A 288,358-nucleotide genomic window follows, 5' to 3' on the forward strand; every position below is an offset into this window, starting at 1 on the left:
GGGGGCTTGACGGTCGCCAGCCTCAGCGACTCTGCGGCGCCCGGGGCAGGTGTCCGCGCAGCGCCCGCAGCCGCCTGTGTCTTGTCGCCGGACATTCGATACTTGGCGGCGCGGGGTCCCGAGCTCCAGGAGGGCGCGATTCTCCTAACTCCAGGGAGTGGAGGCCGGGCAGGGTCGCGACTGCGCAGCGGGAGGCTGGGAGCCAGCTTCGGGCTTCACTTACCCCGGACCGCGGGGCGAGCAAACCCGGAGGAGGACGACGGCGGCTTTCCCTCGGGGCGGGTCCAGGTAGGCTGCATCCGCCTCGAGGCCGCAGCTCCCTCCCCAGGAAGGAGCCCGAGCCCCTCCGGGACGCGCCGCTCCCGCGCGCCGGGGCCTGGGAACTGCGCACTGGCTGCTCACAGAGCCCGCGGGCCCGCGGGACGGACGGCGCCCTAGTCCAATCGCGGGGCGGGGCCGAGGGGGCCTGCAGGCAGCGACCAATGGGAGGCCGCGGCGCGGGTGGGGGGCGGTGCCTCGGGGCGGGCGGGCGGCGGCGTCGGGAGCCGGCGCTGCAGACCCAGCGCCCGGGAGGAGCCGGTGGAGCCCGAGGAGGACGGCGGCGGCGGCGGTGGCGGAGGAGGAGGAGGAGCAGCGCCGCGCGCCCGCCTCGGCCGCCTGCCTGCCCGAGCGCGGGCCGACAGCTCCCGCTCCGCCGGCGGGTCCGGCCGCCTCCCGCCGGAGCCGGGGCAGGCAGAGCCCGGGCGGATGGGCAGAGCGGGGCGGCTGGCGTCCAGGCGGCGGCCCCGGTCCGCTCCGCGCGCGCGGGCTGTAGCTGGTCCCGGAGGTCCGCGTCTCTGAGGTGCGTGTCGGGGCGAGCGGACGGAAGCCTGCTGGCGGTGTCTGGGGGCTGCCCCGCGGGGAAGGGCTGCCCCCGGGGGGCTGGCGGCGGAGCTCCGGGCGCGGGGAGCCGGGCGCGGGGTCCTGCTCGCAGACGCGCCCGCGCTCCCGAGCCCGGGGGACGCCGCGCCGCGCCGCTCGTTCCCAAAGTTCTCGATCGCCTGGAAGGTTGTTTCCGTCTTGGTGACACGCTCGCCAATGAGGACCTCCTCCGGGCGCCGGCGACTCCTCCGTGACTGACCCGGGAGAAAGGATAAACGGCGCGCGGGGCGAGGTTCCTGCCCAACTTGCTGCGGGGCATTCCCGGGGACTCGGGGCCCCGAGCGCCCGCCGCGCCCGGTCCACTTTTGTGGGACCGCGGGCGGCCGGCGACCCCCTCGCCGGAGTCCGACGCCCGCGCGCCGCCCGGGCGCCCAGGCTGCCGAGTCCTCCGCTCCGGTCCCGTGCGGGTCCCACGTTATTAAAGCTAGTGTGACCGTGTCCTTGGAGTATCCCCACGAGCACCGCCGGTGAATGTCCGACCGTGCCGCAAACCCGAAGAATCAATTTCGGTTCATCATCTAGGAGCGCGAGGAGGCTCCTCGGGAAGGGAGAACAAGTTGGCATTGCCCCTCGGGGAGGTATTTGTCATCATTAACCTGCTTCACTTAAATTAATTCAGCCCGAGATGACTCCGGCGCGAGTGCTGGCAACATCAAGTGCACCGGTCACGGAATTGTGGCCGCCAAACAGGATTTTGGTTAAAATAAAATAGTAGAGATTTGGGATTTTGCTGAGATTTGGACTTGGTTTTGGTAAGGATGGCCTTTTTTTTTTTTTTTTTTTTGCTAAACAAAGAACCTTGGTGATTCTCATAGGTTTGCTCAGTAAGTTCAAAATAGTCACTTAGATTTCTCTTTTCTTTGCCTCTTTTGTCTGCAGTTTTCATTTCTAAATGTTAACACTAGATGGCTTTCTTATGACAGGCATTTAGTGAACTGCGCTTTTAGTGCAATCAGGTTTTAATTTTTACAGTTTTACAATTAGTAATGGGGGGGGGAATACTGTTATTGCTTTCTTTGAAAATGTGTTACCTCCCTATAAAACCAGTATTTATGCAGATTATCAAAAGGTGGTCTATTATTTCTGCATTCTTAAAGATGAATTTCAAGAGACAAGTTGGTGACTGTTTGTAGTCACAAATTTGAGGGTATCTGTTTCATGTGTTGCCTTCGTATTTGAAGAATTCAAAGTTCTACGGTAAGATCTGTAATCCTGTTTAGACAACATTTCCACTTACGATGTTTACCACTTGACTTCGTAGTTCGCTGCTTGATTTGGAGAGATATAAAAGAATATTATTCATGGGAAAGTACAATCTTTCTTGAGTTTGGGATGCAGATAGTATTGATTCCGGCTAACGTTTTCATTCATGCATTTGAAGAGGTGTAGTTGAAGTGTGTATGCATGATTCCTACCAAGGATTACGTTGGGGACAACTTTCTTTCTCCCCAGCTGATAGTTGATATTTGTCCATTTTTAAGCACAACCCCTTTTATGAGAAGTACAGTAGCCTCTGGTTGGCCTTTTCAGCAACAGCACGTTCTCAGTTATGTGTTTTAAGTGCTTTCCTCAAAAGTAAGACCACACAGCAGCCTGTCTAAATCTTGCCTAAGTGGCAAACATATTTATAAGCTGGAGAAATATCTTGAAATTACCTTTATAGCTGTCATTTATTGTGTGTCTTGCCCAGCTTAAAATGTAGCATGTTGAATTTGTTCTAAATCAGAGTGCATGCATAAATAACTGAAGGGGGGAAAAAAGCTAGCAAACATCTGGGAAGTAGGAAATGAAATGAAATCAGAAACAGCTTTTATCAATACCCACATGCTACCTATAGATGGGGCGAAGTGAATTTGGATAAGAAGCAGTGTAACATTTGGTCCGGAAAATAGAGCGGGAGATAAATTATAGGTATGGAGGTGGAGCCTCTGGCTTTGGAGAGTGGGCTGCAGATTTTCTCCAGCTGTTTTAAGTGTATATTTTTCATCAAATGTTTTTTATGTTTTCAAATTTTTCCTTTCTCACAGAGCTTCGCTTTTATGGAACGTAATAGGGGAATTATGAGAGCATGATGACTTGGCATTTACGGTGCTTATTGTAGTTAAGGCTGTGTAATACGGGTTTGTAAATTTTTTTCACCCCGGTTCCTGACAGGAATGGTATTTTGAAGAGTTTTTGATAGTTGAGCTTAGTAAACTCCTGTCTACGTTAGGGGATCTTTTTACTTGAGGCAAAAGGGGTAGTAGTGAGTTACTCATTTTGAAAATCTATTCTTGAAAGTGAGGAAATACTAGTGAGCCACCCTGAAAGGGCAATTGTCTGGCAATTCATACCGGTTTAAAAGTGCTGTGTTTGGTTAACAAAACTAGTTTCAAAGGGGTTTCATGTTTATTGCATAGTTTGCAAAGAACTGTGTGTTTATGTGGACATAGCTCCCTAGACCCCAGCCATAATTGGTAAATGCAATTTTTTTTATAAGATTGGGGAAGGCATTGGATCTTTGAACTTATGTACTTATGGTGATGGTTTAGGATTACAAATCCTTTCAAAAACATGCTGAATTTGAAGAAAATTTGGCCCGTTATTGTTAACTGAAAAGCAAAACAAAGTTTTTTGTTTGTTTTTTCTTATGTGAACTTGAATGAAATGTGCAGTGCAGTCCTAAAGAATACACAAAGCCATGTTCTGGATTTTCCCCTTCTATAATGTACCTAATTCCTTTGCAGGATGATAGGATAGAAAGCTCTGGGCCGGAGGGACGGGAACCTCGTTTCCTGCCGCTACTGCCTGTCACAGATGAGTTTGGATCAAGTGTTTCCATGATCCCTTTCAGCACCAAAAGTTTAGGTTTCCATAACGTTTAAAATAAACATATCAGAGTAATGAAAATCACTGATTGAGATAGTGTACATTTTTGCATGATTATGTCTTTTCTTTCTTTGGCTTATTGTAAGTTTGTATGTGAACATTCATGAGAGTTACAGCTTACTTGGTTTACCTTGAAATCAATGATTCAGAAATTGACTTTCTATTCTAATCACATTTAGCTGTGAATCCTTTTAAAGCAGGGCTAAGAGTGTGATAGGAATGTAAATGCCTCAAACTTAAGAGATAAATTATTTTGATCCTTTCTGAACTTGTTTCATAAACTTTGGTTCCAAAGAGTGGTCAAAGGGAGCCAGATCTGATCCGTAGTAGAGGTTCTGTCTCTTGGGAGATTTCATATTCAGTGTAACCCGATTCCTTGATACCTTTTTGTTTTTTCTTTTTGTACAACACTGTAGAGCCAAGTTCCATGATAGGAAAGAAAAAAGATGCAGTAAGTTGAGTTTAGTTGTACTAGAAAGGGCCTTATAGCTATCCTTTCATGTTGTCCCTATACTTTTTTTCATCCACCTGTAAAATGAAAAAGCAAAAAACAAAACCAAATTTTAATAATTGTCAGATTTGTCAGTATTTGATGTTGCTGCATTGAAAATGTGCACCAGCAATTATTATCTATTGTCAGTGCATCTGTCATCAAGATATATTGATTTCCCTTTCCTCCTGCCCTACCCCCCACCCCAAAAGGAGGAATATACATACTGTCTGACAAACTAAAGTTTTTCTCATCCAGAGAGGACATTTGTTAAAATTACCCAATACATGCATATGTACCCACCCGTACATGTATACATGTGTACACACATGCACCCATCCATACGGACGTGCATATGTCCCCACCCACACACGTGCATGTATACCCACCCTTACACAGACACTTTTTACCTTTGCACGGGTCAGTGAAAACTTCACTAAGGACCAGGGTTTGGAAATCACTGACCAGTTCAAATAACCCTTCTTTGGTGACTGAGTCCCTTACATGCTCTGCTGGTAGTCTCCCAGCAGTACCTGCATGTCTCCAGGAAGGGGTGGAGTGCTCCATCTTTCTGATGCTTTCGACTACTAGAAGGTGTTTTTCACCTGTAGGATTGAAATCTAATTCTACCTGCTTATTTGAATTCTGCTCCCTTGGTGGTCTGCCAAACAGATCCTTGGATAGACGTGCTTCAGTTACTCACTGAGCAATTCCTGTCAGAGCTGGGCCAGGCTCTTCCGTCAGCTCCTGCAACTTGACCTGTGTGGAGTCGGAGGCCCTCCCTCCGCCTTGCGCGCCATGCTTGCACCGATACAGGCCAAGTTTGCATTCGTTTTCTGGTGGCCGTGCTACTCAGACTCAGTGAGATTCCTCTGCAGTAAAACCCGAGTCCAATCGCCTGCTGCCACTAAGCCACGTCTTCCTTTCCTGTGCTAATGTCATTGCAGGACCTAACATTTTATTATGCTTCGCTTTACTTTATTTAGCTGGTTCTTCCCATGATGCTTTCTAGAGTTTATTCTATTATTTTACACCTTTGCCTGCCCTTCCAAAGATCAGATTGTTTTTTATATTTTTACCCAAGTCGCTGGTGGATTGTTAAACTGGCTGAACTGTGAATTGTGTCCCTGAAAACTTCCTTCTAGGTTTACAAGGAGTCACATTCCTTTGCTTACAGTTAAGTACCAATGTGCTTAATTTCTTATAACTAGTCCACATGTCTGCCTCTAATACAGGGGTATCCCAAAAGAGCATGTCATTTCTTTCTATTCTAAGAAAAAAATGAGGTCAGATTTAGTGTGTCCCTTCTAACTAGAACCATCATCTGCACATGGTTGATTACGAAATATTTGTTCAATGACTGAAGGACCGAGAAACTGGGGCCACCCTGTGACCTTTGACCTCTGGAGAGGTCTTAGGCACTGAAAAGACTGTAAAACTATCAGAATGTTGGACTTGATTAAACTTATTTTGCAGTTTGGTATGGTTTTATTTTGAGTTGCTTGTAGACAGTGGGGAAGAGAACCATGATCTTTCCCTATTTTCCGGGTGGTTTAATTAGTTGATACTCTTTTCTTCCTGTTGCACAAATAAATTTTTAGCCATAGGGGCCTCTTGAGTGCTGCCATTAGTTTACTCCATATTTTTCACTTTTGCATGTTTGCTAAATCTGCTGGAGGAAGCTCCCAGTTAGTTGAGCTGTTCAAGAAATCAAAGTAGTCCAAAGTAGGCTATTTAATTGTGTGTGTTCAGTCACTCTGAAGTAAGACAATCTAGGTAACGAGCTAGTGTTAAAAACTATTACTGCAGAAAGTAAGAATTCGTGACTGAGTGAAAATTATATATGCTGAGGCAAACTGTTGTGTAGAATTAAGATTTCTGTCTGTAACGCTTAGGGCACAGTAGCCTGTGTCGTCAGTATGGGGGGGGGTGAGGGGAGAAACTTTCCTCCATCTAAAGTCTAATAGTTGAACCTACAGAAGACAGATTAACAAGAGAAGATAACTCAATTTAATTACATACGTAGGTGTGGGAACTCCGCATACGTTAGAGAATCAGAGACAGAAAGGGAAAATGGGGTCTATGTGACATCCTGTGCTAAGGATGGGGTAAGGCCCTTGGGGCTTTGGGGGAGGAAGGTCATTGCAGGACGATAAGAGCAGATGTCCAGTAACTAGTATTCCTGCCTATAGATAGGTCATAAAAAGGTATTTCTAGTGATAACTCTTATTATGGGAAAGACTCCTCCCCTCTTTAAGGGAGAGGTGAGAGTTTCTCGAGAGCCCGCAGGGTCTCGATTGCCTTCAGCTCAAAATAATCCACACGCCAAAGTGGCCCTGGGGAAGCCGGTCTGAGCCTCATCAGCATACTGGTCGCTTTCTCTGTCTTCTCGGGATGTTTTTATAGTGCATTTGGTCCTTGTTGTACAGTGCACGTGGCTCAGGAGCAGCTCTGAGACGTTTGTGGTATCGAGGCTTCTAATAAGGAACTTTAAGACTTACACTTTGGATTCTTCAAAGAGGACAAATGCTGTTGTTTCAAGTGTTTAATGCCTTAATCCGAAGAACAACCGTTTCTTTGTAGTAGGATCTCTAACCTTTTTCCAATGTGCATCCTACGTGTACAGAACCACCTTCTAAATGTCCATGTGTGTTTGCCTATGCATATATACATATGACTGTATATATACTTGTGCATTTGCACCTATATGTACATTGTATATATTATATATACAGTATATTGTATTATGTATGATATATACATATGTGTGTTAATTGTGTATGTGTGATATATGCAGTTACACAAATGTTATGTTATAGTATGTTTTGTTGTATGTATATAACTTTACCATGGTAAGATGTGGACATTATAAAACTTAAAAATGTAAATTTCAGGAAGGGTGATATTAAAAATAAATAGAAGTTGGGGTATTGTCTTTTGCCCCTGAAGAGCACTTTGTTCCCCTTTGAAAGGTGTGGCCCCAGCCTAGAGACAGCTGCTCTACCACCCTCTCTGATTAGAGAGTTTCCAGAGAACCTACCAGGGGCTCGTGAAGGAAGTGCAGGCAGGCTCTACCCTTCATGGGCCCGGTATCTACTCTACGTGTTCTTTTTCCTGTGTACCTTTTCTCTTTGGCTTGTTTTCTTCTAGGATTGGTTGTGGGTTGCTTACTCTGAGCTTTCATTTTGGGGGGAAATAACGTAGTGGCAGATACTGTTCTCCTTGGAAGCACCATGCTGTCACACCCAGCCAACACCACACCCAGGATCAGGATGGAAGGACATAACTAGTCCTTTGATCATCCAGAAACTTCTCAAGGGTAAGAACAAGTTCTTGGAAAGTGCAGATTCATAGTGTAGTTCTGCTTGTGAGCCCACAGCCTCCCCCACCTCAGGGGGAGGAGCATCCCAGCCCCTCTGGAGAGCTTGTGGGCTGGGAGGCATGGTGAGGGCACGCAAACCACAGCTTCTGTGCACGCAGCTACCAGCTAAACTAGCACGCCACCCCCCTCCCCCCTTTTGCACTCTCCCCTCCCTTATATTCTGCTCAATTTTAATCTGTAGCACTTATTGCCTGGTTTTATATCGTATGTTGATTTTGTATGTTTATCTTCTGTCTCACCTCAATAGAACTCAAGTGTCATGGGCAGGGATGTTTCTGTTTTACTGCTGTATTCTCTGCGCTTCTGTGGTTCTTGCCGCATTACAGGCTCGCAGCAAACTCATATTTGTTAAACGAATGATTGACAGCCATGGTTTGCACATGAAAGAACTGTGTACCTTGGCTTTTGTAGAACTAAGTAGTGTTGCCTTAAATTTCTATTTCTGTTGTAAATGATCTAACCAAATAACCTTTTATACCTCATTTTATATCTTTTCTGGGTTATTTGAAATGACCTGTGATTCAACTCTGATATTGAACTGGGCAAAATGGAGAAGTTGTTTCTGAAGACGATAACAGCAGAGTTCCATCTATTCCAATCTGCATAGCCCATCAGAGGGGGAGGTTCTGGGGAGTCCAGGCACCCTGGGCAGAAGCAGGTGTCCTTCCTTTCATGAGAGAGGTGGGACTAAAGGAGGTTTCAAAGTCGGGTCCCAACTGACGACTGAACAGCCCTGTTGGAATCACATGAGGCTGCAGTTTACTTAAATGCCCTGCTTTGGGCTCATTAATAAAGATAACTGAAAAGAAATGATTTCTGGATTGTGCAACATTACCTGTTGTCTTTTACCTCTCAGTCTACTAGCCATGATAAATTCTGTAGGAAATAATGATTTTTAAAACCCCTCATTAGTATATAGTACACCTTTGTTGGTTCAGTATTTTTAAGGATCGCAAAGGACATTAGTGTTGCTTATGCCTTAAATATAATAGTTGCTCGGTAACCAAAGTTTTAATTTTACATATAGAAGTCTTTTATCCTTACTGTCCTGACAGTACTAATTCCTAATACGTGAATTCAGGGGGATATCATTCTAACTCCTGTTTGTTTAAACTTGTGTGTTAAGGTACACTCTGATGAGAGCTGTGGCAAGGCTGAGAAGTTAGCCTAAATAATAGTAAAGTCACCTAATTTATCAACAGATCTTATTTGAGGGTCACTGTAAGTCATTGCATGGAATAATGGGTCAATTTTCCTATTTAAAAAGTTTTAAATGATGACGGGAGTGAGTGAGGAAGGCTAATGTTTTTGACTTAGGAACAGAATGAAGAACTGGGGGGAGATATCCCCAAAGGGAAACTTAGAGACAGTTATTGTGTTGAGCTTTCATTTATGTTTTCTCACATACTTACAAGAACATTATAAGGCTGATGGGATTATTCCTTTATTGATGCAAAAACTAAGGTCTAATGAGAGAACGGGGTTTTCTGAATTGTTGTTCTTAGAGTTTAACCCCCAGTTTCTTTGCTCCAACTAATAGGGCTTTTTCCCACAGCTGCCTTGTGAGTATGGTTGGTCTCAATAAATCATAAAAGGAATGAATGAAAGAAGAGAGAGAAGGGAGGGAGGAAAGAAGGTGCATGCATATGAGAATGGTGGAATTATCCAACTAAGTGCCCAGAGCTGGGCTAATGAGCTTATTGTTCTAGTGTAAAAAAATGTTCTGTCTATCATCAGTTGATCATCTGTTATTAGTTAGAAATTTTGTAATTTGCAGTGAGGTGGCCGATCTGCTGATGGAATCGGGTTATCTGTTCTTTGTTGGGAAGTGAGTGGGCTCTCCTGTGATCATGCCGAGAACATTCCTTTACCTCCTGACTCCCTGCCAAGATAAAAGAAGTACTATAAGAGGAAAACAAATTTTGTTTTGCATTTACACTTTGCTAGATGTGCATGATCTTTGTTTAAGCCAGTTGAATGTGAATCCTTAAATGTCAGACATTTAAGTATTGAAAAGGATTCCTCCACAATACTTTACTCACCCAAAGAAAAAGTGCTTACAACAAAGAAAATCACCGCCTTGCAGATGGAGCCCATACAGACTTTGTTCACCTTGTCATTGAATTATAAAACATTAACAGGGGAGCCAGAATAGGCACATTCATTGAAATGCTTGGCTGGCTGTGTTCCAGAATATTGTTCCCCTGGTGGAGGAAGCAGGATGAGTTGTGTAAAGCTGGCAGTTGGCCAGTCGGAAGAGCTCTGACGCAATCATTGCAGTAACTACTTTGCTCCGATTGCTAATTTTAGGGCAGTTAAATCTGGTGATGTCTGATGGCTGCTGTCGCCGTGTGTCTGGTTCTGGGGAGCTTTCTAAATCCGTCCTCTGAGCCTAGCACCATGATGCTCAGTGCTTCCCGAAGCGCGCTGTCTCTTAGAGGGGGTGCGGAGTTGGCAGTGGGGCTGGACAGAGCGATGGGCGCTGCCCAGGACGGTTCCAGGAGACACCGCCTTTAATCGTCTGATTTTCCTTGTCATTCCATCAACGCATACTGGTCCCGTGTGTCCTTCCCTCGCGGTAGCCCTTGGGAGGTGTGGAGGGGGGGATAGGGAGAAGTGTGACTGGAGGCCCCCACTTCTGTGCAGCAGCATGAGGACAGCCACTTGTTTTCCTGGCCATTTCTGCAAGCTTTTGCTGCTTTAAAACTGAACTTTGACCTTCTCCTTTTCTGGCAAATTACAACTACAGAGAAAGATGATAATTTTTTCAAAGCTCTTTGGAGCATTATATAGAAGAGCAAAGTAGGACCCCCTGCTATTGCAGAAGACGAAGGCGAGTTGAGGGGTGGTTTGGTGGCCGGATCTAACTTCCTTAGCTTCCAGGACAGGGAGTATAGTTTTAAAGCGAGGGTGTGGGGTCACATAATTTTGAGGCCTCGTTAAACGCTGGCATCCTAAGATGCCCAGGGAGCAGCAGACCCCCTGGGCTCTGAGACCGTGTCACTTCATCCCCATCCTCTGCTCCAGGTAAGTGTCTGGGACAGTCAGCAAATGAACCGATTCATACCCAGTATTTCAGGCCTCAAAGGGACCTTCCAGTTAAACTGGAATCAAACCTCCTCATGTTGCGGATTCAGAAATAAAAGAAAGTTTTAACGACTAGATCTATTGTAAGACGGAATGGGCTGCTTTATTAGGTGATAAACCATTTCTTGTGAGTTTTCTGGCCCCGCTGCTGAGCATGTGTCAGGTGGATTAGGAAGTGAGTCCTGTGTCAGTGAGACGCTAGGATGGGTGGGCACTGCTGCTTCAGATGGGAGACTGCAGGGCACTGAGAGGATGGGGTTTTCATAGTCAGGCGAACATTCCAGAAGGAAGGCCCAGAGTTCGGCTTTGCAGAACATTGAGGGTTGGCATTTTTGCTGAGCAGCTGTTATATGCAGGGACTTTAGGCTCTGTAGGGGGCCAGCAAATACAAATGAGATTCTCTTTCCATTAATGCCCATTTGGGCGTGGTTGGCATGTGCTGTCTCTGTGAACTCACTGCCTGCAGCCAAACTCCTCTCCTTGCCGTGATCACCATGGAGTTCCCCTCCGCTCCCAAAATGCGTTTCATTAACAAAAGAACATCAAGGAGACGTGATGAACAGTACTTTTGAAGTGATTAACTTGTCTATCATGTAAGATAATCTGATTCCCCCCTGTAATTTGCTAAAGGTCATAGAGTATGTCCAAAACCTAACGTAAAAAATATTCTGCACTCGTCAGATAGAAAGTAAATGATTTTTAAAAACTGAGACACAATTGACTTATGACACTGTATTAGTTTCAGGTGTATAGCATAATGAGTCAGTATTTGTATTTATTGTGAAATGATCATTACAGTAAGTCTGTTTAACATCTGTCACCACACAGAGTTACATATTTTTTAAATTGCAATGAGAACTTTTAAGATCTATCTGCAACTTCCAAGTGCACCCTACAGTATTATTAACCATGCTCTACATCACATCCCCGAAACTTCTTTATCTTGTAAGTGGAAGTTTGTACCTTCCGACCACAATGTTTCGGTCTGAAATCACTGATTCTGTGTTAGGGTTTTTTTGGTCCAGAGAATATGCATGCAGTATTATATGTACAATTCAAGGTCACATGTGTAAGACTGTGTATTTAGGAATTTGTAACTTTTGGTAATTGATTTACCAAAGTGATTTGTTTTCAGATTGTTCTGATTCATCAGGGTTTTAAGCCGAGGCAGCCTTGGGAAGCAGTGAGCTTACGTCGCCTGAGCACCTCGTCCACCCTGCGGGTCTCTGTGATGTGTACGTCACTGCTGTTCACTTGCACGTCCACGTCCCAGGAAGTAATAGTGAGTGCTAGGTTGCACTTGCTTCTCCTTTAGTCTCCAGAGCAGGAGATCTCACCATACTCACCACATAGTTTCCCTCAACTTCTTATCGTGCGAATTTTCAAACACAGAGAAATTGATAACTTACGGAGCGTAGTGGACACCCATATACCCACCACCTTGATTCCACCAAGTGTTAATACTTTACTGTGTTTGCTTTGTACATGTCTACCCATCTCTGTCCATCCTCCACCTTTGTTTTTTCCTGGATGTATTTCTAAGTCACACTCATCAGTATGCTTTACTGCTAAACACTTCAGCATACATGTCATAAATAAGCTCAAAACTTTTAAATTCTTTTTTGAGGTAAAATGTATAGAGCGAAATGCATACGTTTTAGGTGTCTCCTTCCGAGTTTCCAGAGCTGTGTCCACCCTGTAACCCAGACGTCTATTGGGATCTATCTCCGCAACCCCAGAAAGTTCTCTCGGGCCATTCCCAGGCAGCGTACTCCCCCGGCAACCACGTTCCCTTTTATCGCTTTTTTCCTTTTCCGTACAGAGTTTTGCCTGTTGTTGAACTTCATGTAAATGGAATCATGCAGTATGTACTCGTCTGTGTCAGGCTTCTTTCACTTCGCCTAATGTGTTTCTACTTTGCACATGCTCTTAACTATATTCCAACATCAGGCTCCCTGTACCTTCACCTGGGCCAGTGCCCTTTTCACAGAATCAAGTGCTTTAAGGAGCAATTGCTTGTAGGTATTTGTGTATTTTTCTGAAGCCTTGTTTGCCCTCTTCCCAGCAGGGCTGTGCTTTTTATATCTGATTTGGTCGTTTTCTGACTGGGTCTCCTCCTGTGTCCCACCCCGCCAGGTGCTGCTTTTGTTAATTCGCTAACACTGGCCTTGGTTCCAGCATGTTCTCCTGCTTCTGAGGAGATGGAGCCTGACACATTATCTGCTTATATTATTTGTGTGTCTACTTGGAAAACTTTAAGTCAACGAAAATAAATCTCTTTATTTTTGCAAAGCCTACTTTTAGCTTTGTGATTAACTTCTAAAAGAAGTTTGAAATGAAGTACTTTTATAAAGTATCTCTGAGAAATAATTTTTAGTTCATATGCAATAATTAGTGAAACTAAAATTTCCTGACTTCAATTTTATGGCACTGTATGGAGAACACTGGCCAACGAAACCTAAAAGATCAGGAGATTTTTAAGTCACCTGTGCTGAGGAGATATTGGTTAGCAAAGTAAAGTCCTGGTTGACTTAAAAATAAAATTCTGGACTTAACCGGCCCCATCGCTATACCCACTATCACTGAACGTCTGAGCTGCTAAAGCTCTCCAGCCAGGACTAAAACTAACAAAAAGTTGTCATCAGCAGTACTGGTTTAATGATTTTTGTTTGTTTGTTTGTTTGTTTGTTTGTTGTATTCCTTTCTGTAGAGCTGCATTGGTTAGGGTAGTTGTACCTGCCCTAAAAGAGACTCCAAAATGCAGCGTCGGACAAGAGAGAAGCTGAGAGAAGCTCTTGTGCCACCACCTGAGGTCTCCACAGGTGGCTCTGTCCCGCCTGACACTCAGGGACCCAGGCTCCTTCCCGCTAGTTTCTGCTCCCTGGGGCTTTGGCCTCACTGCCTGGGGGAAGCTCCCTGGGCCTGTTTGCATCCAGGCTGTTGAAGATGGAGGGAGCACCCAGCAGTGGTCACACCAAGACTCCAGGAGGGTCTTGCATCGCTGCTGGCATTCATTCCTCTGGGGAACTTGGCCACGCCCAGCTCCAGGGGTTGCCGGGGAGTGTCCTGTAGGGGCTGTCCTTTCAGGTCCACTCCGGTGCTGAGGACGTGGTGTGGCCTGGTTGGTAGTGGGTGCTCAGGGGTATGCAGCCTGCGGGTGCTGACTGAGCTGTCTGGTGCCAGGCGCTAGAAAGGGCTCCGGTTCCGGTGGTGAGTAGGCAGACGGCGGTTGCTCTTATGGCACTTTCATCCTGGAAATAGAGTGAATCTTCTACGGGTGTTCTCTCAGTAGATTTTCCTTTTTTAATTGGAGGTAGTGCTGTCTTTTCAAAGTGCAGCTTAGTTCTGGTTGGAGGAAGGGAGGGTAAAGCGTAATGATAGTGAGATTGTGGACAGATTCTGTAACTAAAAGAAGTTTCACCGGGGACGCGGATTAGGGGATGTAGTAAAGGCCCTGGCTGCCTGTTTAAAATCCATAGTCCTAGTCGAAGGCTGAGAGACGCTTGATGAATGGAGCAGGGCCCCAGCGCCTCTCAGGAGACCTTTCCGGTGACTGCAAGGCCCTCTGGATGCAAGCCATTCCGAGGGAAGCCCCGTGGGGGCCAGGGCCCTCGCCTGCTCTGACGGGAGCACGACGGTCTCACGGGGCAACTTGTGGGCAGCAGTTACGTATGCTGTGGTTTCCCCTCCTTGTGATGACGTAGCATCCTACCACCCTCCCCAGAAGAACTTGGAAAACACTGCCACCACCTAGAAAGACTCTTGACGCGACAGTGTGACCCACCAAAGTGGCCGTGTAGAGACCTTGTGGCGCAGGCTGTGTATCTGTCCCTGCTCTCGGGGACAGTGCACCGCAGGTCCGAGGGTGAGGCGGCAGGAGAGGGCGTCATGCCTGGGCTGGGCTTTGCATTCGGTGGTCACCTGTGGGTTTCCAGCGCTGTGCGGGACAATCCTGTGACAGCACCCGCGAATCTTCCTTCCAGAGGGTCCCCCTGACTTCTGTAATGTGCTGTGAACATGAGCCCGTAGCCCTGGAAATGATTGAGAGAAAAGACTTCTGCTCCTTTGCTCTGAGCTGTGGGGCCACATCGACCTTGGGGTTCAAGCCCCTTTTCCTGGAGGTTGGAGTGTTCCTGTTCTTGAAGATTGCAAGTGAATGAAACTTCCCGATAGGCTTGCAGTTGTCACTTTCCCTAACAAATTAAAAGCCAAGTAGGGACTTCTGATTGAAATAAGTGACATTTAAACATTTTTTTAAGGATGGAAAGGCTGACCGGTGATTATTTTACCAGGTACGTGGTGGCATTTGGACACTCTGGAAGTTGCATGCATTTCCTCTCAGTCCCTGTTACCTGCTCAGGAGATGTTACCGGGGTTAGGCTGATTTTGCTCAATTTTGCCAATAATTGAAGCCTGGGGGGATTCAGGGTACCTCCCTGGTGATAAGAGCACAGCTGCTGAGCGGAACTTTGAGAGAAGAGGAGCATTTCTTGAGCCTTCCGTTGATTCTGGGCAGGAGCTGGATCCGAGCAGCTGCAGATGGCTTGTTTTTAGCTCACACTGTGACAGTTTGGAAGTTTTTTACATCTTTTTGTTTGTAGAGAATGAAAGAGCAGTGTGGAGCTTAATCGGGCACATCAAGTGTACGTACATTCTGGGGACAGTGTCTCTATCTCAACTGAAGTATTAAACATACGTGAAGGGAGGAAAACTGGCCTGTGATTTATTGGAGTCTGATGCAGCACCACGTTAACTTGCCTCCATAGAACGTGTGTGCTTTGACTTTCCATTAAGGGGCAAACATTTACATTGACCTTTACCCTCTGACTCACTATTCCATCAACCAAACCCTTTATCTTTCTCTGCTTTCACTGTTACAGGAAGTATTCAGCAGCCCCTGCAGGGAGCAGGGGCCTGCATTTCCATGATATTAAATTGGGTTAATTTGTTGGTTGGGTAGTTTAGAGGAAGAAGGGAATGCTTCTAGAGGGGGCAAAGTTTCTCAGGGGTCACCGTCTTCAAGGGAAGAGGGAGAGGAGACACCAAAGAATTTGTGACTGTTCTAGTAATCCTCATAGAAGTGGTTTTCCCCAGCGGCCTCCCACTCAGTTTCTCTATTGTTGTTGGACTCAGAACAAAGACCTGCGACCTTGCTGCTAACCCGGGGCCATTCCTACAGTGTTGTGTTCAGACCCTGCGTGCGGGCTTCCTGTCGTTCAGACGCTGGGTATGGTCTGTGCATGAAAACAGCACATGGCACCTGAACGACCATATTCTGAGGTGAACCCAGTTGACCTACATCAAGAATTCCTTTGCCATTATATCGTTTTGGTTCTTGAATTATAACTTAATGAGAGGTTTCTAAAAACTTGATGCTTCTAATGTTGTCTTTGTAGTAGCACTTCTCTTTTGTTCAAAGTGTTTAGCTCTTGCTGAATTCTGAATATTTAGATTCCAAGTACAGTAGTATCTCGGTTTTTGAACGTTTCCGTTGACAAACATTTCAGTTTACGAACGCTGTAAATGTTATGGCTCTATGGTATCATTAGATAGTAAAATTCATGCTAAATTTACATTTTTAGGGGTTGATTTTAAAGGTCTGCAATGGGTTAATCCATTTTGCATTACTTTCTATGGGGAAACTGTGCCTCGGTTTTCGAATGTTTCTGAACTTGAACAGTCTTCTGGAACGGATTATGTTAGAAACCCAAGGTACCACTGTAATTTCCAGTATTATTGGAAGACAGTTCCATGTTTGACAGCTTCACAGAAAGTATAGAACATTGTTACCACCTGGAGGTAGTCCCCCTGACTCCCTAGGAAAGTGGGTGGCTGCTAGAGGCCACCTGTGACTCTGCTTGCTTCTTGTCTGGGACTTCTGCAGCCGTTACCTTCAGGATACCTTAAGTTACGGTGAAGGGGCTTGTAAAAATATTACTATTTTCAGTAATATCTCTTTTGGAGTAGAGACATTGGTAAGTCCATCCTCTCAGTAGAAAATTTTTTTATGTATTTCGTTTCCAAAACTACAGAAATAATCCAGGCCGTTTGCTTCCTGACACCTATAATCCCGACTTTACTCTCTTCTTGGCATGAGTGCTTTCAGTGCTAAAGATAACACAAAATAAAAATGTTCCACGTTTTATTACTAGATTTAACATATGAAATTACAACCCTGTGAATGTAATCACAATAAATATAAGAAAAGCATTTAAGAATCATGCAGTTTGTTCCTGGAAATTGTGCATATAATCGTGCAAATCACAATTATCGCACTATTTGTTGTTCTACATTGTCATCAAACAGAAGTTATGGTGGAGAGCAGTTCTCCATGTTAAATGCTAGCGCTGCATTTTGAACAAAAACCATGAGTGTCAGTATTTATAGATTTCAGTGTGATAAGTGATATTATTTTATCTAATCAGGGTCAGACTGATGCTGTTTGCGGGGCATGATAATATGTATCGAAATGGGGTCGGTGTTTTGTTTTAGTAACATCCTAGAGAGACCCTCTCAGGAAGCACTTTAGGGAGTTCAGTGTATTCATTTTAAATGTTTACCCCCAAAGTAAGCAGATTTATCTTTGATCGACTGTTGATGACCAGGCCCAACAGTTCATTCTGTAAAGTAGTAGTTCATTTGTCTTTTGATGAACAGAAGAGATTCTGGATCTTCTGTACTTCGTGTGACAGTTGACAACTAACCATGAAATGTCACCGCTGTGACACTGCCCTAAAGGGCATGATTAGTCTTGCGACTCATCATACCAGTTCAGCAACTTCCAAACTGGTCTCCAGTAGTTTGATGTGGGAGGTTATCCTGAATCCGCTTTCAGAGAAACGAGATTAAAATAGTGGAATACAACCATTAGAAAAAAAGTTATTTTTTTATTATCGTTTTTTAAGCAGCTGCCTCTTTAAAGTGGGAGGTGTGTATCGGCACTAGATAATGTTTGACTTCATCACTGGCCCAGAGTGAGGAAGGAGTTAGAAGACGGAGTTCTGGGAAGATTTATTTTTCTTCTGTGAATTGAAGTCCTTCTGACCAGGTGGCCTGCATCTTTTGCTTGGCAAGCTGGTCAGCCCCGACTGCACACAGCCCACCCGGAGCTGGTAGGATGTGCATGGACGTTTGCGTGTGCAGCATGAGGAAAACCTTTATTAAGTTGGGTCACTTCATAACTCCAAAATGGGAGAATAATTTTTATTTATTTATTTATTTTTTATGAGAGAGAGAGCATATAAATGGCTGAGACTGTAGTAACAGCGTAGAAGAAGAGATGACGTTGTAAACGGGGCACAAGCCTGCGATTCCAACCCATTTGTTTTCTGCTATTTCAGTCTTGCCTCCATATTGCAGGCGGTCTGTGCTCTGCAGCCCCCACCGGACATTTGTGCTCCTGTGAGGAGCTGTGCTTACAGATTCTCTGTTTCCCCCTCCAGAGGTGAAAGCTGGGCATGGGTGGGGGATGGGCACGTTACCAGGTAACCCTACACTGGTACCTGAAGGCTTCAACCAAAGCAGCTCTTCATGGCACTGGGTCAGATGCTAACAGATAGGAGAAAAGAAAGGGCAGTGCAGTTTGCTTACCTTTCTGTACTCAAGCACGCCAGGTCTTCCAGGTTAAGCTTTGTGAAAATTGTAGTAGAGTAGGTTAGTAATTGTGTGGCGATTTGGGGTGTGGAATTTACCCCAATGAAATAATCACCTTTGGTCCAAAAGATTTATGTGTGAGCATGCTCTATTAATTATAATGAGAGAAACTGGAAAAATATTGGCAGTAAGACATTAAATTATGATTCCCCATATGATCAAGTCATTTAAATCAATTAAATATCTTGTTTTATAAGACCATTTAGTGACATGGGAAAATGTTCACAGGATATTAAATGAAAAATATTCTTGCTAAGCAGTATATATAATGGATCGCAATTTCACAGGAATATTAAATATGCATATGCATTAACAGAACAAGGATACATTAAAAAATTTACAGTGGTTATTACTTGTGGTTGTTTTATGTGTGATTGTCATTTTCTCTTCTTTTTGCATTTGTTTTCCAGTTTTTCTAAAATGAGCATATTAATTTTGTGATGGAAAAACCATGGTATTAAAATACTCAAATTATTTGACTCAGTTATATGTATCCTTTAAAAACTGTTAGTCTGTTTCGGTATTGTTTCCTGGCGCAATGTAGTTTAGATTATTTTATTTTATTTTATTATGTAATCTTCCTTGATTTGTTCTTTTGATTCTATTTAACGGAAGTTTTCAAGGCACATAATGAACAAACATTTATTAGGTACCTGTCAGGTCTGATAAGCATGTTTTTGGTGCACGGTCTTTACATTGCCGCATTCCCCATTGTGGAGGTGGATCTGTGAAAATCACTTGCTTATCTTGTATGTGAGAGTCTAAACATGATGTTTTTCTACCCTTTGGCTACCATCTTTCATTTAATCTTGTTACATAGGAAAAATAGATACACTATGTGTATAATTCAATCTAATTTCAGGAAATGTTTTTTATTAGTATAATTTGTTGGTGAGGCACTTGAGTGGCTTGCTTTTATCTACATTATCTTATTTAATCCTCACAGCTACCAGTCCTTGACAACAGGGTATCTTTCTCAGTTGGTACTAAGAGTTAAATGATAGACTTTGGCATTTACTTAAAAAACACCATTAATGCGTTTTCTTCTCTTTGAGAGCAGAGATCCCTTGATTCAGATAACTTCCATGTCCTTTCAGCAGTAGAATTGCTAGTCCTTTGATACTATGCTTTTTGACATTTACATTAAAAATAAAAATTAGCTAATTTGTAAGTTATAAGGTCTCAAAAAGACAGTTCATTCTTCTCTCATACCTGTTAATGGTTCTATTAAAATTCTGCAATGGCTTATTAAATTATGTGTGATGTCAAAAGCTAATTGTCTCTCTGTGAGTTAGTCTACATGACTTATGAAAGCATAATTTAAGAATTATGTTTGAATAACGACTGAAGTCAGTTTTTAGTATCTATCAAATTGTAGTAACTGTAGATGAGAAGTATTAATAGGTTAGGAAATCCATGCCTGTGTGTTACAAAAGACGCCTCTGAAACAGATTCAGCGTCAGTGCCCTTGCAATTCCCTGGGCTTGTTTGTGTCATGTCTGAGGCCCAGACACGGGGGTCCGAGTTTGCTGTGTCCCCTGCACGCCGCCCGATGGGCCTGACACCAGGACCTGAACTTGATGAGGGCGGGCAAGGGGGAGCAGCCAGCGCATTTGTGATGCGGGTGAGAAGGGGGAGAGCATTGTTGGAGAATCAGAACCTGTTTTTCTTACTTTGAATTATAATTTTTAAAAATCATGTTTCACAAGTCAGTGTGATTTTTGTGGGATGAGTGTGAGGTTTGGAGTCACAGTCACACGGCCTGTCTGCCGAGCGAGCGCCTGCCGTGGTCCAGGTGACCCAGGCTCCGGGCCACCTCCAGCCTCTGCATGGGACATGAACCGGATGTGAAAGGAGGTGCCCACAAAGGTGCGCTGCCGGCGGTTGGCACAGGGCTGGTGCTCAGAGCCCCTGGCGACTCCTGCTCACGTGCCTGATTGAGCATCTAGTCAGTAGGTGCTGGAGAACTGTAGGCCCACTGAGCGCAGCCTGCGGCCTGTCAAAGCCCAGTGAGTTTTGAATGAATAAACCGTTTTTTAAAGTCAAAACAGTACGGAAATCCAGTTTTTAGTCCAGGAGTACTACTCCTCTCACTAGGGTTAATGAGAGTCTGTAGCAAGGCGGTCTTGGAGAGAGTTGGCTTGGACTCCAGCAGGGGAGGACCCCTCGTGCTGAGCTCCTGCTGGGCGCCTCTGAAGTCCCTGAGCCTGATCCAGGAGTCCCGGATGTTCTCTCCTTGTAACGAACCCCTGCGGTGGGGTCGGTGGGCTCCTTTGGAAGGTGCCGTTCAACAGGTGTTAAAGGAAATACATGGGTGACAGATGCAGGGTGACAGAAGGACTTCTTAAAGTGGGTGGTGGAGTGGATATATCATGTCCTTTCCTGTTAAATTTCCTGATCTTAATTTCTGGATGTCAAAAGGTATGGTTTTTGTGGATATCCTGTTACTTAGTCATCAAAAATAGGTAACTGTGACCTTTGTGATAGTTTCTATTAGGGCTTCTAGAAGAGATTAGCTTGGGAAGACGTGAGTGGGAGGTGGGGTTACAGCAGGGCCTGAGGGCCCCATGTGCGTCAGACAGCGGTGCGCCCTCCTCATGCGGCAGCAGATGAGAGGCCAGTGCCCAGGGCTTGGCTGTGGCCCCAGCACCCAGCACTCCTGCCCCTCACGCTGTGCCTCTGGGTCTTTCCAAACCCTGGCTTGCCCGTGGGCCTGCCCTTCATGACTTCAGCTCCTCTTCAGCCTGCTGAACACCCTGGTAGAACACCCTCATCTCTGTCCCCGTGGCTCCTGTTCTCTGACTACTTCTGGCCCTTGCTCCGCGGCCGCTGCTGGCCTCTTCTGCCCTGAATGCCTTGACCTGTTGCGGTTTCTTTGGGCTCTTCTCCCTGCGGGTGACCCTGCCTTCCTTAGTGGCTTTTCTCATTACCCCTGTGCCAGTGACCCCAATGCTTTGCCTGTCTGACCTTTCCCACCGCCCCTCCCCATCTTCCATGGATATTCTTAATACATTTCAAAGTAAATGACTTTCTTTTGGACCTGCTACCTTCCCCCACAGATGTTCACACCTCTCTGCTTCTGGGTACTGGACTGTCACCATCAACTGCATCTGCCAGATGCAGTGCAGCGGGTATTAACACAGGGCATCTGCCCAGTGGGTCACCAGCATCTGCCAGTTGAGCTTGAGAGATGCCTCTGGAATCTTCTCATCACTGCCTCCGCTTTACTTCTTTGAACTGTGGAAGAGCTCTCTGGCCCTTGTGTCTAATAAGGCAGCCGCTAGCCAGCTGCATGTGGCGATTTAAATGAATTAAAATGAAATAACAGTAAAATTCAGTGTAGCAGTCTCCCGTGCTGCACTTCCCATGCCGCGTGGCCGCGTGTGGCTGGTGGCGGCCGCACTGGGCAGCACAGATCGCCTCCCGGAGCTGCCCTCCTGCCACTCGCCTCTCTCTCCCTCGCCGCAGCTCGTCCTTCCTGTCAGCGCCACATGCTCCTCACAGAGGCGGTGATCCCGTTCCCGCAGCCCCACGTGGGGAGAGGGTGTTACCTGTGCCTCAGTGTTGACACGTGCCCCCCCAGCCCCGCTCCTCCACTCGGGCGGCCTGCCCTCCAAGCTCGGAGCCCCAGCCCCTCGCCCTGTCCTGTCGTCCTCGCGTGGCCCTGCTGCTTCTCTCCCTCTGCACAGCCCCTCTCTGATCAGAGTGCCCCCCTTCTCGTCTTTCACAGACCTACCCCTTCATCTTTTCTCTTTGCCTGTGACACGTGTTTACGGCGCTGGCCTCTCCACTGGAGGGGTTCTCTAGAGCATGGTCTGCAAGTGGGGTTGTCTTTGTACCCTCTAAATAATTTGTTAAAAACTATGCACTCCCTGCTGTGTTTTTACGGTGACATCCAATTTTTTTTAAATCAATTTCAAATTATTTATTTTTGTTAGTAGGAAGTGGAAATATTAAACATCTTACGAGATGAAAACAATAACAGGATTGAAACAGTTGGAATAAATCTTTGACAGTAAAATTTGACAGAATCGATTTTAACTACCTGGCTGAAAAATTTAAGAGAATCCATCATAACTCATATTTCCTCCTTTGTTTCTGAATCCAAATGGGCCAAGTTTCACCCCTAGCAGAAATGTGGTTAAGACACATGAAATCAGGAAGACTTATGAATTCAAGGGGTCCTGATTAATTATTAAGGAAGATTTCCCTGATAATCACCATTTTGAATTATTCCTCTGTCAGTGCCTCGGAGGTTTTTGATTTATTTAGAATAATATTTAAACTTTGGAACAATGTACCAAGGTAAGGGTTCAGTGAGAGAGAAGCTGTTGGGAAAGTGGGGGTGGGGTGCCTGTCCATTTTCAAGAAGAGTGCATGGGAAAGGTGAGGATCTAGAAATCGCTTCCTTAGACTCACCTTCACCTGTTGTCTGTCCCTGAAACCTCATGCGCGGACTCCAGGAGTGTCCGGGGGTGGGGTGTCCGGGGCCTCCGTGGGAGGATGACAGCTCTAGACAGGGCCGTCCTCACCCCTCAGTCCCCCCATGTGGCCCTCACCCCTCAGTCCCCATGTGTCCCTCACCCCTCTGTCCCGTGTGGCCCTCACCCCTCAGTCCCGTGTGGCCCTCACCCCTCAGTCCCCATGTGGCCCTCACCCCTCTGTCCCCGTGTGGCCCTCACCCCTCTGTCCCGTGTGGCCCTCACCCCTCAGTCCCCCCATGTGGCCCTCACCCCTCTGTACCGTGTGTCCCTCACCCCTCAGTCCCCCCATGTGGCCCTCACACCTCAGTCCCCGTGTGGCCCTCACCCCTCTGTCCCCGTGTGGCCCTCACCCCTCTGTCCCGTGTGGCCCTCACCCCTCAGTCCCCGTGTGGCCCTCACCACTCAGTCCCCGTGTGGCCCTCACCCCTCTGTCCCCGTGTGGCCCTCACCCCTCAGTCCCCCCATGTGGCCCTCACCCCTCTGTACCGTGTGTCCCTCACCCCTCAGTCCCCCCATGTGGCCCTCACCCCTCTGTCCCGTGTGGCCCTCACCACTCAGTCCCCGTGTGGCCCTCACCCCTCTGTCCCCGTGTGGCCCTCACCCCTCAGTCCCCCCATGTGGCCCTCACCCCTCTGTACCGTGTGTCCCTCACCCCTCAGTCCCCCCATGTGGCCCTCACCCCTCTGTCCCGTGTGGCCCTCACCACTCAGTCCCCGTGTGGCCCTCACCCCTCTGTCCCCGTGTGGCCCTCACCCCTCAGTCCCCCCATGTGGCCCTCACCCCTCAGTCCCCGTGTGGCCCTCACCCCTCTGTCCCCGTGTGGCCCTCACCCCTCTGTCCCCATGTGGCCCTCACCCCTCAGTCCCCCCATGTGGCCCTCACCCCTCTGTACCGTGTGTCCCTCACCCCTCAGTCCCTCCATGTGGCCCTTACCCTTCAGTCCCCGTGTGGCCCTCACCCCTCTGCCCAGGGCCTGGCCAGGGCCGGGCCGGGCAGGGCCTGGCTCTTAGCCAGTTGGAACTCCTCAGGCCTCCCCAGTGGGCGCCCTCCCTTCGAGGTGCAGTGAGGAGGATGCTGAAACCGCCTCCTCCCCTGTAGGTTTGCCCTGGGCATCGCTGGCCAAAGGAAGCAGGTTGTTTATGTTATGCCTTGGGGAGGAGTGGAAATATTTTTGTCCTGAGAAACAGTATCTGTTTAGAGAGAGAAGCCTGTATGATTTTATCGTGCGTTATGTAACCAGTTTTCTGGGACACGGATGATGGCCGCCTTCGCTCAGTGGCTGTGGCCCATGTGTCCTGAGGCTCCCCTTTTCCCCCGGGGTGACCGTGACCTCCTGCTCTGCTCTGGGATGTTGTGTATGTGGAACTGAACGTCAGCCTTCTGCTGACTTCACAGCTCGCTCCGAGATGGGCCGCGTTGTGTCACCCAGGAGGCGTGTCTCTAATTTAGGTTGTCATCTCTTTAGGAAATTATATAAACAGACACCTCAGGCCCAGCCTCAGAGCACAGGGCTGGCTCTCGGCCATCCTTGAGCCTGCTTCTCTCACCCCTGTGCACTCACAACTCCCAGTTCACAGAGAAGGTGTTTGCCCGGATGACGCAGCCTTGCCCGTGGGAGATTGGCTTACCCAAATAAGTTAGAAATTCCTGATTGGAAATAAACGGGACTGTTTATTTTGGCCCTAACTCATTAGGGAGGCGAACTGGGGGGAAAAAAAGCTGATTTAAGAACTTCTGTTTTCTGAATGTGCTTGCTAACCTGCTTAATACAGCACAGCACAGATACGCCAAGAAACGGGGTCTTTGTAACTCACCAGCTCTGCCCCTTCATTGGAAACCAAAGGAGGGTGTCGTGTGGATCGCTCCCTCCAGAGCCGAGCCCCACGTCCTTCAGCATCCCTGCAAGTGTCCGGCAGAGCCCAGGGTCTTACTCCAGGACCCGGGCAGGGCCAAGGGTGCCCCTGGGGAGGCAGTAAGCGTCGGCCTGGATTCTTGCCCCTGGTTCTGCCCAGAGCCCCGCGTCTGCACAGCGCACAGGTGTCTGCTGTCTCATCGTAGCACACGAGTTGCTAAAGTTTTCATCTGGTAAATCTGAGTCACGCACATTCTGGAAGGTGCTTCCTGCCTTGGACAGGAGAAGCCTAGGTCGATGTGAGATTAGCGAGTGCTTCGTCAAGTCCTTTTGAGAGGTGCCTTCTGCAGAGCCGCTCTGGTTGTGCTGTGGCTTCCTCCCGCTGCACCTGGCTGACGGAGTCACCTCGGCAGGAGGCCCAGGCCTTGCCCAAATCTGTGGTCTGTGCTCTGCTCAGAGCTGCAGCAGGGGCCCGGGAGGGAGGTGTCCCTCTCAGGGGAGGCAGCTCCGCTCCAGGGAGCAACACCCTTGCTGCGCTCCTAGAAGCCAACAGCTGCCTCTTGCTGGTAAGGCCCCCGGGGCGGGCCCAGGGGTGCACACCGTGGGTCGTGTGGTTCCCCGGGGTCTGTTACACTTTCTGGTCTGATGGTATGGAGAAGGTGATACAACTTCCTGTGACAGGGAAACTTGCCTTCGGCCAGAATTCGTACTGGCACAGCTTTGCTGTCAGCATCCTGCTGTCCTCGGTCCTTCTGCCAAGTGTGTGTCAGTGGGGGTGGCAGGGGCGCAAGGTGTCAGGAAGCAGCCACGGGGCGGCCCACTGTGCGCCTGCCTGAGCCACCCCCGGCCTTGGCAGGAGGGGCCGCGTGGCCGCAGCTGCTGTGTTCCCGGTGACCGCCCCCCGGTCTGTCGTTTATGGTAAAGAAAGTGTGCGACCCGAATGCATACCCCAGCCCCGTGCTGTTCAGTCCCAGGTTTTACCGCATGTGGCTAGGTGGCGTTTAGCCGGTGGCCACTCATTGCTGGCTGAGGGAAGTGGTGTTATTGGATCTAATAGATTTCATGTCAGCAGGGAAATTGCTCCATCAGCAGTTGTTGAAGAAGATTAAATGAACAGGTTAAAAATCCTTGGGTGTGGAAGTCTTTTACTAGGGGGCAGTGTCACGTCCTCAGGGCCGGCTTCTGGACAGAGAAGGGGGCATGGCGGACTGCCTTTGCCCCACGAGGCCAGGGAGCGTTCCGGGCCGAGCTGCATCTGAGAATGCTTGTCGTGGTCCAGCTCAGCCTGCTGGCCAGTCTGCTGTAGGTCTGCATGATGTTTCTAATGCCTTCTGGATGAACCAAAGGACAGCAGGTGTCTTTGAGTTGTGCACAAGCTGGGTTTTGAAGGAACAGTGGCCCAACAGAGCAGGTTTGTCCTTGAGAGTCAGGTGGTGAACGTGAGTGCTCCTGGCCAGGCTGAGGCTGAAGGTGCAGCTTCGGCAAGCTGTCAGTTTCGGGGCTGTCTGCGGCTCACGGGCAGGTGACTCTTCAAGAGACTGGCCACGGAAAGATCTTTATGCAGAGACCAGATGTGTAGTGAGGAGTTTATTTGTGAAAGTGCTCTATCAGATGCCTGCCCCAAAGGAACTCGCGTTTGGGGTTCTGATTGTCCCTCTGAGATTCCTGAAGTCCCCGCCGCTGTCGCTGCATGGCCAAGGGCCTGGACCACCACAGCAGTGGCCCGGATGACTCGTCCGACTGCCAGATCAAATCTTGTCACTTCTTTAGGTTGAAGTCCAGGCCTCTAAGCGCCACCATCAGGGCTGTTATCAGCTGGGCGCCCGCCACCCAGACCCGCCCTCCTGTGTCCCCTGGGGCAGCCCCAACCCATGCTCTCCTTCCCACGGTGTGCCTGCTTGGCCAACTCTGAGCCTTCAGTTCTCAGCTCAGTCACCAGGCTGAGAACACTTTCCTGCCCCCCCACCCCCCGCGTTCTGGCCTCAGCGCTGTGCTCCCCCAGCATCTGCACCTACACGAGGCAGGCATCCCAGCTCCCTCTGCCTGTCTGTGGAATCACCTCTCTGCCCTCCCAGGCCACGCGCTTTGGGGGGCAGAGACCAGGTGACTCTTACCATTGTAGCGCCCCCGTTTCTCGCACAGTTCCTAGACATAATAGGCAGTCAGCACATTCTTGTGGAATGAATGAGGGTATGAGTATCTCTTTTAAATTGCAAGCATTTCTAATATACTTTATTAGCCAACTTTCAGACAAGCCAACCGTGGTATAAATTCAGATGTTCTAATGGGGGAGGTAAGAGATGCCATATTTTAATTTTAGCTGCATTCACAAACCCAAGAATGTTAGGTTGCTGTGTCCTCTCGTGACGTGTAATCGACATTGCCTCCCATTCACGGATGTCAGGACTCCCGGATGCCAAAACCTGCTTTTCCTTCCCAAGCTTTGACAGAGTTGGAAACTATAAACGAAGTAAAAGTGGACACGAAAGTATTCCTTTATTATCGATGGAGGCTGAGTTGAAGGGCTCAGCTTGTGGAGAAAACCAAAGGTCCTCCTAACAGGGTCAGGGTCAGGGTGAGGGTGAGGGTGAGGGCCAGAGCCAGGGCCAGGCTGGAGGATGGTGGTCTCATCAGGTCAGTCCCTCCACCTCCTCAAGAGTGAAAGGATCCTGGAGTTAAGGAATGGAGCCCCTCCCAGAAGACAGGAAGCAGCACTTCTCAGGGGCAGCTGGCTTCTCAGGAACTCTGTTCCCTTTAATGATTGTGTTAACATCAAAACCCACAAGCTGTTGCCTCTCCAAATAGATACACCGTGTTTGAATTCCAGCAGCGAGGGCCCTACCCTTTCCCCTACGAACACTGATACTTCGGTATATACTGGTTGATCCAAACCAGATGAAATAAGAAATGTCTTCACTGTTTCTCCTTCTGGGACCAAGTCTACAGGTTTCATATTAGCATAAGCACATCATCCAGGGCCCAGAGGACGGTGGTAGGGTCCTGCCTTGCTTGGGCTTTGACTGAGCTCTCACTTGGGGTTCCTTTTAGCAAAATGTGAACCGATGGCGGTGTGAGCCCGGAGTTGGTTTCCCGTGTGGGAAGCATGGGGGCCAGATCCCTGGGCCCCGTGAGTGTTGGAAGCCCCCTTAGGGCAGTGCTTTTTGTTCTGTGCAGGGGCAGTGGGTGAGCCCGAGAGCATGAGCTGTGGGTGCACGCACGTGCCAGGGGTGCCTGAAGCGAGCGTTAGAGCCTCGGGCAGACCGGCCTGACGACGTGCTGGGACCCGGCTTGCTTTTGAGGAAGACCTTTCTTGTCTTTCTCCTGCCCTTCCTCTGTGTCCAGCCACCACCCGCACCCCGTGCAGCTGAAAACCTGCTCTGAACTGCTCGTTATGACGAAGCTCTCTGGTGGCAGCCTCAGTGAATGGAGCAGTTTTGAAAATGGCGAGGGAGGTCACTCACCTCTTTCCCATCCGTGGCACTTTCCAGGTAACTGCTCGCCGTCCTGGAAGACGGCTGATGTTTGTGCAGTTAACATTAGGTTTGCTGGTGTTTGTGGGCCCAATCGATCCTCTAAACTATTCCGTTTGTTCATAATGAATCCAGGACTTTTCCTTTGAAAATGTTAAAGGAATAAAGCTCAAATTTTACAAGTCTTTAAAAGTCAGGTTTTCCTTTTTTTTTTTTTTTTTCTTTTTGAGAGCATATTGATTGGAACAAAATGGCCTTTTGCTGCGCAGACTCTATTCTGTGGATACATATAAGTCTAAACAGAGTCCCTCCCCCACTGAAAAGTTAATTTCGACAGTTTATGTGGAAGTCAGGGCTCTGAAAACCGCTATTGTGCAGCGAACACAATAGATGACTTTGCAGCCCCTGCCCAGTCTGAGCGGGATGGGACGAGATTAGTGTGCGGGGAGAAAGTATCCAGACCCCGGCCTTCGGTCCTTTGTGAGGGAGGTGACAGCTGAAAAGAGGCAGGATCTCAGTGGCAGCAGTGACAGCTGAGCACAGAGCGGGCTGTGCTTCTGACCTTCGCCGTCCTTGGTCCTGGTTCCCTTCACTGCAGTGGAAGGAGGTTGTTGCAGGTTGAAACTTTGTGCTACATCTTCAGTTGTCATTAGGGACCCAGACCCTTTTGTCTTTCAGGGTTTAATTTTTTGAACCAGTTTATTAGAATAAGGTCTTTTTCATTGGCCCAGGGCTTTGTGCTCTTTGGGCTAGAAATTAAACAAGGTGGGGTGAATGTGCTTTGTCTGAATGGAAGGGAGGATGGCAGGAAGGCCGCTGAGACCCAGCTTGACCCTCACTGCCGACCACCAGCAGGATGGCTTTGTGCCGAGTGAAAGGGCAGCTGACAGGTTGGGAGTTCGCTGATGCATGGAGAGGGCAGGGAGTGCCCGGTGGGAACCCTCCCGCCGCTGCTGGCTGGCCTGTCCTTCACTGATGTTTCTTTTGTGTCTTCGCAAACTTGGTGGCCCTTTGGGGGGGCGGAGGACAGGGACATTTGGATAACCACAGATGCCGGGGCCGCACCCAGAGAGTCTGGTTTCATTGGAATGGATGCGGCCTGGGCTTCCCAGAGCTCCTCAGGTGATTCTGACGTGTAGTCTAGCCTGAGACCCACTGCCTGTTTCGGACGAGGGCCTCACCGCCTGCAGGACCCCCTGTGGGGGCCGCCTGCCCCTGTTCTCTGAGCATCTGGTTTATTGCCACTCTTCATGATTTTGACTTGAATTTTTTATAAAAAGCGAAATGGCATTAGAGAACTTCAGGGGAGATTCTGACTAGATCTAAGAAAGAGCCTTTTAGACTTAGGAGACTCAGCCATTTAGGGTCCTGGGATCTGGAGAAACTTTAGTGAGAACACTGGAGCCTGTTGATTTTCCTAAACCCTTAAAGAGCCAGTTAGAAGGAGCCTGGGAAGGAAGAATTGAACTTGGCTCCTTTTAGTGCTGGTCCCAGGTGTTTCTCCCAGGAAGAGCTTGAAGATGAACTTTCGGGAACAAAAGGTATATGGGCCTTGTCACTACAGACAGAGCTCGTGGACTGTGATGAGGAGCCGGGCATGAGGTGTGGGTGCAGACCCAGCCCTGTTCTCCAGGTGTGAGTCCCTCCCCTATGCCTTGGCTTCCACACCAGCACCCCCGCCCCCATCAGCTTCTCCCGTGTTTTGCTCTCAGCACCAGCAGCTCGTTTTTGCTCCCCCTCTCTCCGCACAGCCCCCTTCCCCACTTAGCCACTTTGCTACCCTACCCACACTTTCCTTTGGTTCCGCTCTTACGTTATCAGTGAATTGGAGTAGTAGGCGTCCTGTTCTGGAAGCTGCTCTTGTGGGTGGGGTGGGGTGAGGTCATTGACAGACCGGAGGGGAGGGGGCTTTGGATCACTACAGGGTCAGAGGTCTGACCCTCGGCCAGGAGGTCAGGGAAGCAGCTGAGCAGGGCTGTCGGGCCCGCGCTTAATGTTGGCCATCCAGACCCGCAGACGGGCCAGGCAGGTCCTGCCCGTGGTGTATCTATCGTCCACAGAGAATAAGCCCCTTCGGGGGGGGGGGGGCTCTCGCTCTGTGCTTGCCGAGAGGCAGTTTTTCTAAAGACCATCATTCCAGCTCCATGACTATTGCTTATTACATTTGAGGATTTGATTTTAATGGGACAACTTCATTTTATTCTCTGTGTTGCTGAGAATTTCAATCTTTTCATTTTATTTTGACAACTTGTTGGATTGTTGGAAAACTCTTGCTGCTCTGCTAACTTTCAAGATGCCTAGCAACGTTGTGCAGATAGTTTGTAACATTTCTCTAATCATTTTAGCAAAACTATAATCAGTCATTCTATGAATAGCGCCCTAGAGACAGTAAATGTTTTCTCAGTTATTTCAGAATTCCTTATTCTCCGGAGCTACATTTTTAATGTAATGTGGTCTCTAGGTCAGGCCTTGAAAGGAACTCCCCCAGCTGATGTTCAGGACTGTCTCCAAAGTGGGCTGGTGTTAGTCCACAGGCTGAAAGCGTGCAGCGGGGGCCTGAGGGGCCCCGTGGTCTGGCGGGGCTGGCCCCCTGCCTAGGCCCCTGTCCCCGGCCACAGCAAGGACTCAGGAAACATGGCCCATCATTAGGACGCCTATGGAGCAAAGCAACATGTCTTGACTGTAAGGTAGGAGTTTGACGAGATAAGTTAACATCTTAAAGGTTAGGGGGAGGAGTATTTCATTGAGACGATCAGAGAAAATATCTTGTTTTTCTTAAACGTGTTGTTTTTGTGTTTAAGTGTGCGCTACGCGATGTAATACTTTATGCAGCCCTGAAAAGATGTGTCTTCAGAGCCACTCTTCAGCCGGTGTCTGCGTTTCCTGGGTAATCTGGGTTCACCTGCGGATGTCCAGCCCCGCTGTTGGGCTGCTGTTAAAACTGAGAATCCCTTGAGGTTATGAGTTAAAGGACCTGATTTTCTTGCTTGCTTACAACTAATTTGTCCCCCTCTGCCATTTTTCTAGTTGTACAACAGAAAAGCATGAAATGTAGGATTTAAGGAGAGAAAGGTAGTTTCACTCTTTTTTTCATTTTCTGTGAACATATGGAAAAGTGCAAACCGAAGTTTGAAATATTAGTTCTCATTTCTATTTTATATGAAGAAATTAGTCTTGCTGCTAGTTTTCTGAGGTTCTTTAAGGAAAGGTTCTGGAAGAATTGCTTTGCTTTGCTTTTTTTTTTTTTTTTTTTAATTCCAGGAAACTTATCAGTTGACCAAGTGTTTGGTTAACAATGAACATTCTTTCTTTGATGACTCAGGTTTTTTTTTTAGTTTTCTAAAAAAAAAATGTTTTAGGGCCAGTGGCCTATAGACAGCATGATAAATTAACTTTTGTTTTATTTTCACATCTAAGCCAGAAGTACTGTGATTCATCAGTCTTCATTTATAATAGAATATGATTATTATTTTTTAGGTGTGAACACTTTAGGTGGCCACAATTTTATCCCAAAATGAAGAACCTTTAAAAACCAACTGGCAGGTGGCCCCATTCAACTCTAACAGTTGAGACGTGTTTACCTCCTGAGATGGAGTGAAGGCGACTGTATCTGGCAGCTAGAGTAAGATTGTCGTCACTGCCAATTATTCAGTGACTTCTATCTATGCAGCTTCCCGTTTTAATTCAGACAGTAAGTGTCTGCAAATGTCTGTGCTAAATATTGCTCTTGCTATCAGACTGTGTGTGTGTGTGTGTGTGTGTGTGTGTGGCTAAGAACTGATAATTCTACATTCCTTTTTTTTTTTTTTCCCCTCTTTCTCTGGTGGTTTATTTTCAGTAGTAAATTAGTGGAAATAGATGACCCAGTCTTCTTTCTTCCTGATTCTGGTAGCCCCTTTTGAGCACTGATTAGTGGGAAAGAAGAGACAGGGCCCAGGTCACTGAATCCAAAGGACAATCCCTAGGGAAACACCCTTGGGTGTGGCCCTTTGTGGCAGGTGGTGCTAGAGGCCCAGGCTGTTGCCATTTCAACTGTATGTTTATTTCTTAATATATCCAAGTAAATTAAAAATTAAAACTTGAGAAAGGACTTTGGCCCTCTCCAGGGAGGGTTAGTTGGATTTGCAGTTCCATCCTGTCAACTGTTTAAGTAGAAATAGCCTTTCTTCACTGGCCACTGGGTGGATAGGGTGTTGGCACCAGGGAACCAAAGCCTCCCCCCCTCATTTCCATAAGGGACCATCCCTGTTTGACTTTCTTAGACTCTGCCCTGTTGTGGTCTCAAAATTGTGGTCGCTGAGACTGTAAAGCTCAGAGAAAGCCATGTTGGGTAAACTGTTCCGGGAGCCAAAAGACAGACAACAGTGAGACAAGAGGCAGAGGTGCTAGACAGCCAAGCAGTTCCAGGTTAACGGTTAAGCCAGGCTCCTCCTGGAGACGCAGCTGCACCCAGCGCATCCCTGTGCCCTCATGGGGGCAGCTGGCCCCGGGGGGCCTTCTCGGCAGGGCTGGTGTTCCCTGCTGTCCTGTCTGTCCAGGTGGAGCCCTGAGCTCCAGCCCCCACCCAGCCCCCCGGTGGGCTGCTGCTCTGCACCCAGCGCCCAGCCCGCGAGGAGCTCGCAGCCAGGGAGGCCGAGTGGCCGGCAGCCCTGCGCCAGTTAGTCCACGCGGGACAGGACTCATTCCTGCCCCCGCTGAGCAGTGTGGCAAATTTTCGTACTCTTCTTTTTTAACCTCCCTCCCTGAAATATCAACAGATTCCAAACTGGAATTATTTTCCAGTTTGGTCAAGGAAGTAGAGAATCACATGTGAAATATTTTTGTACTAGGCAGAGTCACTCATTTTCGTGTCGCTAAGTCTTTCCATTCAAATACTCCTGACTGTTTTCCCCTGGTTCCCGTTTGGGCTGGTGCCATCACATGGCGCTGGGGGGTCGGTCAGGCAGGAGCCGGCTTCCCGAAAACACACCCACAGCCCTGCATGCACTTCTCACTTGTCCTCGGAGCATACCTTAGACTTGATGGAGTCTAAGGTCTTTCATACTTTCATACCCTTTGTTCTGAACTTCATGGAGGGAGCTTTACACAGCTTAGTCCTTCCTGTTTGTCTTGTCTGTTGCGAGTTGATGGATTTCAGTTCTCTCTTTAAAGGGTTCCTTCTCCACCCGGGTTCCTTTGCCCAGTGCCCGTTAATGATGTCGCTGTTTGATGTTGTGACTTTGGCCACTGTCGCTTGGAAGATCTCATCCTTTTGCACTGTGGGACCATCTTTTCTGTGTTTGTCTGCGCAGATACGGGAGGAAGGCAGGGGTGTGTGTGACGACTGCTGTGGGCTGGACCCAGCGCCCTGTGCTTCTGTGAGCCGCGTCTGCGTGCAGGAAGCAGGTAGGCCCTGGTTTGAGTGAGCTTATGGCAGCAAGTCCACTGGCTGGTTTCCTCTCATACTGCCCTCTTCCGGAAAACAATGTGTGTGAGCTCAAAATGTCTCTTTCTCCAGCGATCTTGTTCATGCTGATCCTTTCATTGAGTTCAATTTCTTTCTCCAGCTTTTAAACTTGGCTTAATTTGTTTACTTTCTCCAGACTGAAATTGTACACAAAAATAAGTTGAGCCTTATTGCTCAAATTGCTCCCATTGCTCAAATTGGTGACGTTTTAGAGAAATCAGGGAGAGTCATTGTGGGTATTCTATAGGTAGAGTCTTGCTTTGAGTAGCCGGCCTGGTAGAACCTCTTGATAGAGGTGGCAGAATACGGGGGTGGGGAGATGGAGCCAAGTGCCCTGCCCCACTGTCACCATATAGGTGTTTAAGGATTTCATGAGGAAGGGGCGGGAAGAAGTGCAATTCCAAGCCAGGGGTGGGGCCAGCATCCCTAATTGTGGGGACAGCCAGGTGGTCCGCAGAGGCCCTGTGCTGGAGCAGGGATGGGCTTCCTGTTGTGCTGTGGGGTCTTAATCCTGGAGTAGCTGGCTTGTGACCTGCTGTAGGAGCTCCCATAGAGCTGTGCAAGTGTTTCAGGAATTAGAAACTGTTTTTCCATCTCTTAGACTCATGCGCTTTCCTATTGATAATGAGATTTCTAAGATTGTTCCTGTACCTCAAGTATGTCACTTTATGCATGGGAGCACACCCATGCGTGTGATTACCAGTCTGCAACTGGGTTCAGTCCAACGGATTTATTCTAAGATTCACCTAGTAAAGTTGTGGTACTGACAGAGAATTAAAGGAAGATCTAAGTGGAAAGCAGCAGTGTCTGGAATCTAGTGGAAAATAGGTCTTTGCCCTTTGTAGTGTCTGACAACTGGGTTATTTGTAAGCTGGGCCAAGGAAATTTTTAGAATTCAGTATCTCAGCCTTAGGTTCCCAGTTATTTTGATTTCACAACAGACTCTAAAGGGTACAAAAAAGTGAGACTGGAAAAAAAATTCTGCAGAAATAAGCCCAACTGAATCTTACTATGGTAATGAATTGGCAAAAAAAATCAATAATTCAGTGAGAAGTCTGTCAGCCAGTGGTGGCAAAAGACTTCAGTGAATTTGGGAGAATATGCACATATCAGTGAGCTAATTGGGTAAATTTTCATACTGTGTTACTGTAGTGTCGCCCAAGACTAGTGCTTTGGGAAATTTATAGATTAATGGAGACCCAAGTGTTTAAATACTTCAGCTGTTTGTCCCTAAAGAGAAGCCACAATAAATGTGTATTTGGCTTTATGAATTAAAATGGGGCTTTTTTTTCGCATTGTCATTTGATGATTAAGAAATTTTAGCTCAGCTGCTGTCTTTCTCACATTTGATTTTTTGTGGGAGTTGCCATCTAACTGTTCCTTTAAGATTGTAATTCTCAAATGTTTGTCTAGGGACTTTTTTTACACTTTAAAAATTAGTGAGGACTCAAGAGCTTTTATTTATGTGGATTATAGCTGTGGATATTTACCATATCAGAAATAAAAACCAAGAGATTAAAAATATCATTCGTAACTTAAAAATAATAAACCTACTACATGTTAACATAAGTACCATTTCTATGAAAAGTGACCATTTTTCAAAGCAGAAGAAACCTTACTGACAGTGTGTTTTATAATTTTTGCAAACATCTGGTGTAATAGACAGTGGGGTCGTACGTAACCTTGGCGTCTGAAGTCCTTCCGACAGGAATGGAGTTGGAAGGGGGGGTAATTTCTTTGTAGATAATTGTGGATTTTCTTTGATTGTACACTAAACAAGTGGTGTTTTTTAAATTTCGGTTGAAACCATATCCCTGAACTTTTAAAACTCTGTTCCATGTATGATTTTGGATATCACGCATTGGTCATACGGAGGACCTCCGAAATGTTGATACATTTCATTTTGCAATATCAAAAAAAAATTGTATCACCAGTTATAGAAGTCTTTCAATATAAGGAAGTTGTTATCTCCACAGTGGATGTGGATATACGAGTTTTCAAAAAGTCTAATTTTTGCAAAACAGCTTGGCTCTTATTATTTGATCAGTTTTCCATGAAAACAGGCCCGTTTTGCCCATAACATGCCTACCAAATAGAGAGCCATGTCTGAATGACTGCAGTTTGCGTCCTGTGCTTTCCAGTCAAAGGTGGAGCTTCATGACGCAGTGGCTCTGCCACCTTCCAGTTGTGTCTCGGGCGCCTTTTCTGGCGACAGCATTGGCTTGAGCAGTAGGACTCCTCTGTGTGTTCCCCTTTCCTTCACCCAGAATGTTAAAACATGTGCACTCAAGGGTAGAGATGTGATAACATTCAGTGTTTCTACTTCTCAACAAGGACATTAAGTATCATCATCTTTTTAGACATTTGTTTATGTTTGTCGGCAGTCGTGCCACAGGTTACCAGTGCAGTTTGGTGCCACTGCCTTGCTTTGCGTTAAGGATACTTTTGCACAACGGATGCCGTAGAACAGGCAAACAATGCCATAGGATTTCTGTGAAAGTCATTGGCCTGAGGGACCCCACAGGTCTATGGTTCACATTTTTGAGAACCATTGGGAAAGGTGCTAAATGAAGCAGAAGCTATATTTGTGTGTTACAGAAATGGACCACAGACATTGCGCTGGGCTGGGGGGGCGGGGGGCAGGTAAGATGTGGAAGAGAGTGACCGGCGAGTGACACTTCCGCTGGGGATGTCACCTCATGCTCCCGAACATCTAAGTCTGTGCCTGGCACGTTACTCAGGAAATACAAGTCGTAGTTTGAAGAATTCGATTGAGAGTAATGGGCTTATATTATAAATTTAGTGGATTTTTAAAAATTGGATTTATCAAGGTACATTTTTGCCCTTGTGTTATAAAAGTACTGAAGCTGTGGCGTATAGTCACAGCCACTTGCATACCTTCTGTCCTGTGATTCCATAGTCTTCCTCAGTTACCCTGGCCCTGGGGTCTGTGTTCTGTCCCCTCAGGGTCCCCGTCACCAGGGCGCAGACCATTCCAGCAGCGATCACTGTACTCTTGACTGATTTTACTTAAAAAGCCGAGCAGTGCTTTCCCCGCTTGGGGACAGAACCCCGCACATAAAGGCGGCATCGAGTCGCTTAGGAAACGGACTCTTCTCCTCATGCACAGTGTCATTCACTCCCGTGTTCCTATGTTTGTGCGCGGTGACGAGGTGGTTGGTTAGCAGCTTGTTTCGTTCTCAATGTGTGAAGTGTCAAAAGTGTGTTCTCCTTGGGAGTTCCCAGAAGAAAAAGACTTTCGTGCTGAGAAGATCTTGTCATTTCTGTCACCGTGTTTCTTTGTTCTTTTTCAAATTTATCTTGGGGATAGTGAGGACTCATTTATACTTTTATGGGTTAGAACCGCTGCCTTTGTGTTTTTTGTTTTGTAGTTTGTTACCAGTTTCAGTTATTCAGGATAGCTGGGTACTCATGAGTCAATACCCTGCCGCATTTTCGTTTTCTCTTCAATTTCGGACTTTGCGAGATGACATGGGAGGCCCTGCTTGGGACTTTGGAATTCGCAGGTCGGAGGAGGTTTTCAGAGGCTCTGAGACGCGGCCAGGTGTCCTTCCGCTGCTCTTTCTGTTCCAACTCCCCAGTCGTGGGGGCATTGTGGAGTCGATGGACTTGTCTAGATAAAATGAAAATGTCTGGTAAAATATTAATAAACATATTATTGGACGTCTGCTCCTGAAGATGTGGACCTGACAACTTTCTTTTTCACTGACTTCACTGTGATAATGGGAAAGATCAAAGGACGGTGTGGTCAGGGCTGTAGTGAGCCCATGTCCCTGCCCTGTCACCGTGCGTGGCAGCAAACAGGCCCCGGGAGGACTGACCGGCTTTGCTTTCATGTGGGATTTTCCTGGATTAGCTGATGAGGCTGAGCTAAGTAAATATTATCTTCTCTTCTGTTGGCCTTTTGTTTTGAAATAGCATCCCAACCCCACTCCCTACAGAGTTTTCTTTTTATTACTGTTATTATTTTTATAGATTAGAGGTGCCACCTTTTCCAGCCTTGCTCATCACTTTTTTCTCACTTCAACCTGTGAAATGTTTCCTTCAGTTCAGCAAGAAGCATTTATGGAGCGTTCGCAAGTCAGTAGCTGTGTTATTACTAAACCTGCATTTTTGCTTCCCGCGGTTTGGAACACGATTTGCATGTTCCGTATCAGCTCTCTTAGCATGTCTTCCCTCTGCTTTTCCCCTCGTTGGGTCATTACAATTAAGGAGACCTTGTTGTGGAGAAGGCGTCTTCCAGACTCCAGGAGCCTTCCTGCAATCCTCAGGTCCTGACTTTCTTCCTCCTTTGCTCTCTCTTATTGTTTCATTGTCGTATTGCTTTATCTTTGATGGGTGCAAGAGCTTCAGGAGTCAGCGGCTGGCTCCTGTGGAGTGTGGAAAAGTTTGGAAGGTGAGAGAAACAGGAAGGAAGGGAGAAGATATTAGAGAAGAAGATTCTTCCTTGATCAGTTTTCGCTTATGCAAAATTCCTCACCTTTGGCCTTTCTCCTTCTTTCCCCCACTGACTTAGAAACTGTACCTCTTCTGTGTTTGTGTAATAAGACCCAGAGTGTTCTCGTCCACAGATGATGCTGTAAACCATCTTCTTTTACTGGAGGGATAAGAGGTCTCAGCTAGAAAATAAGCATTCGACTCTAGAAAAGTAGACTTTACTGACTACCTTTATAGAGCTGTCATCTAATGGCCTCATACGTGGGTACTGAGAAAACATAGAAGTTTTCTGGAATACAGCAGATAGCTGGGATGGAAGGTTAAAGGTTACTCTCTTTTATTACATTTGAAATGGTTTCATTGTATTTTCCCCCCAAATTGTATATTAGTTACAGAAGTTAGCTTTGCATTTTCTACTTTTATGTATATGAATTAAAGATCTACATCTCAGGTAAGCAGATACATACTTATATAAAATCGGAACAATGTGAAGTAACGGGGTTTAAATGAAATAGACCCGTACTACTTACTAAATATTTGATAGATGTCAGCTGGATGCTTTCCTCTTCCCCCAGATGTGACAGCGTACTGATTAGATGACTTTGCACTGTCTGATTTATTTCTTCTTCTAGTTGTGGTCAAGCCTGTAATAGAAAAATCTATACCAATTTATTTTCCCTTTCTCATTTTTCTCCTGCCTGGTTTGCCCAACTCATCATGGATTTTTCATCTTGTAGTTTGTGTAAGTGGTATTTAAGTATGATTCCAGAAACTCATCTCATAATGGGTTCTGTCCCTTTCTATGTCAGAAAACAGAGACATCGCTAATAGCGAAGTTATTAGCTGGGGCATTTTTACCTTTTACAGATACCTGTAGTCATTTGTCAGAATTTAGACTTTCTTAGTTTATTAGGATTGCTATTAGTACTTTCCCTTCAATTAGAGAATCCACGCAAATTTCACAAATGTGTCTTATTCTTTCCTTTCATCATAATTTAATAACTACTATTTTAGGCATATAATAGAGGATCCTCCAGTTTTAAATGGCACCATTGTAACACCATTCCCGCAGAACTTGGTTCAGCCTGTACGGAGAGCAGGAGTTCACTCGCAGCTCTCTGAGGGTGCCCCATTTGGTCCTGGGTGCTCCTACGGGTGGGTGGGTGTTTACCTCGTAAGCTAACAGACATAAATAACCACATGAAGGCACGCTACTTTCTTATTTGTCATGTTTTGCTGGGCTACATGCAGATGACACAGCTGCTGCTGATGGAAGAACAGGGACCAGCAGGCATTCGAAGTCCAAGGTCCTTTTCCTTCCTGGGTAGGGGTCTGTGGTGACATGTAGGACTCATCATGCACATCTTTCCGCGGGTACAAAGGTTCCTGGTTTCCGTATTCTGTCATTACTCGTCATGCTTTCCCCACTGCGTAGCGGACAGGCGTCTTCACCAAACAACATCATGGCTTCTTGCTGCTCCACCCTCTACCTGAGCAAGTCAGAAAAGCCTCTCGGGGGTGTGAGCAAGCCCGGCAGGGCAGGAGCTGAGGGACTGCTGGTGGCGTGGCTCTCTGGGCTGAAGTTCGGGCGTGGTGGCCACTGTGGAGGAGTTACAGCCTTTAGCTTTCATCTAGCAGGTGTGCTGGTTCCCGAGAATCTTCCTGATAGACCTTACTTGTGGGCAATACTGACAGGGCCCAGACATTTCCTAAAGCACATGAAGGCCACCCCAGTAGTCATGGTAATTTAGTTATTGACTCCTAAAAGGTTAATGTAGTAAATGTATGCAAAGGCATAAAGACTTTGAGTTAATTGTGACGTCATCGTCAGCCAATGTTTTTGAGTCCAGAGAGCTGGCCTGCGCCTGCTTATTCATTTCACCACCGATTTATTGGTTATCTGTCATTGCTGAGGCTTCTGCTCATGAGGAACTCACAAGTGATGGCAGCAGACTTCGCTAATAAATCACGTGTGAGACTGACTGAAAATGTTGGAGCCAAATATGCCAGCAGTGTTCTCTGGGAGCAGTACAGGGAAGTGACACTGTCACAGAAGGTTTTCTTTAAAACCTTTTCCCCTAGAAACGTCGGAGAAAGTTTTGCGTGGGTGGAAGCTTTTGTCTTAGGCTCTGAGGGACGGTGATATTTTGGGTGATCAGGCCATCCTGATACAAGGGACACAGGTGGAAGACTTTAGGGCATATTTATTGGGGGAAGGGCATTTATTGCAGACTGATTCAGGGAAAAGGTACTCAGGCCATTTTTCGGATTGATTTAAAGGCTAGAGATTGAAGTTGTGCAGGGTGCACTTTGGAATAGGTGTGTTCCTCTGGAATGTGGGTGATGAGTGACAGAACCCCAACTTAAACCACCTGCAGCAGAAGAGGAAAGGTCCTGCTCAAGTAAGCGGGGTGTCTGGGAGGAGCATGCTTTGCCCACGGCTGGGTCCCGGGCTCAGACGTCCTGGGGTCTCCTCTCTCGGACCTTCATGTCAGCCCTTCCCCCATGTTTGCAAGCCAGCAGCCAGCACCTCACATCCTCCCTGCTTCGCCCCCTCAGTGGAAACCGAACGTGTCTCCCAAGACCCCAGTAGCACCCCGAGAAGATGTAGGAGCTTTGTCACGGTTCTGTGCAGTCCTTGAATGAGTGGCCAGCATTGCACTGAGGGCGGGGACCAGAAGAAGGTGTGCTGGGCAAATCATCCCCCCCCCCACCCCGTGGCTGCCGGGGCTCGTGGCTGAAGCGGGGAGGCAGCTGTCAGCGCACATAGAAGGTGGTGAGGAGGCAGTTGTTTGGAAGAATGGGGAGTCTGTGTTCTGCACGTTGAGTTGAGGGCGCTGTGCGTCATTCACGTGTTCTTTGGCTATTTGGGGGAGGCTAGCAGGGGACCCACATATGTGGTCCATGTTAGAGACAGGCCTGAACAGGTGAGCTCACGGCGGAGGATGAGGTATTAGGTGGAATCATGGGAAATTCCTGTTTTTCACATAAACGGGCAGAATACTGGTGATTTCATACGGTTCAGCATGTTCTGTAGAAATGCCCGTTTGGAAATGACTGGTCTCGTGTGCTTCTCAGTGGCTTTTAAATCTCCATGGACCGGCGGTCTTTTTTTGTTCTTTGCCCCATGTCCCCCTTCCCTCTGTCCTTCCCTTTTTTTCTTTAAAGAAGACATCTATCGGGTGTTTTGTAAGTCAGAGCATAGTGCTTAGTGCTGGATATGTAGCCTTGAACCGGACGTGAAAGGCCCCTAGAGAATTTCCCACGAGCCCAGACTCTCGGGGTGACTGGCACTGATTCCATATTCCCCCCAACCCCATGTGTGTGCTGTACTTCCGGAGGGCCGAAGAGGGCCGGAGGGTTGGGGTTCCGGCTGGTCTGCAGACCTGCGGAAGGGGCCCAGAACCGATGGGGGCAACAGGCAGGAACCCCTGTGCACGCTGCCAGAGTTCACAGGTGCAAGGACAGAAACCAGCACTTACCACTCTGCCCCTCGCAGAGAGCTCAGTATTTTGAAAGGAATTTTCATTTTTTAAATCAAGAACAAAACAAAAATTAGCTTTACCCAGGTGCTGGCTTTCCCTGAATACAGTAGTACCTCGGTTTTCGAACGTAATCTGTTCCAGAAGACTGTTCGCCTTCTGAGACGTCCGAAAACCGAGGTACCACTGTACTAGCAAGCCCGTCCTAACAGTCGAGGGAGGAATAGTGATTTTGAGCTGGGTGGAATATTTTTATTCTTCTCAGTGGGAAGAAAATATTTGCCTTCTCTTTCTCAGAACCGCTTGCACTGGGAAAACAGCTGAGGGACCTGCTGGTAGGAACAAGGGCCAGAGCTCTGTCTCCTGCAAATCTGGGTTTCTGGCAGCTTCCTATTGGAGTGGGAGGCAGCCCCTCTCCTCAGGGCCCGGCAGGGTGCACCTTCCCCTCCCCCCCTTCCCTTCCCTCTGGCAGGAAGACCTCAGTCTGCCCCAAGCTCCCTCTGGCTTCTCTGCAGCCAGAACCAGGCAAAAGACAATGGCCAGTTCCTCATATAAACCACCTGCTTGGCAGGAAGTGAAGCAAACTCAAGTCCTCGATGCCACTTGGAGGATTTGTGGTTTCCTTTCCTGTCAGTAAACAAAGCAGGCGGTGCAAAGAGGGGGGCATTCATTGTTTACAGGATGTTTGCTGTGTCAGAGGAAGGAAAAGTGCCTGCTGCAGAGCCCGACTCATTGTGCGAGGGAATTACAGCGTCATGGGACGCGCCTGCTGGAGCCGAGAACCACTGGGGAATCCTCACGAAGCAGACAGCTCTCAGTAGGACTTTTAAAGGCGTCTCTTGTAAATCAAAGTTGAGGGTTTTATAATGTATGAAATCAAATATATGGCGATGGAAGGAGCACTGACTCTGGGTGGTGAACACACAATGGGATTTATAGATGATGTCATACAGAATTGTACACCTGAAATCTATGTAATTTCACTAACGATTGTCACCCCAATAAATTTAAAAAAAAACAGAAACCAGAAAGCCGCTGTAGAGAAAAAAATGGGTTTCTAAAACTTCGGAAAACATTGATACTTTAGAAAATTTGATTTTGTTTTAAGTTGTACAAGTTGTGCTTTGCTCGCCAGGAACATTGATCCCTTGTGGTGCGGCTGTGTGTCCTGCGCGGGCCAGCCCAGGCTGCTTTTCAGGGTCTCCAGTGCTGCGTCCAGGTCACTGGTGTCCCTGCCTCATGGCAGAGGCTGTCTGTCCCCCTGTTTCTATCAGCAGTTCCCAGCCCAGGAGCTGAGAACCCAGCTGGTGGTCAGTGAGCGTTTGCCGAGTGGCTGGACGTTTGCCGAGTGGATGGACGTTTGCCGTGTGGATGGACGTTTGCCGAGTGGATGGACGTTTGCCGAGTGGATGGACGTTGGCCGAGTGGATGGACGTTTGCCGATTGGCTGGGCGTTTGCCGAGTGGATGGACGTTTGCCGAGTGGATGGACGTTGGCCGAGTGGATGGACGTTGGCCGAGTGGATGGACGTTGGCCGAGTGGCTGGACGTTTGCCGAGTGGATGGACGTTTGCCGATTGGCTGGGCATTTGCCGAGTGGCTGGGCGTTTGCCGAGTGGATGGACGTTGGCCGAGTGGATGGACGTTGGCCGAGTGGATGGACGTTGGCCGAGTGGATGGACGTTGGCCGAGTGGATGGACGTTTGGCTGTACATAATAAGCTAATGAAGACTGAAACCATGGCATACGGTGTCCAATAATATATCCTTTTCTAATTACTTTATGTTGGGAAGTCTTTTTAATAAATACTTTTCTTTTTATTATGCTAAAGTATACATAACAAAATGTTACCGTTTCCCCATTTCTAAGTGAGCAGCTCAGTGGCGTTGAGCTCACGCCATCCTCCACTCGGAGCATTCTCATCTTCCCGAGCAGAAACTTCCTCCTCGTGAGACACTAACTCCCTGCTCCTCTCCCAGCCCCTGGTGCTTTCTGTCTGTAGGAATCTGACTACTCTAGGGACCTCATATAAGTGGGATGTGCATTATCTGTCATTTGTGTCTGGCTTATTTCACTCAGCATCACGTGGTAGCAGGTGTCAGAATGCTGTCCCTTTTTAAGGCTCAATGATATTCCATTATATGGATGGACCACAGTTGGCTTATTCATTCATCTGGTGATGGACACTTGGGTGGTTTCTGCCTTTTGGCTGTTGAGTATATGCTGCCTTGAACACGGGTGTCCAAGATATCTGTTCAAGCCCCTACTTTCAGTTCTTTGGGTTTGTACCAGAAGTGGAATTGCTGGGTCCGGTGGTAACGCTGTGTTTAATTTTTTGAGGAGCTTGCGGTACTATGCTGTAGATTTTTAAACTTAGAATCGGCCATCTGGGCTGCACAAGTTATGTCAATGAGAATTTCTTTCCCCTCCCTTACCCCTGCACATAATCTTAAATTCAGCTGCAATGGGGGGACTACTTACAGTAACTCTTCATCAGCTGTGTCAGTGCTTCCTAAAAGTTGAGAAAGATTGGAAAAGACGAGTTTCCAAAGCCGAGGCCAATGACAGCCTTCTTGGAGGGTGACCCTGTAACTGACTCTGTTCAGAGGGGAAAGGGCAGTGTTCATACGTGCAGGGACATCAGGTGTAACCGGGCCGTGTGGGGCCCCCCACTCGTTGGGGTCTGTGTGTTAGGGTCAGAGAAGCCGCGTGGATGGCACTGCATCCAGGCTGTGCACTGCTCACGGTGCTTGGCGTCTGTGTGATGTCAGGGAGCAGTGTGGGCCCCAGGGCACCTCACTCCTAATTAGTTTGCAGAAATTCTCATAATTACTGTTCTAGAAAATGAAATAGAAAGAGCCTGATCTTAGGAGCCGACTTGAGTTCACACCCTCCTTGGTGTGACTTGAGGATTCACTTTGGGCAAGTGACGTGTCCCTTAGAGTGCCAGTCTCCTCTTCCAGGGGGCAGAAAGGGACGATTTCTTAAGGTGCTTGTGAGTTTGGAAGTAACGTGTAAAGTTTAGTGGATGTCCTGGTGCATAGTCAGCTTTGCTCTCCTGACACTGACGCTGACATTGGCTGTTGTTGCTAAAAGCTGATGCACTTTCCCAGGGGTCAGTGCCAGAACAGACCCCGGAGCAGCAGGTCTCAGCAGTGGGCTTAGGTCCCTGGAAACTCCTCAAAACCATCAAAGGTCCCAAAGAGCTTTGGATTACGTGGCTTTTCTCTGCTGATATTTATGATATTAGAATTAAAACCGAGAAGTTTAAAACTATGAATTTAAAGTGGCAACAAGCCCTTTGCATTTTATTATAAATAACAAGTTTCATGAAAATCACTATTTTCCAAAACAAAAACTGAATGCACAGAAAGAATAGCATCCCTTTACATTTGTGCAGATCTCTTCACTCTTTGGCTTAAGAGAATTCAGCTAGATTCTTAGGTCTTTGGTGCTGTGACATGCTACTCACCCTCTGGAGAGAAGGAGAGTGAGACAGTGAATGGCTTGGTGTCCTTGTGAAATGGCTTTGACCTGAGGGGCCCCTGGAGGCGCTTGGAACCCGTCCCTCCCCTGGGGATCCTCAGACTACACTTTGAAAAGTGCTGACCACTCATCTTTCTGACTGGGTCCCTTTCTTGTCTTACAGCATCTTGTCCTGGCTGTGCGTGGAGCCTGCTTTCTCCCTGGAGGTAAGCTTCCTCACCCCAATCAGCCTCTTTGAGTTTTAAACAGGCTCATGTATCCCATTAATGGTTTCCTTCCTCCCTCCCTTTTTCTCTCCCTGCCTCTCTTCCTCCCTCACTCCATCCCTTCCTTCCTACATTGTTTCTGTTCCCCTTGACTTATGGATCGAATGTCTGATTTTTTCACTCCCCGCAGCAAGCCTGTGTGAGCATTTCACTGAGCTCTGGAATCGCCTAAATTTGGGAGCTTCAAAAGGAGTTACTAGCAAGCTCCTGTGAGCGTCCCATGATGTGTTTAAAAGGATGAGTTTTAAATTGGTTCGAACATGTCTACATGAGTGTCCCTTAGATTACACGGACAAAGTGGGAGTGTAGTGGTGGCTGAAGGGCTGCAGGAAGGCTGCCGTCCTATTGGAGGAGCGTGACGTGGGGGAAGGGGTGAGCATGCACTGGGAGGTCCCTGTCAGTGCAGGGGGGGGGTGGGGGGGAACCTTCCTCTGCCCTTCACAGGTATCCCAGCTGGTCTAATAATTCAATCTGCATGAGCCAATTAACAAGTGAAAGTAACAAATGTAACTACATATGTACGTATGGGAACCCCACATCCATGAGCCTTTCAGAGACAGAAAGGAAAAGCAGTGTATATAGGAGGTCTGACAGTTAAGTTTGCAAACTTGTTGCAGCAATGTTGCTAACCTTTTTTGGTATCAGAGGGATTATTCATTATGAATTTGTACCAACTGGACAGACAGTTAACCAAGTTTACTATTTGGAAGTGCTGGAAAGGCTGCGTGAAGAAGTTAGACGTCCTGAACTTTTCACCAACGATTCATGGCTCTTGCATCACGACAATGCACCAGCTCACACGGCACTGTCTGTGAGGGAGTTTTTAGCCAGTAAACAAATAACTGTGTTGGAACACCCTTCCTACTCACCTGATCTGGCCCCCAGTGACTTCTTTCTTTACCTAAAGATAAAGGAAATATTGAAAAGAAGACATTTTGATGACATTCAGGACATCAAGGGTAATACAACGACAGCTCTGATGGCCACTCCAGAAAGAGTTCCAACATTGCTTTGAAGGATGGACTAGGTGGTGGTGGTGGTGCATAGCTTCCCAAGGGGAAAGGTGACCACAGTGACATTCAACAATGAGGTGTGTAGCACTTGTTCTAGGATTGTTCATGAGCTTATTTGTCCTACCTCGTATGACATTCTGAGCTAAGGTTGAAGTCAAGCACCTGGGGCAGCAGAGGGTCATAACTGGACAATAAAAAGAGCAGATGGTCAGTAACTAGTAGTCTTCCCTGCCCTATAGATAGGGCATGTGTGCTGTTTCTGGTGATCACTCTTATTATGGACAATGCTCCTAATTTAAATTCTTCTAGGTAGTTAAGAGGAGGCAGAAGGTTTCCTCGAGTCTGCAGGGTCTCAGTTGCCTTTGGCTAATAATCCAAATGCCACAGTCACATCTTGGGGTGACTTGTTCTGAACCCCTACATGAGGAAGGCGGTGGACACAGCGGGGTTGAGGACTAGGGCCCACGCTTCCTGAGGAGGTTCAGCCGGCTCTGCCTGAGGCCCGGTGGTGTCACCTTAAATACCGTCTTTGGACATAGAAGAAGGGCAGAGTGAGCTGTCCCTGACTTGTGTGTGTTCACAGGTACTGCGTTTTCTGTCACAGCAGGGAATACGATGAGCTTGTGAAGAAGCTCCCGGACCTAACCGTCCCCTTCACATTTGGTTTCTGGCCTTGGATTATCCAAAGTGGATTAGCATCCTTCTCTCTGTCTGTACGCACGCACGCACGCACACGCGCACGCACGCACGCACACAGAGTTTCCTTCTGCACCGTGGAAGGATGAGTTACATATGTCATGGCCCTTTACCCTCCAAGTGCATTTCCTAAAAATAGAGATATGTACTTAGTTAGCAATAGTTCAGCAATCAACTTTGGATAACGTCATATTGGCTGATTACCTGTACCCAATCTGTTATTTGTATTCCAATATTATCATCTGACCCGAAAGTGTCCGTATAGTGTCCCATACAGGTTCCAGTCTGGGGTCAGGTCCTGCGTCCAGTTGTCTTCTCTCTTGATCATCTTTATTTCCACAGCGTTTGTCATTTCTGCATGTTGATGCATTTTGAAGTCTGTGGCCTGGGAGGCTGCATTTAAAATGTTTTTAAGTGACTAAGCACTTTAACAGTGGCCAAGTATCGTGGAGAGAGGGAGTACATCTCCATCACACGTTTTCTCGTTACACATTATAACCACATAAAGTACACATGTTTCTAGTGTCAGATTGTGAAACTCTTCCCAGGAGAGAGGGGAGGAATCAGGGAAACAAACAGTAAAGAGACTCAGCCTGAGAAGACTCTTCCCTCTTCTGTGTGACTCAGAAGACTTGGCCAATGTGCTAATGAAAGCATTGGAGCCTGGATAAATTCTGACGTGGAAATAACAATGGAGGGAGATAGTTTTCATTTCCGCTCAGGAAAGGAGAGCTATTCCCTAGGTCTGTTTTAAGGAAAGAGCCTGACTTCGTGAAGCTGGACTTGTCCCTCCTGCTTCCTTGGTCTGCACTGAAGCCAGCTGACAAGTTCATTCTGTTACCAGCCTCTGGCGAAACGAGGGGCCCCTCCTGCTGCCTGGCACAGCTCTGCTTGGTCTCTGTCCTTCCCTGCTCCTGAGGATGGTGGGGACACAGCTGCCGCCTGGGGGTGACACTTTCCAGGTTTTCTCCCGTCAGATGTGTGCAGCAGCAAACCTGGACACAGTGTTCCCAGATTAATCTCTTCATGGTTAATTTTGATGAGTGAAGTGATGGGGATATTATAGAATATGCAACTGTATAAACATTTATGCTGCCTGCTCATAACTGTAAGTCTAGTTCATTTTGTCAAAATGTATGTTCTTTAGTTTTTAAGTTTATAGGTGCATTCAGTTCAAACAACACAGAATATATAGAGCATAACCCCTGCTATAATCTCAGTCCCCAAAGGCAATCGCTGTTGAGAGACTTTCTTTTAAATCTACATGCATACTTTTTAAAAAAAACAAAATGAAAAATGTGATTATTCAGTACATACTATTTTGCCAGTTGGTTTTTTTCACTTACTAGTATATTTTGGAGATCTTTGCATTGTTAACATCTTAGCAGTTCCTACTTAATCTCTTCAATGACAAAATGGCTTTCATTGTGTGAATATACCATACTTTATGTAACTACGGAAGAACACTGAGGCACTTGTCAGTATTGGGCCCTTGTTAACAAATGTTCGTATACAGATTTAGACAACTGTCAGTTGAGCGCAAAGGAGTTGGGAGGTCATGGCTGGAAATAGTGACAAAGATTTATTTTATTCAAGGGTTTAGGATTTGCATATTGGAAACACAACTAGGCAATACCAAAGAAGAAGAAAGAAGAAAGAAAAGCTAGGTTCTTATAGTAAAGAGAACATTCTTGAGAAGAATCAGTCCTCTGGATTGATCCAAGATGGTTCATCTAGGTGACCGGTGGTCTGGATAACGGATGTCAGGTGGTCTGGATATGTGAACCTTCCATCCTACGTGCTTCAGACAGCTGTGCATAGGGTTTACAGACATCTCCAGGCATTGACACAGGACCCAAAGTTCAGAAGTGGAGTTCCCAGGCTAGTTAAGGGAAGAATGGAATCGTGTCCTCATGCCTCAGCCTACTTGATTTTAGAAACTTAGCAGCTTGACTGTTGTGACTCTATTTTATTTCTTCACTCTTTCCTCACAACTTTTTCTTTAGTATAAATTCCCAGGAATGGAATTCCTGTATGAAAAAGTACAACACACGTAGAATTTTGGTGGCTATTGCTAGACTGTCCGTCAAATAGGTTCTGTCCATTGTGATTCCATCAGTGACGTATGTGTGAGCCTCTAGCCTTCACCAACAGTGAGTAAGCTCGATATTTTATTTGTTTTTGATTTTAATTGTTTCATTGTTTTAATATTTATGTTCTTTTTAAAAAAAATAATAGTGAAGTTAGGTACTTTATTGGCCACTTGTCTTTCTTTTGCTGACTTATCTTTTGGATTATTGCATGTACAGATTTGTTTTTAAACTTCTTTATTCCGGATATGAGTTTTTTTGTCACATGATGCAAACAAGTATTTTTGCAAATTCTTAGTTATTGTCTTCTCTTCTTTTCACCACCGTTTGAGTTGTTAATGATGTGAATCCAGACGGATTCTTTAAGAGCATGTGCTGCTATAACAATTAGGCTGCTCTTTACCAGTGCTTTTCTGGGTGGAAAATCCATTTCCAATGTGATCTGAAGATGGGTTACAATCATACCCCAATTAAAGAGGACTTCACAAATCAGTACAATGTATTTGTTGTTAAAATGTATGAATGAAGTTCATTTGCTATGGTTCTTTTATTTTCTCTTTTGCAAGGACTTTTATTCTTCCATAAATGTTTACATAAAGAGTACATTGCTTGCAATCTATAAATTGTGTAATAGTATGAGAACTGAGGAGGCGACACACCGGGTTAGCGGCTGATCTGTTTCATAATCCTGTGTAAATGGTGTACCATTGTGGGTCCTCACTTCCCATTGATGGAATCAGGACTTATTTAACTAAGATCCTACAGGCTCAGAAGCTTGTTTATCAGAGGATTAGGGGGCTTGTTTTGTGGGAAAAATCAGTTATTATCATTGGGGATTTCTAGGAAAAGTGTGGGCTAAGCTCCAAATTCTTGTCCTTACAACGCTGCATAGAATTTTCAAGATAGCTGGGACCATCATGTATAGTGTGTGTATTTCAGCCTTTAGATTTCTGGTAAGAGTTTTTAACTCCTTGGGCATTTTCTTACCAGAAAGGTGTTGTCCTGCAGCCTGGAATGTCTTGTTTCTCCCACTCTGCTCTGAACTTTACCTTCAACCTTCTCTACCTTTTTTTGAATCAAAATAAGTATTGGTAGGGATGCTAGGCTTCCTTTCTATCCCGTCCTTTTTCCTTTTGCCTAATTTTGTAAGGCCCTTAGAATTTCACTCGGATGGACCTCTAGGGGTCCATTATTTATCCCCATTTACTTAAAACATTCTCAGACTAATACATTTCTCATTGTCCTGCCCAAAGTTTCTGAAGAAACATTGTGGTTACTAGATCTCTGCTGGCGGAACGATGTCATTTGCTTCAGTAGCGGTGAGCCGTCTGCTGCCAGGATCAGGACGTCAGGAATATGTCTTATTGCGACGGTACCTGATTCCTAACTCAGATGCCTGGACGTTGGGAAATGCACTAGCCTATGTATAAAATGCTTAGGTGAGCTCACATCTCTTCCTCATGTTCATTTTTGCTGCTTACCCTCCTGGAATTTAAAGGCCAGTTAACACAAACATCTTCCAGACATTCAGAAACATTTCATTTCATATCCTGCTATCAGCCAGATTTAGAAAGCTTGGCCACCTCAGGCAGATGATCTTAAAATCTGAAGACCTCAGGGGAGACAGACTGGGCCCTCCCGTCCCATACACCCTGGAGGGTGATTTAGTTCAGTAAATATCCATTGGGTAACTTCTGTAAGTGGCGTACTCTGGTGCCAAGGGAAATAAGATAATTAAAATGCGGCCCTTCCTTGTCACGAGTTAGTAATCTACTGGAGAAGAGAAAGTATATACAGCTAGTTCTAATCAAAGACGCGATTGCTGTAATCATCAAATACGGAGAATACTAGTGAGCCGAGATGGTGGTGGTCTCTACATCCAGCAGGATGCCCAGCATCCTCTGGGCACTTCATCACACACCTGCGTACATTTAGACACATGCCTTTTGGTGTACTCGTTACTGCAAAAACGATGTGTGGAAAGAGCTCATTTGGTGGATTTGCACATGGTCCCATAGGGTATGAGAATTTGGGGAGGTCTCCGAGGGTGCAGGGCAGGCTGGGCAAAGTGTCCTCTGTGTGTCCCCGTTGTCGTGCTCCGGGGCAGCCCTCGGTTCCCTCAGCTTCCTCTCAGCCCCAGAAAACCCTCCTCTTTCTGCAGCACCTGGCCCCAGTGAATCAGTAGGATTTGATCTTTAATTGTATGGGTCCACACTCTGCTTTCTTGTGGACTGATTCATGCTAATCAGACACAAAAAAAATCTGTTTTGCACTTGGAATTATCTTTCTTAATTGACAAGATACAATTTTCTTGATAACTGGGGATTTGTCCCTTTTCCTTTTTCCAATTTCTGTTCTTACCACTTAGTTCTATCTAGTTGAATAAATGACATGTGCTTTAGGTCTGTTACATGACAAGTAATTTTTTTCCCCAAATGTAAATCTGATCAACCTGATCACGTGACGGGACTTGATGATTCAGTGTGGCAGACACTTAGTCTCATTTGCAGTATTCCTGCAGGCCATTTTCTCTTCTGCCTAATGATTCTTATTGGACATTATGACACTATGATTTGCTTGCTGTTAACTGTATGGTACATAATATTTTAGTACTTTACCTGTCTGTTTAAGCAGTACCTAATCTCTGAAGTAGGTACTGTTAGCCACATTTTAAAATAAGGAAACTGAGGGCCAGGGAGGTTAGATGATTAGTTCTGGAGCCAGAAACTGACTGTGGCGGTGTCCCCAGGGCCAATGACAAAGGAGAAAGCTGAGTCATCCGTTATATCTTACGCAGATTTCAGGATTCGATCCTATAGGTGGACGTGAGAAGAACCAAAGAGAAGAGCTTGTTTAATTACATTGATAACGTCCATTTATTGTTTTATCAATCACTCATAAAGATAAATGTACTGATATTATGTGTAAGACCAGATAGAATCCTAACAAAACTTTTAGAATGTGGACAAGAAGAGTATGAAACAATTCTTGTGTGTTCTGATAGTCAAATGAGTGTTGAAGGAATGACCTACCCGTGGCCCGAAGACCCACTTGGTGTATGGAGCCCCTCACAATGTAGGAGGGTTCCCTGCGGTTGTGAATAGTGATCTCTTCCTGTTAGTTGAATCTTCACTTAAGCAGCTTCCTAGTTTAAGTGGTATGTCTGCAGCCCCTAGGAAATGTGAATGTGACTGATGTGAAGGTTGGAATATTATCATTACGAAATGTTTAAAATTTGCCAAATTTGTATGTCTTCTACAGTGCTATTCTTTGAAAAACATTTACAGTGCCATATGATAAAGATGTAGTTCTGTATATTCCCTTAGTGAAAGGCTGCTAACACCATTCTCAGCTCGTGAACCTGAAAGCCACAGGGCTTTTCACAAAGCACATTGTAATTTTGTAAGGTAAATCTCAGCATGGTTTGTTTTCTTTCCTGTATTTGCTTTTATTAAACATTTCTCTGGAGGAAATATCAGTGGAAGATTTCATAAAGGAAACATGCAGTAAGGAACAATGGATAGCGTGAAGATTTTGATTCTGAAGTAAAATAACTGCTTTTCCTCGATAAAAACACTTTCCTTGGTAATTAGCCATGTCTGATAGGAGCTGACATGGAACCATCCTTCTGAGGGGCACTCCACACTCACACAGCCCGTGGACGTCCCACTCCTGTGTCCAGGAGGCTGTAGGATCTTGGGTCATTGGGTCCTCTTCACACCAACAGAAGTGAAGGCACAGTGGCCATCCATTCCGTGAGCTGTTTATTTAGAGAGAAAGGAGTAGAGAGGCTACATATGCAGTGAGATGTGTTGTTTTTATATTTTATGACCTACTAATAATTGTGACAGGGACCTAGGATCAGCCCCTTGGATTCTGTCCCTACTCTGTGTCCTGATGATAATAGCTAGCGGTTGTGAGTGCTTTCTATCCTAAGCCCTTGGCAGGTACCCTCTCCTGTGACTGACTGTCTGACCTGCCCGGCAGACAGATGCAGGCTTTCCAAAGACAGAGATGCTCGAGAGGCTTGTCCGAGCTGCGCCATAAGTGCTGCCTGTGGAGTCCGTGGATGCTAGCACCCGATGTGCTGGGAGCCCCTGCTGGCCCCGATGTGCTTGCAGAACAACATCTGGCAAATGGGCTTGGTGAAAATAGTAGGATTTAGTGACTACGCGATAGAACCTTCATTTTAAATTGGATGGCAGCAGGTTGTCAGATTATTACTTAATGTAATGTAAAAGATTTACTTAATCTTTTATGTGCCACAGTTTTGATATTGGCAAAATGGAGATAACAATCTATTGAAAGATTTTTATCTGAATTCAATGAGGCAATGCTTGTTATAACTGATGTAGCTCTTTTATTTCCTTTTGATTCTATCTGAAAATGAACTAAAGTCAATTGGAAAGACACTGTTATTCTCCCATCTCAGCTTTGTCCTGACCCCACAGTAAAATTCCAAGGTAGAATCCTTCTTTTCATACATATATGGAGGAAAGGAAAAGCAAATGCTAAATAGAAATTGAGTATTGAGAAGGAATTTTACAACCCTGTTTCCCCGAAAATAAGACCTAGCCAGACAATCAGCTCTAATGCATCTTTTGGAGCAAAAATTACTGTAAGACCTGATATTATATTATGTTATGTTATGTTATGCTATGCTGTGTTATATCATATTGTATTATTTTGTAAAATAATTTTGTAAAATAAGACCAGGTCTTGTATTAATTTTTGCTCCAGAAGATGCATTAGAGCTGATTGTCCGGCTAGGTCTTATTTTTGGGGAAACACGAATTTAGGTTTTAATTTTTCATAACCTTGTGATCGTATCTGAGCATCTTGGTAGCTGCGTATTGTGAGATGTGTTTCCTTCTGCCCTGATCCAGGTGGGGAGACGAGGAGCACCCTTGGCCTCTGGCGGCCCATCCTCTGCAGGCTTAGTCCCTGGTATCCACCCTCCCTGCCCGTTTTTCTTGCCTACCTCTCAGCTGGGCCATGGACCTTACGTGGCCTAAAAGCCTTTGTTGTTTTAAGCATGGTTCTCAGCCCTGGCTGCCCATCTGAATCACCTGAGAAGCTTTTAAAAACACCAATACCTATTATGTAAAACTGATATTCAAAAACTGACTTTCTGAACCTATATTTTTAAACACTTTCCCCAGGTGATTCTGATCGGCAGTGAAGATGGGGAACTTGAGAGGCCCAGACTCAGTCAGTGTTATAATGTTCGTTCCAGGGAGGGCAGAAAGACCTCTTAAAAGTGGCGGTCCCACAGATGTGTTGCTCAGTTCCCTCCTGCCCCGCCCTGGGCTGTGGCAGGTCTGCTGTGGGCTGTAAGGTCTGCTGTGTTCAGACAAGGTGAGGGACCTGGACACCTCCAGGTGGGGAGGTGGCCACAGGGGCTTAGGCACAGCCTGCGAGGACCCCTGGAGTCCGCCACCCTTCTATCTGTTGCTTGGCAGGGTCCTATGTAGGAATTATTCCTCGGCGTGACCTGCCTTCCCAGCCGTACTATTTTTAGGCGCAAACCCACACAATAGGTTTATAAAAGGCTATTGAACCTTTTGAGGCTGCAGGATTTTGCCGACAAGGGCTGAGTTACAAGTAGGCTCTCCCGCCTCACAGTTCAGCCATGTAGGATTTTTTTGTTGTTTCTTCTTTAGAAAGTGGATGAATAGCTGAAAAATACAGTGGTTTGGCGTCTGATGGGCGATGGCAGATGTCTACGAGCCTCTACCCATGTCCTGGTTTCCAGACATGTCGCTTCGCAGGTGTTTGTTAGGTTGCTAATTTTTGTCTCTTCTTGTTTTCCTTTTAAAATGTGCTAAAATATGCGTAGTAGTGCTGGGGGAAGTGAACATGTGAAGTATCTTCTTTTTCTTACATCTCTGTGCTCTGTCGAAAAAGATGTTTTACTTCGCTGAGAGCATCTCCTTGTCCACTCAGCTTATTAGGTGAATTAAACAGATCAAGCCAGTACTAAATGTTATTGTAGTAGCCTGGCTGAGTTCTTACCCATTCTCAGAAATATGCATCAGCTCATTAGGGGGCAGAAACATGAGGTTCCTTGTAGTTGGACTGGAAGAACAGTCTGTCATTGTGAAATAGTGCGATGCCGTAATGTGTCCACAGAATAGATTAGATGTTATTTACGATTCTCTTCTTCCTTTTCTGTACCTCCCTCCATTCGAATGCTGTCATAGGCAGTGTATTAAAGTTACTGCTATGTAGCTTTGACTTTTTCAAGTACATATCTTCATAAAGATCATTCTCAAACTGATTTTCAGCCAGGCAGTTAGCCAAGTAAAGATTTTCTCCCACAGAGCTTAGTGAGAGGAGACTACGGGTTATCCCACCACTTCCATGGTGAATGCAGAGAGTATGGAACTCCTTCTTTCTGTTGTAGATTTATGCTTCTCCTTGGCTTTTGAAATGTGCCGTTGGGACCTGTGTCACCATAAGGCAGGCCTAACTTGTCGAGGGGAAGATGTTGGTTTTCCCAGCTCCGTTTGCACCGTGTCCCCCATTTCTCCTCCTTGGTCATTGTCTGGGTCCCTTGCCAGGGCCTGTCTCTCTGGGTCCCTTGCCAGGCCCTTGCCAGGGCCTCTCTGGGGGCCTGTCGCTGATGTAGCATCTCATCCTGGCTGATGGCACGGTTATTGTCCAGGGCCTCTCGGGAAGCCTGGGTCAGTGGGGACCCTCCAGGTGGCGGGCTCTCTGATCTCCCCTTCGCCGCCAGCCCTGAAAGGGCTTAGAATTTCCAAAGCTGCATAGCAAGAGTCACCCGAGGCCTTTGGAGATCTGTTCATTCGGGCCCACTCCACACGCTACGCTGTGGTCCCTTCACTCCTGCCCCTGGATTTTGATTCAGTTAAAGTAGGGCCGGTAAATGGAATTGTCACCAGGATCATTCTGATGCCACTGTCCTTGAGGACCGTGGACTGTCTGGGAAGCAGCTGTGCAGTTCAGAGCTTCCTTGGGTAGACGGGACAGTCAGAGCTTCACAATGACAAGTAACTTGCCCAGGGTCACACTTCAGCCCACCAGTGAGAGGTAAACGTCTGTGCCCTGCACTTGCGCTGTGTGCAGGAGGGACGACATCAGTTGTGCTGTGTATCCTGGACTCAGGCAACCTGCTGTTTTGCGCAGTCGGTTTCCTTCTTCTGTCAGTGGGACTCAGCGCTTGTCCCTGTGATGGGGAGGGACGTAGGATGAACACGTGACCTGTGTTCTTGCCCAGCGCAGGACCAAATGCAAAGGAAGTGCATATGCGATCCAGTGACTTGTGTATTGAAAGAACTGTTGTTGGACGTATTGTGTTTACCATTGTCTTGGTCTCTTGTCCATGTGGAGTGGGTGCTCTGGGCAGCTTTGCATGCTGGTGGGCTCCTTAGCAGGTTTCATTTAACAGAGCAGGTAGGGGATGGGCTGAGGCCAGCGAGTAAAGGCCTAAATATCCCTATCCTGGTCACACAGTGACTCTCTTTTACCCCAGTAGGTAATTACGTGGGGTGGGAAGAGAACATAGATGGACGGGTGGTCATTTCTGTCATTCATCAGGGAGTTCCAGGCTTTCATACTCTGACTTGATCATATTGATGTGGAGATGGCATCTCGGAGGGAACTGGCATGAGCAGGGAATGTCTGTAACCAGCTGGCCCTTTTTATACGTGAGAACAAATCTGTAAGAGTCACAGTATGTTTGGCACGCAGTGGGTACTTAATAAATATTTGATGAATGAGCACTTAATGCTTTAAAAAAGGCTCCTTTTTTATCTATTAAAACTCTAGCTCAGGATTCTAAATGTAGAATTCTAGCTGAAAAACACGCAGTGTTTTGTTTACTTTTTTCCTCCTCATAAATATCTCAGTTCTAAAACCCACAATTTTAGTGGGATGATTTACATTGCCTAATATCCCAATGTTCCATTTCGATATTTTTCCAGTCATGGCACCACTCAGGATTCTGTCCCTTTGAGAAATTACATCCACTTTGCTTACATTTCTGGCTGAATTTAGAACTTACCACCAGCTCAGCCCAGTACCAGGCAGGACCTGGTACTGCTGTGGGGGACCCCGTCGGCTGGTGGGGCCTGGCCCCTCTTCCCCTCACTGCTGCCCCCCCCCCGCCTACATCTGCCAGATGTGCAGGCTGTGGGAGCCCCAGGTTCTTCCTGCTGACTAGCTAGACCCATAGCAGCAACTTCCTTTCCATGGAAACCAGGCTGCATCGGACACCTCCCTGTATCTGAGGAGCTGTGCCCTTTGCGAGGGTCTGTGTGTGAGTACTCACTACCCTGACAGGCAGGTGGTTCAAAGAAGACCCTGAATTAAATGTGCTTTCCCAGGGGTTTTATGATAGACCAGTGGGAGACATGATCGACAGGAGCTAGGGCTTCTTTCAAGTGTTACTATTTGGTTAAATAAATCACTAATGAACAGATTGTAGATTTCCTATTAACTACTTGGTTTGGGATTTGGTTTGGGGGAGGAGGTGGTTATGGGGTTCTGTCCTTCTAGGCTGCTGGACAGGAACATGGCTGGCTGGCCACATTGCTCCCACCATCAGCACATCATAGGAAGAACTCTTTTTTTTCTTTTTTAACTCTAACTAAGGTTCTTTGCCCGTAATACAGGCAAAGTTCTAAGCTCATTCTTTTGTGGGTCCTGAAAGTCCAGCATTTCTGTGTGTCGTAGAGAGGACAGATTAGGCAGAGATAAAAGTCAAGGACGAATTGGGAAAACCATCAGGAAGGACATTTGTTTCCAGATTGATTTGCTGATGTGTAGGTACTACCCTCCCTGAATCACAGAGCTTTCATTTTCCTGAGGAGTAGATATCGTCCTCTTCTATCTGCGTTGACATCGCCTTTTGGAGGAACATTGGAGCTCATTCTAACAGTAGAGCATTTCCTGTTTTAGGGGACGGCGCACCTCGGAGACATGTAGGCTCTGCTCCAGGCTACTGCAGTAAAGCCAGTGCCACAATAAAAAACAAGTCAGGGCCTGTAAAAGTTATGTTTACACTACACAGTAGTCTATAAAGTGTGCGATAGCATTATGTCTAAGAAACAATGTACACACCTTCATTGCTCAAAAATGCTAATCGTCATCTGAGCCTTCAGTGCGTCGCCATTTCTTGCCAGGGGAGAGGGTCTCCCCTTCAGGCTGAGTGTGCCACAGGATGTGTGCCTGGTCATTGACAAGGACATGGGATCCCGCGAACCTGCGCGCCAGCTCTGCTTAGCCCCCCGCGCTCTGCCTGAAGGGGGGCAGAGGTCTACCGGGTGCGCGTGTGTTTTCGGTCGGAGCGGGGAGCCTGCAGAACTGAAGTCAGTCACTGGGTTCAGGTGAGGATGCGTCAGAGGAGAAGACTGCCAGTGGCTGAGGGTCCTTCTCCCCAAGCCAGTATTTGCTCCAGGATTCTCGTTCGTCCCTGTCCCCAGTCCCTGTCCCAAACTTTCTTTAATTATATTTACCATTAATTAGGATACAGCCGAATCTTACAGGACTCTGGGCTCTTTAAAGTTTACATCTTATTTCTAAGCTTTCTGGGGTAGACAATTAGGTGAAAGCCCAGGGCAGGTGGCCTCCCAGGTAGGGTTCTGCTGGAACAATGCTGCCGTGACTTGTCACCTTTTCCCTGAAGGCTGTTTCTTTGTTGTGGTTTACTGTCCATAGCAACTTACCTTGTTGATGTGGATATACTATTTTACTTAAAAATAATCCACCCAAATGTTTAAATATACGATTTGTCTACCGACTGGTCACGGAGCAGTCAGTGTCCCCTGGCACAGGGCGTTAGGTGCCCGTCAGCTTGGGGCTGGCTGGCAGAGGTATTGCCTTTACTGACAGTTGTGTACCTTCACTGTGCCCGGTACCTTGTTAGGCAGGGGGAGAGAATACAGACTTGGATAGATGTCTCTCCTTTCTAGATTCTCAGTCTAGTGGGAGAGACAAGCACGGAAGTACGTTGTAGTGATGTTGGCTGATGTCTGCTGGAACACAGCAGAGGACAGAGCCAGGGCTTCCCAGACACGGGAAGAGAGCATGGAAGACACAGGCGACGGAGGGCAAATGTTCCTGGGGATAATGGAGACTCGACAGTGCCTGGGCTTTGGGTTAACAGGGGCTCAGCGGTGGGAAGCGGAACGCGGGCTGAAGTCATGGCTGGTGGGCCCAGTGTGCTTCACAACTAGAGGGACACGTGGCGTGATAGGAGGAAGCACAAGGAGATTTGCAGACCCTGGACTACAATTAAACCCCTGCCCACACTCTTTGAGCCCCGATAATTATGTTATAGGGTGTCTTACGTAAAATGGAAGACTACACTGGAGCCCAGCCCATGGCAGGCGTTCACTGTCATACCCTCCCGGTCACCCTTTGTGCCTCCTGAGTCTGTGTGATAGAAATGACAGCAGTTCACCACATACCTTCCCCCTCACCTGCCAGGTACTGGGATTTGACAGGTGCTGGGCTGGCCTCTCACCTCCTTCTGTCCCATTATTTTATTGAGCTGCCTTCTGTAGTACTTTCATCTTCTTTCGCTGCTGGAGGACAGGTGGAAATTTACCTTTGTTGGGCGAAGGATCCTTTCTCCATTCTTTGTTTGTTTGTCTTTTGGGTTTTTTTTTGTTTTGGTGTCAGGAGTGGGATGCCTTTTCTGGGTCCCTGACTCTGTCCCAGAGCTGTCACAGTGCTGGCTGCTGGCTGACTTGGCCTCTGTCCTGTACTCGTTGTGATTTTAGTATCTCAGTGTGAAAAGATCGAGGGAAGTAACATGAACTTTTTAAAAAGCGTACTTTAATTTTTTGGAGGTAAATTGTCTTTATTTTTTTTGCAGACTTAAGTCTGACACTGAGGTTCATTAACTTGGAGACATTCAGCTTTGTTGTTTTTTTGGATTCCTCGTAGGAGACAGGAGCCTAGTTTTACAAAGCAAAGTTCAGAGACTCAAGTGAGATGGAAAACAGCTTCTGGTGATACCTCATTTCTTCTGACGTCATCTTGTTTCTGTCTGTTAGTTTTCCCGGACCACAGGCTTACTGGTCTGGTTCCCACATATCTGAATGAAGTGTAGGCAGCGTGAACAGCTGCCTCCTGAGTTGTGGGGAGTCCACCCACCTCAGTGTCAGCACATTTACAAAATGTAGAGCAATTTACAAAACTTATTTTCACCTGGTGTGCTGAACTGCACTGTGGCCCCACCTTGCCACGAAAGGGAGGGAAGAAAACCTTTGGAGTTCAGTCTTGCTTTTAAAAAAGTAAGTGAGATTAATTACATGATTTGGGTATCTTTGTTTAAGGAACAAGCGACAGCACCACTACCAGCAAAATCCTGGGGCTCTAACTGATGAAATGGATGCGGGGAACTTGGAGGGCCTGGGGGCAGGCAGCAAAACCCTTGCTGCTAGAAGCTCAGTTCAGTTCAGTTTATTCCCGCTGGTTTTTAGAGCAGGCAGAGGTATCAGCTGGAATAACAGTCTACACATTAAAAGTCTTTGAACAGCTCGGTGGATCCTGAATTCTTGAGGCAGATATTTCAGACTGAGCACTCATGCTATCTTTGGCCGGAATGTCACCGCTAAGGAATCCTGTGTTAGCTGTTCAGGGGCCATCCCCAAGTTTCGGTGATCCTTGAATGTTGACAGTCTTCTGGGCTAACTTGGGCTGTCTTCACTTCAAAATGCTATTCAAGGACATTGTCTCAGTATCCAGGTTGCTAGGGAAGAAACTTTTTCTGTCAGTACCCTTGTGAGTTAATACCCTGTGATGGATGGATCACCCCCGCCCCCGGTGACTTTCCTATAATGGAGAATTCACAGAATGATTTGTTCAAAATGCTTTTGGGGCTTTCTAGGACTGAGAATGTAGACTCCACTATCTCCTGCTGATATGTCCTTTTCATCCTTTCATTTGTTTGGAATTTCCAAAGACAGAGTGGGCTACTTGGTTGTTTGTTGAATCTGCGGATTTTCTGTGAAGCTGATGTCATGGTCCAGACCTTTACCCTTACATATGCTAATTATTAGATTACATTTAGCAGTTGGGGGCCTCGTGGGGGGGGTTGAAAAGGTGGATTGTACATCAGCTGTATATTAGGCCACTCTGGCCTAAATTATCATGCAGGTGAATTGTTGAATCTGAAACCTTTTCTGTCTACTTTTGAGTACAGGGTGGGAGGGGGTAACAAAACTGCAAGGTACATGTTTTGCTGGGTTTTTTAATTTGTCCCCTAGGTGCCCTTTGTTTTCTCAGGACTGCTGAGATTAGTGATGTGATTTCCAGCCCAGAAGCTTTTGAGATGTTTGTGTTGCATGTGACTTTAAAGGAAAAGCCTCTGCCATAGTTAACCAATTAATGTACATAATGTACATAAATTTATCAATTTCCGGTTAACTTACTTGCTTTTATTCCATAGGGAGTTCTGATAAGGAGGCAAGCCAAATAGTTAATAGGAAAAAGGGGACCTTTGATATCGCCAATTACAGACCATAGGTACGACGTGCAGACCCTCTTTCACTTAGACATTCATTGTTGGAAGTTATTTCCTTATTGTTATTTTAATAAAAATAACTGAATCTTTTTAGCCTGTTAGATAAAATTAAACTGACAAACTCCGTGGAATGCCTGGGTGTGCCATCCAGCTCACTAGTGACAGCTGCTCGGCCAGCGCGCACGCCAAACATGGCTGGATGCAGGTCACATTTCTAGAAAGAAAACACCCCCACGTGTGCCACAGGGTCAAGATACGTGTGCGTTACCTAAATAGCGCATGCTGGTTAAAATAAGGGAATGTTTCATTCTCCACTAGAACAGCAAACTGAAGGGAAATCTCACTGGTCTCCTGAGAAAGAATGAAAGAAACTATTTTTAGGGAAACAATGTGGAAAGTTTTCCTGCTGAAGGCTTTGGTGGAGAGCTTGGATTAAAGTCAATTTGTTAAAAATAGAACTTTAAATGTAAATATTATATTCCATAATCTGCGCTTTCAGAGCAGCCGTTTACCGGAACTTCCCCCTCTTGAACCCCTGTGCTTCATGGTCTGCGCTCCTGTCCCTGCTGAAGTCCCAGACCCTCTTGCCAGTGTTGTGCTGTGTCTTCTAGCGAACCCGCAGAGCGTCCCTCCTTTTTCCTTCTCTCCTGATTTCCACCCGTGACTGCATTTAAATGACTTTAGCGCTTGTTGGCATTTGTCTCTAAGTGGCACAGACAGGAGATCAGGATAGAAATTTAAAATTAGAATTCATCCATTTTGGTCCTTCATACTCATTGTGTGGGAAAAACGCATCTTTTCTTAGAGATGAGGTAGAACCCAATGTTGTGGGAAGATTTCTGTGTTAGTCCTGCGACCTTGGGTGGATGATAAGCCTCGTGCACTCAGGGCACGTGCGGCACGCGTCTTTCATCACGAACCACGGGGCTGCCAGTGAGTAAAGCGCGATGGAGACTTGAGTGAAAGAAACTCGGGCTACCAGAAGTTTGACTTCTGTTGATGCCTTATCTGTTCTTATTTAGAAAAATTTTACCAGTCACTCATTGATGGCTCCAGCTCCATAATGAATATAAATATGTATTTGTACTCTAGGAATTTACAGTCTCATAACTGAGACAGGAAGTACTCACAAAGTACAGAAAAGGTTCACTTTTGAAATGAGGGGGAAGAGTGGCTCTCCAGCAGGCTGTGGGACAACCCCTCTGTCTGAACCCTGGGCCGGCCCTCCCCCAGGGGCGCCTGGCCCATTCACCCCAGTAGGTAGTCCTGAGACAAGGGTTGGCACCACCGTGGGTCTGTGAGCGGTGCTGAGGACGGAGTCTCTGCCTCTACTGGTCCTGTCTCTTCCCTTCTCCGTTCTCCAGTTTTCTTCCCCTGCCTCGGCCATTGCGGTGATAACCGTCACATATGCATTTCTTTATTCAGCAAATACTGACAGATCTCAGAGTCTGTGTCAGATGCCAACTCCATGTGTCAGTGAGAGCCACGAATCTCGTCTCATGGTTTTGACTTTATACCTAAAAGAGTCAGGAAAAACATGCTGTTATGTAAGTGCATATGGAAGCATACTGTTGGTATTAATGCTGTTAATTCAAGCTCACCTTTAATCACGGCTTACACTTTTTCAGAAACGGCGCAAAACTCTTTATATAAATGAGTCCCCTCCCTGCCTTAAAAACATGCTGTTTTCAAGACAAAGTTAAAATGCCTTGGCCTGGCTTTTAACGCTCGACTCTTCAGCCTAAATTCCTAGTCTTTCCAGCTTCCGCTTCTCCTGTTCACTTACACGTGGGTCATTTGCTGCAGTCGCACCCATTTCCCTGCCCCTGTTCGTGCCTGGTATGCTGTGCCCTTCCCGGCTCTGCACACAGCGTGGCAGTGTCCTTTGGGGCTGCTCACATCTCAGCCTCCCAGCTGGGACCTGTCCTCCTTCAGCTCTTGCTGTGTGTGCTGCGTGGGACCAATTCCCGCACACGGCCTTTCCCTTGTGCTGACTTTTCAGATGCTGCCGTCTCACCCTGTTTGGTTGTTTCCCGCCCTGGGCAGCTTGGAGTGTCAGCGCTGTGTCCTCACCTTGCGCTCCTCCCAGTGCTTCCTGTGAAGCATGTGAGAAGCCTGAACTCAGGGAGTGTTTCTGATTGAAACTTCTCGTCTTCTGGATAGAGAAAGACTTGGTTCTGGGTCATCTCATTCATCTCCCTCTACGGATGAGGAAGCAGGCTCAGAGATGATGGCAGTTGGTCCAAGGCCACCCGGCTAATAGTGGAGGGAAGACGTTCTCGTTCAGGCCGTTGTTCTCCGAAACCCTCGCTCTTTGCTTCGTCTTCAGCTCTTTCCCAATCCCGTTTCTGTTGAGTTGTTCCTCAGCTACACTCTCTACGTCAGGCAGGTACCGGCAAGATGGATTCCATAATATCTCTTCCAATCTTGTCCTCTGTTTTTAACTTAAAATAGTCAAGAATATTCCTGACTGTTTTAAAGACTATTCTTGACTATTTGAAATACCATTTTGAAAAGTGTTTTTAGTGTCTGCCTGTTTTAACCCGTACGCCGCTCCGGCATCCTTGCTTACCCCCCCTGTGGAGAAGAGTTGCCCACCCAGGGTTCTGCTGTCTGCATGAGGAAGACAGGGGGTGTCAGACGCCTGGAAATGGGCCCGTAGCGGCTTTCACCATAGCAGCAGCAACAACGGCCACAGTTATTAGTGCTCGGAAAGGCAGAATCAGCTGTTTTTCCAAATGTTTTTTTGATGTGTGAAATAGTGTTTAACCGCCTCTCCGGTTGAAAATACTGCTGCCGTCAGCATGATTTCTTGTCTCAATGAAGGTGCCGCATGGACTCTTGTGAGTGGCGTTGCTGCCCGCTTAGGGTAAAGCTGCCCTGGTATTGTAATTTCTATACTGGCTTGAAAATGGAGAAGATAAAAATACCCCCCAACTGGCATAGTAATGAAGTCTGACTTGTGGATGGCTGGATAAGAACGTTCATATTTAAAACACTGAGCAGTGTAAATATTTGACTTGATATAATGTGACCATATATTCTTCACTAGCTCGTGGTTATTAAACCTTCTGTTGAGCTCTTAGACAGATGGTCTTCTGAGTAATGAACGCTCGCCTGAATACAGCAAGATGCCATTTGGTACACTGATAAGGTGGCGTTATTAATAAGTATGCCACAAAAAACATCCAGAGTGAGAGTGGGCGGCTGCAGATTAGAAACGTGCTAAGCTCCTCTGACGGATAGAGGAGAATGTCATGCCTTCCCAGGCTTCCTCAGCTGTTCTCCTTTCTGCACAGGAATGACAAAAGGGAATCAGTGCCACAGTGCACACCGTCATTGTTTGCTCAGTCTCTTCCCCAGGAATGTCTGGGCTCGCGGTCATCGACACTAGTTACCAGAATCTGTGCACCAGGGTGCCGTGAGCTAAGGGCATTGACAACAAAACGAAAATCATCAAGAAGAGACATAATAAGAACTTTTATTCTTGTATGTTTAACCTTGAAAGGTATGTTCGATGAGCAGATTTTAGTTAAAAAAATAAGGCTTAGTCATTCTCCCGTATGTGTGTCTCGAGCCCTTTGCCTTAAGCCCCCAGAATTTTCGGCAATAGCAGGACCTCACTGATGTGTAATCAGGAGGGAAGAAGTGTCTCACTGAAGTGAATTCCCCAGACAATGGACGCTCTCATCAAACACATGTCTGTCGTAATCATCAGTTATAGTTTAACTGTTTCTCAGATGTCTCATACCAACCCCGCTTCTTCAGTGGTTCTCAGTAACACCCTGCTGACTGCTTATATGCAGATGGGGTCAGATTTTAGCTGTATCTTTTCCAGAACCATGAGGATTTTGCTTCTAAATCTCTCCGTTTGGGAATAATTAGAAACAAACATTGGGAAGAATGAAACGTCATTTAAAGAGGACAGCTGTGTGAGAGCAGAAGTACTGCCGTGGACCCCCAGGAAAAAGGGGAGTCCTGGGTCAGCTGGAATGGGGGTGGGGGGCTGTGATGTGTGCGAGGCCGGCCGGAGATGGGAGGCACGGGCCTGGGGTTTTCCTGGCTGCTCTTGTCACCTCTGCTTGGGCGATTGGAGGTGTGGCGACAGCCTTGTCTGCGACAGGCACCTTGAGCTGTGTGGAGGGAAGGGTGTTGGATTGCAAGCTCAGTGACATCCAGGTCCTGTGTTTACATTTGGTATGTAAATCCTGGCCAGGGAGAGAAAACTTCTTGTTTCCCATACTCTTTCTCAAAGAACCCCCTTTGGTCGGGGTTCAAGCATCTTCAAATGCCATTACTTTTTGCTCTGGCCTAATGCTGGCCCCTTCGAATCTGCAGACGTTCCTGCTCCGTGATGTGGCACATGCGTCTGGCCACTCATCCACCTGCCTCATCTGCCCCGAGATTACTTCCCCAGCGCCAGCGTGGCCCAGGCTTCCTCTCCTGTCAGGCCTTTGCACAGGCTGCTGCTCCTGCCTATAGTCACTGCCCTTTCTTCTTTGCTGGCCTTGGGGACATCACCTCTCCGCCGGGACGTGGCTGGAACACCATCCCTTGTCACGTAAGTCCCCGCTGCTCCTGGGCAGGGAGCTGGGACCCTGGGGGATTGTGTGCACTCACGCTGTCACCACACTGGGAGGCTGATGTGTCTGTCTCCTAGGGCACAGCTGCACTGCTGAGCGTGTTCCCTGCCGTACAGGTGGTGCGTGGTAAATGTCTGTGGACATGATAAATGAATGAAGTAGACTCATTGAGCTGATCATTGTTTGGGGTTATGAAACAAATGTTTTGTCTTCTCTGAGCCTTAGCGTGGGAAGATAAATGTTCACAATACACATGCCCTGGGTTCCACACTCGTTATGACCGGAGGAAAGGGAATGCGAGGTGGGAGGCACACGCATGCGGGGAATGAGGTGGGTGTAGCCTCAGCGTCTTCCCTGGGCAGGGGGTGACTCTCCAGCTGTGTTTGCTTACCATACCTTCACCTGAACCTGCTCGTAGGGCAGCCGCAGCCGCAGCCGCAGCACGAAGCCCTCCAGCTCTCGAGTCTGCGGTGAGCAGAGTCCGTCAGAATCCTGTGACGTCAGCACGTGCGCGATCACTATAGTAACACTCACATTTCTGTTCCTTTGCTCGAGTGATCACTCGGGATCAGCTCGTCTGGAACAAGTGGTCATGTAATTACTTCTCTGGAAAATGGACTTTCTACTTTTAGGGTTAGTGTCTAAGAAGACGGGGCATCACATTTTGGGATGCCCGGGCACGTGCCAGGCCCGTCCCTAGTCTGGGCCATTCAGTCTGGCCTTTGCACACACAGGGCAAATGAGCCGCATGAGCAGAGTGGCCTGTGCCTTGGTCACAATTGGCCACCACTCCGCAGGTGAGGTTCTCTCCCAGAGCTTTAGTGTTTTGGAGAAAACTGCATGATATCGGAGGAATTTGGAAACGAGACATGTACCGGGTCAGCTTACCCACAGCAATTGCCTCACTAAATACTGTCAAGAGCCTCAGAGGAAGTCTCTGGGTGACATGGATTTGGATGAGGGTGACATTGGTTCTTCTTCCCACATGGCTCATGCTCCTGGGTTCTGTTTATCACTCCACTCTGCCCCTCCCCACCAAACTGGTCCTCAGAATGCATTTTGAAAACGATGGTTCTGGCAACACATGGGACTAGAATGAGACCTAGGATTTGTCCCTAGGGATTTCTTGATTGTCACTCAGCGACCGCCTTGCCTAGAAGGGGCTCTCATCTGGTTAGGGCTGTGTTTCCGTATCCCCTGGTAACCTCGCCAGTGACACTGCCCTCCTGTCTGGTATGTATTCCAGCTGTGTGTCCTGCATATAAAAGTCTGGTTCCTTTGGGGAGAGGGTTGGGGCACCAGTAGCTTTCATTTATTTATTTAAAGTTTTTTTCATTTAGAGAAGTGTATTCCCATGGTCCAAAAGCACAATCCGTGAAATGTTACCCGCGCACTCTCTGCCCTGCCGGGCACTCTCCCTTCCATCTTGTGCTGTCAGCTTGTCGCGCATCCTCCCAGAGACGCATTCAATGGATGGATGCTGGTAGCCTGTGTCCGGCCCTAGGATGGAAGCATATACGCAGCGCTTAGCAGTGCTCGGTGCATGCTTCTGAACGGCTTCAGCTTTGCATGAAAAGCAAGCTGGTTTGGAAAAGGGCATTTGTTGACCTTTCTAGTTAGAGGAGACCAGGTGGCTTCTGGCTGGCAGAATACCTGCAGTCTTCAGAAGGGTGGGGTAATCTTGGCACCTGATACCACAACAAAAAACTCTCACGCCCGCAAAACCTTTCTTGACTAACCCGAAATCTGAGTCTCCTTTTTCACGTTTCCTTAGAATTTGTGTGATTTTCTGATAGAAGATTCCAGACCGTTCTTTTCTCTTGCCCTGCTTCTCAGGGCGCTGGAGAGAGCCTCCCACCGCGTGTCCGTGTCTGACTGGCTGCTCACATCCTCTGAGGACGCCAGAGCTCAGCAGTCGTGGGCTGTAGCCACGACTGGTTCCTTTGTAACGTACGTCATTTCCTGTGTCTTTTATTGCTGTCTAACTCTTCACAACTGGACAGCAAGTTGAGGACAACTTAGGCTTTTGTACCCTCCACATTTTAAAGCAGGGTACTCTTAGGGTAAATAGCGGTTCAGCAGTGCATCTTTGTTGAGGGGTAGGTGTTTGAGTGCCGGTCCTCTCGCCACCTTCCTGGAGGTGACTCTTTCCTGGATGTCCCGTAACATGTACACCCCTAGACCCTGATTTGGGCCTCCTCCTGATGGTTACTGTCTCTGCTCTCTCCTGTCTCATCCTGCTTTTCACTCAGCCACACATTCACTCATCTATTCAATAAGTAGTGCAGACCCCGTGTGACACTTAGTTTTCTGTGTCAGCTTGGCGGCTCTAATACCCACTTACCACTCAAGCGCCCTGGTCTGAGCGCCGCTGAGTAGGAATTCTGTGGATGAGATTCACTCTACAATCCAGTGACTAAGCAAAGGGGGCGCTCTGGGTGGGCCTCACGCAGTCAATTGAAAGGCTTTAGGAGCAAAACAGGTTTCCCTGAGGAAGAAGAAATTCTGCCTGGATGGCAGCCTCAGCTCTTGTCTGAGAGTTTCTAGTTACGTGTGTAAACCAAGTCCTGCCCTCCCCCTTCTTCTATGCCTCGCCCTCGCTGGCCCACTCCCTACACACACACACTCACACGCTCACATGCACACCCACTCACACACACCCACTCACACACACACGCACGCACACACTCACACGCTCACATGCACACCCACTCACACTCTCACTCTCACACCCACTCACACACACGCTCACACGCACACCCACTCACACTCACACACTCTCACACCCACTCACACGCACACCCACTCACAGACACACTCACTCACATATACCCACTCACACACACCCACTCACACTCTCACACGCACACTCACACACACACACACACACAGAATACTGGTTCTGTTTCTGTGGCCCCTGGCAGTACCCTGACTGACACCTGCTGGAGACAGCATTTTAGGAAGCGTCCAATTTGGCTGTGTTGCTGATTGACAGTCTCCATTGCCTGCTAACGCACCCAGCACTAGCGTGAAATACAGAGTCTAAACCATCTGCTTTAAGTCCCTTCTCCAGCCTCATTCGCTTCTCTCGGAACCCTGGTCCTCTGTGCTGGCCATCCACGCCCCACCCCTTCCCTGTGCTCTCACCCCTCCACGCCCCGCCCCTTCCCTGTGCTCTCACCCCTCCACGCCCCTTCCCTTCCCTGTGCTCTCACCCCTCCACGCCCCGCCCCTTCCCTGTGCTCTCACCCCTCCACGCCCCTTCCCTTCCCTGTGCTCTCACCCCTCCACGCCCCGCCCCTTCCCTGTGCTCTCACCCCTCCACGCCCCGCCCCTTCCTTGTGCTCTCACCCCTCCACGCCCCGCCCCTTCCCCGTGCTCTCACCCCTCCACGCCCTGCCCCTTCCTTGTGCTCTCACCCCTCCACGCCCCGCCCCTTCCCTGTGCTCTCACCCCTCCACGCCCCGCCCCTTCCCTGTGCTCTCACCCCTCCACGCCCCTCCCCTTCCCTGTGCTCTCACCCCTCCACGCCCCTCCCCTCCCCTTCCCTGTGCTCTCACCCCTCCGTTTAGTCCCTCTCTCCCCTCCCCTCCCTGCATCCAGCCCCGCAAGCCTCCTGCTTGTCCTTGGGCCCCACTTAGGTTTCCCTCCTTGTGAGAACCTTCCTGACCAGCATACCTCTGACAGTTGGCCGTTTTCTTCTGGATGCTTTCATGAGCAGTGTGCACGTCTCTTTCATGATAGCTACACACAATTTTAACTGTTTGCACACCTCTTTGCTATAACACATACTGTTTCGGGAACCGAGTTTCTGTCTTTTACAATGCCCACTGCCTCACATAGTTCCAGAACTGAGTAAACATCAGTGAAGGAGTGGAACGGGCTGTTTCCCTGAGTGCACTGCTCTGTAATTCTGCGGGGCTGTGTCTGTTTTCCACGCAGAGTACGTTAGCAGGTCTTGCTCACACCTGCCACCTCCTCGCAGAGCCCAGGGCTGTCGCCTGGCTGGGGGTATTACTAGCTGCTGTCAGTGACTGCTGGCTGGGCACAGTCTTCTGTTCAGTCTTTTACTCTTACTAGGTGACGTGGGAGGTTTATACACTGTATTGACGTTACAAAGGAGAAGCGGGCCATGGAAACCCTTTCGTAAAGTAGATGGCAAACGGTAGTCAGAGGGCAGAAATCTCCAAATAACAGGGGCTTTTTAGAGTTCTCCTTCCCCTCTCTTCTCAGCGCAGTAGAAAGATCTTTCATCAAGAGCTGAGATATGTTTTTGAGGTGAAAGGGACTTCTTTACATGCAAAAGGAAGGTTGTGATCTGTGTTCAGCTGACTGCCAATATCCTGGGAAATGCAGAATGTGTTTTCCTAGTCTCCTAATCGGACACACTTTATGTAACTAAATCACTCTAGCTTCTGTTAGGCTCAAGATTTAAACAGGGCTCTGGGTCTACTGGAAGATAAAATGGCTCTTTTGTGTTTGCGATCTGAGTATCCAGATGGAGTTACAGTTTTCAGTGTAGTGGCAACAGGGTTGCTGACGATGCTTACAGCAATGACACCAGAAGGAAGCAAGAAGGAAACTCCTGCTCAGCCTGTGAATAATGTACATTCTAAAGTGTTGTCTAGTGTGTTTGCGTGATAACTAGCTCTTAAAGGAAGCCACAAGGACTTATTAGAAGGACTAATGTAGATCTTTATTTACTGACATGGAAAGAAGCCATTGATAAATTAATTTAAAGGTAGTATGGTATAATTACATTACTGTTGAATTGTAAACATTTAAATAATTACATGTGAATTAGAAAACTGGAAGGTGATATATATATATGTGTATATCACACACACACATACACATACACACGAGTATGACTCTTAATAGTTAAGAAAATTTCCCCTTTTTTTTGACAGCTCAAATATTTGTTTAATCAGTTCTTAAGCTTTATCAGAATAAAAGCCATTAATGATTTTTCAGTTTTTTGGTAGGGAGAACAGTCCAAGGACAAAAGTCCAGAACAAATAGACAAAAATCCCAGCATCTGTAAGGGTGGTACTATTATGTCTGGTTACTTATTTTCTTATTCCGCATATTTTTTTATAGATAAGGAGATTACTTTTATAATTAAAAACAAAGCCAACAATGGTTTTTTTCTGGCATTTGGCACCCACACAGAGCCTGTTACATATTTGAGTCAACTGCTTTAACTTAAAATTTTAAATCACATGCCAAAAATAAATAAGCAATGTGTGTAAGAAGTTAGAAACTGGATTCCCCTGTTTGGGGACCCAATTTAAGTCCACGTGGAAGACTTGGTTCCTCTTTTCAGTGACATGGCAGGGAGCTTTGTAACAGTTCGCGCTTCATGAATTGCTGAGTCGTCTGGTCAGAACCATCCAGCTTGAAAGTTGCCATCAGGCGTCTTGTACGTTTCACGCACTCTGGCAAATGGAAATACCCTGTTTTAATGTGTGGTTGGCTGCTTTGCTGCTTCTGTAACCATCTGCTTAACTTGGCTAATTTTTCTCAGGGAGAAAGATACGCAAAGGAGCACACAGCCTGTGGCTGGGCCTGTCCTGTATGAGGCCTGATAACCATTCCCTTTAAAGCCTCCATGGGCTCTGTCCAGAGGGTAGTGGCTTCACGCCCACAAACTGGGAGTTCTGCCTCAGAGAAGGGGGTCTGTTTTAGGAGCTTCGTTGATTGAGATCAGAGCATAATGAGAGTATTTGGGGCACCTTCTAGTGTTTATTTCTCGTTTCCTGTAAGAGGACTTGGTACCGTTACCCTGCATTAGGTAGGGGCCTTTTATTTGACAGTGAAATAGGTGACTGGGGTGGCCGAATTCTTTTTACTTGGTCTCTGGGGTCTTGGACACAGACATGAGGTGGACGAGGGCCAGGATGTGCGTTTTCTCCTGGGCAGAGGGGCAGGGCTCAGGGTTTGAAGGTTCTGAAGGTCGTTCTGGTTGTGCAGACGATGGCAGTTGGGTGCGCTGTACAACGGCATGACAAAAGAATCCCGTGCCATATGTAAGAAAGTGTCTGTAAAGGTGGACTTTGGGTGCAGTGAGTCAGTGTACGTTGCACCGGTGGACAGGAATAGTTCCTGACAACTGAAATGCCCCCCTTTTCAAGTATGGCCTGGCTGCAGCCCCGACTGCAGGCAGCAGATTAAGTCAGAGACTAACTGCAGTAGCTCTCTTTATGTTAGTATCTGTGAAATGGTTTTATTGCAGATGAAGTAACTACGAAGTGAAATGTGCCTGCCTCAGGCCGTCTGGAAATTTCTGGACAGCCCAGAGAGACTCCCCCCGGGTACACACATAGGTGGGAGCAGTGCAGTGCTGTGTATATATCATAACTTGAAATCGTTACAGCCTCAACTACAAATGCCAGGTAGTCCGAGGACATTTTTATATAGCAGATGTGGTGTGACAGAAATGAAAACATTCTGTGTCTTCTGCTATGAGTGTGGGATGGTATTTTTTAAATTATATACGTAGAAAGGGAGAGATTTCAGGCCCAGCTGAAGACCTACCCGTCTTTCCTGGCCCCATTTGCTTTCTGTTTATCTGTAGGCTCAGGGGTCCTGTGCATGCCCCCCCCTTTCACAGAGTGGTCATGGAGACAGCTTGTTGCGAGGGTCCTGGAAACGGGGCTTCTGACTTTGTTAATGTGATGTTCTTTCACAGTCTCTTTATTAAATTATCAATAAAAAAACATCGAACAAGCAGATAATGTTGATGGGGGACAAAGTTTACATTTAACTGAACACTTTTATTGTGTAAGAGTTATTGTGTTACTTATGATCTTAACTCAGAGATGCAGATATTGGCAAGAAAATAATGTAGGACTTGTTCAGTATCAATAAATCTGACGTTTTAGGAGGAAAAAAATCAATATTACATCTCATTTGTTAAAGAAAGCATTTTTGGTACTTGGACCTTAGAATGTGGGAAACCCTTAGAACTTATTGTTAAGGTTTTACATCTTCCTTATTTTCAAATGTATTTTTGGTAAGTCTGTCTAGTGCACTCTATACCTATTGTTGAAAACTATAAATTATTAGTAAGTAGCAAGCCCAGCGCTAAACTCTTAAGAAGTTGGTGTGATGTCCGACCCCAGTGGCTGCTCTTAGTGTTAACGCCAGGTGCCTGGTGAAAGCCACGACTGTTGCTGGAACATTTGGGTCAGATTTAAAATTTTATCGCTGTCTGACACCAAGAGAACCCCTGCCCTTCCTGCCCTTCCCTCTTTCCCCTGCCTCCCTCCCTCCTTTCCTCCCCCTCCTTTGCCCAAGTTCTTCCTTTGTGCTGTGCAGTTTCTCTGGCATTTCCCTGTTTTCCCCTCAGTTCCTTGTCCTGATCTTTCTGTCCTTTCTTCCTTTTCGCTCCCCTCCTCCAGCCCCCCACAACACTTCTGTAAGCTTCCAGAGACACCTGGCTGGCCTCGACCTCCTACTTCCTTTCCTAAGTCACAGCGTTTCTGTCCTGGTTGGGAGCACTGGCGCCTGGGGAGGCCGCACACGGCGTGGGCACAGGCCCCCCGGAATGCCCATCCCAGTTGGAAAGTGCCATTTCCTGGCCAGAACTTTCATAACCGGTGCTTTAGATTTGACCTTCTGACTTGGAGAGAAAAGAGCCCGGCGCATGGGACACAGCGCAGGCCTTGGCACTGGGCTGCAACTTCCTGGACGGGGGTGTGCGTCATGCCCGCTCACCTTCCACGTGACCTCCTCTTCAGTCTGCTCAGAGCAAGAATGTGATTAATTCTTAATCAGTTAATTCAGAAACCAGTAGCGTCAAGCTCCCAGCAACCAGAGTGGGTTGCCAGGTCCTGGGGGCCTTCTGATGCAGTGCTGTCCTCAGGCTCCTGGCTGACACGTGCTGGGCCCCTGGGGCAGGTGGGAGCCCCCCAGGCTCTGCTTCTAGAAGGCTGGGAGGGGCCACAGAGCGAGGGAAGGGCGCCCGCGCAGTCCTTTCAGCTGCACTCGTGCAGATGGAACCCGAGCCTCTGCATGCTGGCCAGTCAGCCGCTGTGCACTGGATTCTGAGGTTCTGCTGTCGGGCGGGACCGTGTGATCCTGGGATCTGCTCTGGGGACACAAAAGAGACAAACGCTTCTTCCTAAAAGGTGCCGAAAGGCAAGCCTCCTCCTAGCTCTTCACCCCTCGTCGTCGTTGTACAAGTGGCTTTCAAGGCTCCCTGTGACTCGGAGGAGCTCCCGTAATTTCTGTTGGCCTTTCACCCTGTACGGGAAGAGGAAGTTACACTCAGCGGCTTAGAATATTCTGGCCTGACCTTTGATTGGATCCTAAACCAGAGATTTCTCACACGTGGGGTCCTGGGAAAGACTCATTCCTTTGAGCCCCTGGGCCTTAAGGAGGAGTCAGCTGGTGGCCACGAGCCATAGATAAGACTCCCAGATGGGACCCTTGCCCAAGATCCCCATCTGTGCACTTAGCCTGAGGAACTCGGCCCTCACTTACAGGGGCATTCATACCGTAGCTCACCTGATGGAAGCTGGAGACGCCCCTGCATGGCCTCATGTTGGCCAATCACAGGAGACCTAAAAGAGCGGCTGTCTCATCCTGGGGTCCCTGTGGGAATTGTGGGACCACTACCTGCAGCAGGGCCGAACACAGCTTTAGGACACTGAAAACTACAGAAATTAAACTTGTATTCCAGACATATTAGTCAGCTGGTCTGAGTAGGTAACAAGAGTAGAAAAAACCCATGACATTCTAGACACCTGCAGAATTAGATGCCAAGGTCAGATTTTGGTTTTCTCACTACTGAGGAGTCAGCCTGTCCACTGTCACCTTCCCCGTGCACTAGTGTCCGTAAGTCAGGGGAGTCTGAGCTCCACGCGAAACGCAGGCAACGCTGTGTACCTTCTTACGGCCACAGAGGTGCCACAGAGGTCTAGTAGTCGTTTTTCAGAGCTTCCTGGGGGTGTGTGTGTACATATACGTTTTGGGGGTATGTGTAGTAACAAAACAACAAGCATAGATTTCAAGGTTATACAGGGTAGAAATGAAGAAAATAAAACTCTTAAAACTAACACCATTTACTGGAGTGCTTCTCTTTGTCTGAATAGCCTGAAACCAGGAAGGTTAGATACCCAACTTTAGGTTATGCTGTTTGAGTGCCAGTGGGGAGGAGGTTTTAGTGGAAAGCGGCCGTGGCTTTCTGGGGAGGGAGTCAGTGCCTCACGGAGCAGCGCCCTCATGTCGATGTTTAGAAAGAATCAGACACCAACGGGTCTTGTACTGAGAGTTGTGTCGAGGTGTGACCTGACAGGGTCAGTTACTGCGCTTCTGCCCTGTGGAGAAGGAGGGAGTGCTGGTGGGTTGGGACCTGCTCGACTGTCCCGGTGCCCTCCTCTGCCGCCGGGCACACCAGAAGACAGGTGTGCTGAGCCCGTGGCAGCAGAAGCCCCCGTCCCTGCCTGACCAGCGATGGGCCAATGCTCGATGGAGACCGAGGCGCCGTGTGCCGCTGCCCTTGAAATCGCTGAGACTTTCTGTTATTTATACTTAACGGACGTTAGTGAGGGTTTGAACCTCACGTTCTGTCCCGGGAAGCAGTATAGAAGTTCCCCGGAGATGGTCGCAGAGCACTTCAATGATGGCCATTACAGAAAAGGTTGCACCCAGAATATTTTTGTCATTTTAGGATGACTTCAGTGAATAAGTCACGGAGAAGCTTAACATACCTTCTGAGAGTTAGAAATGTTACGTGGTAGGCAGGTCACCCGGAAACAAGGGCTGTTGAGCTCATTGCACAGCGGAAGTGACGGTCTGTCACCGTCCCCACTTACAGACGGGGAAACTGAGACTCACAAAGCTCCGTCAGTGAATGGAGCTGTGACTCTACCGTCTGACTGACTCCACACTGTGCTTGTTAACCATCATGCCACCGAATCTCCTGTGAAACCAGGATGGTGGGCATCACATTAGAGTTTTAGGAACTTTTAAGTGAGGCAGAGTTTGAAGTATCACTGTTGCTTCCAGTTTGGGTCTGTGGGTTTGAGTGTATTCAGATGCTCCTTGGGAGCGTCTGTCTCAGTCATGCCATGTTCTGAGTACATCTGAGGCGCGCTGGGCTAAGCTGTGGTGTTTGGTAGGTTAGGTGTCATAAATGCATTTCAACTTAATGATATTTTCCTTACTGAGTAACTTACTGTAGATGGAAGAGCATCTGTAAAGAAAGATGAATCACTGCTTTTGTTTTTTTTAAGTCATTCCAGTGTTTTGATGTTTTATTGGTTTTATTGGTCTAATTATGGACTTGTGTATAAATGAATATTTCTTAATTCTATTGGTTAAAAATGGAATTTGTTCCAAGAAATGACATTTTATAATTACAAGTTGTTTGGTACCACCAAACTAATACATAATTAATTAAATTAAATTAAATCACATTCTTTGAAACATAGACGTCTTAAGCCATTCGACTTCCAATATATTTGGACATGTGAGAAGTTGGTTTTTAATTTTCAATCTATGTCACCTCAACTATTTCTCCTATCAGTTGCCTTAAGTTGTTTTAGGCAGAAGAGCTGTGTATTGATTTCTTTTAAAGTAAAATCATTCACAGGAATATTGAAGTTATGAGGGAAGAAGGCGCTCACAGACTTAGAACTTGGAGGTTTTATCTTTTAGTTATTTTTGATAATTCTTTTTCACCAATCTGCTTACAATTTTTTATTGGTATTATGGGCTATCTTTCAGTTCAGTTAAATGGCTTGTTTATCTTGTAACCTGATTCCTCTTAGTTTGACTTTTATTTTCAGTCCCTGAGTTGTCCGGACTAGCGTCACATACTGTTTGAAGCAGAGCGAGAGGAAACTGGCTTCTCCCACACAAGACAGAAGAGGCACGGCGGGTGTTTGTTCTGGTCCCTTAGAACTAGAACATGGCCTTGAGAATTGAATCCCCGTGTTACGCTGGCTCCCCATTTTCCTGCCTTGGGTACATGGAGACCATCCCCACACCTGAGGCACGGTGTGAGGCGTCTCTGGGGACACTGCGCTGCCTTCTGCCCTTCCAGCTCCCCCCTCAGTGCTCACGTCTGTGCTGGGCTGACAGCAGGCCCAGGTCTTCCCACCAGGACCCTCCCCAGGTCCGCAGCGGCTCTGCCCAGCAGTTTGCATGTGACCTTCGTCTTGGCTGCTGTCGGATGCTGGGGTATGAATGGCAGGGAATTCTCTCCTGCTTCAGCTACAGAACATGTCCCTAAGGAGAGAGTCCCTCGAGATTCCAACATTTATAACTGACTGAACATTAAATCTCTTTTATGTGGAGTACGCCTCACTTTTCTGTTGTGATATGTATAAAATCAGTAGCCCTGATAAAAATGACTAATACAGTTTTTATTATGGATGCTTTTCAACATTTACAATGCGCACATCACAAAGTAACTTGCTAAAAGAAATGTGATTACGTGATGCAGATCCATTACGACTGGGTGTGTGTTTAATGCAAATGTAATGATGGGCTTTCAACAGCATTTGGACAGTTCCGTGGTGCTTGTCCGCGTTGGAGAGGCAAAGTGAAATGTGATGTCTTCAGATAGGTAGTGATTAATATTAGTCATATACACTAATAATAGAAACCTAGTTGAAGTTTCTGGTTTTATTTTTAGGAACCTGGGAGAAAATTGGTAACTGAAGAATAGCCACAGAAGTTTGTTTTTCATTTTGCTCAGACTAACTTCTAGACATTTGGCTCACCGGAAACTGTGACTTGGGTTTTCTAGTAAAACTGTTTTGACAATGAGGAGCATTGAAATTCTGGCTTCTCCCTGTGTCATCTGTCAGACTAAAGATGCTTTACCGTCCAACCAGGAAAGTGGGAAAATAAAGACTTATGATGGAAATGTTGATTCAATTTGAGCTGAAGCCAAACATTTACTAGGGAAAATTAGATTAAACAGTAGGTGTTTAGAGAGACTTTAAATTATGACAGCTTTAAAATAACACATGTTGCAGCTGTTTCCCAGGCTTTGAGCGTCCTCTCTGTGGCAGACTTGGACCCTAGTGCCTTGGTGTTTCAGCCATTCATAAAACAACCTGTTGTCCTTCTTTGGACTAGTGGACCCGGAGTTTACCACTTAGAGTCTGGTGATTGTATCTTATACATGAAGACACATAAATGTATCTTATGTATTACTGTAGGATCAAAACCTGATGTTGCCAGTGGAAATAATTCTGTCCTGTCGTACTGTATTATAGTGATGAGTGTAAATTGCCGTTTTAGAGTGTGAGGATAAAGCTACCAGTTACAACTGATTTATTCCATTTGTCAAAGCCTAACAGATACTCTACACAACTAATTTATTTTCATATACTTTTCAAACAGAGCGGGGCAAGTGCTTGAGTTCTGAGAAACTGGAGTCTGTGGTGTTTGGGGAGTGTGGTAAAGGGAGAATTCGTTGCATAGTGTGGTAAAGGGAGAATTCGTTGCATGGCTGGCTTTAAACGCGAGCATGGCATCTTCTAAAAGGTCCTGCCCCACAGAACTGTCTGCAAGGTGAGCAGGACCTCCTGTTGAAGACCAAGCGTCACACCGGCCCCTGGGCTCCGTGGGAGTGCTGTCTGCTGCTGCCGGAGCTCCCTTCAGATAGATGGTTGTGCAAACACTCCCCCATCCCGTGGGTCGCCTTTCCACGTTACTCTGTTGATAGGGTCCTTTGATGCACAAAAGTTTTTGATTTTGATGAAGTCCAACCTACCTGTTTTTGCTTTTGTTGCTTGTGCTTTTGGTGTCACTGCCAAATCCAGTCTCAGGAAACTTTTGTCCAGTTTTTTCTATTAATTTTACAGTTCTTCCATTTAGATCCATTTGATCTGTTTTAAGTTAATTTTTAGATATGGTGTGAGGTGAGGCCTGACTTCATTCTTTTGCACGTGGATGCCCCTGGTGCTGCACCATCTGTTGAGAAGACCGTCCTTTCCCTCCTACACAGTCTCGGCAGCCTTGTTGAACGAAGATCATTTGACCACAGGCAGGAGGGTTTATTTCTGGGCTCTCTGTTCTCATCTCTTGGTCTGTTTGTCTGTCTTTAGCTCAGTATTACACTGTTTTGGTTACTGTAGCTCTGTAGTAGGTTTGGGAATCAACACATCTGGGAGACCTCCTGCTTTGTTCTTGTTTTTAAGATTGTTTTGGCTACTTGAGGTCCCTTGAGATTGCATATGAATTTTTGGATGGGTTTTTCTGTTTTTGCAAAGCTTGCCTTTGGAAGTTTGGTGGGGATTGCATTGTATCTGTATATCGCTGTGGGTAGAACTGACATGTTAACAATACCAAGTCTTCCAGTCCATGAACATGGGATGTCTTTTCATGTATTTTGAGTCTAATACCTGTTAATATTCGGGTGTAGCCAGGCAGACCTGCTGTTGGATTCTCGCTCTGCACTTAACACATTGTTGGACATGAGATGAGTCTCTCAGGTATCTCTGAGCTGCAGTTCCCTCTTCTTTAAATGGAAGTTGTGTGACTATTACATCTTGTGTATCAGGGTCTAGCAGAGTGTATGACATCTTTTTCTTCCCTTTGTGCTTACTCTGGATATCTGTATGTGCTTTGTCCTCTGATTTAACCAATACTTTGCCTGTTTTCTCTCATAGTTTTAGAATGGCCACTGACCCCAGGGCGCCTACTCTGACTTGAAACCTTGCCGCTGCTTTCTCATTCAGTTTTCCCATCTCAGGCTCTGATGCGTGCCTCAGGGCAGTGGTCAGTGCACTCCAGCTTTCTGTAGGGACTGTCGCCCCCCCCACACACACACACTCCCAGGTCTTCCGCCTGGATGCCTGGGCCCCTGGGAGCCAGCACTGGGAGAAGTGTGTACGTAGATGAATGTACTCACAGGACCATGGGGCCGGGGGTGTGTGGGTGGCTTTAAAGGGCAACCACTAGCACTGCTTTGAGATTAATGGTTTAATTGCAGCATATGCTTGTGTAATGTATATTTTCCAACGTACTTTCCTACCCCATGGATCTCAAAGATGAATCAACACCAGAAACACCTGAGGAACTTGTTAAAAACTGTCTGGGGGCCCCACGCCCCATCTCATGAGTCAGAATTCCTGGGAGAATAGCTAAGGAATTGGTGTTTTTAACAAACTCTCCTCAGCCAATTTTCCAGCAACTGACCTGGCATTGATCCACAGACAGGCGTCTGGGAGCCCCTGACCCATCCCCTCTGCCAGTTCCGGAATCTTGTATTCAGAATCCAACGTGCGATACCTGGACGTGGCTAATGACAGATGAGGGCATCGCACCCCAATAGGCAGGGCTGGTCTGGACACCAGTCTCATCTTGTTTTCCGTGCCAGGAGCCTGCCTTCCAAAGCTGCCTTCAGCATTTCTCCCACAGGGAAAACGGCAGCCCCATTGCCTTGCTGTACATCAGTTTTTAACACAGACATGAAGTCAGGGTTTGGTTTTGCTTTGTTTTTTCCTGTATGAGGCTGGATGTTTGTTCAGATTGGATCACAGAGCAGCCACGCCGCAGAATCTTTTTTTCCAAATATAAATTCTAGTTCCCCAGACGTTGCAGTTCATTTTAACGAGTATTAGGAGATGTGCTTCATTGCAGTCCAGATGCGTGTAAACAATTTTCAATGCTCAGTTTCCTTTTCCTCCCCCACCCTCATGAAAACTGCACAAAAATGCAGGGCAAGTCAGGGTTTATCGTGCGCCCAAAGGAACTGAACACGTCCCTGAGTTTAGAGTAAGGAGTGGTCAGTGTGAGCTGCAGGCTTCGAGGTTTGGCCTGGACTGATGACGAAAACCAAAAAAGGTCTCCGAGCGTTTCTCACGTCCAGCACGTTTCTGGCATTCTGCAGACGTGATCGTATTGGACCATAGCCCCTCCTCCACCTGCAGTCTTCCCCGTCTGAGTGAGGGTCACCTTCCCTTCCTGGTAATTAGGCCAGAGACCCTGGAGTCATGCTTTACCTTTCTGATTCTCTCATCTCATCCTGCTCAACCCATTTATTCATCAGCTGATCCTGCCAGTTCCACCTTTTTGTCCAGATCCAGGATATGTCCATTCTCACCACCTTAGCACCACCTGCCAGTTCAAACCCCGTCACCCCCTCTGGCCTGGAGTATTGCCATGGTCTTTCCACTGTTCCGCTTTCCACCAGGGCCTGTTCTTACTGATCTTACGGCAACAGGCAAGGTGGCTGCTAAACCCTGGGTCAGGTCTCCTCAGTCCTTTGCTCAGAACCTCCCGGAACAAAAGCTCTTCATGATCTGGCCCTGCTTTTTCCAACCTGTTTCTCAGTGTTCTCACTGTTCTTTGAATGTGCCGGGCCTGCTCCCCAATCCAGTTCTGCTGTCCCTGACGGGACCCCTTCTCCCTCCTGCCTACCTGTGTGGCTCAGGCCCTGCTCCTTCTCTGGAGGTCTCCTGGTAGCCCCGACCCCTGCTCACATCTGAATGTCCTGCCTCCTGTATCCTGTCCCTATAAGGCACTTGCCTGGACAGGTGATGTAATTATTTGTCCCTCTTCATTATGTGACTTCTTCCACCAGAATACACATTCTGTGAATGTGTATGACCTTTTCTCGTTTGCTCGCTGTGTGCCCTCAGTCCTAGAATAGTGCCTGGAAAGTAGTAGGTACTCAGTGGGTGTCTGCCTGCTGTGCACACACATGAAAACCTGTCTTACACATGCTGGCACTGAGATTCCAGGGGAAACACAGTGACTAAACGACTAAAGCAGGATTTGAACTTAGGTCTGATGTCAGTGTCTGTGCTTTTAACAGAGGCGTTGTAATTATGGCATGGAAAGGACATTTGGGGGGGGCAAAGGGGGCTGGGGGACTCCAGGAAGAAAGTCACAGAGGTGGGGATGGGTCTGGTGTATTTGGGAGTCAGCGAGCACGTTTTAAGGGAGGTCTTGGTAGAATGGAACTAAACAAGGGCCCTAAATGCCATATTGGGGGTTTGAGAAGTTTTACTTTAAATTGGGAATAACAGTAATTCCTACCACATACGATTATTGGAGTTAATAGTTGAAAGTACTTAGAAAGTGTCTGATACCTAGAAAAATGCGCATTAATTGTTCAATTTGCAGTATATTTTGACAGCACAGCAAATCCAGGCTACTGTTACCAGAATAGAAATTTCTAGTGTTTTGGACTCATGTAAATGGTTTCTAGAGCATTCCCAATTTCAGATTTCATTTATTTTCTTTAAAACTAAGTAAAAGACATTGTGAGTCAATAAATTGCCTGGCATCCAGATGTTTAATGTGAGTGGGAGGTATTTCAGTACCTGGGAAGGACAAATGGAGGATTTTAGAATCGTGCATTTACTTCACTTCAGTTTGCATTTTTAGTTGTGTTTAAGTAGCTTCAAATCGTAGTTGTGGAGGAGGGTCACCTTTTAAAGCTGTAGGTCCTGGGGCTCACTCCAGGCCCTCAGAACCAGAATCTCAGGGCTAAGCCCAAGAATCGAGGTATAAATATCTTTTAGGTAATTTTGAAAACTGGAGACCACTGGTCAAAACCTCCCCAGACTTATTTTTAGAGAGAAGGAGCGTTTGTCTCTTTGCTCAGAAGTAAGAGACCTTTCTAGTTGTGTTCCATCTTCATGGAGGGATTCAGGCCTGTACTGAAAGAGAGAATCTGGGGCCGAGATACGAAGGGAACTGTAAATGCAGATAGAACAAAGGGAAGGTTTCCCTCCCCAGGCCGCAGGAGAGTTGTGGTTCAACAGGAGAGGATACAGGAAAAGCAGGTTGGTCCACGTCATGACAGAGGGCCAGGAGTTATGCTTTAATCACCGGTGAGGGCTGGGAACCAGCACTTCTGTCCCAAATCCCCAGGGTTGGTGGTGAAATGAGGCTTCATGTTGCTTTGACACACTGCCCTGCAGTGGCCCGACGCCTCGCCCTGGCGAGTAGAAAGCAGCCCTCCTGTGGCCGGCGCTTGCCTTCTGTTCGCCAAAGTTGGCAACACTTTTTTTCTTTTCCCCATGAGAATAAAAGTAAAATTTGCAGCTCTTTACTCCTTGTAAAGGAGCAAGGGAAGGGGGTTGTGATGTCTACTCACCATTCTGTCGTCATTTCCCTTTCGCTGTTCGTCCTATAGATGTGTGGGCTTCTGACCTTAGAGTATGGAAGGGAAGGGCCACATCTCTGAACATTGGTTAGCTCCCATGAGCCAAGACCACCGCAGGAAACCCTTGAGGGGACGTTCCTTTGGACGAGTGGCACTTGGCACTCCAGAGCCCTTGGCCATCAAGCTCGCTTTGCTTGAAAGTGTCTGTGGTCTCCTTTAAGCCCAGAGCCATGGCGTGTCCATCCTGCAGCCAGCTTGGCGCTCGGTAGGTACGTAGAGGGAGGGAGGAAGGTAAGTGCTTGTTATGTGGGTCGATCTGACTTAGGGAGTGTTTGGGGACCTCAGTGAAATCCCTGTTGCTCCTAACTTGTCATGTGACCTTAGGCAACGCTCTCAACTTCTGGGCTTATAAAGTGAGGATGTCAGAATGGATTACCCTTCTCCCTTCAGATCTAGGGTTACGCTTGTGAGTCAGTGGGTGATTAATACTCCAAAGGCCAGACAGTACTCTCTGGCACAAGGAAAGCAAGACAGTGTCTTTGCGGCAAAAGCAAAGCGTCAGTCAAAATGCTGTTGTCAGTGGTGTGGAGGTTTTGCGGTTACCGTCCGGCGGGGTTCTGGCTGCGGCTGTGTGCAGTCTGCCCCGCCAGTCAAACGGGCTGTTTGTGTCACTACAGGAGCCACCCAGGCTCCCAGTACTTGATTATGAGCTGGGCCCGTGCGGAGATCTTGGGCACGCCAGGCTGGACAAGCTGCCGCCTTCTTCACAGCCCACATCCAGACACCCTCAGTGTGGTTCTCAGAGGGGCCGAGGGGGGCTGCGCCAAATGAAGGCGGCCCAGTGCACGGACCTCCCACGTGGACGCCTAGGCTCCTTCACACCCAGTGACCCTGCTCTCTGCTGACCGTCACCTTCAGACTGGCCACCCTCTAGAGGGGGGCGCAGGCCTTAGAGCGTCCTCTGCTGAGCCCCCCTTCCTTCCCATGTGTGTGCTCACCTCTGCCTTCCTCCAAAACTGCCTTTCCTTAGGCCTCATAACAGTGAGACAGGTATTTTTCTTTTTGCTTAAATTAGCAAGTTTGGATTAGGTTGGCTTGTTTGGGAATGACAAAGTCAGTCATTTTGTTTTTATTCCTAATGGTTAAAGGCCCTGTGTAAGTGTGGGAAGCGACCAGTTATAGTAGAAAGAACAAGGCAGCCTGGGTTCTAGTTCTGTCTTTTCACTTACAGTGATTTGATCGAAGGCAAACCACTTCTTAACTTAGACTCTAAGGTTTTTTTCCTCACCTGCTAAATGGGAGAGCAGTCTCTTTTGTCTTTTCAGACGTTTTCCTGGAATCAAATCAGCATAAAGAGTTTGGGAAATGGTAAGTCCCTAAATCAGTGCACTATACAAATGTTAGCATTTTATGATAAAGGATACATTATCAGTCAAACAAGTACTTTGGGTTTACCCATGACTTTTAGGAAGCTGGTGGGACAGTCTACTTACGGGAGGTCAGTTTTCCGTGGTTAATATTCTTTTTAATCATAACTACAGTTTCTACATCTCTCTCTTTTCATTAACCCAGAAGTTCAAAGAAAGTCATGATTTCCCGTGACCATCATTTGTATAAGGAACTAAGGTTCTTAGTGGTTTTTGTTGCTGTTATTTTAATAAAATAGTATCTATTGTATTAAGTGGTCATTTTTCACTTTTTTTCTTCAGATAAAGATCTTTGGTGTTAGGAAATTTAAAAAAAAAGTAATCAAGCCAAATTAATTAGTGTGCATTTGTAGTTGAAAGTAGTTTCATTTTCTGTTCATAAATGGCATTCAGTTCTTTTAAAATTCCAAATAAGGTCTGTTGAGTTCACTGGACTCCATTCTCTCTGACTCATGAAAGGAACTGCACCCCTGAAAGCAAATGCCTTGTCACAAGAAGCACATTCCAGAACAGTTCCTGCAGGCACCATTCTCACCTTACTCCTGAATTTGAGGCTCCCAGAAACTTCCAGAATGCTGAATTCTGTTGCCTAGCAGCTGGCGGACAGCGGGAGGACAGGTGTGGGTTGGTCACACAGTGAGAAGCACGCGTGAGGCCCCTCTGTGCCTATTCAGCTGACCTGTGTCTGTGCCCCAAGTTTCCTGTCCTTTCTTAGGACGAGCTCATTGCAAGTAGGCGCAGGGAACTTGGACAGGATGCCGTGGTGGCTGTTCAATCCAGTATTTCTCACCTTTTCTCGCCTGTTAGACATTGGTTTAGTGGTGACCCTGCCTTCTGGGAAGCTAGGTTGTCTTCTGTTTGTGACAATCCCCAGTTGGTGGCAGCCGCCCTGATCCCCCTCCAGGTTGGTCAGCCCACAACAGAGCAGCAGCCCTGGGCCCCAGGGGGACTCTCACTGTCCTCACAGCAGGGCACTGGGGGCTGCACTCCTGGTATTGGGGTCGCAGCTGCCTCCTCAGTGGAGGATGTGAATGGCCACTCAGGGCTTCTGTCTCGGGTTGGGGGCCTGCAGGGTCAGGCCCACCTTTCAGAACCAGCTTGACCTCAGCGTTGTCAGGTCAGGGCTTTAGGCTTGGGAGCAGGTTCTGGAATGGGACGAAATCCCTGGCAGTGGGCTACGAGTCCCCGAAGCAGTGCTGTCCCGTATGGCACGCTGTCAAGGGCGCTGGGTAGGCACTGCCGGGCTGTCCATCCCCGTGAGGATGGCGAGTGAGGGACAAGCCTGGGGCCAGGGGCGCAGGCCTACTGGTCCTGCAGCTCGGTCCACTTTCTCTGGCTTGCAGCACAGGTGGCACCAGAGTGGAGGAGCTCCGGACACTTCCCAAAGGGCCCAGCGTGAAGGTCAGTCTTGAACTCGGTAGCAGCTTTTCACGAGGTAATATGTGGTAAGACTCGTGTTCTCCGAGTTTTGCCAGCACCTGGCCGTTGCTTCCTGATTCACCTGCTCTCTGGGCGTCCTCCACGTGTTAGCTTGGTGAGAGGGGAAGAACATGAGTGAAGGACTCCAGAGGTGGACGGGAACAGACCGCTTAACCATGGGCTGCCTCATTATTTGTGCGCTGGTTAGCGTCTCCGCTCGCTGATTGTGCCTTCTCGCTGCGCCCACAGCCCTGCCCTGGGCACACTTCGTCTTCCCGCTCCTGCAGGTGAAACTGTCTCGGTGAGCACGTGATCGCTGAAGGGCCACCGTTCTCCCGCCCGCCAGGGCCACACATCGCTTCAGCCCAGGCCCTTCTGCTGCGCACCACACGGCTGCCGGCTGTGTGCCCAGGCCCCCAGGATGCGCGAGGCTTGAGAGGGTCTGTGCAGATAGAAGACGTTACCGTTGTAAACAAAGTCATTTCCTGCGTGGGCAGGAAGGGCAATACTTCTCTGAATACCTGCTGTAAAAAGTGTGCTCTTTAAGTTTCTCAGCACTAGGGATTGCTCATCTGCCATTAACATCCACTTCTGTGTTCAGATATCTCCACTGTGGGACTTAAGAGGACAGAGAGGGCCTTAAAATGGTCATCTCGTTTTACGTAAATAAGAGTAACTTGTTCTGTATAATTTAAACGTGCAACGGCTTTTGGAGGATTGTTTTTCAAAATATTTTATTCATGGACTTTAAAGTGTATTTATAAATGTTTGGATTTACATGTTTATATATAGTTTTGTAATTCGGATCCTTCAGAAAAATAAAAAGAAGGCATCAAAGCATGCAGAGACTATCTGTAGCAGGTCGCCTCTACCATAATGGGGGGGGGGAGGGTATTGACAGTATTATTACGCCTGTAGATTTTTAACATAAAGTTTTACACTTGGCTCCTTTCATATAACGCATCATAAATCCCCAACATCATGCATATTCTTCAAGGAAATGTTCGGGCTGTGTAATACCCCCTTGGACCATACTTAGCAGAGGTGCTCTGTTTACCCCTGCTGGCCCCGGCTGGTAGGAATTTCACGGTTTTCATTCTTGTACCGTGTTTCCCCCAAAATAAGACCTCGCCGGACCATCAGCTCTAGTGCGTCTTTTGGAGCAAAAATTAATCTAAGAACCGGTCTTTTATTATAAGACCAGGTCTTATCTAACGTAATATAAAATAAGACCGGGTCTTGTAGTAATTTTTGCTCCAAAAGACGCACTAGAGCTGATGGTCCAGCTAGGTCTTATTGTCAGGGAAACACAGTAGTTCTGGAGTGAATATCTTTCTGTCTGTATACATTTCTCCTATTTCTTCAGTAGATTTTTGGATGTAGGAGTATTGATCAGATGATTTGCACAACTGTCATTATTGGTGTCAGCGGGAGGTGCTGTCTACGTACAGGAGCGTGTCGTCACCCAGACCCTCACACGATGGAGGGTGTACGTGTGTGCACACCCACAGATCACTTGTGTCACGCGCTGCTCGGAAGTGGCGTCCTGTTCTTTTGACTTCACCTCTCTGTTACTCGTTATGCGCGTGCCCCTCTTACCCAGCTAAGCTTCTTGGGGATTAGGAAGTTCTGTCATTCATCTTTAATGCCCCCCAGGCCCGCCGGCATCCAGTACTGCCCCAGGAGAGCTGAACGCACTTATCCACTGCAGTCACTTTGAAAAGCTTTCTTTGTACCACATAATAAAGCTGTTCAGCAAAACTCAGTATCCTGTATTTCAAATAAACATGCGAACAACGGGAAGGTAGCTCTGCGTGCGTGTGATTAATGAATGGACTTTGTTGTATGTTTGCTGCTAAAATTATGATTTTTAAAAATCAAACGCTAGGCTGTTGGATGGACTGGCAGGGCTCTTTCATGCCCTGTACGCTCAGTGGAAAGGAGGCGTCTTTAGATGGGACGGCTTTCTTTCCGTGTGGTGTTTCTCCAAAGAACATATTGAGGGGAGCTGCTGTGTTTAGTTCAGTTGCCAGAATTTTGAATGATTGTAGTTTTGTTGAGCAACGCGAGCGGATCCTTTGATTTGTGGGTACTTTCCCCGTGGATTCAGGGCTGAGCAGGCGAGTGAGAAGTGTGTGCGAGGAGTGCTTCCCTCTGGTGACAGGAGGGTCCCTAATCGTGTGTGTGGAAGGCTCTAGCCTACCTGGTTGGTATTATAAGAGGCTCAGGTTTCCTTCTTTCTCACCCAGTGTCACCAAACCTTCATTTAAAGAACAGAATGGATTCTTTTTCTGTCATTTTTTAAATGAAGTAAAACAAGTGCAGTCCAAATCGGTGGGCACTAGCTAGAAATTGTTCTTCTTTTGCTGTGTTTTCCTAAGACACAAATGCCTCAGCGTAAATTATTAATTGGCACGTCAGATGTCCTGCTGTGTCATCTGTAATTCAGGGGCCACACGGTGAAAAATGCAATAGCTAATAACCTCCTGAGGGAAGGACTTGCGGAGCTATCTCTTTTTATCTTTCTGGTTTAAAAGATTTAATGGCAACAGTCAATACCTGCAGCTGTTCTTCTGTCTCCTTGAAAAAAATTCCATGATTAAAACATTCCATTTAACAAAATGGCAAAATGGTGCTGTTTATTCTACTTTTGGCATGTAGATGGATGGTTGGATGGGGAAGTGAAAGCAACTTACTACCAGGAATTGGTTCCTATTTTGTATTGACACATAGAAAGTTAAAAACTCCAGAATAATCTCATTATAATACAATGAAGTCCCTAAAATAATTTAAAATAGAAGTTGTAGTTGGGAAGCGAGGAGACCCTGACTGCTGATTGCTTTGGGCATTTTCCTCTCCTCCTAAAAGCCTCGGTTTGCCTCTGGCGGTATCAGGTAAACTGCTGTGAATGGGTTACTGACATGCGCTGTGTTCCTGTTATTCTGCAGATCTGTTAGCCGGTAACGACATTACATTTTGTAAATGTGACTGTGCTCCTTGGAGTTAGTTATTACGTATCTTATTCAAATTGCTCTAAGTCAATTAGTTTATGAATAAACATTCATCTGTAAGTGATTTCATAAAGTCATAAATCAAAATTTTCAGCTCATATTTTTAGAGCTTTAGATGTAGGAGATGTGGAGATGAACATCCTTTGAAACCACTGTAGCAGTTTCGATGTTACAGGTAGGAACCGCGGCAGAAGGGAGCGGTAACTTAGTCGCAGCCTCCCCTCGCACGTGGCAGAGGTGGCTCTCCACCGAGTGCCCCGGTGCAAAGACGGCCTGTGCCGTCACAGACTCAGGGTTTCAAGGAGGGTCGTGGCAGGTAAGTAGGCCGGTAGGAAACTGTGCTGTAACACACGTTGTGAAAAAGGGGTGGCCTGCTATGGGGACCCAAATTAAGCTCACAGAACCAACATTAAGATTTGAGAAGGCTCCTGGAGAACCCAGTGTATGAGCTGAGGTCTGTCTGATCACAACTGTTCGCAAGGTCGGGGAAACGGGTCTTGAAGAGTCTCCGGGCGGGGCAAGCACCCTGGGCAGAGCCCCTTGCGTAAGAAGTGGAAGGGCAGCCTGCGGACCTGGTGTGGAGCTCCAGCACCTACAGAAGGGGCCGGGCAGCCACTCGTGGAGCAAATCATGAGAGTCCTGTGCTACCGTAGAGCAGCCAGGCTTTATTCTGAGGGAAATGGGGAACTACTGAGGGGTTTTGTGAAAATTTAGGAAAAATAAGATGGTGCTTCTAGCTATGGTGGTGCTGGCAGTTGAGATACAGCCAGGTCTGCATGCATTTGAGAACATTCTGAAGGTCAAGTTGCCAGGCCTCGGATTGCATGTGGTCTGTGGGGGGAAGTCAGCATGAGCCTGCAGGCAGATGGTGGTCCCGCGTCTGAGCTGGGGGAGGAGGAGCAGGTGAGGGGTGCGCAGGACGACGGAAGCCATCATAGCGCAGCCTGGTTGTGCTGGTATGAGGCACCTCCGGGCTCGTGGGAAGATGGCAGAGTCATCAGCATGGAGACAGCACAGGACACTACTAGACCTGTGCAGAATTAAAGGAGAGAGCAGCCTGGAATAAGCCCTGAGGAGCGTCAGCATTTGAACACGACCAGAGGAGGAGCCGGCAAGGAAACCAAAAAGAGAACCAAGAGTCCCGTGTTCCCTGCTGTGTCACGATCCTATGTGGGCTCAGTCAGTCAGTGCTTTGGGCTTCGTGGGTTCACAGCCATTTCAAGTTAGATGTCTGGATGTAAGTTAATCATGAGTAGCCAGCTAAGTGCCAGGCACGACTGTGGGGGCTGAGGGTATACGCCATGAGCAGAATGGGCCAGGACCCTGCTGGTGGAGCTTACGGCGGCTTCACTTAGAGGCTCGCACGCCGCCTAACAAATCTTTGATTTGGCCTCTCCACCAGCATGCGTGAGAATCCAGTAGGAGGTGGAGTCACAACAGAGGATTCTAGTGCCGACAAATCCTTCAGGCATTTCTTACTGGGGTCCCTGCTTTACTCTGATGAAAAATCCTTAAATATACCCAGGGGATCAGCTTTTGTGGCTACTTGGGAAATTCCTCCGAATGGAACGGTGTCATATTTCAAGAAATTGTCTAACACCTGAACATTCTACCAATAAAAGATTTTATTCTCCTTCACCTATGTTATAAAACCCCCAAAAGGAGAATTTTACTCTATATTCTCATGCCCCAAAATATTTATCTTTGGTACCATCCCAACATTTAATTCAAGATAAATGCCTAAGAACTAATTTTCATGTCCAAATCTACCAAAAACTTAGCAGTCAACAATATGATTATTAAATTGAAAATAATAATATCCATTTATAACCATTATTACTTAATAGCCACTTATGAAATCGTCTCCTAGCCTTGATTGCAGCAGTCTGCTACGATACAAGTTTGAGTTGATGGATTGTTTTACAGCTAGTTAGCCATGACTTCACTTAATATCGGGCTGAATGAACCTGAACTTAGTACTTTTATGGTAAATGCATTTCAGGGGATCAGAGTTTGAGCACGAACCCTCTGCAGCTCCTTCGTCGCCTTCCTGGCCACAAGTAAAAGTGGGATGATTTTATCCTCTTTATTCCCTGCCCAATTATACACGTGTAAGTATTAGAGTCAATGGAATGTGAGTATGAAAAAGAAGCATTTTTATGGTAGTTATACTTTTATTATAAATCTGCTATGTAATTTTAACATTTTTTTCCTTGAATGAGGTTCATAATTTGTGCATTTTGTGGTTATCAATCCGTTTGCTCCAGCTGCAATCCTGATCAGACTCAGTTACAACTATAATAATATTGTCTTAAAGACTCACTGATGTCTCATGGAAAACTTTGAAAAACATTCTATTGAAAGACAATTATGCTTAAATATTACGTTTTCTCCATTTGTGTTCTATCCTTTAAAAATGATTACCAAGACTATTAGCATGAGAACAGATTATTCTGCCAAGCCCTGGAATTCTTTAATTCTCCAAGTTGCCAGTGGTTGCATTACCCAGCCGTTCCTCACTCACGGTCAGCCCCGCCTACAGTGAGATCACACAGGTTCACACACTGTTTTCAGGTGTCCACAGAGTGCTAGTGACAGTTTTCACTTCTTACTGGAGAGCAAGAACCTAGAATTTGATGAAATGTAAGAAAAATTGGAAACTATGGAGTGGGGAGGACAATGTCCTTGCCATTAAAAATGAACTTAAAGGAAGAAAAGTGTAGAAACATGCTAGCAATCTGATTTAATGAACAATCATTCGAAGATGAACTCTGGTCAGTATCTACTTTTGGGGATTTGACTAGAAAGGAGGGTGTTCACACTGCTGGTTAGGCCTCACCACGAGATATTAGTCTAGTCTCTTCTTTATTTGTTTATTTTTAAAATTTCCTAGTGAATTGAATCTTTTGTCTTTCTTTTTTATTGAGGTCTAATTGACATATAACACTGTATCAGTTTCAGGTGCATAATGATTTGATATTTGTATACGTTGTGAAATCACCACAATAGGTCTAGTTAACATCTATCATCTCACATAGTTTTTTTCCTTGCGATGAGAAATTTTAAAATCTACTCTCTTAGCAACTTTCAAATATACAATAGAGTATTATAAACTGTAGTCACCGTGCTGTACATTACATGCCCAGGAATTATTTATTTTATAACTGGAAGTCTGTACCTTTTGACTCCCTTCACCCATCTTGGCCACTACCAACCCCCGCCTCTGTCAACCACCAGTTTGTTCTCTCTGAGTTCATTTTCTTTAAAGATTCTTCATATAAGTGAGATGGTGCAGTATTTGCATTTCCCTATCTGATTTATTTCACTTAGCATAATGTAGTCTATTCTCTTTATACAGTCCTCAGGGAGGAATTAAATGACTCTTCCATTTTCTTTGATGTTTAATTTTTTAAACCACACCAAGTTAGCAGTGTGAGTTCATTTAGTCATGAAGTTATTAGGCAAGTAGTAAGTTTAGGATACTCTTCAGTAGAATTAAGGTGGAGGACCAAGTGGTAAGAGGGTACCTATATGCACACGTGGGGGTCTGTATTATTTTACGCCTTCTTAATATTTCATGAAATAAATAGCACTTTTGCTGTTTGAGGAACATTACCGGCTGGTTTTTTTAGAACTTTGCATTTGCCAGTGTAAAACTATTATAGCCTTTTTGTTGTTGTTGTTTTTGTTTTTATAATCTGTTAGAATGATGAAATGAGGTAAAATCACAGAAAGGAAGAACAGCAGCAGACACGCTGCTGTTTGTCACAAAAATGTGGGGGGCCCTTAGGTTCCTGTAGCTTCATCTCTAACTGGGGCATGCCCCCCAGGTGCCCTTTGACCAGGCCCTGAGATTGTGTGGTTTCCACTTGCCATCCTGTTTTAGGGTGGTGCCATACGAGGGCTTCCATCCACATCCCCAGGAAGCTGGCATGGTGCCACCTAAAGAAAAGGGCAGCTCTGCAAACAGTCAGCTGCTTTGCCCAAGCCGGAAGGGGACAGAGGCAGGATTGGCCTTATTTCTCATCATGTTTAGGATGGACCTTTAGTGTGGCTTATTCCAGGCTAGCTCTGGATTATGCCAGAGATTATCCCAGCTCATGCTTCAGAGTTTCATTCCTCCATTGTTTTTCTTTCTGCATTTCTCCCTAGTTAGAGCTTGTACCATTCCTTCTTAAATGCTTTTAAAAGACATCGGTTTTAATTCTTTTCCACTGTACTATAGTGCTTATAAAATTGTGTGTGTTAATATTTCTAATCTTATTTAAAAACAAATGCTGTAATTGTTTTGAAGTGTTTTATTTTGATCACAGTATTAAAAACATAAGTATTTTAGTAATATTTTTAAATGGAAGGCGCTGTCTATAATGCTTCGTATTTAGTAATATTTAGGAATACTTTTCAAAGGAAAGTGCCATCCACAATTGTCATTAGAGAGATTCACAGTGGGGAGCTACAGCAAGCTGGAAAACGTGGCCACGGCATAAGGCCACAGAGAGGGATCAGCTGCAGTTCTCTTGCAATTTTAAGTGTATTAGTCAGCTAACCATGTCAAGGATTTTTTGGCTTTGAACACTTTGAATTGTTAGTGGCACACACAAAATGTGTCAAAGGATGGATAATTATAGTGTTAGAGCAGGTGTCTTGGCCAGGAGGCTCTGGATTTGAAACTGGATTCACATGCCAGAACTATAATTTTCCATCCATTCATTCTCAGGCCAGGCAGTCTGTGCCACACAGTCCAGTGCAGTGACGGCCACTGAAGTCACTGTCTTGGGTCTCTTTGAATGTTTTTAATTGGTCTGGACTACACAGAAATCTAATTCAAACTGAATACATCCAAACAGGTCATCAGTGGCTCAAGTAACTGAAAAATTCCGTGGGTAGAACTGGTTCCAGCCCACTTGGAGTCAAGAGCTCTGCCCTTAGGAATTCTTCTTTCCCTCACCTGGCTCTGCTTCCATGCTGTTGTCCCCATTCTCAGTCACCTCGGCGAGGTGACCCCAGCAGCTCCATGTTTACATTCTGCCACTGGAGCACTGCCAAGGATGGAGCCCCAGTGTTGGGATAACCCTTCCTAGAGGGCTATCATTGACCCGGCCTGGCTCTTGCTGCACCAATCACGGTGGCCGGGAGAGGCAGGTCTTGCATTGGTCAAATGGAGTCACATGTTAGGGGTGGAGTTAGCCCTCACAAATGAAATGGCTTTAGAGGTGTGGTTCCCCAGAGGAAGTCAGGATACAATTACCAAAAGAAGAGGGACTAGATCTTAGGGAAAATCAGTAGCTGTCCACTGGAGCTAATGTTCTTATCTGATACACAGAAATTAAAGTCATAACAAAGAATTCCCAGATTTATTTGGGAAAGAGTTTTGTGTGCTATAGGTTTTTGTGCTTTTTGGCATGCCTAACAATAAAATTCAGTACAAATTCATTTGTTTTTTAATTGTTTCTCTTGTTTATGTGTTAAGATAATCATCGTTATTTTTTGACAACATATTGGTGTCTTCCATTTCTTAAGAGATCTGTAGAAGAAATATTTTGTACTTTTAATAATGTCTGTTAAACAGTGATAAAGTTAGAAACACCAAGGGATGTGAGAGCTCAGAGATAGGTTTTCAGATATGAGTCTGAGCCCAGTGACCTCTGATAACTTTATGGTTAGTTTTTCCAGAATTAATTATTAAGTGTATGTGTTGTCCTTGCTGGTCCTAGTTTTAAGGTTTCTGTGTTTTACACATCTACTGGGAGGTGGCTTAAACCCAGAGCTTTCCCATGGCGTGTAGTGTGGGGTGGTGCTGGTTTGCTTGGCTGTGACAGTGGCGGGGTTGAGTCATGCGTGTCCAGAGTCTTCACTGTGACTGAACTGTGCCCGACCTGTCTGCTTTGACTGGCATATACCGTGTGACTATTGGTGTGTGCCATGACACAGAAAAGGAAGGAAGATGGGGTACATCCAAAAATGTTTAGATAGTATTTGGTCTCTTAAATAGGAGGAAAAAGGAGTTACAAAGTCATGGCTAAGATAGTTCTTGGCATTTCGTGTACACGTTGCTTGTTTTTTAGTTAGGGATTGGTTATACGTCTACTCTTTTCAGTGGTAATCAGTGTATTTAAATTTTCCATTCTTGCCTCAGTTGTGGACATTAGTGTTTTGCCAGAAAATCATTAGTTTCCTCTGTGTTTTCAATTGTTCCTCTTGTTTATGTGTTAAAATAATCCTTATTTTTTGACAACAGGTTAGTGTCTTCCATTTCTTAAGAGATCTGTGGAATAAATATTTTGTACTTTTAATAATGTCTGTTAAACAGTGATAAAGTTAGAAATGCCAAGGGATTTGTTGCCATAGAGTTGCTTGTAGTATACTTCTTTTATGCTTATAAGCTGACCCGTGAACAACATGGGTTTGAACTGTGCAGGTCCACTTACACGTGGATTTTCTTTTCAGTACATGCCTGTACTCTTTTGATCTGCGGTTGGGAGTCTGGATATGGAGGGCCGACTGCATGCATTGATCTGTGCATTTTATATCGGGGACTGAGCATTACTGGGTTTGGTATCCACAGGGGGCCCTAGAACCATTCCCCATGGATGTCAGATACCAAGGGACAGCTTAAGTTTGGGGGGAGTCAAGTTACATATGGATTTTCCTCTGTGTGTGTGGGGGGGGGGGCGACTCCAAACCTTTTCTTTGTTCGGGAGTCAACTGTATGTATTTTAATCTCTTCTGTATATGTAATCGTGTCTCCTGTCTCACTTTTAAACTTGTATGATATTAGTCTTTCTTTTCTTTCTTCAGACTTGGGAAGGAGTATATCTATTTTCTCACTTTTTAAAAAATTTCAGGTGTACAAAACAATGTAATAGTTAGACATTTATACCCCTCACAAAGTGATAACCCCCTTCCCCAATCTACTGCCCCTCTGACATCACATACAGCTGTTACATTTCCACTGTTTCTATTCCTTATGCTGTACTCCACTTCTTGTGAATATACATATACACATATATATGTATATGTATGTATATATATATGTATATATATATATATATATATATATACACATATATATAATTATAGTTGACATTCATTATTATTCAGCTTAGCTTCAGGTGTACAGTGCAGTGATCAAGCATCTACACTGTCCCTGAAGTGGTCTCCCTAATAAGACAAGGGTCCATCAGATACCCTACAAAATCTTTACATTATTGATTATTCCCTAAACTGTCTTTTGTATCCCCGTGGCAATCTTGTGGTTACTGATTATGCTTTATAATCCCTTCACCTTCTCCCTCATCCCCCCCCATCTTAAAAGCACTGCCTTTTGCATTTGTCAGTCCTTTCTACTCCCCATTCCATTCCATCTACTCCCCATTAATTTCAGTTTTCATCTTTATTCATTCCTTCTCTCCTGGTTTCTTTTGGTACATTTTGTTGTTCCTTTTCTAATTTCTTAAGGTGGTATTTGCTTCCTGATTACATTTCTAGAAACTACACAGTAGTTTGGAACTGGGTACAGGGCAAGACACGGTCCTTCCTCCTGTAACAGGATACTTACAAATGAATAGTGTATAACTAAAAATGAGTGTCCTGCTAATGCCTGTTCCGAATTCATAGAGCTGTGCCTACCCATTAGAAATAATTCTTAAGCTTTCAAGTTTAGGTGAGTGTTCTGTGCGCAGTTACCCGTGGAATATCCAGCTCGTGCAAGAGCCTAGAGCAGTAAGTCTCGTAGCATTTCAGCAGGGTGGTGGGCAAAAAGTTGTTTTCTTTCATATCTCAGAAGTCACTTTTTCAGTTCCCAGGAAAGGATTTGGTAATAGCCTAAATTGTATAGGAGATAATTATAATTCAGAATCATCTGTGATCCTTTTCAACACAGTAATTCTAAGGGAAACAGATGAGAAGCAGCCATCTCTCCTCTCTGAGAACCACGGGCAGACACTGGTCTGTCCTGTGCATGGAAGCATCTGATCACTCATCCCTTCTTTGCTTGCCACACCCTCAAAAGTCGTTATATTTCCTCAACTATGCAGCTGCCCTGGGAACAGACAGCGTGTTGTCATGCCCAGACTGACTTTATGCCCATGGGGGAAGAAGGCCGCCATAAGAAAATACCTGCTCTACCAAGAGACCACCCCATGTTTATCCCAGAGCCTTTAATAGTTCCTGTACTGCTCAGAGAGTCAGAATTTTAACATCTTCTAACTAAATTGTACTGATTTTCATGCTTTGGTGAAGGCTGAGGGAAATCAGCTATATTATATCTTTATTACCATTATTATTTTCACAAGTAGTTGTTTCCTTCTTATACCAACAAGTAAGATTCCCAGACTTCTATGAGTTGGGAAAATACATACTACCTGGAAAATATTGTTTCATTAAAGGTAGAATAAATTGATTACTTATTTGTAGTCAGAGTTGATGAAGTCAAATTTCTACCGACCACAAAGGTAAATCGTGGTGTTTTATCTCTATGCTTTCATTTGACCCTGTACATTTGTCAAGTTGCTAGAGGCATAGTGAGCTCGGAAGTTATGCTCAGTCAGACATCAGATTCTTGAGGACCCCTTCCACTTTCAGGGGCATCTCTGTGAGGTCCTATTTGATTGCAAGAGAATATTTAAAATCGCATGTGTTAACTCCTGGCATTTACCCTTTTGTTGTTGGACATTTTGAGTTTATTTTAAAAGAAAGTATAATAATACTCAAGCAGTTACATGTGCTTTATGTTACTTTTATAACTAATTGAAATGTTGCTGATTACCTAGTTTAAGCCAGGTTACGTTAGTGGATGACAGGTAAAAGGCACAGTTCTTGGCTGAGAGGAGCTTGAAGTCAGCTAGTGGAGGAGACGGATGGGTAAACCAGCAATTCAGAGTACACGGAAAGCTGCTGAGATGGGGTAGCTACAGGGGCTGCAGGAACGCAGAGGAAGCGCTCTGCTCAGATGTGGGCCGAGGGTGCAGATGTCCTGGCAGAGGTTCCTGCAGAGGGTCCCACTGGCTGTGGTGTGAACTCCAGCTAGCCAAGTAGAGCAGTAAGGAGACTGTTCCAGAGAGAAGGAGCAGTATGAACAGTGGTGCAGACACGAACCTTTATGACATTTGGGGGGCGGGGAAGGGGATGGGCAGAAGGGGGAGAGAATGACAGGTAACAAACCATATTAGAAGGTATTGAACTTGAGGTATATTATTTATTAATGGCTATTTTCTGTTTTTTAAATTCAGGTGGAGGAAGTACTCAAGGCCAGATGTCTTAAGGAATGCTTTTGAAAAGGACAGAAGTGTACAGGATTATTACCACTGAGAAGCAGGTTGGCTTTGGAGAAAGCATGCTCTGAGGATGTTGTGTGCTTTTGGTTAACGAGAAAGTACAACTATAGGTGAAGCCTTTATATCGCATTTAATATCCTGCATCAGCCTTTCTGGTGACACTTGGAGCTTCTTGCCGCGTGGACATGAGTGACCTGAGGCCGTCACAGGAAGAGAAGCACAAGCTTGGCAGAGCCTCGTCCAAGTCGCAGGGTCCTCCCAGAATCATGCAGTCTGATGATTATTTTGCTCGAAAATTTAAAGCCATTAATGGCAACATGGGACCCACCACTTCTTTAAATGCCTCAAATCCCAGTGAGAGTGGTGGCCCAGCTAATGGTACCCCTGCTGTGCCCAAGATGGGTGTGAGAGCAAGAGTGTCTGAGTGGCCTCCGAAAAAGGACTGCTCCAAGGAGCTGGCCTGCAAGACCCTGTGGGAAAGCCGGGCTCAGACCACGTATGAAAGTGTGGCCTCTGTGATGCACAATGGACAGACCGACCAGAGCCATGGGCAGGCGGAGGAGCAGCTCGGTCTAGATTTTGTGGATGCGAAGTACACAATCGGGGACATGTTTGTCCACTCGCCTCAAAGAGGCCTTCACCCCATAAGACAGCGGAGCAATAGTGACGTCACCATCAGCGACATCGACGCTGAAGACGTCTTAGACCAGAACGCAGTGAACCCCAACACCGGGGCCGCGCTCCACCGGGAGTACGGGAGCACATCTTCCATTGACCGGCAGGGCCTCTCCGGTGACAGCTTTTTTGCCATGCTCAGAGGGTACCGAGTAGAGAATTACGACCACAAAGCGATGGCCCCGTTTGGCTTCCCGGAGTTCTTCCCCTGCGACGCTGCCGTCTCGCCCAGCCTGCACGCGGCCGCGCAGATCTCGCGAGGCGAGTTCGTCCGCATCTCAGGCCTGGACTACGCGGACAGCGCCCTGCTGGCCGGCAGAGACCGGGACAAGCCCTACAAACGCAGGCTCAAGTCGGAGTCCGTGGAGACGTCGCTCTTCCGGAAGCTGCGCACTGTTAAAAGTGAACACGAGACTTTCAAGTTCACGTCTGACCTGGAAGACGGTCGTCTGGCGCGCGGCATTCGCCCGTGGAGCTGTCAGCGCTGTTTCGCACATTATGACGTCCAGAGCATTTTGTTTAACATCAATGAGGCCATGGCGACGAGGGCCAACGTGGGGAAGAGGAAGAACATGACGACCGGGGCCTCCGCAGCCTCCCAGACTCAGGGGCCCGCGGGCCAGCCCGGCAGCTGCGAGTCCCCCCTGGGGAGCAAGGAGGACCTCAACTCCAAGGAGAACCTGGACGCCGACGAGGGCGACGGCAAGAGCAACGACCTGGTCCTCAGCTGCCCTTACTTTCGAAACGAGACCGGCGGGGAAGGCGACAGGCGCATCGCGCTCTCCAGGGCCAACTCGTCGTCCTTCAGCTCCGGGGAGAGCTGCTCCTTCGAGTCGTCGCTCAGCTCCCACTGCACCAACGCCGGCGTGTCGGTGCTGGAAGTGCCCCGGGAGAACCAGCCCATTCACCGGGAGAAGGTGAAGCGCTACATCATCGAGCACATCGACCTGGGCGCCTACTATTACCGCAAGTTCTTCTACGGCAAAGGTGAGGGCGAGCCGCTGCGTGCTGCCTGCGTGCGTGCGTGCGTGCGTCCTGGGGGCGTGCCCGGGGGGGGCCTGCGTGCGTGCGTGGGTCCCGGGGGGCGTGTCTCCGGGCCCCTTGTCACGTGCTGCGTGCTGACGCCTGCAGGTGCTGCGGCTGGTTGTGTGCGGTGGACCCCGCTCCAGCGGACCCGGCTCCGGGCGGACCGCGGCTCCAGAAAGGCCCGGGGCCCCGCCTTTGCTCGGTCCTCATTCCCAGCGTGCACATGCCTCCTTCCCTTCTTTCTGCCCGTGTGAGAGCCTCACGAGTGTCAGACTTGATGGACGTTTACCCCTTTGCAGGCGTCCTCCCGGTGAACTCTGTCCCTCTAGTTCCTCTGAATTATCTCTTCCGCTGTTTGTAGTGGATAGGTCAATGGACAAGTCAGTGGGGTTTTTCCTCCTTTCTGCTCTTGTCCCCACACCTTTGCTTCATCTTTTCAAGTGTATGTCTTCACCGCTCCTCCTGCGTTGTGTGCGTTGGAAACGTTAAATGAATCTTTGTTGAGAGAATTATGAATTCGCATGATAGACACATTGAGTTTCCTTCTAGTTCCACGAGTGGGCTAAAAGGGTAAGACAGAGAAGTCTTCGGTGGTGTAAGTTAGGATATTCTTTAATCATGTGTAAGATAAATTATGTTTACTTTTGTTCAGATCTTCAGGCTTGAAGGATGCATTCTTCAGAAGTCATGTACTTACATCCTCCAAATGTAATTTAAATCTTTTAAATAAGTGTCCTTAATTATTCCGGGGACCTGAGAATTTGCTCCATTTGAGAGACCTACAAAGAAACAGGTCCCACACACACATCAGACACCCAGGGTGGCTTTCCCTGCTGGTGTGGGGTGACCTTGCCTCCTTTGCCCCTAAGGGACAGCAGACTTTGCAGGGCTATATGTTTCTGTCCTCAGTCTCACCTGTGCCCCACACCCCATTCCCAGGTGTCACCCCATTCCTCTTGGAGCACATGAGGAGGCCGATGTGAGCCATGGCCGTCTCAGTGCTTCTCATCCTCTGTCCTCCCGCGAAGAAACTACGCAGGCACTGTGGATAATTGCGAGCCGACTGTACTTTGGATTTATTTAGTCCTGGTTCTATCTTCAGAATGCTAGTGTGTAATCTTTGATTCCAGCTGTTCCTTTTTGGGGGTGGGTTGCGGTGTAATTCGGACCTCAAGAGGTCATTCCCTCCACCTCCGTCCCATGGACTACAGGCTTAAAAGCATTTGTTTGCCAAATAAATTGCATCAATTCGGATGTAAGCAGTCCTCCATAATCATAGGAATATGAAATCCCATAAATCAGTGGGCTGATTATGGGGTTAGATAGGCGTCATAGCAAACTACTGGGCACATAGTTTGAGTTGTCTTTCTGTTCTCTTTCTGATGACATAATGGGACTGAAGTGATTTCGTCACCAGGTCTTGGTTCCCCAGTTGCGACCCCCAGCTCCCAGGCTCAGTCCCGGCTTCCGGTGTGCTGGCATTTCTGTTGTCAGTTACGGCCTTCCAGTCAGGCAGCTCCAAGAACCTTGGTCCTTCTCGAGTCTGTGCCGTGCGGTGACTCATGGCCCTCGGGGCTGTGCAGACAGGGCTGCACATTGTCAAACACGCTCAAGGATGGTCTCTTGGTGGAAGTTAGTTGTTCTTGCAAAGGGAGATCTTGGAGAAATAGCCCTCCTAATTAAGATGTTTTTGTTTTTATTGAAGCTGTGGCTGTCCATGCTAGCAATAAAGTGTCTCTCAGAATTATTATGCCCTGAAATCCTCAGGCAGTGAGTCATTCTGGCTAGCTAGTGTAGTGAAGAGTTTGTTATTTACCCTTGACAATCTCAGAACATAAAATTTACCATGTATGTATGTACCCGCCGGCACCTCCTGTATACTCGGGCATATCTTAGTATGTTACATACATACCTCAGGGTAAGTGGAATGAAAATGGGCTGTGTCCTGCACCCGGGATCACCACCATTTGATCCATTAATGTCATTAGAGTCTGTCACATGACATGATTTTAGGTTGCTAGATTCTGTTGGTCCTCTTTACCACTTTTGGTAGTTTTTCTTTTGAACTCTCAACTGTCACTTCCTGGTAGTTTATTTCCTCCCCTTGAGTGGTTTATTTCCTCCACTTTTTCTGATTCGCTACTTAGGATTTTCCAGGGTGTTAGAAATGACATCATAAAACTTGTGAGATTTGAATGTGAAATAACAAACAAATGAGCTCCAAAGAAGGACCTGAGAGCAGACGTCCTGTGGGTGAACTGTGCGTGGACGTGGACGTGGACGTGGTTTGACAGGTCGGGCACTGGGCTCACCGGATCCATGAGTGAGTCGGACAGTGAATTTAGACTTTTTTGCAACGCCTGCAGAACGATGGTGTGGGAGGGCAAACCCAAGGTCGCCACGTCCTCAGTGTTGTGCACTTCCGTCCTGGACGGTGCTGCAGTGACAGCTAATGGGGTCGGGGGCCAGGACAGGCAGCCCGGGGACATGAAGGGGTGCAGCCCAGCCCTGCCCTTCGCTCTGTCTCCCTGCTCTGTCTCCCTGCAGCGTGAGCTGCGCCTGCTTCCTCCTATATTTAGCTCTCCCCCTGGGGGCCTGTGTGACTTCAAAATGCAATTGGCTGTCATAGCATCTGCTGCTGCCCCGCTGGTCTCTCTATGGAGCCATAAGCCTGAAGGCAGAGGCAGCCAAGGCCAGTGGTGGGGGGAGACAGCAGCCTTTGCCCCCTGCCTGCAGCCACCTATCTGCAAGACGTCACAAGTTGTAGGAGCACCACGGGTTTGCACACAGGCCCTGGGCACATGGCACACACAGTGTGTTTGGGCAGGTAGCTTTTTCTTTCCCTTTCTCTCTTTTCCCTTCATTCCATTTTTCTCTTTGGAAGGAGGTGTTCAGGGACTCTTTTGATACTTCCAGTTAGCCTTTTACTTTGTATATTCTTCATTGTTCTGTGTGAAGCTCATTTGCAGAAGAATTAAGGTCTCCCACTCTCTGGGAAAGCCCTAGGTACAGAGTCTTAATGTGGTTCAGGGCGGTTGACGAGACTCGGCTGCTCTTCGTGCCAGCGTGTGTTCCTGTGACAGTCACCGAGCGGAGGCCTGTGCAGAGGATTTATGCAGGGAGTGGCCATGCCAGCCGTGCAGCACCTCCCCTGTCCAGGCAGGTCGCTCCGTGGCCCTCAGTGCCGCGGCCGTGTGGAGAGCGGGGCTCCCAGCAAGTGCAGTGGGGGTGCGCTGGTGTTCCTTCTCCCGCCACGGCCATGACGGCAATGGGGGCTGTTCGCCACCTGCTGTCTCCTGAGGGGCCTGAGCCAGTGGCATCGTGCTTCCCTCTTACCTGAGCTCTCCACCTGGGACGCAGGCCGTGCAGAGGGCCGCACCTTAGGTAGGGGGGCTGCTGTCGGGTGCTTGGTTCCCTGGGTCCACTGTGGCACAGCGATGGGCCTCGCTGTCCGCACTCCCTGCCACTAAGAGCCACGTACAGCTGCTGGCAGCGGCGGGCTGTCCCCAGCACATCCTGAGCCAGAATATGAGGGACAGTGAAGAGGTGCTGTGGTCCCCGCGTGGTGACCAAGTCCTGTGCTTTGTAGGAAACTGCACATCCAGTTACTCAGGAGGCCGCACACTGTCCTGGGCCTCCCTGCAGGTCACATGGCCAGGAGTGGCTCGAGGAGGCGAAGGAAGGAATTCTGGGTGAAGAGAAGCCAAACCAGAGGGAGGATAAAGCTGGGCCTCTTGGGTGACTCGGGTGAAGTGAAAAGTGGCTACATTGTCTGAGCCTTGGAGAGCCACTCTGCTGGTATAAGAACACTGTTCCCCTGACTGTGGGGGGAAATACTCAGATTCACAATATAGTCCTTTTTCTGTTTAGAATTTTTAAACAGAGTGTAAGGATTATGTGATTATTATAGGAAAAGAAGGTAGAGAAGAAAAAAGAAAAGGATAAAATTAGCCCAGTTGTACCAAGAGGTAATCAGCATGAACAGTTTGGGCTTTATCCTCATTGGCTTTTTCAGATGCAAATAGATTTGTGTAAATGGAACCTTCTGCTGTTGTTGCTTTGAACTGGCTTTGGACGCTCACTTTCCGCACCATTATGTGGGAGCTGCATGGGCATTTTAAGAGCATTATCATTTATCATTCTCTGCGCTGAGTACGTGAGGAGATGCCAGGCATTGCCAACCGTGATCTGGGCCGAAGAGGCAATGACTGCATTTGCTTTATTTCGGAGGAAAACCTGTCAACTTGACAAGCACAGTGACAAGGGGACATGCACTCTTTACTCTTTTAGATGCACTGCACCTGCTAATGACTCGTGTCAAATGTATTAGTGATTGCTCATTTTAACAAACAAATCTCTATTTGAAAAGTAAATTATTATAAAAGTTTTTTAATTTCAAAAAGGTGAAAAAAATAAAAATTTAAATCAGCCTCCCCTTCTCCACTTGAATGTGGGCTTAGTGTGTCCCCTCCAAAGCATGGCGGATGGAAAGGGGGGCAGGTAACTACCGTGAGGTATCTGGTGAACACCGCCCCAGCCCAGTGGCCAAGGTCGGCATGAGCAGTGATACATTCCGTGGGTAATTTGTGCCCTTGAAGTGATGGAAATGACAGTTCTGTGGTCGTCCCCTGCAAGCCCATCGTCTCAGTCTGATTAGGGAAAACGTTAGACAAATCCCAGCCGAGGGCCATCCTACAAAACCCCTAACCAGTCTGTCCTCAAAACTGCAAGGTCCTCAGAAACAAGGAGACGCTGAGACATTGTCACAGTCAACAGGCGCCTGAAGAGACACGATGATTGAATGTGATGTGGTGTCCTGGGTGGGATCCTGGAACAGAAAATGGACCTTCAGTAAAATCTAAGGAAATCTGAATAAAGGTCTGTGCCCCTTCTGAGAATGAGTTCCTCTGTAGGGCCCGCAGCACTTCCAGACTAATTTCTAGACACTCTTTTCTGTAAAACTCTTGAACTTCCTCCCTTTCCCAGTTCTATGGAAATGCACCCTTTTGTCCAGTGGTCGTCTTTGTCATCAGTAGTTTAACTGAAGAGTAACATTTGTACATACACCTCCTAAATGAAGACATAAAAAGAAAGGACTCTTCCAGAATTTGTTTAATAGCCTTCCCGCCCTTCTTGGTACCTGCACTGTCCTGTCTGGGACGCGTCCTGTTGCCAGTAGGCAGGAGCGTCCAACCGTTCTCACTGTGGTCGGAGCCCACAGCTGCTGTGGGTGTGTCAGGGCACAGGCCCCTGCATTCACATCCCAGCTCAGGAACTTGTCGGTGCCTCATCTATAAAATGGGATCATAATAAAACTGTCTCCTAAGAGGCCTTAGATCAGTGAGTCCCTGTCACATAGCATGAGTCCTCTGGTCCTCCAAGTGGCTCGCACGTAATAGTGTCAGAGTTCTTTCTCTAAAGAAACTTGTTCACACCACTGGTCCAGCAGCGATAGGTAGTGCTGTATTTTAAGGGTTAAAAGATGAAGAGAAGAGTAGAGCGAACCACATGGTAGAGTGGGCACTGGGGAAAAGTGTCCGGTGAAGGTATCCAAACACACTTAAGTTCCCTGAAGTTTCACTGACGGCACAGTCGTGGGCGAATGTGCCATGCACACCCAGTAGACCCCACTGCTGAGTGACGCATGGCTGCCGTTGTTTTGAATTTCGTGCCTGGTAGCTTCCTTTTTTTTTTTTTTTTTTTCTCCTTCTGGTTTTATACAGTCACTGAAGAAAATTAACAGGGCATTGGACACTATTAAATTAATAGGGATGGACTGAGTACCACGTGACAATAGTATTGTTTATTCTAAGATGCAGATTCTTCCACGAGCGACACATCCACTCAGTTCTTAACCCCCCCCCCCCGCCTGGCCAGTCTCACCCCCACACACAGCTCCCATTGAGGTCCAGGGGCTCGTAGCAGGGAGGCCCTGCCCAGCTGCACACGACAGCCAGCCTGCTGGGTTATGTCTCATCGGTTCCATGTGGCCGGCGGTGGGAAACGCTCGGGCTGGCTCTCGGGCATGTCCGCTGTGAGGGGAAGGTCCCAGGCCCCCACTGCAGCATGTCAGGGGCCTCTAGAGAGCCGGCAGCTGTAGCAACTCAGGCTCTGCTACTTCCCTAGCAAGAGGCGTTCGTGCTACACTTTGGAACAGTTCGATGTGGCGGCTGCTGGAGAACTGCCTGGCGTTTTGCTCCAGCCAGGGCAGGTTTGAAGTCAAGGTCTGGAAACACAAGTTGTCCGAGCACCGAGCAGCGTAGCTGCACTTGCCTGCCTGTATCCACTAGGTACAAAGTTGATTGAACTGTTTGTCCCACTAAGGAAATAAAATGAAAGCTGGATAGCCACCCTCTTCATGGCGGGCCTCCCAAGCGCTCAGCTTTCATGCTCTGAGACCTTCCTTGCTCTCCGACTCTTTCCGTCCTCCTGCTCACTCTTGTAGCCAACAGTACGAAAACGATGATGACTAAAGAAGGCCTGTGGGCCTTGCCTTACTTCTCCAGTCTCCCACCTTCTGTTCAAGGTTTTCTTAAAACTGTGTCTTTCGAGATACTGTCCTTATGTTCAGGACAGATTTGTTGTCTCATGTTTAAGTTGCATTCATTGTCCCCTGCATTGATTGATTTTTGTCCTTTAAACCACTTGAGTTGCTTCACATGAGCGTTCTAGGTGTATATCCTGTCACATCAGACCAGGCCCTGAGCAAATCATTTACCTCCCAGTCTCAGTCTTATTATCTCTAAAATTGGGGTGATAATAGCAGTACTTCCTCAGGGGTAGGGAGGGTGAAGGAGTTCATTTATGGAAAGTATGTTTAATACTGTGATTTTTATTGTAATGCCTCAGTTTTTCAAGCTTAGCCAATACTTTGGTTAAATTTTGGCCAAAGGAGTCTTCACATAGCAAAAATGCGTCATTTTACCCATCATAGTAAATTCAGTAATTTAGTCCATGAAACATCAGCAGGGAGTTTCTTGAGATTATCGATTGACTCTTAAGATTATTATCTGCAAAATCGGGTCCTGTTGTTTCATTATTCATTCATTCATTCATTGTTCCTTATTCACTTTTTCTTTGTAGCTCCTAGAGAGCTATGAACAGGGCGGTGGTTTAAAACACAGACACTCAATTGTTGGGAGGGAAAGGTGAAAGAAGGTACATCATAGGCAGGAATTTAGATAGCGGCCCCCTGGAGCCATGGGTGTAACCCAGTAGGCAGTGAGCCCGAAATTAAATGATCAACTCGACTGATAATGAAAAAACAGTGAACCTTTAAACTGCGTTTTATGGAAAACTAGCAAGAAAGCTTGTGCTGTGAGTATTCACCAAGCAAAGGGCTCTGGGCACAGACCCACAGTCGCTGGTGGCTTTCTTGGACTTATTGGTGCTGTGTCCGCAGTGGTGATAACACCCATGCAAAATCGAGAAATCACAGTACAGGGTACTGCTGTCACACACACCTGACCCCAGGGGCCCTCACCTGTCCAGTTCATCAGCGGTGAACCTAATAAGTGTCGTGAAGACAGCCCAGTGCCCAGAAGCAGCCTTTGGGCCAGGTGCCATGGAGCCGCCGTTTGTCCTCTTCCCAGTTGGTCATTTTTTTCTTCTTTACTGAGCAGTCAGAAGGCAGACAGAGACGCACTGCATCCAGTTTCCTGCATTGCAGGCTTGTTAACCGACTTGTTTTGGTCTTGCTCTGCTGTATTTGCACGAGATGTGGATTGTCATTCCGCTTTTCCAGTCTTTTCACAGCTTCCATTCTGCCAAGGAAGGATTTTATTTGATTCACCCTGGAAGCCATTTTATGGAAATCGTATACTTAGGATAAGGAAGACAGGCTCCCATGGGGGAGGGGGCGGGGGGCACTCATTGTGCTGGAGGCTTCAGACACGTCCCCATCCTGACCTTCACAATGTGCACGTGTGTGTGTAAAAGCCAGACGGCGTGTTCCCTTACGCAGCAGAGACTGGGGTTCCTGAAGACAGGCATCCAGGTGACCTGCTGTGTTCCTTGGTGAGATCGAAAGTCTGGCAGGATCCCTAGGAAAACAGCGCAAGGCCTCAGAGCTGGGGGCCCCACAAGCATGGCGCTTAGGAGTCACAGAGACTCCATGTGCTTCCAAAAGTGTACGTCTGTGTGAGACAGAGAGAAAAAAGTTGGAAACAAGTGTGGGTCTCGGGCGGAGAGGTAGGCGTGAAGGAAGACACTTTTTTGATAACTTGCCTGCCATCTTTGGGGAAAGGGTAATGTACAAACTTTGGGTTCCCCCAATTTTTTTTAAATTATAGTTCCTGATAGAAATTATTCAGTGAAATATTATATACACCACTGCTTTCTTAAACACACTACCATGAATGTCATAGAATCTCTAGGTGTCTATAGATCAGCGTTTTGAGATGAAAGTGGGGCTGCCTTTCAGGCAGACCCCTGAGATGTGTGGGATTGTTGGGCTCCAAACCCAAACACCCCTGTAATGCTGTTTATTGTATGATCACTCCTTTTGTTTCGATTTAGCTCTCTGTCAGTAACATGCCTCCCTTCAACTAGAATGATGATGAGTATATTATGTATACATAATATATGATGAGTATATTATCTGGGGAGTGGGCTGAGATGCTGGGGTTCAGAAGAGATATGTAATAACCCAAGGTTAAGCACATGAGAAGTAGCAAACCCCAGATTTAGAAGCCAATAACCAGGCTTATTAGAATTATAGGTATTTGAGGACGTCGTCAAAATGGCGGCGTGAGGTGAGCCTCTGTAAAGCTCCCCTGGAATTTACAACTAATCGAACAACAATAACTCCACAAAGGACTCCCTGCACAGCAGACAGGAAGACAAAGAAGCCCACTGCTGGATTCACCTAAAGGAGGGAGAATCACACAGGCGGGGGAAGAGGGAAAGGAGAAGTGCCGAGACAGTGCCGCGCGGGCGCAGGACACAGACCTAGCTCAGTGCTCCAAGCTCGCTGCATCCTGGAACTACCGCAACTGCGGGAAAGGGAAGAACTCGGACTGCTAGGGCTCCGCTTACAGCCCACAGGGCTGAGGGGGCAGCATATAACACAGCTGAACCCAACGCTCACGGCAGACACCTCGGAGAAAAGACTGAGGGAAGAAGACTGAAAACAGTGGTTTAAGCCCTCACTGCCGAGCGGAGAACAGAAGCCTTAGGCACTGAGACTAGCCGGCCCTCCCTACCCTCCCAGAGCTTGCCCCACCCCCACCTGCCTGGAGCTAGAGGCGGAACAGTGGCAGTGTCAGATCGAAGGAGCTGAGTATTTGCTGTTCTGGGAGCTGTGGACCGCGGGCACGGATTCGCAGCCCAACTGATTTTGGCGGGGGGTGGGGGAGTGAGGAAGCTGTGGAAGAGGGACCAGCTGTAGTGGTGGTCGCCGCCGTTGCTCTGGGCCACCTCTCACAACTCATCCTGCCCCTGGCCCCACCTATCTAGGCAGATCCCTGCAGGAGTAAACAGAACTGCTGAAACATACGGGCTCTGAATCTGGTGCAGAAACAGCTTTGGAACTTCAAAAGCTCTCCGCATCCCCCAGGGATGTGGCGCCCTATGACGCAGGCGAATTGTTAACAGAGGAGAAGCCCGTTTCCCAGAGAATCCCCCCATTGAAGCTGGAATAGTGCAGAGAAAACATAGCAGTACTGTGTGAGAGAGGAAAAAAAAGGCTGCAGTCGGAGAGAAAATAAAATATTCTACCAACAAGTATTGGAAAACAAAAGAAAGACCTCTTCCTATCAATCTGTTGCAGAAGCCACTCCTGTAGATGTCTAGGAAGAGAAATAATAAATCAGTAATTGCCATGAATAACCAAGGCAACAAGACAGCTCAGAAAGCTAGTGAGAAGTCTCCAGAAAAGGAACTTAAAGATATGGAAACATGTGACTTAAATGACAGAGAATTCAAGATTGTATTTCTGAAAAAACACAAAGAGATGCAAGAAAACACAGAAAGACAATTTAATGAACTCAGAAATGCAATCAAAGAACAACATGAGCATTTTATGAAAGAGATTGAAATTTTAAAAAGAACCAAATGGAATTTCTGGAGATTAAGAACTCAATAGAATAAATTAAGAATGAAATAACCAGCTTAGGTAGTAGAGTTGACCAGATGAAGGAAAGAATCAATGCCATCGAAGATAGAAACTTGGAAATTACACAGATGGAAGAAGAAAGAGACTTGAGACTTAAAAGAAATGAAAGAACTCTACAAGAACTTTCTGACTCCATCAGAAAGAGCAATATAAGAATAATGGGCATACCAGAAGGAGAAGAAAGAGAGAAGGGAACAGAGAATATATTCAAACAAATTTTTGATGAGAACTTCCCAAACTTGTGGAGAGAACTGGATCCTCGAATCCAAGAAGCAAATACAACACCTAATTACCTCAATCCCAGCAGGCGTTCCCCAAGGCACATTGTATTGAAGCTGTCTAAAACAATGACAAAGAAAGAATTCTCAAGTCAGCCAGGGAAAAGAAGACGGTAACCTACAAAGGAAAGCCTATTAGATTATCATCAGATTTTTCAGCAGAAACTACAAGCCAGGAGGGTGTGGAACCAAATATTCAAACTATTGAAAGAGAGAAATTATGAGCCAAGAATAATATATACGGCAAAGATATCCTTTAGATATGAAGGAGGAATAAAGACCTTTCCAGACATACAGAAGCTGAGGGAATTTTCTAATACACGACCTGCACTACAAGAAATACTAAAGGAGGCTATTTGACAACCATCAACAGGGACAATTTGTAGCAACATAAAAAGGGGGAGAGTAAAGGCCTGAACTGGAATATGGGAATGGAGAAAGTAAGCGTGCTGAAGAAAATGGAATACTCTAAATATCAAACTTTCTTTTACGTAAACTTAAGGGTAACAACTCAAAAAAAATCCAGAACTGAAATATATACTGTAATAAAAGAAGAAACAGAGGGAAATATCATAGAATACCACCACACAGAAATCATAGACAACAACAAAAAGGCAAAGAAACAATGGAGACATAGACTTACCGGAAAACTAAAGATAGAATGACAGGAAACCCTCACATATCAATAATCACCCTAACTGTAAATGGACTGAACTCACCAATAAAAAGGCACAGAGTAACAGATTGGATCAAAAAACTAAACCCAACCATATGCTGTCTCCAAGAGACACATCTCAGCTACAAGGACAAGCATAGACTCAAAGTGAAAGCGTGGAAATTGATACTCCAAGCAAATGGTACCCAGAGAAAATGAGGTGTAGCCATTATGATATCAGATGAAACAGACTTCAGGGTGAAAAAGATAACAAGAGACAAAGATGGACATTTCATAATGGTAAAGGGGACTATACAACAAGAAGACATAACAGTCAGCAATATTTATGCCCCCAATCAGGGAGCACCAAAATATACCAAGCAACTACTAACAGAATTAAAGGGAGAAATGGACCAAAACACAATTATACTAGGGGACTTAAATACATGCTTGACAGCTATGGATAGATCATCCAAACAGAAAATAAATAACGAAATAGCAGCCCTAAATGACACATTAGATGAAATGGACATAATTGACATATATAAAGCATTTCATCCTAAAACATCAGACTGTATATGCTTTCCTAGTGTACATGGAACATTCTCAAGGATAGACCACACATTGGGACATAAAATCAGCCGCAGCAAATTTAAGAAGATTGAAATCATACCAAGCGTATTCTCTGATCACAAAGCTTTGAAATTGGATATCAACTGCAAAAAGAAAGCAGGAGAAAACACAAACACATGGAGATTAAACAACATACTTTTAAAGAACGACTGTGTCAAAGAAGAAATTAGAGGAGAGATCAAAAGATACATAGAAACAAATGACAATGAAAATACATCCTACCAAAACTTTAGGGGTGCAGCGAAAGCAGTTTTAAGAGGGAAATTTATATCATTACAGGCCTATCTCAAAAAACAAGAAAAATCCCAAATAAACAACCTCATGTTACACCTTAAAGAGCTAGAAAAAGAAGAACAAGCGAAACCCAAGGTCAGCAGAAGAAAGGAAATAACAAAAATCAGAGCAGAACTAAATGAAATAGAAGACAAAAATACATTAGAAAAAATTAATGTGGCAAAGAGCTCTTTGTTTGAAAACATTAACAAAATCGACAAACCCTTGGCTAGACTCACTAAGATAAAAAGAGAGAAGACACTAATTAACAAAATCAGAAATGAAAAAGGGTAAGTCATCACGGACACCATAGAAATACAAAGAATCATTCAAGAATACTATGAAGGACTATATGCCACCATATTCAATAACCTAGAAGAAATGGACAAGTTCTTAGAAACATATAGCCTTTCAAGGCTGAACCATGAAGAACTGGAAAATCTAAACAGACCGATCACTAGTAATGAAATTGAATCAGACATCCAAAACCTTCTCAAAAGGAAAAGTCCAGGACCGGATGGCTTCACTAGTGAATTCTACCAAACCTTCAGAGGATCTAATACCAATCCTGCTCAAACTCTTCCAAAAAATTGAAGAAGACACACTACTCCCCAACTCATTTTATGAGGCCAACATTACCCTGATACCAAAACCTGGTAAGGGCAACACAAAAAAAGAAAACTATAGACCAATATCTCTGATGAATACTGATGCAAAAATCCTAAACAAAATTCTAGCAAATCGAATACAACAATGCATTAAAAAGATTATTCACCATGACCAAGTGGGGTTCATCCCTGGGGCAAAAGGATGGTTCAGCATCCGCAAATCCATCAATGTGATACATCCCATAAACAAAATAAAGGACAAAAATCATATGATTATATCAATTGATGCAGAAAAAGCATTTGACAAGATACAATATCCATTTATGATTAAAACACTTAATAAAATAGGTATAGAAGGAAAATACCTTAACATAATAAAGGCCATATATGACAAGCCCTCAGCTAATCTCATAATTAATGGTGAAAAGCTGAAGCCCTTTGCTCTATGTTCAGGAACACGACAGGGCTGTCCCCTATCACCTGTGCTTTTCAACATAGTATTGGAAGTCCTTGCCAAAGCAATCAGGCAAGAGAAAGAAATAAAAGGCATCCAAATTGGGAATGCAAAAGTTAAATTGTCACTCTTTGCAGATGACATGATGTTATATATAGAAAACGCAAAGACTCCACCAAAAAGCTATTAGACACAATCAACGAATACAGTAAAGTTGCCGGCTACAAAATCAACATACAAAAGTCCGTTGCATTCCTATATACTAACAATGAAATCTCAGAAAAAGAAATACGAAAAACAATTCCTTTTGCAATTGCAGCAAACACAATAAAATACCTAGGAATAAACTTCACCAAGGATCTGAAGGACCTATATGCTGAAAAGTATAAGACATTTTTGAAAGAAATTGAAGAAGACACAAAGAAATGGAAAGACATTCCGTGCTCATCGATTGGAAGAATCAACATAGTTAAAATGGCCATATTACCCAAAGCAATATACAGATTTAATGCAATCCCCATCAAAATCCCAATGGCATTTTTTAAAGAAATAGAACAAAAAATCATCAGATTTGTTTGGAACCACGAAAGACCCCAAATAGCCAAAGCAATCTTAAGAAAAAAGAACAATACTGGAGGTATCACACTCCCTGACTTTAGCTTGTATTACAGGGCTACAATAATCAAAACAGCATGGTATTGGCAGAAAAACAGACACATAGACCAATGGAATAGAATTGAGAACCCAGAAATAAAACCACATAAACATGGACAGATAATTTTTGACAAAGAAGCTAAAACCATACAATGGAGGAAAGACAGCCTCTTCTATAAATGGTGCTGGGAGAATTGGATAGCCACGTGCAAAAGAATGAAACTGGACTGCTATCTGTCACCATGTACCAAAATTAATTCAAAATGAATCAAAGACTTAAGCATAAGACCTGACACAATAAACTGCATAGAAGAAAACATAGGTACTAAACTTATGGACCTTGGGTTCAAAGAGTATTTTATGAATTTGACTCCAAAGGCAATGGAAATTAAAGCTAAAATAAACAAATGGGACTATATAAAACTTAAGAGCTTCTGCACAGCAAAAGAAACCATCGACAAAACTAAAGAGGCAACCAACTGAATGGGAGATGTTTGCAAACAGTGCCACCGATAAGGGGCTAATATCCAAAATATACAAGGAACTCATGAAACTCAACAACAAAAAAACAAACAACCCAATTGAAAAATGGGCAGAGGACCTGAAGAGACATTTCTCCAAAGAGGATATACAAATGGCAAATAGACATATGAAAAAATGCTCAACATCACTAATCATCAGAGAAATGCAAATAAAAACCACAATGGGATATCACCTCACCCCAGTCAGAATGGCTATCATCAACAAGACTAATAGTAACAAGTGTTGGAGAGGCTGTGGAGAAAAAGGAACCCTCATACACTGTTAGTGGGAATGCAGACCGGTTTAGCTGTTATGGAAGGCAGTGTGGAGGTTCCTCAAAAAGTTACGAATAGAATTACCATATGACCCAGCAATCCCTCTTCTGGGTATCTACCCAAAAAATCTGAAAACATTTATACATAAAGACACGTGTGCTCCAATGTTCGTTGCAGCTTTGTTTACAGTGGCCAAGACATGGAAACAACCAAAATGTCCTTCAATAGATGAATGGATAAAGAAGTTGTGGTATATATACACAATGGAATACTATTCAGCAGTAAGAAAAGATGATATAGGAACATTTGTGACAACATGGATGGATCTTGAGAGTATGATGCTAAGTGAAATAAGTCAGACAGAAAAGCAGAGAACGCTGTGATTTCACTAATACGTATATAAACCAAATACGTATTTCGGTATATAAACCAAAAACAACAAAAGAACAAGACAAACAAATGAGAAACATAAGTATAGGTATTTAAGAGTAAGTAATGTCGCGAATTGAAGACACGTTATCTCTCCCCTTACTAGAACACCACAAAAAAAAATGATAAAAAAGGGCGTAAAAGCCACAAAGGCAAAAAGAACTAGCGAGAGACAACCAAAGGTCACGCAGCCGGAGTTCCGGCAGCCGGCGCGGTGTTACAGACGGGAGAATGCTACCCCTCGGGCTGGCAGCACTGTGGAGCCGGGACAGGCCATCTGAAGTCACTCAGTTTATACCATGGACTCGCTACCTCTGAAGAATGGTTGAGGGTGAAAATGGGGCAGGCCCCATGTTTTCAGGAGGCCAGGTTCTCTCTCCTGCCCCTACAGCCAGTGTGCCTAGTCTCCCATGCAGGTGGAAAACGGCAGATTTACTCTGGAGAAGCTGAAGCACAGGACAGCTAAGGGTAGGACCAGGGCACTGAACTAAAGACTGGAGTCAGGGATTAAGTGATGGTCAACACAGTGGGGCACCCAGCCCTGTTCCCTTATTTGGGCCAAACACCTGCAGTCAGGAAATGGAAAATCTTTCCCCAAGGACACTGACCACTCCAGGGAAAAAGACCTGCCCATCTTGATAGCTGTGGGTGCCCCAGGAAAACAGTTGAGCCCCTGCCTGATCAGTCTAATGTAAGACTGACTTTAAAGCAAGATGGAGCAGTGCAGGTAAAGAAGACATGTTATCGTGATAAAGGGATCAGTTCTAAAGAGATACCACTTGCATTGTCATAAAACATCAAGTACCTGGAGCTAAATCTAAGGAAAGATGGGAATGACCCCCACAGAAAGCTACAAACACCACCAAAAATGGTTAACACCCGAAAAAAATGGGGGACTTATCACGGTTCTGGGTTGGCGTTTTATGTATTCAGTATGTAAAAGAATTCAGAGTTATTTTGTGGGAGTAGAATTAGAAAGTGAGGAATGATGACGAGCTGTTTTTCTAATCCAAGAAGAAGAGTTTGGCGCTTCAAAGCTGGGAATATACAGAGGGGGACAAAATAATGTACACAGATTTGAAGAAAGGAAACAACTGTATTAAAGTTGTAATAATATATACCGATAACAAAAGATGAATACAAGTCACGTTTGACTTCTGCAATTACAAGAGGTGCTGAAATTTGTTACCATCAGCATGATTTTAATACAATTTTTCCTCTATTACAATGTGTATACATTTTTTTTGGCACGCTCTGTGTATTCCCATGTTAAAACAGAGTGGATGGGCTGTGTGACATGTGCTTTGATTGCATATGTGGCATTTTTCTGCCCAATTCCTGACTCTGTGCTAGATAATTGTGCTTGCATAGTACTTCATGTTTGTTCCTGTCACAGGCCTGAGCATGCGTAATGCTTGTCTGTTTCCTGCATTAGCACTCCCACGGGACTAAAAGTTTTTGAAGCAGGCACTAGGTCTTCTTCGGAATTGTATCCCCAATACTTACCAGTATCTGGCACATAGTTGACAGGTGTCCCATGCTCAATATTTGAATGGATGAATTGAAATGAATTAAGTGCGTGGTCGGCTGAATATTGGCCCCCAGAGGTTATCTAGGTCCTATCTCTGGGACCTGTATATGTACTTTATGGGGCAAAAGCAATTTTGCAGATGGGACTAAGTTAAACATCTTGAGATGGGGAGATTATGCTGGGTTACCTGGGTGGGACCTAAATGCAACCCTGAGTATCCCTGTAAGAGGGAGACAGAGGGGGGTTTGGCCTAGAGGAATGCAGTGTGATCACTGAAGCAACATCTAGGCCTTTGGAGACAGAAGAAGGGGCGCCTTGAGCCAAGGAATTCAAAAATGCAGCTTGCGGAGTGGGAAAAGGCAAAGAGACAGATTTTCCCCCAGAGCCTCCCACGGGAGCGCGGCCCTGCCAGGTCCTTGACTTTGGCTGATTAACACTGACTTCAGACCCCAGCCTCAGAGCTGTGAGACAATAAATGGGTGTTGTTTGAAACCCCACGCTTGTGGTGATTTGTTACAGCAGCCAAGGAAACTGAATCCAGTATGTGACTTCTACTAGGTATGTAAGTTGTGCTTTTGCAAATATTTCAAGAAACCGCATTGGCCTCCTCTCTCTGAGGGCCGTGCTGCTGCATTCCTGGGCCACGAGCTATTCCACGCTGTCTTGTCCACTTCACCGCATGAAACAAGCTGCCTCCTTATTTTGATTTTGATCTTGTGAGCAACAGCAAGCGAGCCACTTTTGTTCAGTAAGTCAAGAGCAATTTATTAAGCACCTGTCGTTTATTAGACACCGTAACACTAGGCCTTGGGGATATAAAAGTTGAAGGACTTACCTCCTTGGAGATGAGGTGAATATTTCAATGAGACTCCAGTGCGGTTCAGTGAGTGAGAATATCTCCTTGGAAATGAGGTTTGAGTCCTGAAGAATCCATGAAGGTCAAGTGAGGAAAAGTGGTGGACATGCCAGGCAGAGGGGCGAAGCATGTGAGTTAGGAGATTGATCAGAGAAGAGCTTGGACAGAGTTCGGGGTCACATTACTGAGCAATGTAAAGCAGAAGATAGGTGGATGGAAGGAGACAGACGGATAGATTTTCAGACAGGTACATATAAAGACAGAGGCCGAATCAGAAAGGACAGTCAGGGGCTGAAGGTGGAGCCTTGGGAAAACTCCTGTTACAAGGAGATGACAGAGGAGGACCCACAAAGGAGAGACCTGGGAGATTACTGTCTGAAAGGAGAAGTCGCAGAACTCTAGAAAGTGGAGGGTCCAACCTGGAGCACGCGGCCATCAGCCCACGTATGGTGGACAGGTCCGCCGAGACGGAGCCTGGAAGGGGGTGTGGGGTCCAACAACAGGTGCAGTGGAGTCTGAGCAGAGCGGTCAGTGGGGTGGAAGCAACTGTGAGGGGGGCTGAGGACCAAGTAGTGGTTGAGGAAATGGGAGGAGAGATGCTGATCACTCAGGGCGTCTCCTCGCTGACGGGCAGTGGGGTCACACTTGCTGGGGTGAGTGAGTGGTCATGACTTGTACCTGCGCCGGACACCCATCCATTCCACGACCACCGGCTCTTCCTCCCACTGACCTCCTTTTTCCCCCCCAATTTAAAAACCAATGTAGATATATTTTACATACAGTGAAATTCACCCTTTTTATCTATATAATTCTGAGAGTTTTGACAAATGGATATGGTGTGTAACCACCACCACAACCAAGATAGCTCTGTCACCCCGGAAAACCCCTCGTGCTCCCTATAGTCATCCCCTGCCGCCAGCCCCACCTGCCACTCGTCTGTCATCTGTCCCTATAGCACCTTAATGCTAAGCCCACACATTACGATTTTAAGTTGTCAGATATTAGAATTAGTGATTTGATTCACTTAATCTGGGCTCTCTGTTTTGTCATGAAAAGGGGTTTTTGGTTCCCTCTCCTCCCTAAAATAATTTAAAGCTCTTTTGATTCATGTCACAGGGTTCATCAAATGCCTAACAGGGAACCAATTGGAGTATTTTTGCAACTGACTTTTTGAAATGGGATCTAAGAAGGACACTTGTGTCTGATCACTGCTGGTGCTTTTCGTGTACTTCCTGAATGTTTTTCTTAATGCATCTGGCTTATAATAAATAAGCCATTGAGGTAATAAATGAAAGTTCTCGTCAGAACAGTTGCTAACTGTAACTAGGAAAATTCTGAACTGATTTAGTTTTAAGTTTTAAGATGCACTTTCCACAGGTCCATCCATGGTTCTATTAGCTACTAATGCCAACTTCAGGAAATAAAATGATAACGTCCCTCATAGTCTGAAATAGACAAGTAACTTTTAGTCTCTGGTTTCAGTGAATATTTTTTTCACTGTTGATTTAAGCCACAAATAAGTGCTTCTGGGTCAGCTGCCCTCAATCCCATACCTTTTTTTCCATATACATTAATTCCATATACATTTTTTTTTTTAATTCCACTGGAGTTGTTCATACTTGTAACAGGCCACCTGGCAGTTACCAGTATGTAATTTACCTAAGGGACGAGTCACCCATGAAAAACGAAGACTGTTTCCTGTTGTATGAGTGCAGGTTGTGCTTAGTCTTTCACCTTTCAGCCCCGGAAACAGTTGACTTGCTGCTTTTAGCCCTGACTGGCTCTGAAGGGAAATAATGTCAGTATGACTCTCATTTTGTGGCAACAAGTGAAGAAGTAAACGATATGCTTTCGAGACCTGGCCAGTGCTCGTTGGTGGCTTTGGGTAACGTCAGCTTGGAGTGACGCAGGTGCTGTTTCCTTCTGTTGAACTCACCCTGTTGTCTACTTTCTGAGTGACATTTCTATCCCTTCAGAAATTACTGTGGCAGAAAATGTTTGCACAACCCAAAGCCTTTGGAATACTTCTAGTTTTCTTCAAGCTTATAAATATTTGATATATTATGTGTTTTCTTAACCACGAGTCAGGAAAAATTGGCCAATACCAATTATGTGCCAATTCAAAAGGAGCAATAATGATTTTGCATGGAGGGTGACAACTCGATTTTATAAGCGTGCACCTTGGAGCGCTGACCCGCAGGAGTTCATTGAGAAATGCATGACTGACAGCCTGGCTTTGCTTCCCACTCGCTCTGCATGATGGCTGCTACAAATAGATCAGCTGCGCGTGTGCACATTTGGGTAACAGCACCCTCTGTTTGGTACCGGTTGGACCACATCTGAGTGGTGTTGCGTTTGGGTCCCTTCAGGAGACAACGTTTAAAAAGTTCGGCTGCATGACGCATTTTCACTTCTTTAGCAGAGTTTTTTCACAAGTGGACTCGGGCCACCCTGCAGACACGATTGTCACGCAGTCGTGAGCTCCCCCCGCCCCCATTGGCAGAGTTCAGACTAGACCACCAGCTTCGCAAGTGGGATTCTTTCTGGACTGTGTCCCACTCCGGAAACAGTGCCTGGCACATGGCTGTTGAACGTATGAGCAGGAGACTCGTGACCATGTCTTAGGAAGTGTGTCCTGGGACCCTGTGCTCGATGGACGGGAAGGCCTCACAGTCCATTCTGACAGTGAGACTGCAAGATCCCTCCAGGACCAGCGATTTTATGTGAAAGAAACGATTTGTGGATAAGATGGTAAACGAATTGTCGTGTTTGAATATATGATTTGACCTCAGCAACTTAGTGACCATTTTTGTATTTTCTGTCTGTTGCTAAAATTTTCTTTAGACTATTAGGTGCTTTCATGACATCATAATGAAAGAGTGCTCTTTGCCACTCCAGTGGTCGCCCAGATGCTGGCTGGTCTGAGTGGCTATTAGGTCAGCCCCTCCCTCAGTCAGAGAAGGTGACCTCACAGCTGGAGGGAACCTGTTGCGTACTGGTTCTTCACGTAGCTGGGTTTCTGTCTTGACAAGTTCCTAAGATGGCAGCACTCGCTCTGAAGATGCTGTTCACGTATACTGAAATCTCACCTGGGGAGGGGCCGTCCTGCGGCTAATGGACGGCTGGAAAGCAGGAGCGGAGGGAGTGATAGAAATGAGGTGTAAACAGACATCTGATTTGGAACCCCAAAACATGTGATCGAGCACATTTGGGGGGCGTCATGTACCCAGAACCTGTGGGGTTTCTTCAGCTGATCCTGCAGCCATGAGATACCATCCTGCTGTCTGTTCCTTCCCGCTGACACCTCTGCTCTCTCCCGCGACAGAGCACCAGAACTACTTCGGGATCGACGAAAACCTGGGCCCCGTGGCAGTGAGCATCCGGCGTGAGAAGGTGGAAGACGCCAAGGAGAAAGAAGGGTCGCAGTTCAACTACCGGGTGGCCTTCAGGACGAGCGAGGTAACGGGCTGCCTGGCGCTTTGCCGTCCGGGCTGAAGCCTGGTGTGATGCTTTAGGTTGTCTCGCATAAGTAGTGCATTGACGTTTTAATGTTAATTATTACAGCATGCAAGATAGTTGAACAAGCTTATACCTTTTTGTTCCAAATAAGAAATTTGAAAAGCTGTCATGGTACTAAGTGGCAGTGATGTGACTGCCCGCTTACATGACAGAAAGGAACAGATGATAAGAAGGCAAGGTTTTCGGGGCTGCGGCAGGACAACCGTGAACTCTCCAGTTCATGTCTGAATTGAAAAATGGCTTTAAAATCTAAAACAGACGACCAGGTGGCCACAGTGGATGACGGTTGGTCTTGTATTTGTCCCAGTGTGGTAGCTTTGTCACCCACACTTCATTACAAGTGGACCCAGGGTAGTTCGTTGCTTGTCTTGCTTTGAGTGAAAAGAGAGATTGTTAGTATACAAAAATGGCACTTACAGTAGCCGTGTGGGTAGAGATGGTGGTTTATGTAAAGAATTAAATCTGGCCTGTACTTTGAGTTTATTCTCTTGACCCTATTTTATTAGAGGGGACTAATTTGGCAGGTGTTCCAGAACGTGTAGTTTGGTTGCCCACTTCCGGATCAGACGGAGAAGAAGCCCTCTGCAGGTCCCTGCACTGTGCGTGAGCCTGTGCCCACTGTGCACACTGCCGAGTCTTGGGTGCTCTGGGGTCCTGGGCTCCGTGATGGAGAAATCCGAGAGAAAGCCCGTCTCTTGAAGTGACATCTGTTAAGTTACAGGCCTGCCCTGTCCAATTTAGTGTTATCCACTGGCCGCACATGGTTATTTAAATTGAAAGTATGTAAGTAAAATAAAAAACACACTTCCTCAGTCCTACTAGTCACAGCCAGGTGTTCAGTAGCCATGTGAGGCTAGGGGCTCCTGTCTGAGCCAGTGTGGGCAGAGAGCATCCTGTCTCTGCAGAAGGTTCTGCAGGCAGTGCGTGCCAGAGCCTGTGTGACGCCAGGCATGCCAGCACCGTCACCACAGCCCCGGTATCTCTCCAGCAGCTCTTCCCGGAGTCAGACGGCGGGGTCAGAACCAGGCCTCTTGATTTGTAGAACTGAGGCATGTGTCATGGTAGTGTTCCCTGCTTTTGCGACATCGTTGAGGACATGTCATAAAATCAGGAGGCAGAATTCGGTGGTAGTCGTCTCAGCCCCGAATCACCTGCCCGTGAGGTCACTGGTAGCCCCATTCAGCTTGGGGAGTCGTCAGCACGCTAAGTGCAGTAGAAGAAGAGAAAGGAGTGGAAAAAGATAGGGAAGATAGGGAGATAGGGAAGAGGAAAGGGAAGGGTGGGAGGAGCATGAGTACGGCCGGCCAGCCTCGCCATCCCCCGTGTCCCTCACGTCCTGTTCGTGTTGGTCCCAGAGCCACGGCGATGTCTCCGCTTCTCGCAGCCATGCTTGGCCTTGCTCCTCCTCGTTCTTCAGGCTGCAGTCTGCGATGTCCACCCCGCCTGGCTGGTTCAGACTGAGAACTTTTGTCCCCTGTTCCCACTCGGAAACCACTTACCCTCCTGCCCCTTTGTGTCAATAGTAACTGGAGACTTGTACTTGGCCCTGCAGCTCACAACACTGAGAGGAGCGATTTTAGAAGACGCCGTACCCTCCACCGCCCGCCATGGCACGGCACGAGGCCTGCCTCTCAAGGAAGTTCTGGAGTACGTCATCCCAGAGCTGAGCACGCAGTGCCTGCGCCAGGCGTCCAGCTCACCCAAGGTCTCGGAGCAGCTGCTCAAGCTCGATGAGCAAGGGGTGTGTATGCTGCGTGACACGGGGCTGTGTGTGCTCCACGGGAGATGGACCTTTCCCATCGCTCTGTCTTTTAACATCATTTATTTGTAATGTTTCGAAGTATTGTGTCTCTGGCTTTTCCCCAACACGCCTGTCTACTAGTTAAGAAACGCGATGCCTTCACAGTGTAAATGCACCACTGCTGAGATGTGACCTGGCTTGTTTTTACCAGGGTTGGCAGGGACACTTCTGACTCAGGAACATAAGGAGTCGGTGGTGTTTTTCCCCAGGATTTGCAAAACTCACGTCGACCCCCTCCCCTAGCTAAGGTTTATTCTTGTCTGCTGCGTGCGAGGCCTCGTGCTAACAGATGGCCATGAACACGTGCAGTAGGAAGACTGACGCTGAGACCTAGTCTCCAGTCCATGGGGACAGTAAGACCAAGAGCACAGCGACCTCAGCAAGGCGGAATGTGGCAGTGGCTCCCGGAGACGTGGAGATGCAGAGAGGGGCCCTGCAGATGCAGCTGGCGGGGCCGGGCTCCTGACGGAGGTGGCGCTGTAGCTGGGCCGGCAGACTGGGGTACAATTCCAAGGGGGAGATATGAACTGTTGGCTGTTGTATGTAGGAGCTATGACTTGTTTCTTTACAAAAAAGGGGCACACATGGGGAGGTTGGGAGTTTAAAAAAAAAGAGGATTGAGGCTAGTACTTGATTCAGGAGGTGGTAGGGAGCCATTGGAGGTTTTCCAGCAGGACATGTATTTCAGGATGATTGTTCTGGTCGAAGGCGTTGGACAGGCTGGTGAAGATAGAGAGAGACCCATGGTGGCCTGGAGCTCTGTTATGTGACTGGAGACATCGTCCAGGGGAGAATTAATGACGGATGGGACTGGGATGGGGTCGTGGCCCAGAAGGTGGAAAGAGGTCTTTCAAATTTCCTATACAAGACAACTTGTAGGGGAAACTGAGAGGAAGGTACCCACGTATATGTGTTTTATTTTAAATGAGTGTATTTGTTTTAAATACATGCTTTAAAAAATACAGTAGCAATGTATATTTCCAGAATTTCCCAAGGAAAATTCTGCTGCGTGCCTCTGAAGGAATGTGAGGTATTTCTTGGATGACCCAGTAATGCTGCCTGGTGTACTGATTGGCGACCTGATACGCACACGCTGGGATCCCAGAAGTGACCGGATTGTAACTGGTTACACTTACAACCGCAGGAGGACACAGGCACTGATCACACTCTGAATGAGCAGTGCTGCCATGCCTGTCTCCAGAATGAAGGCTGGCGTGGTAAAAACGTGCACGAAACCGAAACGCCGGACTTGAGCAGTTGACTGTTGACATCGTAGGATACACACATTGGCTTTACCATGACAGGTACTGGTGAGCCACGTGGAACTCCCGGCATGCCCGTGCAACAGCTGAGAGAAACATGTTAGCGCGGAGGGAGCGGGAGGGCACTGCTGCTGGTTCAGCACTCAGAGTTCAAGTGTGTTGATGAGAAGAACACCATTTATTGTCATTGGCATGTTGTGAGAGAGTCCCTGGGGAGAGTTTGCCACCCACCTGGTACTTCTGTCCCTTCATGTTTCCGGGACACACTGGTTCTCCCTTAAAACATGTCACTGCACTTGCCCAGAGCAGGTGCCTTGGTGCATGAGGTTTTTGGTCCCCTCGGGCTGCCGTGGAAAGTTCCAGAGGTGGCCCATTTCCCCAAGCCTGAACCCCGAAGTCCTCAAGGCCCTGAGAGACATTGCAGCAGTTCCAGGTAACTGTTTCCTCGCAGAATTAAGCAGGTGTTGGGACGTTTGTGGAGCAGAATAAGTCCCGAAACTCTGCCGGGCCTTTTGTTTACCTGAAGCATTTTAGGCACTTTGAAGGAACACCTGTTCACAATCTGATGTCAAGGAGTTCACTTTGAATATTGGGTTCTGCTTTTAAGCAAAGCGACACATTATATATATCTCGTGGTATTTCACGTGTTTTTTTCTTTTGAGATGGTATTTGTTTGACTTTGGTATGCTTTCGTAATGGTGTATAATGGGGCATTTTTAACTTCCCATAACCCTTAGTGGTATCTAATTTCCATGTTACCTGAAGAAGATACTCTTTCTTTTCATTTTTAAAAGAGATTGAACAGTTTTCTTAACATCACAGTTTCTACAGGATCTCTAGGGGTCCCCACTAACCTGTTGGGGGGGTGAGATTTTCTTCCAGGTAGTGCCATTTTGCTCTTTGTCCTGGTGGTAAATCTGTGCAGGAAGGGGGTCGGGCCAGGTTTATGGAGCTGTTCTTAATGGTTTGCAATCTTGGAAACTTACTTAAAGGGTATGTTGTCAGCTGCCGCTTTCTCGGAGTCTGTAACCCATCCTGGTGTGACATAGTCACTGGTATGTGTGCTCTCCCCAGGACACGTCGTTACAGTGGGGAGTCCCGGGTTCTCAGATCACTCACACCATTCCTTACGTTTGGGGAGATGTTTGGAGCAGGAAGTCTCCATTCTGTAGAGAGTGACAGGGAAAGTGACTGTTTAATAGTAGGGCTTTGGAAGCTTTGTTTCTTTATGTAAATTCACCTCTCCACTTACAAAATTCCAGTTTTTAATAAAGACTATGCTAATTTATATAACAGGTGAATTCATAAAAGGCTACAGGTTGGCTTTTTAAAAATTAAAATTCAGATAAGTTATGACAGCTCACTATCTTAGAATATTCTGGTATCTGTGGCAGAATGACTAATTTGTCCTTAAGGCCAACTGCCCCCTTCTCTCCTCCCCTCACCCCAGGTAGAGATGTTTGCTGACATATCGGCTGGCTTCAGAGGAAGTCCAGCAGGTCTCAGGAGTGAGGCTGTGCTGGGAACAGGTAGCGCGTTGGGAGTCTGCAGGGGGACGGCTGCACATTCGCAATTCTGAAGCTGGTTTTTGTCACCTCAGTTTAAGTTTAAATTTTCTTGTCAATAATGATAAGACTCCTGGTCTTGGGAATGAAACAGTCCGCTTTTTCTTCCCATCCTGGGAAGCAAGGGAGGCACGTGTGCAGCATTATCTGCCTGTGTGCAGTGTGTCTGTCTGTACGTCCAGGTATCAGCGCTGAAGTGGTATGGCATTTGGCCAAGCGAGTAATTTGTCAGATGAACAGTACAGATGCCTTTGCCAGCCTGGTGCCATCGCAGGACTGTGGGACTGGCTGCGATTGACGTCAGATGGGCCAGGTCAACGTCAGTACAATGGTGGGTGCTCTGAAGGACGTGCAGCCAGAACCTTGTTCTGGGAGGACTGGGAATTTGGGGGTATGGGGAGCTGGAGTCTCCCTTGTTCTGTGTCATGACTGTGTCGCTCACTCTCTGATGGCCCCCAGGAGGAGCAGTAGTTGATGTGACATTTTGATTGTTTCACGAGGTTTGTAAGACTCGTGTGAGAGCTGTCTTTTCACCAGATGTTGCGTTCGTTACCATTTTAGTGGAGTCGCAGCCACGTGGGTAAACCAGCTACAATTGCTTGTTCTGAGTCACAGGACAGAGTCCTGTCTCCTGAGTGCCATTTCGTGGCCTCCTCATGCTGCCCCCAGATCCAAGAGGCCGAGTTGGTGCGTGTGTGAGAGGTGAACCATGTCGTGCCCGTGCTGTGCCACTCCCTGTGTGTGTGTGTGCGCGTGTGTGCGCGCGTATGTGCATGTATGTGTGCGTGGGCGGGCTTTTTCACTGGAGCCAGAGTTCCGGCCATTGTCAAACCCCCTGATGGTTTTGAAGTCTACTTTAGCCACATTCCCTAATTTTCATGGGCCCAGTGGCTTCTTGGATGGAAATGCAGGTCCTGCTCACGGTTAGGATCTAGGCACAGCTGGTCTGCCCGACGCTGGGAGGAGAGGGGAAGGGTGTGAGGCAGATGTCACTGCGGTCAGCAGAGGACCAGGGCCACCTCGGTCCCGCAGGTGCAGCTGACCTTGAACACAGAGGCCAGGGCGCCGACCCCTCACAGCAGAACATCCGAGTACAACTTTCAACTCCACAGAAACTTGGCTACTAATAACCTGATGTAGGCTGGAAGCCTTAGGGGTAACAGTCAGGTCACACATGGTTTGTGTGGTACCTGTGTTAAACACTGTATTCGCATTATACGTAATCTAGAGGAAAGAAAATGCTACTAAGAAAATCAAAAGGAAGAGACAACACAACGTTACTAAGAAAATCATAAGGAAGAAAAACTACATTTGCAGCACTGTGTGTACCTCCTGAAAACAATCCGCTTGTAAGTGGAGCCGCACAGTTCCAAGCCATGTCATTCACGGGTCAGCCGTACTTGGCCTTGGCCTGAACAAGAGCCCGTGGGAGTATCCAGTCCACCGGACGCAGAGAGAAGCTGTGTCGGTCCTGTGAGGGCTCTGCTCACCCAGCATGAGGCTGCACCAGCCCAAGCTCTGTCCCCAAACAGCTCTGCTCCGGGCCTCGTCCCCAAGTTGGTGGGTGCGAGAAGAGGGAGGGGTTTCCTGCTGGAATGCCGGGGCACAGACTGGCACCAGCTCTGATGTGGCTGGGGGCATTGGAGGCACGGTGGCACAAGATGAGGCCGCACCGCGTTGGCACCCGGCGCTGGCAGTGCTCTGAGGTGAGCAGCAGGGGAGGGGGCAGGGGACAGGCCGACAGGGACAGCAGCACAGGACTGAATGAGCCCTGAGGGCAGGTGATGGTGCGCAGTCGCTGCTGGGGCAGAGGAAGCAGCGGGCCATGGGCTCGGGGCTCCGGCCAGTGCTGTCATGGCAGTGTTTCTGGTGGACTCTGCTGTGGCAGGCGCCACTAACTGGAGAGAGCTGAAATCCTCTCTACAGCGAAGGAGCAGGCGAACTAGCATTACACGGGGGTGCCAGCCAGTTGTTCTGAGGCCACGTGAGAGGATAAGCGCAGACCGTGACACTCTCTGACGTCAGTGGCGTCCGTGGTGACCACTGCTAAATCACGAGTGTCTCCCTCATGTGCTTTCAGATACCGAAATGTCTTCTGAGTCACTAGGGGCAGTTGATGTCAGTCATGAGATAACATCAGGCATTTTTATTATATGTGCTGAGTAGTTTTTGAAGGTGATGGTCCATTAGCACGAATGCGGCATCTCGTTTATTTGGAGACTTGAGTCGGTGAAACATTTATTCCTCGATCGCTGGGTTAATGGATGGAAATGGTCTCCTGGCCCCACTGAAGAACTGGTCGGTGCAGTTCACAGCAGTAGGTGGTAAGTGGCTCGTGCACAGCACCCCATGCCCACGCAGGACGCCCTCCTTATCCTCACTGTGAGAAAGGGGCCTGCCCATGTGCGGTCAGGCAGCCTGGACAGGTCACGCCTCCTTTCCTACCCCAGTAGCCCGTAGTCAAGGTCAAAGCCATTCAGAGTATTTGACGCTACCTGCTCAACTCTGAATTTATTCTAGCACAATGAGCTGTTTCCTTAGATTCCCCGAGCAGGTGTCTCCCTGCCTTTCTTGAATTGTATGTTGTCACTAGGTAATGTAGATGAGACTGCTTTTATCACTCTGTCACTCAAGGGAAATGAGTATCATTTTGCCTAATTTTACTGATATAGTCAGCTATGAATTTTGATTAAAGGCTCTATTTTGTGGCTTGATAATAAAAGTGAACAGCATGATGGGTTGACGCCTTTAGGGAATGGATGATGCCTGATAATCTGTCAGGTTGTGAGGCTCAGATTGCTGGTAGTGAGATTAAGTGCTGTGATTTCATGAGTGAGAAGTCATTCCTCTCTGGGTAAAATAAGGAAGCTGTCAGGGTGGGTCCAGTTTCTCTCCGGCCGTGGTAGAAGGCTGTCCTGCGGCCTCCAGCATGGGGTAGGGTTGCCTGTAAGACGGGGTTACTGCAGGGACTCTTCAATTGCTATTGAAATGCTTTATGGCCCACTGTGTATTTAGCAGATGTTTTCTTTTCAAGATAGTCAAAACTGTAGAAATGGGTGTAATTGTACAGGCAAAGTTTCTCTTATGGAAACAAAACATTATTCTATCTATGTACATATGTCTCATGCCCATTGGGATTCTTTTCTTACTAGACCTAAATTTGATTTGTTTTTCATTACAGTCTTTCATATTTCATATTTTCATGAATGCTCAAATAACAACAAACAGCCCTAGGAACCAAAGAGGGCAAACTTTTAAAAGCCTGTGGCCCTTTTTCTTCCTGCCATGGAAGGTGATGGCCGTTACTGTGAGGAAGGTAGAAGGTTAAGCATGTCCACAGCTGTATCTTTTTGAGTGGACACTTGAACTTCTCTGTTCATTTTGGAAACCTGGCCCATCCCACATGGCCACACTGTACATACATTTCTTAAGGATTCTGCCATCTCTCCAGCCCTATTTTGGGGTTGTGGGATATGCGTTTGCAGCAGTATTGGGGGGTTGTGGAATGTGTTTGCAGCAGTATTTGGGGTTGTAGGATAAGTTTGCAGCAGTATTGGGGTTCTGGGATGCGTTTACAGCAGTATTGGGGTTCTGGGGTGCGTTTGCAGCAGTATTGGGGTTCTGGGGTGCGTTTGCAGCAGTATTGGGGTTCTGGGGTGCGTTTGCAGCAGTATTGGGGTTCTGGGGTGCGTTTGCAGCAGTATTGGGGGTTCTGGGATGCGTTTGCTGCAGTATTGGGGGTTCTAGGATGCATTTGCAGCAGTATTTGGGGTTGTGGTATGTGTTTACAGCAGTATTGGGGGTTCTGGCATGCGTTTACAGCAGTATTTGGGGTTCTGGGATGCATTTGTAGCAATTTGTGCAATGATAGCTGCTTATTCTTTTGCTTACTTGCTTATGGGCATACTTTTCTGAGAACAGAATTCTAAGCTTCTATGTTTTAATTTTACTGGAAGTTAGCTTGGCGGATACACTTTCCCGAGTAATGACATTTCTCCTCCATTTCAGCTGAGCTTTCAGCACAAGGTTGGGATCCTTTATTGCAAAGCAGGCCAGAGCACAGAGGAGGAAATGTACAACAATGAGACGGCGGGACCGGCGTTCGAAGAATTCCTTGATCTTCTGGGCCAGAGAGTCCGGCTGAAAGGATTCACCAAATACCGAGCTCAGCTGGATAATAAAAGTAAGCTTCACGTTTGTGTGTTAATTCTCCAGAGGCAGGCATGCCGCGTAAGTCTGAGCGAGTGGTCATGTTACTCTGGTCTTGACCCTGGAAGTTGCCTCGCCAGCTTATTTGGGATGCAGTTTAGATTTCCTCAGATGAGCAAAGGAAGCACTTTTCTCCAGAGGTCTGTGCTTCACGTGAGCTCAGAGGTCAGCTCTTCTTCCTTTGTGACAGCAGCAGAGAGAGTCTCCAGTGTTTCATGAAGAATCTTTTCATATTTTCTTCTTTCTTTTAGCCTAACCTCTTCAATTACACCCCTGTTCCAGTGCGCCAAGGACGAGCACTGCATTCATTTCTGAAAAAGACAGAATATTAGCACATTCGCTCATGCCATGCTCACGGGCTTATTGTGTTCATGTCTGGTTTCACGGCATTAACTGGGGAGTTGCAGCTGTGATTAAGAAGCTGATGTATTCTGTTTTCCAAGGCTCTTAAATAGGTCCCCTTGAGTGGCGTCGGATTAGCTCTAAGGTGCCAGATTGACTGGCCGATTGAAAACACAGGCTGTCTGCCATTCTGTGATGTGCGACTTTGTCTTACAGCTTCATGTAGACAATCATATTCCTTGAGGTCCTCATAAATTCTAAATATGGTAGTTTGTGTTTGTGCTGTTATTTAGTTGCCGTCAGCACCTAAAATACCAGGCAGAGTAATTGTGTGTATTTTGGAAAATTCTCCTTATTGCCACGTGATTAATTGCTTGCTCTTTTAATGAGATGAGCAGATAGATTCTACAGTTGGAGGGCCTGGGAGAACCTCCAGCCTGCTCCTAGAAGGAATGAAGTGGGATCTTTTTTGGCTGGGAGAGTGACAGTGTGTGGCTAAGCTGGGATTGGGACCGAGGTGGCCTGGTGCCTGGTAGCTCCCCACCCAATCCCTACCCCGATGTCCGGTCTCTCCGCCCCGATATCCATCTCCCCGCCCCAGTTTCCAATCTCCCCACCCTAATGTCCATCTCTCGCCCCGATGTCCAATCTCCCTGCTGCAATGTCCATCTCCCACCCCGATGTGTGGTCTCCCTGCCCTGATGTCCATCTCCCCGCCCCAATGTCCAGTCTCCCTGCCCCAATGTCCATCTCCCCGCCCTGATGTCGGGTCTCCCAGCACCGATGTGCAGTCTCCCCACCCCGATGTCCATCTCCCCACCCCGATGTCCATGTCCCCGCCCCAACATCCAGTCTCCCGTCCTGACGTCCGGTCTCCCAGCCCGATGTCCATCTTCCCGCCCCAATGTACATCTCCCCCACCCAGTGTCCCATCTCCCTGCCCCGATATCTGATCTCCCCGCCCTGATGTCCATGTCCCCGCCCTGATGTCTGGTGTCCCAGCCCGATGTCCATCTCCCCGCCCTAATGTCGGGTCTCCCCACCCATTTCTCTGGTCTCCCCTCCCCGATGTCCAGCTCACCTGGGCCCGTCACTGGACCTCACTTACTTCAGGGTCGTGCTGGGGGCTCCATGCACCTGTCCTCCCTTCTGGCTTTTTTATCTGTTTTTGAAAATTGCACTGACAGATACTGTTAGCTCATATGTGGGTCCCTGCATGTTCTCCACACCTGCCAGGGTTGGCCTTTGCTGTTGTGTTAAACACGTGTTGTTCATGCCTCAGATCCATACAGGTAAGGAAATAATTCCTGACACCCCCTGTGAATAGCCACATATTTTAAGAAAGTTCAATGAGACCTTTCCTGGGTTTTCTTCTGTTTTTGGCAAAGTTCTTACCTGCAAACCAGACCCTAAAGGGAGTGCTTTGCTGCCCTTAGGGATGTGCATTCTGGAAAGCCATCCCTGACAAGGAATCCGTGCCAGCCTGTCGTCCATACTCAGTGGGGTGGACTGAGGGAACATTGTAAGAACTTCTGATCTGTACGTTCTGTCAAACTATGACATGGATAAGGCAAATATTTTCCTGTGTATAGAATTGACATCAGCTTTGAACTTTTGTGACTTAGAGATGTCCTTGATACATTATAGATGTAGTGCTAAGCACCTTAGCTCAAGGAAATGATAACGTAAGAACGAGATTGTGACCTATTGATTTTAAATAATCAGCAAATCCCTAACTTATTTTTGTGAGCAAGGCCTTCAGTGAGATGCAGAGGAGTCTAAGACATTCCTTTAGTAGAGAGGAGGTTTCTATGAATCATGTTTCATGGAATAGTCAAATAAAGATTATGTCTTTCTCAGAACAAACAAACAAAATTGTCTTAAATTCAGGAGAATTACGTTCTAGTTTTAATTCCTTGGTCAAATGTGGGCCTCGTTTTCTTCACAAGGGACGTTCAGAGCGTTCGGGCTGGAGTATCTGGGTGTCCCTTCCAGCTTTAAAGTGGGTTGTTTCTGGTAAGCACACGATGAGATGGAGCAGGAAAGCCCCCCTCTTCCTAAGATGCCCCATGAACCAGACGGCAGTGTGGCGCCCAGGCCGCGGGCAGCCAGCATGTGAGCAGAGTCTGGGAGCAGAGAGTGAGCATGGAGACTCCCTGATGGCCTGGCCTAAGTTTCTGTGAACAAAGCATACGCGTCGCGGCCTGGAACAAGCTCATCAGTTTACCTTCTCCATCACTGTGCTGGTGTTCGAGAGAAAAACTGTTAGAATAGTTAATTTCGGAAATTCATCCTTTACTACAGCTTGGGATAGACAAAGCAGGGCCACATCTTTAAAAGTGTTTTTTACCCCCCAAAATGCATTTTCTTTTTTCATTGCAATTTCTGGTTGACTAGCCTATTCAATCCCTGTCCGACTTCCTTCGCTGACATTTAACCATCCTGATCACCGTGGCGTGACAGGAGTCCTTGAGTGTGTTGGGCTGTTTCCTCCCTGACCTTTGCTGCTTTTCCCAGCCATCGGCCCCCCCCTCATCCTTCCCTCATGTCCGGCCTGCTCAGTCCAAGCACGAGCACTGTCAGGGTCCAGAGCCAAGACCCCCAAAATGGGATGTCATTTTCTAAGACGTCCTGGGACAAATGACAAGTATGCATTTAATGAATACTTAGAAGTGAAAATCCCTTTATTTGGGGACTGGTTAATATACAGCTTGTTAGATGAATATCCTATCCTCTCTGACTATCTGCAAGTTGATTTGTCAATGTCCATGTGTAAACATTGCAAATACTCCCCATATTTATGAAATCGCCTCTGTGAGTCTCTTCAGTGTGCAAAACTGTACATGATATTCTTTGTAGAGGATTTTCAAGACTACTTCTGAGTCAGATAATCAATATTGAAAATAAAAACATATGGCAGGATTCGGAAAAGCCCATGAAGGTTAAATGTTTCAGTGTTTTCAAAGTAAAAATTTTAATTTTTAGATTTAAAAAAAGGTTAACTGAAGATGACTACTTAGAGTTTACCCAACAGATACAATGGAATAAATTTTATTTTAAATGATATTAAAGAGTAGAATTGTTTCTTGTGGTTTAAAAAGTAGGAAAAGAAACGTATAGACAGGTCAAGGATTGAGAAAGACAGTCTTGAATTCTGTTTACATCTTAATTTATATTTATCTTTTGTCTTTATCTATATGCAAAGTGGTCCAAAACTATATCCTGAGATTATTACTGATGTATTTTATAGTCACCGTGTCAGTTTGGACGTCTGACACTCACAGTTTGAGATAATCTATTGATAATACAGATGGCTTTTGATTTTGCAAAGAATCATTCTGCTTTTCAAAAGATGAATTGCTGTATGATTGACAGGGTTCAGATGTCATCATTTTTAATGCGTATCAGTGCATAATATACAGTAAGGGATCTCATTCATTCTCCGTAATCTTAATCATGCTACCATTTCATTGCATTGCCTGTTGAAAAGAAAAGAAAATCAGTTATGTCATTTAAGAAACATTGTTTTGTTCTCATTTCCGTATAAAGTCAGTCCTGTTTCATTTTTCTGGGTTCTAACTAAGAAGTCACTGTACACACACATACACACACACACTTACAAGGATGGTTAGCTCATACCGTTCAGATAATTGCACCCAGGCCTGCACCCACCCCAGCTGCCGCTTCTTTCCTTCTCTGCTCACCTATCTCCCTCCAGCAGAAGCCCCTCACCCACTGTGGGCCATCTCCCTTCGTCCCCTCGGTACTGCAAGGGCCACGGTATAGGAGGTGTAGGGGGCAGGGAGGCATGAGCTCCATAGAAAGCGTGTGGGCGAGAGCAGATAAGGAGAAAACTATTAGGTTGGTGCAAAAGTAATTGAGGCTTTTCAATTATTTTTAACCTTTTAAACCGCAATTACTTCTGCACCAACCTAATCCATGCCGGTCCCCAGACGTGGGTTGGAAAGGGGTCGAAACAGTCCATAGTGAGAGGGCAGGGTGAGCATCGAGACACCGATGGTTTGTAGTTGAGTGGTTTGTTTTTTCATCGAATTGCCTTTTGTGAGAATGTCATACTGTTAAACGGCTAATTATGCAGTTGCCTAACGTGTTTTATGATCCATCATTGTCCCTAGCTGACTCAACAGGAACGCACTCCCTCTACACCACCTACAAAGACTACGAGCTCATGTTCCACGTGTCCACCATGCTGCCCCACATGCCCAGCAACAGACAGCAGGTAGGTCGGTCCCTGGCTCTCCTCTCAGCACGCCCCGCTGCGCAGCCTGTGGGCGGTGCTCGGCCAGCCTGTGGGCGGTGCTCGCGCTGTCGGGTTTGCACAGAATCGTTGGACGTTTTCCCTGGACTGTATTGGTGATCTTTGACTCTTTAATCATTTGGAAGTATTTGGGCTTTAAAGGGAGTATTCATGCACCCATCTCATTGCCCTTTTTCCTTATAAAACTTAGAAATTCTTCCATACTCACCTTTATTGCTCGCTAGGCAAAATCTCAAAGGAAACTAGTGTCAACTGTGTTAATTATAAAAAGGCCAACTCTGCAACCTGAACTTAGGTTTCTGCATGTGGGTAGATAACTTATTTACAGAAAATATTATAAGAAAGGATCTTAAACTCTTTCATGGCATGAATTAATTTTAGGGGTTTAATCGCATTTGGGTTATTTTAGCAGTTAAAACAAAGTTTGTTTCCATGCTCGGGAAACTAGTTCTCCTGATGTCACTTAACTGCTCCCCTTTGCTCTAAATATTTTGAAGCACCAAGGACCCCTTGCTCCATAAATACTTGTCGAATGAATGAAACTTAATTGTTGCATAGTATTTTATTTTCTTAATTGCTCGTGAAGTTCAATGATGGCAGTCAAAGTACACATTTTCCCAAGAAGCCCCTTGCCTTCGCCTGGTCACTAGCTTTGGGGACCACCTCAGAGCCCACAGCCAGGCTGGGAAAGCGGACCACTAGCTCTTCACTTCAGGGGCAACTCCTCTCCCATGTTTTTCTCACGGTGATTGCTGGGTGGATTTGCTTGCCATTTTCGATCTATTAATTGACCTCATCCCTTGTGGCATCTGAATTTTCTAGTGTTTTCTAGTAGTCAGAGTTCCCCCCACTCCCTGCAGAGGATGGATCTTTCGATCACGTGTCTGTATGTTATGAGATGGAGTTACTAGATCACATGTACTTATTTATATGTTCTAATCTAGAGGATTTATAGCTCTAAACATTTGTTTTGAATGCTGTCAGGTAGATTCACTAGATGGTACGGAGCTCCCTCTGGAGCGTGCACATGTCCCCAGATCCTCAGGATCTGCGGTAGTGAACTCCAGGTGAGTTGTGTTCAGCCGGAGCTCACTCAGGCTGGGCCATCTGTCACCGTCAGCAGGGACAGCCAGTGCCTCGGCCCCCGGTAGGCGGTGCTCAGCCCGCAAGCCTTCCAGCCCTACTGACCTGAGTCCTTGGGCTCCAAACAGATTGGCCTGTCGCTTCTCACATGGCAGCCCCTGGAATTTTGAAATCTGCTTGACAGAACTTAGACTGGCTTCCCTTCCCCCTTTTTGTTGCACAGTAATTAAAATTTGTGGGTTTATGAGCTCTGTGTACCTGACTTTTTTTTTCACTGAAATTTGTCCTTGAAAAGTCCTATGCACAAAAATGTGTATGGAGAGATTGGGGATGGGGAGTGGGAAGATGGCTGTTTTAAACTCCCCAAACTGGAGACGAAAAAAAAAAATCTCTGTATGTTGAGATTATACATTACAAACTCTGTAGCCTAAAGTCTTATATCAGTTACCTTTCTTTTTTTAGTTCAAGTGAGAATCCATGACATAAAATAAATTATGCTGATGAAGTAGAGGAGGAAAAATGTAGAAACGGGTTTGCTTTTTTAATTTCTCTTACTTTATGTGGAATGTATATGATCTTGTATGTGATTCACTAGGAAATCTATAGTCCCCCCTCATCTATGGGACGTGTTCCAAGACCCCCAGTGGATGCCTGAAACGACAGCTGGAACCAAGCCCTCTATAGGCTATGTTTTTTCTGTACCCGTACCTATGATAAAGTTTAATTTATAAATTCGGCCCAGTAAGAGATTGAGAGTACCTAATAATAAAATAGAGCAATTTTTACAATATACCATAATAAAAGTTATGTGAACGTGGTCTCTCAATCTGTCTCAAAATCTTACTGTCCTGTACGTGCAGAGTGGAGATGCTGGACAAAGGGATGATTCACGTCCCGGGTGGAATGGGACGGGACAGCATGAGATTTCATCACTCTACTCAAAACAGGGCACAATTAAAAACTTAGGGATTGTTTATTTCTGGAATTTTCCATTTAAATTTTCAGACCATGGTTGACTGTGGGTAACTGAAACCACAGACAGCGAAACTGTAGCTACGAGAGGACTACTGTGTACGAAGTACACCAGGTGGGCAAGTTGTCCTAATAGAGAGGGGGTGCGTGAAGGGTGGGAGGTGAGTCAGTAGACTCGTGTCCTCGGGTTACTGCAGTCAGTGGCTTGCCTGGCCTAGGGTAGGGTTCTTCATCTCTCAAGAATTTTGATTATTGTACAATGGACCTGTGCAGTTGTCCCGAGATACTGGACACCGGGACGACTGACCGGGCTGCTTAGACTCGGGGGTGGCACACAGGCTCAGAGGGAAAGAGTGCTGCATTTTCGGGATGCGTTCCATAGGTTTGGAAATGGGGAGACGTGGCACACACGAGTATATCTGGACTAGATGGTAATGTAACATCTTCCTCTTAGTGTTAGAATTCTGTGGTTCTAGGTTCTTCCGTGAGGCTTCCTTCTTCTCGGTTGAAAAACGCGTCTGCAGAAGAATGTAGCTGTTATAAGAATTCTGGAGCACACTTCCAGGTTTGCATCCCAGCTATTAGCTTTGTGACCTTGGGCAAAGCCTGTGCTTTAGTTTTCCTTACCCCTGAAGACAGACTGATCTCTTTCCTCTGCCGAGGTGTCCCTCTGCACCTAGAACAGTCCCCAAAACATGGTAAGCAGGCTGTAAACATTTATTAATGAATTACTACACCTTCCTTGGATGGTGGTTAGAATTAGCTGAATTACTGCGTGTAAAACACTCAAAATAATGCCCGGCACAGAGTGTGCTCAGTGAGTTTTAGTCGGTATTATTATTATTTTGTAATTTATTAGACATAAAGCACAAGTACTTTAGATGACCTAATTTGCATTTTGCTTTTTTGTTCCTAATCCTAAAGATCTATTATGAAAAACTAAGGCCTGAATTGTTAAGAAAGTAAGGAACTCATTTATCAATAATTTTAGAAAATTATTTTTACTTTGACGCTTAATATTTTGCTCGTCATGAGTTGTCCTCAGAATATTCTGTTCGTGGATCAAGGGTGTCACTGTGCAATCTTGGGACGTGTACTTTCCAAACTTGTTCCAGGTTGTACCGACTCCTTCCGCATCGCTCACCCACCCCACCCCAGGGTCCACACATGACATTAATACCAAGGCCATAGATGGAAATCTGACACGACTCGCTGGGTTCCTGACTGCATGTTGAGTCCACGGGACACACAGCAAAGTCAACTGGCCACACATGAGTGGTGCCTGTTCTTTGGCCTAATGAGCACTGTGGTATGCGTGACTATTTAACTGGTCCAGACTCGTCCACATCAGATAGAATTTCTTGTGTTTGTTCTTGTAATAAATCAAGCTGAAAGCTGATTCCAAGATACATTAAAAGTCGGTAGAGAGTTCACCACAGTGGACGTCTGACTCTTACAAAGAAGCCGGAGCCAGACCAGGGAGTGAGCGGAAGGGCCGCCTCGAGTGCTTTCGCTCTCTGGTGGTCCCGCACGTCTCTGGGCCTGTTTGGCAGTCGGTCCCCTGCTCCAGAGGTGTCTCCCCATGTGTCCCTTCTGCCTGTTCAGTAGACACGTCAGAGTGAAGCAATCATGGGGTGTTGTCAGTGGAGAAAACTCCACAAATGAGCTTGACACTTCACCTTGGCAGAGAAACTTTTCCTTTAAACTGAAGCTATAAAACAGATAAAGGGACCGCAGTGCCTGGCACACAGTGAACTTTTTTTACTGTATGAAGTTAGAGCTGCTCTGTTGGAAGGGGGGCTGGAGCCCCATGGAGGTCCCTAAGGAATAAACCAACCTCTTGCTCACTTTCTGAGACTCTGTTTGAAGAATGCTGGTCCTAGCCTTGTGCTGGGCTTGACATCTCCAGAGGTAATGGGGGCACCGCTTGTCAGCTTGGAGCCAGGCTGGAACCCCTTCTCCATGTAATTTAGACAGATGGTCGCCCCCTGCCTTCAAAGCTCTGTGCGCTTACTTCTGAGTCCCTAGTGGGTACGGCTAAGGAACCATTCAGTGCTGGAGGAATCTATCTCCGTAAGTGCCGTACGAGCAGGCCCTGACTGCACTTGGCTTACCTGTAATATGGAATCTTTTAGAAGAATAAAATTTTTCTTCAGCTTTCCAGGACTTGCTTTATTCCCAGGCCTAAATAGGAGTGTACACTTACACCCGATACCAAGAATTGTTGCTTAGCATAAGGGTTGCTATTGCTCAGCCTCAGAACAGAAACACTTGTAGCTTCGTAACCCTGTTCCTATCTTCACTTCGTCATTAAATCATGAAAAATCTACAGCTTGGGTTTTTTTTGTTTCTCCATTCATAACGTATTCAGCCTTGCTTAAACGGATTGTACATTTACTCTTGCTATTGGCAAAATATTTTATATAGTGTTAATACTAAATGTTTTGTATTGTTATATGAGAATGATAAATCAGTGATGAATCCTTGAAATTATAATAGATTTGATAGGGTCTTTTTCTGATCTGACGTAGAGTGGTTAACTAGCTTTGGCTTTTTCGTGGGGAGCAGCAGGCAAGTCTTTCCTTATCTAACTGTAGGTCTTTTGTGTTGTGCTACTGGTGATGTGTGTAGGTTTCCCTCACTTTCTTATTCAGACAACTATTCTGCGTTCACTTTTTCCACAGGCAACTCTAGATATCTCTTTAAAATCAAAGTGAAATTCTAACCACTGGTGTACACTCTTGAGTGTAAAGTGTATGGGGATGTGTTGTGTGTGCACACACACAAAATCAGGAAGGCCCGGGAAGGAGGAGAAGCTAGCCCAAGCAAGAGGTTAGCAAGTTCCAAGTGCCTGACGCAGAAACGAGTTAGCAGGTTGGAGGGACAGGGTGGCTTTGGGGGCGGTGGGGACGGTTAGGCTATTGGTTAGGTTGGGGGGCCTTCGTCAGCCCTGCTGCTACTGACTGGACCTCAGATTCCAACCCGAGGACTAAGGTCCAGAACTGGTGATTTTTTTTTTTTCCTATGGGAAAGCATTCAATTTTTTGCTCAGTTTTGAGCTCATCTCTGAACTTCAGAACTTGTAATCGTGAAGTAATGCAGTTTTCTCTTTGAAGTTTTGCTGATATTCACATATTGGTTTCTTAAGATAAGCAGCTCTCTGGAGATGTGCTTTCTCCAGTTTCAAGTTAAGCTTTCTCTTCTCTGACTTAAAACTTCTGGACATCGCAGCAGCTTCTCCTTCACATTGTGCAGCCTGCCTCCCTCCTTTCCGGAATTAGGTGCCAACTGCTTTTTCTTTCTATCTTGCTGGGTTTTTAAACAAGAATTTGACAAATGAATCTGTTCACAGAGAGTCTCATAGATCTGCCTAGTTGGCTCCCATGCCATTTCGATCCAAGTGTGGCCGCCTCACAGCTTTTGTTTTCACCTGCCTTTGACTGTCGCACCAACTTACAGCTGGTCCTGTGACACCCTGATGTCTGTTTCCGGAATTGAGAACCAACCCAAAGGTTTCTATTTCTGTAGCATCTATGCCTTTTGCCATGGAATTGGGTGAAGAATCACATTTTCACTTTCCTTGTCTTCACAAGAAAGAGCTTATGCCTGTTTCACGGCTTCAATCAAGTGCTGGAAATTTCATAGGATTGACTGTGCAAATTCATGTAATGCAATATTTATTAACTTACTCTCGCAGTTAAAGACGCTGAGTTGGTTCCCCTGGCTCCGAGAAAGTGCCATGAGCTTCCAGGGCCGAGAGTTAGCCCTAGTAGTGTGGTTCCCTAATTCCCCAAACAAATAGGGACCTGCCTTCCTGGTGTGCTGGGCTGCATTTATTTATGGGGTGACAGCTTTTCTTCTTCCATCTCCAGACTGATTATACAGACTTTCATTGACCACTTAGAACAAAATGTAACTAACCACTGAAGAAAACATTTACCTTTAAATAAGAAGTCCAAGAAATTACTTAGGTTATTTCATGTTGGATAAGATCTTAGGAAACAGTGAATAATGTTTCTGTTAACTATCCAGATGTTAGACTTCTTTAGTCTCTAAGTAAATCCAAGCAATTTGTTGATAGACAAGGTGTTCTTTTTTCTTATTTTATTTTCCTGCGAAGAGCTTTTGCTTTTGCTCTTCTTAATGAATCTCCTTGCTCCCGTCCCCTCCATATACTTTATTTTTTTGTAAAAAGTGCTTTTTGTGACTATGGTTAAATTCACTAGACTTTTAAAACCATTTTGGGCCCATTTTACAAAGCAAAAGAATGCGCTTAGAAAGAGACACAAGCAGTCTGACATGTCATCAAGGGGACTACCCTTAAAGTTTCATTTCTCTTGTGCTTTAAATATTCCTATCGTGAATTCCCGGAGCAGTAAACCGGTCTTCCCTGAGGAGGAAGAGAAAATGGCGGAGTGCCCCATTCACTGTTGCGGTAGCTGCAGTAACGAAGCCCTAGGAGCCCGGCCCGCCCAGCGCCTTTATTTGAGAAGGGGGCAGTCAGAGTGAAGTTCAAAGTCAGAGTGAAGTTCAGCCTGACCCAGTAATCGCTCAGGAGGGGGCTGCACAGCTCACACATGGCCTTGGCCACTGAGCTCCAGCTTTTGTTAGTCAATCTGAGAATTGCAGTGTTTCAAGGACACTGAGTCAAGTTCAGCGCAAGCTACTATGTTCTGTGTTCACCAGGTATGTTGAACACAATGTTAGGCGTTTTAGGTATTTTTTTATTTTAACTTTTCATTTGTTCCTAAATGTCCCTTGTCCTCTTACAGTACATATAAATTGTGTGTTTCAGTTATCTGGGGAAACGAGGGAAGAATATCTTAGACTAAAATTTTCAGTTTGTCTTTTGACGTTATTGTAGATACTAGTCTTTGCTCCCATTTTCTTTCCTTGACATGGAATGTTTATTGTGGTTAACGTCTGTGTCCACTATAGTACGTATGGGCAAATAGCAGCATGGCAAGTGTGACATAGTTTCTTACTGATTTTTTCCATGCATCTGAAATGACACATTTTACTTCAGTGTCTAGCAAACATTTTTAAAACTAAAGGCGATACATTGGGTTTGTAGTAATATGTATAGTAGCATATGTCTCAGAACTTCACTGACAGTGAGATGATTTTCATGTGCTTATAAGTTTAATCATTAGTAGTGCAATAGGAATTTTCCAACACATGAGTCAGCAGTTTAACTGGCATAAAGACAACTCTGGAAGAATGAACATTTCGTTTCTACTTTCCCAGGCCTTTTATCGTGCTAAATCACAAGTCAGGGCCCCCATGGCGAAATCCTTTTGGTATCTGGGTTTAAAAGGTTGTAAAAGTTGAACTGAATGCTCTTTACAGCATGAAATGTGTTCTGGTGCCAAATACATTTGGGAACAAGCTTGCCGTCTTCATTGTTGCTAGTACAGTGGAATTTACTACCTGAGATGATCCCGCTCCTGTGCTGACATCACCAGCTCGTATAACGATGACGGTGTCTATTTAAACTGAAGATCACAGACTCCGTGAACGCAGACGCTTTCGCTGCGGAAACCCACGTGGATGTGTCAGCATGTGTTCAGAGGCGGTCAGAGTGTCATCTGCGTGTTGTGTGGCTGTGATTGTACGTTCCTGTCACCTCTTTATCCACTGAGCCAGTGTGTGCTGGGTGCCGGCGATGTCCTAGGCAGGCCGTTAGAGACTAGGACACCAGGAGTCAGCAAGGCCGACTGTCCTCATGATGACGCTGACCGTATGCCAAAGTAAGCGCACAGTTGGAGCAGAAGACAACTACTGGGGTGGCAGTGGGCCTGGGTGTGTGAGTGGAGCACCGCTGTGGCTGGCTAAGGAAGTTCCTGGCAGGTATGCTGCCGTCTAGGCAGGGAATCTGAATGGGAGAAACGGTGGGGGTGGGTGCTCTTGGGAAAAGAAACGTCAAAGATAACAGTGTTATAATGCTGCGCTCTGGGGCCCCTCCTCTCCCACCACCTTTGTAATTTATAAGATTACATACTCTTGGGTTTTCCAGCTGTTAATCTGATGGAATTTAGTATTTCTGAATTACGTTTAAAATACCAAATTTCGGTGAATTAGTTTGAATATATTAGCCACCAAAATACCAGTCTTCTGTATTTTTGTTGTAGAAATGTGTGTTTCTGTGGGAGGACCAGTATACGGCCCCAGCGCAGTAGCTCAGGGCTTTGAGCCGGTCTGTACCCTGTCTCCTTCTTTAAAGTTAGCAGAAACAGTAAAATTCCTTAAAGCATTCTGAGCTCTCACTGCTACCATTTTAGGGTGAGAAGATAAAGAAGAGGGGAGAACGGAAATTGAAAGAGATGGTTAGCTCATTAGGCATTCCCTGTCCCGGGTCTCTTAGAGACAGCCCGTTTGCTTTCCTGTCATCGCAAATGGGAGCCCTGGCTCCCAGAGAAGATCCTACTTTTCTAAATAACTTCTTTAAATTGAAAGATGAGTTAATTGTATACACCGTGTTTCCCCGAAATTAAGACCTAGCCGGACAATCAGCTCTAATGCGTCTTTTGGAGCAAAAATTAATATAAGATCTGATCTTATTTTACTATATTATTTTATTATTTTACTCTAATGTAAGACCATGTCTTATATTAATTTTTGCTCCAAAAGACGCATTAGAGCTGATTATCCGGCTAGGTCTTATTTTCGGGGAAACCCAGTACTTGTACATTTTGTTTCTGCAGGAAACCTTGTTTGTAACTCTGTGAGGGTCTGTTCACTTTCTTGACTGCAGCTCCTGCGGAAACGGCACATAGGAAACGACATCGTGACCATTGTCTTCCAAGAGCCTGGAGCACTTCCTTTTACTCCCAAAAGCATCCGGTCCCACTTCCAGCACGTTTTTGTCATCGTCAAAGTGCATCATCCGTGCACGGAGAACGTGTGTTACAGGTGGGTTGCCGTCCCTGCTTCTCATGCTCCCAGGTGCATTTTTTCCCCCAAATGGTTTTGTTTTCCAATTATTGTTTCTAACGCCATAATTATCCTTTTTTTCTAATTATATTTCCCACTACCTGCCCTCAGATACTTTCTAGAAGAAATAATTGCCTTCTTCCCACTTTTGAAAAAGTGAAATACCTAGCAGCTCAAAATCATAAATTATACATTTCCTCTTAAAAACCTCTTCCAGCCTGTGCCAGAACCACAGCTTAGTTGTCACCAGCCTCGGAGATGGACGATGTGGCCATTTCAGTGCTTCTTCGGAGGAAGTAATTATGTTGGTGGCAAAACACTGCTTCTCATCCAAACTCTTGCAAGCACTTACCCTGCAGGGTTGCTGAAACCAGGACTTGACGCTGGCTTTGGTGGTTTCGAAAGGCCGTGGTGTGTTCGGAATCCTGAGACTGTTTCCAGTGCAGCTTGCTTTTCTTCTTTACCCCTAAGAAACAGTTGTCTCCTTCTTAGGAAATAGCTGTCGCTTGGGGACCATGCAGTGGGGTCGGGAAAAGAGTGGGTCTGTGGCTGGAGGCTGAACCCAGCTCTGCAGCTCATCATGGTGCTTTGTAGGAATTAGTTACTTCTCGGAGCCTTTGGTTCCTTCTCTTAAACTTCAGGATAATAGTACCTACTTCAGTGTGTAGTTATGAGGAATGAATAGCAGGAATTATGTAGAACACCAATTAGAGTCCCTGGCACTCATCAAAGGCTATTTCTTTTATAATCTTAACACAGTAGTTGCCAGTTTACTGCCCGCAGGGCTTAGGTGAGCACAGGCGCGTGGGTGTGGGAGAGAGAGCTGAGCCTGCGAGCACTGCAGGGCACGGCCTCCCGCAGGCAGGGAACCAGTCAGTACGTCACATGCTGTCACGTGCCCAGCGCATCTCAGGAGAGCACACAGCCTAGAGCCAGAAGTTCTTACCCTGCGTGCTGACTCCCAGGCAGCTGGTTACACGGAGCGACCTCTGGCCCCACTGTGCAGTGTCTAATGCCTGGAACCAACCTGGGCCTCTGCACGTGTGAGTTACAGATCGCTGGTCTCATTGCCCAGAACTCCTTTGAAATATTGGAAAAAAGTATAACATCTATTCTGTATAAATATTATGCTTAAATAGATGACGTTGGTGCAGACGTGGTAAATTGACTTATTCTTCTAAGATCTCACCCGATGAATGGTAATTATGAAGAATAATCTTAAACGAACCTTCCTAATGGATTGGAAACTTAACCCTAGGGCTGTATTGTATCTGGTTTTATTTTATTGGCTGCTATTTTTGGGTCAAATCAAGTATTCTTAATTACTTTCTATCTTTGCTTTATGCTTATATCATGAGGGGGTTCATTAGCATACAAAATCTTAAAGATAAGTAATACGTATTTTTATTTCTTTCAGATTTTCTGGTTTTAATTCAATTACTAGAGAGGGATATTTTTTAAACCAGTATTGGTATAGATGTAGACCTTACCTGTAAACAAAAGGGGTGTTATGTTTCCTATGATGGGAGACAACGTGTGTAAATCGTTCAGAGATGGAGTCATTGGTTTTTAAGAAAGCACGTTGTTGTCACTAAATGATCGTTTACCAATAACACTCAATTGTAAAGTCAATAGAGTGCCTTGGATTTGGGGAACTTATAAACTCCAGGAGCATTCCTCAGCGAATCGATGCTAGTCTCCTGCAATCCCATAGTCAAATCAATTCCATAGCATTTTATCAAACCATGTGCTCTCTGTCATGTGTTACAGTGCCCAAGTTTTCCCAAAACACCTTACAGGTCTGTTTTATATGCTGTTTCCTAAAACACACCAGTGGCAAATCAATTCATTAAAATAATTTCCAAGGAAACGATAAAATATAGTCCAGGTCTCCTGTTTTCTAAATTGCTATGTCTTAATCCACGGACGTGTTCTAAAGAAGACTGGATGACGGCACACCGCTGGGGCAGTGCCGCTTCCCTCGCGAGCTTTGTGCGCTTTGTACCGGTGTTGAGGCCATGAGCCTGGCTGTCGGGGACCTGCCAGGCCACTGAGTGCAGCCCCGCAGTCCCGACAGGCTCGTGGATTGCGATGACCTCCTGAGGAAAACTGCTGCCTCACACGTGTGCATGTCTCAAAGGGGAAGGGATGCTCCCCCGCTCCCCACAGCGGCAGTCTCCGGCATCCCCCAAGACGCAGGAACCTCAGGTCCCCTTGAACTGAGAGAGAAACGAGGAGGTGATATCCCCAAAGCACCATGTAACATGATTTTAGCCTGAAATTTGCAAAAGCAACCTTAACTAAGAGCCTGTTTCTTTATGTAAGGTTCTTTAATTTGAATAGTTGCGGCCATTGCAGGGCTCACTGAGGGATTTATGTGTCCATGTACTTTCCAAGATAAACTCGCCCAAGATAAATGCACCCCTTAGGAATTGGATGACTAAGTTCCTTGCTATGTGGGCTTGGTAGCTAACTCCCAGTTAAGAGCGAAGAAATCTCTACAGAAAATAATGACTTCTAGGTTAGCCAATTGAACATGTAGCGCATCCTGACAAAAATTAGATGATAATGGTAAGTCGATTAAAATGATAATGATTTGTGACAATAATAATGGTAAGTTTGGATAATCATCACGTTACATGCATTATTTTGTTTAATCCTCACAGTGGGCATTTAAGGATGGCACTGTTTTAACCTCCATTTTACAGATGAGGAAACTGAGGCACTCAAGGGTTGAGGAGCTAGCTCGGTCTGAGCTGGTGCAGCTGGAATCCCAACGGGAGCACCAGATTCCTCACTGAGCCTTCCTGCAGCCCTCTAACTCGCACATTAAGAAATGCTCATCTTGGTGGTGGGGCTTTCGGGGCATGGGTCTTATATTTAAATCATCAACCAATGCTACATGATTGGAATAAATTCTGAAACACATTCCCACTCCCACCCATTAGGGTTTATCTGAATCTGGCAAAAGAACATTCCTCTGACCTCAGCTCTGCTTGAAAGACTAAGGATTCCATAAATTTTGTAAGGCAGGCTCTCTGACTGACCCCACCCACAGACCACCGCAGTAATCGTGGAAGAGCCATGCCTCAATTTTGCTGCATTTCTTGTACAACTTTGGTCCTAGATGCACAGAATTGCCGTTTATCGAGCAGGCATATTTCCTACCTTGTAAAAGGGACATCAGTCAGACACTCAGGTCCAAACTTTGGGACACAAAGAACTGCCCTGTTTAAAGACTCCTCCGTCTGCCCCGTGGAGCTGCGCAGTGAGGCCACCTGGGAGCATGCTGAGCGTGAACAGTTTTCTTGCTGCTTTGGCCTGAGTGCATACAAGCTGCAGTCAGACAGCAGCTTGAAGCCAATGGAGCTGAGTGCATAGAAGTGATCCTGCGAAGGGTTCAGTAGGGTTTGGCCTCCTCAGCCCCCTGTGGGGAGATTCCATCCAGGAATCTGCTCCTCACTGGAAGAGAAAACCACATGTGGGAGAGGTGATCATGGAGAGTAGTCACTGGTGTGTTATGCCCAGTACTGGGAGGGCAGACTCTGCAGAGGCCGTGAGCTCAGGAATAGAGTAGAGGAGAAGTGGCAGGTGAGCCTGGACCAGCCCCAGTCCAGACGGCGGCTTTGGGACAGTGCTCGGGGACCTAACATGAGGGACATTCAGTTCAACTCTGTCGAGCTTTTCTAGGCCCTTCCTTGGAGGATAGGAGTCCAGGCCCTATGTGACCCTGTGGTTTAGTGCACATACTCGTTACAAGGATGAGTTCGGTGCCTCTGCCCCACAGGGAGGCAGTCCTTCTCTCCCCTTTCATACTCACGAAGGCCCCATCCTGTCTTCCCTGTGCTGCCGTGTCCCCCGCTCCACCCCTACGTGACCCAGAAGTGATTGACTCTGCTGCAGAGGTGAGGGGTGTCGGGGGACTGCAATCGCTTTAGAGTCTGACCGGCCACGTGCTAGAAGAGGAGTTGATACCTGACAGAACAGATTTGGACAGAATGTTTTCATGCCTTAATTCACTTCTTTCAGGATTTTCTGCAGTGATGAAAATGAAGCCTAGATTGCTTCCTTTGTTTATCCCGACATAGAAAATATCAGCCTGGGCGGGTGTGGGATTAGTACAAATTCTTGGCCTGCAGAAGCTACTCAGTAATTGGTAGTAGATACTGTAGATGCTGTAGGAGTCATTCATTCAGTCACTTGTCTTTTATTTGTTAATTTATTAACTCTTTATAATTGATCTTATTCCAAAAGGATGAGACAACTAAAACGTCTGTCTGACGTAAGGAAGCCTTATTGTTTTGCTACATCAAGATGGTTGTTACTATCACTATACCTTTGATTGTTTTCAAAACCTGGAATCTCTTAAAACTCCCATGAAACTTCCATTCAGATTTTCAGAATGTGATCAAGTGAGTGTTTCCTTAAGAAAGACACTTGAAAACAGTGGCGCTGTAAGTATGATCATTCTTTCTAGCACCGGTGAAGCGCCAGCCACTGGCGCAAACCTCACTTCTGTTGGAAGTGTCACTGTCTTTCTCAGCGACGACCAGCCACAGAGTTAGAGGACCAGCCTGGCACCATCTGAAACTCTGGGTATTCCATTCCACTGTGGATTCATTACCCCTTATCTTAGCTTGGTGGCCATGACAAAGCACTACAGACAGAATGCTTTCAACAACGGACATTTCTCTCTCACAGCTCTGGAGTCTGGAAGTCCAAGATGAAGGTGCCGGCAGGTTTGGTTTCTCCTGAGGCCTGTCTCCTCGGTTTGTAGATGGCCGCCCTCTTTCTCTGTCCCCACATGGTCTTCCCTCTGTGCATGGGCGTCCCTGGTGTCTGTCTGGGTCCTAATCTCTTTATAAGGACACCAGTCAGGCTGGATGAGGGCCCACCCGAACGGCCTCATTTTGACTTAATCATCGCTTTAAAGATCCTGTCTTTAAACAGTCACGTTCCCAGCCACTGGGGTTTAGGACTGCGACATGCACATTTTGAGGGAACACAGCTCAACCCATAACACCCCCGCCCCACCATCTAAGAAGTTTGAAAAGTTTTCTTTAAGTACAAACAAGCCAAAACTTGGTATCCAGAGTTAGGATACCAAGTAGCTACAAAATAGACGGCTAAGTTGAAAGTGCGGGTACGTGTCAGATTTCTGAAGGTAAATATTATGGCATCACAGCTCATCTTGTTTCTTTTGTTTTTTTTTCTCTCCCTCAGTGTTGGAGTGTCTAGATCAAAAGATGTGCCACCATTTGGTCCACCAATTCCCAAAGGCGTCACTTTCCCAAAGTCAGCGGTGTTTCGGGACTTCCTTTTAGCCAAAGTAATTAATGCAGAAAACGCAGCCCACAAGTCGGAGAAGTTCCGAGCAATGGCCACGCGGACAAGGCAAGAGTACTTGAAGGACCTGGCGGAGAACTTTGTCACGACCGCCACTGTGGACACCTCTGTGAAGTTCAGCTTCATCACACTGGGCGCAAAGAAAAAGGAGAAAGTCAAGCCGAGGAAGGACGCCCATCTGTTCAGCGTGGGGGCCATCATGTGGCACGTGGTGGCGCGGGACTTCGGCCAGTCGGCGGATATTGAGTGTCTGCTTGGGGTTTCCAACGAGTTCATCATGCTGATCGAAAAGGACTCCAAGAACGTGGTTTTTAACTGCTCCTGCAGGGACGTCATTGGGTGGACCTCTGGACTAATGAGCATCAAAGTGTTTTACGAAAGAGGAGAGTGCATCCTCCTGTCCTCGGTGGATAACTGTGCTGAAGACGTAAGGGAAATTGTTCAGCGATTAGGAGTAAGTACAGGCTTTGTTTCTCACTGTCCTGAGGTCTTCAGTGCCTGGTTCTTAGTGGCTTCCGTTGTGGAGATTCCACCATGATTGTGGCACCTGGGGAATGAAGGACGATGTCTTAAGGCTACAGAGTTAAATTGTAAATGTTGTGCCGTTGATGAGTACATGAATGGTGGGGCAGCACCCATTACCAATTGATTGGAAAGGGAAAGTGAAGCCAACTTTCAAAAGGGAACATCGAGATATAGTTTTATAGCATTTGAAGGAACACCAGGAGGATGGCCAGCTGTCGTGTTGTTGTAGAGACTGGCAGGGCCGCCTCCCACAGGGAGCTCAGACAGCACAGAATTGCCCTAGACACCGGGGCTGCGTCCTCTTTGCAGCTGCAACTCTCTGCCTATTTATACGGCAGGCATTTTGTTCAAGCTGCCAGGTTAAATGTGTCCTTAGTCTTCCAGCCACAGTTTCTTAAGGTTTTATAGGATTAGCCATTAAATTCAATAAACACAAAAGTCAAGAGAGAGATTTTTTTTCTAATATTATCTTTAGCACAAGACCCCTAAATGATGTCCATGGGTTTAACAGTTACATTTCTCCTAATTTTAACAAAGGAAGATACCGGTTTTAGTTTGAGTATATATCAAGAATATATACAAGAATAAATCAAATATAAGAACGAAAGATGCTTTGATAAAAGAATTTCTCATGTCTAAATCTTCCCCCAAGGGGATGTATATTTCCTCAGAAAAGATTTAGTCAATTATGGATCATGAAAAATGAAGAAATTATACCCATTTCCTGCCCCTTTCCTCCCACTGAGGCTGAATCTCCCATTTGCTATTCGAAATGCTGTGCGAGAAGCAATACTATCCAGTCAGTGTCTGCCAGCCCTGGAGAAATCCTTTCATTATTTGCAGACACTATTTCTAGGAATCGGCCTCAGTGTGCTCAACAGTATTATGGGCTGTATGTGCGCAAACCTCGATGGAACTCTGGGATGGGATGGCTAAGCATGTGCCTAGTTTATGTATCTGGAGAATTGAGTTATCCCAGGGCCTCTCAGGACGCGGCATGCTTTCAGGGATGTGGCAGATGCTTCTCTTAGGAGACCCACCGAGCCATCATAATCTGTGCTCCCAAAAATCAGCACAGCTGCGACTTCACCGCCCCCGAAACGCAGGTCCCACAGGCTCTTCACATTCCCTGTCCCGCAGACCCATCCCCCCACTTTCCTAGAAAGCGACCGCATTGCCGATGTGACTGAAGTGCCGGTGTGTGGGGTGTGTTTGAGGAAATAGGTTCCGTGTCCAGGATGACTCGCATAGGAGATGCCAGAGACAACACCCCAAAGACCCAAGGGAGGGGCCAGGGTTGGTGCAGGGCCTTAGCAGCAGAAATGGGGCCTCTCAGGTGGGACCTGTTTGCCAGCTGGTGAGCTCAGTGTGAGTTCTGCAATGGGGGATGGGGAATGAAAGGTATCTGTTAGGCAGGTACCACAGGAAGGCAGAGAGCTCTCTCCGAGAGGGACTGGCAGGCCAGCTTCCTGGTGGGGCAGCCTCGGCGGTCACCCCGGGACCCTCTCAGAGGGGCCCGTCTGGCTGGGTGCTCTGCTGTGACTGTCTTGGAATTCTCAGTCATTTCTTTCTTCTTTTTTCTTTTTTAAGGAGAACAGGACTTTATGCTTCCTGGGGAACAGTGTGTGCTTCCAGGCCTTTTTTCCAAGTCAAGTTGTTGTCCTTTCAGTCTTCGCTGTGGAGGGTGCCATTCAGCTTTAAGTTGTTGTCCTTTCAGTCTTTGTCAGAGGGCGCAGCTCAGCTCCAGGTCCAGCTGCTGTTTTCTAGTTGCAGGGGGCACAGCCCACCATCCCTTGCGGGAGTCGAACCAGCAACCTTTTGGTTGAGAGGACGCGCTCCAACCAACTGAGCCATCCGAGAAGTCAGCAGCTGCTCAGCTCAAGGTTTCGTGTTCAATCTTAGTTGCACCATTCCTTGTGGGACTCAAGGAATTGAACTGGCAACCTTGTGGTTGAGAGCCCACTGGGCTATGTGGGAATCGAACCGGCAGCCTTCGGAGTTAGGAGCATGGAGCTCTAACCGCCTGAGCCACCAGGCCAGCCCCCTGCGTCATGTCTGATGGCGGGGTCCTGCATTTTTAAGTTGCCCTGAGCCCCACTCATCATGGAGCCAGTCCTGGGTACATGGATAGGAGGTCACCATTTTCGTGTGACGGTTGAGTCCATGTGAAAAGGAGGAACTACAAATAAATGGAGAACGGCTTTGTTCAGTGAATGTTAAGAAGCAAGAAACAGCAAAATACATCAGTAGGGGAGATGGCAAGTGGTGGGAGGAAACCAGCAGAACAGCTAGAAGAACTAGTCCTTTCACTCTTCACCTGACATGTGTGTTAAACTTCCATGGGAAATTTGTGTTAACATCGGAAAGAAGGCAGGGCACATGGCACATGTCTCGTGTCATCTTTGGTAGGAGAGCGTAGTTGAAATAAACTTGCAAAAGAAGTGATGGAAAAATGTATTCAGGTTGTACATATTACAAATACTTTTTCAACAGTTTTAAATTAGTTCAGTTCGTAATTTGGAAACTTCAATCTTTCAAATCTTCACCAGTATCTGAGACCAGCAGTCCCTTTCCGCACTTTCGTAAGCTCCGAAGTGCCACATGTGTCTGTGAGAAGCTGATGGTAATGTTTGTACCTGTGGTGGTCACCATGGAAACCTCAGACCCAGCCCCCCTCCCGCAGCTGTACGTGCAGTTATAGGTCTTGTCAAATAGGAATCTGAATTCAGAGCATGCTTCATGGCAATGGAGCACTTATTAAATGGAAACTTCCGACATTAGCTCTGTGCTTTGGGGATGCGGGTATGATACTTCCTGACTTTAGAGTCCCCACAAATAAGTGATGCCCAGGGCCAGTTAATGAACCCTTGGTTTTCTTCCTGTGCATGGGAGTTCTTCTCAGTAAGCACTTTTGGGGGGGGCCTTCGCCAATTCTTAGTGCTTTCAGGCACTACGTTGGATGCAAACCACCTCTCTGTCCTTTCTTTCCGTGACACTGCTGCAGACTATAGTCTCAGGGAAGGTGAGAGCTTGGGGGGCTGCCCGTGGCCCCCAGGAGATGGCTGGAGGGAGGAGAGGGCCTGCAGGCCCGGGCGGTCTTGCTGCCTCCAAGGGCTCTAAGGGCTCTAAGGGCTCACTGGCCTTGGAGCAGGTGCTAGGGAGCCTGGCTGGCGGGCACACTGGCTGTGAACGGTCCCCAGCAGCCAGGCAAGCAGGGCAGTCCGTCCCCAGGGGAGGTGTCCTAGAGGCCAGAACTGGGTCCACAGGGCTGATGCGCAAAGAGCACTTCCAGCTCTTAGCATTCTCACCGGCTGCTCACCATCCTGGGGGCTGGTCTTACGCGTTAGCTTGGAAGAGCTGTGCGCCATACTGAAGTGGAATGAAGTGGAATGGTTTTACTGCTTGATGGGTGGACGGGTAAAACGTGTCCTGGTTTCGAAAACGTCTTTACATTCTTTGCAACAGCTCATCAGGGCCGATGGAAGTACATGCTTAAGAGCCAAGTGAGCTGACATAGAAAGGAAAGGAGGGAATTATCAGAACCCATTTTTAGTTCACAAGCTCTAGGTCAGTGGCTTCTAAGAAAAAGCAGGACCCCTGTGTCAGAAACGGATTTGCCTTTGAGGAATGAAACCATCGTTTTACTTTTGTTATTTTCTTTGCGGTTGATGCTACGATTAATTATGATGACCTCTGGATTGAAATGTGTCCTTGTCTTGTTTTTTGGACAGTTCGATGGAAGGGGCTTTGAGGGCCAAGGGGAGAGAAGTGGGCCCAAGGCCTGTGTGCACCTCTGACAGTCTCCTGTCTCCTTAGATAGTGACCAGAGGCTGCGAGACCGTGGAAATGACCCTGCGGAGGAACGGGCTGGGCCAGCTTGGCTTCCACGTGAATTTTGAAGGAATTGTTGCTGACGTGGAACCCTTTGGCTTTGCCTGGAAGGCTGGCCTTCGCCAGGGGAGCCGGCTCGTGGAGATCTGCAAAGTGGCCGTGGCCACTCTGACCCACGAGCAGATGATTGACCTGCTCCGGACGTCCGTGACCGTGAAGGTGGTCATCATCCAGCCCCACGACGACGGCTCGCCCCGGAGGTAAGGCATGGCAGGCCCAAGGAGGCTCAGCCCGCCTCAGCCTCCATGGTGGGTGCTGACTTAGCTTCTGCCAGGGCTCTGGGAAAATGTCGTGCAGGGCGTCCGCGACCAAAGGTGTTTGCACACCACCCCTTAGAGCAATTTAAAAAGAGCTTTAACAGGTTCTTAGTGGATGACACATGGTAAATTGTAGTTTCCTGAGTCATTTCATGGGACACTGACCCCGTGAAAGCCGAGGTGTTAGACACTCAGGAGCTGTACCTGCTCGGCTCACCTGGACCAGTGGTGAGCTGAGAGGAAGTGTCTGCATCGCCGCACAGCCTTAGGAAGTTCGGCTCTCCTCTGTGCTGAGACCCCTTTCCGTAGTGGGGTCATTGACAGGACGTTTAAGGGATTAGTACCTCATGTCTGAACGAATGTCGGACGTCACATGTCCTCTGCATGGTGACCGCTGCGTTCTGCTTGAACTGTTGGGGACGTTCTGAGAAGCTGTCACTAGAAGCATGAAAAGAAGTGGCTAGACTTGGAAAGCCCAGAGGGGTGGGTGGAGGGCAGGGGCAAGGATGGAGCAGAGGTGAGCGCACCAGTGTTACTAGAAAAGATTCATGCTCTACGTGAAGAACATAGTAGGCTCACAGGAGGAAGGCCCATGCGTCTGGCTGTGGCTGCCTTGTGCCGTGCAGTGTTTGGAGCCCATTCTCTCTTCATCACAGAAGGAGCGCCTGCAGGCACATTAAGACCTCTGGCTTTGCAAGGCGACGTGTGCCTGGAGCCAGGCGTGGCTTATGATGGGTGTCTTGCGTGCTCTCCAGGGCCTCACTTAGTGTCTCTGGGCTGGGGGTTACACGAGCGCCTGCCTCCGACTGTTCCCATGAAGAGCAAATAAGATGCTATATATGGAAGGCACATAGCATCTTCTCACATGATCAACACCCCACGCGTGTTAGTTTGAAAAAACATTTAAGATACTCATTTGAATGTTGGCATACTCTAAAAGAAATTCTTCTCATTCAAAGACAACAAGCTTCCTGTGCCTGCTTTCTGAGCTGCTTCTGAGGACATTCTTTCTGCTTTCTTTCTCCGTCTCCTTTCCTCAGCTCTACAACCAGCCCAACAGCACTTTCTGAGCTGATGTGTCCCTCTCTGTTACTGCCCACAATGGTAGCCACGAGCCACACGTGACTACTGCATACCAGAAATGTGGCTAGTGCAAGTGAGGAGATCATTTTTCATTTTAATTAATCAGTTACTATTTAATTAGCCACATGTGGCGAGTGGCTGCGGTATCGGATAGCTTAGCTCTGAACCACAATCTCCTGTCAGAGAAAACACCAGCGGTGGACCACCTGGCCCGCTAGGTCACGTACACAGTGTTGTGAGAGTTTGTGTCTACCCATTACCTTACTGTTTGCTCCCTGCCTGCCTTTCTGTGGCCTTGATTCTGTCTCTGCCCAATAGGTTTACAAAATAAAGGTTTAGGAGCTGAACTTCCCCTTGAGAGGAGCCGCTTATCACGGGACATATCCAGGATGGGTCTCATTGCCTTGCCAGATTCCAGCCTTTAGTCTGTTTGCCCCCCAAGAAGCCCATGAGTGACAGAGTGGCACAAATACAAGACAAAGACAAACACTATGCCATTGAAAACAAGGCTTAGAAATAACAGGAGGCAAATCCTTTAGGCCTTTGAAGTTACAATAGTGTGTCTGTGAAAGTCTTCTAAAATAAATTTTAAGCCCATTGTGAGAAACCTTTTCATATAGTAAGATTTCTTTCTTCCTTTGGTTAAAAATGTGTAAATCTTACTGTGAGAATCAAGGCTTTCATCTGTTCTGGAGGCTGACTCCTACCAGAGAATGGTGCCATACTCTCCCTTTGGGTAACATTCCTCTCCTGTCTTTAGCTTTGACCTACTGTTGCTCAGCAAGGCATTTTTAAAGCTTTTAGGAGCTCTGGTTAATAAAAATATTAACGTTATCATTATGTTTGGTAGTTAAAACACGATTTAAAAGAATAGAATGTCCTCAGAAATACTGAATTTTAGCTAAAGCAAACAAAAACTACCATTTAAAAGTTTTGGAAGTGATTTTTTTTATCCAAGGACATGTTAACTGCCTGGTCTGTGCATAATTAATTCTTTCTTTCTGTTAAATACGAATCCTCTTAGTGAAGCTATTCAAGATATTTAGAGATTCTGCCTTCGTTTCCTAGGAGTCTCATTAATGCCATTCCCGAAGATACTGATTTTTCTCTTGATTAATCTGGAATAACTGTTTTATGTGTTTTAACGTGAGCCAGAGTGAAGTTAGCTATTTGCCTGATAGTAACCCTCCCAAATCGACATGCCTACCACCCACGTTTCTTCAAGTCTTGAGGGTTTTAAACCTAGCGTGCATCATTTAAAATTCTTTCAGTTCATTTCTCCAATTTTCTATGAATATGAATTTGCCAGTTTTTAAGTCCACATGTCTGTATGGGATCCATGTTCTGCTGTGACTGTCTGACCGCTCTGGTAAAGCACTGGCTGTTGTCAGGCAGCTTTGCATAAGCAGAAGTTACCCTCGCAACCCCAGCCCTTTGCTTCAGACTTCCAGGCTAGTGTGAAACGTCATTTTACATTTCATCTGTGCTGTAAGCAAGTTCGGCCTTCTGCATTATTAGGTTTTTTTAAGAAACTGTAGAGGAATGCCTTACAGTTCCTCTGGGAGCACTTGGCTCATTTTAAAAATTAAAATACAAACCTTCTAAATGAAACCTTGCTTAGTACCATCAGTCCTATAGCAAACTACACATCAAGGGCCTCAAGCTGGAAGTACACCTTTGATTTGTTGCATGGAAAATCAGCCCTATCTTCTTTCACAAATTGGCTCTTCGTGCTTATCAGGGAAGGGGCAAAAGAGAACATTTGTTTACCTGGACGTATGTGTGAAATTTTTTTTTGTTGTCTTTAAAAGCCATAAGGACTAGCAATTAATGAATTGCAGGATATTTCAGTCTTCATAAACATTGTGAATAATAGTAAAAATGCTTCAATTCATTTCTGTCATTTATCAGCTTGATTTTTGTTCTGCAGGGTATCAGTGAGAAATCATTCGCCTCGGAGCCCATCTGCTCCTGTCAGCAGTGGGCAAGGCCTGTCATTTCATAGGGTCCCCCCGGGTTGTCTGAGGGTCAGAAGTGTTTGCTTATGGCTCAGAAGCTGCTGGATCAAATGAAGTCTTTAGTTGGGAAAGTATTTATGCTGAATCAAAAGCTACCTCACTTTTGAAGTCCTGTCTCCTTGTCAAGCCTCAGGGTGGTGATAATGCACCCATCCCTCTTGCTTTTCCTTGTGGCCTTGCTGAGAATGTCAAGTGGGGAGGGTCCCCTTTGGGGATGCTTATTAAGTGATCTCCTGCAGACTGGATCTGGAGTGAGTTCACACGGATTGTGAGCCAGGCGGGGAGCAGTTTGGGAATAGCTCTCTTCAGAGGGAAAGGAGGCTGTAGGGAAGGGGGCACTTCCCAAGCAGACAGTCTCTGAGCAGAGGCCGAAGAGCCTGGGAAGCCATTTGACTGAGCTGTACCTGTGTCTGGGAGGGAGGGTGTGGCCCAGCCCCCAGCCTTCAGAAGTGACTGGATTCTATCAGTGTCATCTGAAGGAAAGCACATCAGCTTAAAAGGCTGATATAAAGGAAATCACAGCTCATCAGACTTATGCATGAGTTGTTATGCAGTGTGAGTGATTTAGTAAAATATGTCCAATAAAAATGGAAATGAAATTCCTCGCTGGGGTACATCTGTTTCGTGTGATTTTTTCATACTTTGTTGACATGACATATTTTTCTACATAATGCAAAACAGTGGAAATTATCTCATGTTGTCATGAATCTAAATTGTGATTCTCTCATTATTCTATAAAATTGAAGCATTATGTTCTTGCCTTTTGTTTTGCTGCCTGTTGCCGGACCATTCAACCCCCTGAAGTACACAGAGGGGGACGTGGAAATAGAAACAGGAAGGAGACTCACTTTTGTCAGATTAGCAGTGTGTGTGTGTGTGTGTGTGTGTGTGTGTGTGTGTGTGTGTATAGATGGTAAGTTGAAATCTGGACTAAAGTGAGGTTTTAGATTAGAGTTCCAATTTATTTGTATGGATAAGAAATAATTCATTGTATCTGGCGTTATCTTATGGGCCCTGAAAAAAATACAGAATTTACGGTTCTCAAAGTAACAGAACCATGCTCACTACTCTGAGTTCCTAAAATAATGTTTTGATTACTCTGTCACTCCTTGAAGTAAGAACACTGGATTACAGAATGAACTTCAGGGAGGTGACCTTATATTTATTCATTCATTCATTCATTCCTTCACTCTTAACGAGTTTGTACCAGAAACTGCTAGCACTGGGCACTGGGGCTATTAACTGGGTAGGGCAAACCTAATCTTTGCTTTCGTGGACTCCTTTTTGTTACCTGGCATTCTTAAATACAGTAGTTTCCACTCATGTTTTTGCTATTTAAACAGTTTTCTCAAACTATAGCAAGAATGTAGGACTTGTAACAAGTATCTCAGCACAGAAAACACCCTCACCCTCTCCGGTCAATAATCTATATTTTAGTGACCACGCTGTTTTGCAGTTTGGAATGTTGTAATGCTCCTGACACTGTGACAAGAATGCAAATGGTGACAGTAACACATGAGCTTTCTGTTAGGCAAATAACTGTCTGGCGCCTGACAAGTTACACATGCCGTGATAATGGACAGCCAATGGATATTCTCCCTGATGGAAATATTTCCATGAAAAATCAGGCATCAAAGAGCTATTGAGAATCTTCTGTGTCTAACTTTGAAGCATATAATGCAATAAAATGTTATTCCTGGCCTCAAGCTTTGTAAGCAAAAAAAGGAAGTGGTTGGCTTCATGAAGAACTTTCTGAGCCTGTTTTAAATTGAGTGCTGTGCTAGGTATTGGCTGTACTGTGGGCGGAAACAGCCCTCCCCTGCGTTTGGTGAGCAAGGAGAGGGCTGGAAGCAGGTGGACTTCAGTTCCTCGCTTCTTGTTGAATCCAGCACACGCTTTTCAAGTCCTTATTCAAAGGGTCTGCTCAGGTGGGTTTATAGTCTGATGTCTCTGTTTCCGTCTATAATCTAAGTGTCTCTCTATTTCTGTAAATCAAGGACGTTTGGAGAAAAGTGAGTTAGTATTTTGCATATGACCCTGTCCTAACCTTTATAGTAAGTTATACTGTTGGAAATCTTCCATGTTGGAAGCTTTTAATATTTTTATGCAACAAAAATAGAGTTTGTGATTCAAGTGAATGAGCATCACTTACCCCTCTTACCTTGTTGGATGATTCAGAGTCTTTAGCTACTAGCATGACAGAGTTAAAATGATTAAAATATCAGTGATTGATTCAATCCCTGGACTATAAAGGATTCTTTTACAAAGTGCATAATATAAAAGAAGCAGTAATTGGTTTGAGGGGATGTATGGCCTTTGTATGCGAAGACTTGTGTAGCTCCTATGGAAAATACAATAGGTGTGGGCCACATTAACTGTTCTTTGACAGTCGTCAGAGGCAGCCAAGTGTTGTGGAAAGAGCACTGAGCAGGAGTATGGCCTTGTCCTGGGTTGGCTGTATCAGCCTTCCCACCTCTGTGAGCCTTCTTCTGAAAAGTGGGCATGTCCCTTGTACGACCTGAGATGGTTCTGGAAAATCGCAGTGGTGTACTGTGCGGGGAGGATGGTAAAGTGCCAGCAAGGATCCGGGCTGCAGTATGTTGTAAGGCTTTTCCTTAGATCACGAGGTTTAGTTCAAGGTTCTTTCTCCACGATGCAGGCAAGTAAAGGAAAACCAGCAGGCAGTTTCCGAGGACAGTAAATGCGAGCTGTAATATGTGATTAAGGTACGGCTGTGCGGCCCAATCCAGTCCAGCTAATTTGAGCAAATGCCTTTTCTTTTTTTTTAAAGACTATGCCTTGTTCCTTTAACTTTCTCAGTCCTCTAGGGTTTTGGTTTTGACTTGCCACTCTTCCAAAGAAACATCACTGTTTGTTATCCCCAAGGACCCTCCCCACTTCGTAGTTTGGAAGCAGCATGAAGTCTTACCCCACCTTTGTATAAGATGGAAAGAACAAAGTAGTGGGATAATGACATATTGTTCTATAGCTGAAAAGACACAAAGGGAATTCTCCAGCTCTAAAATTTTCCGCAGCTCTGATTGTTATTATACATAAAGTTAAGCTTTACAGTTCCATAGTTCTATAAATACTGTATATTATCTAGAAAGAACTTTTGTGAAAGTTTATGTGACTTTTGCTGTTTAATACTGGTCTCTATTTTATAGAAGCAGAAAACAATATTATGTCTTTGCATGTAACTCTTTCTTGTGAAGCTGTCCCTTCAGTAAGCTTTCGTATTTCACATAATTTAGTCTGGAAACACTCTGTACTGATCCTGTTCCACTTGCACGAGGAGAAACCTGGGTCCAAAGCGATTGTCCCAGTTCTGAGCTACACCTTGGCAGGCCTGGGTTTTGAGCCCAGGTGCACACTCTGTCTTTCATGGCGATAATCTGACTGCTATAGAGCCCTGCAGGGGAGGAAGGAATGGAGACGACTGCAGCTCGGCTGAGCGGGAACAGGGACGGGCCTGGTGGCTGCCGCGGAGGTTGAAGTGATGCTTTAGAACTGAGCCCACAACCTGTACGTTCAGGTACCCGAATTGTTGCTGGAAATGGAAGGTTCTTCCAGGAAACTAGAGATGTTCTGGAAGGGAATGGGCATCTGTGGGTAGATGCCACTTTCTGGCATCTCTTGCTGGGTGTCTATGAAGTGAAGGGTGCATAAGTACAGTGCTTGGCAGTGACTGGCTGCCTGTCAGCTGGGAGCCAGAGTGGACCCCACCACTGTGCGGGCCACGCCCGGAAGCCGGAAGGGGTAGCAGCTTGGGACCTGAAATCTACTAGTGGAAACCCTACGTTAGGAGCTGGAGGCAGGGCAGAGTGCTGAGCGGTGTGGGTATAAGTTACTGAGTATCCCTTGTGCAGGAAGAAGCTGTCCCAGGAAGGCCACAGTGCTAAGTGCAGAAGGAAAAGCAGAATAAAGTAGTAAAACGTAAGAGCCTCTGAGGGCTCCGGCTAGCGGGACTACTGATTTTTACAGTTCTGTAGTGTTGCATGTTTAACCCACACATCTTCTAGGACCTTCTTGGTGTGCAAAGTATTTTGCCTTCCAGGAGATGTTACTAAGAGAGATTAGACTCAGAAAAGTTTCTGGCTAGACAAGCAGTGGTAAAAATTGTATTTATTTTTAACTGAAGGTGAGTTTTTATTGATCTCTTCCTAGCATGCTAATTAGAAGCATGAAAAGGCACATGTTCATTTGTTACAGAGCAAAGAGGAACTTGATACACTTCCACATCCGTGACCCCGCTTATCTCAGGTCTCCGAGTGTCTCCTTCTGGCCAGCAATCTGGAAAATGTGCCAGGAATTAGAGATGCACTTCACATGCCTTGACTTGATTTGGGAGGTCAAAGGAAGCCAAGGGCGTTGATCGTGAGAACTGAATTTGTACACTAACACAGGAAAGGAGAAGACTCCAGTCTTTTTTTCAAAAATCTTTCATTCACACCCAGAATGAGCAGCTCACATTTTCGGAAACGACTTTTCATACTGGGTCTTTTTGCATTCGCTCAGTTTGGGTTTAGCTGGCCTTTACTTCTTGGTGAGAAATATTTGCCAGATGCCCCTTCAAAGCACAGCGGTTTTGACACCCTCAGTGAACGGGGATCTGTCACCTGGTGTCCTGTGCTGGAACCACTCCAGGAGGAGAGAGGCGTGTGTGCAAATCGTGTGCACATGCGTGCCAGGGGCGTGACAGCATGAGGACCTCTGCAGGCTGGTCTGTAATTCTTATTTTACACCTCATTTCCCTAAAAGGGGTTGAATTTTCTATATGCATCCTTCGAGGAATTTCTCATACATATGGAGCAGAAGTAAGGTTGACCAGGTGTGGCAATATGTTATCATTAGTCGTATTTATATGATGCCTTAGTCACAGAAATCAAAAAGCCAATATCCACCCAGTTTACGAGTATTTGCTATAAAAGTATTATGTCATAACAAAATTAATTTTGATTTTAAAATAAAGCCATTCTTTTTGGGAATAGCTGATTTTTATTAGGGCAGAAGAATGCCAATTTTTGGAATTAAAATGTCATTTACATATGACTTTGTGCAAGAGGCTGGAAATGAAATAACCCCCCAATTCTGTCCTCAGCCTAATGCGTTTCACAAGTTCTTGTCACACTCCTTCAAATATTAGTCATGATTATGCATTTACACGGCCTTTTTCTCCCAAGATTCAAGCTGAATTACAGCATCTTATTAAAGACTACAATCTCTGAGCATAAATTTAACACAGAGCACAACTCAGCCATCTGCCTTCTCTTTCATTATTCTTCCTTTGAAAACAAACCCAATAAACCTGAAACCCAAACAAGCACTGGAAATGCAAGTTGCCCTTTGGGCCACAAGATTCAAGGTTCACGTTCCTTTCCTTCAAAACCTTGACTCCGGGACCTTGAGCCTTGGAGGGTGCCATGATAAACTCCTGGGTCTGTTGTGTTCCGGCAGCTGTGGCCTCTGACCCATCAGAACCCAGGCGTCACCTGCACATTCAGAACATCCGTCGGGGTGGAAGACAAGAGAAGGTTTTCTTGGTGTTTTGATATTTACTGTGTATCCCACCTTTATGATTTCTAATCGGGTTGTTGGCCATATGGATCCATCAATAGTGGCATCCGGTTCAATAGAAAACCCGTGCAAACAATGTAAGTCCATGAGTAAAAATTATACAGCCTCGGCATTTCATCAAATAGTAATAATAATAATGCAATTCAATGTCAATCTGGACTTCCTAAATGTGGCCAATAATTTAATACAGTCAGTAAATCCAGAGTACTTTAAACTTGCCTGGTAACAGATGAATTTCACTTGGGTGAAGGAGCGTTAGAAGAAACGAAGTAAAGTTTACTGTTACACAGATAATCACTGCCTCTCTCTCCGTAAACACACACGTGTCTCCAGCTTGGTTTGTGCCGCCCACCGCCCTCTATTCTCCTGGGATAGCCCCAGCATCCCTGTGGCCTCCTAAGCCCCAGAGCAGGCCATTGCTTTTCATTTCTGCCCCTCTCTCCATCCCAGGCCCCAGTGCTGTTGCTCCGACAGGTCCGCCAAGGATGCAGCTATTGTGCGTCCCGCCCGTCTGCGTGGGCCCTGCCCCCATCCCACCTCTCCACACCCCCCCAAAAGCCAGGGATCTCTGATTTTACCCAGGAGTCCGAGTTCTGATATCACGTATCTCCATAGAGACTTTCCATTCATTGTACTGCACACATTGTACTGTGGACCTTTTAATCTGGTTTTACATATCTTTCAGTTCTGGAAAGTGTCTTGTATTATTTCTCTATAATTTTCTCCCCACCTTTTCCTCTCTCTTGTCTTTCTGGTACCTCCATGCAGTGGATGTTGTTGACAGGGTCAACGCATGAGACACCTGACAGTGAGGTGTCTGTCAGTGAACCAGAGCCACAAGCAACGTACCGGATCCTACTCCATCATCACTAGACCAGGTCACCATAAACCAGGGAGAGACAGCTGCCTGCATATTCACGTCCCAAAGGCAGGCTGAGTGACCCTGCAATCCAGCCCCTCCCCTGCCCCAGGGCCCGTGCCCCCCAGGGCACCCCTTCGCAGCACTTACCTTCTTAGAAACGTTGTACCAGTGGTTTGCTCGCCTTGGCGCTCTTCAGCAGAGTCCACCATCGAGTGGAGACGCGGGGTTTGAGCTGAGACGTGGGTCCAACTGGGAGATGTGATCACCATGAGGGGACACCGGGGACCGGAGAGCTGGGAGGACGAGATGTGCAGGGAGCTGTGGGCGGGCCGGATTATTGAGAAAAGAGTCCCTCTATAGCAGGCTGTCCAGTAGCAGTATTTACTTTGAATTTTCTGGTAGCCATGTTAAAAATGTTTTTCAAAAGGTGAAATTCTTTTTAATCATATGTTTTGTTCAGCTTAATACCTCCAAAATATTATCATTTCAGCATCCAATAAATGTTAAAAATTATTAGTGAGAGAGTTCACAGTATTTTTTTGCATTAGGCCTCCGAAATAGAGTGTATTTTGCACTTAACAGTAGATCAGTTTACATGTTAAATTTTCGTCCAGATTACTTGCTGTGTTTAGATTGCATCAAACTCAGTAGGTTCCCATAATTTATTTCAAACATGTTTAAAGAGATGAATCGAGTATCAGTTTTTAGATTTAAGTTATAATTAAACCACTCGGAGCCCACTCGGGCCCTCAGGAGCCCCGCATGGCGGGCGGGCGGCTGCCATTTTGGCAGAGCAGCTGTGAAGGGTGCGCGAGAAGTGCCCTGGGCATCCGTGTCAGGCAGAGGCCCACGGGGTCTCCTTACAGCCAGTCACAGACACTGGCATTTCCAGGAAGAGAAACCTTGCGAGATTTGTCATGAGGGGGCGACAGACCCCCCCACCATTTCCAACGCTCCGGTTAAAGTCGATTTTACAGGGCTTCAGACATGGACAGGTCCTCTGGTCACTGGATGCTGCACTTCACCAAAGGCTTCCGGGAGGAATAACGCTTCAGCACAAAGGGACGTTTCCGTCTTTTTTAATCTGTTCTGGTTTACCACTTTGTTGGATAGAATGGATATACAATAAACAGTACGTGTGCAACACACACAGTTGAGTTTTGTCACTTGTGTGGAACAGTCACCACAAACAAGGGAACAGACATGGCCTTCATCCCTAAATATGACTAATGTAAGATTGGGGTGTCGTTTCCAGGGTCCTCAGGCAGGACTGTGGTGACCAGGAGACCAGTCTGGCTCTGCGGGGTCACTTTGCGCGGGGCATTTGCTCTCTCTGGGCTTTCCGTCCCAGCTCCTGTGGACAGCAGCCATGACCCCCGGACGCGTATTTCAATTCCTGAACAACCTGCGGGGTGCTGGCAGGTCTGCTGTGCCGGGTGGTAGTCCTGTAGCTCCTTCTCAGGGCTGCGGGCAGCAGCCCCTTGCTCACTGTCTTCCAGCATTTGAACAACCTGCAGCCACGTCAGCACCTGCATGGATGGTGCCCAGTAGCCAGACTAAAGGCACGAAGAGGCTTTTTAATTCCTCAACTCAGTGACTAGTGGCAGGAGAGGAAGTGAATAGTCACATGGCATTTTAATACAGGCAACAGGCTTCTTAGAGGGGCTGGCCCTGCCTCAGGTCTCTGAGCCCTGGTGGGCCCACGCGGCCACGAGTAAGCGGTGCCCATGGCTCTGAGCCTCCTCTCACAGGCTCTTCTTGCTCCACAGGGGGTGTTCGGAGCTCTGCCGGATCCCCATGGTGGAGTACAAACTGGACAGCGAAGGCACCCCCTGCGAGTACAAAACCCCCTTCCGGAGGGACACCACGTGGCACCGGGTGCCCACCCCTGCCCTGCAGCCCTTGTCCAGGGCCTCCCCCGTGCCCGGCATGCCCGACCGGCTGCAGTGCCAGCAGCTGCTCCAGCAGGCCCAGGCCGCCATCCCTCGCAGCACCTCCTTTGACCGCAAGCTGCCCGACGGCACCAGGTAAAGCTGAACGGCCCGTGCCAAACGGGCTAGGGCGTCAGATGTGGGGCGGGACTGTTCATCTGGTCTCATCGTTTCTGAGGTAACGTGTTCTGAACAAGTTGGCAGGCAGGGCTGGGGTCCGTGCTGCTCCCCAGCCAGCGCCAGTGCTGGTACAATGCGGGTCCCTGGCACAGATCCCGCCCACCAGGGCCCCGCTTTCCCTTCCCCGTCAGCCCCTGTCAGCTCCCCCTCTAAGCCATGGTGGGAAAGACACCCGAGAAAATATAGTGCCGGAGCCTCTAGATGCGTGTGAATAGCTTTGCGTGTAAGGAACACCAACCTGCAAAGTCACGGGTTACATTGCATCATTCTCAGGTAGGTAGTATTTTAAGAGGCCCCCTAGGTCATTACCACTTCCTGGATTTTCTCTCTCGTTGTAAGCAAAGTAAATTGAGTTTGAAATTAGTTTTTTAGTGAGAAAATGCACATGTTTCAGTTATACCCAGTAGCGTTAGAAGCTGGTGAGCATTTGTAGATACACAATTTGTTCTGAGTGAACAAAACAGTCACTTGGTTTTGTTGTTGTTAATTCCCACTGCTTTCCTCTCAGCTCGCACGTAAGTTATGGGCCGTGGGGACACTGAGTTTCCTCAGAACGGCTTGTCGGGCGCCAGGCCAGGGAGTGTTGTAAGCACGGGTGCTGAGCCAGGCTGCTCGCTTGATGGATTGTTACCCTGGGCCTGTCACTCGTCCTCTCCCAGCCTCCAGTTTCCTCCTCTGAAGAGTAAACTTTAATAACAGAGGCCACCCTGGGGCCTTATGAGGACCGAATCAATCAACTGCACAGAACTCTCCTTGGCACACAGTGAGCCTGCATAAGTATCAATAATAATTAGCTGATAAGTAAAAACATGTGGTCTTCCTTTGCTTTCTGCCATTATTCTTCCTAGAGTCAGTGCAGGGATGGTGTTATTTTAACTGGACATTAAATCGGCTTGGCCCTGGGTCTCCTTACTCCAAGGAGAATTTATCAACCCCTCATATTCAAAGAAAATACAGGTAGCCCCGATGAAAAGGGTGGCATCTGCAGAACCTCTCTTAATAAAGTAGAATTTAGCCAATGGTAGGGAAAACCAGGCGGGTTCCAGTAGCAAATGGACAGGCAGCAAGCACACATCTCCCTCAAGTGAACTCTCCTGTGTGTCTAAAGTAAACAGGATTGCGTCCAAGACATGTGGGAAGAGAAATGCTTTCGCCAAACGTAGTGTTTCTGTCTGTGTAGGTTGTAAATATAGAACCACCCTTGCCTTGCGTTAAGTTTCATGGACAAGTAGTAACGATGTTTTCGTAAGTCTGTTCTTGGGGGTCGATTGCTGTTCTTCCTTATGTCACTGAAGCACGAGTCTGTGATGCGAAGGCTGGTTCCCGCCATATCCTTCCCGTGATAAAGTGCCAGCCATAAGCCACCTGATATCTCACGGCATCACCAAGTCTCAGTGTATTTGGCCACGATTTATTCTGTTACACGTGGCAATGTGTAGTTCTTCCTTTTCTTTGTCATTGTAAAAACGAATTCATTGGTAAATCAGAACAAGCCAGGCCAAGATGCTGACACTCCACAGATACCTCAGGGCCGTGCTAACAGTTCTGATCACTGTTTCAGAAGTTCGCCCAGCAACCAGTCGTCGTCCAGCGACCCCGGGCCCGGCGGGAGCGGACCCTGGAGACCGCCAGTGGGATGCGACGGGTACGTTCACGTCACTTTCAGCTGGCCCCGGGAGGGACTGTTTCAGGGGCTTGTTCACAAGCACTTACTGCTCCTGCCACGCATGGGGCCATTGGGGGGTGATGAGTCACTGATGAGTCACCGTCCCGGCCAGAAAGCGCATCGTTCCTGCCAGGTTGTGCTACCTTGTCTGTATTCTGAGCTTCTGTGTTTTTTCTTTGTAATTGGGAAAGTCTTTCTGAACATGTGAAAATTAAGGATTTAGGGTTCTTGGGAGTTCCCCCTCACTTAAATTGCGGACAAGGGATAAATTCACAGCCTCTCGTGAAAGTGCTTTTTCTCCGAAACACAGCCCAGAGTCGGGCAGGTTGAGCATTTGACACGCCTTTTCCTGCCTCCCAGTAAGAGGACAGCAGAAGGCTGCCTCCCACAGGGGCTGAGGATCGCCCCTTGTAGTGTGTGTGTGCCTGACGTCCAGGTGCCAGCAGGTCAGGTGGAGCCCAAGGACGCTCAGGACCATGGAGACGCTGAATTGACCCATTAGCAAAAGGGAAACAGTCACACACCTCCGGGAAGAAAAGGGAGGGAGCTGCGGTCACGTGCTCCTGAGAGCAGTGTTCGTGTGTTGCTGTGTTACCTCTGCCAGGCTGGTGATGGATTGAGCCTAGAGAGGGGCCAGGTGGGACAGGAGGCTTCCACCTGGGCACAGAAGCTTCCTGTTACTGGCCAGAAGCATCTTCCTGGAGCCCTTTTCCTTCCGGTTTAGGCTTAGAAGTAGATACTAGCAGCCTGAGTTATATGTGTCCCCACCTTAGGTAATAGGTCGGGTTCTTAAAAAGATTTTCCCCTGGAGTTGCATTGCAAAAGTGGAGTTTGTCAGCAGGAAACCATTCTGGACTTTTTCTGCAAACCAGGTAGCTTGGGTACTGTAAACAAGGACCACTTTGGGACATGAGTACGTTTTCTGAGATTTATTTCTTTGGTAAGAGTATATTGTCGGGCAGCCAGTTAGCTCAGTTGGTCAGAGCGCGGTGCTCTTAACAACAAGGTTGCTGGTTTCATCCCCACATGGGCCACTGTGAGCTGCGCCCTCCACAACTAGACTGAAACAACTACGTGACTTGGAGCTGATGGGTCCTGGAAAAACACTCTTAAATAAATAAAAAAGTTTTTTAAAAAGAAAAGAGTGTATTGTCATATTTTCAGTTTTCATAACACAAAGTTCACCTAGATTAGTCTAAATCCAATCAATCTTATTTGCTTTTCCTTTAAAAATTTAATATAAAGAAGTATCAGTGGCATGTGTTCTGGGCCCAAGAGAAAAAAAGAAAACAAAAGCAGTGAGCTCCTCCTTAGCTTGTCAGGGACAAGTGGCCTGTCCCTGGGCCGTCCTTTACCATCCTGGTGGCAGCGGCCCTTCTTTATCTGTAAATGGCCGTCATCCAAGTGCCTCGATGACTCAGGTGGGAAGCTGGAGCCCCCTGTTCCAGCTGCGGGAAGTTTCCACGACAGGGCTGCTCCACAGGCACTGCGCTTCTGTCGGCCAGAGCACAGCTTCTGATGAGGGCTCTCCCTTCAGTCGCTTGTGTCAGAGCCCGCGCTCGGGACGTGCTGGCAGGAGGTCATAGGGACAAGGCTGTGCTCAGCTCTGTGTCTTTCCAGGTGCCAGTCTCCCCTGCTGCTCGAGCACCAGGGGCCCAGCCCTTTGGAATGTGAAGGAGCCAGGGAGCGGGAGGACACCATGGAAGGAAGCAGACACCCCGGTAATGAGGAACCCCACGGGTAACCCTCCGTGCCCCTTTCCTCCTGCTCCACCTCCTCTCCCATCACTCGTTTATTCATTCATTCATTCCACGCACGTTTGGTGAACGCATGTTTCGTGCAACATGCTGCTGTGTCACCGCTTCCCCCAGTGTCCTGGGGACGTGGTCCTGGTTGGTGGTGGTACTTGTGGAAATAGAACTGCCATCATGGTGGGTGTTCTGCCTACTCTCATGGCATATCCACTGGCGAGACCGAAAGTCCTAGGACCACTGTCCTGTTTGTTTTCCCCAGACAATTTGTTGGGCTGCTGTGTTTCTTCGTTCTTTTGTTAATACTAGAAATTAGTCAACTCTTTTCTCTTTATGTGACAGAAACCAAATGGCACGGACCACCCTCCAAAGTCCTGAGTTCCTACAAAGAAAGAGCCTTGCAGAAAGATGGAAGTTGCAAAGACTCCCCCAGTAAGCTTTCTCATGTAAGTCCTTTCTCCGTAAACGGCCGTATAGCCGTTCTGATGCTCTCAGCACACAGCAGCCATTAGCCTCATGGCATGTCTTCTACCTCCCAGGTCTCTTAGAGGTCAGGTAAAAAACAAATAAAAAAAATAAAAAGTTAAGAATATTTTTTCTCTCCTTGATTTGTAAAGAACCTCGAAGAAAGGTCACACGAGAAATTACTGGCAAAGCCACGAGTGCCTCCTCAGCTTGTTGACCGTTGATAATCCAGCCTATTAGTTACTAAACCGTGCCCCTGTTTTGATCTGTTAAGTGTCTATGCGTGGTGGTCGCAGCACAGCCACGAAACTGAGCGGTGTGTGTGCTCGGAGCCCCGCCCACCGCTGGCCGGTAAAGGCGTTCAGTATAGATGGGTCGTGCTAATAGGCCAGCGGACGTGCGCGGGTGTTGGAACAACGCGGCAGCGTTCTGGTTACTCTTCGCAGCAACCCCAAAGGGCGAGCCTTACAGGCCTGCCGCTCGATGAAACAGGAGTTTCAGGTAAACGTGAAAGCATGGATTATTGGTTGTTGCCAAACAAGGCCACATTTCCAAGTAGCTATTTTTTAAAATTCACAGGTGAAAAAATTTTATGAGCTCCTGCCTTGAGCTTTCTTTCCTCTTCTGTCACGTGTCATTGGCGAGCTCTGCAGCTGAGTCTTAGGGACACATGACATGTGCCTGATGCCTGGAGGCAGGTGTACAGCGTCCCTTTACAAATCTCTAGCAGCGGGTTAAGCAAAGGGAGCGCGGTGGGAGTTGACTTGAGAATATCAGTGTTTGATAGATAGGTGGAGGGGTTTGTTTAGGGGTCTGATAGCACTGAATGAGAGAAGACAAGGCCCAAGGGCCATAAGAGATCGGGGCATGGCTTCTTCTCAGGATCTGCTGCTATTTCAGGTTTTGTGAGTGTCCCCAGGCTTTGAAGACAATTGGACGGGGACACCTATTCTGTGCTCTTTGCTTCTTATCTCCTGGGGACCCCAGAGCACTCCCCTTTACTCTGCAGAGCCCCATCTCGTTAGCCCCTGGGCACTCCCGGGAGCTTGCTCATGCCTCCGGGGAGCTTTGTGGCTGCAGAGTCTGTCACATAGATGATATCATTGGGCCATGCGTTAATAACATGAGCTCAGTAATGTCAGCACAGAGGGGTGCTAAGGGACGGCCAAGTCCTTCCACTGTGATTTAAATCTGAATCTTATGCCCCAAACCCAGGGCTGACACAGTAATTTGTCATAGAAGCAGTTTCTTGAGAAAAGGTTGCTTTCGTTAATTTCCATGTGCTTTCCCAGTTTATTATTGTTGGTTATTTTCTGCATAGTGACACCATGGCAATACATTTGTGCTTCATGTGCAAGTAACTGAACGAAAACTTGAAAAGGTGCCATGTAACTTAACAATGAATTATGGGAGGAATTAGCAATCAGGGTCTTCAGCATAAAATCAGGATTTTTTTAAAAAGTAAATTCTATTGTTGGCTCACATTGAAGAGTGAGTAGAACGGGATCAGGTGAGCTCATCTATGCTGCCGTCTAGTGAGTGTACAAGAGCACTCTGTCTAAACAGTGTACATACCTTCATTAAATATACTTTACTGCTAAAAATGCTGGGAAGTGGCGCTGCTAGCCTGGCTCACTCAGGGCTGTGCAGACGTTCAGTCTGTAAAGAGCAAGTATCTGCGAAGCCAGAAAAGTAGCATGTGCTAGAGCGAGATGGGACCCCTGCAGCCTTTCTGTTTCTCTTTCCCCTCAAGATCGGAGACAAAAGCTGCTCCAGTCCCTCCAGCAGCAACACACTGTCCAGCAGCGCCTCCAGCAGCAGCGACGACAAGCACTTCGGGTCTGGGGACCTGGCGGATGCCGAGCTGCTGGGCCTGACCTACGTGAAGGGGGCCTCCACAGACAGCGGCATCGACACGGCCCCCTGCATGCCCCCCACAGCCCTGGGCCCCGGGCACCTGGCGGGCAGCAGGCCGATGATCCACAGTCGGGCCGAGCAGTGGGCAGACCCCGCCGACGTCTCGGGGCCTGAGGACGAGCAGGCGAAGATGTTTGCGGTCCACAGCTATGCGCCCGCCATCTCTGCCAGTGGTGCTGCTGCCGGCAGCATGGGCGACCTCAGCGAGATCTCGTCCCATTCCAGGTACGTGCCCACCAGCGCCTGCCCATGCCACCTGGCTACCCCGTCTCCTGCCTGGTGGGGCCGGGGCCTGACATATAGGAAAGGTATGCCCAGGAGGTCGGCCGTCACCTGTTTGCCCAGCTGTGTGACTTCAGAGGACATGCTTGTCTCTGAAGTCTAATTGTGAAATTGGCACGTTAATAAGTCCCTTGTTTGTGATTTTATTTTCCTTTCTCTTTAAATTTGAGAGAAAACTAAATAGATATTAATTGCTGTAGTCAGGCTACTTATCTCTCTATCCCAATGCCATCTGTCTTCTAGGAGAAAAGAAGTCTAGCTAAATTTAAAGGAATGCTCTTGTAGATGTTTAATACGTAGTTATGAGGAGCTTTGAACTCCTGTGTGACACGTCTGTGCAGTGATTTTAAAACTCCTTTGTGATTCCTGCCTTCACAGACTAGGCAAAGAAATGCACCGGTTCAGGTTTGGCTGTGGCCTGCATACCAGCTGCCACGAGCATTTCCCTTTTCCCCTGGCCTTCCTGACTCAGCGCTGAGTTACTTACTACCTGCCTGTTCCCCAGAACCCTTCTAACGCTGGGGATAGTCTGATGAACCAATCATGGGGTGCCCTTCAGACACCCAGGGCTGTGGCGGGAGCGTTTCTCTGAATGGTGCTTAAGCAGAGGTCGCAGCGAAAGCCTTCTCATGCTCCTCAGCTCTTTCTTTCATGGAGGCCAAGGTCATGCCTCCCCCTGGACCTTCTCCCCATCCTCACGCAGCCACAGCTCAGAGACAGGGACTTCACAGTCTCCACGTGTGGCCACGGTGGACAGACCAGCCGTAATCAGTGGGCAGGAGCCAGAGCAGCTCTGGTCACATGCAGCAAGCTCACGGGCACATCGCTGTAGCCGTCTCCTCTTGATCGAGGCAAAAATGCTACCACGGGCATCATTTTCATTGTTGACATGATGTGATGTGTTCATGCTTACTGGAATCTTACTGGAAAAAGTTTTACGTGTAGGTTGCGGAGAATTCCTTTATATGAAACGTGTGCTCTCACACACATGCGTACTGCTGCCTTTCCGCCTTCCTTTCCTGTCGATATCATCACGAGTGTCTTAGCATTTTTGTCATTCAAAGGCACGTCTGTACAAGTTAAAAAAACTCCAGGCTAAGGTAGTGTTTTGTCTCCTGTAACTGAAAAGTCCAGAACTATCGGAGGTCAGCAGTAACTCTGGGTCCCCAAATCCAGGTCCCTCCCTCCTTAGGCTCCACATGGCACCCCTGAAATCTTGGCAGTCCCCTCTCGTTGGAAAAGGCTGTGTCAATGCAGGCCTCCCATGCTCTGCTCCCCTGTCACAGGAAGAAAGTGTGGCTCTGCTCTAGTTTCTGCTGAATCCCCTGCAAAAGAATATGTCTCCTCTTATCTCCTTGGCCTTAACCACTGTGCTGGGGGTACCGTTGTTTAAGGCAGGGCCTGGGGACAATCCCACCAACCCAGGCAGATGAAGAACTGGGAAGAATGCTGCTTCCCCAGAAGAAAATAGGGGTGCTGTTTCACCAGGAGAAGGGGGAGCAGATACCAGAGAGGGGAGGAAGCAGAGGGAGCCTAGGATATAGACACCAGTTTTTAAAATACACATTATCAGTTCTCTGATTATTTGACTTAGAACACGTTTAATCATAAACAAATAATACATGTGTTATCAGTGACTTCAGTTACCTAATTTATTTCGGGGACAGTTGAAAATCAGCCATCGTATAAAAAGCATCTTGGGGTTTTATGGCCTTCTCCTGTGTTGTTCCAAGTTTAGATTTGTAAAGCCGCTGACTGCGTGACCCCTTGTCAGACAGACGTGATTTTGAATTAATATTAAGGAAAGTTTCTGTGGAAACTGCCCTCAGCACATTCATTTACAAGTAAAGGTAGTAGATTTTCTGGAATACCGTAACCATTCATGAACCTAACAGTTTAGAATACTAGAAAGTATTAATATATGGAAGTGCTAGATGGACTTTCTGATTGATTTCACTTTTTTCCACCACTTGGAATTGAATGTGTGCACCAATGTTGTGGAAACAAACGATAGAGGTGCAAATGGCTCCCTTCCCACCTGGCTGTCTTTTTCTTGCAATTCTTAGTTGATGGTGACTTTGAAGCCACATTTGAACTTAGGTCCTAGGCTTTTGCTCAGTATGAAATTCAGTTATTACATTGAATCTTTTGAGTATTTTCTTCTGCCTGCCCCCCCCCGCCCCGTGCCACAGAGCTATAGGGAAACTATTTTTAAGTTTTTAAAAGATTTAAAATTTTTAAATAGTCAAATATTTTGAAGTATTAAATATATTAATATTGCATATTTAAAATAAGATTTAAAATCTGTGAGTGGAGGTAGAAGGAATTTCACTCATATGAGTGAGTACAAGGGACCAACCTATCAAAGTTCTACTGAGATTCTGCAAGCTCTGTGACTTTTGTCCATGATGGTGGCTGCCATCGGCCCCATACTGTCCTCTTCTCTTTCAGTCCAGCCTGGCATGTGTCCACGCGTTGCTGAGGCCCACTGCCCCCAGTCCAGGTGGTGACTGGAGTGGCCCAAGTAGCAGACGAGCAGAGTAAACTCTTACAGGGGCTGACACACATGCTGCCTGCCCAGGCCCAAGCGCTGGATTCCCGTCCCGTATTTGAGTTTCTTCTCAGCACTCACGAGCTGAAATATTTGTGTTTGTTGCGTATCTGCCCCCCTAAGAAAGTGCTTATTGCTAGTTCCCTTCACTGGAGGGAAGTGTTTCGTGATTCGAGGCTGAAAGGTTCGGCCCATCTTGCTCACTCTGTGTCCACACACTTGGTGCAGTTCCTTGCCCTTGGTCCTCGAGGAATGAATACCCATTGAATGAAGGAGGAACTAGAAGAAGGAGTGTGGTAAATGCTTAGTTATTGAGCCAGTAAGCGGGTGCCGGGACAGCCTGGAGAAGTAGGAGGCCCTGGGCTCAGCTATTCCCAGTTCACAGATCAATATACGGCATCCTCTTTATATGCTAATTCTGCTTTCCCAACACCCACCACCCCCTCCAGCCCCAACACACACACACACACACACACACACACACACACACACACACACACACGTTTACTTCCCAACAGCCATCCAGGAAGAAAGCAAGTGCAAAAATGTCCATATAGTAGGAGTCCCGGATTATCCTGAGGGAGCAGGGGGCAGAGGGAGACGGAGGGCTTAAAGCTCTTTCGGACAAGCTACGGTGGGGTGCGGGGGTGCGGGGGTGCACAAGTCATCCATTAAGCCCGACAAGCGTGCATGTCGCCTACTTTCTTCCACTGCTCCGTTTTTTTAATGCAAAAAACCCATGTTTTCTTGCTGCTAGGGCAGGACACTTAGATAAGAGCTCAGAATACAAAGCGGTATTCATATTAGACTAGACAAGGCTTTGCAAAGTGAAATAAATCAACTGCGAACAAAAAAGAACGAAATCTATGTTCAGGCTTTTCCTGCAAATGGCCCATGTGATTATCCGTTACTTATCATTATTCATGTCCTCATACCCTTCTCTTAGTACAAACGATTGGCAGTGAGACTCTGAAATAAGGACGTTCATCTGGAAGGAAAGAATTCATGAAAAGCGTGTGGCCAACCTCTAGAATGTTTACCAACTTTAGAGAAAACTTGAATAATGATGTTACCGCTGCTAAACACCGATGTTTGCCGTATGCTCATCAAATGGGTTCAGTGCATTTGTTCTTAGAGTTTTAACTTTAAAATATTTTAATCAAGTCTGAGTTAGAAAACTACCTTTGATAAAACAAGTGAAAGAACACCTAGCGTTTGTGACATCCTATCATTACTCAGAGCACATTCTCCAGAAAGGTTTGATTCGGCCGTTGCAGGGAGGAGCTGGAGCAGCTTACGCAGCACACTGACTGTGCCAGCCTTTGGGTTCCCTAGACTTTAACTACAAAACTTCTTGGGGATAAAGCCTTAAAATGCACAATGCCCCTGGTAGCTAAAGGTAGCGCCGTCATTCACTGGTCCCCGTCGGGGAACTTAAGCCACAAGCATTCCGGGGACAATCGAGCCGTTAGAATATGGACCGTATATTATTCTGATAGTGTCACTGATGCCTGAGCTCCTGAGTGTGACAGTCACATGGTTACTATGTGGAAGGATGTCCTTATTCTTAGGACACATATACTGGAATCTAGGAGTATGATGTCATAGGTTTGCACTAGTTCTCCGTGGTTCAAAGGCACCTCCTCTGGGAGAGGAGTAATGCCGGTGTAACCAGGTAATAACACTAAGGGAATGGAGATGAAGGGGACATGGACGATATTCTGCTGTTCTTATGCCTTTTCCATACATCTGAAGCTTCTCAAAATAGAAAGCTTAGGGAAGAAATACAGACCTTCGGAGCACATTGCCTACATATGGAGTTTTCATGTTAGGAGTTTGCAGGCTGGTGTGCACCCGGGAAATGGTCCATTAGCTCCCTCGGAGTCTGCTTATGCCTGGCTTATTCCTCGGGTTGCTTTGGACGTAGGAAAGCAGTAAAACGCCCTCCCCCAGAGCCCATAGCCTAGAGCCCAAAGGAGGCTCGATTACGTGTAGGAAGGACCTACCGCAACTTCCTGGGAGCAAGTCAGGAGTTGTTTGTTTCATTGTAATTCCTCAAATACCACAGTGACTCCAACGTGTGAAGACTTCAAAATGGGTTGATTTATTTTGTTTCCTTGTTTCCTTTAGAACCTCCTTAAAAAGTCCATCCTAATACCAGTCTTAATTTTAGACTTTTTTTTTTACTTCCTCCATTTTACTTCCTCGCTTTATATAATACATAGGTTTTTCAGTAACAGTAGGTGCTAATCAGAGGTTTCAGAATAAGACTGTCTTTCCTCAGACCAGGGAGCTTGGCACCTCAGGAATCCTGTGGAAAATTCGTTCAATGTCAAGGACTCCTGCTCATGAATAATTCCTTCACACATCACTTTTCAGAAATGAACTGCATTTATATAATGCTTACCCTGTGCTGGGCACTCGTCTACGTGTTTCACTAACGTTAACTCAGATAATCTTCAAAGCAACCCCTGAGTTAAACACTGTGAAATTCCCGCGTTACACATGGGAAACTGAGGTTAAGGTGCTTGCCCGGGTCTCCCACTGCTGAGTGACAGAGCTGCCATTGCAACCCGGGGGGTCCGGCTCCGGAGCCCTGGAACCGCACCTGTGTCAGGATTTACGAAAGGGAAGCTTGCCTGCTTTCCTGAACTCCGACAGAACTGCAGCGTGAACATTTAGGGATTTTCACATTTGTAACGCAATCCCTGATCTCTGTTTTTACCCACTGTTCATAAAACGTTATATTGTTGATCTTCCTGGATTAAAACAAATACCTTTTTAGGCTTTTATATTTCTAGAGGTAGTCACACAGTCAGTGGGCGTGTCCTTCTGGCCTTGGCTGAAGCACGGACTTTTAAGAAACTTTTTGTTGTTTTTAGGGATTTTGTCCTTCAAATGTTATTTTGTTGCTGTCAGATTAGCTGATAAAACAGGGTCAGCCATGTCACTTCCCCAGACTGAGAACTGCCATTGCAGGGGAACCCCTTCCCTCCTCCTTCTCACTCCCCTGGCTTTTGTGAGATCATGCCCGTGCTGCTTCTTGGTCTCACGACGGGTACCTATGTTCCCGAACACGTGGTGATCAGCTTTGCCTGTTGTTGAGCTTTATCACACAATGGAATCGCGCTCCGTGTATTCTCTGAGGCTTGCTGCTTGCTCAGCCTTATGTCTGTGAGGTCCACCAGTTGTCCGCAGCCTCGGCTCATTCATGCGTGGGGCATGCATGGATTCATCCGCGTCTGGTAAGGGACCCTCCTTCCACTACTGGTGACTCTGCTGCCAGCACTGGGCCGCTGTGAAGGTCGGTGCTCCTGTCATCGCCGCTGGCCGTTTCCTGTGGTGCAAGTGCCGGGGTTATGTCAGGTGGGCACTGAGGAGCGGAATGGCTAGGTCCGGTGCTAAAGGTGCCAAAGGTGCACGCTTTATAGGTAACACCCAGCCCGCTCCTGAGTGTTTACAGACTTTGCCCCCGCACCAGCAGTGCTGGGTCCCCAGTGCTCCAAGTTCTGGCCAACTCTAGGCCTTCTTTATCAGGCATCCCCACTTTTGCCCGTCTGATCAGTGTATTGTCATGTTCTGTTAGGGTCTGCACTGGCCTTACCCTGGGGACAGGTGGGGTGAGCCCCTTCTCTTACATTTACTCACCATTTGAGTTTCCTCGCTTCAGAAGCATCCATTTAAATATGGTGCCCGTCTTTCCGTTAGGTTTCCCCTGACCTGTCTGTAGCACCCTTCTGGCCCACACGTGAGCACCCAGCGCCCACGGAATCCGAGGCGTGTGACCGGGCGCGTGTAGAAAGATGGCCGTCTCGGCCTCGCTCCACTGGCTTGTGCTCACGGAACAGGACGGGAGCAAAGCGTTGTGCTGTGATTGTGGCACCAGGCTGGCCCTGCTAAACCTGCTTGTACTGCAGCTTTGGTCTGTTTTCTCCTCAGCGGATCACACCATTCAGGGAGCCCTTCGCCTCACTGTTCCAAAACTGCTGGCTCTCTGGACACGTCCAAAGTCTACATCGTGTCTCAGAGCAGCGGCCCACAGGTCCCCGGGTCCCTGTCCAAGCCCTACCACCGACAAGGGGCAGTGAACAAGTACATCATCGGCTGGAAGAAGTCAGAAGGTAGCCCCCCGCCTGAGGAGCCCGGAGAGACTGAATGCCAGGGGTAAGGCGGCTGGTGGGCCGGAGCTGGGCGCCTGCACGGCTCCGCAATGACTAAGCAATTGTGTTTTCCCCAAACAGAATATAGGTTCTAAAGGAGAGTGATTTGGAAACGTCTTTGTAAAACTCTTTGAATGTTGACATTTATATTTCTCTTTAACAATCTTCTCTTGCCTTGATTTTTGCATCTAAAATGAAATCTCTGTTCTCTGTCTTATATTCAAAAGCTGCCTACGTAGAAAAGCTATGGTAATGTTGATGGTGTGAGTCTAGAGTCTGAATAAACAAGTTCAAGGACAGTTTGAATTCCCAGAGTCCGTGTGCATTTATTAAAGTTGCTGTGTTAAGTGACATCAGAAAAGAAAAAGCATCTTTCCCAATTTGAACATGACTGTCATTTCCTTCCCTTTCAGTTGTCAGGTTTTGTGGGGGCAAGTAGGGGGTGGTGTCCTGGATCTCTTTGAAAAAGAAAAGAGAAAAACTACTAATAACTTATCACATGTGTGAAAACTCCTCTGACATCTCTTTGAAGAGACAAGTAAAGAAATCGTGTTTCAAGATTGCAAAGCAGGGCCGCTCAAACCTATTCAGCTGTTGGTTTGCTTATTTTTTAAAGGATAGCATTAAAAACAAAACTCAACGTGCACTGAATTACGAAGCCCTTGTCTTTTGCTGTGTCTGCACATTCTGACTGTGTCACCAGGCGTGGGGGTGCACACCCGGGGGTGACAGTGACTTTCCGGCAGCTCTTCTAGGCTTTATGCTTGGTGAATGAACTAGTATCACTTTTGTCCCTGAAAAACAGTCTCACCTGGTAAAAATCTAGTTCTAAATTAAAAATGATTTTAGGTCTAAAACTGAACATGGAATCTTTTTGTTAAAAAAACCCATCACGTCAATAATTGCAAATGAGTTATTTAGCAAATAATTTTATAGTGATAACTAGGCTTTTTAATAATAAATGCCAATGTTCTCATGATAATGTTGGTATTTCTGTCTAATAGAGTCTTCTGTGTGTTTCACAGAAATTCATCCAAAGAATTAAGTCCTATGAAATGTTTGTAGAAGCATTTTGCACATTGATGTAAGCACCATGTTTCTGCCAAGGGGTCTCTTGGAGAGTCAGGAAAAGGAAAAGAAGCCCATTGGGACATTTTTCACTCAAGAGCCCCCCAGAGTATGTGCATTTTAACACACTGGTTTTATGACACCGCTTCTCAGAAAAGGAGAGGCAGCGTCAGGAATATTGTAAGGGGAGAGTTTGCATTTCTGGGTGTCAATCTTGTGTCCCGTCGTCACAGGAGGTTCATACTGGGATTGGAAGCCAGGTCTCAGGCCTGCTTTCTTGGCTGTGTTGGGCTCAGCCTGGCAGGTACAGCAGGCACCCCACGCCTTTTCCAGCCAAGTAAAGTGCTTCTAAATAAGGAAACACTATTTCACGTGGGAGAGATAGGTATGTAAGGACTGCAGTCGCTCCAGACTGCACCAACTGCATTTGATATTTTGTCAAAATGGTTTTACCAAATCACTGAAAAATTTGCTTAGAAAAAGATCAGCCTAGTGTAGGGTGTTTGTACCACTCAGACTCAGAGAACTAATATGTCATTGATTTCATAAAATATAAAAGCAGTCATGCCCTCCAGAAGTGTCCCATACTCTGAAATTGCCCGTTATCTTTTAAATCATGTTGCAGAGCCCTCAGTGATTGTTTTTGCTAATAATATACCTGTATGTTTTCAAATGCAGCAGCTACCAAGATTGCACTTTCATGACTTGTTACGTAGCCCTAAGGGGGTGCCTGACTGTGGTACAGGGTCGGTCTGTTTTTCTCCTCAGTCATTCTCACCATCCAGGAAACCCTTCAATTCACGGTTCCAAAACTAAGTGGGTCTCTAGACACATCCCTCAGTCATGGGCAACACCATGCTCTGTTTGCCCCATGAGAAATGACATTGGGCATCAAAGGTGCAGAGCTAATGAGGGTCCGGGCCCCATTTCAGGAACACCCGGTCTGAGGCAGGAGACGAGGCGTAGAAATTACTCGTTGCAGTGTTCTATAAGCAGTTCACAAGTAGAAACTTATCGCACAGATTACACAGGCATCAACTGTAAGAGAATAAGGCCAGTGTTTAGTGGCCTATTCCCTAATCTGTCCTTTTGAAATCGCCCCCTCCTTCAGTATTCTCTGTGTAGGTGGTTTTCTTGTCTAATTGGTCATTACCTGACATTTCCCATCACCATCCCCCAATCTCACTAACCCTCCCTCCATAGTGACTGTCACCTCGTCCCCAGTCTGTGACCTCAGCTCCGTCACCCCAGGTCCTGCCATCTGGGTGCAGGCTGCCACGTGACACCTTGCCGGAATCCGTCCTTGCTCCAGCCTTCCATCCATCTTCCACATCGGACCCATGATGGGTTCTCCTAACCAATGTTCAGAGCTTCCTTGCTTCTCTCTTTGTAATCTTTCTAAACTTTAGATTCTTCAGGGTACCAGCTAGCATAGCATAACTAACCCTCCCGATTAGTCCCATGCCTGCTTCCCAGCCCCCTGTCCTCCATCCCAACCCCGACACTTCTAGGAGCTCTACCTGTACTGCCCCAGGTGAGCAGTTCTGTGTCAGGCCTCTGTGCCTCTATTCATGCAGTTCCTGCTGCCTAAATGCCCTTTCCAAGTTTCTGACGCCTCCGCCCTCCCGAGCTGGGCCTCTCTCTGCTCCTGCAGCCCAGCTCTGTGACCTCCCGCCCCTACGCACCCCCAGCCCAGGACCTCGGGGAGCGCTTGCCCTGCTCACCTCCGTTCCTGGTGACAGCCCCAGAGGAGACCCTTGGAGTGTACTGATTGACACGTCGTTTGGCAGGTTTAAAATTACTAATTTAGCAGAAAGGGCTGATTTTTATTCAAACACATAGAATAGCACATTTTCATAATAATTACAGCCGACCCTTGAACAACATGGGTTTGAACTGCGCAGGTCCACTTACACGCACATTTTTTTTACCTTTTAAACAGATGACAAACTTACAGTATTGATAAATACACACAGTACTGTAAATGTACTTACTCTTCCCGATGCTTTCTTGGGTAACATTTTCTTTTCTCTAGCTGACTTTATTATAAGAATACAGTATATAATACCTGTAATATACAAATTGTGTTAATCCACAGTTTCTGTGATCGGTAAGGCTTCCGGTCAACAGTAGGTTATTAGTAGTTAACTTTTGGGGAGTGAAAGTTATACATGAGTTTTCAGCTGTGCCAGGGGTGAGCACCCCTGTACCCCACGTTGTTCAGGGATCAGTTGTAGAGGTGCTTGATTTTTATCCATGCAGTTATTGCTGGGTGCTGGGCGCTGGGGTTTTTCCCTTCTTTCCCATGGCACATACCATGTTTTCCCGAAAATAAGACCACATCTTATATTAATTTCTGCTCCAACAGGCGCATTAGGGCGTATTTTCAGCGGATGTGTTATGTTTTCATGTACAACGATCTGAATTTAGTCAAATACAGTCATGTCATCTTCTTCTGGAACTTCATCATAACGTACTAAATGCATTCGTCTGGCTGACGATCGTAACTGGGGCTTATTTTGGGGGTAGGTCTTATTTTCAGGGAAACACGGTAGGAGTTCCTGAGTACCTCCCACCCCCATTCTCAGATCAGAAGCTGAGCGCTGCTCAGAGACACTCTTCACCAAATCTCGATTGTTCTTTCTCTCTGTGGCTTTTGTACAAACCCACCAGGGTCGTGGGTTCTTCTTGAGTCCCCATTTTCATGTCATACCATCCCACAAGCCAACCAAATCTTCAGTCATGTTTTAAACATCTTTAAAAGCTGCTTTCACTGCCCCTGTTGGTTCGTTTTGTCATGTTGCTGGTGCTTCCAGATCCGAGACCTGGCCCAGGAGCAAACAAAAGCCATAGAGACTTCCAGAGAAATCATGGTTAATTTTGAGCATGTCTGTGTGCGTTCCTGATGCTGATCATTCCCTAGTAAGCTGTCACACTGTGACAAGATGGCCTTCCTTTTGAACTAGAATCATCTCAGTGACACACAGCGTCATGCAGGTCACCCTCTGTTGCCTGCTGCCCTGGGCTATGGATTCCTAGAGCCTTAGGTTTCAGGTCATGTAGTAAAGACCATTCACCTTCACTAACAATACTGCCAGGACAACCACTGATAATTCACTGTGTCTTCAGGAACGTTTGGTTGCTCAGATTGTATTTCTAGAGGAAAACTTTTAGAAACGACTCCCCAGTTTTCTCCATGGAAAAGAGCTGAAAACAACAATTCAGCTAGACAGTCTTTTGTTGTCCATAAATCCATTTTTATATACTGATAATTAAGGGAGACAGCTGCTTTATTTATCCAAACAGCTTTGCGAAATTGCTGGTAATAAAACATGCTTGGCACATGCCCGAATTGATTACTGTTAGACTCTAGGCTCTCTCGGGGGTCTCTCTCTGTGATGCCTGGGTGAGACCCGGGGTGCGGCGGGCTGTCCGGCCACAAGAGAAAGGTTCTCTCATTTCTGAGCAGCACAGGGGTTCCCTCAAAGGACATAGGATACTCTCTGATGAATTATTGCAATTGTGTTTTCTGACACAGAATAGGAATGGACAGGCACAGCCTTCTTTTAAAAGCTGGCTCTATTTTTTTCTCATCCTGGGCTTTGGGGATCTGATTTGTTTCTGAATTATTCAGAAATCTAACAGTTGTGACAGTTGAGCTCATGTCACAAATAGACTTGGAGATCTGGGGCAAATGTCACATAAGTGAACTGACTTAACAGTTAAGAGTTGTGCTTATGTGTATGTGGTTGTTGAAACCGGTTATGGGATTTGAATTCTTAACACTGCAGGCACTTGACACACAGGCTGACCACTGCTTCTAATCCCCCTTCTGGTGTGTTCCAACAGGCTGTACAGTGAGATGGATCTAATGTCCACAGCAACTCAGCATCAGACAGTGGTGGAAGACCCGGTCTCAGAAACTCAACATGTCCTGTCAAAAGAAGACTTCGTGAAATTGATGCTTCCTGACAGCCCCTTAGTGGAGGAGGGGAGAAGAAAGGTTAGCAGCTTTTGGGGTCTTTGAAGCTTCTAGAAACACTAAAGGAAAGTCTAAAGAGACTTGAGGGTTCCCAGAATATTCCAGTCTGTGTTATCTGGCGATCCCACCAACATCTCTGCACACAGCTGGCCATTTTCAGTGTTTATTCTATCCAGAAGCAAAGCGAGCCTAGAAGAGGCTAGGAAGGGCAGCTTTGCAGCATGGATAGAGGGAGCTAGAGTCTGGCAGGCCTTAGCCTAAAGGCCCAGTTCCAACAACAAGCATCTATGTGACTTTGTACCTTGTCCGCCTCTGTAAAAAGGAGTCAGATAATCAGTGAACTGCAGGGTTGTAGCCAAGATAAGAAACAACACGGGCAGAGCCTCATATGGTGCTTGGACGTAACAGGTGATCGGAAGTAGAAGCTATTAAGATTCACACCACCCAACTTTTGCTCCAGAACTCCACCCTCTGCTCCAAGCTGTCCCTCTCAGATGTAATCCTGTCCCAGAAGTGGGCAGGAGTTAGATATTGCACTGCCTGCCGGGCATCATACATAGGCTGGAAGTTGGACTGTGCCGTGTAAAACTGGGCAGCCATCACAAGGAAAGGCCCTGCGTTAGTCTCACCAGCCACTCTCGTGTTCAAGACCCCTGGCTATTGTTAGGTCACTTACTGTTCTTACCAGCTTAGTGTCATTATTATTACAGTCTCTTAAACCACTCTGTTAAATAATGGAAAGTATTAAAAGGGACTCACAGGTAATTTAGCGCAGTCTCCTCTTTTTGCAAATAACTGAGGCCCCAAGTGCTGAAATGTGAAGTTCACATAAATACTTGGTGGAATCCAGATCTTCTCGCTTCTTATCCAGCGCTCTCTCTTGTCCAAATTTAAAACAAGGAACAATATATCCGGCCTTACCCACTGGACTGTGATTGGGCGAACACCAAGTCCCGGGCGTCTGCCCTCCCTGTACTAGAAGAGCCCTGCAGTTGGCCTGCGTGGGATGTGGAATAGGCTCTAATGCAACACTGCCTCAGAGCGCTTCACTCTGATGTGCCTGTCACCTTTTGTGAAGCACCGGCAGGTCCTGCAAAGAGGGGATCCCAGAAGGACTCTGTTTTTAACTTGTCTCGAGTCCTGTGCCACGCGTAGGAGCGTGGATACATACTTGTACCCAAGGGCAAGTACAAGTGCAAGCAGCTTTTCTCTTCATCGGGATGGACTTCTCCTTGACAGTCTGTGCGTTTTCTTTTTTCCTTCTAAGACCAGCCACCTCCTTTCCATGGTATAAATTTAACTTTGTAGTCCCCCACATTGCAGTTCTCATTCATCAGTTGGACAGACTTGACAGAATGGAAAGAACATATACAATAGAAATATTTTTAGCTGTCTCGCTACATTCACAAATGTAAATAGCCAGTTCTATATTTGTTTGATGCAAACATTCTGGCTTTTACGATTGTTTATATAAAAGGAATGTGGCTCAGTGTGCAGAAGTAGTTGGAAATTCACATTTTATTTCGTCTTTCTTGAGTATTTGACTACTTGCTTCTTTAGTAAGACTTTCCTTACCCCTATGTGATTTAACACACAGTAATTTTAATGGTGCCTTTACGTATGCCTTTATGATCAATTATTAGAATTAAAGTGAGTGGTACTTGAAAGAAAGTAGACAGTAACATTTTACTGATTTAATTTTTCTTGAACCTGTTTGTATGGCCTAGAAAGCCAGTGTTCAGAAGAGTTTTATTACTTAGATTAGATTGAATCTCCTATGCAGTTGACTGGTACAGAAATTGCCTAATATTAAAATGTAGTCATTTCAAATTAAAATCAAGCCAGCACTCTGTGTGGTTTTGAATAACTGCCGCCTGAAATGGCAACCGTCTGTATTTCCAGGCGATTCCAGTGCTGTAAGGTTATGGAGGTTCCATTTAACATTTCAGAATTAATAAAGCACTGCACATCTAATTCCGTGATAATATTTCACAGAATGTCACGGGAGGAAATCATTCAAGTCCGTTAAGGGCACCTTTGCCTAGGTGACCTAGGTGACGCCTGCGTGGGGGAGCATGCCTGAGCCAACCCCACCTGCCTGGGGGAAACTCCGGCCAGATCACAGAGCTGTGTGAGCCCACGGCTTTAGTCCAGTAAACGCCATGCTTTCAGCCTTTAATGTCTGTTTCCCCCTCCCCTCTCCACGTTTAAACCCCTAGTTTTCGTTTTACGGGAACCTGTCCCCACGTCGCTCGCTGTGTCGCACCCTCTCGGATGAGAGTATATGCAGCCATCGCAGGGGCTCCTCCTTCGGCAGTTCCCGAAGTTCAGTTCTGGACCAGGCCCTGCCCGGCGACCTGCTGTTCAGCACCACGCCGCCCTACCGCAGCGCGCGGCCCCCACGGACGCACGCGCCCAGCCTGGGCAGCCTGCGAAGTAAGTGGGGCGGGGCGGGGCGCCCCACTGCGGGGCTGGGGCGTTGGGGGGCTGGCTCCTGCCTGCCGCCCTTCACCTTGTCTCCTGCGGAGCTTTGGGGGGTTCGCTTACCTTTAAAATATATACCATTTGGTGGTGTGTGTTCTTTTTTCTTTTTTTAATATGATTAAAGCCCGAGAGTGGATATTTTTTAGAATTTAAGCAATACTACCAATTTTGAAGAAAATTGGAAAACCTATATGAAACACTTTTATCAAGTAAAATAGTGAACTTTATACCATATCTCAGCTATTCCATCCATAAAGAAAAAAATGTCTAAAACCTGATTTTATAAAGAAAAAACTGGTGCCGGGGCAGGGTAGATTTTTCTTGTGGGCAGCGAGAAACAAGAAAAGTTTGTCTTTCTCGCCCTCTGTTTCTTCTTGAGTTCAACTTCTGACCACGTGCCAGGTGACTGATGGGTCAGGAGATGGCGTAGGGACCAGGCTTCCCCCTGGGCGGGGTGTCCTGTGCTGTCACTTGTTCTCTGTGTCCCATTTACTCCAATGTATGGGCCACCGGTTGACTAGATACTTTCTAGATGATAGTTCTTAACATCCTAAAATCCCTGATCTTTATGTAAGGTCAGTACCTCATTCAAGTGTCAGTGTTTAAAGATGATTTTTTTACATTAGATTTATTTCCTTTTTTCAGTTAGTTTCTGTTGTACAGAAAGAATGGGGATTTAATCAGAAGAGTTTTCATTGTCAGGTTTTTTTTAACTTCCATCATGGTATTATTTTTAAAACCAATTTAAACTTCATAATAACACATAGACATCTTGGGCTAAATGAAATAAAAGTTCAAATAATGTTTCTAATGTTTAACATAATTGGAAATGAACCTTGTCTCATAAAATTCTTAATCTATTTCTTTAAGTAGCATAATACCCTGCCTATTATAAAGGGTTCATTTGCTTAAATTGAAGAAACCTTTGAACTCCTTCATAACTATAGGACAGGTCAGGCAGACATATTCGAATACCCGAATATAAATGTTTTTACTTTTTATTGTAAATAGGTGACTTTAATGTCCTCTTAAAAGCTTTTGTAAAACCAATACAACTAGGTTTTTGCAAATGTTATTTTTTTCATTTAAAATGTGATGTGAACTCTATGGCATATGTAGTAATGTAGCTCGTACATTCTACCCCTCGCTTGCTTCCATGTGAAAAATATGTGTTTTTTTTTTCTAGCTTCACTTATTTTTAAAGAAACTATTTTTAGAGCAGTTTTAGGTTCACAGCCAAGTTTAGCAGAAAGCATAGAGAGGTCCCATGTACCCCGGCCCCACACGCACAGCCTCCACCACTGTTAACATTTCTCACCAAAGTGGTGCATGTGTTAGAATCCATGACCTACACTGAGAGAGCATTGTCACCCAAAGTCCACAGTTTTTGTTAGAGTCACTGTTGGTGGTGTACATTCTGTGGTCCAGACAAATGTCTAATGACTTGTATCCACCATGCCAGTGTCACACAGAATAGGCCCACGGCCCTAAACGTCCTCTGAGCTCCACCCCGTCATCCCTCCCTCCCGCCTTCCCCCTGCGACCACTGCTGTGTTTGCTGTGTCTATTTCTTTTACCTTTTCTAGAATGTCATCTAGCTGGAATCAAACAGGATGTAGCTTTTTCTGACTGGCTTCTTTCAACAAGTATATAATGCTCATTTCTTTTTAGTGCTGAATAATATTCCATTGTCTGGATGGGCCACAGTTTATTAATCCATGCCCACTGAGGGGCTGTGTCCTCGTTAGTTTGTTCACAGTAGAAGACACACCTGGAAACAGGCAGCAGGCGCCGCTTCGCTTTCCAGGCTCAAGCTGTCTCACTCCTGTTCACTGTTCAGTTCTCTAGGAAAAGCAGTAAGCATGGCCCTTCCAGTTCACTGTTTCTAATGAAACCTTCTTACTTGGCAATGTGACTTTTCCGATTTCTGTACTTTACAAATGACTCAGAAAAAATTCTCCAGGTTTCGTGGGCAAATAAATGTATATCAAGGAGCCGGAAGTCATTTGTGTTACTGTGTCTTCCCCTCACAACTTCTGGTTCCCTCTACCCTGCCCAGGAGGGTTCAACCTCTGGAGGGCCTCGGACTCCCACACTCACTTGTGTAGCTCCAGCTCTTGCACAGACTCAAGACGGACATGAGCCGTGCTTCACTTTCGTGGTTCCTGGCCATCCAGCAGAGCCCCTGTGAGGACATAGCGCTCTGACAGTAGTGGGCAGCCTGAACCTGGAACGCGCAGGCTGAAATGTGGGTGCTGAGGCCCCGCAGCTGTGTGTGGGCGACATGCGAGCTTCCCAGGTTGCCCGGATGTTTCTCTCCACTGCTCAGAGACTTCGCGGTGCGTTAAAACTAGGAGTGAGGGTTGGTTCTGTCTAATCTTCTCACACTGGACGGCTGAGTAGCTGCAGAAATAGATCCAGGCAAAACTCAGAAGGCTCTTTTCAACATGAAAGCTCGAGCATTCCTAGGAAGCATGTGATGTTCTCCCCTGGGTCTTCCAGAACCCTCCCCTGGGAGACACTCACAGGCCTCATGCCCAGTGGAGAAAGGCTAGTGTGAGGGAGGGTGACAGGTCCATCTCGTCACACAGACCTCGTCGCTGTACCTTTTCTGTTGTCATTATTAGGTCACAGGCTTCTGGTGCGGGTGTCCTTAGCTTCTAAATGTCCCAAATATGAACCTCTCGGAATCTTTCTCCTTGTGAGATCAAGATCTTACTCCAACCTTGTGAGACAGATACGTGACCAACCCATTGTGGCTGGGCTTCGTGTCATGATTCATAGTATTTCCTGTGAAGTCGCTGAAATCTGCTACATCTTTATGTCTCCACCTGGGAGGTATGAACATGTGACCCAGTGGAACAAGTGAGCGTGATTCCGAAATGGCTCTGCATGGCCTTCAGGGCCTGCATTTGCTTCCATTATTGTCGGAGGTGAGAATAAAACTTCTTCAGTGGCTCAGAGGGAAAAAGAAATGGGGAGTGGCCCTGTGGACACAGAGTTCACAGAGCAGATAACCAGTGATACTGAAAAGCATTCATGGTGTCCTTTCCCTTTTTGACCTGGACACCTGGCTTCAGCCCCACTCACTGGTAGGTTCCGATCACATGTTTAGAATTCCTGATTCTTTTTTGTAGAACGGGGATCAAAACTCTCCCAGGAATGGTGGAAATCTTCCTATGAGGCTAGACTAATGAGAGCTCTTAAGTATTGGAAGATAAACACAGTATTAGCTCTTATGTGTCCCCAAGTCCTACAGTTCAGACCTAGGCACCTCACAAAGGATGCCCTTTGAAATTAAAAACAGGAGAGTGGAGTTTTAGAATAAACAAATCAGTCTTCTCCTTAGAATGTGGCGCTCACACGGGATGCTGCAACCCCAGGTGTGTGTGCAGGTGATAAGAGCTGCTAGCCAGCAGAGCGTGACCCTTGCTTGCTATGGTCAGCTTTACAGAAGGTGTGCACGGGCCATCAGAGGCAGGGTTTTGATGGACTCCATTCTCTTAATGTTCTCAATATCCTCTGAATAAACGTCCAGAGCTTTCTGGAGAGTAATTGTGAAACCTTAGGTATCTGACCCAGGAAATCCTATCAGGTAGGCTCCTCACCTTTGTGACAACAGCCAGCTCAGGGTCCATGAAGGTGGTTACTGTGATTCCAGGTGTGGGACAAACGAACAGGAAACCACGAAACCAGGTCCTGGGCCTGAGGGCAAGACCTGAGCCGCTTCTCAGAACCCACGAGTCACTTATTTTCTGAATTGGCCACACAAGCAGCGTGGGCTCCTGAGGTAACAGTGACTTGGGGAGAGCTGCTTTTGAAATAACAGGCTTTGTATCTAAGACAGGTGGTATCTTTGCTTCCCCACCTGTCAACTCAGGAAACAGTCTAGGTACGGCTGCCATGCTATGCGCCACGGTGCCCTGGGACAGCTTGGTGTGCGCACCTCACCCAAACCCCACCAGACCAGCAGCATTAGCGTTCATCTGCTATGGACTGGGCTCGTCCAGGGCAGAACCCATGACTTACTCTACCCCTAGTGCAAATATTGTACCTGGTGGGATGGCGGAGGGCGAGGGCAGGGCCCGTGCACACCGGGTTCCAGCCTGCCCGGCCCCGCACCCTTCCCAGGGCTCCCACACTCCTGCCCCATTCCTGAAGAAGCTCCTCACCTGGGAGTTAGTGACCTTAAGTAACTGCCACCTGGTTACTTAATGAGAGCCAGCTCCAAGTAAAGCAGCCGGTGTGTTGGAGACACAAAGGAAGCGCCTCACCAGGGACTGCCGGTCCCTGGGCTTCCTTTGCTTTCTGCCCCAGGGGCTGAGCCTCAGACCAGGACCTGGGAGGGGTTTGGCCCCACCTCTGCCGAGGGCCAGCGGGGGCTTCAGAGAGGAAACTGAAAGTGGACTGCCCGGAACCCTGCTCCCACCCGAGCTTTGCTGCTTCCTTGGGCTCCAGTTCACCCCTGGGCACGTGGACAGAAAACATCACACACAACGCATAGGAGTGGCGGTTATTTCAAAGAAGTTGAGCACTGCACTCGCAGAGAGTGGTGGGAATGGTGCTAACCGGTATCCATCCCTGGGTTCCCTTGGAAACGGAGGCTGGGGTGAGGTTGGTGGACTATTACCACATCTGCGCGGGGCCGTATTTAAAATAGAGCCGTTTGACTGGGCTAGCTGCATCTGTTAGAGATCGGCTGAGAGCTGCATGGGAGTGGTGTCAAGAGCGGGGACTCTAGTGTCCCTCCAAGGCCAGATGACAGGCGCTGTCTCAGTCCAGATGCCAGCACTTCCCAGCGACCCAAAAGGATGTGGGAACAAAAATTACAGGTGCATTCAGTTAATTATGTCCCTCACTTAACGCAATGGCAGGTTCAGGCAGCCAGGTGGTCATTATTTTGATTGGTCTCATTACTCAGATGTGTTCACACGCAGCTGCATGCAAGATTCCAGGCAGGTTCAGAAAAGGCACGAAAGAGAAAGTCCAGTGGAAGCCTTTGGAAAATGTGTCCCTGGATGCAGATAGGCTCTTAACAGCCAGTGTTAATGACAGAAACACTTCAGGTCCTGTGATGACAGTTTAAAGAGAAAAAGAATTGTAAAAGCCCCGTTTGTCCAGACAGCGGAAGACCATGGAACATTCTGGTTGAGCGAGGATGTAGCCACCCCGTTAAGCCAGCAAAGCAATCCAGCCACCGTCTTTGTGCATAGCATGTAAAATGCTGTCTCTTTCTTGTTCGTTAATAATGGAAACAAAGTTAGTCTTCCTGCATTTTTATAATAAACTGATATTTGAGGCATCTCTAATTTGGGTGCTCAGCTTAGATAACTCTTTTGCAGCACGCTTGTCAGACTTCCTGTTTAGAGAGAGATTGTGCCAACCCTCTATACGACAGAAGCTTGGGACACTCTTTAGAAGGGGGACTGTCACCCCTGGAGTAGGCAGGACAGTGTCCTGCGGTCAGACTCAGATGGGTGGCGTCAGAGAGGCCTGCCCTGGAGAAACTTCTGCCAGGTTCCCATCTGTGCAAAGGCTCAATTCTAATCTCCTTCCACCCCGGCCTTTGGGGCTGGCTGACCTCTAAGTGAGTCTGTAGGTCGTGGCATTTTTACAGACCTCCGTTTTTCCAGCTTTGTGCCGTTGGGGTAACTGCAGCATAAGGTCTCCTCCGGGGCAAACGGGGAGGCAGCCGGTGCCCTGTGCTACAACCTGACTGACTCCGTTTTGTCTCATTTAGGTGAGTTCTGGTTCTCCGACGGGTCCTTATCGGACAAGTCCAAGTGCACAGACCCTGGCCTGATGCCCCTCCCGGACGCGGGCACGGGCTTAGATTGGTCCCACCTCGTGGACGCTGCGCGTGCATTTGAAGGTAAAGACTCACAGCCTCCGGGCCTGGGCAGCAACCTGGGGCACTCATCTGTCCTCGGGCTGTCTGGGGGAACGTTTGGGTGCTATCTCCTCTGTGAGGATGAAAACGAGGTGGGAAGGCTTGAGCTGTGACTCAGGACGATTCCTTAGAGAGACCATGTCCTTTAGTGAAATGGGCAAAGGATCCCAAACCTGTATTCCGGTTCAGGCACAGCTGTGACCTGGGGCAAGTTACTTTTCCTCTTGGACTTCCGTGTTCTTACCTGAACCACAGAGGTGAATATTTAGGGTGCAGATTATGTCTTTCCTCCCAGCGTGGTGAGGGGAGATAACAGCAGAGCCCTTCAGAGCTTGAAGCTGCCTGCTGTGACAGGACATGCCCGTGGCCGGGCGTCTGGTGACTTGAAGGAAAGGAAGGCGCTGGGACCATCTGCCCCTGCCGGCGTGGGCCTCAGCGTCCTCTTCTGACGGTGTGGTCGGTGAGGGTGGCTGGGCCAGCTGACCTCTAAGGGCCCTTTCAGCCGCCGTGCCACCGTCCACCATGTTTGCTTTTGAGATGTTAGGAGATTGAAGCTGCTCCGTTTTCCAGCTCTCAGGTAAAGGTGGGCAAACAAGGAAGATGCTGGCTTCACTTGCGTGCTCAGGACCTCAGATGTGGGTAGGTGTGCAGCCAGTGACCGGGGATGGTGACTTCTTGCCGCCTGGTACGATGACAGCTCCTGCCCCTGGGGTGATGGTACAACTGACAAAGGAGGCAGGGCCGTTCTACTAGGGCCATGTGTGAGGACAGCCGTCTGAGCAGCCCGTCTCTCTCCCCCACCCTTTACTCACCTTCTCAGTCTCTGGTCGCTTGGCCCCAATGTCCAGGCTTCAGGAAATGCGATTGGATTCTCCCACAGGAGCAGTAGCTATGCTTTGAGGTCAGGCTGCTGCAGAAGTGGGGGGTGGCTGCAGTAACTGCTCCCCCACAAGCTTACCCTGCTGGAGGGGGCCTATGCGTGGGGGGGACTACTCTGCAGTTAACGCAGACACGAGGCACGAGGGACACTCAGCTCCCGTGACAGACAGAGGGAAGCTCTGTTAGGACGTTTCTGCAGAATGAACGGGCTCTTACTGCTCCCGTAACAACGAGTGAGACTGGTTTTGGGTTCGCTGCTTCACAAAGTCCTTGTTCCCGAGGCAGCTTCAGAACGCCCAGCCTTCCTTCCCTGATACCACCGAAGTCGTTGTGTGTTAGGAAAACGCTCTTTCCTGGCTCCCTAGATGTGATGTGGCCCAGCCCCGAAGGGTGGGAACGCTGTCTGCTCCTCTGTTCAAAGCCACCCAGGCAGCAGGTACTGGATTTTCTCTGGCATGTTCTTTATACACTGTGCTCTCCTGCTGCCCCAGGAGAGCCTAAGAGCATTGGCTGGGTGCCCCCCAGTGCCTACGTGCTTGCACAGTGCTTCCCACGTGACGTCCATTAGTCTGTCTGTCTCTTCTTATTGGGTAACGAGTTTCTCATGGGAAGCTTGCTGATTTTCTTTATCTTATCGTTATCAAGCACATGCCCAGATAACAAACATAAGAGCTGGTACAGGGGACTAGGTAGGTATTAAGTACACACGGTGCTGTGCAGCCGGGAGCTCTCCCTGCTCACAGCCTAGGTGTTAATCTCTGAGATCCTTTTGAAGTTGCGCTCATTTTTTAGGTTTAAAACAAGATTTATCAGCTAATCTCTATATCTATCCCTGTTTGTGTCTTTGCTTGGTTCCTTCCACCCCTTCAGAATAAAATTGCTGCTATGAAGCGCATCTTTTCAGGGAGCTGGCGGGCAAGTGAGAGGGTGAGAAAAATGGCACACACACCAGGACTGAACTATCAACCCGGCGTTCTGGCTGTGATCTCCGCTCTGCTGCTGGGACGTGGGCTTTGGACAGGTCACTTAACTACCCTGACACACATACGTGGTGGCAGCACTAAACGTGCAGCAGTCCCCTGAGGACCTGCTTCATTGCTTGGGGCTGCAGTCTTCCCGTCTATAAACTGAAGACCATTTCCAAAATGCCTAGAAGGCTTCTTTCAGTCCTAAACCTCCCATTCTGTTCATCTGAGAGTATTTCTGAGCTGAAGTTCAAGTGCAGCTGGCAGTGGGCACCCCTGGACAAAGGAGGAAAAGCATGATGTGCGAACTCCGCTAGCCAGTGCCGCAGGCACATGGGCAGCTCAGCGAAACACAAAGACTGGGAAGCTGTTTGCCTGGGCAGGCAAACCTACCTTGCAGAAGTTTCCAGACAATGTGTACAGAAAATACAGAGAGAGTTAATGTCGTGTTGAAAAATTTCAGTAATTTTCTGTGCCACTCTGTGGGGTAGCATAACACCTTGAGACAGTAGTCAGCTCAGGAAAATTCAGTTGTAAGTTTGCAACTCCAGACCCTGGACTCAGAGTCAGCTTCACTCTGGGTGGCCTGGTGGTGACTGGGTGTGATCAGTCACCATAGAACTTTCAAGAGAACTGTCTTCACCTAGATACTAACCCCCTTGCCCTGCTTGTGACTTGATCTCTTTGTACAAGTTCTCAGAGCCATTTCTGAGCTAGACTAAACACCATATAAAGATAGTCCAAGTAAATCCTTATGTGCCTGTTAAGGTGTCACAAACTAAGAAAGGCCGTTCAGGACCCCTTACTGAGCTCAGACCTCTGTGGAATAACGCTGTGCCCATGATTGTGACATAAGTAGTCAGTAGAGCGGAAAACAGGCTTGCAGGATGGACCCCATAAAGCCTGTGCTACACTTCATCCAGGCCGGCATGCCTCAACACCACCACCAGCACCACTGGTCAACCTCATTTACGCTCCACGCTTCAGCTTCTGATGTATTCGTCTAAGAGCTAAATTGACACTGGACCTGTGAGTTTGAGAATCTAGGTTTTCCTGTGTCATTCAAGAATAGAGCAAAGGCTCCTCGTCCCTCTGCCCCGTGAATGCTCAACTCTGTTTAAACTCTGTTGGTGCAGAGAACATAAGGCGGACAGTGTTCTGGGAGTGAGTGCCCTCAGCCATCTTGTGCACGGACATCAAACAGGACAAGCATCCCGTACCTCGTTTCTGAGCACAAGGCGGTGACAATAGGATTAAATAAGAAAAAGAAGAACGCACAAGCAAAAAACTAACCATTTGGAAAATATTAAATATTTCTCTAATAGTTGTGCTAGGAAGTACTAAGGAACATATGAGCACTTTTTCTTTTCCACTTAATGATAATGAGAAAGATCTACCATGTTTCCCCGACAATAAGACCTAGCCGGACCATCAGCTCTAATGCGTCTTTTGGAGCAAAAATTAATATAAGACCCGGTCTTGTTTTACTGTAATGTAAGACCGGGTCTTATCTAACATAATATAATATAAGACCCGGTCTTGTTTTACGGTAATGTAAGACCGGGTCTTATCTAACATAATATAAGACCCGGTCTTATATTAATTTTTGCTCCAAAAGACGCATTAGAGCTGATGGTCTGGCTAGGTCTTATTTTCGGGAAAACACGGTGCCTATTAAAATCTTTGGACCACAGCCAGAGAGTAGTCTTTAAACAAAATGTATTGTTTCAGAAATATTTATTTAAATTTGAAAGAAACATGAAAATTAATTAACTGTACTTCTAAAATATTCTACAAAATCTGTGAAAGGAAAGAAATTCAAATAATTTTTTAAAAAACTGAGAAGTGAGATTTTAGTGCAATTTATAAATAAAAAAATCAGTGATCAATTTTCTTTGAATATGGATAAACCAATATAAATTTGATCAAAACATGAAAAGTACAAGGGAATAATATTAGAAATGAGAAAGGACATTAGCATTAACAATACACAGAGAGATTTAAAAAAAGTTGCTAAGGGACGTCTAGCAGCTATATAGGAATAAATCTGGTAAGTAAGGTAATTGGACACTTCCTGAAAGAAGTGGGGGAAGGGATCATGAAAAAACAGTCACAGGTCAAAGCATGGAGGGCATTGAAAATTGTCTAAGAATGTTACCTGAAACTAAGTTTACAGTTAATTGTCTTCAGAGTTTCAAAGAATAATGATGCCCTTGTATAAATTTTTCTTTAACTTCAGAAATAGCTTTATTACATAATAGGATTCTTTCCTAATAACACACACACAAAAAAAAATCATAAGACAATCTTGGTCATTAATATTGATGTGAGAAAATGTAGATGAAATTTAGTAGTACATTTAAAAGATTATTCATTGTTGTTGGCAAGAGTTTAGCTGGTTTAATAAAAAAACATTTAATTATAAGTTATAGTAGATGAAGTAATAAAAGTTATATCAATTTCACAAAAAGGATATATATAATATAATTAGGACCTATTTCTAATAAAAATTAAGATTTGAGAGATACCTTCAAAGCCTAACAAAAAATATCTAGTTTATTCCTAGTAGTTATATAACAATTAATGGAAAAATGTTTACAAGCATATCCCTTAAATCCAGAAATCAAATAAGGATACCCTTTGAGACTACGTCGTTTAATTTTGTACTGGAATCCTTGACATTTGAACAAGGAATGCAAAGGAAAAATGAATAGATTTTGGAGGTAAATAAGTATTTATGGATGTGCTTCTATATCGAGAAAATATGAAAGACCAAAAGGAAATCATTAGAGATTGTAAAATAAAGTAACTAGGTAAGATATTTAAAAATATATTTTCTATATTTATAAGCATCATTTCAAGGCATTATTAATTTTTTCAGTTGCTTATTTCTGTGTAACAGACCACCCCAAAGTTTATAGCTAAAAAGTACAACAATTTATTAAGTCTCCTGATTCTGGGGTTGGTTGGGTTCGGCCAGCAGCTCTGCCCATCCTATCAGCTGGGGTCAGCGCAGCAGCTCTTCCACTGGAGGCAGAAGGACCGGAACATTTAGGCAGCTTCGCTTGTGTCTGTGTCTGGATGGATTTCTGTCTCCAGCACAGTAATGCTGCTTCTTCTCTTGTGACTTTAGGAGTCAGGTGAACAAAAGCAGAAGTTACATGATTTCTCAAGACCCAGGACATTCTATCCACCACATTGTGTTGGACAAAGCAGATCACAGGGCCAGCGTGGACTTCAGGGGTAGCACGTGCACACAGCTGTCTCTCAGACAGTCTTCACTGTTACAGTAATAAAGGACGCCTGAGATGCACCAAGATCAAATGATGAATTCTTGGGGAATTAAGCCATCATTAGAATTATAATGAGAAAACTCAAAAGAACACTTTAATAACTGAGAAGTCCTAATATATGTAAGGATCGGAGTGGACAGAAAGCTTACAGTAAAGATGACAGTCCTTCCTGAATTAATTTGTATATTTAGTACAATTTCAATTCAAATATCTAAAAGAGCTTACTTGCATCCATTTGGAAAATAGATGAACAATGTTCAACAAAAGTCTATTATGAATCAATAATAATAATAGTTAAAACAGTATAATGATGATTCAAACAATATAAATGAGTCCTTTTGAAGAAAAATAAAGAGGCCAGACCAAAATCTGAATATATTTAAAGAGTTCAATGGGGAGGGAATTTATGTACTCTCTTTGGATTTAGGAATTATTGAAGTCACTTCTAGAAAAAGAACGGAAGATTACCATTTTGGAAGCATGGTCATGCTTTAATTATGGAGTAATGGAAACATACAAAACGTTATATGACCAAATAAAAGTATTTAAATATTTAGATCTCTTATGAACCTGAAAGAGAACATTAAAATCAAAAGGGAAATATGAGAATATGAGGAAAGATGTGTAATAAATGTGATGGATAAAACCAGGATATCTCAAGTGAATGAAGGAACTTAACTAGCAAAAGGCACCAAATCCCTGGTACACAGGTGGTCAAGGCGTGTGGATGCACTGTTCACAGAACGAGACTCGCAAGCAAGTAAGTCCTTGTGAAACATTCAACCCCACCTGCAGATTTTACCAATAGTGAGTTACCAGCTCACCTCTTTTGAATATGAAAAATGATCCAACAGCTCTGGGAAGCTATGAAGAATACAGCTAGTATCATCATAAAGATTATAAAATGATTCATCTTTTTTCCCTGCAATATGACAACATGTAGCTAGAGCCAAAATATGTCCCCGCCCTTTGACCAGAAATCTAATTCCTGGAAACTTGCTTACTGGAAATTATGCAAAAGAAGAAAAAAGCTTCCACGAGAGAAATACTACGCAGCATTACTAAAAAATGAACAAGTGAGTAGATAGATAACCAAACTCTACCCAAAAAACTAATGTCAGAAACTTGGGAACTCCTTCAGCGGTCTCTGAGGGAGAAGGTAAGTCAAGTGCAGGATGCCGTCCTCATCAGAGCCCATGCTTCTGGCCCCCATTTCCTGGGAGTGTGAGAACTAGCGGAGTCGCGGGTCAAGTTTGTTTTAACGTGTGCTGTTCTTTTGTTTGCTGGGGGCGGGAGGTGGCCCTTTGCATATCAGAACTCCTAAACAGACGTGATGGTCAGTGTCATGCCTGCGAGCGTCACTTTGCCACCTGGTAATGCTCATTCTTTCCTCCGTTGTGGAGAATGAGGCAGGTGTAGGTGTACCAAGAGCCATATGTGCACTAGGTTCCCTTCCCCTCGAGTCTGGTCAAGGGAACACACCCAACTACAGAGGCAGCTGTGGGTCCAACAGTGAGGCAGGAGGGAAGTGGAGTCTCTTGAAAAGTCCTAGGGTCTAACGGAGTTCTCATTTAGCAAAACACCACAAGTAGGCAGTTGGTGTGTCGAACATTTGTGGAATAGATGATGTTTTGAGCGAAAACAGGCTTACAAGGTAAATTTACAAACTGGTGATCGGACATTGGATTTCAACGCCCCACACACCACAGAAGTCCTCCCCTCCAATCTGGGTGGCAGTTCCTTCGCTTGGTGGTATTACTGCCACCTTCCCAGGCGTGTGTATGTGTGTGAGCTCATGCGTGAGCTTCTGTGTGCCAGACAGGCAGAGTCCCCGACTCATTATCAGGCATCACTAGGGGAATGAAATATTCCACATAAGTGTATTTTCCGGAAAAAATGGAAGTTTATCCTTTTAATTTGTGTTCTATATACCCTTGATTTCTTAAACAGAGCATAATAAGCATGTATTTTTGTGATGAGAATTATTTCAGTTGTGAAGCTTCACCTTAAAGTTGATAAAAGTTGTTAAAGTTATTGATATTTAACTACTAATGAAGTTTGTATGTGAGAGAGTGTGTGTATATTATGTGTATACAAGGAGAAAAAATGCAACACTGTGTAACTCCTAAGGTAACAATTAATTTAAAAATAGAAACGAAAAATGCTGGCTACTTAGATGAAAAATGCAAAGTTAATACAGTAAATGGACTTAAATTATCTCAAAAGTAAAACAGTTGTTTCAGGTAAAGAGCAATGGTTATATGTTAAATGAAGAATAATTCCAGAACTTTCTGTGTTCATTACTCAGAGGCAGATTCTGAATCATTCATTACCTTTCTTCAACAGGCTGCACAAGCCCTAAACCAAAGCATTTTACATTTAAAGAGCAGTGTAGCCTTTTTTTCTTTCTTTCCTGATAGTCACTTAAGTCCTCTTTCTATAATTTGATAGGCCCAGTTGTCAGAGTCAGACCTTTAATTTCCTAAAGGTACTTACAAAATTCCAGCATTTCTTTCATTTGTAATTGTGGCAAAGACATACCGGAACAGCTTTTTATCTGTGCACGTAGGTCTGCAGCCTCTCCTTACGAGTCCTGGCACATGTGCTCTCCTGTCCCTCACCCTGGGCAGATACGACCAGCTGTTCAGGGCGCTCAGCCGCTGGATCCGGGCCGCGGCTGGCGCCCCAGCAGCCTGGCTGGGTCCTGGCAGCTCTGCCAGCAGCTGTTTTGCCATCTCAGCTCTAGCTCGGTGTGGGATAGCCTGCTGACTGCTCGTCCTCTTTTTAGCGCTAAATGCTCTCACATAAGAAGCTGACATTGAAACAAGGTTTTTAACAAATATTATTTAAAGGGATTGATTGTTTCACATGCAGGCCATGACTGGTCCCCCGTCCCCTTAGCCGACTGACTTGCACCGGGAAAAACGGGGGTCTCTGTGGAGTGTGGGAGCTGTTTCTGTGAGGTCCGTACACCCACCCCTTTCTTTCCTTACAGCTGTGCCGTGCCTTTTGGTTTCATGTCAGTAATGACATGTTAGTTATTGAGTATTTGTCATCACAGAAATAAGCTGGGAGGAATACAGCCTCCACTGGAAACGGTCCCCAAGATGGGCCATGTCACAGAGCAGTTTAGTGTCTGCACCAAATCAGGCTGTATTCTGTTTGCATTTCCACCTCCCAGCTTTTCGGATCCAACATGAAACCTTCTTTGTGACATTACATTACATCGGCTTCTGGCCACCTGACCAGTAGGGCCTGTTTGTCCCCAAGGAATGTTTGAACAGCTGCCAGTAGCAAGTTCTGTTTATGTCAAATATGTGGATATTTTATGAATTAAGGTAAAAATAGATGAAGCAAACTAACATGTGTTCTTCCATATAGTTACACTGGACCATCAGACTCAAATATATTAGAAAGTTAGGAACTGAATTATCACTGGTTTGCATAAAATATGGATGAGTCAGTGGAACTCTTTTAAAAAGTAAGAAAAACTTTTTATCTATCCTCTTTTGACATTCCTTTTTTGTCAGAAGATGAACTCATGGTGGAATAAAAATACATCGGCTGTTTGTGTGTGTGTGTGTGTGTGTGTGTGTGTGTGATGTTCCCTTACGTGGGGCTGTCACAGAGCAGAGGATTATCTTGGAGTCTCAGCAGCCCCACCCTCCCCACCTCCCCCACAGCAGGATACCCCATCATCCCTGCCCCCCACCTCTGCCAGCTACATCACATTATGTGTAGAAGGAGGCAGTGCCCACTTTATGCTATGAACCTTAATTACTAGTTATTTCACCATATGCAAAAACCAAATTGACAACATGATGGTCTCTCAGGGATGTTTGTCATCTTGGAGAAGATTTGAGGTGTGGAGGACATCCTTAAAGCATTACAGACGTGTTAGTGGAAGGACACTTCTGCCACGATGTGACAGAGTGCATGCGTGGCCGGAGAACGTGCATGCGCTCTCAGCACAGCGTCCAGCGGGCACGGGCTCTGATGGCACTTCCAGCCCGGTGCCCCGGTGTTCCAGCCTGGTTTCCCTCCTGTGCCCCTGGCAGCCGCCCCCATCACCATTCTTTCTAATTAACGGGCAGTGGGTGACCCTCTGTAAACCAGACAAGCAGGTAGTCTCGCTAGGAAACGTGCCCAGCAGCCAGAGGAGACAGTGGGATAAATTAAGAACAAAGTCCCCCTGATGCAGACCCCAGTGCAATTTCTCAGCCATTAATCAAATCATATGAAAAAGACATCGCAGCACTAATACACCTGCCGTAGCCCTCGGATTCCAACTGTAGGTGCGTCCTCGTGCTCAGGCACCAAGGGGAGAGGCTGCAGGGGTGGGGGAGTGGGTAATTAACGTATCCTCGCTCTCACCCCCACCTCGTCAAAAGCAGGACTTCTTTCTGCAGCCAGTCAGCATTTCTGGACCAGAGCTGGGCCAATCGGTGCTGATTTAGAAGAATATTATATTCCCTTTCCTGCCTAGCTCTCGAATCATTGACTGTGAGGTACTGGTGCGAAGAAGAGAAGTGGCCCCGTGCTCCAATAAAGCAGGGGAGTCACACTGCTCATGGTTACTGCTTGCCTATCAGATCGTCCTCTGCAGGTTTCTAGTGGGATTACGGAGCTCATCTGTCACCACCACTATCTTTCTGTTCACAGAGTGGGTCCTTTAAGCCAACCCACAGTGGTCACGTAGTCTTACTGTTGGATTGGCATGTGTCCACGTGGCATGCACTTATCTCTGCTGCACACAACAGCCATGCATCCACACGAGACGTGTAATGGAACCACAGTGTCTGGCATTGCCTCATTAGGCTCTTGGGCTCCTTGGTTTAGCAGAACACATAAACATATGCGCAGACACGCATGTACAAGTGGACACAAGCTGCATTTCACAGGAACCCCGTTACTTGGGCCCTAGGTGGGCCCCAGAAGCTCTCAAGTGCACAAAGATATAAGTGTTCACAGGAAAATTCTAAATCTTATTTCAGGTCTTGACTCAGATGAAGAACTTGCGCTGCTCTGCCACCACACACCCTACCTAGGTGATTGTCGGGGCCGATCGGGGCTCTTGATAGTCCGTGACCTTTTGTTTCTGTTTCATGTGTCTGCACGTCTGCATGGTGACTCGCGCTCAGAGGGTTGGGCACGCCCGGGGTTGTGTGTCCTGGCCCTTGGGTTTGGGGAAAGATTGAGAGGCCGTCCCCTTGCCCCTGTAGGTCAGCCAAGTCATCGTCCAGCACCGTGACTTCATACACCACCTGCAGCTCTGGCATTTGTTGCGATGTGGGGAGAAGAAAGCAAATTGGCTCCAGCAAATCCAGTATCTGCTAATTGTCCCCATGGCTGTGATGTGCGATGCCATCCAGCCCAGGACAGCCAATCTGAATGCTTTCTGTCTGCCTGAGTTTGTTTTTCTTTGTTTTGTTTAAAACGGGCAATAACGGACTTGGGGGCTGGGAGGTTTTATTTAATTGCTAAATTCATTTCCACAAGGAGCTATTGCCTTGGAGCTGTCACGAAACCTTCCTTCTGTGTGTCTCCCTCCCTAGACCAGAGAGTATCCTCCTTCTGCACCTTGACAGACATGCAGCACCGACAGGGCTTGGAAGGGGCCCAGGAGTTGCCGTTGTGTGTCGATCCAGGCAGTGGCAAAGATTTCCTGGACACAGCTGGGTATGTGAGCCCCTGTGGGCCCCCACCTTCTGCTGCCCAGGGCCCCTGTGACTGACAGGGATCAGCTGACCCTGGGAAGCCAGGGGACCACTGCCACATGCGCCTTCCCCTAGTCCTCCAGAACCCAGGAAAGGGACTGAGTGGGACTGACCCGCTCCCATCCTGTGGGTGGATGGCGCTGAGCAGCTCTGCTCTGTGGGTGGGTCCTGCCTGCCGGGATGTGTGGCCCCGTGCCCACGGTGCTGAGGCTCACTGGGGTCGTGTCTGCTGCCTGATTACTGTGCCAGCACCCACCAGCCTGCCACCTGCCAGGCCGAGCATACTGACCTGCCCAGGCCACATTTCCTGCCAGAACCTGGTCTTCACCCAGCCTCACACCTTCTACACACCGAGTGTGTCAAGAACGAGCCATCTCTTTCCTGTGTTCTTGACGTGCTTATCGCCCATGGACTAGATAGTTTTTATCTGTGCTATCCATTCCTCATTCCAACTTCTCTATGTACTGCAGTTACATTAACTGCACAGTTACCTTGGTAATGACAGGGAAAAGCAAATTGGGGGAATCGAATCTATGTTTTGCTTCCCAACTTCATTTGGATTTACCGAGTCCCAGTTGGCTACACTCACTGAGGTCATCTACCTTTTGTTTTCTTAACAACGTATATGCCTAGAGAGCTTCTGAATCCTTGTTTTAAAGCAACAGAGACCCTGGAGGGCTTTTCCACCACGGCAGCCGTCTGTCCACTCCAGATCAGACGTAATAGTAGTCATTTCCTGCCGGGCTCTAAACACATGAAATAAAGTTTTAAGTGAAAATTTTACCAACAAAACCTCTGAATGCAATGTCTTGGGTGCCGTGGGCTGGCGTCTTCCTAACTGTCCTGATTTGCAGGGAGCGGTCGCCATCAACACTGACCGGCAAAGTCAATCAGCTGGAGTTGATTCTTCGGCAGCTGCAGACTGACCTTCGGAAGGTAAAGCAATCGACCTCCTCGAAATCCATTCTCAGAACTCTTTCTCGTACACAGTCAACCCCTTCTAACTACTAGAAATAAAAATAAAGTGACTCGGGGAAAAGCTGCCCTCCTTAGTACCCAACAATAAATGAAAACAGTCTCCTGAGGTGAAATTCTGTTTTCTGTCCACAGCTAATAGATTTCATTGTAGATTTCATTGTAGAGGGAGCCCAGTAGACATGACTACATGCGGGTGAGCCCTCCACGTGGCCAGTCTTGACAGTGAGGCAGCCACGCAGCCGGTGTGGGTCACACTGCCCGTTGTGAGCTGACCTGAGAGGAGTTAGCTGCTGCCAGAAAGCCTGGTCTCCCCAAGCTGCGGCACTCCCACCAGGTCGTCTCGTGAGTGCCGGGGCTTCTCGCCTCACAGCAGTGTGTGTGAGCGAGGTCAGTCCTCAAAGGAAAGGAAGGAATTCACGTGCTGAGCGCCTGTGTCCCCAGCACTGTGCCGGAGGGCGTCGTGCTGTCCCAGGACGTGGCGTGGAGTGCAGCAGCTGGGGGTGATGGGCAATGGGAAGGTGACATGGCAGGGTTTTCTTACCCTCCCCTGGTTTTCTTACATCGTGGTTTTGTCCGTTGAAGAAGGGAGAAATTAGAGCAGGTGTCACTGCTGATGAAATGAGTTTGCCGGGAAGGAAAGAGTGGTGAGGGTGAAGCGAGAGGGTCATGCCTGAGTTGGTGCCAGAGCAGAGCATGCGTGTGTACACGTGCACGCTTCTGTATGTGTGTGTGCACACCTGTGTGCATCTGTGTGTGACACGTGTGCCTGTGTGCACACACATGTGTGTTCTGTGTGGCATGTGTGCCTGTGTGCACATGTGTGTGCTGTGTGTGACACGTGTGCCTGTGTGTGCACACGTGTGCACGTGTGGACCTGTGTGCACACATGTACCTGTGCACACATGTGTGCCCTGTGATGTGTGTGCTGTGTGTGACATGTGTGCCTGTGTGTGCGCATGTGTGCTGTGTGGCATGTGTGCCTGTGTGTGCACACTTGTGTGCTGTGTGTGACATGTGTGCCTTTGTGTGCACACTTGTGTGCTGTGTGTGACATGTGTGCCTGTGTGCACACACGTGCACCTATGCATACATACATCCACACACGTAGTCCAGACAGATCAGGTGACAGAGTCCCCTTGTTTCTTTCTTCCAGCATGAGCGGAGTGAGCGGTGGGAAGTAGCATGAGAGGCGGAAGCGCAGAGGACAAGTGTAGGCAGGGGCTGAAAGGACCAGGGGTGTCCACTAGGATTGCCAAGCGCAGCTGGAGGTACAGCCGAGTCTGCAGCCTAAGGGAAAGCGGTATCTTTCAGCGGAGTTGTGTTTTCTCCAGCTCAGAAGAATAACTGTCCTAGTTTGTCTGGGAGAGAGATGAGGTTTCCGAGCTGGAATCTGCAAAGTCCAGGCAAGCTGGGGTGGCTGGTCACCCTGTCTCCAGCTGCAGCTGTAAATTGGTCGGAGGGTTGAAGTTAACCAATATTAGAGTTTAGACAGGAAATTAAGACCAGGGGTGAGACAAGGACCCTGGAGTGTCTATAGGATGTGATTAAACGAAGGGACCCAGCATCTAAGCTGGGTGAAGGGGAATATTGTCACTGCAGGGGGTGTTGATGGACAATGAAAATAAGGCAAGGTTGGTGGATTAGACAATCATTGGACTATTGGAGGAGTGGATATTGGAGACATTAGTTTTTCAAAAAGAGGTGGTGGTCAGGAAGTGGGACCTTGAAGCATTTAGGAAATTAAACAGTTGTCCATGACACCAAGGTGTACAGGACATGGCCTTGGGAGTCCTGGGTCCGGAGGGCTGGGTTTCAGGATCAGAGGGAGGAAGTGATGGAGAGACAGGATCGGGGGAGATCGTGAGGGGAAGTAATGGGAAGACTGGATTGGGTGGACATCTGTGTGGATTTGGGGTCATCAACAGACATGATGGGGTGGGGAGAGAAACGTGAACCACGTTCTGGAACCTCCCGTTAATGATGGGACATGCAGTGGGGAGGGGAGCAGTATGATAGCCTAATGTGATGCGTCTCAGGGGAGCTGGAAGTTCAAGGAGGGGCAGCGAGGGCCAAGATGGTTCCCTGCCCGACCCCCAGGCCTGTGCTTTCCAGGCTGTGGGACAACAACCCTCAGAAGCCGTCTCCTCAGGGGAGAGAAGAATCGTTTATGGCATGAAGATGAAGAGGACTTTTAGGAAAGAGGTCGAAAGTTTAGGTTTCTGTGACAAAATACGAGTTCCTTTGTCACAATAAAGGGAGTGAAGGGTCTTAAGAGAGGTGGGCACCTGAGTCTCAGCAGGGACGGAGGGGTGTTCTGAGCCATATTGGGAAGGGGTATCCCCGTGAGCCTCTTGTGACTGAGGAAAGTCCGGACATGGTGGACTGAGACTGCTCTCACAGGGAAGTCAGTTCTCACGCTTGGGACTGGTGTCTGGTAGCCGCGTGGTGAGGCAGGTGGTCCCGGGAGGCCTGCGAAAGGGTCAGGAAGTAGCAGCGAACATCAAGAGTGGTGCAAGACCTGCCAAGGGTGGCAAGGGTCCCTCAGGAGGCTGCAGCCCTCTGACATACTGCCACCGCGGAATCTGCTAGGTGTAGCAGCCGAGTTAGGGCTCATTAAAAGATACCAGCTGTTGTGACCTGACAGTGACCCTGTCCCTGTTTGGGGCAAGACACCCCTTTTAGCATGTGGGACTGAAACTTGTACGTTTTCCTGACTGAGCATTGCAAACTCCAGACGTGAGTCTTCTGAAAAAGCTTGTTTTTATATAGTTCTGAATGGCAGCCTTTGAAGGTCACTATGGAAATACACTGTAACAGGAAAGCTTTTGGGCGGAATGAAAGGCCTGGGCACCTACTAGAAACACACCCAGGACCAACAGCTACGTGAACTCCAGTTTTGGTCAAGTAAGGACGTTGGCCTACAGCTGTGTGTGTCCAAGGCACTGCTTTTAGTCTTTGAGTGTTGTGTCCCTTTTCTGGATAGAGGACAATTTCTACCGTGACTAATAACCTTCCTATATAACAGCGGCTCTGATTGCCATTGGGAGCAAAGTGCGGTGAATGGGACGAATGTGTGTCCCTTTGTTTTTGGCAGCAAACGCTAGCAGGCAAATCACTTGTCAGGAACTCAAACCCTGTCTCCCCTCAAAAAATCAATCAGTAAAATCTAAGGGTTAGGCCGCGCACTGCAGCTTAGGAGGCGAGCGTGGGGGCCGCAGTGACCGTGTGTGTTTGTGTCCTTGTGTCCTCGCCAGGAGAAGCAGGACAAGGCGGCCCTCCAGGCAGAGGTGTGTCACCTGCGGCAGCACAACCGGCGTCTGCAGGAGGAGTCGCGGGCGGCGTCCGCCCAGCTGCGCAGGTTCACGGAGTGGTTCTTCAGCACCATTGACAAAAAGCCGTAGCCCGTGTCCCGGCCACCGCCCAAGGGGACTGCAAGGCGCTGTCCAGCTTGTAACTGTGCTTTCAGCCGGGCCTAGTGTCTTTGCTGCCCCACCCTGCCCAGCGCCATCACCGTGCAGGAGGGAGCGCAAGGCCTTCTCGGCGGCGCCAACGTGAAGATGAATGTAACTCCGTGTGGAGATGAATGTAACGCGGGTGTCGGCTTCGACCTTCTCTTGGGACTCGAGTCAGCGGTGCTGTGGCGGGGCTTACCTCAGGTGGGAAGGCAGTCGGGTTCTTTCCTATGTATCAGGTGACCTGTAGAGATGTTAAAGCAATTGACCATAGTTTCGGCTTTAGTATTGTAAAATAAACACGAACACAAGTAATCAGACGTATACTTTAATGTTAAAGGTGCTCTATTTTTTTGGATGTACAGTAGATTTCTCTCCATAGCCACGTTATCATAGCAATAAGAAAGGGGCATCGTCCGTAGTCGGGGAAGCTACGTCGGGGAACATACAAAAGCACTGATGTGTTTAACACTCGTTCGAATGCAGTAACTTTAGAGACTTATTTATTTGCAGGAGCAAACGGTGCCTGAATATTAACAGTGTTCTGATTTTTTTTAAAAAGCTACATATGCCTTGTAAATGGCTCACTAAGTAGTCACTTCAACCTTAGCTCACTTTTGTATAGTTAACGCCGTGCTGAAAAAAAACATAAACCTGCTTATTACTCGAACTCTCTCCCGTATGCTGTAAGCCCGCGGGTCACGTGTACAATGCCAAATTGATCTTTGTACAGAGGCTTTGATGAAGAGTCTTGTATTTAACACCCTTATTTAAGCTTATTTAACCTTAAATTGTTAACTTTATAAAGGATGGTTTGGCCTGCACCGTGAGGAGGGAGGTGTGGGCAGCCCCAAGCTCAGACAACACTGGGCTTGCCGGGCCACCCGGAGGACCAGGGCGGGAACTCTGATGACAGATGCTGCTAGTGCTGAGTTGTTTGTATTGCTTTACCATTTTTAACTGTTCTATTTGAGATGAACGTACATTTTGCTTTTTTAATAAATGTTTAAAAGAGTCCACATACGTAATGGTGTCGTCAGGTGAATATAGATTTTTATGATCTAACATGTCAACAATCTGAGTGTATGTGAATTTATTTCGATCGTTTAGGATCTCTACCGATACCGCTTGGACTCCTTATGGAATGCCTGCTTGGCTTCAAGTAAAGCAGTAGCTAGTGTTTATCAGTAGCTGCTACGTGCCAGACACTCACTGCTCTTTCCATCCGGCTCGTATAACCCTAACAGGATCCTTACTAGATAGTTGTGGGAGTCCCGTTTGACAGCTCAGTAAACTGAGGCTCAAGGTAAGGGATTTACCCAAGGTTGCATTCTGGTTTTTTTTTTAATCAGCATCTTATTCAACAAAGAATTTAGTGTTGCCTACAAGAAAATACATGCAATCAAACAGTAGGAATTTGCAAAGTCAGCAGGGAGGGGTAAACCGTAACTTTGAATCACATGTAAGACAGAAAGAACCTGGGCCCAAATGATAAGGGAAGCACAATAAGTGGCAAAGTGAGTCTAGAGTTTAGCCTAAAAGGGACTCCCCACCTGGGCTTCGCAGGAGAGGCACTGAAACTCGTCCTTTATGTTACTACAGGATACACGGCCCAGCCTCACAGGACCAGGATCTGAAGCCACCCGCTCTGCAGATCCAGGCTCTCTCCCCCAGTGCACCCAGGGAATGCAGCTTTTTGGGCCAGGGGGTGGGTGTGGGGGCCAGGCAGCTGTGTCCCTGCCCCTCCCTTTCTTTCCTGTCACTGTGACTGAGGAGCCAGCAGCCATGGGGACCAAAGGCCCTGTCTTCACGGGGCCTGCAGTCTAACAGGGAGACAGCGATGAGATTATTTCCGTACGTGAGACACAAATTCAAAGAGTGTGTGGGGCGGTCTCCCTTAATTCAATACAATAATAAGTGACATTGTTTGAACAGTCACCCTGTGCCAGGCACTGTTCTGAGCCATATCTACGGAGCTACCCTAAGGGCAGGAGACTTCTGAAAGTGAGCAGGCCGTGAGAAGCTGGAGGAGAACACCCTAGGAAGAGGGCACATGAAGGTCAGGGTCGCCAGGCTGTGGAGAGACCAGTGGGGAAGGTGGCGGGAAGCGGTCAGTCAGAGCCAGGTCACTGAAGACCCCCAGGCCGCTGTAGAGTCCAGTTTGTTCTAAGTCAAAAGGAAGCTGTGGGGGCAGGAAAGCAGCATAATGTGATGTACATTTTAAAAGGATTGTTCTGACTTGTGAAGGAGAAGGGGCTGGATGAGGACAGGCAAACTTTTCTGTGTAAGGCATGTACTAAATAGTTTAGGCTTTAGAGTCACATCCTGTGTCTGTTGCATATTTTAAATTCTGATTTACTACCTGGCAGGGCCAAAAACTTGGAGGGAAGGGGCGGGTCACACTTGAAAACGTATTTGTAGATAGAACCCAGAGAACTGCTGTTGGGTTGGAGATGGGAGGGAAAGGTGTGATTCCGGGAGAAGCCCTGCACTGGGCATGTTCTCTGGCCTTTAATTACATTTTCACAACAGTCAGTTACCCTCTGGGCGAGGACACTGGCTCCTCCCTGTAGGTCAGAGGTGTGTGCTTTGGGGGGCAGCTGAGCAGATGGAAAGGGGGTGTTGCTTAGAAAAAAGAAACCTTGACTTAAACCCCGCTGAATGGCAGGCCTGCAAATGAAACCGGAGGGTTTTTGTGGTTTTGTTTGTTTGTTTGAAGAAATACTTCTCAGTCTACACTAGCAAAAGAATGAATCACCTCTCAAGTCAGCGTCCCAAGGGCCATGTCCAAGAACACAGTCGAATGGGTCTGGCCTGTTAGGCTTTTTCTCAAATGGATGTTTCCAGTCTACAACCAAGACGTAGGAAATCCTGTCAGGCTCCCGCAGGGAGTGTGGTTTGAGCCAGTTGGCATCCTGTGAACTCACAAATGACCCCTTAACTCAACGTGTTGACTTCCTGTGAGGACTTACTGCATACAAACTGATTAATATATCCAGTAAAAACATCATTATTTTAGAATAATTAATATGAAACGCTTTTTCTTCTAACCAAGTACTGCTCTGTTCACAAGGCCATTCTCATGTGACAAAGTGAACACGTATATTAGAGGCTTTCTTCCTGCTGTTCTCGGAATGGCAGCAGGCTCATCATGGCCATGTTTCGGGGGGGGCATAATAATCCAGCCCGGCCTTTGCCGACAGGGCAGTTAGCTCTTGGAATGCCGGGAGTCTTGGCCAGCTAGCCCATTGAAATGCAGTTTGATTACATATGATTAGCAAGGGGTCTCCAGGAAATGCCGAAAGCCACAATGGTCTTGGTAGGTTTCTTCACAACCAGAACTGGGGTCAGTGTGGAGTACTTGGGTATTAAAACCTCTCGCTCCTCGTGTACAATACTGGCCTGAGAAGCCTGGGACTGCCTTTTAAAGACAGAAACCACAAGATTAAGACTGAAGAACCAGTAAGTTCCCTTGGTGCCAACAAGGAAGGTATGTCACCAACAAGGAAGGTAGAAACAAGCCACCGTCTGTGACAAAGCCACCCCCTTTACCATGACAGTCACTCCGTGCGAACTTTTCCAAGGGACGAAGGCCCATCCCCCACTTTCAGTTCCAGCTTCTAGAGACGACTGAGTAACCTCAGATCCTCTAAAATCAAGCTAGTGTTTGTTCTTCAGAATTTTCTAGTTGAGGAGGTGACGATTTTTACAGACGCTTTGCTTCTTTGAATGACTGGTGAGTAAGAAAAGTAAGTTCCAATTTACTTGAGTGTTTGTGGATTTTGTGCTTAAATTTAAAACCATTCCCCTAGTTCAGGCATCCTACTTAGCAGGTGAAAAGAAAATAAGGTTGACTGGGTTTAATTCCGCGTTTGTTTGGAGGCAGGTGGGAGGTAAATGCGCTTGCTCATGCTCCACAGGAGGAAACTGGTAAGAAACCTGCTAAAATCCCAGGAATGTATTAGGCTTCTGACCCATGACCTTTAAATTAACCCAAAGACCAAGCGTCTTGACTGTCAACAATAGGAATTAGACAAACTTAAGCACAAAGGAAGTCTCCTCGTGAATTTTATAAAAGGTTTAAATGAGCTTATCCCCAAAGGTGACATTCTTGCATTTTCACATTTGAGATTTGGGGCCTTTTAAATAACTTTTTAAAAAGTCTTTTAAACTCCCTCCTGTTCAACTTAATATCAGAAAATGTACTGCCCTCTTAAATGCTTACAGTCAGAGTTTTGATACGACTGTTAACATCTGCAGACTGAAAACACTGACCTCCGTTTTCCATCCCTAGTTCCAGAGAGCCGCCTAAAATTTGCGGAGCGGCTTGGTTCCTCAGAAGAGCGCGTGAGAACTAACCAGCCCCTTGACATGCAAATGTCCCTTGGGGCTCAGCTGGCCGAGTTAGTAAAGGGCACAGTGAAGGGCTGGGCTAGGTGTCTGGCCATGAGACCCATCCACCTGGCTGGTGGCCTCCGGGTCAGAGTTCTGTGCTTTTAACATCAGCTGCTCTCCCAGCCCTCCCCTAGCCAGTGAAACCGTGAGGAAGGCTTGTGCGGGAAGGGGGTTCAGACTGCGAGCATTTCAGTGACTTATCTGCCAGGACTCGGTGCTGGCTCAGAGGGAACAGCTATAAGCACACATCTGCAGCTGGAGAAGGCAGACTCCAGCGGGGACTCCTCCATCACCGCGTGTAGCACCAGTTGGGCCTGGGGGGCTGGGTTCTCGCCCCTTTTCCCCAGGACCGTAATCATTCATAGCAAACCAAGTGGGATGTAGCTGAAGGCTCCATCACAGAGTAATTAAACAGGGAGTCGCATGGCTTTCTAGGATCTGATAAACACCTTGTAGAAGTCATTACTGAGCCCCATCTGGGCGGAGGGCTTGCCAAACAGCAGGCTAACACTCACACCCACTTCTATGAAAACGGAACTCCAGGAGGGGGCATGCTGTATCCCCCTGAATTAAGTACTTGAGAACAGCAGGAGAGGAAGCAGCCCTTCCTGCAGCAGGGCTCCGAGGTCAGCAGAGTTAACCCCTTAACTCCCACTTGACCCCTGTTTGTTGTCCTTTGGAAACTGTGTGGAGGCCATTGTCCAGCTAACATCATTCTAAAACCATTTCACTTCTGAATCGCTGTGGGGAGGGGAGTGAACAGCGGGAGGGCTGCTAGTGACTTTAATATTCGGGTCACCCTGTTTATACTCATTCCGCTGTTGAGATGAGCTCTGAATGGAGCGTTTTTCCCTCAAAACAGATTCTTACTCCGTTATTTTAACCAAGAGCCTCTTAAGTAATTTGCCCTCAAATGTAAAATTGAACTAAACTAGCCTAACTTAATTGTCTACTCTCTCTTTATTTTTATGAAGAGTATTCCTTCCAGTGACACTGATTTCCAAATGTGAAATTGTGCTGTTTAAATATTTTGCAATAATGTAGCCATACAAGGAAAGATGTCTGCAAGGGTCTTACCTTCACTTGGTCCCAAGAACCAACTTGGGTGCATGAACTTAGCTCATATAAATACATTATATTAATAGATATGAATATGGAGCTTACAGATACGTATTTTATTTACAAAAGTATTTGCCAATGTATATGACCATTTTCAGTATTCTTGCTGGAAAGTTTTAACTTACCCAGCCCTCCAGCAGTTACCCTTGGCTCTTGTAGAAACTTGTTGCCTCCATTCTTCTCTGAGATGTCATCATGCATGGCCTGTTCCCTCCTGAATTATGCCTGGTGACGAATTGTATTGTAAATGAAAATAATAGGGGTGGGACAAGCGTTGGTGAGGATGTGTAGAAATTGGAACTTCTATGCACTGTTGGGAATATGAAACGGTGCCGCCACTATGGAAAACAGTGTGGTGGTTCCTCAAATAATTAAACGTAGATCTACCATATGATCCTCCAGTACTGTTTTTGGTCACTACCCAAAGTAATTGAAATCGGAGACTCAGATGTTTGCATATCCGTGTTCACAGCAGCACTATTCACAGTCATCAAAAGGGGGACGCAATACAAGTGTCTACAGATGGATGAATGGATACACAAAATGTGGTCCGTCTATACGATGGAATTTTATTAAGGCTTAAAAAGGATGGAAATTCTGACACAGGCAACAACACAGATGAACTTTGAAGACGTTATGCTGAGTGAACTAAGCCAGTCAAAAAAGGACAAATGCTGTATGATAACGCTCCTATAAGGTCCCTAGAATCATCAATGTCATAGAGACAGAAAGCAGAGTGCGGTTGCCAGGGGCTGGGGGAGGGGGAATGAGAGGCATTGTTTAATGGGGGAGTTTCAATTTGGGAGATGAAAACAGTTCTGTGGGGATGGTGGCACAAAATATGACTGCGCATAATGCCACTGCACTACGTGCCTAAATTGGTTCTGATGGCCAATTTTGTGTGTATTTCACCACAGTGGAAAATGAATAACTTTTTTTAAAGAAGAGGGGTGGGGACCTGAATGAGTAAGTTCATGGGGGACTTGAGAGGGAGAAGCAGAGAGAAACCAGAAAGCTTAATGTCACAGAGATAAAGACTTATTGGAACAAGTACAGGAAAATACAGAGCAGCGTTGAAGTGCTCTTTGGGTGTTACAGAGCAGCCAGACTTTGATCGATTGCCACATGTTCGGAGAAAAGAGACGTCATTCCAAGGAGCTTTGCTCGGGAGACCCACAGGAGAAGCAATGGGGAAAAGAAGCCTTTTCTCTGCAGAGTGATTAATTTGGTAATTAATGCATAGAAGAGGAAGAATGATTCTGAACTGTTTGCTCCAGGCCCTAAATTTGAACAGTTCCCTGTATAGTTGGAGCATCTGGTGGGAGAGTGAGGTTGGATGAGCTAGAGACTGAGATCAGATGCCAGGCCAGCGGGGGGAAGGATTAAAGACGAATAGCTTTGGGGTTGCTGGAGCATTTGGAAGCCTGGAAACCATGGGCAAGCAAAGGCTTTCAAAGAAGAAAAACAAAGGCCGTTATGAGAAGGCCCTGCTACTGAGTGGAAGGAAGAACCGCAGAGCGGGAAGGGACCAGCCCCTTCACTTCATAGGAAAGAAGACTAGATCTTACACGGATTTACCCAGCGCATATCAATGGAAGCCTGTTTGTGACTTGAAGGCACTGTGTGTGTTTTGGGTTAGGGTATCTTAATTTACTCAAAGCCTTGGTTAGTCTTGGTCAAGTTAGGACAATCAAGACTGAGAAGCAAGAATAAGAAAGCAGTGGACGCCTCTGAGATGAGGAATTATTGGAGAAACCCTAGTTTGTCGATTCTTCCTTAAGTTGTAAACTGGACCCTATTGGACCTGCTCACAGCCTGGCTCCCACAGTCGTTTGTAGCCTGGCCGTGAACACTTGCGCAGAATCAAGGCACAGATGTAGAAGAGATCGGAGTCGAGACTCTCCAGGACCGTGTGTCAGCCTCTCAGAGGTACTAGGAACACTGCCCATTTCCCTGTGCTTCAAAAAGGGGAAATGTGTAGCTCAGCCCTGCACACAAGCTGATGAGCCCAGCAAGAAAGGCAGGTGGAATCTGTGCTGGCGGAGGACGTTCGTCAGGCCCCCCACCCCCACTTGCCTTCAGAGCCTCCTGGGATTTCATGCTGACTCACACATGAGGGCCTTTACCTGGGAAGTTCCCTGCTAGCCATTAGCAGTTTTCAGTCAGGCTACCTGAGTAGGCCCTCTGTGTTTCCACAGAGCCTGTGGGGCCTGCTGGGTCCTGCTCTGTCAGGGGTCTGGGACATGCCCACTGGTGCCTTGAGCGCTGCAGACAGAGGGAGCGTCTTAACATGTGCTCCCTCAAAGCTGCTTCCTGCCAGCTTACCTGCCTTGGCAGGAAGAGAGGGTAGGTTGAGTTTGCACATGACCTTGGCAGACCCCACTGCCTAGGGCACAAATCAGTTCTGAACTTAAGAGGTAAATTCCTTTGCATAGTTGCCTGGACAGGATATAGAATCACCCCCAAGCCCCCATTTTGCTGATCCGCACTGTCCTTCACCAAAAACGTTTGTGCACTGAGGTCCGAAGGGGCGGAGCCTGGCCTGAGAAGGAGGAAGACTGAGGACTCAGGGAGCTCGCTAATGACCCCCTCTGTCCATTTCCACCGGGGTGGCAGCTGTGGGCCCAGGTGGTCCCAGGCTATGCTTTTTAAGGGTGACATGCAGGCCTAGAACTTACTGTCAGGACTTTCCTGAGCAGAATCTAGGATCCAGATAACTTATGGACAGCATTCTCCAGGACAATTTTCGACCTCGTGGGAGCTTAGTCCCATGAAGGACACGAGTCAGTCGGTCGTATCCCACTGCAGCGTGACTCCTAAGCACGCGCGGTGATACCGTGCTGTCCTCCCCTAGCTCCCAGGTGCTGTTCACCCGACGCTGTTTGAATACCTGTGTGGGGCCGGCACTGCTGGGCAGCAGCCACGCAGCCTGAGCGAATCTAAGGAGGTGGTGCTTGTGGGAGAGAGGAGGGCATCAGCAGAGGCCACACGAGCCACCAGTGGGAGCAGGTGACAGCAAATTCCAGCCAAGTGCCGGGAGGGGAGGGGAGGGAGGGGCTGCGAGAGGCCGGCCAATGGCCAGCCCTCACTCCATAACTCATGGTGCCTCGTTGCTGAGAGAAGCAGTGATGAGGCCCTTTCCCCAGGCAGGACGGCAAAATGACAAGATATTAACACCATTTACACTGTAGGTGGTAATCAGACAAACCAAATATGGGTGTCAGCTTTGTAAAGACGTTTTTTCTGTAGGGCATAGCAAAAGGATGGACGGCACTTCTCTGTGCAAACCCACAGCTTTTGGGAGCCGGACATGTGGGCGATGGTCGTGAATCAGCTGCATGTGTCTCCCGGACTTGACTACGTGAGACGCAGAGCCCTGTGGCCCTGGGAGGCAGGCGGGATGTGCTGTCCCAGGAACCCCAAGGTCCCCGAGGTGCATCACTGCTCCCGACAGGTGGCTGGGTCACTCAGGGCCAGGTGGGAGGCAGGGGCAGCTGGGCCTGGGAGGAGGCACAGGGGGGACTCCGGGTGGCGGGTGCTCCGTCTCCCCCTAGAATATCCAGCGCTTGGATGGAGACCCAGACACAGGCCCCTGCTAACCATGCCGCCAGAGCGGGCTGCCATGGACCCAGGCGCCAAGGAACCTAACAATCATGTCCCCAGCCGGGGACCAGCTCATTTTAAGGGACGCCAGCCTGCCTCCCTTGCCAAAGCAAATGCCTGCAGTGGAAGATTTTCCCCCCTTCTCCAACTTTTACATTTTTAAATCTAGCAAAACAAATCTAGCAATCTGGGGCCCGTGCCTGGATCCCGTAGGTATCCGGAAACTTCCAGGCTGTCTCCTGTGCGTGCTGCCTCAAGAAATGCCACCCAATCAGGACTGTGTTGGGGGGGCTGGGCCAGCGGGGTCACCTGGTTCCCCAGCTGTCTTCGCTCAGTTCCCAGCTTCTTCCCTGCAATTGCTTCTGCTGGATGCAGGATGCTGACAGTCCAAGCTCAGGTGAGCAGGCTGGGTGCCTGGATGTTAGGAGGCCCTGAGTCAGTGCCCTTCCTGGGATGGGTCCTGCTCCTTCCGCTCTGCAGGCGGGATCTGACATTGCAGTAGGCCAGGCTGCTACTAAACACACTTGGCTTTGGGGTGGGTGCTCCAGACACTGCGAGGAGAGCACAGGGCAGTGGTCGGAGGCGGTGGAGCCTTCGGCCCTTCCTGAGAATGTGCTCTGTGGCCAGCCGGAGAGCCCTGGGCTTCCAGGGCCCAGCGTGAGCTGCAGGCTGTCAGAACGGGGCCAGTCAGGCCTTGGCCTTCTCATCATGCGCATCTCCTTGCCGCACACGCCAAGCCTTAGTCTGTGCCCTGGAGGCTCAGCGCACCGTATTGAGCGTCAGAATCCTGGGACCGGAGCCTCGGAAATGCGGCTGTTCCTCCAAGGAGCCCCTGAGACTCTTCACTCGAAGTCTGCAAAGGTAACAGTGACTTCGTCTTGGTTCCCATTTCCACCCACTGGTTTTCAAACTAAAAAGACAATTGAGTCTATCTTCCCTGTTTGTGTGAAGAGTTGACAGTAGTGTAAGGAGAGACAGGGGAGGAGGACATGGCCACACGATGGCCGAGGGTGCCTGTGCCTCTGGGAAGTGCAGTGGGGTCTTTTCCTCTGTCTCCTGGGAAGTTCATCTCATCCCAGCACAGCTGTGCTCGGCCAAGGCCACACCTGGAATCTGTCTCCCCTGAGGTCCCCTGAGTTTCCAAGCTTTGAAATCCCGCTCTGATAGCCCACTCGGAGCAGACTCGCCGCACACTGGCTAAACCAGCTCTGTCCCCTGCCTCCATCCTTTGTCCCATCTCTGACATGAGTGATTTCCCTCCAAGGCCAGCGCCCCCCCAAGCTCTCCAGCCCCCACCCCACACACACCCCGTTCCTAAGAGCGTACACCACCCCCACCCCGAAGCTCACACTCTTGTTCTCAGTGTCTCCTTCAGTTCAGCTTGTAAATGCCGCTTGCGTTTTCATCTTGAAAACCTCCTTAGCTAACTACTGCCTTTCTTCTTTCTTACTTTTATCTGTATTTCATGATAAAGTGACTGGCCGTCTCCACTGGCCATCCGCATGCCCAGTAATCAGCTTCCACTTCCGCCGGCCCCCACCCCGATGTCTCTCCTGAAGGCCCCAGTGGCTGACCAGAGACCAAAACAAATAGACCTTTAATTCTAGTAACAATAATCACCTTTCATTATAGATTTCCTCCATGCCAGCCTCTGGCACAGCAGCTATGAACCCGGCTGCATTTCCAGACCTTTCCTGGGATGCTTGGCCCTGCCGCGTCTGTCCACTGCTCCCACCGCCCTGCCACGCCTCTGCTTTGGCCAGTCCTCCTGGAGCCGCCGGAACCTGCTGCCACCGCCCCCAAGTCTGGAGCCACTTACACAAACAGTTCTGCTCGTGGGACTTCTCTTACCTGTAGTGGGAACTCTGTCTCCGTTTCAATTCCCACTCCGAGCCAGAAGTCTGCTCTTCTGTGTCAATCAGTATGCTTTCAGTTATAATTAACAGAAACCCAGTTCACATAGACTTAAACCCTGTGGGGGAGGGTTGGATTACAGAACAGGGAATCCAGGTCTGCAGCTTCAGTGGGTTTCAGGTGGTGGCCCAGGCACCATGCCCCAGGGCACTGGCTCCCCCGCGACGTCCGCTCTGAGTCACCCAGTCAGCTTCACTGTGACACAGAGCCTTCTCCTCCCGGCCTCCCAGAGTGGCCTGTTCTCTTCCCCTTCCCCTTCCTCTTCCTCTCTCTCTTCCTCTCCCCCTCCCCCTCCCTCCCTTCATCTCCTTCTCCTTCTCCTTCTTCCTCTTCAGAGAACATGTCTCTGCCCCAAGAGTCAAGTGGGATCCCTAACGTCTACTCTGACTGAGCTCATCTCTGTTCCAGTCACACCAGGCCGGGATTGTGACAAGATCTTAGAGCCCCTGAAACGTGGACTTGGGCTGGGGTCAGCTTCCCCTAAGGATGGAGCGTGGGCAAGGGGAGACCACCCTGGTCAAGTTCAGCGGCAGCCATTGCAGGGGAGGACAGCATCAGTGCTGGGGGAGCCCCGACACCGCCCCGAGCAGCCGTGCCCTGCATTCTTATCTCCATCTCACCGGTGACAGCCACCCCCTGGGACCTCTGCCAGCAGCCTGGGAGTCAGCCTGGTCACAGCGCCCCTCCCTGGCCACCTCTTATCTGTCACCATGACACACTGTGGTGGTTCTAAGCTCCCAACCCAGGAAACGTGGCCTCCCATTGCCGTCCTTCCTGTCGAGCCCTCAACACTGCCCACCTGGAAACCAGCACCCAACTCGCGGGTGGCCCCCGGGCAATGGCCCCACGCCAGCCCCTGGGCACCACGCGGCGGGGAGCAGGTGCTGTGGACCAGACTTCTTCCCTTGCCAAGCCCCCGACTGAAATGCCTCAGGGGCTCCCTGTGCCTCAGAAGAAAGGCCAGCAGCTGTCCTGACGCAGCCTCTCCAGTCGGCATCTCCACAGCCTCCTCAGCCTGACGTCGACGGCCAGGCAAGCTCGCTCTGCTGTGCCCAGTGGCTTCCGGAACCCACCCGGCCGTCTGACAGCACTTGCATTCACACGTCCCCTCCGTCTTCTCTGCCCGAGTACCTCACGTGCTTCCTTCAGAATGGGCCCAGATCCCGCGTTGTAGGTGAACGCTGACCCAGCCTCGCCAGACTTGGTCACCACAGCGTTTGTGTATGACTTCAGTGCCTTTTGTCAAATGGGCTGCAGTGTCATCACTCACCTGCTCAACCTACCTGAACAAAGACATTTTCTTCCATTTGTTCAATTAGTCCCTTAATCATTCACTTATTCAGCACATACTTGTTAAATGTCTACTCTTCAGGTGGCCCCACACGTTCTGTCCCTTATGCAGAGCAGCAGCGGACAGAGAGCAGGCGCCTGGTTTATGTTTGTCGCAGCAACACTGAGATTGAGGGGTGCCCATCCATGTGTGACAAATGCTGAAACTTGTCCTGCGTGCCCCTGTATTGTGGCACTGCTGCCAGGAGAACACGTGAGTTCTAGAAAATAGTGTATGTTCCCCTCTGGGCTCCTTTTTGCACAGGCGCCGACCGCTTGGGTTCCAACCCAGCATTCTGACTCACATGAGATACTTAACTTCACCATGCCTCAGTTTCCCTGTGTATAGAGGAAGAATGACATCAGTGCCTACTTCGTAGCACTGCTGTGAGACCTGAGTGCACACTTAGGGACACACTTAGGGAAGTGCCCGGCACAAAAGTAACCGCTCAACAGAAGTTAGCTTCTGCTGTCATCATGTACCTGTCTAGGTTGGCACGCCCTTCACCCTGCTATGCAGGGCTGTGGCCAGTTCCTAAAATACAGCCGTGCATAGGCCCAGCTCCACACACAACACTGACACTAGTGACCCACGCATCTCACTCACACGTACCAGATTGTGTTTTCATGTGCCACACTCCAGTGGCATGTGAGGCTCTTTACATGGCCTATTCAGATGTTGACCTTTTCCTTAGCAGTGTCACCAGGCAACTGGCATTGTGAGAATGTCTGTGGAAAGGGAGTAAAGCAGTCAGGGTCCAACGCAGAAGGACCATCACAGAGCAGGAGTGAGGTGGGTAGTTCCCATCCTGAGTGAGGCCAGAACGCATGGGTCTTCCAGCGTCCTGGAGAAGCTGCCTGTCAGCTGCACACACAGTGAGTCTTTCTCTCACCTGTGAAACTTCTGCTCCCCACAGAGTTGGGGCTCCCATGGTCTCCACCCTGCACCCCGTATCTCTCTGCGCTCACTTCCTCTTCCTTCCATAAGCCACGCTGCAGCTTGTTCCTCATCTTTCTTGGTTTCAGGAAATTAACGAGTTGCTTAGTCACAGCCTAGACACCTGTCTGCTCACCCGCTTGACCCAAGGCTGTATCCACACACTTCTCCTTTCCTTCAAAGTAGTTCGCTTTCAAGTTCACATTTATTTACCCAAAGTTAGAAAAGCACACTTCTAGCCTCTGTGGCAAACCAATGTGACCATGTCTGTGTAATGGAACAAATTTTCAAAAGCAGAGTTCGCAGGGGCCAGCTCTGCCGAGTTCCTGAACCCCCGCCCTGCAGGGGTGCAACTGTCTCCAGGATCCTACCCTGGTGCAGAGCCAGCCCGGGCCACCGGGAGAGAGGATGTGGGGTTCAGACTGTTCCACAAGCTCCTGGACATGCACTTGCTGCCACCAGCCCCCCTTCCTAGAGCTCAGCCCCTGGCTGGCGGGCTTACTCCCAGCTGTCAAGGCCTCCCCAGAGCTCCCAGGGGTCATGAGAACGGCCCTCTGCATGGAGGGGGCGGTGAGAGGAGGAGGGAAAATCTCCACATGGCCCAGCTCTTAGCAACATAGTCTCAGGCTCCGTGAAACGCTTGACCACAGACAGTCTGACAGCTCCTTCAGGGTAATTCTGCGAGTTAAGACCCTGGCTCTGCTGCCTTCTTTGTCGCCTGCCCCACCTTACCGACGAGACCCGTTGCTATTTGTTCTGTAAACCAATTCCCTGAGTAAAGTTCGGAATGATGGGAAATGTCTCAAGGAACAACTATACAAACACTGTCATCCCCGACCAGGTCTGGCCTGGGGAACATGACAGCCCTTGGGAATGAGGCATCTCCTCCCAAGTACGCTGCCCACCCGGGTAAACACGCAGGAACTCTGGGAGCGTTCCCACAGAGCCCCCTACTTGGCCACTAATGGAGCTGGTTCTCAGCCTTGGCTCAAAGCCCAGCAGAGGAGCCAAAGGCAGCCCACTGTCCCTTCGAGGAGCAAGTAGCAATGTGTTTGACTTGAGCTGCTTTGACGTTACAGCTCCCAGGCCTCAGAGGCCATACTTGACTTAGGTTCCTTTGGGGAACAGCAAACTCCTGGTGAGGCCCCAAGTTCCCAGGTGGGAGGGCGGGACTTCCCTCCTTCCTGCTTGCAGGCGGCCCCCACACGGTGGCAGGAGGATGGAGCTCAGCCACCTTCTTTCCACCACCAGTCAGCTCTGGGCCGAGCCAGCTGCCCAGGTGGCTTTCCAAGGCAACTGTGTAAAGAGCCGAGCAAGCTGTGTGCACTTCTGACCGAGCTTCTGCCTGCAAAATCCTCCTGCGAACACCAGCTCTGTGCCCTTCAAGAGGCATTGGCCGGGTTGTGGGAAGTCTGTTCGCTTTTGATGGCAGGTTGTAGACCATTAGTGAAAGGAGAACGTCCTGAGGCCATAATGCTTGATCATGGGTTTGCTAGACTCAGAAAACCGCACCATTTCCACTCGGGTGGTCTTTCTTTGCTCAAATCCGTAGGCGAAATTATTTTAAAGCCAGGATTAAATTTTATTAATTATTGTACCCACAATGCCCAGCATATGCTAAATGTTGAATAAAAGATTTGTTGTAAACTTAAATAATAGTGCTATGTAGGAAAGAGGAAAAAGGGAGAAATGTATGGATTTGGGTGTGAAAACTAATGAGTTCCAGTGTTGCTGTGTGTCTTTAGACAAATCACTTAACCTCTCTAAGCTATGGTTCTCCATTGTATAATGAGTACAATAACACAAAATTCACGGTACTGTCATGAATGTTGAATGGTACAGTACCTTTAAAGAGTCTGACCAGTAGGAAGAGCTCATAGAGTAAAATCTCCCAGCAGCCTCCGGAGTACTGTTAGGGTTTCTCATGGTCGCCGTGTTGTCGTTGGGCATGGGAGCAAAGTGAACTCGTTGGCACCGAGGATCAGTGAAGGCCCAGAAAGCCAAGGTCACAGAGCAAGGGTGGTGGGAATACTGCGTGCTCTTCGTGTTCCAACTAAGTGCCTGGGTCTGGGCTGCGTGTGGGAGGACACAGAGCCACACCCACCCAGGAGCTTGCTGGGAAGGTAAGGCTTAGGCATCGGTAAGCAGAGCACTTGAGCACAGAGGCAGGGAAAAGGCTGGGGGCCCAGCCGAGGGAGCGGAACTGGGGTCTGAGTCCTGAGAGGGCCGCATTCAGGAGGTGGCATTTGGGGAGGGGCTTCCAGCTCAATACAAGGTCGCCTGAGGCCCCTTCTCATCCTGGGGTTTCTGAGTTGTATCCCGTAGGAGACATGTCGGTAGTGCAGACGTGTGTGCGTGCATGTGTTTGAGTATATGTGTGTCTGTGTGTGCGTGTGTGTCTGTATATGTGTGTCTGTGTATGCATTGTGTGTGCATGTGTGTGTATGTGCACATGTGTGTATGTGTGTGTGTCGTTCTGTGTACGTCTTTATGTATGTATGTGTGTGTATATGTGTGTGGTATATATGATGTGTGTATGTGTGTGTCTGTGTATGTGTGTGTGTGCTTGTGGTGTGTGTGTCTGTTGTGTTGTGTGTGTGTTGTGTTGTGTGTGTGTTGTGTTGTGTGTGTGTTGTGTGTGTTGTGTTGTGTGTGTGTTGTGTTGTGTGTGTATGTGTGTGTGCTTCTGATGTGTGTGTTGTGTTGTGTGTGTGTTGTGTTGTGTGTGTTGTGTGTGTGTGTGTTGTGTGTTGTGTGTGTGTGTTGTGTGTTGTGTGTGTGTGTGTGTGTGTTGGGGTGGAAACTGGGCAGCAGATGTGAGGCCTTGGTGAAAACCATGTCCCCTGCTTGACCCACACGGATTTCCAGGGCTGGTGCTGGCCCTGAGGCATCTTTGTTGGAATTAGGAAAGGTGCTCCCCTCGCTGGATCGTGTAGAAACGGCCCCCTTCTTCGGGCGAGGCACACACTGGGTTTCAGGGCCCACTCGCCCTGCTCCCAACCTGAGCCACTGCACAGGCAGCAGGACTCTGTCCTTCCCAGGCTCCAGCGTATTGGTGAGCTCTGTCAGAATGCAGGTGGCCTGAAGGCCCAGCATCCCCTTCCCGCAGAGTCCCAGCGTGTGTTCTCACGGCCTGGTGACCATGGTGGTCTCAGCCCTTGGCCGCTGCTGTGGCCTCTGACCTCGGCGGCTGGCTCTGACTTTGCTGGCTTTGCTCCTCCGTGGCCCCAGACTAGCCCTATTCTCACCTCAGTCTTGCTTTCCATATTGGATCCTCTGAGGGGAGGAAGAATCCAGCTTGTCTGTGTTTTACGCTGAGTGGCCGTGAGTATGTGACCACATCCCTGTGAGCTGAGGTGCCTGTGTGTAAAGTGGGGATGGTGTCGGATTCGATCAGCGACAACGCCTTTTGGGGTCTCCAGGTGTCTGGTGCCTATGTAAGTGCCCCACCGGTGAGGATGTGCCACTCTCTTCCCCATGCTCCCCTCCTGGTCTCTGCTCCAACTCCATTTCCTGTCGCAGCCTCAGCTCTGACCTCTGATATTTGCTGGCCAATCAGGCACTTTCCTAACTGGGCAGGTGCTTCTCTGGTGGACTTTCTATAGCTGGGCCTAGAACAGTGGAATTGAAACCACTACCGGCTGATGAAAGCGGGGGTGACAGGGTGGGACTTTGTGGGCTAATGAGAGCAAAATTGTGGAAAGGGGCTCACAGAAAGTCAGGTTCTCCACTCAGCCCTGGCCGGCAGGAGGGCAAGCTCCATCCAAGGTGCTAACGTCCCGGTTCACACACTCCTCACTGTGGCCGGGACAGCCCCCTGTGCTGCAGGTTGGCCCCACTGCGATTTTAGACACCTGCTGGTCTCGGGCAAAACGTTAAATCTGCAGGATTCAAATCCTGGGCCTCAGTTTCCACATCACTAAACTGAGATAATGATGACCTAATTTATAGTATCGCTTTGAGAATTAAGAGAAAATGTGTTTTAAATACTTAGCCTGGGACTCTACACAAGCACAATGCACCTCACCCAGCAAACAGTAGGTGTTACTATTAGCACGGCTGGAGCCAGTGATGTGCACGTAAGAACTTATTATGTCTGCTGTGACAGAGATTGCCAGGGGCCCACGTCAGCCACTGCCCCTTCCTCCTCAGCCGCAGAGCCCTGTGCTCACGTGGGCAGCCGGAAGGAAGGCCGTCTCCCCTCTTCTCCTGTAGGTAGTGCGGCCGTGTGACGAAGTGCTGGCTCACGAGGTATAAGCAGAAAGAGTGGACAGTCTGAGCGAGGAGGCGGCCTGTCTTCCCACTTCCTGCCCCTGACCAGCGTGCCACAGCTGCCTTGGAAATGGAGCAGGAGAACCACGTGGTCGGGATGGAAGCACAAAGAGCTGCGAGAACTGGGGGGGTGGGGGGCGCTGTCATCTGCACTGCCCACCACCAGTATTTCTTTTGTGCACGAGAAAGAAATGACGTTGTTTAAGCTGATTTAAGTGGGTCGGTCATGTAGCACCCAAATGTATCCTGACTGAGGCTGTCACTGCTGTGTAAGCCCGCAGTGGGGACCCCAGAAGCCTGGGTGCTGCCAGGGAACACGGAAGGTGGAACAATTAAGGCCAGACCTTCCCACGTGCGCCAGGGCTAGCCCGTGCTGACAGCCTCACACCTCTGTCCTACATGCAGTGGTCAGCTGTGAGCTCTGCCTGCTTTGAGAGTGGAGCCGGCCCTGACACGGTCCTGGGCTCTGCGCTGGCGGACTGTGTGCTCTGCACCGCCATGACCACCCATCAAATGACCATACAGCCCGACGTCAGCTGCTCGTCCCCAGAGCTGGGTCTTCTTGGGAAAGTGAAGTAAGTTTTGGGGACATAGCGGTGTGGCTTTTCTAACACTGTTCCTATTGAAAATTATGATTTGCATTGCCAAATACTGACTAGAAAACCCCATTGTAGAACCGGAAATTGTCCTGTGCTTCATGCTGACCCTCTCGTTGGAGTTGCAGGACCATGAACACCACCAACTGCGTCTGCTGACGACACATGGCTGCCCTGGGATGTTCTCAGCATCTTCAAGCTCTGAAGAGAAGGGGTTCATTTCAACCTTTCTCTCCTGTCCCCTCTGACAGACACATTTGGGGAAGTGATAAAGGACCTTTCCTGGGACAGTGGGAATTTGATTCTGGGGCATCTTTGTCTAGGAAATTACATATTGTTATCAGTCCCCCCATTTTTCTTTCTTTGGAATGTATGAAACCAGCCTGAAGACGGTGCTTGGCAAAAACGCCCTTCGAATCATGAAAGCACAGAACTGATGGGAACTGAGTTATGTGAAAATCACTTGCAAGAACTTACAAGGTTCCCAGACTGGAGAGAGTGGTTTATGATCTAATGAAATGTATCAACAGGGACTGAAAACGGGCTGTGCCCCTCAGAACGTGGGTAGGACAGGCCTGGAGAGAGTCATACTCAGATACTCGTGTATGTATCTGCACCCTGCACCAGCTCTATTCTCACCACCCAACACTCGTGCTTGCTGGCCATATAACTCATCCACAGGGAGAAAAAGCGTCGGTAGTCAGGCCGATGTGAATGTGGACATCTAGTCTACCTGACAGTTGCCTTTCTCATTCTAAAATGAAAATCTGCATCTGCTCGCACGCCTAATTTTCTAGTGAGTTTTGTTAGGATGACTCAACATCTTCAGTCCAAATGGTTCTTGGACCTGAGGCAGCAAGATGGGGGCCAGGCCAAGCACGGTGGTGAATTCACCCAACCCGATGTTACTTTTAGGTGACAAGTCTGTATGGCCTTCCCCAGACAACGTCCCCTTTGCCCAGATATGGCCTTTCCCTGTACCCCGAGTTCTGAGCTGATAGATGAATGGAAGCTAGCACCACTCCTGCTGGCCCCAGAAATGGGGGCCAGCCTGAGCCAGCCTCTTGGATCTGTAAGCTGCTCTGGGTGACATTTCCAAAGGAAAGGAAGTCAACCAGTGGGGAAAGCCTCAGACATGTGGTGTCATCTGAATCATGGTTCCAGGAAGAGCAGTGAAAGGACTTGGAGATCCCACCAGGCCAGGAGGAAGCTGACCACTCTTCCTCTTTGTCACCTGCCCAGGCCCAAGGCCCTTTGTCTTCTGGCAACGGCCTCAAGGCCAATCCCTGTGCCAGATGCAAAATGTGCGCTCAGGAGTCTGGAGACCCCCCCACACACACCCCCTGCAGGCGGATTAGTACAGTCATCCAGCTGGAGCCCCAGGTCAGAAGCTGTTCTGTGGTGTAAGGACTGGGTGTGGTTGTCATTGGGATTCGGAGGTGGAGTCACTGAGTAGAGACCTCAAGCATCAAAGGACTGGTGACACCCTACCTGCCTCCTGCCCTCCCGCCCACCTCACTTCTGGCCACACTTCCACCCTCACGTCTTCATTTGTTGGCCAGTGGCCTTGGGAGCTCCTTTCCAGTTACACGGGCCCTTATGAAGCTGGGCCCTCAGACCCAGGGCTCAGGTCCATTAGCCACAGCCTGGGGGGCACAGGTACAGACCACCCAGCCGCTGGAATGGGACAAAATGAGTCTGAGGTTTCCTCGGGGCAGGGACCTTCAGATCAAATCAATTAATGGGGTAAATGGGGGTGGGGAAGCAGTGGGACAGGAGAGAGGCTGGCAGCCCATTTAAACCTTGGCAGACAGTCAAACTAGCCTCCCCAGGGAAAAGAAGTGCTCCAGGCAAGTGCCCAGTCTGAGAATCCCTGAGTCAGAATCACCTTGGCCTGGGAAATGGAAATTCCTGGACCCTCCCCAGCCGGGCAGCTCATTGAGCTAGTTACCCAGGTTCCAGGCTGACCTCTCTTCCTTTGTGGGCCTGGAGGAAATGCAAGGAGGCCAGTGTGGCAAAGGTCACAGTCTGGAAAGGGGAGGGCCCGAGCCCCACCATTCTTAGCTCGTGTCTTCTCTGCCTGGGAGGATTTCGCTCCACCCTCAGGCACATGGCTTGGAGAACCTGCAGCTCTGAGCAGATGGGTTTTGATGAAGGCTTTTTGAAAGTGTCACTATTAATTATCAGAGCAATGCTTGCATGCATTATAATTCCTAGACTGGGTCCTAATTATAAAGCTGTCCTGTTGAAGCCGCCACAGAGCCATCACGTGCCTCCCGGGAGGCCCCGCAGCCCACGGAAAACTCATTCCTGCGGACAGATTACCAGGAGCAGAGAGGTGAGCAGGACAAGTGTAACAGAATTGGGGCGTCCTGGTGACCTGAGGGCTGAGCTCGAAACTGTCCCAATTTCAAAAATGCCAAAGATAAACATATTTACTCACGATACTTTACTCACAAAGCAATCGTGTACATCTGGGTTGTCACAGCTCCATGGTGACAAGAGTGAAGAATTCTGCTGTCCATGGAAATGAGTTTGCTGTGGGCAGCCCGACAATGGCTGCTGCAGATTCTTGTGAAAATTGCTCCCAACTTTGGCGGAGGCTTCTTCTCCACTTGGAGTCTTGCCGTCTCTATTGGGTGTCTCCTGAGTGTCTCTGACATTCAGCATCCCACACTGAGATAGTTTATTTCTCCACTGTTCCTGTTCTGTCTTAGTAAATATGACCCTTCTCCATCCCCTTCCAAACAATCACAACGTTCTCTAATTCTGCCTTCAAACCAGATTTTACATCTGTGAACTTCTTCAACTCTTCTCTGACTCTGCTACCCTCCACTCGACACCTCCCCGCAGTCCAAAGGGCTACCATCTCTGTGTGGAGTTCCCTAGGACCCCGTCCTGCTCTCCTCCTGCCCACTTTTCCTTCCCTCTGATTTACTCCCCACAGAGCAGGGAGAGTGATCTTTTAAAATAAAAATGTGGTCATTTCTCTTGCCTGCTGGAAGTCCCCTGCTCTTCTGGCCACACCCTTCATGCTTTGGCTGCAGTCATCTCTCTCCCTCCCCTGTCACTCTCCTCCTGTCAATCACCAGTCCCCAGACAGACCGGTCTCCCCGTGATTCCTCCGCCTGGTCTGACCCTGCTGCTACTGGGCCCTGCACACGCGTCCCTGTCTCAGGTGGCCTCCCTTTCCACTTTGACCTTTCCCTCATGCGACGGGCCTGCAGGTTCAGCATCACTGCTTAAGCAAAGCTGTCCTGGGTCACCCAGACGCGCCGGGCTCCCTCCCACTCCCTCAGCTCCCTGTCTTTCTTTCACAATATTTCCATCCCAGTGATGCTATGTTCTTCCAACAGCCATCTCCCCACTAAACCAGAGGCTCCATGAGGGCAGAGATGCGTCTCCCGGTCACACTGTGTGCTGCAGCCATCCTGTAGTACTTGTCAAGTAGAAGACTTGTCATAAATATCTGTTGAATGAAGGGATCAATGAATGATGTATTGAGTCAATGAATTCCAGTTCAGCAACTTAATCAACAGTCTAACAAGTGACACATCGAGTCAGAACAGAGAGGAAGAAGTGCCTGGAGACTTGTTGATTCAACACTAGTTTGTGGAAACATAGTCCGGGAACTCACCCCTGCTTAGTCTTCCAGGAGTTGATGGCCATGTGTGACTCTAACAGGGAGATGAAAAGGAATGACTGGCGAGTGATCGAAGCAGCACCACAGTCTGGTCGGAGCCCTTCAAACTGGGATCAGCTGCAGCAAGAGCCTCTGGGGTGCTCTGGCAGAGGCTGACGAGCAAACATGAGGAGGGACACACTGGGGACCCTGTCGAGGGGGCTGTGTGGTTCCAAGTACCCTGTCAACTCTTGAGATCCTGGCATGCTCCCCAAAAGAGCCGTCTTCTAGCGATGGTCTTCCTTCTATCCCCACCTCCTTCCTGGGGAATGTGTGCCCGGCCAGTCCGCAGCTGCCCTGCGTTTCTTCTTGTTTCCTTATTGCTGAGGTGAGGTGCGCTCACCAAGACTGGGGGCCCAGTTCCTAGGCTGGTCTGAGATAATGAGACCTTTCTCTTTGTGATTCAGAATTGGAATCACAAACGCAGAGCTGGTTAGATAAGAGTGCACACCTGAAAGACAAGATTATTTGGGCTTTTGGAAGCAGAGAAAGCGAGCTGAGTGAGGGAAAGAAAGTCAGCCAGACAGATGGATAAACAGACAGAAGGCAGGAAGAAGTAAGGGAGAGAGAGAGAATATTTGGTCCCTGAGAAGCATTAAGAAGTGTGTGTGTGTGTGTGTGTGTGTGTGTGTGTGTGTGTATGCATGCATGTGCTTGAGAGAGCCAGAGGGAGGGCAAGAGGGAGAGAGAGAGAGAGAGAGAGAGAGAGAGAGAGAGAGAGAGAGAGAAGGAAGGTAAAGGAAGGGGAGGGGCGGGGTGGAGGGGAGAGGACAGGAGAGGAGAGGAGAGGAGAGGAAGGAGGAGGGAGAGAGAGAAGGAGGTCCCAACTTCTAACTTTCACGGTCCAGTTTGGTTCTCTGTGTGGCCTAGATATAACTACATTTTATACTGGGAAATGTGAAATCATAGTTTAAGAAGTTTTCTGTTCTTTGCAACCCAAATTTCCTAACCGACATAGCCTGTGCATAGACTTCTGGTGACGCCGTTCAGGATCCTTCCTTAGACACAGACATAGCTGCTCTGCAGGCTCTTGCTAACTCATGTGTCCCCCTGAGCAGCGAAAGGCAGAAGGACAGATGGGGAGAGCCACTGAGCACGCAGTATGCCCCTGCCCGTGTTTTCCTCTTTGGCGGGACCACGTGTATGTCCAGCTCTACACAGCCAGTCAGCCAGGAACAAAGTCAGGGCTCCTGTCTTCCGGAGTCAGGCACCCCCTTGGGGGCCATTCCTGATTTATGGCCTGAAACACACAGGTGATTTTGATACCAAGGTAAACTCACTGTTTTATAATCTGACCTATGACTAGGTACATTTACTCTTGAAGCCATTGGCTAAAGCAAGATTGCTACACAGCTGTGTGTTGTATAGATCGGACGTGGCCTCACGTGGGGAGGTCTGGCGGGATCCTGTCATCTGCCTCTGCAGAGGAGAAGGTGCTTCTGTAGGTTCATACAGGTGGACAGTCGGAAAGAAACAGAATTAATCTGACCCACATCCTTCATTATTTTACGCATGAATTAAAATTTATAAAATAATACACGAGTCCTTGTTCGTTGAAGACAAACGAGAATAGAGTAAGAGACACCTTCCCACTTTTATGGCATCCTGGAAGGCAATCCTGTTGGCATCACTAATCGTTTCCTATACACGTTTATGTAAATGACATGTCCATGCTTCCTTTTGTTTTGAGACTTGCTTTTGATTCCTTAAGTCTATATCTTGGAGGTCTTCCCAGGTCACTATTATTACTTTACCAATTCCAGAATATTCCATGGTAAGAATGTACCTGAGTTTATGCAATAACTCCCCAGCAATAGGCCACTTAGTTTGTTTCCAATTTTTCATTACTATGAAGTGTTGCAATAATCTTTATTTGTATTTTTGTGCACCTACACAGGTATTTTTTAAAGGCCATATTCCTAAATTGGAACTACAAAGATTGTATGAATAGAAAATTATATAGACATGCTCAAATTTTGATCCCCCAAAGATATACCAATTTATCTCCTACCACCATTCTATGAGAGTGAATATCTTTTCCCACCAATATTCATTGTTTTTAGTCCTTTTAGTTTTTGCCAATCGAGTAGGTAAAAAAAAATGTCCACGTTAATTTCCATGAGTATATTTTCAAGTGTTTATTGGCCATGAGAAATTCTTTATTTGTTAATTACCTCTTCGCATCTTTTCCAAAATTTTTGATTTTTAAAAAATTCATTAACTTATAAGAATTCCTTCTACATCCTTTTCAATAAACACGTGTCTGCAGCACTATTGTGATAGTCTTGCTTATTTTTAAACTTTGTATCAAATCGTTGTAAATGGTTTTCATTTTCAGGTAATCAGCATTGCCTGCCTTTTTCTTTGGAACTTTCACATCCCGTTTCTTGTTTAGAAAGGCGTTGGACATGCCAACATTATTTTCCTACTCTTTAAATACTTGTATATTGTTTTGTCCATTTAACCCATTTGGAATCTGTTTTCATGTATAGATAGTATCTAACTATATTCTTCACAGATGAATAGCCAACTTTTTAGTCATAGTTTATTGAACTAATTACTGGAATAATCTGACTACTACGGACTTGGAATGAAAATTTTATCACATATTGAATTAGTGATATGTTTCTGGCCTCTTTTTTGATCCATTGATTCATTGTTCTACTTATCTAGTTTAGGCTACTCCTATTCTGGGTTTTCCTCCTGGTTATTTCTTTTTCTTATATAACAGTTTTATTGAGATATAACTCACATATTGTATAATTTATCCATATTAAATGGGCAATTCAGTGGTTTTTAATATGTTCATAGACTTGTGCCATTGTTAGCACCGTCGATTTTAGAGCCCACACCTAGTGGCGGTCACTCTCCATGCCCCCCTAAGCTTGCCAGTCCTAGGCAATAATGATTCTTTCTACCTGTGTGGATTTGTCTATTCTGGGCTTTTCATACAAATAGAATCATACAATGTGGGTTTTTTATGTCTGGCTTCTTTCACTTAAAATAATCTTTTCAAGATTCATCCATCCCGTAGCCTATATTGGTACTTCACGTTTTTTTTTTTGTTTGTTTTTAACTTCATTTTTTTATTCCCAAATAATATCACATTGTAGGAACATCCCACATTTTATTTACCCACTTCATCACTTGACAGACTTTTGGGATTATTTCCAGGGTTATGAATAATGCTGCCATGAACAAATGGCCATGTATTTTCATTTCTCTTAAGTACATTACCAGGAGTGAAATTACTGGGTGATACAATAACTCTATGTTTGATATTTTTAAAAAGGTTTTTATTAAAATATAGCTAACATGCAATATTATATTAGTTTCAGGTGTACACTATACTTAGTCAACATTTAAATACCTAAATAAGTGATCACCATGGTAAGTCCAGCAACCGTCTGACACTGTCCCATGTTATCACAATATTATTGACTCTATTCCCCATGCTGTACATTACATCCTCATGACTTATTTGTTTTATACCTGGAAATTTAGACCTCTTATTCCCCTTCATCTTTCCCCCCTTTTTTAAATTTTCAATTACAGTTGACATTCAATATTATTTTATGTTAATTTCAGGGGTACAGCATAGTGGTTAAACATTTATATAATTTAAGAAGTGATCCCCCTGACTAGTCTAGTACCCACCTGGCACCATACATAGTTATTATAACATTATTGACTATATTTCCTATGCTTAACTTTACATCCCCATGACTGTTTTGTAACTACCAGTTTGTACTTCTTAATCTCTTCACCTTTTTCACCCTGCTCCCAACCCTCCCATCTATCACCTCAACAAATCTAGTACCAATATGACACCATACATAATTACTACAATATTATTGACTATATTCCTTATGCTATACCCTACATCCCCATGATTACTGTGTAACAATCAATTTGTACTTCTTAATTCCTTCCCCTTTTTCTCTCACCCCCAACAAGTATTTCTACCCCAGCTTCTTTTATTTTTTCATTTCCATTTTCTGGAAATAACTTTTTCATCCCTTTACTTTCCATCTGTGTGTGTCTTTCAATCTGAAGTGATTCTCTTGTAGGCAGCATATGAGTATGTAAGGATTTTGTTTTCTTATCCATTCAGCCTTCCTATGTCTTTTGATTGGAGCATTTAATCCATTTACATTGAAAGTAGTTGTTGATATATATGTAGCTATTGCCTTTTTATTAATAGTTTTGATTTTTTTTTTATCTTAAAGAAGTCCCTCTAAGGTTCCTTGTAACACTGGTTTGGTGGTGATGAACTCCTTTATCCTTTACTTTCTGGGAAGCTCTTTATCTGTCCTACAATTCTAAATGATAGCTTTGCTGGGTAGTGTAATCTTGGTTGTAGGTCCTTGCTTTTAATCACATTGAATATTTTGTGCCACTCCCTTCTGGTCTGCAAAGTTTCTGTTGAAAAATCAGCTGTCAATCTTATGGGGGCTCCCTTATAAGTTACTAGTAGCCTTTCTCTTGCTGCTTTTAGGATTCTTTCTTTAACCTTTGCCATTCTAATTATAATGTGTCTTGGTGTGGGCCTGTTTTGGTTCATCTTGTTTGGGACTCTGTTCTTCCTGGGCTTCTATGTCTATTTCCTTCACCAGGTTAGGAAAGTTTTCAGTCATTATTTATTCAAACACATTCTCAATCTCTTGCTTTCTCTCTTCTCCTTCTGGTACCCCTAGGATATGAATGTTGTTATGCTTGATGTTGTCCCAGAGGTCTCTTAAACTATCCTCAATTTTTTTGGGGGGGTGGGATTCTTTTTTCTTTTTGCTGTTCTGAGTGGGTGTTTTCTGCTACCCTGTCTTCCAAATTGTTGATTTGATCCTCTGCTTCATCTTGTCTGCTGGTGATTCCTTCTAGTGCATTCTTTAGTTCAGTTATTAGATTCTTCACTTCTGACTGGTTCTTTTTAATGGTTTCCATATGTCCTTTTTTATGCTTGCTATCTCCCTGTTGAAGTTCTCACTAAGTTCCTTGAACATCCTTATAACCATTTTTTTGAATTCTGTATCTGGTAGTTTGCTTGCCTCCATTTTGTTTAGTCTGTTTTTAGAGTTTTCTCTTGTTCTTTCACTTAGGAGGTATTTGTTTCATCATTATGGCTGCCTCTCTGTTTCTGTGTATTAGGTAGATCTGCTACATCTCTCAGTCTTGGCCGAGTGGCCTTAGTAGTAGGTACCCTGTGAGGCCCTGGCACAGTCTCCCTGGTCGCATGCTCTGGGTGCTCCAAGAGTGTCCTTTGTGTGGGTTGTGTGTGCCCTCTTGTAGTTGAGCCTTGGTTGCTATTTCCACAACAGTAGGTGGGATTGACCCTCCTTGGTTGTGGGGATTGGTTGTGGGGTTTGACCATGTCCACAGCTAACAGGCTGCTGTGTGAAAGGCTTACCCCACTAAGTGAGATTTTCCCCAGCAGGCTCTGGTGGCTGTTGAGACCACCCTCTGGGTGTGCTACTAGTGGGGCTAATTGGGTGGTGCTCTGCTGTGGTCTGGAGCCAACCTCCAATTATGTTGGGTCTGGGCCTTTTGCAAGGGGTTCTGGTGCAGGCCCAGGTAACCCCCCTGCCTGTGACTGGCTGGGGCTACCTGGTAGGAGCCACAAAGTGATCTGCAGTTGTTCACTGCCTGTGCTAACCCTAGAGGCACATGGGAGAGACCTTACTGCAAACTGAGGATGGCTGCTGTGGGGACAAAGCCCCAAAAAACAGTTTCCAGGCTCTCGGCCTCACATAGAAAGGTGCTGGCTCGGGTAGTAAACGGCCATCAACTGTGATCAGATGGCCAGCAGCTGTGGCTAGTTGGCCGTCAGCTGTAACCCGTAAGCCATTGGCCACTAATATAACTGCCGTGGCTACGCTAGCAGAGGAAGAATGGGGGCTAGCAAGAAGATGGTGGCTGGCAAGCGCGGACTGCTGTTAGGCAGATTATGTAGATCCTGCTTCTTGTGCCTCCAGCCCAGCCGCCAGCGAGAATGTATTGGTTTGATTCCCCTATCTATGGCTCCATGGGTGTTCCTTTTTGGCCTTACCGTGTCCTGCGTTCTTATGTGGGGAGTGGGAGCTGAGACCCTGCACGACAAATGGCGCAGCGAGCAGTGTTCCCGGCACGACAGCTGCCATCCTCAGCCCCAGGCCAGGGGTAGCTCTGCAATACGCAAGAACACCCCAAGGCCTGCTTCCACCTACCTGCTCCCTTAAGGTTCAGCCCCTGATAAACTTCATGTGGTACATGAGTTAAGTGAGGGTTTCAGAGAGTCACTAGAGTGGGAAGTTGTGATCACCAGGTTAATGAAGAATCTGGTTTGGTGCCAGTGCTGAGCTTGGAGCTACTCAGCAAAAGTCTCAGAGCACAGCCAGGCCAGCTGCCGCCCACCTGGGTCCTGCAGACTCTGATAGTTTTTCAAGAAAGAATTCAGTGCTGACAGGGCTGGCTGCTGGTGGAGAAAGAGCCTCAGGTGTTGGGGGAATTGGGTGGGGCGGAGTCTCAGTGAGTCAGCAGGGCAGAGCAACAGGGCTCACCAGGCCAATCAGATTCAGATTTGGCCTGTTGGGCAGGCTCAACACAGGAGACATGGTGCCTGCCTGCCTGCTGCACAGGAATAGAATACACAGAGGGAAAAGTCTAACTGTCCCCCTCCTCCTTGCTGTAATGCCACACACTTCAGTCTGCCCCCTGTATGCTTCTGACGCTCCCTGAGTAATTGTCCCTCCACCAGAGCGCAAGGTGAGTGCCTGCATGTGAGAGAGTCTGTGCATGGTCCCTTTAAAAGGATGTCTGGGTTTCCCCATAGCCTGCCATCCCACCTAGATGGTCAGAATCCCTACTGTTTTCCACAGCCAGATGTTGTGGGGGCTCCTCTTCCTAGCACAAGTACTCCGGGCTGGGGAGGTCTGTGTGGTGTCGGGGTCTCTTGTTCCTCCAGGAGGAACCTCCAAGGCCAAGATATCCTTCCAAGTTCTCAACCTCCACAAGTAGGTTTGGGACCAGCCCGTTTCTTGTCTCCACCCTTCCTACCAGTCTCAATGTGGCTTCTTCTTTATATCCTTAGTTATAAAACTTCTGTTCAGCCAGACTTCACATGGTTCTCCAGGTTGACTGTTCTATAATTTAGTTGTAATTTTAATGTGTTTACGGAAGGAAGCAGGCACAGTGTTTATTTACTCCGCCATTTTGGATCTCCTCTCCTATTTTGACATTTTTAACGAACCACCAGACTGTTTTCACAGTGCTGCACCACTTTACAGTTCGACTAGAAATGCATAAGTGTTTTGGTTTCCCCACACCCTGACCAACACTTGCTATTGTCTTTGTTTATTATAGCTGTGTGTGGTTCTGAAGTGACAGCTCACTGTGGCTTTGACTTGAGCATAGCTAATGATGTTGATTACCTTTTCATGTACTGATTGAGCCAGTGAGGCTGTATCCATGGACACTAGGGCACAAACTCCTGGGACTCGGAGGAGCATAACTTAGAATTGTGCTTTCCCAGAGGGCTGCATACCTGCCTACCAATAATAGCATTGACGTGTCCTTGAAAAATAGTCACACCTATTTATAAGGCAAGGACTATTTATAGTCTTCAAGGGCACAATATATTTGTGGGCCTTTTGTAAATACTCTGTGAATTAAATACTTGAAAACACAGGCTTAAATCATTTGATTCATTTTTACTTTCCATTGCCTCTCTCTCACTACACAGATAAGAACTGGAATCCTAGTTTGCTGGAGTGACTTGGCCAAGACATCCAGACATCCAGAAAGAAGGACATCAGCAATGTTAGAATCTTATTTTATTTTATTTTATTTTATTTTGCACTTTAATGTCTTTTGGTCCCACATACTTTCATAAGATCACTGAATTTTTCCAGTGCAACAAACTTCAGATTAGCAATTTAATAGGCTTGGAGCTACCTTTTTAGGATAAACACTAAAAATAACTAAACAAAGCATTCTCTAAAATTAGTTTCAGGTATACTCATAAATGATACATTATTTCGTGAACTGTTCTTTATCCATGAGTTTTGTGTCTTTTCTTATAAAATACAATTTGCAGCTACCTTGAGGACAACTACTGAATGTTACTCCCCCCTCATCTTTTGCAAGTTCTCTTAAAGACACATTTTATACCCGGGCCCAAGAACTTGTACCGGGTTCTAAAAGAGCCAAGTGTTGGAGGCTTGGTGAGCATTCCAGCAGATCTCTCCCCAGGACTTTAATGAGGTGTATTTTTTTCTGCTGAAGGAGAATCCCCATCCTAGTTGGTACGAAGGCACCTCATGAACACAGTGATGGATTTCTACTGCCTCAAATTGCTGAGTTTGGCAAATCCGTTCAACACAGTAAAAGTTGCTAAGCGTCTCACCCAGCTGTGGCCTTGTTTTGCTCTTGGAGCAAAACAGTGGGATATTATTCATCCCTTAGAAAGAGGCTATTAAAACATCCCACATGACAGTAAATTATATGAAGCAGGTGCCTGCAAGAGAGGATGAGAATTTCCACAGCCAAATATGATGATCTGGTTCTAACCCCTGTTTCCTGAAAGCCTAATTTATTCTCATCTCTCAGTTAAAGTGAGGCTTTAGGCAAAAATGACAATGCAGTGGCTGCTAATGTCCCAATGTATGGGGATATTAGTCTTGTTGTCTGTGCTGGGAGTTTGATTGGGACAATTTTAGTAATTGACCACCAAATTCTTTTTGAAGCCTTAACTATTGTATAGTGCTTTTAGTATTTTACCAGTGAGATTCAGAATCATGGAGATTAAGAGAGGCTAGGAGAAATTCTAAGGTCATATGGCAGAATGGTTTGCTAAAGAGAATAAACCAGAGTCAGGCATCGCTGCTTGGGTGAGCCTGAGATGTCTCCTTCATCTCTTTGTCACATTTGTCTTCCAGGCAGGATGGTGTTCACTGGAAGGCCTGTCTGCCCTTTGCGCCCCTGGCAGGCATGGCTAATTCATCATAGATTTCTCTCTTGCCATATAGTCTTTCTCTCCATAAGGTCCCAATCAGCCACTCGGAATTGGTCAAAATTGTCATACTAATATGCTTTGCGGACTTAAGTTTGGGGCTTATTTGAAACTAATATCATTTGATGAAAGCGTTCTGTGTCTAAAACAGTTTAAAACCACTAATCTACTAAAGTTCTCTCATTTTAGAGATAAAAATAGAAGCTCAGACTGGGCCAAGAACATACCACAAGTTTATGGCAGAATCAAACTTAGAATCACGGTCTCTTGTCTGCCCAAAGAATAGGATGTTTGCTTTTTCCTCTGTCTTCAGCCTCACTACATCTTTACAAGTGTCGAAAAACAACCATCTCTTTTGGATGGTCTGATCTGTGCGGTGAACTCCCTCCCCTCCATGCCAATGGCCCATCCTTCCTACCAAGAGCAGTAACTAGCACTGACGGTGCTCCTTTCGCAGTCCTACCAGCTCAGGACACACCTTTGTTGGCATAGACCTTGGATCCACCTAACAAGAACAATGGTGGGAAGGCGGGGGCCGGGGGCGGGGGCCGGGAGGACAAGGGAACCGCTTCACTGAACATGGTATTCCAAATACTTTACCTGGTGTCTCTTCAAACCCTGACATACTCTGATAACGACACAAGGCAGCCCAGTATTCCATTACCACAGATCAGGGAACGGGTCTGGCAGGTCACTTAACATCTCTGGGCCGTTTCCTCACCTGTGAAGTGCAGATGATAAGAGAATTCATCTCGTAGGGTTGCTGTGAAAATAAAATAAGTACATACATTGAAAATATGAGGAGTGGTACCTGGTGTAGCGAGGGAAACAAATGTATGTGTTGCTAGCATTTAACTGTGAACCAAATAAAACACAGAAACCAGGCTGTAGTTATGAGCTGATGATCTCAGAATATACATTTGTTGATTTTATTACTATAGTATTAGCAAAATGGTAACACAACATCTAAAAACAACACATTGCCAAACATTCTGATGTCTGAGAATTTCCTTTCAGCCTAATTTGAGAACCACTGCAAATAATTGCTATTTATTAGAATATTAAGTGAAACTTGGTCCTACTATTAAACATGAGGTCTGCACATTTCCCATCCTCTTGTTCATGACTATGAAAGAATCCCAAAGACACGCAGTCCGTCCAGGAAAACAAGTCTCATCCACAACAAACACAGGGGACAACTCTAATTAGTGAACTGCTTGTGGGTTGTTGCCTGTTTGCAGACGTGAGCTTCAGCCCAGCACTGACATAATTCACTGCCCGAGGGCAGAGCCTGGGTCCTGGGCCACTTGTACCCATCACAGAACTGGACACAGAGCCTGAGCACCTTGTCTGTCGTGGCAGTCCTGGATCCTGGATCCTCCCTCTGCAAGCTCTCGAGCTCTTTGTCATGGAAGAGACACGGGAACTTTTAAGTCATACCAGCTGGGCTGTTTGGCTCAGAAGCAGGAAGCATTTCTCCTCCTTGGAACAATGGGTACTGATAAATGAAATAAAATTATGCAAGAGGCAGGAAAGTAGGCACTAACTTACCCAACAAACAGCACCATCTGCCTCCTGTCCGGTGCCCTGCCCTCCTGGTCCTACTACATGCATCAGAGAGCTGATGGAGAGCCTCAGGAATTTTCTTGGGAGCAAGCAGCTTGTTGGTGAAACAGGGCAAAGTTGGATAAAATGCTAATAGACAATAGAAAGCCGAAATCAATGAGGTGAAATGAAAGCCTCTCCATTATTTCAAGCTGATAAGTCCGACCCCTGAGACAGAAAGTCATGAAGTAGAAAGGTCCCCAGGAAACCTAACAGTGCAATTACTCTGGTACAATGTAATCCAGAGAGCTCGTATCTTCCCCCAAGGCTAGCGCCAAATGAGTTGTTTTACCTGCTGGGAAGGAAAGGCTTTGTTTTTTGCACACTCCTTTACGATCCCGTGGTTATTCGCCTGCTCTCTCTGCCCTATAAGGACTCTGGTTAAAAATTCAAGAATGATGTCAGTCACCTACCAGGGTAGACAGATTTGGATTATATGACAGATAAGTAATTCAGTGCTATAATTAACAGCAGGCATGTTGCTCCTAGGCTCATTTTCAAGGCAACATTCTTATCCCAAAAAGGGAGCAGGATTTCTTATGTCCAGGGCAGTAACAATGGTCTGCAATGAATGGGGTTCTTCTGACAAAGCAATCAACTTTTCCATGGTTGGCAGGTGAGTAAATTGCGTTTCACTAGGAGTTATTAAATATGGTTTTGGCAGGTTAACTACATGCTGGGTTTCCATGGCAGTTGTGTGTATATATACACTAGGCCAACAGGATTCATCTTTTGTCTTTAATTCATTGCTTTCCTAACGTGCAGATGGCCAGGGAGTGGCCACGATGATGACACAGGGAAGCAGAATGCCATCACTGCTTCTTCAACACAGATCAGAGCTTCGGCTGGTGGCAGGTGACACCCCAGCTCCCAGAGTGGGAATAGAGCCCGTCCTGTCTCCTTCCTGTTGAGACAGTGGTCGGCATAGGCAGGGGCGTCCAGGGTCTCCTGGCTGTTCCTAGCACTCATTCAGATTGTTCCCACTTTTGGCCTTCACCCTCCCTGCCCCTTGGCAACTGTCTGCTAAACCCGGAGCTCAGATTGTCCTGTTAAGTTGACCCACCCCTGCATCCAAGGAGGTATACTCTATTCCTCCCACTCCTGGTAAGGCCACCGTACCCCACTTCCTCTCTGCAGCTTTGCCATCTCCAATTTCCCTTTCTCACGTCTGCAGAAACACCAGGTCACGTGGCTGGTAAATGGTAGAGCCGATGTTGACCCCAGGCAATCTAACTCCAGAGGCCAAGTTCATCGCCATAGTGCTATAAGGCCTTCCCAGTGTCATTGGGTCACAAATATAATACGCCACTGTTTTTCACAAAGGAGAGAACCTGGCATATTCTTGTCAACAGTGCCCCCATTTATGCAATTTCTGGCTTTTCCATGGAGTGAAACCTCACAAGAGCAGGGACTCCGCGGGAGGTTTGCTGGCTACAGGACTGAGTGTCCCAGCGCCTCCCCCCAAAGCCACCATGGGGCTGTTCAACACCTGCAGATACAGTTCTCCCTGACCCAGGGCTGACAAGGACCCAGACCAGGGCACCGTGAGACACCAAGTGTGACCTCTCCAGGGCCTCGGGGGCCGCCCTGCCCCAGGCCACTGTTGGTAGCTTGTGGGCTCGTCTGGTCGTTCTGCCTGGTCACCGGTTGGAGTGTTCGTCTCCCACCCGCATCTCAGTGCCTGGTCCCCTCCCGCAGCCATTCTGGGAATAGAATACCCATACCTGCCCGTCGGTCGCTCAGCCAAACGCCTGCCTTCCTCACCCAGACCTCGTCGCCTTTTCTCCCTAGGCTGACACATGCTCCACTGTCTCAGATGCTCAAGTCTATGCCAACTGGAAGTCCCAAATGCTCTCCTCCTGGAAATCTCATCCTTGACTGTGAACCTCATCTTACATCGGGTTTGAGTTATTATTGTTGTTACAATAGCATTTTGTTATTTTGATATTATTGTACCTAATTTTGATAAGCACTTTACATATAGCATCCCAAATAATTTTCACAATTACTCAGTGAGATAAGCTCTATTGTCATCCCCAGGTTAAGGAAATTGCCCCAGGTCTCCCATGTGGCATATAGCAGTGGTAGGATTCAAACCCAGACAGCCTGGCTCCAAAAGTCACTGCCCTATTTCTCAAAATGTCCTTTATTAGGTGCCAAAAGAAGGGTCCTCTACTAGGAAAGGATGACTCACTCCAGCTGCCCTGAGGGGTTCTCCAGAAGCTTTGCCCAATACCTACCCAAACTTGGGCTGTGCTTGTATCTTTCTGTTTGGGGTGAGGGCCTCCAACCTCCTTGGATCCAGGGAAGGTCTATGGCGGACTGTGTCCCCCACCACCGTGTGGGCTGTTGGCCCTGGGCCGGTGGGTGTCTCACGTTGATTTCATCCATAGCGCCTGACGCATGGTAGGTGCTGGAGAAATGTTAAATGGGTCATCATCAGCTCCTTAAGAGGACGCCATTAGATAGAAAGTTATTTATTGTAAAATAAACTTTAGGAAGGTAGAAGTAAGATAAGTAGTAGGAGTGAGAAAAACTATTTGAGAGAAGTGAGAAAAAGTTGGAACCATATTGGAAGAAGAAGAAAAGCACAGAGATGCTCCATAAATCACAGCAGCTTTGTTTTTACCTACATCGTCCTTCCTTGTTTTATGTCCCTGGCACCAAACAATTCATCATTTCTGCTTCATGCTAAGTGCTACAAAAATAGCATTTGGCCCAAATTTTGAATGGGAGATAGTTTAGAAAAAATAGCAAAGTGTTGAACTGTCTGAATTCCTGAATTTTCTGTAGTGTTCCCACCCCTCTCCCACCTCAAGTGTCATTGCCTTGCATTGATGCAGAAAGAACAGGATTATGGGAACCAGAGGGAAGGGGCACCTCTTCCTGATAGCTAGTGGGAAACTCAAAATCAGCTCCCCCTCTATTATGAGTGTATGTTGGGGAGGAAGTGAGTAGATGGAGAGTACCTGCTGTTGGCAGGCACCCAGAGCTGAGGTACAACACGGGGGAAGTTAATAGGGGATGGGTGGGGATAAGGGGTGGTGTGAAGGACTCATTGAAAGGCAAAATACTTTGAGAAGAAAGCTTCTGCAAGCAATGACTGTATGCCACCCCCTCACTCACACCCAAGTCTTGCAGGAACTCATTGAGGGATTAGAGTCTTAGCTTTTCTTTGGAATTGCATACTTGGAAACCATTCCCTAAAATAAACACTTTAAAACCTACCCCTTGACTCCAAAACCTTATTTATACTATTCATTTGCACCAAATTCAAGAAAGGATTGGCTTCTCCTTTGAAAAGTAAACTTTTCTCTCAATACATAGTTATAGCCAGCACACACCTAGTAGGTGGGGCTGGGAAGCCCATCTTAATGCCCCCTCTGCTTGTCGCCATTGAGCAAGGGCTCAGCCAGTGGACCGTGGCCCAGTCTATACCCAACCTCCATGCTGTCATACTTGTCATCAATTTCCAGTATTTAATAAGTCCCAGAAATTGGGCTAAGAGATTTACATACGGAATCCCACTTAAAGCTCACTGCATCCCTATATTAGCTATGATTTTCCCCATTTTAAGGATGAAAAATGGAGGCCACATGGCCGGGCCAGAATTCACTCAGGTTGGCTGGATGCAGAAATCCATCACATCAGCATCACGAACCTCAGTGGAGGCCACACCACAAGATGGACGATGAGCGGGACGTCAGACACGGCCCACTGGTTTGAAGCATTTCCAGGAAGTTCTCTAGGCAATGGAGCTGACAGAAACCCTGTGACAGTCCTTTAGCTGCTCTCCCTTGGGCCAGCATGGCAGCCATGGAATGGAACAGAACCAGAGTGAAAGCACCGAGCTGTCCTCTGCATTAGGGCAGAGTGGGCTCTGTCTCTAAGAGGAAAGACCAGTAGGCTCCTCTGGGGTCTTTCCCAGGCCCTGCGAATGCATTTCTAGGACGTCGAAGGTCATGCTCAAGTTTACAAGACTCCATTTCCCCAGCCCGCACACTGTACATAGTTGGGCAGAAAACGATACCTCACACAGGATGTTGCTCTTATCTTTTCCTGCCTAATGGCTCTGCTCAAAATAAAAGGTCTGTTACTACTGTCGATGGCGACAGTGATCACTCCTTCTCTAGGCCCGTGGGTGGTGCTGAGAGGAGGTGCCTCTGAGCCCACTCTCATTTCTTCTAGCAGTTCCTATCTCACACGGAAATTGACTGCCTGTCTGGCCTTTTTATCAGGTGGTATGTAGGACCTCTGTGAAATCAGGAGGAGTAGGGCATCACAGAGGAGCCAGAGCAGCCCCAGGGAGCCAGGAGGAGTTAAAGGCAATGCCTGGCTCAGACTCTCACCCCTCTATCTTCCCTCTGTGCTCTGGGCCCCGCCTTTGAGTTCTAGGCCCCCCATCGTGCCACTTCCTTGCCATTGCCTTGGACCTGGCCTCAGAGTGCCTTTGCTGCTCTCAGATCCTACTTCTGAGGAGTCTTGCTTCCTTCTTGCAGTTCCTCAGTACGTGCTTGGCTCTGTCCCCTGGGCATCAGGACAGTAGACTCTTGGAGAATGGCTACCCTCCTCACTACATATTCTTTGAGAATTATCCATTACGTATTTCCCTTGCTGACAGGTTATTAACATACGGCTACTGCCCTTCACTCCTGTACAGCTGTTTGGATGGGGTGGTCACCTGACACACTCCAGAGGGACTCTCGTGGGCCCTCTCCCCAGTGCCCCTTGTGTAAGGACAGTGCTTTCAGGGCCAAGACAACTGCCCACCTGATCACCCCGATCACCCACCACACTCCAAGCACCTGAAGACCAGCATTACCAGCCCATATGTCCCTGAGCCCACTTACATAGCGTGCATAACCTCATGTCCAGTGACATACACTGGGCCAGGCTCTGCTTCTAGTGAGCTCACCTCCAGGTCTGAGGGGTGGCTGAGGAGTAGCTGTTTTTGGGGGTGTGGACAGAGTAGGATGTATGTAGGATACTCATATGCGTTCATGTAAGAGTGCTTGTGACACAGGAAGAGCCAAGCAGGAGAACAGAAGAGGGGTTGCGGGATGGGAGTGGGGGGCAGGGACAATGGTGCAAATTCTAAATCAGAACCCAACCTTCTGGTCATATTTTAAACTGAGACTTCCACCATTCCTTCTGTCTCAATGGTTTGGCCCGTTCCAGATATTTCATGTAAATAGAACTGTACAATATGTGGCCTTTTGTGACTGGCTTCTTTGACTTACCATGTTTTCAAGGTTCATCTGTGTTGTAAAGTGTATCGATATTTCAATCATGGCTGAATAATATTCCATTGTACTGCCTTTGGTTTAGCCCCTAATCAATTGATAGACATTTGGGTTATTTCCACATTTGGACTAGTAAGAACATTCACTAGTTTTTGTGTGGACATATGTTTTCAATTGTCTGGATATAGACCGAGGACTGGAATTGCTGAGTCATATGATAATTCTAAGTTTAACTTTTGAAGAATTTCCAGACTGTTTTTCCAAAGTGGCTGAACCATTTTACATTCCCAGCAATATATGAGGGTTCTAATATCTCTACATCTTCACCAATATTTGTGATTGTCTGTCATTTGGAATGGAACCATCCTAGTGGGCATAAAATGGCTTCTCACAGTGGTCCCAGGGCCTTTCCCCTCCTGGCTCTATGGTGGCCCCATATCTTGCTCTTGGGCCTCGGTGCCTTCCTTCATGATTTTAGCCAAACTGGGCTGCTTCTTCCCGACTCCCGACTCCCCCTTTACTTACATGCCCAAGTCACTCTTATTTTCTAATGATCACATCAAGTCCAAGAGAGTCCAAATCATCTTCTGTGGACAGTATTCTGTCCAGATGGGTGCCTGAAATTCTCAATTCCTGCTTCGGTCTACTTCCTGCTGTACAGGTGTCAATGTCACTGCACCCGGCGCCTCCTTGGTACTAATCCCATTTCCTGTTGTATGGAGGCTGAAAGGCAGGCATTTGAGGGGCATAATGGCAGAGCTGTTCGTTGCAATGCAATAGCCGACATTCTACGAAGACAAGTTCTATCAAATTCCTCCGTAGGCTGAATCATCAGCATTGAGGTGTTGGAACCCAGTCATTCACACTCAGCCAGGATCTTCAAACTGCACATTGTGTGTGCCTGGTGTGTTTCTATGCATAAATGGCACTGGGACAGCACAAACTGGGGTTTGACTTCAGCTGCTTTCGGCCATTGGAAGCAATTATTCAGTTTCAGTGTCCAAGACTATCAGATGCCAATGAAGACAGAATTAACATGTTAAGGGTTGCTTCCCCCCATTATCATACTTCCCCCGAAGTATGATGGATGTATTATTAGGAAATGCCAAGCCCAATCCAGAGGAAACAAAGGTAAATGTGTATGTGGCCATGTCAGTGTCAAAGCCAGTCTCCAGGGGGTGCCAACCTAAAAGCCAGTTTACAAGCTCAAAGCCCAGAGAAGCACCATTCCTGCCAGGTGAAGAGTTAAAGGGGTCAAAGGCAGAACACATCTTGCACTGTGGAAGGACTGGCTGCCGCTCCCCGAAGCCTTAATGAAAGTTACAACATGTCCCCCCAACACTCTCACTCCCGCAGGGGCAGCCCCCTCACCTTGTTTCTCCATTTATTTCATGGTGGACGAAGCTCTTGGAAGGGGAGCAGCAGGACCAGAGTATAACCACAGCAGTACAGTTTCCAGGGCTAAAGCACCCCAACTCAGGACTCTTGTGAGCCACAGTGGCATCAAGTTCACTTTCTTTCCATTTGAGCCCAATCCTCCAATCTTTTCTGATTGTTGCTCCGTACAACATGTCAGCCCAAAGGCTAACTGACTTTCAGAGGGTAGATTTCCTCCTGTTTCCTTCCCAGGAGTATTAATATTAAACTGGTGCCAGTGGAGCTCAGAAAGCAGAAAACTAACGCTTCAAAGCAGGAGTTCAGGTATGCAGGAAACATATACCTTTCTTAGGACCAATGAATGGAAATTGACAGCTGTCTGCTCATGGGCACACATGACTCTAAAGTGCTTCTTAGCCCTGAGTATGTTTGTCTCCTAACCACTGCCAAGACTTCACATTTGAAGTGCCCTTTGTAACTGACAAAACCCTGGCTGGACATCTGTGAACTTTGGACATCGATTAACTATTCATCTACTAACAGACATCTATTGTCGGTCCACCCACTATCCTCCGGTAGAATTACTTCATCTTCTGGGGTGAAATATCCCAGAAGGAACATCCTCCCAACTCCATGTGGTTTCTGCAAGAATGCCTGTATTTCACGGACCCTGTCCTCTGGCCACACTTGACTGGGTGACAGTCGGTCACCTGACCAAACGTGGGTCAATCAGAGGCCTTCCCTGCCATTTTGGGGAGCAGAGTCAGCTCTCTCTGTGGGCAAAATAGTGGACGTGAAAGTTGGGAGTTGGGATTCGCTTTGGTTTCTGACACGTGCAGGAAGTTAGTCTCCAGAGAAAGAGGTGAAACCTCCAAGCAAAGCGGGAAGAATTGAAGAGAAAGTTCTGGCAGCAGTTAAGGCCCTGGTTCTAGGAGCTCCTGGGCACAGCTCTCCTCTTTTCCGTCACTTAGCTTTTGGAGATCCTCCAGCATCCTTACGCAAAATTCTCCATTTTGCCTAAATGTAGGAATCCTGCTTTTCGATCCCAAAATAGCTCTGGTTATTTCACACATCTTCATTTTTATCTCCCAACAATCCTTCGGGCAAGTGTTGTTACCCCAGTTTTGGAAGTAATAAAAATGAGGCCCAGAGATGTTAGGTGGGTATGGAAATGTGACGTAGCTTTTACAAGGCAAAAATCAGGACTCACCTCTGGTCATGACATTTCAGGCCAGGGTTTCTTTCCATACTTCCAGCTGTGTCCTTGAGAAGACCCAGCGACTGCAGCTTGCATTGCACTGTCCTTGGTTCTGTGATCTGCAGCAGCTGTGCATTCTGGGACCGGAATGCCTTTGAGAACGGCACAAGGCGAACAAGGAAGCATTCTGATTCTATCCCCTTAGCCTGCTGCCCCGTCAGCCTCATTTGCAGAGTGAGCTCTCCATCTCCTGCCACTGCCGCTTCAGCTTTAATTCATCAGCTTGGTGCAGATGGTGTCATCCGCTGAGACTCTGCTGGTTATTAACTATCGGCGGCATTCTCACCCAGGGGCCTGCTCCAGCTGACTTTGACTTTGGATGAGTTACACACTACGGACCCAGTCCTGCCTCTCTGGGCCAGATCCTTCCCAAGGCCCCAGGGATGCAGCCCTTCCTTGTGTTTACATACCCTGACCTGGTGTGTCAAACTCAGCCAGAAGCCCTGTGTCACCTTCTATTCCAAAGATGCTACAGGAGTTTCTCACAGGAAAGCCCTCTTGCACCGAGGCTCCTCCCACCTGTCCCCTGCTGCCCCCCACCCCCAGGGAGCAGTGATGATATCAGCAGCCACAGAGCATCACAGCTTTGCTCTCATCACAGGCCTGCAGTAACTGCAGAGAAGCACCGGGGACAGGTGGACTGGAGGGGCGGAGTCTAAACCCGTAGGTATGGAGATGGTTAGGAAGAGCCTGCCCATCCTTGGTTCCTGTCTCTTTCCCTTTCTTTCCAGTTGGGAATCTGGCTCCAGATCCAGGCAGGGGCTGGCCACCTCGTTATTTCTGGCCCCTCACAGCTAGCAGTTAGAACTGGTATGGTCAGCCCAGGAAAATGAAAATCAGGATCTTACACAGATTCTTTTTCTTTTTAACTCAACTCTATGTGGGGAAAACAAAGATTAACCATAAACATTCAAGCAAAGGGGCAGCCAGATGGCTCAGCTGGTTAGAGCAGGAGTTCTTAACAACAAGGTTGCCAGTTCAATTCCCACATGGGATGGTGGGCTGCACCCCCTGCAACTAAGATTGAAAACGGCGACTGGACTTGCAGCTGAGCTGAGCCCTCCACAACTAGACTAAAGGACAACGACTTACCTTAAAGCTGACAGGCCCTGGAAAACCACACTGTTTCTCAATATTCCTCAAGAAAAAATTAAAAACAAACAAACAAAAAAAAAAACAACCAAAAAACATTCAAGCAAAGATGATTTTGTAAAAAAAAAAAAAATTCCTTAGAAAATTTCTTCTAAGTTCTAGTGCTCCATGGAGCTCCTGGTCTTCCCTGACCCTCCATCTGTTAACCAGCTGTGGACGTGGGCCTGTGACATTGGTGAAGGGACATCAGTTTTGCACGTGTGTCCTGCAGGACTCAGCGTAGTCCAGAGCTTGTGAGCCGTAAAGGCGATTGTAGAAACCATGGTCTTCAGTCAAGGACTCTTGCCATTCATAGACACGTGGTGTGTCTGGCAGCCTTTAAACACAAAACGCCTGTGTGAGTGACCTGAGACTCCCACTGGGTCCATTATGGCCACACGTCTAGTCCAGCGACAAGACAGGTGTCCTCGTTTGGGACACACCTCGGGTTTTCCCTCAGAGTCATGTAATGGAATGTGCAGGATAAATGATGAATCTCCGTCAGAGGGCTAGAGCCTTACTCTCTAGCTCTATCCCAGGCAGCCAGCTGCTGCCAAAAGACAGCTTCAAATGACAAGGCCATGCTGCCTTGAGACTGAGGTCCAGAGGACAGGACATTGTGATTCATGGTGACACTTGGAGAGAGGGAGATTGTTCACAACTGAAGTGATCCACAAAGAAATCCAAGAACCAAAGGCCAACGTTGTTGCCCAAATAAGGAAGGGCAGTGGCAGTGGCTATTCTGAGCACCCTCAAAGGTCCCACCGAGCTCCCAAGCTTCAGATACATGGCACTCCCTCACAACTCCCTCTTCAAACATTCCTGGAAGAACGATCTGCCCCCAAATTTCTGCCGTATACACGCCCTTGACGTAGGTGATGGTCCACCAAACCAGTTGCACAGAAATATGACACAGGGAGAGGAGGCAAGTGGTTTGTTACCCAGAGGCCACCGGGGTCAGAAGCTGCAGCAATGACATTGGTTTTCTGAGGACTTCCTTCGCCCTGTGTCCTGCAATGCTAGGTACTGTGATGCTAGGTACTGCACACGTACAGTTCCTGCAGTCAGCTCCATGGCTCCCTGAGGGAGAACCATTATCACCCACGCATTTCGGATGAGGAACTAGACAAGCGGTCTGAAATGAGACCTGGCCTGTCCCCAATGCTCAGCTGCCTGCCACCTTGGTGGACACTCCTTCCTTTCCTGCCCTCTGTTGTCCCTGGGGCTCTACCTTCACGCTGTATTATACAGAGTTTTCCCCAGAGGAATTCTCTTCCTATACTCTCTCCCCAACTGGACAGAAGCCCTGAAGAGCAGGGTGTGACGTATGTCCATGCTTCTAAGTACCCGGCCCCCTGCCCCGTGTGCTGAGCTTACAGTGGTGCTCAGTATGCCCCTGGTTGAATGAAGCGTCCCTTTCTTTGCACCCTGCACACAAAAAGAACTCCAGCACCATGCTTCCCTTTTCAGGCTTTAATAATCTAATGGAGCACTTCTAATTAGTTCTAGGATGGTCTAATTGTCTCTATCACCCCCAAATGCCTTGTTAAGTGTTCCTGCCAACTAAGAAAGCACAAATGGCCACTGTCTGCTCATCCAGGGAAGCAAAGGGTTGATGAGTAAACCCCTGGCTCAGCGTGAGGGGGACCTGGAGAAGCTATGTGCCCTGAAGGGACTTAGGACGTAGTAGAGGAGATCTCAAAGCAAGCTGCCCTTTGCGGTGCTTCAGGGTTCAGTCCCTGTAAGAGCAGAGATCCTTTGTAGGTGGAGATGTCAATCACTGCCCCTCGCCCCTCCCCCAGGCCTGCTTGGGAGAAGTGTCCTCCCAGAGCAGCTGCTGGAGAGTGGACTGGACCCACACAGCCAAGCCTCCTAACCCCGCCTTTCTTCCACTGCTGGCGTGGCCAGGGCTCTGCCCCTGACTGGTGGCTGAACGGTGGCATAGTGACATGCAGAGGCAATCTCTTACAAACGTGAATAAGGAACTGTGGGGACAGAGCCAGGAGTGCAGTTTCCAGGCTCTCGCCCTCACATGGAAAGGTGCTGGCTCAGGTAGTAAATGGCCATCAGCTGTGATTGGATGGCCATCAGCTGTGGCTACTTGGCCGTCAGCTGTAACCAGTGAGCCATTGGCCACTAATATAACTGCTGTGGCTACGCTAGCAGAAAAATGGGGGCTAGCAAGAAGATGGTGGCTGAGATAGCAAGAGCGGATTGCAGTTAGCAAGAAAGGTTGTTAGACAGAGAAGCAGATGGCAGGTTGCGGATCGTGTGGCTCCTGCTTCCTGTGTCTCCAGCTCAGCCGCCAGCAAGACCATAGTGGTTTGACTCCCCTATCTGTGGCTCCATGGGTGTTCCTTTTTGGCCTTACCATGTCCTGCATTCTTATGTGTGGAGCAGGACCAGAGACCTCACATGACATCCTGCATGACAGGAACACACAGCAAAGGACGAGAGGGAGCTGGCAGCTGTGGGAGCAAAGCTGGGCAGTTTGAAATGGAGAGAGGCTGTGATGGCCTGTGCACAGGCGTTACGGGGCTCCACCAGCAGCAGTGTAGGGGCAGAGAGAGCAATCAGGGCACAGAGCAGTGGGGACCTGACTCAGAAAAGTCCCCAGGACTGCATGACAATTGAAAACCTGGAGAGAATGGCCTCTAGGGACCATAGGCCTCTGTCCTTCTCCCAGGCCCCGGCCTTATGTCAATAGGTCAGCAGAAATCACTCCTCTGAGACATCCCCAGAAGGCAGGAGCCCCTCGTGGTCAAGGACAGGCAACCTCCATGCTTTACAGGCTGGTCTCCTCACTCCAGCAAGGCCTGCAAGGCGAGCTTTACGGCCCCTCCCAACAAGGAGAGGAGACAAGTGTCCTTCATGTTCACGCCGCACAGCGGTGATGCCAGAACTGAAGGAGGCTGGGTGTTTACTGGCCCACACCGACCAGGACTGGCATCTGACAAGACTGCCAGCCATGTCATCAGGCCAGAGGCGACCAGACAAGAGCAGGCCTGCCTTTCTTGTTCTCTGTGACAGCAGGTGGGCAGAGCAGGGCAGGGTTTCCACAGCCCTTTGCCAGGCAGGTGGAGCATGTTAGAGGTAAAGTGCTTCTCCCCAATTAAGCTGGGCTCAGAGTCAAGCGGAAACACTCACCCTGCTTTGCAGCTCACTCCCAGAGGCCTGAGGTCTTGAACACATTACTCATCCTTCCCACGGAGAAGCCAGCAGGGAGCCAGGGCACAAACGTGTGTGTGTGTGTGTGTGTGTGTGTGTGTGTGCGCGCGCGCGTGCATGTGTCCAGCAGGGAGGCTCAGACTGAGGGCTGGAGGCTGGACATGGAGCCAAAATGAAGAGAAGGAGGGGTGGAGGGGGGGCAAGAAGAGATGGAAGGGAAAGGGAGGATGGAGAAAGGGAGGGAGTGGGGGAGAAGCAGGGAGGGAAGGGGAAGGGAAGGAGTAGGGAGAGGGAGCAAGAAGAGATGGAGGGGAGGAGGAAGAGGGAGGACAGGATTGGAGAAGCCAGCTGAGGGAAGACATAGAAGGGGGCACTGGACATTGGGGGCAGGGGTGGTGGTGGTGCTAGTGGTGACATTTCTTGGATAACAAATGTGGGACTGTCTGGCCTCTGTCCCGATATCGTCATTCCTTATCCTCTTTGTCACCTGTAATTCTGTTGGGAGGAAAAGCACAAACTCTGAGGAGACAGGGTCACATAAACTCTCCAAGCAGAAGAGAACAATAAGCCCCCCAAGCCCAGTTCAGCTTCTGGGTAGGGAACAGCCCTCTATCATCATTTTTGCCCTGCCCTGCTCAGTCAGGATCTCTGCCGAGAGTGCCTGTCAATTAGGGATTAGGTTTTTAAGAGTGTATAGTATTTTCTTTCACCCTAGCCAACACAGTGTGAGTGGAAATAAACCTAGCATCTCCCTCCTTTCCGCCCCTCCCACTTTCCATCTAACAAACTTTTTTCAACGTTTTTCACCAAGGGCCATATGCGGTAAAATACACAAACAGTCCGGCCACTCACTCCAGGTGAAGTACGTATTGCCTCACCTGGTTTATTTAAACTAAATATATTTTTGGAATTTGCTGCGGGCCAATTAAAAATGGATTCGGGGCTGCAGTTGGCCCCTGGGCCACAGTTTGGACACCCCTGGCTTAGGGCCACATCAACCCTGCACATGCAAATGCGTGGTGCTTCCTCCATCATTTGCATTTTAATGTTCCAAACCAACAATCATGAAGCCTTGTGTGAAAAAATAAAGAAGGATTTAGAGGAATTGGGGCTAATTCTAAGCCTTGATGAATTATACCTAACTGTAAAAGCTTCATGATGAGTCTTACAAAAAAAATAAACAAATAACGGAAATCAATTTGCCGCTGAGAAAGGCGCCAGATGGGAATGGAACCAAATACTGATATTTTCTTTAGCCGCAGTTTAGACATTACAGGAAAAGAAACCCTGCCATATGCACGAAGCCGTGTTTCAGCTCAGGTTTGGGTTGGAACTTTAAACTTGTTTTGTGAACGTCCCTGAATCTCACATCCACCCATCCACTCTCTGAGCACCCACTGTGTGAAGCATGCCCAGTCCTGCCAGGTGTCACCTCTGCTCTCAAGGGCACCCACCAGTCACCCCAGGCCATGCCAGCTGCTGGTGCCAGGCTCTGCTGTCCCTGCGTGTGTGATGGGTTCCCCTCACTGGGGACAGAGTGTTTCCCGGTGTCCCTTCCCTGTCAGACACCTTGACTCCCACCAGCCCTCGCTGACCCTTCAAAGGCAACCATGAGTGCCCCTAATCCCCACGCTGCCAAAACTGGGTCCATGGTGACGTTCAGAAGAACACATTTGTGTGCAAAGGCTCCTGAGGGTACTACTTGTGACCAATGAGATTTGGGGGGGAAGGGGTAGAACCTCTTGTTTGTTCACACCTGTGACTATTATTAACTTCCCAGCTCTGAGATACTGGTCCAGTGATGACATCCAAATGGCAATGCCAGGGTGTTCTCAGAACTGGCCCTCTTCTCCCCTCCAGACGTCAGGGATCCCCCTGCCCCAAGCTTATCATATCTAGCTTCTTCTCCACCTAAAATGAGCGCCTTTCCCCTGCAGACAATGGACAGTCGCTCTGCTCACCAGTTCAGGCAGCTTTCTTTGAAAGCACCGGCCCTTCCCCTAACTACAGAGGAGGTCTGCTGGTCTTAGAGGCTAGCTGAGGGTTCGGTGCAATCAATCAATACTCACTGATCAACAGACTCACTGTGCGTCCACCCGCCCCCAAACATGGGTGTCTCTGGCCCCACACCTCGTATTTAACAGCTGATTCGTTTTGAACAAACTGCTTTGGAAACAAACCCAGACATGCCTAATGCCATGGCCACCTGCCTGACCTGTTCCATCACTCAGACCAGGGAACGGAAGCACAGCCGGATTGAACAATGCTCGCTGGCGCCAAGGGCCAGAGGTGGACCCGCACGGCAAGCCTCCTAGGTGGGCGCTCGCGGCAGATGTCTTCTAAGCAGAGCTGCCGGTAAAATTTGAATTTCAGACAAACAGCAAATAATGTTAGTAGAAGTGTGTCCCGAATACTGCATGGGACATACTGATACTAACACTAAAAAAGTGATTTGTTGTTTATCTTTGACTGGAATTTAACTGGGCAGCCTGCATTTCATCTGGCTCCCATCCTGCCAAGGGCGAGTCTCAGTCTGCTCTCTCTCGGAGTAAAATTGCCATCTTCCACTGAGTTTTACTTTTGTATGTTATGAAACCAGTGAAAATTAGGGAAATAATATTAACCTATAGCGTTGAAGACAGAAAAGCCACATAGTTTTTGCACTGACGTGCTGTTTTCCCTTTGACATTATTTATTTATTTATTTATTTATTTATTAAATTTATTGGGGTGACATTTGTTAGTAAAATTACATAGATTTCAGGTGTACAATTCTGTATTACATCATCTATAACTCCCATTGTGTGTTCACCACCCAGAGTCAGTTCTCCTTCCATCACCATATATTTGATCCCCTTTACCCTCATCTCCCTCCCCCAACCCCCTTACACTCTGGTAACCACTAAATTATTGTCTGTGTCTATGAGTTTTTGTTTCTCATTTGTTTGTCTTGTTCTTTTTTAGGTTTAAGCCTGTCCCCCCACACCCATCTTTCCTTGGTTTAGCAACAGAACCAGGGCTCCATGGGGAATAGGACCAGAACAGTGGGGAGCTGGCTTCTTCCCCACCCTGAGGGATTCAAACAGATGAGACACTAGCTTTAGTAAGAACTAATCTTCACTGTCAGTGAGGCGAGCTCTGTCCAGTGGTTCGACGTATTATGTCAGTTTCATCCTGCACACGAAGCTTTGGTTTGAGGACAGACTGGACTGGTATTTCCTGGTCAAGCTCCCTAGAGCCAGATTTGCTAATTGGAAGTCTGCCATTGGCTGGAACAAGTCTCCACGGACTAGAGATGTGACAGAATTAGGAGATGCGGCACCTGGCATAAGCTGTTAATAGAAGGTGCCACACAAAGCACGGCCGAGCACAGGCCCATCCTTTCAGCACACTGTTCACTGGCCCATTGGGTGCTCGCCGTGTACCTGCAGACAGGACTGTCACAGCAAGGTACGGCTTGCTCCCTGATTATGACCAAGCCTGAACTCGAGTGCCCCTGGGCAGGCACGGAACCAGAGGGCTATCTCTGCAATTTCTTGCCATCAAAGGAGTGGAGTTAGCCGGGCCACCAGATCTGCCCTTCTCCCATGGGGCTCCTGAGAGGATGAAGCCCTGACGCTTGAGGTGTCTGGTGTGTTAACTTCTCCTAGGTGTCTAGAGTAGGACTAGCTGAGGTGAGTTCTTCGGAAAACTGAGAAAATAGTGTCTCAACTAATTTTGTGTGGGAGCTTCGTTCCCCGCCAGAACCCCTGCTATGTGGAGAACGGCTAAGAGGGGCTGCTAGGCCCTCCGCCCTCATACAGGGGTCAGACAGGACCCCACCTCTGTGGTGGCCCTGAGCTCCCAGGAAAATGGCAGATGGTGGCATCTGACAAATTCCTCAACACCAGGCAGAGGCAGTTAATGCAAAGTAGGGACTTCACTTGGTCTATTCTTCAACCTGCCCTGGGGCTTAGGTGACGGGAACCACTTCCTCTTTTAGCATCTCCTAAGTTATCTGGAATGACCTAGACCTTTGCCACAAATGGCTGCAAACAAACCCCTTTGAAAACGCCACTGTGGGACTTGCGGGCCCGCTGACTGCAAGAGCTCAGTGCTGTTGTTCTGCTTAGGCTACCCACCCCACGTCAGCACAGTCTCAGACCTAATAAGGTGGATAGCCTTATGTCTAGTTGTGACCACAGGAGGACAAGAAGGTCACATCCCCAGGCCTGTGGGCGGTGTCTGTGACAGGCTGGCCATCTAAGCCCCTGCCAGTTTCACTCAATCAGGAGACATCTTCTGCCTCTGATGGACTCAGCTGACATTCACAAGCCAAAAAGTGAAGCTAGAACCTCATCCCTTTTGGTATCTTATGATTTAAAACAACCCACTCATAAACTCTGGCTGTGTGTCTGCCGATGTGAGTGTGATGAAGAGAAAGAAGGGGCAGAAAGCACAGACAGTCGCCTCACGTACTGAGATTTGGGTTCAGGTCACCCCTTAGGTTATCTAGGGACGTCTCCTTCCTGATGATGTTTGTGGGGGATGTTGGAAGTTACTAACCGAACCACCTTTTGCACGTGGCCCCAGAGACACACCTTACCAGTGAGATGCCTGGCCTGGCCGGATGGGGCTGTGGACAGAGCAGGCAGCTCCTGTCACTCACTGCCCAGGACAATATCTCTCTGATGTGTCCTGTAACACAATTAGCAACGTGCTTCTTGGCTGCAGGACAGTCAGCTCTCAGACAGGGAGGGGACATGGCTGCAGGCCCCGGGTGCACACTTCCACAGGTCACTGCACTTCCGTTGAGCCCCACAGGTGGACCACACATGGCAGGGTCCCAGGCTCCCTCGGTTCTGACTGGCTCTGGAGCACAACCTGAACCATGTGCAAAAACCCAGAGAGTGGGTGTGAGCAGAGCGGCCACGCACAGGCATTCTTATTTTTATGTTATGCAGTGTGTATGTGTTACTGAGGTTCTGGGAACTTTCACCCAGAAGTAGTAACTCTGGGCACTTTGCCTGGGGTGGGGCACAGCCACGTTAAAGCCAAATGCTCAGCACATGTTTGGGGAAACAACGCAGAGGGAGGAGGTGGGGGTGGGGCGGGAAGCACACATTATCTGTGTTTTATTTTCTTTCTTGATGGTAACTTTGTGCTTTTTGTATTATCAGAAAACCAAGCTCAAATAAAACTATGATTTGCTGTTCACAATTTACAGAGCTGAGTTCAGGTACTTTGAGGAGTTCTGTCATCTTTCTGAGAGTTAAAGGTGATCTCTTGGAAATTTGGGAGGGCAGATGCCCATCTTCCCCAGTGACATTTGCCTGGCAGTCACTAGAAGCACAGAGTATAACTGGGTAGGGAGAGCATCTCTCTCCGGAAGCAAAAAGCAGCTGGAATGATGAAGGGGGAGGGCCTCTCATTGTTCCAGAGAGCTGGGTAGACCAACCCCCCAAATATTTCCTGTAGAATTTATTAAATGGATTCTGCCACCCGCCCCCCAATAATAATGCATTCCTATGTGCTCACCATCATCCTCTGTGTGAGGGAGTCCTTTCTAACATGCAAAAATGTCTGGGGACGAAATACATTCATGCCTTTGGAGTGAACTATTCTGTCTGAATTTGCACCTTCAGATTCTTCTACCTTAGGGGCATCTGGAGAATAAAACTAGGAGAATAACAACTGCCACTGGCATTCTTTCAACTCCAGGTGTGTGAGTTTGGCAGGCCATCCTACCTCATTGCACTGGCTCTCCATCCCTGCTTTCTCTGTGGACACACTCACTCGCAAACACTTGCTCTAAAGAAGCAATTAAAGTGCATTTTGTTTTGCAAACAAATGTATTAGGTTAAAAGTAAAAAGACAGCAGCACCAGGCCAGACTCATGCATGTCCGTGTCATAGTGATTTCTAGGATAACTTCTGTGATGGATGAATTGTGTCTCCCAAGTAAGGTATGTTGAAGCCCTAACCCCCAGTACCTCAGAATGCCACCTTATCTGGAAATAGGGTTGTTGTCTATACACTTAGTTAAGATGAACTAAGACTGGATTAGGGTGGGCCCCTAACCCAACGACTGGTGTCCTTATAAGAAGGAGAAATTTGGACACAGAGACACACAGTGAAAATGCCACGTGCACATGAAGATGGCCACCGACTAGCCAAGGTCAGAGGCCTTGACAAATCCTTCCCTCAAGGACTTCAGAAGGAACCAACCCTACTGACACCTTGATTTTGGACTCTGGCCTCCAGAACTGTGAAACTAAGCGTCTGTTGTTTGAGCCACCCAGTCTGTGGCACCTTGTCACAACTGCGCCAGCAGACGAACACAACTCTAAGCCTTCATCACTCCATGGCATCCATAAAACATGGTTCTATGAACACTGAGTGCTGTTGAAATCCAGTTGATCATTTTCAGGAGGAATACTACTAAAAATGAAACAACAAAGAAATAAAGAATATGCAAGGGCGCAGAAATACATGATTGTTACAGAGCACAGGCTCTCTGGAGCAGAGAGGTGGCCGGCCTCAGAGCGGGAGACAGGGTTCAAGACGCACTTCTGCCAGGTGTTACCGAGGTGCCTTTGTGAAAGCGATTTGGAGTTTGTAAACTTTGGTGTGTGTGTTTTTATAATTTTGTAAAATAGAGCTAAAATATTCCAAAATCCAGACTTGTAAAACTTAAATGTTTTATCCATTCTCAATTACTAAATGTATGTAAAAAGTTATTCCCATCATCTTGCCGTAACTGAAGGTTGACGTTTCGCTTGACTGCTCAGAATGTTCACGTTTCTGTCCTGCGAATTGTCGGGTGGATTCTGAATGAGTGACTGACTCCCCTAACGTCGGGTACCTTCACACCCCAAAACCACTGGGTGCTCTGGGTTCTCAGTTCCTTCCCAAATGACCCGTTGTCTTTTCTGTTGCAGGTACCAGGCTGTCCCTTTTAGCCCCAAATGGTGTTACACTCAGCTTCTCTACACTGCTGTCACCTGGGCCTTCTGAGCTCTTTCCCTGTCCCCAAATCCTTACATGGGAAAGATCGTTACCTAATTTGCCCTAAATTTAGTCACTTGGCTTACAGTCATCTTTCACCAGTGGGTCTCAAGTTGAGCACGCATCAGAATCCCCAGGAGGGCTTGCTAAAACGGCAGGAAGCTGGCCCACCTCAGAGTTTCTGTTTCAGGACTTGTTGGATAAAGGCCAAGAATTTGCATTTGTAACGGGTTCCCAGGGGATGCTGGTGGTGCAGGTGTGGGGACCAGGGGTTGAGAACCATTGTGTCATACTGACCTCCCAGATCTTTTGTTTGCACCTTGGGGGGACTCACCGTTAGTGTCAGGTCCCTGGAAATCCTGCTGTAACTTACACATGGCTTCTCTGAGTTGACTGACTGGCTGTTAAACCCTAGCATGCAGTTCAGCTTCTGATCACCAGGCCAGTCCTGGGAGGGCCCGCCACGTTCTCTCTCACTGCACAGCACAACCAACCCGGCTTTGTCCCCATTCCCAATGCCCATCTTCTTAGGGGCGCTGGTATTGAATTCTGGCTGCCAAGATGGCTTGGGTTATTTTCAAGAAGAGAAAATTAATTTAGTCTCAGGCTCAGTAGACTTCCATTTATGAGGGATTCATCCTCCTCCAAATGTTACTTGCTAAACTTACCTCAGAGACATTGTTTAGTAAAAGTATAATTACTTCAAGGTCACACTTTGAAGATCTGCAGAGAGTGAAATAAAGTGCATCCAATCAGAGGAGGCTTGTGGACAGAACGGGATGGTAATAGGTGTTTGTCTTTATCCCCCAGTGATGCTGTGGGTCCTCACACTCTCGGGAGCAGCTTTTCATGGGCAACTGGGAGGAGGGAAGGGGAATGTATGTTGTGAAAGAAAGAATCACCCCACTAGCTGTGTCACACACAAGAGGACGTGTGCCAAGCAGGCCTGAGGACACCCTCTGAGAAGCTGTTCACCTTTCTGGATTTCATCTTATCTCGCTCAAAACCCAGTCAAATGGGTCCATATGATGTCTGGTTAGCTCTGTCTCCATGGCCTTTTCCCAGCTGAAAGAGGCCACTTGGCAAAGCGACTGGATTTCTAGGACACAGGAAGGAATAAGGAATATGCCACACACAGGCTCAGACACTGTCTCTCGTAGCTCCAGGCATTGAGTTATTGAATCTCTCAGCTGCCAGAGACATTCAAGATTCTCTCTTCCACTCTTAGGAGAGCAGTACATGCCCTACACAGCTTCCATTGCATAGGTTTGTTAGTCTATCCTTAAAGACTCCTGTGGGTCTTACTGCTCTACAGGTTTTATTCAATATTTAGGTTTCCGTTTCCTGTCAGAAAGTTTGTATTTACATGGAAAAGAAATCTGTACCTAGTTTTGCCTTTAGAGCCATAAGGATGAGAAAAATCCCGGCTCACTCTGAGGGCGCTTCATACACGTCGGAACGTGGCTTTTGCACCTTGTCCAGTCCTCTCTTCTCCAAGCCAAACTTCTGCGGTATGTTCCATCTTTCCTCCTTTTGTCAGCATCACAGATGTTTTTCACCATCCTGAGCACTGTTTCCTGCACAAGGCACAAAACATACAGTGTTTCTTACAATACTACATCTGGAATTGAGGGACAAAACAACCCAGAGTGGACCCTGCGTGGGCATTAGTGCAGACTGAGGTGTCTTTGGGTTGCCCTTGGGAAGCATCTTACCCCACCGGCTCATAGACAGCCTCTTGTCCACTCTCACTGTTTTGTGTCCTTTTCTGAGATGAACACTCAGGTACAGCCACAAGCGGGGACACAGGGCAGGTGCTGGAAAACAAAATGTGTTATATTTGCAGACTCTGGAGAGACAGAGTCACTGTATGCCATGAGAAGAGCATGGGGACCCGTGGGCAAGTACCTTATTTGGGGGATCAGGGTGAAGTACGCAGCAAGAGACATGAGCGGATGCCGCTGGTACATTTGGATGTCACGAGGTCACAGTGAGGACAGGGCCAGAAGGGGAGCCTGTGGCGGGGACCAGCGTGGTCACCCTGGAGCAGCTGGTCACCTGAGTGGGATGCTCACAGCCTGTTTGCGGGGATACTGAGGCAGCAGGAAAATATGAAGTCACCAAATTCACAGAACAATAATTTGATAGTTACATCTTGAGCCCCCTGGGGCATCTCTTCCAACCTAAGTGCGCTGTGTCAGTATTTTCTAGACGAGATGGAGATTTGGGGATGGGATCTGGCTGCTCACTGACTTGGGGATGACCTGGCCGATTTCCCAGCCCCTGGGTTGCAAGCAAAGGCTTGGTTTTCCCAAGCCGGAACTCCTTCCAGAGCACTTGTCACCAAATTGCTCCGGAGCACATGGCGTAGCGTTGGCATGACTAGCCAAAAGCCATGCTATAGTAAGAAGGAGAGTTCCTACCTATTCCTAAAGAAGCGTGTCCGGACAGCCATCCAGAGACAAGAGTGTAAGAAAGGAAACACCAGGGTCCCAAAGTAATTGAGATTATGAAGATTCAGTGTTTGCAATTAATTTCCCTTTAAATGCCACGTGTCAAATGCTTACTGTCAGCAGGTAGGCAGAATGAACTCCTTGCACTTTCCCAGGTGTCTCTTTATCTCTGCTCCTTGCCCTTTCTCTATCTCCATTCAACCTCGATCTAAGGAAGTATTTTATTTTATGAAAAAGATAAGCTTGCTTATCTGGCTCCTTTGGGTGAAGATGGAACTCAATAGCTAACTCCAACTGGGTGTATAACTAACTAATTAGTTCACTTTGTACCAGTCACTTCATTTTTGTGGGCCAGTTTGCTCACCTGTAAAATAAACTAAACTAAGTTATTTCTTAGCTTTCTTATAGCTCTTATATTCTATGCCTCACGATTTGAATTTCTGAGGTCCGAACTCTCAAAGATTTCGAAAGCCTCTCTCCCAGGGTACCTGCTTCAGTGCGGGGAGGGCCTCGGCACTCCCTGTCACCAGCCGAAAGGATTTTAGCTGCAGGAGTTAATGACACAGCACAACCCTCACTGTCTTCAGCTCTGAGGTTCTGTCTGCCGGTCACAGCGGCCTCCTGACGGCCATTAGTCACTCCTGGGATTTGCTGCGGGGCCAGGACGTGAAAATCTGTCTTCCATGTTTCTCGCTCTGACTCCTTCAGTGGATACAGGCCTGCCATGCCAGGTAACCCTGCCGAAGTGGGAACTTGTGTGTGCTCTCTTTTGACCGGCTCTGGCCAGGTTTTCACAGAGGTGGCTGAGAGGTCCAACGCGGCCTCTCCATCTTCATTCTCAGGTGAGCACAGACCCTTAACACAGTGTTTGCCAAAAGGGACTCTGCCAAACAGTGACTGAATGCCAACTCTCACTTAGTTACAGAGTGTTAAACAGGCAGTGACCCAACTAGATCAAATACCAGCTTTCTTTCTCTGCGTTGAGCTGCCTTCCACTTGCTTTAGGTCCACAAAGAATCTGCAAACAGTCATTCTGTAATTCACCTGCCTGATTGCTCCAGCAATTTCTTTCAGAACCAAGGACTGTCTGCAAGGCCAGGCCAGGTGAAGGGAGGAAGGCTCTGGGACAGGTGTGGCGAGCGGCCTGGCAGGCTGAGGTGTGAGCCCTGCTGCTGGCACAGAGGCCGGGGCCCGGTCAGGCTTCCGCCTGCGCCTCGTGGGGCCTCCCTTGTGAATGCCACGTGTGAAACACGGGGGTCCATAGGAAACCGTCACTGGGCATTTCGTACTGTGGAGATGGCAAAAGTATTGGGTTTTTAAAAATTATTTATTTGTTTTCCAGAAGAGGCACGATGAAACAGAATGCTCAAATGGCTGACCTCAGAGCCCTTTTAAATTATGCTTCTCTTAGTTTTTCTGCCACGGATCCACATTTAATACGTTGCAATCCTGTGAAAACAGGTTTTCTGCAGATGGTAAGCTATTAACTGAAGTAGGCCACCGACACTTGAGTCTCCTGGGATGTTCACAAAATAACAGATTTCTGTCCCAAACCTGAGACCTTTGGAATCAAAAGTTTAAAGGTCGGGGCACAGTGATCTGCATTGGAGAAGGTTCCGGTGATTCTTATACCCAGCAGAGTTTGGTAATCATTAAAATACATTGGTGACCCAGTCTTCTGACCTTTCTGAATAATAAAAAGGATTTAGTATGCCTAGAATGCAATGAGCTTATCAAATAAAAAGTGCTTTTAAACAGAAGAAAAACAAAAACTGTTCTTAAGGACTCCCCAGGTGGAGACTAGTTGCCTTGTGCAAACATTTAGTATATGGATTTCTTCAAAATGCACTATTGGTCTAGAAAGACTTCATTAGTCTTTCTCGCTGGGTCCCCAAAGCCAGTCCCACCCACTTCCTAAAGCTGCGTCTCCAGCAGCTTGGGGTCTTGGGGTGCGGGTGGGGGTTTGGGGAATGGGGTAAAGCAAGAGGTGTGTGCACATGTGTGTGAAGTGGGCAGCCAAGAGCTGACGTGTGGCCCAGAGAGGGTTGCAAAGTGAATTTCCAGATCTAGAACCTGAATCTACTGGCATCCCACCTGGAAAGACGAGGCAGGAGACCCAGTAGGGAAGGAGAACTGTCAGCTTGGGAAACGGGGGCCTGTCCCCTGCTATTACTCAATGATTGTGCTGCCAAACCCAAGGGTCAATCCGTTTAGGAATCTGACAGGAACTTGAGCTTTATGAGGTCAGAGCTTATTTCTGTGAGATGGCTCTCAGGGGAAATTAAAAAAACAAAAGAGCCCCACGAACAACTGTTTAATCTTGCATGTCTTGTGTGTCTTTGGTTTGACCAGTCAATCGTCATGGAATCTGAACTTTGTCTAAGGCCAAAGCGGCAGCGTTTAATGTTCTTACAGTTGATAGACAGAGCCTCTTGCCAAGGCCTCAGGCACATGCAGGTAATTCAAGAACCCATTACATTTATTATGGGACTGCGAGGTGACAAAACTGCCCCCAGGGCCAAATCTGCTAAAGAAGAACAGAGCTGTTTTAGGTCTGAAATCATCCACAGTGTCCGCTTGGTGACAGAAGCTGGGAGGTTAAGAGGTAGCTTTGAAATCCAGAACTAAGTAAACCAGCCTGTCGATACCTTTCTAAACTCTCTCTCCTGAGCCAGGTTCCAAACAATTTACAACATTAGGTCAGGATTACAAAGGGGTCTTAGCTGGGCTTGTGCGTGTGTGTGTGTGTGTGTGTGTGTGTGTGTGTGTGTGTGTGTGTTCCTTCCAGCTGGTGCTTTCAGTGGTCACTGTCTGTGTAAGAAAAAAGTTGGGTATTGTCCCTGGCTGTGCCGAAAGAGGCCTTTGAAATAGGAGTGAGAAGTCAGAAAAGCTGGGAGAAGAATGTTGGTTTTAATCCGCTTAGGGACCAAGTCCAGTCCCAACACCTCTTGGTGTCTAAGCCAGTTTGTCCTCAGGGCTGAGCAGAGACGCCACCTGTCTCCCCATCATTTTTCGGGAGCAGAGTAGGAGGCGGGAGTGGACAGAGCCTCCCCTCTGTACTGGTTAGCCCTCCTCTTCAGGGCCAAGGCCCTCAGCCCTAAGACCTTTCCCAGCCCCTCCGGGCCCCGCAGCCTCCGCGAGAGGAGCAGCCATAGTTTTGTTGGTGCCCATGGGGCAAGTGAGGAGCTACCTTTCAGGGGGAGGTTAATCTTGACTCTATCCTGGGAGAAAAAACAAGAACGACATGCATTTACTGCACAATCGAGGCTCTTCTCTTCAAGAGCAACACCCCACTCCCCCATTTCCGCCTTCCTGTGCTCTGTCAGAATCACACCAGCAGTCGGGCCTTCCCCGCCCTGAACCGATGGAAGTTGGCAGGGTGGCCACATCTGATCCCCCCGCCTCCCGTCCATCATGGGTGTGCTCTAGGTGCAATTGGCTCTGGGCCCTGCAGCCCCCACCCCTGCATTACCCGCTGTCTGTCACTGACACTGGTGAGTCTGGCCACAGTGGGTCCACGCACAGTCCTGTGGGGAAACACACCTGACCTTGTGGCGCTGCAGCTGCCAGAAGCTTGAAGCACTTGCAGCAAAGGTTTGCTGTTTGGAGGGTGTGATGTTGCCACCTCAGCGGGGCGTGTCCCAGAGAGGGTCACACTGAGAGAGCTGTTTTCTGGACGAACAATTAAAGAGGCAGGATAGCCCAGGATCAATGTTAGGTCTGGAGTTGGGGACATTCGTGCCTCTTTGCAAACGAATTCTGAATCTATCCCCTCAAGCCTTCTCCTTCTGCGAATCTAGAAAAGACTCTATGAAAGTACTGCTGAAATGGTGATGGAATCGGGTCAGCATGTCATTTCCCTCACGCATCCACATGAGCTCGGTCCTTAATTTCCAGCAAATTGCCTTTAGGAGTAATTTACCAAACACAAATGAGAAATCTGTGTTGCCTGCTTCATTTAAAATCCACAGCCAAAATTCCAGAGCAGACTTTTCTGTTCCTTCCTCATCAGATCACAGGGCACAAAGCAACATAATGGCTGGATTTAGGTGATAATTTTTTCCTTTGCATGTAAACATTGAGTGGTTTGCCTGTGAGGAAGCAAAGGCTCACAAAGCCTTTGGGGTTTGATGTATAAGACGTTCCTTTGCACTCCACTCATCTCTAGTGCTGAGTTGCACAAAAACCTACTTAGTTGCTGAGCATGGCCTCATACTCACTCAGTTCACAAAGGACAGGAACCAGAATCCTTAGTCTCCTATACTCCATAGACTCTTTTCCATTATTTTTCAGCTTTTATTTAAACCTAGGTAAGAAAAAATAAATTCATATTTGATCCTACTGACCATTCAATTTCTATCATTCTTTTAATACATTTCTTAAAGAGATAGTTTTTTTATACTTCATTTATTTTGACATTCAATATTAATTTCATGTGTACAGCATAGTGGTTAGACATTGATATAATTTAAGAAGTGATCCCTCTGACTATTCTAGTACCTACCTGGCACTAAACATAGTTATTACCATATTATAGACTGTACTCCTTACGCTGTATTTTACATCCTTGTGATTATTTTGTACCTACCGACTTGTACTTCTTAATCCCTTCATCTTTTTCACCCTGGCCCCAAGCCCCTCCCATCTATCACCCCAGTAAATCTAGTACCCACCTGACACCACACATAGTTATTACAATATTATTGACTATATTCCTTATGCTGTACCCTACATCCCAATAGCTACTGTGTAACAACCGATTTGTACTTCTTAATCCCTTCCCGTTTCTTATTCACCCGCAAACCCCTTTTCATTTGCCAACCATCAAAATGTTCTCTGTATCTATGAGTGTGTTTCTGTTTTGTTTGTTTGTTTTGTTCTTTGTATTCCACATATAAGCGAAATCACACTGCATCTGTGTTTCTCTGTCTGACACTCCACTCAGCGTAACACCCTCCAGGTCCATCCATGCTGCCTCAGATGGCAAGAACACATTCCCTTCCCTGGCCCAGCAATATTCCCTTGTGTATATGTACCACCTCCTCTTTATCCATTTATCCATTTTTGGACACCCAGGCTGCCTCCACATCTTGGTCATTGCAAACAATGCTGCAATGAACATATGGGTGCACATGTCCCCTCAAAGTAGCATTTTTCAGTTTCTTCAGATAAATACCCAGAAGTGGGATTACCGGGTCCTTCTTTGTCTCTTGTTATAGACTTTATTTTAAACCCTATTTTGTCTGGTATAAGTATTGCTACCCCAGTTTTTGTCTGTTTCTTTTTTTTAATTTCCATTTTTACGAAATATCTTTATCCATCCCTTTTACTTTCAGTCTGTGTGTGCTTTTCAATCTGAAGTGAGTCTCTTGTTAGCAGCATATGTAAGGTCTTATTTTTCTTATCCATTCAGTGACCCTATCTTTTGATTGGAGCATTTAATCCACTTACACTTAAAGTAATTGTTGATAGATATGTAGTTATTTCCATTTATTATTCATATTTTTTATCTTCTTTATTTTCTTCTTCTTAAAGAAGTCCGTTTAACATTTCTTGTAATACTGGTTTGTTTTGGTTTGGTTTGGTGACGAACTCCTTTAGTTTTTTCTTGTCTGGCAAGCTCTTTATCTATCCTTCCATTCTAAATGATAGCTTTGCTGGGAAGAGTAATTTGGTTGTAGGTTATAGCTTTTCATCACTTTGAATATTTCCTGTCAATCCCCTCTATCCTGCAAAGTTTCTGTTTAGAAATCAGCTGATAGTCTTATGGGAGCTCTTTTGTAGGTAACTAACTACAAAAGGCATTTTAATTATGATGTGTCTTCATGTGGGCCTCTTTGCGTTCATCTTGTTTGGGACTCGCTGCACTTCCTGGGCTTGTATGTCTATTTCCTTCACCAGGTTAGGGAAGTTTTCCATCATTATTTATTCAAATAGGTTTTAATTCCTTGCTCTCTCTCTTCTTCTTCTAGTACCCCTATAATGTGAATGTTAGTATGTTTCATGTGCCCCAGAGGCCCCTTAGACTCTCCTCATATTTTTGGATTCTTTGTTCTTTTTGCTATTCTGACTGGGTGTTTTCTGCTACCTTATCTTCCAAATAGCTGGTTTGATCCTCTGCTTCATCTAATCTACTGTTGATTCCCTCTAATGTATTCTTCATTTCAGTTACTGTATTCTTTATTTCTGACTGGTTCTTTTTTATGTTTTCTCTCTCCATTTCTATGTTTCCTAGCTCTTTGTTGAAGTTCTCTCTGAGATCACTGAGCATCCTAATAACCAGTGTTTGGAACTCTGTTTCTGGTAGATTGTTTGTCTGCATTTTGTTTAGTTCTTCTTCTAGAGCTTCGTTCTCTTTTTTTATTTGGGACATGTTTCTCTGTCTCCTCATTTTGGCTGCCTCCCTGTGTTTGTTTCTATGTATTAAGTAGGGCTATGTTTCTTAGTAGAGTGGCCTTATGTAGTAGGTGTCCCATGGGACCCAGTGATGCAGTCTGTCTGGTCACCTAAGCTGGGTGTTCCAGATATGTCCCTGGTATGGGTTGTATGTGCCCTCCTGTTGTAGTTGAGCCTTGGTTGCTGTTTGCAAGTCAGTGGAAGGGATTTCCCCTCAAGTTGATTCGTTGTGAGGACCGGCCATGACTACAGTGGAGGAGCTGTCATGCAGGGGCTGACCCTACAAAGCAGGGTTCATGTTAGTGGGGCTCTAGTGTCTGCCCAGTCTGTCCTTTGGGTGTGTTGTCCTTGGAGGAGGCCAGGTGATACTCCTTCTTGGTCCAAAGTTAGCCACAAGCTGGGTCAGCCCTGGGGCTTCCTGTGAGGGGACCCATTGCAGTCCATGTTTGGCCACAGCCTGTGCTCTGCCTGAGGCCACCTGGTATGAACCACAAAGCAATCCACAGATGGCATCTACCCATGAAGCCAATCTGTGAACTGAGGCTGGTTGTCACTAGTGCTGGGCTTAGGGCTTCTCAGCCAGAGGTATGGGACATACTGAAGTCAGATCCTGCTTGTTTGGGTTTTGTGAACCTTTGAGAGATTTTATGAAAGTCTGCAGCATGAGCTCAGACAGGTTGTTTGCACAGAAAAGCCACAGCTTGGGTGTGTCCAAAAGTTAGGTGGGGTGGGGTTCCTGAGAATCAGTAGGGCAGGGCAGATGAAAAGTGATAGCCAATTTGACAGAGACTCAGATCTGGCACCTGCCTGCATCTGCACGCAGGATGGGGGAGAGCTCAGCAAAGAAACAATGGCTTTTGCCAGCTCCTCCATCTGGGAGAAAGTTGCCCCTCCAGCCCTCGTCCTGAAGCCAGACAACTCAGTTCTTCCCCATGTGTCCCTGTCACCTTCCAAGCCACTGCCCTGGCACTGGAGCTCAGAGCAAGTGAGTCTGTCAGTGAGTAAATCTGTGTACGTTCCCTTTAAGAGGAGCCCCTGGGACTCCTGTCACCCTCTGTTTCACTTCACCACAATCTCTACTGGTTTTCACAACCAGAAGTTATAGAGACTTCTCTCACTGACACTGGAAACCTGGGCTGTGGACTTTGGTATGGAGATGACACCCCTCACTCTTTCAGGGGATACTTCCACAGCTGAGATATCCCTCTGATTTTGCGTGGGACCAACTCATTCTGTGTCTCTGACCCTCCTACCAGTCTCGAGGTGGCACCTTTTGTATGTCCATAGTTGTAGGGCTTTGGTTCAGGAAGATTTCAGGTGATTCTCAGTGGTGGTTGTTCTGCAGTTTAGTGGTAATTGATGTGGTCCTGAGAGAAGGGGAGCTTAGCATTTTCCCACCTTAAAGAGATAGTTTGCACAGCTGACTACCTTCTCATCATACGTACACTACAGTGGCACCCTTGATGGCCTGTGGGGAGGTGGCAGCATGGCCACATATCCTCCCACCCCTGTCTAAATGCCTCTCTGCAGTTTGACTTTATTGCTCCTCCCATCAAGATCAAGAGGTAGAGATCTTTCCTTTCAACCTGAAATGTAGTCTTGGCGAAGTGGCTTTCTTTGGCCAATGAGACATAAGCAAATGTGACATGAGGCGAACAGGCTTGGAAAGTGCACGTACACTGGGGCTGTCCTCCTCATTCTGCTGGAAGTCTTTTCCCTTCATGTGAAGAAGGCCAGAATAACCTGAAGAATGGTGAGAGACATGTAGCTCACTCCCTCCACTGGTCTCAACTGGCATCAGTGGACAGCCAGCACCAACTGCCAGATATTTGAGTAAAGAATTTTAGAAAAAGAGCACCCAGCCAACCCAATGGCTGACTACAGAACTGCTTAGGGAAGCCACAGACTTGGGAATAATAATTAAAAACTTAAGTCCTTATTTTGGGGTAGATTGTTAGACAGCAAAAACTAATCAATACATCCTCCGGTGACTTAGTTGATATCAATCTAAGGGCCTTTATCAGTCCTTATTTGCCTCAGGTCTGTCCCACTTGAGATGACCTGTTTTGCTGAAAGTCTTGAAAATGGATGCATGCAGGCTATTCAGGTATGATCTTACTTTAGACAAAAGTTATGTTAAGTCTCTCCATGGAGATCTTAAGTTATCTATGCATCTCTACTGATGTGGCAATAAAGGAACAGTGTCTGTAATTCAGGAAAATGGTCTTAGGACAAGATTTCTGTAACTCTTCTTCAGTTGTCTGGCCAACGTTTGATAGCAGAAGTGACTCCCTATGTACAATTAGTCCAGCCAATTCACAGTTAATGATTGTGAAGTAGACCTTATCTAATTGTATTAGTCAGAGTTTGTATTTGTATTTGTATTATCAGAGAAACAGAACCAATAAGGTGTGTGTGTGTGTGTGTGTGTGTGTGTGTGTGTAGAAAGAGAGAGAAAACTATTTATTCATTTTAAGGGAATGGCTCACACAATTATGGGGACTAGCATGTCCAAATTCTGCAGTGCAGATGGGCATGGTGGAGACCCAGGGAAGGGTTGATGCTGTAGTTCAAGTCCAGAGGCCGTCTGCTGGCAGAATTCCCTCTTCCTTAGGAGACCTCAGTCTTTTTCTACCAAGGCTTCAACTGATTAGATGAGGCCCACCCACATGATAGAGCGCAATCTGCCTTACTTAAAATCTACTGATTTAAATGTTAATCTCATCTAGAAAATATCTTCAAAGAGTCATCTGCAATAATGTTTGACCAACTATCTGGGTATCATGGCCTAGCGAAGTTAACATACAATTAGCCAGCACACTGTTCTTGTAGGTTAGACCCCTCCCAGACAACGCCAGTATTTCTAAGAAAGTTACTGCTGCTCCTGACCACATAGTTACTGCCCTGGACTAAGGGGCTGGATATAGCAGATTTCCAAATGATCTGGGTAGGTGTGTATTGTTTGTGACCAATGGATCAGGCCAAACACTTCTTGCATGTGCTTCCATCTTTATTTCTTACTGATTAATCCTGGAAGGGTGAGGGGCGGGAGTTGTGTCTACATGAGAAGTCATCTAAATCAATACAAATGTAGGGAAATCAAAAGAAACATACTTCCATTTTCCTGGAATATTGTTAGGGATTGCAGGGATCAAGATTCCAGTTTCTTTTCTTAAATATGGTTGGGATTAGAGTGACATTACTGAGGAGGAGTAAAATGTGTGGTTTCACAACCCTTCGTTCAGAGGCTTTGAAAGTCTTTGTCAGTTATGCAAAAATCTCCTAAAAGTGAAAGGATTAAAGACATGGGGTAGAAAGACTGGAGCAAAACAAACAAACGTGGTTAATAACCGATATGTGGGTTCTCAAGGATATTAACATAAATAAAAATTCATCACTAGAAATAATTGCATTCCCCGTTGTGGCCCACCCTCTAATTCTCTTGGGCGCTGAAAAATAATGGAAAGGTTAACACATTTCTCACATTTCTAAGCATGTTATTATTTCTTCCTTACACAAAAATTACATAAAAGCAATCATTTGGAATCCGGGAGTAGATGACATATACTAGACTCGGATAAAAGCTTAACCAAAATAGAAAAGCAATCTGGCGTTGCTGACAATATTGTCACAAAAATACTACACTTTATGGAGGAAATTTCTCAGAATTCAATAACAACATGTCTAGCTGCTAAATTGAGTCATTTGCATACTGTGGCAAAGTGAAAATACAATAATCTTATTTTTGCTGCCTAATAGGATTTCCTAGGGCTGGATTGGCTGAAAACATACTCCTCTGTTCACTTTCTGCTCATTGTTCCCCTCCCTCCATGCTTGCTTTTTTCCACCAACCCTTTTTCTTTCTTTCTGCTCTACCTTTATTTTCATTATTCTTCCCCATCTCATACTCTTTGTTTCTCCCTTTTTTATTGGCTACTTACTCACTAAGAGTGACTCGAACTGATTACAATTTTAACTCACTCATGGGTATTAGCAGAGAAAATGAATCATCAGTTCTCATCCTTTTTCTTATTGGACCTTCTTTTCCCTCCAACCCTGGTATTCTTATTAGTGTTACTATTGCTCTTATTTCTCTGGTGACCTCTTTCTAGTTCAGATAAAGAGAATTGGTGGACTGGGCCATTCACTAGGAGGTACAGGTAAGATCCCACCAAGTCCAGAAAAAGAGGACAGTATGATTCCTGAAGTTACATGAGTGCACGCGTGTGGGTTCTGATTATTTCCTCTTGTTCTGCCTGAATTATTTGGATAATCACTTTAAACCATCAGGACCAGAATGGCACAGGGTGGTTAAGGGGGACGGCTCTGATGTTAAATTGCCTGGGGTCAAATTCAAGCTCTACGACATATTTGTTTGAGACCATGCTAACTGACTTGATTTTTCCCCTGTTCTTCAGTTTCCTTATTTATGAAATAGAAATAAAAATAGATCTTAACTCATGGTGCTGCTGAGAAGATGAAATAAGCTAGTGGAATTGGCCAAGTGTGAACCTCAGTCCACAAACCTACGAGTTGGAGAAATATCATGTTTCTTTATTTGCTAACATATTAGCCTCCTTTCACTGGTATGTAATTCCACCTCACATATTGGGATTTTCCCTCTTGGTCTTTGTAAGGTTCTGGGGCCACATGAGGATACAAAGCGCTGATGGTGGCCCCTGGTCATTACCATCTGCTCACCCAAGTTTCTCGGGTGTGCACTGTCCCTCTCAGCATGGGCTCTTCAGGTCAAGTGCTTCTTTGGATGTGACATTCCAGGAGCGACTCTGAACTGTGGTCACGGTGAGCACATTTTTGCCACTTCTTCCTGTGAGCTTGTCACACCCCTGAAGGCTGTTGGGCTGTGGCGTAGGACCCATTCTCTGCCATCCACGTGTCTCACTGTTCCGCCTCCAGGAAGTGTCTCTCTTTCTTTACATCAAGTGCCTGTTTCCCTCCTGCTTCTTCCAAGCACCTGAGCTTCTTTCAGTTCAACCCTGGTTCTCTTCCACTGCCTCTGCTAATCCTCTTTTTCCTCTGAACTTAGCCTACTGAAAACAAACCCAAGACACCTACAGGCATAGTGTGTCACCAACATGCCACACAGCCCCCACTGCAGCACAAAATCTCAGGGCCTTTTCTCCGTTAGTTTGGCTGGGAAAAGAAGTATAGTGTCACAAAAGGGATAAAAGAGGAAATATGGGGGAAATCTTATTAATTTATTTCAAAGTGTTATCCAGCTACATAAGTGTTAACCAAATATTAGTTTTATTTTCCACCTTGCTGAAACTGTCCTTGTCCTGAACTTTCTTTAGAACCTTCCCTCAGCATCGTGTTGTGTGCTTTTCTTCTTGAAACACAATTTTCTCACCTGCAACTAGGCCATCTCCTAGTTTCCTCCTGCCCCTCTGGGTGTTGTTTACGTATGTGTTGTAGGCTCTCCTGCAACCTGAGTCGCAGTGTTCCCACGGGGCTGTAGGTTCTACGCCGGCTCCCTTCCCTTATCACTGCACCCATCTTCCTGGGTAATGCAGCCACTCCTGTCACTTCAGTTATCACCATGAGTTGATGATGCCCATTTCTATTCTTCATCTCTGTGGTAGGTTGCAAAATCTGACCAGAAGTATTTACTGTTTCTTTCATCAAGAGATGGAGTTGTTTTCTCTCCTACCTGTGAACCTGGCTGCCTTGGGACTTGCTTTGGAGAACAGAATGGGAGAGAGCGATGCTGTGACAGTTCTAAGGTTGGAGCTCAAGCGCTTTGGCACACACACGAGCAGGCTCCTGCTCTGGGGACCACTCCCACTTCTGACCCGTGAACAAGGCTGGGTGAGCCTGCTGATGAAAGACGCCTGTCGGCCTTGCTGACCACAAGCCACTGCCCGGCATGTGAATGGGGCCCTCTGAGAACAGCCAGGGCCCAGCGGATCCATCAGCTGACAGGGAGGTACAGCAACAAGCTCAGCCGTGACTAGCGAGCCTGGCCCAGGTCAGCAGGACCACCCGTCCAACTTGCAGTTCCGAGCAACGACAAATGGTTGCTGTGTTAAGTTACCAGGCTCGGCGGTGGTTTGTTCCACAACAAATATTATTTTATCAAACATATCAAATATGTTTTATCAAACATATCAAATATGTTTTATCAAACATCTCTTCTGAACTCTTTCCCACAAGCCCAGTGGCCCACAGGACATCTCCAGTTGGATGTCCTCAAGTCAACCAGTCTGAAACTAACTTCAGCACACGTCCTCACCCTCACTCACGGCCACCTCTTGTCTTGTTTGTCTCAGCAAACAATCTGTCACCTACTGAGAACTCTGGGCAGCATCCTAACCTCCCACTCCCTTCCCCCCACCTCCAATGTTTCACCAAGAACAGTCATTTCCATTTTTCAAATATCTCTCCTTCCCCTCCACCTCTCTCCACCTCCACTAATGTTTTCCTAGTTTAGACTCTCACCTCTAGTCTGGTTTTCTCAAGCTTCTAAATTCGTTCCCCATCACTGCCTCTGCCTTGCCTTCAATCTGTTTTCTATTTTAACAGGGAGAATACTTTTTAAAACTAATTCTGAACATGTGACTCAACTGATTAAATTCTGTAATGGCTCCACATTCTTCATAAAGACCAAAATCTTCAGCTAGACTCCAGATACTTGACTTTTGTCATCATGTAATCGGGAGCCATTGAAGATGCTGGAACAGAAAGAGGACAGTACCAAGACTCTTGTTTAAGAGAAGGGATCTGGCAGTCACATTAGGGGAGCTTCCAGGGAAAACCTTGGATGGAGGGAGACAAATTAAGAAGCCTAGACCCGGTGAGAGGAAATGGGTCTAGACTTCCGGCAATGGGAACCTCCAGTGTTCATGAGTGCAATGTCAGAGGTAGGTTGTCCCGGCTTCAGTTCTGATTGGACGTCAAGGAAGGGAAAGAAAGAAATAAAAACTGCCTGTGACCTCACACCTGACTGATAGGTATTTGTGAAGCCATTATTTGACTACCAAAATAAGGAGGAAAGGAGATTAATGGAGCAGGAAATGGTTGGAAGGAACAATGGCACACAATGCTGCAAAGGTAGTTTGAGGTCTGTGCCTGGCGGTGTCCTGTCCCCGCCGTCCCTTCAGCCCTTCCAAGCCCTCACTACAGCTACTGCTCAGCACTTCCCTTAGTGTATCAGTTCTGCCTCTTTGTACGTGCCACTTCTGCTGCCCGGTTTCCTGATCTACCCATCAAAATCCCACTCATTTTTTAAGCACTTCCTCACTTATCTTAGTCCATTTGGACTGCTATCACAGAATACCATAGACTGGGTGGTTTGCAAACAATGGAAATTTATTTCTCACAGTTCTGCAGGCTGGGAAATCCAAGACCAAGCTGCTGACAGATCCAGTGTCTGGTGAGAACCCACTTCTTTGTTTCATATATGGCTGACTCCTCGCTGTGTCCTTACATGGCTGAGAGCAGAGAGAAAGAACAGGTCAGATGTCATTTCTCATCAGGGTACTAATCCCATTCATGGGGCTCCACCCTCATGACCTAACCCCCTCCCAAAGGCCCTACCCCCTAACAGTATCACCCTGGGCATTCGGGTTTAACATGGGAATGTAAGAGGACACAAACTTTTGGCCTATAGCATCACTTGTCTCTTTTTTATGTTACAAATGTTGACAGAGTGGTTACCATATGTCAACACTGGGTCCACATAGTAATGCGGTGCTGTCCCCATGGTCCCCTAGATCGCTCCCTCTCTCAGTGTCACTTATCCCTGACTGCCCTGTGTTATTATCAGTTTTGCCGCTAATAATACAGGCTCAGAATGACAAGGTTAGCAAGCTCTCCCAATGCACTAAATCTTAAGTTCATCTCCATATTTCTCAAAGCACACAGTAGGTATACAAAAAAGATTTTATGAGTTAGTGAATAATACTAATAATGCTATAAAACATCCAAATAGATTTGTACTGATACAATTTTATTAAAATGATTACTAAAAACACCATCTTCACTGTTTAGACTTAGGGGTGAAATGGAACGCAAGGTCTCTGAAGTTAATTAGCAAGCGAAGGAGTCTGAATTTCATTAGAGGAAAGAGACAGTACATGATGTGCCCTGATTTTCCTCCTGAAAGCTCATTGGTAGAGATTTGTTTTGGTAGAAGGTTGACTCCTCCTGCCCCACTAGTTATATGTGGTGAGGTCTGAGGGGGTCATCCTGATGCCCCTCAAATCCTTATCTACCCACTGGCTGATGTTTGAAATTTCATTGAAGTCAGAAAGACTTCATTCTCCCAGTTTAAGGCTTTGATCTGTGTTAACTGACAGTGTGCATAAGAATGGGGACACAAGGTGAGAAGGAGGGCTTGAGAATGGGCTTTGGAGGGAATAGCCTTAGACAAGAACGTTCAAGTTTGTAGTAACTACTTTGGGAATGTGAGCTTTTTTCCCTTGGATGGCTGAGATGTTTGGAGGAAAGGTGGTCTGCAAAGATGCCATTCTAACTGAACTTAGCTGGATTTTAAAATGCTTGTTTTCCAACTTGTATATGCGGATACAATACTAAAGAATGCAATGGTGTGCCCCAAATTGGAGTGCTTTCAAAGGTCACAATAGCCAGTTTCTGTTTTTATAATAGAATTTCAGTTCGGGTTTCCTTTTGTTAGCCTAATGTGTTTGGCTTATTAAAGGCAAGTTGTTCTGCATTTCCTCCAAAAGAGTCCTCTGCCGTGGACTTCCTGCAGTCCTGTCAGATTAGGATGCTTTCGGCATTGTTGTTCCTCTGACATTTGTGGGTATGGCTCACTGTTCTGCTGTGACTCGTTTGCTCCCATTTTCTGTTCCATTTATTATTGGTAGAGTGCTGACTTCCAAAGCTTCTGTACATTTTATAAAATAAAATCAACAGCTCTTGCTCCTGGGAGGGAGGAGGGTGGTACTAGCTATTAGACCAGTGGCCCCTCATGCAACCTGCATGCCCTTGGTGTCCCTGGGACTTGATCAAAGAAGAGCCTGAGTACTGAGAAGGGAGGAGTCAGAGGGACAGAAGAGCGACGTGGGAGAGAGGAAAGTGTCAGCCAAGCCGGGGCACGGGGTGGAGGTGGCTCCTCCCGTCACCCAAGGCGAGCATGCCAAGCACCTGAGTGCTGCTGTTTTCAAGGTTACATCTCTGGCTGGTTAGCAGGGAGCCAGAGGGCACTGCATCCCCTCTCCTGGGAACCCTGAGTTTGCAACTCTCTTTGTTTAGTAGGAGAGGGATCTGGTGACTTGCTTTCCCTTGACACGGGGGGAACTAGAAATAAGTTTCTTTTTTCCTCCAAGTGGGTAGTGAACAAAAGGAACAAAGTCATTAAGTGTAAGCTGACTAGACAGACTGAAACCTTTTATGTCTGTAAGTTTTCTGCATTGTCTGCTGCCTGGCTGCGTTGCTGCAGTCCAGACAGTGTGGTGTGACAGTGTGAAAGACAAAAGGTGCTGAGGTGGCACACGGACCCAGGCCTTGTGCCTCAGGACCACTTCTTCATGGGCTCTAATGTGTGCAAAGGCTGGAAGCCACAGCTGCCAGGGCGCTTCCCACCTCTCTCTGACCAGGAAAAACAGAGTCCCTACCCCACCTCCCCCCATTGCCTCTTCCTTGTGACCCCAACTTCCACACAAATTGTCCTCACTGGGCAGCAAGCCGCCCCCAACTTTCTCACCAGTACCTGGACACTTCCTTCTTTAGGCTGACCTCCAAATGGCCTGCTGGGACCGCCTGCAGCCAAGGGAGCAAAAGCAGGATGTTATTTTTGTTCTCAGAAGACCAGGTTCGTACACCACAGCCAAGAAGCATGAGGGGAGGGGAAGTGCTTCCTTTCTGGGCATCAAATGTTTGCCCAGTGGGAGGACTTTTCTTAGTGGGAGTAAATGACCTGGGCTGGGGCCCAGGGGTGCTACTGAGTCCCTGAGGAAGAGAAGGAGCCCTCGGAGATCTGTCAGATCTCAGCTAAGTGCGTTTTTGGTTCACACGGAAATGCTGGTGGCCACAGCTCCGCTGGCCTCAGGCCTGTCCCCTTCAGTGTGAGGTGGGCAATACCCCAATGCCCCAAAGCTGGCACATTCCCAGCAGCATAAAAACACATTCCCATAAAAGAAGTTCTCACACACAGTCAGCTCAGTTAGAAATAAAACTCACCTGGAAAGGACTTTACAAGACAAATCCTAGAACAAATGTCAAAGGAAGTTTCTAAAGTAAAGGGCCAGAGGGCAGAATTAGGGCCTAGTCTCGGGTCCCGGTGAAGATTTTCACTCATTATGTCTGGTATTTATTTTTGACCCTGCTTGTCTTCTGGAAGCAGGAAGCAAATTGAAAAGGTACTGAGCTTGGGGCCAGGCCCCCTCCTGGCAGTGAGACCGTGGGAAAGTCGTTCTCTTCTTTCATTCTACAAGTATGCAGTGAGCTGTCTATGGGCTTGCAGAAGGAATAACCAGGTGAAGAAGTATGGGACCCCTGCCCCACGGAACGTGCATATTGGGGGGCAATAAATAGGCAAACAAATACACAAGACACTTTTAGAGAAAAGGAGTGTCATGGAGAGCTTAAGGAGACGCGGGTCAGAGCTGACCTGAGGTGGCCTTGGAGCATACATCCAGGCACGGACAAGAAGCTGCAGAGATTTGAGGCAAGAACATTCAGGAAAAGGAGTAACAGGTTCAGAGGGCCCAGCTAGGAACTAAGGCTTCACAGATCGAGCCTGCCTCTCCTTGTCTGCACAGTGGTGTCAGTGAGGACCAAATAGAGTAATGCAGACTGTGGGCTGTCTTGCCCACATCCACCGACACGGCCGAGGGACACACACGGGGCTGCATTCTGGTGTCCCTCGATTTCCATGCCAGGGACCCACTGCAGTCCAGTTCCCCAGGAGGCTCACGTCTGGGCAAGCCTTCTTGCTCCCTCTTTATACCACCTCATTAGCTTAGGAGACAGCCCCCCCAGCACCTGCCCATAGCTGGGGTGCCCCCCACTGTTTTCCCCGAAGCCCCCTTGAACACAAAGAGTGAAGGGAAGGGGTGTGTGCGTGTCTGTGCGTGTGCCATGAGAACTTCCTTCTCATAACTAAACAACTTAAACCAACGATTAGCCATTTGCTGTTTAGAAAGACCACCCCCCCCACCCAGATCCTGTATATTGAACAACTTTTGATAAGGAGGAAAGTGTCCAACTAGAAATTTGAATATAAGGGGGAAAAACAAACAGAAAAACTTCATGATAAGGATAAAGCTACATTCAGGAGGATCTCTTTAGGGCCACAGTCTCTCGGGTAAAACTCACAAAGTCCCTGCAAGGACGACGCAGTCCTCATTTTAAAGGCAAGGGAATGGAAGTTCCTGATGGTTAGTTAAATAACTTGCCAAGTTTGAAGGCCTGTCATGCCAACTCTGACTCCAAAGCTCTTAATCTTGACTCATATGGACTCTGAAGGTCACTTCAGATGGACATGTGTGGCCCAAGTCCCATTTTCGTCATCATAGACCAAATGTCACATACCCAGGCGATGAAGACTTGCTAATTATGCATTAGCCTTTAAGCCACACACATAAAGGAAGAACTTATCAGGAATTGACAGCACTAGCCACCAATAAAAGGAACAAAAGTAACCATATGTCTCAACCTCCGCCTCCCCCCTGAAAGTGGAGATACAAGGTTTGTAGTGAACCCAGGAAACTCGGCCTTTCACCCTGGTGTGAAGCTCTGCAGCAAAGCCCACCAGCCCCGGAAGCCCAAGACCTGACTTGAGTCCTGGTTTTGACACGGACTGATGGCATGAACAGGAAGGAGTAAGTCATGTCACTTCACTGAGCTCTGATTTCCTCCTGGATAAAATTGATGTAATAATAATATTACGCGATACTAATACATATGTCATATTATTGCATAACAATCATATGTAATGCTACTTGCCTGACTATAGGTTATTGTGAAGACTGGGTGAAGTCATGGATGTGGAAACGTAAGCTCTAAACAAATGGGAGAGGTATGACTCTGAGGATGGTGATGGCTGCCCTGGAGACTCGTCACAGCCATTGCCTCACCAGAGTCACTCCCCAGACTGCCCTGGGAGTCTGTGACGCAGAGGCAGCTTTCCCTGGATGGAATCCTGGTGGGGCAGGAGGAGAGACCCAGACAGCAGCACTCTGAAAGGGCTGGGCTTTCACAGGCTCCGTGCATTGCAGGCCACGGAGTGGCTCTACATCAGTGCCCTTTGAAGTGCCGTGCTTCTGCGTGTCGGATGTACACGGCGTGGGCCTCTGCATGGTTTCTAATCTACCCTCAGTCAAAATCAAATGCTAATAGAACGATTTATTCCGCTTGTGGTTTGGCCTTCCCTGTGTTTTCATAGCTCCGCCTTCCTACCTCCCCCACACTTTCCTTCCACATGTTGGTCCATCTGTTCTAGGTGGGCTGTGCCTGGTAGTCAGGGAGCTTGTTTATTGCAGCTTCTGGCTCATATACCTGACGCCATGAGAGTGTGGAAACAGCCAGGCCCTGAATATATAATGAGGATCATTAAGTGACACTGCAGCCCATGAATTCACCTAGTGTGTGTGACGGCGTGCTCCGCAGACGGCACAGATGGCTACGGTGGAGGATTGGACGTGTGTGTTCCTGCTACAGACAGTGCTGACAGGCCTTGAGGCCAGGGAGCCCCAGGGTACAACCCTGACTGCCCCGACCGGCTTTGTGGTTGAGCTGCTTGACTTCCTGCTCTCTGGGTGATGGAGCCAGGCCCTTCCCATGAGCAGAGAGCTGAGTGGGAGACCAAATGCAAAGTGCCTGGTGGCACTTCCCTGTGGATACTTCCCTCCTCTAAAGCCAGTAAATGACCCTGCGCTTGGACAAATGCATGTTGACAGACATAGCTCCTCTTTTACTGTCCTGAGGAGATGAATCAGGAATTACCTCCATTCAGGTTCTCAGCATATCTGCCACCGTAAGGACACATGGTAGGCCTTGAACGTGGGCCTCGGCAGAGACTTGCGGGGCAGGTGTAGGTTTTGAGGGAGATCTGAAGTGGTTCTTTCAACCGTCCCACCAGCTTCCTCTCTGACTCATGTGAAGCGACACACCTAGCCAGGGTGTGGCAGGCGTGGACAGACAACTTTCAGAGGGTGTGCAACTCTCACTGGGAATCAGAGTGGTTAGAGCGTGACCAGTCGTGTGGTGTGTGGCAGTAAAACAATAGTGTGCTGCCTCCACTTCAACACGGGAGTAGGGGCAGGCTGCCAGCCTCCCGGCTCCACCTGCCACCGAGGGCTTTGCAAAACGTGGGAATCAGATCACCATTGTCATCGTTATTTTTAATTTAATCTATGCTTCCTGGGTTATAACACAAGGTTGCTGGGACTGCGGTTTTGGTTTTCATGTTTTATTTTATATTTTCAAGAAGAGAACTTTTGCTTTAATCCCTTAAAGCACCCAGGGAGTGATTTAATTCCAAGCACTGTCACCTGCCCACTCTGGCTGGGGCGCCTTCCCTGCTGACCCTTGAGTGGGGCTACCACAGAGCCACCTGGCACAGCGGCACTTGAGTTTTCTTCCTCCACTCCTTCCCAGCACCAGGAATCCTGTCCACCTCGGTTTTCTCCAGCCGTAATGTGCCTCCTGGGAACCTAAGTCCTTGGGAAGCGCCAAGTGAGGAAATGGTTGGTGTCGAGAGTACTAGCTTTTCCTCTCCTTCTCGATCGCCAGTATTTTTTTAAGACTCAGCAACAGCAGAGCTGCATGAAACACGGACAGTTCCAGAAGCTGCTGGACTTCTCTGCATGACTTCTGAGGACGTTGCAACCAGCTGTACAGAAAGAGCCGGTACTGTCCCAGGGAGCTGAAGAGAAACACTCTCATGAAAGGACGACGGTCACTCAATGTTTTTCTCTAATATGATCATTTTTCCTCGTTACTCTGACAGCCAAATGATCCTTTTGGCTAAATAAAACAAAGCATCGACATGCTTCCTGGGCTGTAATGCACACCTACCTAAGGGGCTACTAGTCTGAGAAAGCAGCAACCACTATTTTGTAGTCTCTAAACTTTGGTGAAAGCCACAGAATTAAACCATTTAAAGTTTGCTTGTCTAAGTGGTTTAAAAATAATTATTTTTTAAATTTCAGGGAGGTGGGCAAGTTCCTTTAGGGAACCTAATTTTTAGGGCATTATAACATAGTGGCTAAAAATGCAGAACTTGGAGCCAAGCTGTTGGGTTAGATGCCTTTCTCCATTACTTCTTGGGCAAGTTATTCAACCTCAGTATGTTTCAGTTTCTTAAGTAACATGGGATAATAATAGTACTTACTTCACAGGGTTATTGTGAAGATTAAGTGCAAAGTGCTTTCGAGTGTGCCTGGCACACAATACATGCTCTCAAGGCTTTACTATTATTTTGATTATTATTTTTATGGAAAATAATAGGAGAGAGAAGACCAGTAAAAATTTCTCTGAAATTGCATCTGGAAAGACCTTTATAACATACCACCAAAAAAAGTCATGAGATACTTGGCTTTTCCTGCCCCCAAAAGTTGCAGATTAAGGAAAAGACAGGAGGAAAGGAGAATGCTGTGTGCTGCCATGTTGTTCGAGATCTTTCCGGTTAGGCAGAAGATGAGGACAGCCAGGAGGCCAGGGCTACCCAGCCGAGTTCCATGGATAATGACAATGGGCAGGTTATGATTTTACACAGGACATTAAAACCAACACAGTTTCCCCATCCAGTTATGTGAGTCTCCCGTTGTTCAAATCTTCTAAATCAATTATTGGGGGGAGGGGTTAAAATTTCCAACTGTAATTTTGAATTTGTCTATTTATCCTTGTAATTCTCTGAGTTGTTGATTTACATATTATATATTTGTATATGTAAACCTATGTTATTAGGTGATTACAAACACTTAATATTATTACACATTTTGGTGAATTTCCCCCTTTATCTTATGAAATGGCTTCTTTATCTATCTCTGATATTATTCTTTACTCTAAAATACACTTTTTTGGATATTATTCTGAAATTTCGTTTAGTTAGTGAGAACATGGTATATAATTTTCTATCCTTTTACTTTTAATATATTTGTGTCTTTTATATACATTTATCGAGTACTTGCTCTACCTACAACACTATTCTTGGGGCTGGGATAATGATAGAAAAATGAGAAGGATATGGTCAAACTTTCATTTAGAATGGAAAGGGACAGAGCTAGGGACATCAAGACCCATTGGAGACTGCTGCAGTAATTAGGGTGAGAAATCATGGTGGCCTATACTCACAGTAAGGGAAGAGAGAAATGTGTGGATTAAAGATATATCTAGGAGGGGGCATCATCATAATTCTGTGACTGAAAGAAAGTGGGAGCAGAAGGAACATGGAGGAGCCAGTACGTTGGAGTTAAGGATAATGATGCCTTTTCTGAAATATGGAACATTTGGAGGGAACACTTCCATTGGGGATCTGCTTAGTTTGAGACTGCTATGAGACACCTAAAGTAGAGATGTGAAGTACATGGTTGATGAATAGTTTTGAAAGCACTGGAGAAGTTGTGGCTAGAGTTTTTAGAGACCTTCCATATGGACAGTAAGTGAGCAGGTGGTAGTAGTTAAAACCACCAGAGAGAATGTGCAATCTATGTGCTAGAAGAAGGGGAGGAGAGGGAAATGAGGAAAGGAGAGGACTTCAGCGAGAAACAGAAGTCATAAATGAAGAAAAAATGGAAATGAATTCACAGTTTAGCTTAGTAATAATTAATGCCAAGGAGAAGTTCGGTAAATAAACATACTTTGTCTAAAACCAGCTTTCTGATTATCTCTTATATTCATACACTGGTGTCGTTCATTAGAGTTTTGTTTATTTTGTGTGGGTAGTTTAATAGGTTAACATTTGAGAAATTACATGTTGCTAGGTGGGTCAATGATTTAAATCTCAGGTAGGCTTTCTCTAAGCCTTGACTGGCTCTACTGGTCTTGTACTCTCTAGCAGCTACAGATACCCCAGGAAGAGTTCAGCTGGACTTAGGAAACATGTCTTGAAAAATCTACCTTGTCTCAGTGAGTCCTCATGTTCCCTGCCTTTCTCCTCTTTCACTATAACTCTCTTGACTCTCTGGGTCTTTAAATGATGGATCTCCATGGACAGCACCTAACACATAACAGGTGTGCTTGGAGAGCTTGCAAGTAATCAGGTTTCTCCAGAACACAGGGTGTGTGTGGGAAAGTGACTGAGAATGGAAATCATAGCTGGAGCTGGGATCTAAAAGTTTGCAAACAAAGTGTTTTAAGTGTGAGAGAGACATGACTTTCATTTGTGCTTTCTCGAGTAGTAGAGTGACTGATGAAATGGCGAGAAGTGAGATGGAAGGAGGGAGCAAGATTAGCATGAGCTAATAATAGCCCATATTAGAGCAGGGGCAGTGGTAGTGGAAGTGGATATGGGAATATAGATCCCAGACATATTTAGGAGACAGAATGACAGAACTGGTATCTGATTGACTTGGGTGGTAAGGATAACAGAATATTTGAAGATACTCCATCATTTCCTGCTCAGGCCACTCATTAAATATTAATGCCCTTACCTAAAATGTGATAGAATAATAACTAATTTCTGATATGCTTATAGCATCTGAGACTTCTCTGGAAGGGCTGTAAAAATGACCTACACCTTGGACTCACCCAAGTAAGAGAGGAAGAAAGAGGAGCTTATCTGTGTGGCTTCTTCCCATTTCCCATTTCCCACGGGTCAAGGTTCATCTCCCGGAAATTAACATCTTGCTTTTCTGAGTTGCAGCATCTGGCTCCTTAGAGGCTAACCAGGAACCAGACCCTACACTTTGTACGGTAGTGATTTATCAAAATTCAGTACAGAGGACAGCCCAGCATGAATAGAGTGTGAGGTGACAGAGAGGAAGAAGGAGGTGAGATTGTGAGAAAGTACAGTAAGTTCTTGTCCAGTGATGGTGTCTAATGTAAATCCTCTTCCCAAAACACAAAGAACACAGATGCTACACATTTAGAATAAGGATAAACCAACATTTTCCCACTTCAGTCTGCCCTCTTCCCAAAAACTAAAATTCTTTGGCATCCTTTGGGATCCTTGGTAAGGAGCAAAGCAGTGTTCAAAAAAGAAAAAGAGTCCCCAGGAAGTTGGAGCTATAAGTAGTCTTTCTCATGTGTTTGCAGCCCCAAATCATACATGTGTTATCTCCAAACCCTCAAGCTATGAATTTAATGTAAAGTGTCATAAGGCTAATAAAGACTCTTGGCATCTGACAGAGCAAATGCAAACTTCTCTGAAGAACGCATCTTCATTCTAACTCTCCAAACATTTCAAACATAATTTTCCATAAAACTGAGCAGCTTCCAATAATGACTATGCACCATGAATGAACACCAGCAGAAACAGACTCACGAAAACTTCATGTATTAGAATTACATGCAAACCTACACATCTAAAACAACCACGTTTAATACAATGACAGAAGAGCTTTAAAAATATATGTAGGGAACAGGGAAAAAATTTTAAAAGACTTAGCTGGTCTAAAAAGATAGAACTTCTAAAAAATTTTCAATAACTGAAAGTTAAAATGTAGTGGATGTGTAGAACATCTTAAACCCAGAGAAAGAGATAATTGGTGTACAGAAAGACAAATAGAATAAATTAGCATGCAGCACTAGGTGCAGCACCTGTAAACACCAAAGAAAATTCTAAAAGATGCATCCCAGATAGAAGGTTTCAAAGATAAGAAAGAATGATGAACAAATCAAGTGGTACATATGTGGGTAACCAAAAAAGACTGAGGGAAGAGAGGAAGGGAAATAGTCATCGGGGATCCACCAGTGGTTCTGAAAATAGGAAGATGGCAGCATCTCTTATTTGGTTACAGGTCACAGAGGAGGTGGCTTACAGGTGACAACTGGTAAACTTACCTAAGCAAACCCCAATGAAGATGACCAAGGATAATCAGTCAAGTGAAAAAAGAAAGTTACTTTTCAACTAAGGATTTTTTTAAAAATTATTTTTAGGTAAACCCCTTGTTTTTGTTTGGTGGAAATAATTCTGTCACACTTCATAGACTTTCTCTAGCCATTCTGCTTCAGAAAAGATGGGTCAAAGCACTTAAGTGTGGAATGTGGGAGGAAAAATTAGCTGAAATGTCTACAGATCTGGCTTAGTTTCCTCTTGCCTTTTACTAGTAAAAATCATGTCTCTTGTCAGACTTGTGTTCTTTCAGGTGCCACAGCCCACAGCTGGAGGCTTGCTGCCAAAAGACTGAAGGAAGCTCATGACCAGTCTTGCACGGCTCACAAGGAGGCGGGAGGAGAAGTTCAGGTCAACCTAGAGTTTATGTCGCAATGGTTGTTGGCATTGACCCAGCACTGTTCCCACATTTTACTTGTTTCAGCTCATACTTGGAAGGTCAGTGAAGAGCATAAGAAAGGGAAAGTATTTGCATCTACTGAACAAACCTTCAGCTGGTCCTTGGATCAGCTTCCAGCTACTTTTGTCCTGGTGAAGTTAAATGATCGGAAAGCACGCAGTTGTGATCTGGTGGGTCCTCAAGGGGCCAGTACCAGCACTTAGAAAGGGTGGCTCCATCCTAGACTTTTGTGGTGCTTTGGTTTTGAATGATACAGTCTCCACCTGACGGAGCTCTTAAATCTGATCAAGTGTCTCCTTGTAAATGTCTGTTTGTTCAAGTAACAGGGAAGATAACGATCCAAAGAAGTACAGAAGGGAGGAGCTGGGGAGTAAACAGATGAAAACTATGGGAGAACAGAGGTTATACACCTTCAAGAAAAGCTTAGATTAAATCAACTGGGAAAGCTGGAGGGGAACAGTTTGAGAGTGGAGGGGGTAAGTCTGTTTGGGAAGGTAGAAGAAGAAAGGTCAACAGTTTGATGAGGTCAAAGAGTTAGTTCCTCCGGTCCTGGGTATTTGCCAACAGCATTAACTGTACAACGAGGGAGGGGCAACTTTGTGCAGGGGGGGGTGGCAAAATGGGTGATGGGAATCAAAAGGTAAAGACTGCCAGTTATAAAACAAAAAGTCCTGGAATGTAATGTACAGCATGGTGACCATAGTTAAGGATGCAGTGTTGTATATTTGATAATAACTAATAGAGTAGATATTAGAAGTTCTCATCACAAGAAAAAACTTGTAACTGTGTGGTGGTCAACTACACTTATTGTGGTCATTTCACAATCGATACAAATATTGAATCGCTGTCGTACACTTGAAACTCATATACTATTATATGTCAATTATATTGCAATATAATAAAGAAAAAAAAGAAGGTCGTTCTTTTTAAAATTAACATGAAGGGGCAAAATTAATCAAAATAGTTTTGTCTATACGCATTTGCCCACCAAAGAGATTATCTTTTAACACACACACACACACACACACACACACACACACAGAATGGTAAGCGTTTGTGTTATGTGTTCTGTATACTAAGGCTACAATGTTAATTTTGTATATAAACTGACATGAAGCTCTATTTTTTTTTTCCAGAGGAAAGTATCCTCAAAGTGAGAAAAGAAAATACAGTAGTGATTCAGTACAATTTCAGGAAGCATACTATTTAATTAAATGATTGGTAATTAAGTGACTCAACAAAGATGCGAATCAAAACTAAAATTCTTCGTGTACATAAACTGCATCTATAATCAAATTTTTGAAATAAATAAAAGGAAATAGAAAAAAAAAAGAGGCAACTTCCCACTTTACTTTAGAAGGAAAGCATTCTTTGCTCAGTGGCAGCTGCACTTAGAAGTTCATTTAATTTCTGTCTCCTCTTACCAGATGCCTCAGTGCAGCTGCCGTAAATCTTCCAGAAGCTCTTAAAGTGCTGTACTCCTGTTTGTGGAATTCACTTAAATTTCTTTGAGGATACTTCTTAAAGCCTCCTGAAAGTGCCTTATGTAAGATGTGCTTCATCTTATGCAATGAGATGGATTGACATATTTATTTTAATCTTTTTTTAATTCTTGAAGAGGATGTATTTATTTTGGAAGCAAAAGCATTTGCATCCATTGAAGAAAAATGGTGGAGGGGCATTTCTGTGGATGCAGGATAGCTAGTGTTTGAGCTAACAAATTTACCACGGAATCACGTCTCTGAATTTTGAAGGCTACTGTGAGCTTGGCTGTTAGAACCATAATGGAAGGTAAAAGAAAAGGGGCCCATATTTCGTTGGCTTTCCTACAGTAAAGCTACAATCAATTTGAAGGAAAAGACTGTAAAAGGAAAGGAGATGGCTGAGTTGGCAGGATACCAAGGTCCACGACCAAATGTAATAAACACTGAGGTTAAGACACAAAGAAGGTAGAAAGAACAAGGGGCTGCATTTTAATCTGAGAGTAAATCGTTCTCTAATCTGGTTCTCTTGGATCAAGGGTAGGTATTTTTATGCCTGCACACCTTGTGGTTAGGTCAAATGAGCTCCAAACGCAGTAAAAAGAATAAGGAGGCTCCATGTTTCAGTTTCTTAGAGCTATTACTTGAATCATTTTTTCTTTTCATTTTATTGAGATATAACTAACGTATAAGTTTAAGGTGTACAGTATGACTTGTCCTACGTATATTGCAAAACGATTACCACAACAGACTTAGTTAAAATCTGTCAGCATTTTAATGTCTTGACTTTGCTATAGTTTCCTCTTGTTAACACAGTTGAAGGACACGACCACTGGTCAACGAATGTTGCTCTGGGCAGCCTTTTTAAGTGTTTGCACTTTGCCCAGGTGGCATGCCCAATGCCAACACCCCACCCCAGACAGGAAGCATGGCATGGCCTCCCTGTGGGCACAGCCACTGCGTGGCCTGGCTCAGGTCTCACCTCTGTTGCCCCTTCACTCATACTGACATGTGCCCTGCTCTTCTCTTGTCACTTGGTCAATTCTCAACACCTAATGAGCACCTGCACCCCAGCACATCCTCAGGATGTCAGATTTGGCACAACAGAGTAAAAGAAACTGGATGTCACTTCTGACGAATGAAGATGGCAGCCTGGAGTTACAGAAAAAGCAGTGAGTTCGGCACCAAAGACCATGGCCTGAGCTATCTCAAAAGACCATCTACCGTGAGCTATCTGTGTGCCCTAGAGTCTCCAGCGGCCAGCCTGCTGGCCCCTCCAGTTCTAATAGTCTATGAATCTATCTCAAATGTATGTGTTCACAGCATACTCCATTTCCCTTTATCTTTGTACAAGACAGAATTGCATTAACCCTTGAGATATCTCCAGTTAAGTGAAGGTCTGAAGAGTTTGAGCTGTGAGGATGGGGATCCCAGGAAAGAGACTAAAATTGCTAGTCCACGGAGCGAGAGAGAACCAACAGGACACTGATGGG

General features: G+C 46.9%; 1 protein-coding gene across 6 annotated transcripts; it reads left to right on the forward strand.

Moving 5' to 3' along the window:
• Window positions 1-583: 583 nt before the first annotated feature.
• SIPA1L2 (signal induced proliferation associated 1 like 2) lies at window positions 584-207,578 on the forward strand. Of its 6 annotated transcripts, XM_081038989.1 has the most exons (24): window positions 584-841; window positions 45,242-45,284; window positions 91,165-91,273; window positions 98,393-100,099; window positions 120,746-120,879; window positions 122,492-122,680; window positions 129,576-129,750; window positions 134,255-134,358; window positions 143,207-143,364; window positions 148,609-149,185; window positions 153,073-153,347; window positions 164,714-164,971; window positions 166,617-166,700; window positions 168,342-168,442; window positions 168,815-168,918; window positions 170,691-171,079; window positions 177,627-177,851; window positions 182,765-182,918; window positions 185,117-185,333; window positions 191,122-191,253; window positions 201,403-201,456; window positions 201,964-202,087; window positions 202,980-203,061; window positions 206,358-207,578. In XM_081038989.1, exons 4-24 carry the CDS (start codon window positions 98,623-98,625, stop codon window positions 206,502-206,504), a joined length of 5,160 nt encoding a protein of 1,719 aa, XP_080895115.1. In that variant the 5' UTR covers window positions 584-841; window positions 45,242-45,284; window positions 91,165-91,273; window positions 98,393-98,622; the 3' UTR covers window positions 206,505-207,578. The 6 variants fall into 6 exon arrangements, with proteins under 6 accessions (XP_080895115.1, XP_080895114.1, XP_080895119.1 ...); XM_081038988.1 differs by lacking the exon at window positions 91,165-91,273; XM_081038990.1 differs by lacking the exons at window positions 584-841; window positions 91,165-91,273 and adding an exon at window positions 33,560-33,592.
• The last annotated feature ends 80,780 nt before the right edge of the window (window positions 207,579-288,358 follow it).

The sequence above is a fragment of the Rhinolophus hipposideros genome, assembly GCF_964194185.1.
Source record: "Rhinolophus hipposideros genome assembly, chromosome: 26".
Classification (NCBI taxonomy): domain Eukaryota; kingdom Metazoa; phylum Chordata; class Mammalia; order Chiroptera; family Rhinolophidae; genus Rhinolophus; species Rhinolophus hipposideros.

Bases quoted from the DNA above. Each gene is read 5' to 3' on its own strand.
- SIPA1L2 (XM_081038989.1), top strand. From the start codon at position 98,623: ATGAGTGACCTGAGGCCGTCACAGGAAGAGAAGCACAAGCTTGGCAGA. The intron at 120,880-122,491 runs GTAACGGGCTGC...TTGGCCCTGCAG, and splicing joins TGGCCTTCAGGACGAGCGAG to CTCACAACACTGAGAGGAGC. The intron at 201,457-201,963 runs GTGATTGTCGGG...CTCCCTCCCTAG, and splicing joins CCACCACACACCCTACCTAG to ACCAGAGAGTATCCTCCTTC.